Source organism: Homo sapiens, chromosome X, assembly GCF_000001405.40.
Source record: "Homo sapiens chromosome X, GRCh38.p14 Primary Assembly".
In the NCBI taxonomy this organism is placed as follows: domain Eukaryota; kingdom Metazoa; phylum Chordata; class Mammalia; order Primates; family Hominidae; genus Homo; species Homo sapiens.
In genome coordinates this window covers 48379128-48656630 of record NC_000023.11, presented here as the reverse complement: position 1 = coordinate 48656630, position 277503 = coordinate 48379128, and the positions used below count along the sequence as shown (strand labels likewise).

The 277503-nt window shown below is 47.2% G+C and overlaps 9 protein-coding genes, 4 long non-coding RNA genes and 7 pseudogenes across 74 annotated transcripts in view, besides 26 other annotated features; 7 read left to right on the top strand and 13 right to left on the bottom strand.

Moving 5' to 3' along the window:
- LOC124905186 (uncharacterized) overlaps positions 1-12977 on the bottom strand; it is a 19915-nt gene extending 6938 nt beyond the window's left edge. Inside the window, exon 1 of the long non-coding RNA XR_007068228.1 lies at positions 12854-12977. This is a non-coding gene — a long non-coding RNA (uncharacterized LOC124905186). The remainder of the gene's footprint in view (positions 1-12853) is intronic.
- Positions 7565-8227: an enhancer, noted in NCBI's record as "OCT4-NANOG hESC enhancer chrX:48506792-48507454 (GRCh37/hg19 assembly coordinates)". NCBI's record gives its function as "activates a minimal SCP1, AML or CMV promoter by ChIP-STARR-seq in naive H9 embryonic stem cells {active_cell/tissue: H9 hESC(naive)}" and the evidence as "EXISTENCE:reporter gene assay evidence [ECO:0000049][PMID:30033119]".
- Positions 12978-17810: 4833 nt separating the features above from the next.
- LOC107985695 (uncharacterized) lies at positions 17811-39391 on the bottom strand. 2 transcript variants are annotated; one of them, XR_001755842.2, is made up of 3 exons: positions 38421-39391; positions 20064-20213; positions 17811-19827 (listed from the first exon to the last, which is right to left on the bottom strand). It is a non-coding gene; the product is annotated as an uncharacterized LOC107985695 (long non-coding RNA). The 2 variants fall into 2 exon arrangements; XR_007068227.1 differs by having other exon boundaries at positions 20068-20213.
- Positions 19472-20403, bottom strand: VN1R110P (vomeronasal 1 receptor 110 pseudogene; annotated as a pseudogene).
- Positions 24734-24803: an enhancer, noted in NCBI's record as "active region_29607". NCBI's record gives its function as "activates an Ori minimal core promoter by ATAC-STARR-seq in GM12878 lymphoblastoid cells {active_cell/tissue: GM12878}" and the evidence as "EXISTENCE:reporter gene assay evidence [ECO:0000049][PMID:35858748]".
- On the bottom strand, positions 47762-59139 carry WDR13 (WD repeat domain 13). 5 transcript variants are annotated; one of them, NM_001347217.2, is made up of 10 exons: positions 59017-59139; positions 58594-58673; positions 57674-57914; positions 57169-57278; positions 56914-57044; positions 56005-56312; positions 54667-54847; positions 54425-54566; positions 52241-52359; positions 47762-51783 (listed from the first exon to the last, which is right to left on the bottom strand). In NM_001347217.2, the coding sequence occupies exons 2-10, from the start codon at positions 58632-58634 to the stop codon at positions 51599-51601; spliced, it is 1458 nt and encodes a 485-aa protein (NP_001334146.1). In that variant the 5' UTR covers positions 58635-58673; positions 59017-59139; the 3' UTR covers positions 47762-51598. The 5 variants fall into 5 exon arrangements, 4 of the variants coding, with proteins under 4 accessions (NP_001334146.1, NP_001334148.1, NP_060353.2 ...); NM_001347219.2 differs by having other exon boundaries at positions 57674-57880; NR_029427.3 differs by having other exon boundaries at positions 57674-57880; positions 58594-59139.
- Positions 50196-50490: a silencer, noted in NCBI's record as "tiled region #1547; K562 Repressive non-DNase unmatched - State 18:Pol2". NCBI's record gives its function as "represses a minimal TATA promoter and a strong SV40 promoter by Sharpr-MPRA in K562 cells {active_cell/tissue: K562}" and the evidence as "EXISTENCE:reporter gene assay evidence [ECO:0000049][PMID:27701403]".
- Positions 58344-58403: an enhancer, noted in NCBI's record as "active region_29606". NCBI's record gives its function as "activates an Ori minimal core promoter by ATAC-STARR-seq in GM12878 lymphoblastoid cells {active_cell/tissue: GM12878}" and the evidence as "EXISTENCE:reporter gene assay evidence [ECO:0000049][PMID:35858748]".
- Positions 58424-58493: an enhancer, noted in NCBI's record as "active region_29605". NCBI's record gives its function as "activates an Ori minimal core promoter by ATAC-STARR-seq in GM12878 lymphoblastoid cells {active_cell/tissue: GM12878}" and the evidence as "EXISTENCE:reporter gene assay evidence [ECO:0000049][PMID:35858748]".
- Positions 58514-58833: an enhancer, noted in NCBI's record as "active region_29604". NCBI's record gives its function as "activates an Ori minimal core promoter by ATAC-STARR-seq in GM12878 lymphoblastoid cells {active_cell/tissue: GM12878}" and the evidence as "EXISTENCE:reporter gene assay evidence [ECO:0000049][PMID:35858748]".
- MRPL32P1 (MRPL32 pseudogene 1) lies at positions 73280-73715 on the top strand (annotated as a pseudogene).
- On the bottom strand, positions 75469-82147 carry RBM3 (RNA binding motif protein 3). Its single transcript, NM_006743.5, has 7 exons — positions 82058-82147; positions 81348-81463; positions 80964-81070; positions 80212-80317; positions 80027-80123; positions 79522-79605; positions 75469-79166 (listed from the first exon to the last, which is right to left on the bottom strand). Exons 2-6 carry the CDS (start codon positions 81448-81450, stop codon positions 79545-79547), a joined length of 474 nt encoding a protein of 157 aa, NP_006734.1. The 5' UTR covers positions 81451-81463; positions 82058-82147; the 3' UTR covers positions 75469-79166; positions 79522-79544.
- Positions 77853-78062: a silencer, noted in NCBI's record as "fragment chrX:48436957-48437166 (GRCh37/hg19 assembly coordinates)". NCBI's record gives its function as "represses an EF-1alpha promoter that drives an FKBP-Casp9 reporter gene in an ReSE screen in K562 erythroleukemia cells {active_cell/tissue: K562}" and the evidence as "EXISTENCE:reporter gene assay evidence [ECO:0000049][PMID:32094911]".
- Positions 81073-82272: an enhancer, noted in NCBI's record as "MED14-independent group 3 enhancer chrX:48432747-48433946 (GRCh37/hg19 assembly coordinates)". NCBI's record gives its function as "activates an origin of replication core promoter dependent on BRD2, BRD4, P300/CBP and CDK7 cofactors, and independent of MED14, by STARR-seq in HCT116 cells {active_cell/tissue: HCT116}" and the evidence as "EXISTENCE:reporter gene assay evidence [ECO:0000049][PMID:35650434]".
- Positions 81073-83014: a biological region, named in NCBI's record as "CRISPRi-FlowFISH-validated PLP2 regulatory element 4". NCBI's record gives its function as "regulatory_interactions: PLP2".
- Positions 81820-82089: an enhancer, noted in NCBI's record as "active region_29603". NCBI's record gives its function as "activates an Ori minimal core promoter by ATAC-STARR-seq in GM12878 lymphoblastoid cells {active_cell/tissue: GM12878}" and the evidence as "EXISTENCE:reporter gene assay evidence [ECO:0000049][PMID:35858748]".
- Positions 82029-83014: a transcriptional cis regulatory region, noted in NCBI's record as "promoter|chrX:48432005-48432990 region (GRCh37/hg19 assembly coordinates) targeted for CRISPR interference". NCBI's record gives its function as "negatively regulates PLP2 gene expression in K562 cells {active_cell/tissue: K562}" and the evidence as "EXISTENCE:mutant phenotype evidence [ECO:0000015][PMID:31784727]".
- Positions 88487-88687: a silencer, noted in NCBI's record as "fragment chrX:48426332-48426532 (GRCh37/hg19 assembly coordinates)". NCBI's record gives its function as "represses an EF-1alpha promoter that drives an FKBP-Casp9 reporter gene in an ReSE screen in both phorbol 12-myristate 13-acetate-treated (for megakaryocytic differentiation) and untreated K562 erythroleukemia cells {active_cell/tissue: K562 | K562(+PMA)}" and the evidence as "EXISTENCE:reporter gene assay evidence [ECO:0000049][PMID:32094911]".
- On the bottom strand, positions 94022-116917 carry TBC1D25 (TBC1 domain family member 25). 14 transcript variants are annotated; one of them, NR_145499.2, is made up of 7 exons: positions 116711-116917; positions 115118-115298; positions 111608-111762; positions 106987-107117; positions 97607-97734; positions 97285-97473; positions 94022-97017 (listed from the first exon to the last, which is right to left on the bottom strand). NR_145499.2 is itself a non-coding variant. In NM_001348265.2 (6 exons), exons 2-6 carry the CDS (start codon positions 115174-115176, stop codon positions 95656-95658), a joined length of 1893 nt encoding a protein of 630 aa, NP_001335194.1. In that variant the 5' UTR covers positions 115177-115298; positions 116699-116917; the 3' UTR covers positions 94022-95655. The 14 variants fall into 14 exon arrangements, 5 of the variants coding, with proteins under 5 accessions (NP_001335194.1, NP_001335192.1, NP_001335191.1 ...); NM_001348265.2 differs by lacking the exon at positions 106987-107117 and having other exon boundaries at positions 116699-116917; NM_001348263.2 differs by lacking the exon at positions 106987-107117 and having other exon boundaries at positions 115189-115298; positions 116699-116917.
- Positions 116262-116762: an enhancer, noted in NCBI's record as "H3K27ac hESC enhancer chrX:48398257-48398757 (GRCh37/hg19 assembly coordinates)". NCBI's record gives its function as "activates a minimal SCP1, AML or CMV promoter by ChIP-STARR-seq in naive H9 embryonic stem cells {active_cell/tissue: H9 hESC(naive)}" and the evidence as "EXISTENCE:reporter gene assay evidence [ECO:0000049][PMID:30033119]".
- Positions 116757-116976: a silencer, noted in NCBI's record as "silent region_20818". NCBI's record gives its function as "represses an Ori minimal core promoter by ATAC-STARR-seq in GM12878 lymphoblastoid cells {active_cell/tissue: GM12878}" and the evidence as "EXISTENCE:reporter gene assay evidence [ECO:0000049][PMID:35858748]".
- Positions 116757-117263: a biological region, named in NCBI's record as "H3K27ac hESC enhancer GRCh37_chrX:48397756-48398256".
- Positions 116763-117263: an enhancer, noted in NCBI's record as "H3K27ac hESC enhancer chrX:48397756-48398256 (GRCh37/hg19 assembly coordinates)". NCBI's record gives its function as "activates a minimal SCP1, AML or CMV promoter by ChIP-STARR-seq in naive H9 embryonic stem cells {active_cell/tissue: H9 hESC(naive)}" and the evidence as "EXISTENCE:reporter gene assay evidence [ECO:0000049][PMID:30033119]".
- Positions 124650-125019: a transcriptional cis regulatory region, noted in NCBI's record as "candidate enhancer chrX.929 targeted for multiplex CRISPR interference". NCBI's record gives its function as "positively regulates EBP gene expression with high confidence in K562 cells {active_cell/tissue: K562}" and the evidence as "EXISTENCE:mutant phenotype evidence [ECO:0000015][PMID:30612741]".
- On the bottom strand, positions 127915-134823 carry EBP (EBP cholestenol delta-isomerase). The gene is made up of 5 exons (NM_006579.3): positions 134724-134823; positions 132559-132932; positions 129606-129642; positions 129346-129476; positions 127915-128397 (listed from the first exon to the last, which is right to left on the bottom strand). The coding sequence occupies exons 2-5, from the start codon at positions 132857-132859 to the stop codon at positions 128174-128176; spliced, it is 693 nt and encodes a 230-aa protein (NP_006570.1). The 5' UTR covers positions 132860-132932; positions 134724-134823; the 3' UTR covers positions 127915-128173.
- Positions 134539-134718: a silencer, noted in NCBI's record as "silent region_20817". NCBI's record gives its function as "represses an Ori minimal core promoter by ATAC-STARR-seq in GM12878 lymphoblastoid cells {active_cell/tissue: GM12878}" and the evidence as "EXISTENCE:reporter gene assay evidence [ECO:0000049][PMID:35858748]".
- Positions 134779-135008: a silencer, noted in NCBI's record as "silent region_20816". NCBI's record gives its function as "represses an Ori minimal core promoter by ATAC-STARR-seq in GM12878 lymphoblastoid cells {active_cell/tissue: GM12878}" and the evidence as "EXISTENCE:reporter gene assay evidence [ECO:0000049][PMID:35858748]".
- Positions 135817-147639, bottom strand: PORCN (porcupine O-acyltransferase). 22 transcript variants are annotated; one of them, XM_047442360.1, is made up of 16 exons: positions 147528-147639; positions 146924-147207; positions 146675-146847; positions 145144-145336; positions 144696-144739; positions 144124-144305; positions 143912-144042; positions 143779-143796; positions 142490-142504; positions 142266-142391; positions 142006-142106; positions 140838-140914; positions 140678-140741; positions 140485-140570; positions 139338-139448; positions 135823-136256 (listed from the first exon to the last, which is right to left on the bottom strand). In XM_047442360.1, exons 2-16 carry the CDS (start codon positions 147136-147138, stop codon positions 136155-136157), a joined length of 1638 nt encoding a protein of 545 aa, XP_047298316.1. In that variant the 5' UTR covers positions 147139-147207; positions 147528-147639; the 3' UTR covers positions 135823-136154. The 22 variants fall into 22 exon arrangements, 20 of the variants coding, with proteins under 20 accessions (NP_982300.1, XP_047298316.1, XP_047298320.1 ...); XM_047442364.1 differs by having other exon boundaries at positions 145144-145265; positions 147054-147207; XM_047442362.1 differs by having other exon boundaries at positions 147082-147207.
- Positions 135923-135982: a silencer, noted in NCBI's record as "silent region_20815". NCBI's record gives its function as "represses an Ori minimal core promoter by ATAC-STARR-seq in GM12878 lymphoblastoid cells {active_cell/tissue: GM12878}" and the evidence as "EXISTENCE:reporter gene assay evidence [ECO:0000049][PMID:35858748]".
- Positions 147413-147812: a silencer, noted in NCBI's record as "silent region_20814". NCBI's record gives its function as "represses an Ori minimal core promoter by ATAC-STARR-seq in GM12878 lymphoblastoid cells {active_cell/tissue: GM12878}" and the evidence as "EXISTENCE:reporter gene assay evidence [ECO:0000049][PMID:35858748]".
- On the top strand, positions 147792-150105 carry PORCN-DT (PORCN divergent transcript). The gene is made up of 2 exons (NR_135596.1): positions 147792-147912; positions 149576-150105. It is a non-coding gene; the product is annotated as a PORCN divergent transcript (long non-coding RNA).
- Positions 159514-160034: a transcriptional cis regulatory region, noted in NCBI's record as "intergenic|chrX:48354985-48355505 region (GRCh37/hg19 assembly coordinates) targeted for CRISPR interference". NCBI's record gives its function as "negatively regulates PLP2 gene expression in K562 cells {active_cell/tissue: K562}" and the evidence as "EXISTENCE:mutant phenotype evidence [ECO:0000015][PMID:31784727]".
- Positions 167310-167543: a silencer, noted in NCBI's record as "fragment chrX:48347476-48347709 (GRCh37/hg19 assembly coordinates)". NCBI's record gives its function as "represses an EF-1alpha promoter that drives an FKBP-Casp9 reporter gene in an ReSE screen in phorbol 12-myristate 13-acetate-treated (for megakaryocytic differentiation) K562 erythroleukemia cells {active_cell/tissue: K562(+PMA)}" and the evidence as "EXISTENCE:reporter gene assay evidence [ECO:0000049][PMID:32094911]".
- On the bottom strand, positions 170267-180432 carry FTSJ1 (FtsJ RNA 2'-O-methyltransferase 1). 12 transcript variants are annotated; one of them, XR_949015.3, is made up of 14 exons: positions 180235-180432; positions 178463-178670; positions 178113-178182; positions 177924-178014; positions 177515-177593; positions 175428-175480; positions 175289-175342; positions 175103-175205; positions 174916-174999; positions 174125-174228; positions 173837-174034; positions 173604-173645; positions 173290-173390; positions 170267-170895 (listed from the first exon to the last, which is right to left on the bottom strand). XR_949015.3 is itself a non-coding variant. In NM_001441195.1 (14 exons), exons 3-13 carry the CDS (start codon positions 178581-178583, stop codon positions 173613-173615), a joined length of 990 nt encoding a protein of 329 aa, NP_001428124.1. In that variant the 5' UTR covers positions 178584-178670; positions 179963-180068; positions 180235-180432; the 3' UTR covers positions 170281-170895; positions 173604-173612. The 12 variants fall into 12 exon arrangements, 9 of the variants coding, with proteins under 9 accessions (NP_001428124.1, NP_803188.1, NP_036412.1 ...); XR_949016.3 differs by having other exon boundaries at positions 173290-173378; XR_007068186.1 differs by having other exon boundaries at positions 174125-174222.
- On the top strand, positions 180288-182403 carry LOC124905185 (uncharacterized). The gene is made up of 2 exons (XR_007068226.1): positions 180288-180752; positions 181443-182403. It is a non-coding gene; the product is annotated as an uncharacterized LOC124905185 (long non-coding RNA).
- SLC38A5 (solute carrier family 38 member 5) lies at positions 186371-198087 on the top strand. 8 transcript variants are annotated; one of them, XM_006724569.4, is made up of 17 exons: positions 186371-186449; positions 187195-187296; positions 188706-188759; positions 188846-188921; positions 189554-189669; positions 189759-189832; positions 190309-190401; positions 190538-190616; positions 193651-193733; positions 194340-194398; positions 194487-194624; positions 194834-194913; positions 195545-195645; positions 195867-195982; positions 196755-196899; positions 196992-197095; positions 197867-198087. In XM_006724569.4, the coding sequence occupies exons 3-17, from the start codon at positions 188707-188709 to the stop codon at positions 198026-198028; spliced, it is 1479 nt and encodes a 492-aa protein (XP_006724632.1). In that variant the 5' UTR covers positions 186371-186449; positions 187195-187296; position 188706; the 3' UTR covers positions 198029-198087. The 8 variants fall into 8 exon arrangements, with proteins under 8 accessions (XP_006724632.1, NP_277053.2, XP_005272752.3 ...); NM_033518.4 differs by having other exon boundaries at positions 197597-198087; XM_005272695.5 differs by lacking the exons at positions 186371-186449; positions 187195-187296 and adding an exon at positions 187402-187746 and having other exon boundaries at positions 197597-198087.
- Positions 189700-189819: an enhancer, noted in NCBI's record as "active region_29602". NCBI's record gives its function as "activates an Ori minimal core promoter by ATAC-STARR-seq in GM12878 lymphoblastoid cells {active_cell/tissue: GM12878}" and the evidence as "EXISTENCE:reporter gene assay evidence [ECO:0000049][PMID:35858748]".
- On the top strand, positions 207586-210371 carry LOC791096 (ornithine aminotransferase pseudogene; annotated as a pseudogene).
- Positions 213654-215112, bottom strand: SSX17P (SSX family member 17, pseudogene; annotated as a pseudogene).
- Positions 222333-222833: an enhancer, noted in NCBI's record as "H3K4me1 hESC enhancer chrX:48292177-48292677 (GRCh37/hg19 assembly coordinates)". NCBI's record gives its function as "activates a minimal SCP1, AML or CMV promoter by ChIP-STARR-seq in naive H9 embryonic stem cells {active_cell/tissue: H9 hESC(naive)}" and the evidence as "EXISTENCE:reporter gene assay evidence [ECO:0000049][PMID:30033119]".
- Positions 222834-223334: an enhancer, noted in NCBI's record as "H3K4me1 hESC enhancer chrX:48291676-48292176 (GRCh37/hg19 assembly coordinates)". NCBI's record gives its function as "activates a minimal SCP1, AML or CMV promoter by ChIP-STARR-seq in naive and primed H9 embryonic stem cells {active_cell/tissue: H9 hESC(naive and primed)}" and the evidence as "EXISTENCE:reporter gene assay evidence [ECO:0000049][PMID:30033119]".
- On the bottom strand, positions 223357-223430 carry SSX16P (SSX family member 16, pseudogene; annotated as a pseudogene).
- LOC791095 (ornithine aminotransferase pseudogene) lies at positions 240547-244358 on the bottom strand (annotated as a pseudogene).
- On the top strand, positions 244671-254549 carry SSX4B (SSX family member 4B). 3 transcript variants are annotated; one of them, NM_001034832.5, is made up of 8 exons: positions 244671-244769; positions 245239-245327; positions 245767-245881; positions 246558-246653; positions 248517-248566; positions 250552-250687; positions 253075-253179; positions 253962-254549. In NM_001034832.5, exons 2-7 carry the CDS (start codon positions 245259-245261, stop codon positions 253173-253175), a joined length of 567 nt encoding a protein of 188 aa, NP_001030004.1. In that variant the 5' UTR covers positions 244671-244769; positions 245239-245258; the 3' UTR covers positions 253176-253179; positions 253962-254549. The 3 variants fall into 3 exon arrangements, with proteins under 3 accessions (NP_001030004.1, NP_001035702.1, XP_016885102.1); NM_001040612.4 differs by lacking the exon at positions 250552-250687; XM_017029613.2 differs by lacking the exons at positions 244671-244769; positions 253962-254549 and adding an exon at positions 244815-244911 and having other exon boundaries at positions 253075-253175.
- Positions 254550-263283: 8734 nt separating this feature from the next.
- On the bottom strand, positions 263284-273092 carry SSX4 (SSX family member 4). 3 transcript variants are annotated; one of them, NM_005636.4, is made up of 8 exons: positions 273067-273092; positions 272509-272597; positions 271956-272070; positions 271184-271279; positions 269271-269320; positions 267150-267285; positions 264658-264762; positions 263284-263875 (listed from the first exon to the last, which is right to left on the bottom strand). In NM_005636.4, the coding sequence occupies exons 2-7, from the start codon at positions 272575-272577 to the stop codon at positions 264662-264664; spliced, it is 567 nt and encodes a 188-aa protein (NP_005627.1). In that variant the 5' UTR covers positions 272578-272597; positions 273067-273092; the 3' UTR covers positions 263284-263875; positions 264658-264661. The 3 variants fall into 3 exon arrangements, with proteins under 3 accessions (NP_005627.1, NP_783856.1, XP_016885248.1); NM_175729.2 differs by lacking the exon at positions 267150-267285; XM_017029759.2 differs by lacking the exon at positions 263284-263875 and having other exon boundaries at positions 264662-264762; positions 272925-273092.
- Positions 273478-277280, top strand: LOC101060049 (ornithine aminotransferase, mitochondrial-like; annotated as a pseudogene).

The window sequence follows — 277503 nt, the reverse complement described above, 5'->3', positions numbered from 1 at the left end:
CTCTAAGCAAAGTGTTGAAAGGAGAGGCTTGGTTCCTCCTGACTGCTTATAGTCAAATTTGAGAAGAGAGATATGAATTGAAAACAGAATTGTTATGCAAAAAGGAACCAGAACTTAAACTTACCCAAGCTATGAGGGTGACATTGCTCCCTCAGTGGGTCTGGAAAATTCTCAGCCTGTCCCTGTCCATATTACAAAACATGACAAAGCATGTTTGGAAGAGAACACTAAGGATCTGCTGGACTATTTGACAAGGAGATTACTGTGAATGTGAACTGTGGACTTCATTAACCATCTCAACAAAACAGCAATAGCGATGGGATTGTACTGGAAATGGCACTGCTGACTGGGACTAAAGGAAACAGAGAAAATGGGACAAAATGGCTGGGCACAGTGGCTCATGCCTGTAATCCCAACACTTTGGGATGCTGAGGCGGGTGGATCACCTGAGATCAGGAGTTCAAGACCAGCCTCACCAACATGGTGAAACCCTGTCTCTACTGAAAATACAAAAATTAGCCGGGTGCGGTGGTGCACGCCTGTAATCCCAGCTACTTGGGAGGCTGAGGCAGGAGAATCACTTGAACCCAGGAGGCGGAGGTTGCAGTGAGCTGAGATTGCACCACTGCACTCCAGCCTGGGTGCTGGGCAACAGAGGGAGACTCTGTCTCAAAAAAAAAAAAGAAAAAGAAAAAAAGAAAATGGGACAAAATGAAGGAAGATGATTAAACTTCTTAGATCCTATAGGACCAAACCATAGAACTATTCGGCTGTGAACACACACTGTTCTTCAAGATAAGGGAAGAAGAACCCTGAAGGTGATTCAGAGACCGTCCAGGTCACCAGTCCCATCAGAGGCCCAGAGTACATGGGCTTAGGGCATAGGACTACCTGCACCTCCATTTCTTTTTTTTTTTTTTTTTTGAGACAGAGTCTCGCTCTGTCATCCAGGCTGGAGTGCAGTGGCACAATCTTGGCTCACTGCAAACTCCGCCTCCCAGGTTCATGCCATTCTCCCACCTCAGCCTCCCAAGTAGCTGGGACTACAGGCGCCCACCACCACGCCCAGCTAATTTTTTGTATTTTTAGTAGAGACGGGGTTTCACCCTGTTAGCCAGGATGGTCTCGATCTCCTGACCTTGTGACTGGCCTGTCCTGGCCTCCCAAAGTGCTGGGATTACAGGTGTGAGCCACCACTCCCAGCCTCCACCTCCATTTCAAAGGGTGAGACCAATGCCCAGTAGAGCGGTGGGGATGGAGGCTCCCAGCAGAGCCCTGAGGCTACAACTCCTGCCCTGACAACCACAGCATGAGCAGTGAGTGCTGCCAAACTGTTGTTACCGGGCCGGGGGGTGGGGGTCCTTGCTTCCAGAGCTCCCAAGATGGTGGTGGGCTGCTTCCAAGATGGTGGCAAGCCTCGGGTTCTCTGACCTGGGGTTCTTGGCCTCACGGATTCCAAGGAATGGAGTCTTGGGCCATGCGTGAGTGTTATAGCTCTATTAAAAGCCGTGGGTCACGGAAGAGAACCGTGGAACCCAGTGACTAGTGTTCAGCTCGATTAGGACAAACACAGGCACTTAGCCATGCAGGAACAATGGCAAGCCTTTAGCCCGATCGGGAGCAGCAGTGGACGGCTTGCTGGATCAGGAGCACAGCGGACACCCTGCCGGATCTGGAGGGATGGAAGTCAATGGCGGGTCTGCGACGGCGGCAAACAGCAGTGGTGGACTGCAAGTGAAAGCTCAGCTCGAGCCGTAACAAACACGGACCAGAAGAGAGTGCAGCTGCAAGATTTAATAGAGTGAAAACAGAGCTCCCATACAAAGGGAGGAGACCCAAAGAGGGTAGCCGTTGCGGGCTCGAATGCCTGGGTTTATATCCCTATCATTGTCCCTCCCGCTGTGCTCTCAGGTGATAGATGATTAGCTATTTCTTTACCTCCTGTTTTTGCCTAATTAGCATTTTAGTGAGCTCTCTTTACTCCCTGATTGGTCGGGTGTGAGCTAAGTTGCAAGCCCCGTGTTTAAAGGTGGATTGCGGTCACCTTCCCACCTAGGCTTAGGGATTCTTAGTCAGCCTAGGAAATCCAGCTAGTCCTGTCTCTCACTGTGAGGGTGACATTGCCCCCTCAGTGGGTCTGGCATGAGGGACTGACACCCCAGTAGGTCTGGAGGCAAAGCTTCAAGCCAAAGAGGATTACCTGAGTCTCAAGATCTCACAGAACTTCCCTTGCTAGGTTTTGGACTTGCTTGGGACTTGTCACCCCGTCCTCCTTCCCTGTTTCTCCCTTTTGGAATGGGAATGTTTATAGACCCTCTTTGTGTCCCATCATTGTATTTTGGAAGCAAATACTTTGGTTTCTTTTAAGCAGCTGAAGAGGAATTTTGCTTCAGGGTGAGTTTCACCCATACCTGATTTAGATGATCTTTAGATGAGACTTTTGGCTTTAGACTTTAGAGTTCATACTGGAATGAGTTAAGATTTGGGGGGATGTTTGGATGGAATTGAATGTAGTTTGCATGTGAGAAGCACATGAATTGTCGGGGGCAGGCAGGTGTTGGAAGGCAATGGACTGAATGTTTGTGTTTTCCTGTCTTAGTCCAGTTTCTGTTGCTTATAACAGAATACCTGAAACTGGGTAATTTTAAAGGAAATGAATTTCTTTCTTACAGTTGTGGGGGCTGAGAAGTCTAAGGTCAAGGGGCTGCATCTGGTGGGGGACTTTTTGCTGGTGAGGACTCTGAAGAGTCCTGAGACAGTGCAGGGTATCACTTGGCAAGGGGCTGAGCGTGCTAGCTCAGATCCCTCCTCCTCCCTCCTGTTCCTCTTCTTCCTTTCTTTCTTTTTTTTTTTTTTTTGAGACAGAGTCTTGCTTTGTTGCCCAGGCTGGAGTGCAGTGGTGTGATCTCAGTTCACTGCAGCCTCCACCTCCTGGGTTCAAGAGATTCTCCTGCCTCAGCCACCCGAGTAGCTGGGATTACAGGCATGTGGCACCATGCCTGGCTAATTTTTGTATTTTTAGTAGAGATGGGGGTTTTGCCATGTTGCCCAGGCTGGTCTCGAACTCCCGACCTCAAGTGATCTGCCCACCTCAGCCTCCCAAGGTGCTGGGATTATAGGCATGAGCTACTGTGCCTGGCCTTAAAATACTTTCTAAAATGCTTAGATATTAGAGCTGCAAGGGCCCCTAGAGATCATCTGTGTCAGGGAGGACAAACCCTTTCTCTCACATCTTTATTCCTCACAACCCATGCTCAGGGCAGACATTGATATTTTGACTCAACCTGAAGATTTTTCTCATCCCTCACTTGGGACAGCTATTAAGCAGCCACCAGAGTTAGCACCTGGGGTTAGATTGTTTTAAAATATAACCAAGAATCTTTAAAAATTGAGGTATGGTGAGCCCAGCAGATCACAAGGCAACTGCCATTGAAAAGATAGTTTGTTACTCACAGTTCTCAAGAGGAGGGGGCTTGCCAAGCCATGGCCATGCAAGGGCCACATGGGAGGCACCAGGGTCAGTCAGGAGTCAGGAGTGAGGAGAAAGCATGGGCCCAGAGCCTTTATTGTAGGTTTTATGGGAAGGAATGGATGAGACAGGATTGGCAAGCTGAGAAACCTTAGGACTGGATAGTTTGAATGATTTTGGTGGGCTACAGGGTGGCCCCTAGTTGTTCAGTACCTGGCCCTGGAGGGGGAATATTGGCTGGTGTGTGAGAGTTAGAAAAAGGAGGTGGTTTGGGTATGGTCTCATGATTGTTGGTTTGCATATCAAAAGCATGCTCAGAGTCAAGTTCTGTAGGAATTAGTTAGCCCTGGGAGGGACAGTCTCTCCAAGATTAGCAAGGCCCCAAGATGTCAAAGCATCATGAAATACAGAAAATTAAAAAACACGATTAATGTGCATATCCATCCCCAGCCCTGATAACTGTAACACCTTCATAACAAAAGTGGAAACCTGGGCCGGGCGTGGTAGCTCACGCCTGTAATCCCAGCACTTTGGGAGTCCCAGGCAGGCTGATCACCTTAGGTCAGGAGTTCGAGACCATCCTGGCCAACATGGTGAAACCCCATCTCTACTAAAAAAAAAAAAAAAATTAGCTGGGCCTGGTGGTGCATGCCTGTAATTCCAGCTACTCAGGAGGCTGAGGCAGGAGAATCGTTTGAACCCAGGAGGCAGAGATTGCAGTGAGCCGAGATCACGCCATTGCACTCCAGCCTGGATGACAGAGCAAGACTCTTATCTCAAAAAACAAAACAAAACCAAGTGGAAGCCTGAAACAGATGAATAAAGTGATTTGTACAAAGTGAGGCAGCCAGTTAGTGTCAGAGACCTCTAAGTGTCTCAACTCAGTCCATCTCTTTGTCACTTTTTCCATAGCAAGCTAGCTCCTTCTCCTGCTCCATCTCACTAATTGCTAGTAGATCAATTTTCTTAGGTTGGTATGTCATTCTGTGCATAATGCACAGAAATCGCCTTGCAAAAGCCAAAGTAGCTTTGATGTGACTTCTAAAACGAAACTGCTGCTGCTCAGTGGAGAATGATCTTAAAAGGCTGCCAAGGCATGCCCTTCATGTCAGAAATGTCTACCATTGCTTTTCATGCATGTCTCTGCCACTGTGCAAACTATATCTTTTGTTCTAATCAAATAATTTAATAATAAATATTGCAGAAACTGTTTTAAATCTCTTATACTAATTATATTAATTGACCTAATTTTCACAGCAACCCTATGAGTACGGGTTTATCTCCATCTTGTTTTATTTAATTTGGAGACAGAGTCTCACTCTCTCGCCCAGGCTGGAGTGCAATGGCACGATCTCCACTCACTGCAGCCTCCTCCTCCTGGGCCCAAGCGATCTTCCCACCTCAGTCCCCCAAGTAGCTGAGACTACAGGTGTGCACCACCACACTCAGCTAATTTTTGTATTTTTTGTAGAGACGGGATTTTGCCGTGTTGCCCAGGCTGGTCTTGAACTCCTGACCTCAAGCAATCCACCCACCTCTGCCTCTCAGAGTGCTGGGATTACAGGCATGAGCCACCACGCCCAGCTCATATACCCATTTTAAAGATGAGGAAAGTGCAGCACAGAGACATTCAGTAACTGGCACAGCTAATAAGTGGCAGAACTGGAATTCAAATCCAAGCTAACTCCAGAGTCCCCCTCTTTACCACCACACACTGCCAACAGAAATGTTGTTCTGACTGCAAAGAAATTGCTCACTTTTTAATTTAAGAAAAAAGGATGATCAAGAGAATGAGATGATAGCCAGGTGTGGTAGTGTGCACCTGTAATCCCAGCTACTTGGAGGTTGAGGCAGGAGAATTGCTTGAACCCAGGAGGCAGAGGTTGCAGTGAGCCGAGATTGCACCACTGCACTCCAGCCTGGGTGACAGAGTGAGACTCCGTTCCCCCCTCCCCACAAACGTGAATGAAATGACAAGCCACAATATTTGCAAAAGAGGTGTCTGATAAATGACTATTATCCAAAATTGCAAAGAGCTCTTAAAACTCAACGGTAAGAAAATGAACAACCTGATTAAAAAATGGGCAAAAGACCTGAATAGACACCTCACCAAAGAAGGTGGACAGATGGCAAATAAGCATATGAAGATGCCCAACATCATATGTCATTAGAGACTTGCAAATTAAAACAACAGTTAGGCTGGGCGCAGTGGCTCATGCCTGTCATCCCAGCACTTTGGGAGACCAAGGCGGGCGGATCACCTGAGGTCAGGAGTTCAAGACCAGCCTGACCAACATGGAGAAACCCCGTCTCTACTAAAAATACAAAATTAGCTGGGCGTGGTGGCACATGCCTGTAATCCCAGCTACTAGGGAGGCTGAGGCAGGAGAATTGCTTGAACCTGGGAGGCGGAAGTTGCGGTGAGTCAAGATCGCGCCATTGCACTCCAGCCTGGGCAACGAGAGTGAAACCCTGTCTCAAAATTAAAAAAATAAAAAATAAAATAAAACAACAGTGAGATGCCACTACACACCTATTAGAATGGTGAAAACAACACACTGACAACACCAAATGCTGTCGAGGATGTGGAGCAACAGAAACTCTCATTCATGAGAATGCAAAATGGCACAGCCACTTTGGAAGACAGTTTGGCGGCTTCTTACAAAACTAAACATACTCTTACTATACCATCCAGTAATTGCATTCCTTGATATTTACCCAAATGACTTGAAAACTTATGTCCCCACGTAAATCTACACACAGGAATGTTTATAGCAGCTTTATTCATAATTGCAAAAACATGGAAGCAACCAAAATGTCCTTTGGTAGGTGAGTGGATAAATAAACTGGTACATCCAGATAGTGGAATATTATGCAGTGAGAAAAAGAACTGAGCTACCAAGCCATAAAAAGACATGGAAGAGGCCAGGCGCGGTGGCTCATGCCTGTAATCCTAGCACTTTGGGAAGCGGAGGCAGGTGGATCACTTGAGGTCAGGAGTTTGAGACCAGCCTGGCCAACATGGTGAAACCCCATCTCTACTAAAAATGAGCTGGGCGTGGTGGCACACGCCTGTAATCCCAGCTACTCAGGAAGCTGAGGCAGGAGAATCACTTGAACCCGGGAGGCGGAGGTTGCAGAGAGCCGAGATCGCGCCACTGCACTCCAGCCTGGGTGACAGAGCGAGACTCTGTCTCAGAAAAAAAAAAAAAAATGGAGGAAACTTAAATGCATATTACTAAGTGATAGGTTTGGCTGTGTCCCCACCCAAATCTCATCTTGAATTATAGCTCCCATAATTCCCACGCGTTGTGGGAGAGACCCAGTGGGAGATAACTGAATCATGGGGGGCAGTTTCCCTCATATTGTTCTCATGGTAGTGAATAAGTCTCACAAAATCTGATGGTTTCATAAGGGGAAAACCCTTTTGCTTGGTCCACATTCTCTTTTATCTGCCACCATGTAAAACATGCCTTTTACCTTCCACCATTATTGTGAGGCCTCCCCAGCCACGTGGAACTGTGACTCCGTTAAACCTCTTTATAAATTACCCAGTCTTGGGTATGTCTTTATAAGCAGCATGAGAACAGACTGATATACTAAGTGAAAGAAGCCAATCTGAAAAGGCTACATACTGTATGATTCCAACTATATGACATTCCGGAAAAGGCAAAACTAAGGAGGCAGTAAAAAGATTAGTGGTTTACAGGAGTTGAGGGGAAGGAGAGATGAATAAGTGGAGCACAGAGGATTTTTAGGGCAGTGAAACTACTCTGCATGATACTGCAATGATGGATATGTGTCCTTGTATCTTTGTCAAAACCCATAAAATATACAACACGAGTGAGTCATAATGTAAACTATGGACTTTGGGTGATGATGATGCGTCAATTGCAGGTTCATCAATTGCAACAACTGTACAGCTCTGGTTAGGGGTGGTGATAGTGACAGAGGTTGTGGGTGTGTAGGGGCAGGAGTTATCTGGGAAATTTCTGCACTTTCTGCTCAATTTTGCCATGAACCTAAAACTGCTCTAAAAAATAAAGTCTTAAAAAAAGATGAAATTTTAAAACAATGATTCCAAAGTCATTTTGGGCATGTTGGCATCCTGAGATTATAAACAAGATTATGATTATAAACGAGGTCATGGTTATGATCAGAGGAAACTATGTGCTTTGTAGCAAACTGTTTCCTTGAAAAATTTCTGAACTGTACATTTGTAAGCATCAAGCTGAATGGATACAGTATGAAAACACTGTCCACCAGCTCTTTCCAAATGTAGAGCAGTTAATGGGTAAAAAGGAAGCCACTACTCTTTGTCTTCATCCATTTCCGAGAGAGAAGAGCAATACTTAAATTGTCTTTGATGCTATTTGTTTGACACCATTAATTCTTGTCATGCAATGTTTTTCTCTTTCATTTCTCAGCATGGGAAAAAAGGTGGAACAAAGAGAACCCCAGGCCTGGCCCTGTGAGTCTTCTTGGCCTTCTGTTAAATCACTGGCTTTCTAATTGGGCGACAGCTGGGGAGGATCCCTGCTGCTCCCCAGGGTTTCCTGAGGCCGCACGCAGCCTTTCCCCCCAACCTTGTAAGGGAGAGGAAATGGCATGGATCTGTCCAAGCTCTCTAACCAGAAACTGCATCTGTTAGCTCATGTCAGAGTGACCTAAAAGTTGCCTCTTGGCAACGCTTGGGCGATAGAAGAGACTCCTGCTGCCACCCTCAGGGTAAAATGAATAACTGAATTAGATACTTGAAATCAGAAGGGAAAACATATCGGGATCTTGTTGACAATTCATCCCTTCTATCCATTCCTTTATTTTATTTTTATTTTTAATCTTTTTATTTATTAATTTTGTACTTGGTTTAGCTCATGATTTCATTATTTTATTTTTTGGGGGACAGGCTTTCATTCTGTCACCCAGGCTGGAGTGCAGTGGCATGATCTCAGCTCACTGCAGCCTCGACCTCCTTGGCTCAGGCAATCCTCCCACCTCAGCCTCCTAAGTAGCTGGGACCACAGGCATGAGCCACCACGCCCAGATAATTTTTTTTATTTTTGGTAGTGACGAGGTCTCCCTATGTTGCCCAGCGTGGTCTTGAACTCCTGGAATCAGGCGATCCTTCCACTTCAGCCTCCCAAGTAGCTGAGACTACAGGTGTGAGCCACCACATGTGGCTAATTTTTGTATTTTTAGTAGAGACGGAATCTCACAATGTTGCCCAGGCTACATCTTGAACCCCTGGGCTCAAGCAATTCGCCTGCCCCGGCCTCCCAAAGTGCTGGGATTACAGGCATGAGCCACCATGCCTGGCCTCTATCAATTCCTTTACTAACAATTGACGTACGTTTGGAATCTTCCCTATAGAAATAGCATGCATTGTAGGCACTTCATCAGCCACCAACTTCTACTGCCTTCACTTGGTTGTAGTTCCCAATGATTCCAAAGACATGAGAGATTGTTTTTCAAAAAATATGTATTAAATACCTGTTGCACATGGCAGCTTGCCAGGTAATGTGTAAGGATAATGAAACCTGCCTGGCCTCTCCTCTCCAGAAATGTATCATTGCAGAGGGGCACAGGGATGAAAAGACATCTATTTGGCCAAACCCAATGTGTATTAGTGTTAAATAAAAACACTCAAAAACATTTTAAAAAGAAGAGCACAGGTGCAAGAAAAAGCAGAGTCAGAATGAACCAATACAGAGGTGGAAAGCTACTTCCCTTTAACATATTCCAGCCACAGACGCATACATTTTGGGAACAGGGTTAAGAAAGGGTAGAAAGCAAAAGAATGGGGCCAGGTGAGGTGGCTCACACCTGTAATCCTAGCACTTTGGGAAAAACAGTGTGAAACCCCGTCTCTACTAAAAATACAAAAATTGGCCGGGCGCAGAGGCTCACATCTGTAATCCCAGCACTTCGGGAGGCCGAGGTGGGTGGATCACCTGAGGTCAGGAGTTCAAGACCAGCCTGGCCAACATGGTAAAACCCCGTCTCTACTAAAAATACAAAAATTAGCCAGGCACGGTGGTGGGTGCCTGTAATCCCAGCTACTTGGGAGGCTGAGGCAGGAGAATTGCTTGAACCTGGGAGGCAGAGGTTGCAGTGAGCCAAGATCGCACCACTGCACTCCAGCCTGGACAACAAAGCAAGACTCGGTCTCAGAAAATAAATAAATAAATAAATAAATATACAAAAATCAGCCAGTCGTGGTGGCACACGCCTGTAATCTCAGCTACTCAGGAGGCTGAGGCAGGAGAATTGCTTGAACCTGGGAGGCAGAGGTTGCAGTGAGCCAAGATCACACCACTGCACTCCAGCCTGGGTGACAGAACCAGACTCCTCAACTCTAAAAAAAATAATATAATAATAATAATAATAATAATAATAAAGAAAGCAAAGAATAGGGCCTCTAGAGAACAAAATTTTGGCAGAAGTGGTTGGGATTAAATCCTATGTGGTTAAACAAAGCCCCATTAGCCAAGGGTCTAAGCTTTTCTACATTGTATTCTTTCTGTCATCATCATCATCACTTTTTTTTTCTTGAGACGGAGTCTCACTCTGTTGCCCAGGCTGGAGTGCAGTGGTGCGATCTCGGCTCACTGCAACCTCTGCCTCCCAGGTTCAAGTGATTCTCCTGCCTCAGCCTTCCAAGTAGCTGGAATTACAGGCACATGCCACCATGCCTGGCTAATTTTTTGTATTTTTAGTAGAGACAGGGTTTCACCATGCTGGCCAGGCTGGTCTTGAACTCCTGACCTCAGGTGATCCACCCACCTCGGCCTCCCAAAGTGCTGGGGTTAGAGGCGCGAGCTACTGTGCCTGGCCTCATCATCACTTTTTAAACTGTTAAAGAACATCTACTTCCGGCAGTTACCACCTGGATAATATGTCCCTTTGGTCACCTCTGGTTCTAATTCCACTGTCCCCAGAATTCTTGTTCTTTTCTCTGTTTCTCTGTGTTTATAGGGCCAAGGGAGAAAGATGACAAGCTGACAAGCCCGGGCCACACAGCAGAAAATATAACAAAGTCAAACAGAGGACATCCACTTTCTTAGAAGTCCCCTTACCTCCCAGCAGCTGAAGATTCCTGCTGCCCACAGAACCCCCAGGCTTACCTCTCCCTCCCCATTTCTTCCTCACTCCATTCCTGAAAGATTGCCTCTGGCTGTCTGCTTCAGGCAATGCCCGGCGCAAGACCCAAGTTAGAATTCTTATCTTTTTTCATTTTGTTCTTTTAGAAGATCCTCCCTTCTGCAAAGGTTGCCACTTTTTTGAGACAATAGGGAGAATATTGGTGACGTCATTATAAATTATTAAGATATGATATTTATATTTTGAAATTGTAAGAAAATTAGGCAGGGCATGGTGGCTCATTGCCTATAATCCCAGCACTTTTGGAGGCCAAGTTGGGAGGATGGCTTGAGGCTAGGAGTTCGAGACCAGCCTGGCGAACATGGCGAAATCCTGTCTTTACGAAAAAAGAAAAAGAAAAAGAAAAATTAGCTGGGTGTGGTGGTGCATGTCTGTATTCCCAGCTACTTGGGAGCCTGAGATGGGAGGATAGCTGGAGGCCGGGAGGTCAAGGCTGTAGTGAGCTATGATCACACCACTGCACGCCAGCCTGGGTGACAGAGCAACACCCCGTCACTGAAAGAAAAGAAAAAATAAATTGTAAGAAAATTAATACATGATATGGATACTACCTCCCCCCCCAAAAAAAACCTAGCTGTAAACATATGTGTGTATGCATGGTGCATGGGAGAGGGGCAGAGTGTTGCCACCTTTCAATTTTGCCGAGTTAGGACATTAAACAAACTAACAAAGCCTCACTGTCTAACTATTTTATGAAATAACAAACATGATTTTATCGTTAAAAAGGAAAGCAGGGACACCCCATCCTCTACAGCTTCAGAGGAGAAAGAATGGATTTTTAACGTTCTCACCACACAAAAATGATAAATTGGTGAGGTATTGGGTGTGTTAATTAGCTTGACTCTCTATAATGTGTACATAAATCAAAACATCATGTTGTACTGCCTGAATAAACAAAATAATTATAAATTTTAAAAAAATCGTAGACTGGGCACAGTAGCTCATGCCTGTAGACCCAGCACTTTGGGTGGCTGACGCGGGAGGACTGCTTGTGCCCAAGAGGTCAGGGCTGCAGTGAGCTGTGATCACGCCACTGCCCTCCAGCCTGGATTACAGAGTGAGACCCAGTCTCAAAAATAATATATAATAATAAAAAGGGCCGGGCGCCGGTGGCTCATGCCTGTAATCCCGGCACTTTGGGAGGCCAAGACAGGCAGATCACCTGAGGTCAGGAGTTCGAGACCATCCTGGCCAATATGGTGAAACCCCGTCTCTACTAAAAATACAAAAATTAGCCTGCTGTGGTGGCACACACCTGTAATCCCACCTACTCAGGAGGTGGAGGCAAGAGAATTGCTTGAACCCAGGAGGCAGAGGTTGCAGTGAGCCGAGATGACACCACTGCACTCCAGCCTCGGCGACAGAGCGAGACTCTGTCTCAATAAGTAGGAGAAGGAGAAGGGGAGGAAGGGGAGCAAGGGGAGGAAGAAGAATGGCTGTGCAGATGTCAAGCAGGAGAGTGAGAAGGAAGGAGACTTCCAGCTTTCCAGCATCTGCTGAGGGGATAAGGAAATCAGCTTGGGATACTGGTAGACTTTGGCAGACCTTTGGAAGGAGTTGGGAATTTCTTCCCCGGGACAAACAAAAGATGTTTATGATGGTGTTAAGGCCCATCAGCACTTGTGCTCCATCACTTCTTGGTGTAAGAATTGGTGTGGCTGGCCGGGCGCAATATCCATTGAACAGCAACTCCCCATTTCCCCATCCTCTCAGCCCCTGGCAACCACCATCCTAGTGTTTTGTTTCTATGAGTTTGACTACTCTGGATACCCCATATAAGTGGAATCATGCCATAGTCATACAACAAGTGATGATGTTTCTGTCAATGACAGACCACATATATGACAGTTGTCCCATAAGATTATAATACAGTTGAAAAATTCCTATCATCTGGCCAGATTATAGGCTCACGCCTATAATCCCAGCACTTTGGGAGGCCAAGGTGGGTGGATGACTTGAGGTCAGGAGTTCAAAACCAGCCTGGCCAACATAGCGAAACCCCATCTCTACTAAAAATACAAAAATTACCCGACTGTGGTGGCACATGCCTTTAATCCCAGCTACTCAGGAGGCTGAGGCAGGGAGAATCGCTTGAACCCAGGAGGCAGAGGTTGCGGTGAGCCAAGATTGCACCACTGCACTCTAGCCTGGGCAACAGAGTGAGACTCTGTCTCAAAAAAAAAAAATTCCTATCATCTAACCATAGCACAACACATTACTCACGTGTTTGTGGTGATGCTGGTGTAAACCTTCTGTGCTGCCAGTCCTATAAAAGTACTGTAGCGAGGCACGGTGGCAGGCATCTGTAATCCCAGCAACTCAGGAGGCTGAGGTGGGAGGATCACTTGAGCCCAGGAGATTGAGGCTTCAGTGAGCTAGGATTGGGCCACTGCACTCCAGTCTGTCGATAGAGTGAGACCTTGTTTCCAATAAAATAATAAAATAAGAGTAGAATAGAATAGAATAAAATAAAATAAAAATACTGAATCACATATACAGTTATGTATAGTACATAATATTTGATGATAATAAACAACTGTTACTGGTTTATGTGTTTACTATGCCATAGTTTTAATCATTATTTTAGAGTGTACTCTTATGTACACAAAAAGGTTAACTGTAAAACACCCTTAGGCAGATCTTCAGAAAACATTCTAGAAGAAGGCATTGTTACAGGAGATGACAGCTCCATGCCTGTCATTGCTCCTGAAGACCTTCCAGTGGGAAAAGATACAGAGGTGGAAGACAGTGATGTTGATGATCCTGACCCTGTGTAGGCCTAGGCTAACGTGTGTGTTTGTCTCAGTTTTAACTAAAAAGTTCAAAATGTTAAAATATATATATAGTATATATATATTTATCTCTCTATAGCATATATATACTATATATATAGCATATCTCTATATAGCATATATATACTATATATAGCATATATATACTATATATAGCATATCTCTATATAGCATATATATACTATATATAGCATGCCTCTATATAGCATATATACTATATATAGCATACCTATATATAGCATATATATATACTAGATATATAGCTATATATATATATATATATATATAGAGAGAGAGAGAGAGAGAGAGAGAGAGAGAGAGAGTGAAGACAGGGTATCACTCTTTCACCCAGGCTGGAGTGCAGTGGTGCAATCTCAGCTCACTGTAGCCTCAATCTCCCCGGCTCAAGCAGTCCTCCCACCTCAGTCTCCCTAGTAGCTGGGACTACAGGTGTGCACCACCATGCCCAGCGAATTTTTTGTAGGGATGGGGTTTCACCATGTTGCCCAGGCTGGTCTCAAACTCCTGGGCTCAAGCAATATGTAAAATATTTTTAAAAATAGAAAAAACTTATACAATAAGGATATAAAGAAAGAAAATATTTTTGTACAACTATACAATGTCTTTAATTTTAGACCAAGTGTTATTACAAAAGAGTAAAAAAGTTTTTTAAAAACTAAAAAGTCCATAAAGTTACAGTAAACAAAGGTTAATTTATTATCGAAGAAAGAAAATTTTTTAAATTTCTTTTTCTCTCTTTTTTTAATTTTAATTTTTTGAATGGTACTGCTCCTTGAGAAGCAGGGCTAACTCATAGGTAGTGTGCCCAGAGTCAGCCAAGAAAAATATTTTAAATGAGCCGGGTGCAGTGGCTCACACCTGTAATCCCAGCGCTTTGGGAGGCCGAAGCGGACGGATCGCTTGAGGTCACGAGTTAGAGACCAGCCTGGCCAACATGGTGAAACCCCGTCTCTACTAAAAATACAAACATTAGCCAGACATGGTGTCGGGTGCCTGTAATCCCAGCTACTCAGGAGGCTGAGGCAGGAGAATCGCTTGAACCCTGGAGGCGAAGGTTGCAGTGAGCCCAGATCGTGCCACCTCACTCCAGCCTGGGAGACAGAGTGAGATTCTGTCTCAAAAAAAAAAAAAAAAAAAATAGGAAGAATTTTTTTTTTTTTGAAACGAAGTTTCACTCTTGTTGCCCAGGCTGGAGTGCAATGGTGTGATCTCAGCTCACCACAACCTCTGCCTCCTAGGTTCAAGCGACTCTCCTGCCTCAGCCTCCCAAGTAGTTGGGATTACAGGTATGTGTCACCTCACTCAGCTAATTTTGTATTTTTAGTAGAGACAGGGATTCTCCATGTTGGTCAGGCTGGTCTCGAACTCCTGACCTCAGGTGATCCGCCTGCCTCGGCCTCCCAAAGCGCTGGGATTACAGGCGTGAGCCACCTCACCTGGCCCAAAAAAGAAAAATATTTTAAATAAATGTAGTGTAGCCTAAGTGTACAGAATTTATAAAGTCCATGGTAGTGTACAGGAATGTCCTAGGCCTTCCCATTCACTCACCACTCACACACTGACTCACCCATAGCAACTTCCAGTCCTGCAAGCTCTACTCATGGTTAATGCCCTATGCAGGTGTCCCATTTTTATAGGTTCAGGTCTTAACATTTAAATCCATTTATTTAAAAATAAATGTAGGCCGGGCGCAGTGGCTCACGCCTGTAATCCCAGCACTTTCGGAGGCCGAGGTGGGAGGATTACCTAAGGTCGGTAGTTCGAGACCAGCCTGACCAACATGGAGAAACCCTGTCTCTACTAAAAATACAAAAAATTAGCCAGGCGTGGTGGCGCATGCCTGTAATCCCAGCTACTCGGGAGGCTGAGGCAGGAGAATCGCTTGAACCTGGGAGGCAGAGGTTGCAGTGAGCCGGGATCACGCCATTGCATTCCAGCCTAGGCGACAGAGTGAGAATCTGTCTCAAAAAAATAAATAAATAATAAAATAAAATAAAATGTATTTATTTACATTTATTTAAAAATAAATTTCTTTATTAAAATAATGGAATAATTAAAATAAATTCCAAATTATTTTTGTGTGTAGTGTAAGATAAGGGTCCATTTCATTATTTTGCATGTGGATATCAAATTTTTCCTATACCATTTGTTGAAGAGATTATCCTTTTCCTCTTGTGTATTCAGAGCACCTTTGTCAAAGATTAGTTGGCCATATATGTGAGGTTTATTTCTGGGCTCTTGATTCTGTTTCATTGGTTTCTATGTCTGTCTGTTTTTATGCCAGTAGCATACTGTTTTAATTACTGAAGCCTTGTAATAGATTTTGAAATCAGAAAGTGTGATGACTCTTTTGTTCTTCTTTCTCAAGATTGTTTTGGCTGTGAGGCCTTTTGTAGTTCCATATGGATTTTTGGATTTTTTTCTATTTCTGTAGAAAATGTCATTGAGATTTTGACAGGGATTGCATTGAATCTGTAGACTGCTTTGGGTAGTATAGACGTTTTAACTATATTAAGTCTAACAATCCACAAGCCCAGGATGTCTTTCTGTTCATTGGTATTGTCTTCAATTTCTTTAATTAATGTTACATAGTTTTCAGTGTACATGTCTTTCACGTCTGGTTAAATTTATTCCTAAGTATTTTATTCTTTTTGATGCTATTGTAAATGGAATTATTTTCTTAATTTCCCTTCCAGATAGTTCATTGTTAGTGTATAGAAATGCAACTGACTTTTTTTTTCGAGACAGAGTTTCACTCTTGTTGCCCAGGCTGGAGTGCAATGGTGCAATCTCGGCTCACTGCAACCTCCACCTCCCGGGTTCAAGCGATTCTCCTGGCTCAGCCTCCTGAGGAGCTGGGATTACAGGCACTCAGCACCAAGCCCAGCTAATATTTTATATTTTTAGTAGAGACGGGGTTTCGCCATATGGTCCAGGCTGGTCTCGAGCTCCTGACCTCAGGTGATCCACCCACCTCTGTCTCCCAAAGTGCTGGGATTACAGGTGTGAGCCACCGTGCCCGGCACAACTGATTTTTTAATGTTGATTTTGTATCCTGCAACTTTACTGAATTTGTTTATTAGTTCTCACAGTTATTTTGTGGAGTGTTTAGAGTTTTCTAGATATAAGATTCTATCATCTGTAAACAGGTAGTTTTTTTTCTTTCTGATTTGGTTGCCATTTATTTATTTATTTATTTATTTATTTATTTAGGAGATGAAGTCTCGCTCTGTTGCCCAGGCTGGAGTTGCACCCTCTGCCTCCCGGGTTCAAGCAATTCTCTCACCTCAGCCTCCTGAGTAGCTGGGTCTATAGGCGTGTGGCACCACGCCTGGCTAAGTTTTTGTATTTTTAGTAGAGACGGGGTTTCATCATGTTGACCAGGCTGGTCTTGGAACTCCTGACCTCAAGTGATCAGCCTGCCTCAGCCTCCCAAAGTGCTGGGATTATAGGCGTGAGCCACTGCACTTGGCCTGTTGCCTTTTATTTCTTTTTTTTTCTTTTTTATTTATTTATTTATTTATTTATTGAGATGGAGTCTGGAGTCACCCAGGCTGGAGTGCAGTGGCATGATCTCGGCTCACTGCAAGCTCCGCCTCCTGGGTTCACGCCATTCTCCCGCCCCAGCCTCCCGAGTAGCTGGGACTACAGGCTCCCGCCACCACGCCCGGCTAATCTTTTGTATTTTTAGTAGAGTCAGGGTTTCACCATGTTAGCCAGGATGGTCTCGATCTCCTGACATCGTGATCCGCCTGCCTTGGCCTCCCAAAGTGCTGGGATTACAGGTGTGAGCCACCGCGCCCAGCTGCCTTTTATTTCTTTTTCGTGCCTAATTGCTCTGGCTAGGACTTCTAGTACTATGTTGAATAGGAGTGGTGAGAATGGGCATCCTTGCCTTGTTCCTGATCTTAAAGGAGAAGCTTTTAGTTTTTCACTGTTGACTATATGATGTTAGCTGTGGGCTTGTCATATATGGCCTTTTTTTCTAAGCCATTTGCACATACAGATTGAATGAGATTAAAATAAACAACACAAAATGTATTTAAATGAGAAATTGAAACATTAAAAATAATATTAGGTGACATTAAAACTGTCATAGAAATAAACTGTATATACAACAAATAAATCAATGATTGTTAACTTTTTTAGACAGTTTGAATATCAGATTATAATGAATAGCATTATTAGCCAGTAAAAAGAGCATATAAATTATTTTAAAATTCCAAATAAAAATATTTAAAATTTTGAAATTTTGGACCCAAAATTATGTCAGTAATTTCATGAAAGTAGATCTCCAATAGGTCCTATATTCTAGACACTATGAAATGACATCAGAAACCGTCAATTAAAGTGTAACCCACAAGTGATAACTAGCTACATACAAGTTTAATTTTCGATCAATTTGAATAACTGTTGAATTTAAAAGAAAATTGATGCTGAGGTTAATTTACAGAGTCAATGAAATGCCAAGAAGAAAGCATTGAGACTGAAACCAAAGAACCAAATATCGCATAACAAATTCTATCAACACTAACTTACATTTGTAGAGAGAAAAATCTATTCTGGCCATATGTAGCTACTAATATTTTCACATATGATTAATAAACTAATCACATTCTGCACATCAGTGTATCATACTGTATATTGGAGAGGGGGTGCTTCAAGTAAAGAGACTCAAGATTTCTCATAAGATGCTGATGTGTGGTAGCATTACATAACTAAAATATTTTATGTGTGCAGTGTGAAAGTTTGTGCATCAAAAGTTACAAAAATCTCTAGAATGCCCAATGGGGCTGAAAGGAAAAATATCAGAACTTTCCAGGAACACAAATGAGTCAAGAAAAGATTCAAAGGCTTTATCAACGTGAGAAGCGAATGGCTGATCACAAGGCAAAATTGATAATATTGTGCCAGGTTAAGTAGAACAAACAAATATACTGATTGAAGACATTTACAGGGAAAGGTCTCCCAATCATGACAGCTAAATTATAAGAAGTTATGAAGTACACACACACACAAAATAAGCTACCACAATTTAGAGTAAGAAGAAATTGGATGCTACATAAATTAATAATAATTGGAATTGTATTTAAAATGTTTACATCAATTCAGTGATAAAATAAGAGACAAAAATAGTGTTTAAAGAGGAAGAAACTTAAAAATTGAAGAGCATCCATGGAAAGAGCTAACTGTAAATTGAATAAATGAGAAATAAAAATCTATAAATTCAATATACATTGTATTGGGAAACTATTAACTTAGAATAAGCTAATGAGATAAATAGTGCACTGGAAGATTAAGGAGAGAAAATCGATGCTAATAAAAGTAAAGTGATATAAGATGTAAATATATTTATAGATCTATAAAGACAAAGATTAGAAGGAATAAAGTATATTCAGTTGTTTCACTGAAATACATACAAAGAATAAGACACAAATGTAATTTTAGAAAGAAATAATTTTTTGTAAAATTAAAAGCCAGAAAAAATTCTCGAATTCAGAAGTACATAGTTTTCAAAAAAAAGGTAAATACAGGTGATCATTTATACAGAAATAATAGTCAAGCTGTATAACACTAAAAAGAAAGAAAAATCTTAAAATTAGGGAGATAAAAAACAGAGGTAAGCCACAAATTTGTAGGCACCATCCACACAGCCTTGATAGAAGCCAGAACAAGGAGAAGTAAATATTGAGTGTAAGAATTTAATATTTAGTCAAATATCTTTAATAAATAAAAATAAAACATTCTCAAAAATACGAAGACAGAGAGATTATATTACCAGGAGGATATTCTTAATATTATACTTCAAAAAGAAAGAAAAATGTTCTCTGTATTAAGGCCTGAAAATCAAAATGAAAAAGAAGACACTTGTAAACATATGGGAGTATCTATCCATCATGTATGTTAAACTAAAAAAAACCCACAGAGAATTGGCAGCATTTGATTCAAAAGTATTTAGACATATTGAAAGTGTAAATCCATACATTTAAGTTAAATTAAATAGCAAGTTCTGTACTACTTATGTAATTTAACTGGTGACAGAATAATCTATTTTCAATAAAAATAACTTGTTAACCCTCTGTCTCACAGTTTGTGTCACAATGATTATCCTTTTATCAGATCTGAGTAGCACCAAAAGACTGACAAGCCTCTGGACACCCAGGACAACAGGGTCATATGCCCATAGCGAGGTTGAGGTGCATGAGATGATGAAATCGACCCAGTAGATGACCACAAAGAAACTCACTAGCAGCAGGATGGTCTGAGTGGCACTTTTCTCTGGGGAAGGTCTTGGGGAGAGGCTGGTGCTGTGAAAGTATCAGAATTTCTTCTGGTGCCTGAACAAAAGGACCACTCTGTATGCACTTGAAAGCAGCATTGTTCCTATAAGAAAAACATATCTGGAGTAAGAAACAGAGTAAGAAACAGTCTTCTGATGATGGAGTTCATGGTGGAAAAGTGAACAGTCTTTACTGGTATGCAGAAGATTGCTCAGGGTCACATTAGAAGACCCCACAGTGCACAAGATGAGATTACTACTGAAAAAAAAAAAAACTGAGAAAATGTAAAAACAACAAGAAATGACAGGTGAAAATGGTGGATTTATGGTTAAACCTCACCAACCAAGAGCTTCTGGGGCTGATGATTATGGTCTGAAGCACACTCAGGAAGCAGGTGGTGCAGATGGAGAAACTTCTCATCATCTTGTTCAGGTAAAAAAAATCCTTTACACTTGAAGTCATTCTGAAAATACAGTGACTCAGGCAGACCTGGAGACAACAATGACACCAGAGTAAGGAGGATCACTATGTGGATGAAGACCAGGTGATAAATGGTCAGGTCTGTGGGCTCAGGCCTGCATTACAGAAGAAGTGTGAAGACGAGGAAGAAAATGAGGAAGCTGAGGGTCAAGATTCCAATGCCAGCTTGAAAAAAAGAGGCATTTTTCAATGAAAACATAAGTGGAATGTAATAATGTAAATTGCAAAAGAGAAACATATTTTGAATATCTGAAAATAATAGACTTTACACCCGGCGTGGTGGCTCACGCCTGTAATCCCAGCACTTTGGGAGGCCAAGGTGGGCGGATCACGAGGTTAGGAGATGGAGACCATCCTGGCTAACACGGTGAAACCTCATCTCTACTAAAAACACAAAAAATTAGCTGGGCGTGGTGGCAGGCACCTGTAGTCCCAGTTACTTGGGAGGCTGAGGCAGGAGAATGGCATGAACCCGGGAGGTGGAGCTTGCAGTGAGCCAAGATCGCGCCACTGCACTCCAGCCTGGGCAACAGAGCAAGACTCTGTCTCAAAAAAAAAAAATAGACTTTACCTCATAAATGTTATTTATTGTATGTTCAAAATCATCACTTTTTTATCTCATAAAATTCTTGATTAATTCTATTACATAAATTTTCAAAAGTACAGTCAGCATTATTTTTACACTATATACCTAGTATATATATATATATATATGTATATATATATATATATATATATTCTAAGAATAATTGTGTGTGTGTGTGTGTGTATATATATATATTTTTTTTTTCTTTTTTTGAGATGGAGTCTCTCTGTCGCCCAGGCTGGAGTGCAGTGGCATGATCTCGGCTCACTGCAACCTCCACCTCCCGGATTCAAGCAATTCTCTTACCTCAACCTCCCTAGTAGCTGGGACTAAAGGTGTGCACCACCATGCCTGGCTAATTTTTGTATTTTTAGTAGAGACAAGGTTTCACCGTGTTGGCTAGGCTGGTCTCCAACTCTTGACCTCAAGTGAACCACCCACCTTGGCCTCCCAAAGTGCTGGGATTACAGGCGTGAGCCACCGTGCCTGGCCGTGTATACATACTTTTTTTTTTTTTTTTTTTGTGACGGAGTTTTACTCTTGTCCCCCAGGCTGGAGTGCAATGGTGTGATCTCGGCTCACTGTAACCTCTGCCTCATAGGTTCAAGCAATTCCCTTACCTCAGCCTCCCAAGAATCTGGGATTACAGGCACCTGCCACCATGCCTGGCTAATTTTTATATTTTTAGTAGAGATGGGGTTTCACCATGTTGGCCAGGCTTGTCTCGAACTCCTGACCTCAGGTGATCCGCCCGCCTTGGCCTCCCAAAGTTCTGGGATTATAGGCGTGAGCCACTGTGCCCAGCCCAACATAATTTAAAAAAAAATTAAAAAAAAATCTGACTCTCATATCACAGCATTAATTTTCTTAGCCTCTCATTCCCATTTAAGAACTTTTGTGATTACCCTAGGCTCACACTTATAATTCAGATAAGATCAGGTGCATTCAGGGTGGTATGGCTGTAGACACCAATCTCATAATTCAAATTAATCTCTTTGTTTTAGAGTCATCTGATTATCATCCTTGATTTTATCTACAGCCTCTATTCTTTGTCATATACCATAATATATTCCTAGAACGTGGGGGTTAAGACATGGGCACTTTTGTGGGGCATCATTTCATTTATCACAACTCCTATTAATTGTATTTTATTAAAATAATCCTGGCTCTGTCCAACTTTTGTTTCCATCCCAGAGAACCCTTATGTAAACTTTTTTATCTTAGAAGAAAATTGTGGCAGGGTGCGGTGGCTCACGCCTGTAATCCCAACACTTTGGGAGGCCGAGGTGAGGATCATTTGAGGTCAGGAGATCAAGACCAGCCTGGCCAACGTGGTGAATCCCCGTCTCTATTAAAAATACAAAAATTAGCCAGGCATATATGGCCTTTATTATGCTTAGGTAAATTCCATCTATACCTAGTTTAGAGTTTTTATCATGAAGTGGCATTGAATTTTTGTGAAATACTCTTTCTGAATCTTTTGAGATGATTGTTATCCTTCATTCTGTTAATGTGGTATATCACATTTATTAATTTATGTATGTTGACCCATCCTTGCATCTTAGGGATTAATCCCATTTGGTCATGATGTATGATCCTTTTAATGTGCTGTTGGATTTTGTTTGTTAGTATTTCGTGCAGGCTTTTTGCATTTATGTTCATCAGGGATATTGGCTGTAGTGTTCTTGTAGTGTCTGACTTTGGCATTAGGGTAATGCTGGCCTTGTAAAATGAATTTGGCAAACACAGGCAACCAAAGCAAAAATGGACAAATGGGATCACATCAAGTTAAAAAACTTCTGCACAGCAAAGGAAACAATCCACAAAGTGAAGAGACAACCCAAAGAATGGGAGAAAATATTCGCAAACTACCCATCTGACAAGGGACTAATAACCAGAATATATAAAGAGCTCAAACAACCCTAGAGGAAAAAATCTAATAATCTGATCAAAAAGTGGGCAAAAGATCTCAATAGACATTTCTCAAAAGAAGACCTACAAATGACAAGCAGGCATAGGAAAAGGTGCTCAATGTCACTGATCATCAGAGAAATGCAAATCAAAACTACAATGAGATACCATCTCACCCCAGTTAAAATGGCTTCTATCCTGCCAGGCACGGTGGCTCATGCCTGTAATCCCAGCAATTTGGGAGGTGGAGGTGAGCGGATCACCTGAGGTTGGGAGTTTGAGATCAGCCTGACCAACATGGAGAAACCCCGTCTCTACCGAAAATACAAAATTAGCCGGGTGTGGTGGTGCATGCCTGTAATCCCAGCTACTGGGGAGGCTGAGGCAGGAGAATCGTTGGAACCCGGGACGCGGAGGTTGTGGTGAGCTGAGATCGCATCATTGTACTCCAGCCTGGGCAACAAGATGGAAACTCAGTCTCAAAAAAAAAAAAAGGGGGGGCCGGGCGCGGTGGCTCACGCCTGTAATCCCAGCACTTTGGGAGGCCTAGGCAGGCAGATCACCTGAGATCAGGAGTTTGAGACCAGCCTGGCCAACATGGTAAAACCCCGTCTCTACTTAAAAAAACAAAAATTAGCCAGGCGCGGTGGCGGGTCTGTAATCCCAGCTACCCGGGAAGCTAAGGCAGGAGAATTGCTTGAACCTGGGAGGTGGAGGTTGCAGGGAGCCGAGATCAAGCCACTGCACTCCAGCCTGGGAGACAGAGTGAGACTGTCTCAAAAGTAAATAAATAAATAAATATAAATAAAATTGTAAAATATGCATTCACAAGTTAGTGTTACTGGAAAACTGCATGTTATGTAACAGTATGTACAGAAGTGAAAAAGTACAACCAAAATGATATATCACCAAAATTAAAAACACAAAAATTTAAGATAAAAACAAAATGACACGTACAAGTAAACCGTTTTTTTTAATTTATGTAAATATAAACACGGACATTTAGAAATATACACATTGAAAGGACAGAGATGAGAAATTATTCCTTGGGTGTTGGGTGTCTGTTTGCCATTTATTTCTATAATGTAGTTCCCTCTTTTCTGAAAAACTTGCAACCAACGTGGATGACTTTTCCAAAGAGAAGAGGGACCCAGCATGGTGGCTCATGCCTGTAATCCCAGCACTTGGGAGGTCGAGGCAGGTGGATCATCTGAGGTCAGGAGTTCGAGACCAACCTGGCCAACATGGCAAAACCCCTATCTCTATTAAAAATACAAAATTAGGTGAGTGTGGTAGCAGGCACTTGTAATCCCAGCTACTTAGCAGGCTGAGGCAGGAGAATTGCTTGAATCCCGGAGGCGGAGGTTGCAATGGGCCAGGATCGCGCCACTGCACTCCAGCCTGGGTGAGAGAGTGAGACTCCGTCTCAAAAAACAAACAAACAAAAAAACACAGAAGAGAAAACACTCTCTGAAATGGAAGTAAAGGGACTAGAAAACAATGGGAAGCTATTTAGTAGTAGGGGAAAGGGCTATTTTCCAATGGCGAGTGACAAAACCACAAGGCAAAACTGTCCCTCCCCCTCCAACTGGAGTCCATACAGGGACGCATGCACACGGGCACACGTGTGTCCCTCTGTGAGCGTTGTATGGTGCACACTGATAGACTGATGGGGACCCTCTGACCATTCCTGTGAGGACTTGAGCCAAAAAGCTACTTCTCTCTTGGCACACCTGGCCTAGCCCAGTGTGCTTTTGAAACTCTAGGAACCATTGGAGTCCACTGGAGGGCTTCTGAAAACACCAACTGCTGGGCCCCAGGCCCACAGCTTCTGATTCAGTGGGTCATGGGTGGGGCCTGGGAGTATGCATTTTTAATAGATTCCCAGCGAGGCAGCTGCTGCCTGCCAGGGAACCCCACTTTGGGAACCACTGGACTAGTGTCTGGGTCAGCGAATAGAGGAGGCCACCCGGAGGCCAGAAGGTGCCTGAGGCCCTGGGCTTCATGGCTGGTGGCTGGAGATGCCCTCCTCCAGGCCTGGAGCTTCCTCAACCTGACAACTTGCCAATAAGGGAAATGGGCGCGATCTAACGTGCCGCGAACTAGTGCAGACTCACAGCCTAGGTCGAGTAGGAATGGAATTCTAGAAATGATATATGCCAAGAGTTTGCAGTGTAGACCTCAGAATCATCTCAGATTCAAAGAGGAAACCAAACGACTGCAGCAGCAGCAGCAGCAGCAGCAGCAGCAGCAGCAGGGAACAGGTTGGCTACAGAGCCAGTGGTCACACCCGGCTTTCTGCAGCCTTTCTGGCTCCGCAGCATTTTTTTCAGAGCTTAAGGGCGGGAGGAGATGCTGTATATTTAGGGGTGGAGTGAGGAATAGCGGAGCATTCCGGCATTTCTGGAGTAACACTGCCCCCAAGAGCAATCTGTGATAAAGCCTCAAGCTATGTGGACAAACAACATGAAAGGCGAGGTAATGAAAAAAAGATCCAGAAAGATCCAGCAGCCAACTTGACGATCCTCGCTGATTGAAGATTAAAGCACTATGAGCGCAGCTAGGTTCAAATAGCGGTTCTGCCACTTACTCACTTTGTGACCCTGGGCAAATTAGTCAACTTCCCTGTGCCTCAGTTTCCCCTACTTGTACTTCATGGGGGATTAATGAACTAATATATGGAAAGTATTCAAAGCATTTCTGCTGACTACAGAAACTCTTTACAATTCTCCCAGAAATAATCCAGGTCATCATGCATTTGCCCACATTCCATCTTTGTCAGGAATTGTAGGCCAAAATGTTCTTTTTTTATTTTAATTTAATTTTAATTTTTTTTTGAGATGGAGTCTCCCTCTGTCTCCCAGGCTGGAGTGCAGTGGCGTGATCCGGGCTCACTGCAACCTCCACCTCCCAGGTTCAAGGAATTTTCCTGCCTTAGCCTCCCGAGTAGCTGGGATTACAGACGCCCGCCAACATGCCTGGCTAGTTTTTATGTTTTTTTAGTAGAGACGGGGTTTTGCCGTGTTGCCCAGGCTGGTCTCCAACTTCTGACTTCAGGTGATCCGCCTGCCTCGGCCTCCCAAAGTACTGGGATTGTAGATGTGAGCCACTGCAACCGGCCCAAAATGTACTCTTTTTTTTTTTTTTTTTTTTTTGAGGCAGTCTCACTCTGTCGCCCAGGCTGGAGTGCAGTGGTGCGATCTCGGCTCACTGCAAGCTCCGCCTCCTGGGTTCACGCCATTCTCCTGCCTCAGCCTCCCGAGTAGCTGGGACTACAGGTGCCCGCCACCACGCCCGGCTAATTTTTTGTATTTTTAGTAGAGATGGGGGTTTCACCGTGTTAGCCAGGATGGTCTCGATCTCCTGACCTCGTGATCCGCCCGCCTCCGCCTCCCAGAGTGCTGAGATTACAGGCGTGAGCCACCGCGCCCGGCCAATGTACTCGTTTTTTAAAGACAATGCTTAGTTATAGTTCTCCACAATTAAACCCAGCACAGTGGCCAGGAGTGGTGGCTCATGTAATCCCAGCACTTTGGGAAGCCAAAAGGATCACTTGAGACCAGGAGTTCGGGACCAGCCTGAGCAATATAGGGAGACACCCACCCCCCCCACCTGTCTCTATTTTCAAAAATAAAATAGGCCAGGTGCAGTGGTTCAATGCCTCTAATCCCAACATTTTGGGAAGCTGAGGAGGGAGGATTGCTTGAGTCCAGGAGTTTGAGACCAGCCTGGGCAACATGTTGAGGTCCCATTGCTACCAAAATTTTTTAAAAATTAGCCAGGTGTGGTGGTGCATGCCTGTAGTCCCAGCTACTTGGGAGACTGAGGTGGGAGGATCACTTGAGCCCAGGAAGTCAAGGCTCCAGTGAGCTGAGATCATGCCACTGCACTCCAGCGTGGGTGACAGAGCAAAGACCCTGTCTCAAAACAAACAAATAAATAAAATACAGTAAAATAAAATTATAATAAAATAATATAAAATATAAAGACATTAGTTGGGTGTGGTGGTTCGTGCCTGTAGTCTCAGCTACTCAAGAAGCTAAGGTGGAAGGATCGCTTGAGCCCAGGAGTTCAAAGCTGCACAATGAGCTATGAGCACACCAGTGCACTCCAGTCTGGGCGACAAAGTGAGACGCTGTCTCTAAAAAAATTTTTTTTAATTAAATTAAAATAAAAGAAATTTTTAAGGTCAGGTCTGGCTTTTTTTAAAAAAAAGTCATGAGTCATACTCTCAATATAGGCATAGAACACTGTTTACAGCTTTTGCCTCCATAAAATTATTTTTCTGTTATGGAAAATTTCAAGCGTATAAAAAAGTAGAGAGAACAATACAATAAATCTCCATGTAGTCATCACCTAGTTCAACATTTATCAATTCACAGCCAATGTTGTTTCTTTTATGTCCTCTACCCACATCCCCACTGGATTATTTTGAAGCAACACCCAGATATTACATCATTTTACCCATGAATCTCTCAAGATGTTGCTGTAAATGATAAGAACTTTTCCTTTTTTTGTTTTTTTTTTTTGAGACAGAGTCTTGCTCTGTTGCCAGGCTGGAGTGCAGTGGTGCAATCTCGGCTCACTGCAACCTCCGTCTCCCAGGTTCAAGCAATTCTCCTGCTTCAGCCTCCCGAGTAGCTGGGACTACAGGTGCACACCACCACGCCCAGCTAATTTTTGTATTTTTAGTAGAGTCGGGGTTACACCATGTTGGCCAGGATGGTCTCCATCTCTTGACCTTGTGATCCGCCCGCCTCAGCCTCCCAAAGTGCTGGGATTACGGGCGTGAGCCACCGCGCCCGGCCCAAATGATAAGAGCTTTTAACAAGTTAGCAGTAAATCATGATCATATCTCAAAAATAATAATTCTTTAATCAATTATCTAGTCAGTTACTTTGTCTCTCTCTTTATTTATCAGTTTTCAGAATGAGTTGGTTCACTAGCATCCTCCAAAGGTGGCCAGGGAGATTTTGTGGCATCATTCTGCCCTGAGGGCTAGGTGATGTATTTCAATCTATTGCAGTTATTGTTCTTTTTGATGCTCAAATTGCCCCATCTTTGGCCAATGGGAGCCTTTGAAACTTGCTTGATATGACCCCAGTAATCTATAACTTCCTTTTGATATGATGCAATTTTTAAATAATACATAATTTTATATAATAATGATTATACAATGATACTGTGTTTGCATGGTTCTCAATAATAGTACAGTATATTCAAAAGATAAATAATAATAATATGGGCCAGGCGCAGTGGCTCACGCCTGTAATCCCAGCACTTTGGGAGGCCAAGGCGTGTGGATCACGAGGTTAGGAGATCAAGACCATCCTGGCTAACACGGTGAAACCCCGTCTCTACTAAAAATACAAAAAAATTAGCCGGGTGTGGTGGCGGGAGCCTGTAGTGCCAGCTACTCGGGAAGCTGAGGCAGGAGAATGGCGTGAACCCGGGTGGCGGAGGTTGCAGTGAGCCGAGATCGTGCCACTGCACTCCAGCCTGGGCGACACAGTGAGACTCCGTCTCAAAATAATAATAATAATAATAATAATATGGTATATTTAGATAAATCTAGCTTCTATCCCTGTCTCCTCAACCTTCTTCCCTCTCCCTCCACCCATAAGAAACTATTTTATCTTTTTTTATTCACCCCTTTATAAATAGCTGTTTATATATTTTTGGTTTACTCATCCATTAAAAATATGCAGACAGCTATTTTTTTAAGTAAATTTACAAAGTAAAAACAAAACAAAAAAAAAAACCACACACACAAAGAGCAAATTCCTAGCCAAAAAAAAAAAAAATCCTGGATCAAAATGTATATAAATGTAAAACTTTGATAAATACTGTGAAACTTTTTCTAAAATGCTTGCTGAATTTTATACTGCCACCTGTTATATATTATCAGTTTTCCTCATACTCTTGACAGCACTGGATATTATAAAACGTGAGAGAGCTAAATCTTTTTTCCCTGAGCTATTGGAGTTTTGTGGTTTTATTTTTGTTTTAAAAAATCCAAGTTTGGCCAGACCTGGTGGCTCACACCTGTAATCCCAGTACTTTGAGAGGCCGAAGCAGGAGGATTGCTTGAGCTCAGGAGTTCAAGACCAGCCTGGGCAACATGGCAAAACTCCGTCTCTACAAAAAAATACAAAAAGTTAGCTGGGTGTGGTGGCTCACGCCTGTAGTCCCAGCTACTCAGGAGGCTGAGGTAGGAGAATCACTTGAGCCCAAGAGGCAGAGGCTGCAGTGAACCATGATCACACCACTGCCCTCTAGCCTGGGTGACAGAGCAAGACTCTGTCTCAAAAAAAAAAGAAAAGAAAAAAAAAAGAAAGGGAAAGAAAAAAGAAAAAGTCCATGTTTATGTTTATTGCATTATGGTCAAAGAATGTGGTCTGTATCCATTCTACTTTTTGGAATTTATTAAACTTTTCTCTGTGGCCTAATATTATGGCCAGTGATTACTAATGTTCCATAGTTGCTGACTGACTAAAAGATGTATTCATGGTTTTAAGAAAAGAGAATTTGATATAGCTTTATTAATTATACTGTTTTTGTTTTTGTCTACTAGAGCTGTCATTTGCTGACAAAGGTAAGTTAAAGCCTCCTGCTTCTGGTATATTTCCATCATTTATTTATTACATTTCCCAGAGGTTATACTTTTTGCATCTTGCCACTCTATTAATTAGTACCTACAAATTTATGACAGCTATAGCATTATTTCATTTAAAAATTTTTCTTTTTAGAGACAGGCTGAAGTGCAGTGGTGCCATCATGGCTCACTGCAGCCTTGAACATTTCTCAACCCTGGGCTCCACCTCAGCCTCCCAAGTAGTTGGGTGAGTCACCACACCCAGACATACACACTGTTCTATTTTATTTATTGATTGATTTATTTCACTTCACAATGGGTCGACACATTGTTCTAAACCTTTACCCTCCAAAAGCAAGACACTATCTCCACCAACAACAACAAAAATTTTTAATTAGCTGAGCATAGTGGCGTCATGCCTATAATTCCAGCTACTCTGGAGGCCAAGGTGGGAAGATCATTTGAGCCCAGGAATTTGAGGCTGCAGTGAGGTGAGATCACGCCACTGCATTCCAGCTTGCGTGACAGAGCAAGACCCCATCTCTAAAATAAATAAATTAAAATCTTCATCAGTAAATCCCAATACCTCATATGGACTCATGATCTTGTAATACATTTTGTATTTAAATTGTTTATATAGACAGAGTTCCTGCAAAAAATACTTGTCTGGGGCCCCATACATTTTAGGGGCAATGCTGTGGTCAGCCTTTGAGGTGGTCCCTGATGATTCCCCATCCTGGTGTCTGTGCCCCCCGCCTTGAGTGTGGTCTGGATTTTGTGACTCAAAACAAATAGAATATGGTAGAAATGATAATACCACCTCTGAGATTCATTTATAAAAAGATCCCTCTCTCTGTCTCACTGGAGCCCAGCCATCAATTAGAAAGGCTATATGAAAAAAATGAGGCCCTGGAGACTGAGAGGCCACATGGAGGAGACCTGAAGCACCCCAGCCAATAGCCAACACCAGCCATCAGCCAGGTGAGTGGGCCTTCTTGGGAGCAGACACCCCCAGCCCCAGTCAAGCCTTCAGATGACTGTAGCCCTAGACGCAACTTCATGAGAGACCCTGAGCCAGGACTATCTATTAGTAATAGCAAAGCTGCACCCAGATCCCACACCTACAGAAACTAAGATAAAAATGTTTGCAGTTTTAAGCCGTTCCTAATAATTTTTTTAGACAAAAATGTCTCTAAAGATAATGATTAAGTTTATTTTTATTTATTTATTTTTTGAGATGGAGTCTTGCTCTACCACCCAGGCTGGAGTGCAGTAGCACGATCTCGGCTCACTGTAACCTCTGCCTCCCAGGTTCAAGGAATTCTCTCCCTCAGCCTCCCGAGTAGCTGGGACTACAGGTGCGTGCCACCAGGCCCGGCTAATGTTTTTGTATTTTTATTAGAGATGGGGTTTCGCCATGTTGGCCAGGCTGGTCTTGAACTCCTGACCTCAAGTGATCCACCTGCCTCAGCCTCCTAAAGTGCTGGGATTACAGGCATGAGCCGCCATGCCCCGCCGTTTTTTTTTTTTTTTTTTTTTTTTTTTTGATACAGAATCTCACTCTGTCTCCCAGGCTGGAGTGCAGTGGCACGCTCTCGGCCCACTGCAACCCTACCTCTCTGGTTCGAGTGATTCTTGTGCCTCAGGCTCCCAAGTAGCTGGGACTACAGGCACCCGCCACCACGCCCAGCTAATTTTTGTACTTTTAGTAGAGACAGGGTTTCACCATGTTGGCCAGGCTGGTCTTCAACTCCTGACCTCAGGTGATCCACCTGCCTCAGCCTCCCAAAGTGCTGGGATTATAGGTAATGAGCCACTGCACCTGGCCAAAGTTTATTTTCAAAGACACCTGTGAATGCTACCTCTCATTTATAAATATGGATGAACACATTCTTATAGAGGAAAAAATCTTTATTTTTACTTTTTTTTTTTTTTTTTAGAGACAGGGTTTTGCCCTGTTGCCCAGGCTTGAGTGCAGTGGTATAATCACAGCTTACTGCAGTCTTGACCTCATGGACTCAAGCAACTCTCCCACCTCAGCCTCCCCAGTAGCTGAGATTACAGGCACATGCCACCATGCCCAGGTAATTTTTTGTACTATTTTGTAGAGACTGGGTTTTGCCATGTTGCCCAGGCTGGTCTCGAACTCATGGGCTCAAGTCATTGCCCACCTTGGCCTCCCAAAGTGTTGGGATTACAGGCATCAGCCACCACGTCCAACCAGAAAAAAAAACTTGTATATAGTATATAGAAAAAAAAATTTGTATATAGTATATAATAATCCTGAGATGTAGCATGCATAATATACCAAGAATATAAAATAACGAGATTCAGTCAGTTTGGAGTAGAATCTAAACATCTGTATTTTAATAAAACCTTATGGGTAAGTCTGATGTGCACTGAGCGTCACTGGCCTAGAAGATGTCAGATTCAAATTAAAGAAGGCTGTGAGCAAGTAAGCATTTACAATAATAACCAATTATTATGACCAATAATACTCTATACTGCTGTTGTCTAATATCATCAAGCAAAGCACCACCAGGACTCTGATGAATACAGGAAAACTCAACGAAAATAATTTTTTTCTTTTTTTTGAGACAGGGTCTTGCTCTGTGGCCATGGCACAATCTCAGCTCACTGCAGCCATGACCTACGAGGCTCAAGCAGTCCTCCCACCTCAGCATCCTGAGTAACTGAGAGTATAGGTGCATGCCACCATGCCCGTTTACTTTTTAAAAAAAAATTTTTAGTAGAGACGGGGTCTCACTGTGTTGCCCAGGCTTGTATTGAACTCCTGGGCTCAAGTGATCCTCCTGCCTTGGCCTCCCAAAGTGCTGGGATTACAGGCATGAGCCACCGCCCTGCCCAGGAAATATTTCATAACAGTTTCATTCAGTGTTTCCTCTAAGTTGCAACATATTATGAAAAGCAAGGGCACACATCTCCAGGAACTTCCGATAAAGCATACACTTTTTTTGTTTGTTTGTTTGTTTGTTTTCTTTTTTTGAGACAGAGTCTCACTCTGTCACCGAGGCTGGAGTGCAGTGACGTGATCTTGGCTCACTGCAACCTCTGCCTCCTGGGTTCAAGAGATTCTCCTGCCTCAGTCTCCCGAGTAGCTGGGATTATAGGCGCCCGCCACCAATAATTTTTGTATTTTTAGTAGAAATGGGGTTTCCCCATGTTGCCCAGGTTGGTCTCGAACTTCTAACCTCAAGCGATCTGCCCGCCTTGGCCTCCCAAAGTGCTGGGATTACAGGCATGAGCCACCATGCCCGGCCTAATTTTTTTTTTTTTTTTTTTGAGACGGAGTCTCACTCTATCACCCAGGTTGGAGTGCAATGGCATGATCTCAGCTCACTGCAGCCTCCATCTCCCAGGTTCAAGCAATTCTCTCACCTCTGCCTCCCAAGGAGCTAGGACTACAGGCACACACCACCACGCCCAGCTAATTTTCGTGTTTTCAGTAGAGACGGAGTTTCACCATGTTGGCCAGGCTGGTCTCAAACTCCTGACCTCAGGTGATCCGCCTGCCTCGGACTCACTCCCAAAGTGCTGGGATTACAGGCATGAGCCACCACGCCCAGCCTAATTTTTGTATTTTTAGTAGAGACAGAGTTTCACTATGTTGGCGAGAACTCCTAGCTTCATGTGATCTGCCTGCCTCAGCCTCCCAAAGTGTTTACAGACATGAGCCACCACACCCGGTATCTAGCATCCTTTTTAAATAAAGTGAAATAACTGATCCTTGTAACTTTCTAGGATCCCTGTGTGAAATCTCAAAGATAGTTTTAGGTACAAAGGAGATCATGAAAGTTAAACTTTATTTTTTTCTATATTTAGGTCTGACTTTGGGAAGATAAAAATGAAAACCTAAGCCAGGCATGGTGGCTTGGCCAGGCAAGGTGGCTCACACCTGTAATCCCAGCACTTTGGGAGGCTGAGGTGGGCAGATCAACTAAGGTCAGGAGTTCGAGACTAGCCTGGCCAACATGGTGAAACCCCGTCTCTACTAAAAATACAAAAATTAGCTGGGCATGGTGGCACGTGCCTGGAATCCCAACTACTCGGGAGGCTGAGGTGGGAGAATTGCTTGAGCCCAGGAAGTGAAGGTTGCAGTGAGCCGAGATCATGCCATTGCACTCCAGTTTGGGCGCCAGAGTGAGACACTCCCTCTCAAAAAAAAAGAAGACCAGGCACGGTGGCTCACGCCTGTAATCCCAGCACTTTGGGAGGCTGAGGCAGGCAGATCGTCTCAGGTCAGGAGTTCAAGACTAGCCTGGCCAACATGGTAAAACCCCGTCTCTGCTAAAAATACAAAAATTAGCTGGGCATGGTGGCTCACACCTGTAATCCCAGCTACTTGGGAGGCTGAGGCAGGAGAATCGCTTGAACCCAGGAGGCAGGGGTTGCAGTGAGCTGAGGTCACACCATTGCACTCCAGCCTGGGCGACAAGAGCGAGACTCCATCTCAAAAAAAAAAAAAGGAAAAAAGAAAAATTAAGAGGAGTTTTATACACTTGAGTAAGATATTATAGGTACCTGAGAAACAATAATGGTGACCAAAGTGACAATAAAACATAAAAATACGGATAGAGAGTAACATGATTATAAATCACTTAAGAGAGAAAATTTTTTTCTTTGTATTTCTTTTCTTCAAAAATTAAGGACATAGGGCTGGACGCGGTGGCTCATGCCTGTAATCCCAGCACTTTGGGAGGCCGAGGTGGGCGGATCATGAGGTCAGGAGATCACGACCATCCTGGCTAACACGGTGAAACCCCATCTCTATTAAAAATACAAAAAATTAGCCGGGCATGGTGGCAGGCACCTGTAGTCCCAGCTACTCAGGAAGCTGCGGCAGGAGAATTGCTTGAACCCAGGAGGCAGAGGTTGCAGTGAGCCGAGATCGCACCACTGCATTCCAGCCTGGGTGACAGAGCAAGACTCTGTCTCAAAACAAAACAAAACAAAACAAAAATTAAGGACATAATAGGCCAGGCACGAGGCCAGGAGCGGTGGCTCACGCCTGTAATCCCAGCACTTTGGGAGGCCAAGGTGGGTGGATTACCTGAGGTCAGGAGTTCAAGACCAGCCTGGCCAACATGGTAAAACCCCACCTCTACTAAAAAAAATACAAAAATTAGCCGGGCCTGGTGGTGTGTGCCTGTAATCCCAGCTACTTGGGAGGCTGAGGCAGGAGAATCACTTGAACCTAGGAGGCGGAGGTTGCAGTGAGCTGAGATTGCGCCACTGCACTCCAGCCTGGGCAACAGAGCGAGACTCCATCTCCAAAAAAAAAAAAAAAATTGGCTAGGCACGGTGCCTCACATCTGTAATCCCAGCACTTTGGGAGGCCAAGCGGGGTGATCACTTGAGCCCAGGAGTTCGAGACCAGCCTGGGCAACTGGTGAAATCCCATCTCTATTAAAAATACAAAAATTAGCCAGGCATGGTTGCACGCACCTGTAATCCCAGCTACTCGGGAGGCGGAGGCAGGAGAATTGCTTGAACCCGAGAGGCAGAGGTGGCAATGAGCCAAGATGGGCACCACTGCACGCCAGCCTGGGTGACAGAGCAAGATTCTGTCCGCGCTGCGCCCCGCCCCCCCCAAAAAAATTAAGGACATACTAAAGCCAAAATAAAGCACAGAAAACTATTCTAGTAAAACATTCTTTCCTCTCTAGGCAGATTAAATATAAAGTAAAGAATAACAGGCTGGGCGCGGTGGCTCACGCCTGTAATCCCAGAACTTTGGGAGGCCGAGGCATGCGGATCACGAGGTCAGGAGATGGAGACCAGCCTGGCCAACATGGTGAAACTCCATCTCTACTAAAAATACAAAAATTAGCCGGGCATGGTGGCGCGTGCCTGTAGTCCCAGCTACTCGGGAGGCTGATGCAGGAGAATCGCTTGAACCCAGGGGGCAGAGGTTGCAGTGAGCCGGGATTGCACCACTGCACTCCAGCCTGGACGACAGAGAAGCGAGACTCCGTCTCACAAAAAAAAAAGAATCACCATGTATGTTGTAAGCCAAGGAAACAAACCTAAGACATGAATACATTGCATAGCTTCCTCCATAACTCAGGGGTTATCAGCCAAGGCAAATAACATTCACTTTCCAAGTTTCATATCATGGAACAAACTGACACTTTACTTGAAGACAGATGTCAAGGGCCCAAAGGTCAGAACTGATTTCATAGTAATACCAAGATATGTTTTTGTTTTGTTTTGTTTTATGAGACAGGGTCTTGCTCTGTCTTCCAGGCTTGAGTGTAGTAGCAACCATCATAGCTCACTATGGCCTCAAACTCCTGGGCTCAAGCAATCCTCCCATCTCAGCCTCCCACATAGTTGGGACTACAGGTATGCACCATCACACCCAACATTTTTTACTTTTAAATAAAAATTAAAAGTAGAGACAAGGTCTCTCTATGTTGCCCAGGAAATAAAAAAAAAGTTTGATTTTCTAATTTTCCTATAATTTTAGAAATATTTGATTTGTATATGTGCTTATTTATTTCTATCAGCCAATCAGAACAGAGTTCCTTTAATTTAAGTGACTTCATAAAATAATTTATGGATACCCTCCAGAAACAGGAAAATATTGCTCACTCACCTGAGGAGTCTGACTACAGCCTCAAGTGATCCTCCCACCTCAGCCTCCCAAAGTACTGGGATTACAGGCATGAGCCACTGCACCCGGCCCTAAGATATTCTTTATGTTAAACATGTTAATGCATTTGTTATTACTATGACTCAATAAATATTTACAATTTTCTGTTTTAATTTCTAACCCAGTAAGTATCAATAGCCATAACCCACGTAAATCAAAGCTCTTTGGGGTCTTTAATAAGCCCTAAGAGATTAAATAGAACTAACTTTGACTTCACCAAGGTGTGGATAATTGTGAAATGTCATTTTAGTCAACTAGCCAAGCTCAGGGCTACACTTAAACCAGCTCCCTAGAATGGCCCACATCCCTTATATGACATCTTGATGTGGCAAAAATGGATATGTTGATTGATAGACCCCAAAACAGGGCCTCTCTGTAGCACATACAAACAAGCAGCAGGCCAGGCACAGTGGCCCACGCCTGTAATCCCAGCACTTCAGGAGGCCGAGGCAGGTGAATTGCTTGAGCTTGGGAGTTCCAGACCAGCCTGGGCAACATGGCGAAACCCCATCTCTACAAAAAATACAAAAATATGGCTGGGTGCAGTGGCTCAGGCCTGTAATCCCAGCACTTCAGGTGGCCGAGGCGAGAAGACTGCTTGAGTTCAGGAGTTCGAGACCTGCCTGGGCAACATGGTGAAACCCTCTCTCTAAAAAAAAATACACAAATTAGGCCGGGCGCAGTGGCTCACGCCTGTAATCCCAGCACTTTGGGAGGCCGAGGTGAGCAGGTCACGAGGTCAGGAGATTGAGACCATCCTGGCTAACACGGTGAAACCCCATCTCTACTAAAAATACAACAACAACAACAACAACAAAAAATTAGCTGGGCATGGTGGCAGGCACCTGTAGTCCCAAATACTCGGGAGGCTGAGGCAGGAGAATGGTGTGAACCCGGGAGACAGAGCTTGCAGTGAGCTGAGATCACGCCACTGCACTCTAGCCTGGGAGACAGAGTGAGACTCCATCTCAAACAACAACAATAACAACAACAACAAAAAACACAAATTAGCTGGGTGTGGTGGTGTGTGCCTGTTGTCCCAGCTACTCGGGAGGCTGAGGTGGGAGAATCACCTAAGCTTGAGAGTTCGAGGCTGCAGTGAGCCAAGATCAGGCCACTGCACTCCAGCCTGGGCAACCAGAGTGAGACCCTGTCTCAAAAAACAAAAAGCGAAAACTAGCCGGGCTTGGTGGCATGCGCCAGTAGTCCCAACTACTTGGGAGGCTCAGGTGGGAGAATCGCTTGAGCCTGGGAGGTCAAGGCCACAATGAGCTGTGTTCGCACCACTGCATTCCAGCCAGGGCAACGAAGTAAGACCCTGTCTCAATTAAAATAAATTGAATTAAATTTAAAAATAATAATAAGCAAAATTATACAAATTTAAAATTGTGCTTAGTAATCAGTGTTTCCGTTTTCTTCCTTACTTAGAAATGCTCTGGGCATCCAGTGAACATCCATTAATTAAGTCAATTGAGTATCAGTCAGAATTTTCAATTACCTAAAGATCTTGGAAGTTATCTTCAAGATGACGTACTACAAAACATAATTACGTTGAAATAAACTTATTAGATTAATGATTTATTTTAGTCAAATGCAAGGATACATTTTTTGTAATCTTCAACATTATGGAGGAGAAGTGGTAGCTTATTTGATCAGTAAACCTTCATCAATTTAGGAAAATACAAACTTAAGTAGATAAATGCACACTTGTATTATACTTAACACTAACAAATCAGAGAGAAAGCATCCATAATAATTACAGGATAATTACTTAATAATAGCATAATTTTGTTTTTGTTTTTGTTTTTGCTTTTTTTGAGACAGGATCTGGCTCTGTCACCCCAGCTGGAGTGCAATGGCATGATCTCAGCTCACTGCAACCTCTGCCTCCCAGGCTCAAACCATCCTCCCACCTCAGCCTCCCAAGTAGCTGGGACTACAGGCGCACACCACCACTACTGGCGAATTTTTGTATTTTTGGTAGAGACAGGGTTTTGCCATGTTGGCCAGGTTGGTCTTAAACTCCCAGGCTCAAGGGATTCTCCCACGTTGGCCTCCCAAAGTGCTGGGACTACAGGCATAAGCCACTGCACCCATCCTATACTGTTTTTATTAAACTCAAATAATTAAACTAATGTCATTTGCCAAAGATTTATCTTAATTATGAGAACTTGGATTCTTAAAGTCTCTGAATTAGTTTCTGAAGGAGGAATCTTTTTCAAGACTAGTGCATTTACGGTACTAAAAGTTCAGTTTCTTCCTGGACTACAGAGGACAGCCATTTAAAAAGTCTGATTTCCTCATTTTCCTAAATTTTAGGAATATTTGATTTGTATAAGTGCTTATTTATCTCTATCAGCCAATCAGAACTGAGTTCCTTTAATTCAAGTGACATTACAAAATAATGTATAGACACCCTCCAGAGATGGGAAAACATTACTCACTCACCCCAGGAGTCTGACTGCAGCCACAGAGGGAGCTTAATGCTTCATTTTCACACCGTTAGCCACAGGGCAAGAGATCCAAGAGACACAGGATAACATGCCTGACTCCTGCTGTTCTCTGCCAACATCCGTTCATTCATTCCCAGAAGTCACCAAATGGTCAGATCAGAAAGCCAAATTCCCAATCATCACTGCCACCACTAGGGAATAACTCAGCTATAAACAAACCAAAACCAAAAATATAACAGGGGACAGACAGGGTGGCCTGGCCTCGGCTATTTGCCTTAATTTGACTCACCTAAGGGGCAGGGTGACATGCAGTAAAAAGGTCTTTTTCTATTGATTGCCACTGGAATTGCCCTTCTGAAGTTTTGCACTGATATCTCCGTGCTCCTGCTCAAGGACCCACAGTGGCTCCTTCCTTCCTGTTACCATGTGGATGCCACTGATTAGATCCTCAGCTTCCATGTCAGGCTGTCATCTGTCTGAATATGCAACGAGGCCACGGTGCTCACTGTGCGTCATGATCATTGCAAGCAAGGCCAGGGGTGACATCTGCCCTCAGTCTGGGTCACTGGGTAGATTTGAGGGGTTCTTGGCAATGTCAGCTCCCTGAGGGCGAGGTTTTGTGTGCCTTGTTGACTGTTATAACTTGGCACAGTGCCTGGCACATGTAGGTACTCAGTCAATATAGGTCAGAAGAATGAATGGATATACTCCCCAACCCTCAACTGAGTCTTGAGGAAACTGAGGCACAGAGTGGTAAAGTGACTGGCTCAGGACCATGTGGGCGAGTCATGGGAGTAACAGGATTTTCCCTGGGTCCCCAGTTACTTACCCAGTGGCCACCCATTTCTTTTCACAGCTCCTCCCCATACCTTTCCTGACAGTGGGAGACAAAGATGTGAACCACTGGCTGGGTGCGGTGGCTCACACCTGGAATCCCAGCACTTTGGGAGGCCGAGGCGGGCGGATCACTTGAGATCGGGAGTTCGAGACCAGCCTGGTCAACATGCTGAAACCCCGTCTCTACTAAAAACAGTAGAGACGTGTGGTGGTGCACGCCTGTAATCTCAGCTACTTGGGTGGCTGAGGCGTGAGAATCGCTTGAACCCGGGAGGCAGAGGTTGCAATGAGCAGAGATCATGCCACTATACTCCAGCCTGAGCGACAGAGCAAGACTCTGTCTCAAAAAAAAATGTGCACCACTGAGACCCCTTTTCAAGGAAAGGCTCGCTGCACAGCTGCAGGGAGTGCGGTGGGCAGGCAGCCTCCAGATGTCAGCTCCATCAGAGTCTGCAGAAAGTCACTTCCCCAAGCTCATGCCCTTTACCCCAAAACACTCTGCCACGCCATCCCTGCTCCAGAGCTCCCCGCTGGGCTGGCCAAGGCTTTGTGTGGCTTGCATCATACTCAGCTCTCCCCCTGCCCGATCCTGCTTCCTCCTCCTTCCCTTTACATCAACTGATAAACCTCCTGTGCCCCAAACTCCAGCTGAAATTCTGCTTCTAAAGAGCCTGCCCTGTGACACTGCCCAGTGAAACTAAGGGGTCCCAACACTGCATCCACTAGGAGTTACCCCAGGGGAAAGCACATGAGTGGAATGGTCACTTTATCGGCTGAAGAGTAGTGGAAAGAGTCAAGAAAACTCACCTGAGAAAACCAGAGGGCTGCAGCTCAAAGTCAAGGGTACAGGAAGTGACCCTGAGAAGGTCTCCAGCACTGTGTTCTATAAGGCTCAGCCCAACACAACCAAGCCGGTGAGTAGAGCAAGAATACCCAGGACTGGCTTTTATTCAGAACATGTTTCCACCTGGTTCTGAGGGAATCAAGATATCAAAAAGCTAGGCACAGTGGCTCACACCTGTAGTCCCAGCTACTTGAGAGGCAGGGGTGGGAAGATCTCTTGAGCCCAGGAGGCCAAGTCCAGCCTGGGCAACATAGTGAGACCCTCCCCCATCTCTAAAATAAAGAAGAAAGCAAAAAGCCCAAGGGAATAGCAGATGGATTGCATGTTTCTGGAGCTGGGAAATCAGTCTATGGGGAGTTCCTGAAACATGTAATATGCAGCATAGCTCAAAAAACAGGTTGTTTTAACTTAGAAAAACTCAACAATGAAGAGTTGATAGTGGCCAGGTGTGGTGGCTCACACCTGTAATCCCAGCACTTTGGGAGGCCAGGGTGGGTGGATCACTTGAGGCCAGGAGTTCGAGACCAGCCTGGCCAATGTGGAAAACCTGTCTCTACTAAAAATACAAAAATTAGCTGGGCGTGATGGCATGCATCTGTGGTCCCAGCTACTCGGGAGGCTGAGGCATGAGAATAACTTGAGCCCGGGAAGCAGAGGTTGCAGTGAGCCCAGATGGCGCCACTACACTCCAGCCTGGGTGACAGAGCAAGATTTTGTCTCAAGGAAAAAAAAAAAGAAGAAGAAGAAAGTGATGGTACTTGGCACTTGAATAATCTCTCGGATGCAAGAGTAAGTTATGTTGATGTGTTGAGAGCTGACCAGACCAACCCTGTTATGAAATGCTAGAGCATCACCATGGACAGATGGAGGACAAAGCCTCAGAGCCACCAGCCGGAATCTCAGTTAGCTGTGGTAGGAGGGGCTTAATGGCTTCTTCTGTACAATTGAGTACTAATTTCTAACCATGATTGCATTGTGGTCTTGAGCTTATGGCCACTATAAGTTGTTGTTTTGTTTTGTTTTGGAATTTATTATTATTATTATTTAGAGACAAGGTCTCACTCTGTTGCCCAGGCTAGAGTGCAGTGGCACGATCATGGCACATCTTTTCTATACAGATGAGGTTGTGAGGTAGAATTTGCCATCAGTGACTTCCCCTTTGAATAAGCACCTGAAAATGAACTTAGTGTAGTCATGTCAAGGTCTCATAGGGGCGCTCAACATTGTACTGTAGCCACTTATATTCACTGCAAGGGAGAACACCCAAGGTCACCAAAGTATCCTTTCTTGGGTCCAGGGAGAGAAAATGGGTAAACCATGTGTCCACTTCCTCGCTTTTCCTCCATTGTCCACTAAACCTAATTGATAGGCCCATTTCAATTTTTAGTGTCTGCTGTGAAGATTCCTCAATTTGATCCGACCATATGCATAAGTTTGGCTAGGATTCAATTGGCTGTCTTCCATTCCTCTAGCTAAAGATTCGATCTCTTGTATGGAATACAGGAATTCAAGACTTGTATTTTCAATGTTGATCATGCCCTTCATCAATAAAAAGGGTCCTCTTTGACTGTCTAATGCTTTTTTCCCTAATTTTATCTTGAATTTCTATTGCAACTGCTGTTTTCTCTGTCTCTTTACTTTTCTCATGCATTTTTATGCATCATTAAAAAAACTTTCTGAATCATATTGATTCAGATATCATTTGGTTATTTCTTGGGAGCATTCATTCAGTCTGAGTGCCCTTGTCATTTTTTTTTTCTGAGACAAAGTCTCACTCTTACCCAGGCTGGAGTGCAGTGGCACGATCTCGGCTCACCATAGCCTCTGCATCCCAGGTTCAAGCGATTCTCCTGTCTCAGCCTCCTGAGTAGCTGGGATTACAGGCACACACCACCATGCCTGGCTAATTTTTGTATTTTTTTGGTAGAGACAAGGTTTCACTGTGTTGGCCAGGCTGGTCTCAAACTCCTGGCCTCAAGTGATCTACCCACCTCAGCCTCCCAAAGTGCTGGGATTACAGGCATGAGCCGCTGCGCCAACCTATCCCTGTTTTAAATTCCACTTGTGGTTACCTTTAGGTTAAAAAAAAAAATACAGTTGAGGCCAGGTGCGGTGGCTCACGCCTGTAATCCTAGCACTTTGGGAGGCCGAGGCGGGCGGATCACAAGGTCAAGAGATCGAGACCATCCTGGCCAACATGGTGAAACCCTGTCTCTACTAAAAATACAAAAATTAGCTGGGCGTGGTGGCGGGCGCATGTAATCCCACCTATTCGAGAGGCTGAGGCAGGAGAATTGCTTGAACCCGGGAGGCAGAGGTTGCAGTGAGCCGAGATCACACCACTGCACTCCAGCCTGGCGATAGAGCGAGACTCCATCTCAAAAAAAACAAAAAACAAAAAACAATTGAATTTACATTTCTCTAATTATCAGCAGCAGAAATGAAAGAATATCTATTCTCTCCTTTGTGAATAGGATGTGAACTCTTCTGAGATCACACAAACGGGTTTCGATGCTCTGAGAGTCACACAGGCTGGGTGTAGGCATACTTGGGATAACAGACTGGGATGTGAACCCCATGAGTCACACAGACTGCAGTTTGGAAATGCTGGGGTCAGACAGACTAGGTATAGATACTCATATCGACTGTGATATGAACACTTCTGGGGTCACACAGACAGGAATTTGGACACTTATGGGTCACACAGATTGGAGTGTGAACTTACGGGTTCAGGGACCAGGATGCCAACAATCCTCAGGCCACAGAGACTAGAATGTGGACACTCCTGGCCACATACATACTGGGACATGACTACTTCTGGTGTCACACAGAGCAGGGTGCAGAAACTCCTGGGGTCACACAGTGTCAGGTATAGATCACAGGAGTGTCCATACGCCAGTCTGTGACTCCACTAGAACTCACATTTATTTCTGTGAACACTTATGTCCACACTGCAGTCTCTCACCCCATTATATCCTGACTGCAGTCTGCATTTCCTTAATAGTGACCACTCTGAAGTCCTTATAAGTCCAGTAATTTAATCTTCTATATTTGAGTTCAGATCTGAAGGCCACTAATGCTGAAGTATTTGCCATAAGCCCAGGTTTAAAGTGTAACCGAAGAGGCATGGATATAGAGACACTTAACAATTGTCCAGTTGGGTGCAGTGGCTCACGCCTGTAATCCCAGCACTTTGGGAGGCTGAGGCGGGCAGATCACCTCAGGTCAGGAGTACCAGACTAGCCTGGCCAACATGGTGAAACCCTGTCTCTACTAAAAATACAAAAAAGTAGCTAGGCCTGGTGGCGCTCACCTGTAGTCCCAGCTACTTGGGAGGCTGAGGCAGGAGAATCACTTGAGCCTCAGAGGCGGAGGTTGCAGTGACCTGAGATCACGCCGCTGCACTCCAGCCTGGGCGACAGAGCAAGACTCCGTCACACACACACAAAAATAAATAAACTCTGTCTCAAAAACAAAACAATGGTCCAAGTTCAAGGTCAGAAAATAGGGCATGGGTGATGGACTAGTTAACACATGCCAGGGTCAGTGCTTTAAAACAGGAAGGTATCAGCCGGGCGTGATAGCACACCCCTGTAATCCCAGCGCTTTGGGAGGCTGAGGCAGGCGGATCACTTGAGGTCAGGAGTTCGAGATCAGCCTGGCCAACATGGCGAAACCCTGTCTCTACTGAAAATACAAAAGTTAGCTGGGCATGGTGGCGCATGCCTGTAATACCAGCTACTCGGGAGGCGGAGGCAGGAGAATCACTTGAACCCAGGAAGCAGAGGTTGCAGTGAGCTGAGATCGTGCCACTGCACTCCAGCCTGGGCAACACAGCGAGACTATCTCAAAAAAAAAAAAAAAAAAAGCCACACGTGGTGGCATGCACCTGTAATCCCAGCTACTCAGAAGGCTGAGGCAGGAAAATCGCTTGAACCTGGGAGGCAGAGGTTGCAGTGAACCAAGATCGTGCCACTGCACTCCAGCCTGGGTGACAAGAGCAAGACTCTGTCTCAATAAAAATAAAAAAATCAAACGGGAAGGTATTGATGGTAAACTCACTAACCAAAGTCCTTGTTTAAGGGGGCATTAACAATGGTAGTTTTATCAGAGGCCTGTGTGGAAGGCAACACTACCAGAGAGGAATTTATAGTGGAAGAATGAACAGACACCATCGTTTAAAGTCAGACACGGACATTGATGTTAGGAGAGTTAATACACAGAGTTCAATAATAGACAAGAAAAGCACTGATGATAGAATAAAGACACCCAGATTTGAGGTCAAGTAAGAGGGGCAAGGAGTTTTAATTAGTTCTGCTTTAATTATTCTGTTAAATATATAGACAAAGAGGTGGGATTTGATATTGGGATAGTTAGAAAATGCTTGAACTCAGACTAGAGGAACATTCCAGGCGTAATAGTTAACACAGACCTTGGTTTAGGATCAAACCAGAGAAAAAGGGATGAGGACAATCAAATGAATATCTAGGTTTGAGGTCAGTTCAGAGTGGACTCGAGTCTAGAATACTTAACAGAGCCTGGAGTTTGAGTTCACACTCTAGGGGCACTGGTGTTGGAAGAGATAACTGTACAAGTTCAATGACAGATCCACAGGACACTGGCGATGGAGCAGTTATCAGAGGATCAGATTCAAGGTCAAACCAGATGGGAGTTGGTGGTGTATTTAACAGAAGACTGGTTTGAGAAGGCTTGGAGTGGAAGGATTTGGGGATAGTTAAATGGCTGTGTTGGCTAACTAGACTAGTAGATCTTTAAATATGAAATAGGAAATGTAAGTCCTGGTTAAGAATCAGACAGACTAGAGAGCAAGGATAGTGGAAGAGCTCTGATTAGGGACCAGGATGATATTGAATATGGAATGACTAGAAAAGAGAACCCAGTGGCCAGGCGCGATGGCTCACGCCTGTAATCCCAGCACTTTGGGAGGCCGAGGAGGGCAGAGCACGAGGTCAAGAGATTGAGACCATCCTGGCCAACATGGTGAAACCCTGTCTCTACTAAAAGTACAAAAATTAGCCGGGCGTGGTGGCATGCGCCTGTAGTCCCAGCTACTTGGGAGGCTGAGGCAGGAGAATTGCTTGAACCTGGGAGGCGGAGGCTGCAGTGAGCCGAGATCATGCCACTGCACTCCAGCCCTGGCAACAGAGCGAGACTCCGTCTGAAAAAAAAAAAAAAAGAAAAGAAAAGAGAACCCAGATTTTGAGAACAAACCAGAAGAACATTGATGCTTAACAGTAGACCAGATTTGAGATCAGACCAATTGACGGTGTGAGTTAAAATGGCCTACATTCAAAGTCAGATCAGAGGAGACTGAAGGTTGAATAGTTAAAAAGAAGACCAGGCATTACCCATGTGGCATTGTTGGATGAAAACTGAACCGAGGTCCAGGTTTGATTCGAGACCAGAAGGACCTTTAAGCTAGAATATCAAATGAAGGTCAGCCGGGCGTGGTGGCTCATGCCTGTAATTCCAGCACTTTAGGAGGCCGAGGCAGGAGGATCACTTGAGGTCAGGAGTTTGAGACCAGCCTGGCCAACATGGTGAAACCCCATCTCTACTAAAAATACAAAAATTAGCCGGGCTTGGCGGCGGGCACCTGTAATCCTGGCTACTCGGGAGGCTGAGGCAGGAGAATCACTTGAACCCAGGAGCAAGAGGTTGCAGTGAGCCAAGATCGTGCCACTGCACTCCAGCCTGGGCAACAGAGTGAGACTCTGTCTTAATAAATAAATAAATAAATAAATAAAGTGCCTGGGTTTGAGGTCATAGGTACTGGTGAAAGAAACATTAAGAGATGCCCAGGGCCGGGCACAGTGGCTCACGCCTGTAATCCCAGCACTTTGGGAGGCCGAGGCAGGCGGATCATGAGGTCAGGAGATCGAGACCATCCTGGTCAACATGGTGAGACCCCCTGTCTCTACTAGAAAATACAAAAAAATTAGCCAGGCGTGGTGGTGGGCACCTGTAGTCCCAGCTACTCAGGAGGCTGAGGCAGGAGAATGGCATGAACCCAGGAGGCGGAGCTTGCAGTGAGCCTAGATGGCACCACTGCACTCCAGCCTGGGCGACAGAGCGAGACTCTGTGTCAAAAAAAAAAAAAAAAAAAGAGAGAGATGCCCAGGTCTGAGATCAGACCAAAGAGTCAGTGATAGTAGACTAGTTAACAGAGGCCTGGGCTTAAGTTTAGACTCCATGGGCATTAATGGTACAACTGTTTTGTTGTTGGTGGTGATGTTGTCGTTTGGGGTTTTTTTTGAGACGGAGTTTCGCTCTTGTTGCCCAGGGCTGGGGTGCAATGGCGTGATCTTGGCTCACTGCAACCTACGCCTCCCGGATTCAAGCAATTCTCCTGCCTCAGCCTCCCGAGTAGCTAGGATTACAGGCATGCACCACCATGCCTGGCTAATTTTGTGTTTTTAGTAGAGATGGGGCTTCTCCATGTTGGTCAGGCTGGTCTCGAACTCCCGACCTCAGGTGATCTGCCCATCTTGGCCTCCCAAAGTGTTGGGATTACAGACGTGAGCCACTGTGCCTGCCCAGCCAGTGGTGCAACCGTTAATACAGAAGTGCAGACTGGAATTGACACCATAAGGGCATTGGTGGTGACATAATTAACAGAGGCCCAGATGTAACGTCAGGACTGAGGGTCCTCGAGGTTGGAATGGAGCAAAAGGGCACCGTCACAAAATACAGTAGTTAATAGAAACCCAAGTTCAGTTCAAGGTCAGATCAGAAGCCAATTGCTAGTGAAATATTATACAGTAGCCCTGGTTTGAGATTTGACCAGTGGTACACCAGTGGGGTAATAGTTAACAAAGGCCCAGCTTCGTTCTGAGACCAGAGAGGCTTTTTTTTTTTTTTTTTTTTTTTTAGTCTCGCTCTGTCGCCAGGCTGGAGTGCAGTGGCGCGATCTCGGCTCACTGCAACCTCTGCCTGCTGGGTTCAAGTGATTCTCATGCCTCAGCCTCCCGAGTAGCTGGGATTACAGGCACGCGCCACCACACCCAGCTAATTTTTGCATTTTTAGTAGAGATGGGGTTTCACCATGTTGGACAGGATGGTCTTGATATCCTGACCTCATGATCTGCCCACCTTGGCCTCCCAAAGTGCTGGGATTACAGGTGTGAGCCATCGAGCCCAGCCATTTTTTTTTTTTTTTTTTTTTTACACGGAGTCTCGCTCTGTCACCCAGGCTGGAGTGCAGTGGCGCGATCTCAGCTCACTGCAACCTCCGCCTCCCGGGTTCAAGTGATTCTCCTACCTTAGCCTCCCGAGTAGCTGGGACTACAGGCACGTGCCACCACGCCCGGCTAATTTTTTTGTATTTTTAGTAGAGACAGGGTTTCACCGTGTTAGCCAGGATGGTCTCGATCTCCTGACCTCGTGATCCGCCTGCCTTGGCCTCCTAAAGTGCTGGGATTACAGGTGTGAGCCACTGCACCTGGCCCAGAGAGGCTCTTGATGGTAAAGTAGTTGACAAACACACAGGTTCAAAGTCAGACAAAGGGCAGGGAACAGTTAATCGAAGCCTCGATTTGAGGCAAGACCAGAGTGGAATTGATAGTGGAATGATTGACAGAGCTTCAGATCTGATGTGAAACCAGTGATGCTGAACAAGTTAACCGAGGCCCAAATGTGACTGATAACACTATTTTTATTCTTTCTTCATTATTTATTCCCCCTTAGGTGGTGAGTCAAGAAAAGTGCCACCAAGATGAGTTTAAAGTAGAATGTCAAATCTGCCACCTCAAAATTTCACAAGGAGGAAACCCCCAAAATCATGCACAACAATATTCACAATCAATCATCTTGAATCCAGACTCAATAGACAATGTGAAGAGTGTAAACAAAAGAAGAAAGTGTTAGCGAAAAAGGAGGTTCCTCAAAATTATCCTGCCATCCACAGACCTTGGTAGAAACTGGGCATCTGTGTGGTGTTGCACACTGTGCAGAAAAACAGTAACAGAGCAGGCCTCAACTGCGATCCTTGGAAAGGCCTGCTTCAAGGTTGGCCCTTGGGTGGTGTCTAAGAACATAGACTCCAGGAGGGTTCCCACCATTCCCTAAGAGATAAGAATGGCTCACTCGGGCCGGGTGTGGTGGCTCACACCTGTAACGCCAGCACTTTGGTAGGCCAAGGTGAGAGGATCACTTGAGCCCAGGAGTTCAAGGCCAGCCTGGGCAACATGGCAAAACCCATCTCTGCAAAAATCAGCTGGGGTCATGGTGGTGCATGTCTGTGGTCCCAGCTACTTTGGAGGATGAGGCAGCAGGACCGCTTGAGCCTGGGAGGTTGAGGCTGCAGCGAACCATGTTTGAGCCACTGCACTCCAGCCTGGGCAACAAAGTGAGACCCTGTCTCAAAAAAAAAAAAAAAGAAAGAAAGAAAAAAAAGAATGGCTTACTCTACCTAAGCTGTTTGTATAAAAAAGTGGGCCAGGAGCGGTGGCTCATGCCTGTAATCCCAGCACTTTGGGAGGTCGAGGCAGGCGGATCACAAGGTCAAGAGATGGAGACCAGCCTGGCCAATATGGTGAAACCCCGTCTCTACTAAAAATACAAAAATTAGCTGGGCGTGGTGGTGGCAGGCGCCTGTAGTCCCAGCTATTCAGGAAGCTGAGGCAGGAGAATTGCTTGAACCCAGGAGGCGGAGGTTACAGTAAGCCGAGATCACGCCACTGCACTCCAGCCTGGCGACAAAGCGAGACTCCGTCTCAATTAAAAAAAAAAAAAAAAAGGTGGTTTATGCTGAGCCCCTGCTTTCCTTTTGGGAGCCTGGGATTTGGGTAGGTGCCAGGCAGGGGGTGCCTATGTGACCATGCCCCAATAAAAACTTGATACCAGCCAGGTGCTCACGCCTGTAATCCCAGCAGTTTGGGAGGCTGAGGTGGGAGGATCACTTGAGGTCAGGAGTTCAAGATCAGCCTGGCCAACATGGTGAAACCCCATCCCTACTAAAAATACAAAAATTAGCCGAGCTTGCTGGTGCGCGCCTGTAGTTCCAGCTATTCGGGAAGCTGAGGCCCGAGGATCGCTTGAACCCAGGAGGTGGAGGCTGCAGTGAGCCAAGATCATGCCACTGCATTCCAGCCTGGGCGTCAGAGCAAGACCCCCCCCCCCCCGCCAAAAAAAAACCAAAACAACAACAACAACAAAAAAAACCTCTGGGTGCTGAGTCTCTAATTGAGCTTCCTTGGTCAGCAACATTTCGCATGTATTGTCACAACCCATTACTGTGAACCGAGCACATCTTGTGTGACTCCAATGAGAGAGAAGCCCTGGAAACTTGTGCCTGGGTCTCTCTGGGAGTTGGTCCTGCACACCATTTCTTTTTGCTGATTTTGCTCCATATCTTTTTGTTGTAATAAGTCAATCGTAGCCATGAATACAACCACATACTGAGTCTTGGGAGTCCTCCTAGCAAATCACTGGGCTTGGGGCTGGTATTGAGGACCATGACACACACACACATACATGACCTTTACCATGGGAACAATCCAGCTCACTGATGTCCCTATCTCACCACCATGTACCCTGAGGTCTATTAGATGGAAGTGCCAGTTAGAAATGCTTGGGGTGCAAGTAACCACACTGTCAAATAACTGGACTGAACAAACGGGAGATTATTTCCCTCCAACAAGACTGTTGGTGCGAGTTCAGCAGCTCAGCAATGCTGGGCCAAGCTGGAGTCTCTACCACGCTGTGGACTGACCCTAAGGTCCCAAGATGTCAGTCGCAGTTCCAGTCAACGCATATGTGGCAACAAATGGAGCTGAGAAGGAAGGGAGGGGCCGGAGCAAGAGCCTCTTTGCTGCTTCAGGTAACTTTGACATTTTCTGGTGACGCAGGCCACTGATAAGTGATTTTGGTTATTTACCCCCATCAATACTCAAAGCTTTTTCTCCTCTCTTGGGGCTCCCCTCAAATACTTAACATCACTTTTTGGTCTCTGAGCTGTTCCAGGGCTGGAATTTGTACCCTGGATGGGGCTGGGAGGAGACAGGGGTGGTCTGAGGGATGGAGATTCCGCCACACAGCAGGAGGCCCCAGGTCAGCCTTAACTTCCCGTTGCTCCTGCACCAGCTTGGGGCTCCAGGACTCAACACCTCTGCTCCCTGCTTTTAATAAACAACACAATGCACAGAAGGGTTGGGAATATCGCCCCCTGAGGAGGCAGCAGAGTCCTGCAGCCTAACATAGTGAACCCCCTGGGGGTCCGACCCAACATTCCCCCGCCAACTCCTCCACTGTCACTACCCTGGTGCAAGTCCCCATCACTGCGCTCAGAGGGGTCTCCTGCTGGGTCCCCTGCTTCTACCCCCACCCCCAATCTGTCCCCTTCAGCAGCCAGAGGGAGCCTCTATGACCAAGTCAGATCATGTTCCTCCTCTGCTTGACACCTTCTGGTCACCCCCACTCAGAAAAAAAGCCAAAGTCCTAACTGTGGCCCATGAAGCATCTGGCCTGTCTGACCTCATGTACTGTCACACTCTGGTCCAGCAAGACTCTGGCATACACAATGATCCTTCTGGAGCGCTCCAGCCTCAGTGCCTTTAGGCTGGCTTTCTCTCTGCCTGGAATGTTCTCCCCCTACACTATGACTCCCACTCACTTCATTCAGGTCTTTAAATGTCACCCTGAGCCAGGCGTGGTGGTTCATGCCTGTAATCCCAGCACTTTGGGAGGCTGAGGCGAGTGGATCGCTTGAGCCCAGGAGTTCAAGACCAGCCTGAGCAACATGGCGAGACCCCGTCTCTACTAAAAATACAAAAATTACCCGAGTGTGGTGGCACACACCTGTAGTCCCAGCTACTTGGGAGGCTTAAGTGAGGATCACTTGAGCCCTGGAGGTTGAGGCTGCAGTGAGCTATGGTCATGCCACTGCATTCCAACCTGGGTGACAGAGTGAGACCCTGTCTCAAAAACAAAAAAGTCACCCTGTCAGGATCATCTTCCCTGATGCTGTCACCATAAAGAGCCCACTCCCCCAACTTCTGCAGCTCTGTCTCCCATCCTTGCTTTATTTTCTTCATACCACTCATCATTAGCTGGCCTGTTCCATGTTTTTATCTACTGTCTCCGCTATGATGCAAGCCCAATGAAGGCAGGCATTTCCATCAGTTTAGGTCAGAGCAGTATCCCCAGTGCCTAGAACAGTTCCTGGCACACGGTCAGGGCTCACTAATGTCTATCGAATGCATAAGTGTGTAAAACAGTTAAGGCAGGGCCTGTAACCCAGCAGACATTCAATCAATGCTTGTGGAATGAATGAATCCGTCGATGCATGAATGCACAAATGAGTCAATGAACCCCGTTCCACCGTGTTCCTGGAGCTGCCCGCTGCCCTCTGCCCTGTCCGTCCCCGGCAGAGCTGGGAGCCGGCCCTCAGCATGACCACCGAAACTTTATTTACAACACGAGGCTGGAGTAAGAGGGGTGGGATGGAGGACAGCAGCAGGGCCGACAGGACCCTACTTCTGCTCCCGCCTCCAGACGATGACCATGCCGCTGGCGTCACTGGAGGCCAGTAGGCTCTCGTCGCAGTTGAAGCTGACATCAAGCACAGGTGCACTGTGGCCCTGCAGCTTGTTGACAGCAGCCTTGGCCGCCCGCTCCACATCAAAGAAGTGCACGCACATGTCCTCACTGCCCGTCACTGTCGGGGTGAGAGGGAGAGGCCATCGGGAGGCGCCTGGGGTGCCCCTGGTGGGAAGTCCCTGAGGTGTCTGAGGTGTTGAAGGGTGTATGTCCGAGGTGTGAGGTCCTAGCATGGCTTGGGGAGGTTTGAGGGGGCCCCATCCCTAGATGGGAGGTCACCTGGCTGTTTTGGTACTGTGTGCAGAATGCGAGGTCTCTGGGCTGTTTGGGGAGTTAGTGCGTTCAAAGTGTGAGTTTTCATCACTTCTCGGCCTTTTGGCCGAGATCAAGTGCAAACTGTGAGTTCTCTGAGCTGTTTGGAGCTGTGAGTTCCACAGTGAGGCTGTTGGGGCAGGAGGGGTCATGAGGTCCAGGAAGTCAGGGCATCGGTGTCGTGATGTCTGAGCCAGGTTGGCACCAGCCCTGGTTCCTGCCCCTCCCCAGCCACCCAGATCCCCTGTCCCTACAGGACTCACCCACGCAGGCCCCCTGGCGGAAGGACATGAGGGGACAGAAGATGCTGCGCACAGGATGTGAGCTCTGCTCGATGGGGAAGCTTCTCTTCAGCTGCAGGGTCCCCTCGTTGTCTACCACCCTGAGAGGATGAGAGAGTGGGTCAAAACACAGCCCCAGCCCTAGCAGGGAGACAAGTTGTGGGCCTGTGTCCCCACCCCTGTGCCTAAGTTCTTTACAGGGTTCATGAAACCCATATTTTTTTTTTTGTTTTTGAGACAGGATCTCACTCTGTCACCCAGGCTGGAGTGTAGTGGTGCGATCACGGCTCACTGCAGCCTCAACCTCCTAGGCTCAAGTGATCCTCCCGCCTCAGTCTCCCGAGTAGCCGGGACTACCTATAGGCACACACCACACCCAGCTTATGAAACCCAATTCTGAGATGACTACATAAACTATAAGTAGGGGCTGATGTGTGAGTTACTGATGGTTCAGAAACTGTCTCTGTTGATATAAATGGGAGCCTCTGCAGTTTCATTCACTAGTTTTTCTTTGTAAGGGTCTCTAAAAGATCCTGGTATTAAGATAAGCACAAAGAGAGGAAATGAACACACCATGGTATGCCCACACTGTGGAAAACTGCACAGCCCTTAGAGAGAATAAAACACTGTCCCCACAGGTAACCTGGGGGGGTTTCCACAAGGCATTGCCTGGTGAGAAACTCGAAATGTAGGAAAGGCCATTTCTTTTTTCTTTCTTTTTTTAAGAGATGGAGTCTGGCTCTGTCACCCAGGCTGGAGTGCAATGGCACGATCTCGCCTCGCTGCAACCTCCGCCTCCCAAGTTCAAGCAATTCTCCAGCCTCAGCCTCCCAAGTAGCTGGGATTATAGGCGCCTGCCACCATGCCCAGCTAATTTTTGTATTTTTAGTAGAGACGGGGATTCACCATGTTGGCCAGGCTGGTCTTGAACTCCTGACCTCAGGTGATCCACCCGCCTTGGCCTCCCAAAGTGCTGAGATTACAGGAGTGCGCCACTGTGCCTGGCCGGAAAAGGCCATTTCTTTAAAACGTCTTTCTTTCAAAACTGTGGTGGGAGCTAGGCAAGGTGGCTCACGTCTGTAATCCCAGCACTTTGGGAGGCCAAGGTACAAGGATCACTTGAGGCCAAGAGTTTAAGACCAGACTGAGTAACACAGCAAAACCTCATCTCTACAAAAAATAGATTAAAAAGGTTGGCCGAGCATGGTGGCGTGTGCCTGTAATCTCAGCTACTTAGGCTGAGGTGGGAGAATCGCATGAGCCCAGGAGTTGGAGGTTGCAGTGAGCCATGATCATGCCACTGCACTCCAATCTGGGTAACAGCAAAACCCTGTCTCACAAACAAACAAAAACATACATGGATATATGTACACGCCTAGGATTTGTGGAAAGAGAAGGATATGTGGAAAGATGTGGATCATTAATGGGCTTTACTGTGGCAGGAGGAGGCCAGAGGTGGCAGGAGGAAGAAAGGAGAGGCTGTGGGAAATGGGCAAACTTAAGGGTACGCTTAAATTAAAAAATTGTTAAGTATATATACAGAAATTGTTTAAAAAGGAGGAGAGAAATAAAGGGGTAGAATAAAAAGCATCCTGTTAGGCAGTGGTTTTCAGGACTGGCCAGACATTGCTTAGGGAATTTCTCAATCTACCAATGCCCAGGCCCATCCCAAAGCTTCTGAAATTACTGGCCTGTAGAGGGGCCCAGACAGGAGTTTTTGAAGCTCTTCAGGTCATTCCAATGTGTGGCCCAGGCTGAGAACTGCATTTGGGTAACATGACAGATGTGAGTGGGGACAGTAACCCCCACACTACTCCCCGCAAAAAAAAAAAAAAAAAAAGGAAGGAAGGAAGAAAGGAAAACAGGTCTCTGCTTTAAGTAGCCCTAATCTATTTTATGCTTCAGTTTGCTCACCTGCAAAATGGAGATAATAACAGCACCTACCTCACAGGTCGGTGCAAGGATTGAATGTGGTGATACGTGGAAACTGCTTCGAACAGGGCCTGGCCACAGTGATGGCTGTAAACGCGCTCACTACTGCTATTACTGTTACTGCTACTACTGCTCCCTCAATTAAATTAACCTGATGGAGGAGATGAGCTACTGTCCCAGTGTGCTGGAGGAGGCAGGTCCTCCGTCTCCAGGAGGCCCTGATGGGGGACCCACCTGTAGAGCAGCAACTTGTTGAGGCAAGCATTGATGAGCAGTGAGGGATCCCGGGCCTCGCGGCTGACCCAGGACCGGGCTGAGATGCTGGTCACAGGGCTCCCCTCATGCACCACCAAACGCTTGGCTTTGGTCAGCTTCCCTGCAGCAGCAGAGGGAGGGAAGGCAAAGGTGAGGGTGAGGGCTGTGCCCTGGGAGGGCTGGAGGGCGAGCACCCAGATGCAGGCCTGCTGTCTGCCTACCTGTGGCCATATCAAAGAGGAAAGAGAAGACACTGCCACGGTCATCACCCGCCCAGAGCAGCCGGCCAGGGGCATCAAAGGACAGAGCAAGGACACGGCCTGTCAGCTTGCTGGAGCCCCCCTTCACTTTCTTGCCTGTGGAGATGTTCATGACATGCACGTTGTGCTTGGCGTTCCCCACCTGTGGGGAGAATGCACAGACCATCATCCTGCTTCCAGCCAGGCCCTCCTTGAGTCTGACCACAGTGGGGCTGCTGTTGATGCGACTGGCTGGTCCCTATTAGAGTCTATTCACAATAGGGCTGTGGCAGGTAGACAAGGTGACCAGGCATGAATCCACCTCCCTAGCCAGCCCCTTTTGCAATCTGCCCAGAGTAGGCCACCTGCCTACGGGACTAAAGGGCCTTCAGAGCCATCATGCTGCCCCTTGGCCAGTCCTCCTACAGTGTGAGAACCATAGGGCCTGCCTAGGCCTGTGATCCCAGCTTTCCCCTGCTCCCTGGCTGCTCCTTTCTGGAACTTGTGGGGCTGCTGCTAATGCGGGGAGGATCCCGGCCCACAAGCTCACTCTTGGTCTGTTCCTCTGCAGTTCACCCCACTACACCCCGGGCCACACCAGACTTTCTAATGTCCTTCCCCTGCTCTCTGACCAATCTACCCTGGAGTCTGACACGGTGGGGCCACTGACAGACCAGACGAGGCTCAGCCTCATCATCCTGCTCCTCAGAGGTAGCCCCTGCAGTTGGAAAACTGTAGGACTGTAGCTGATGGGACCAAAGGGGCTCCAGAGCCAGAACCCTGACCCTGGCCCGTGCTCCCTGGAGTGTACCACAGCAAGGCCAACCCAGATCAAGAACGGCATTCCCCTTTTTATGGGGGGTGGGGGCGGAGTCTCGCTCTGTCGCCCAGTGGTGCCATCTCGGCTCACTGCAAGCTCCACCTCCCAGGTTCACACCATTCTCCTGCCTCAGCCTCCCAAGTAGCTGAGACTATAGGCGCCCGCCACCATGCCCGGCTAATTTTTTGTATTTTTAGTAGAGATGGGGTTTCACCGTGTTAGCCAGGATGGTCTCAATCTCCTGACCTCGTGATCCGCCCGCCTCCGCCTCCCAAAGTGCTGGGATTACAGGCGTGAGCCACTGCGCCTGGCCCACTCCCGTCTTCTGATCTGCTTCCCTTTTAAGTCTGACCACACTAGGACTGCTCTGACGAGATTGGGTGGGGGGTGGGGGGGTCCTAGGCCCCCCCTGGCTGTCCCTCCTTATACTCTGATTCCCTCAGATAGCCTTCCTGACCCAGCCCACCAGCCCTTGGTGAGTGGGTGTCCTGGAGCCTGACCACAGTGAGGTTGTTGTTGACAGGCTGGAAGGTGCAGCAGAGCAGTTCAGCGCTATCGGGGTCAGGGATCTCTCGGATGCAGCGACCATCCTCAGAGGCCCAGATGCGCATGGTGGCATCCAGTGAGGTGGACACGAGGATGTCATTGGAGAGGGACCAGGCGAAGTCGGAGACACCACGGGTGTGGCCCCGTAGCACGCGAAGCACTGTGGGTGGGGCAGGCACCAGCTGGCACAGGGAGATGCTGCCGTCGAGTGAGCAGCAGGCCAGGCGGTGTCGGTCATCATTGGCGAAGCGCACCCTTGGGACTGCAATGCCAAGAAGCCATTAGTGGGAATCTGCACACTCACTGGGCACTTTTCTCTCTAAAAGGCTCTGACGTGTGTGCCTGGGGCTGGGGCCCCACTGCATGAGGAACAGTGGCCTCAGCAAAGGGCTTTCCTTGGCTGACAAAGGGAACTGTAACCCCTGAAGACCCTCTGCCAAAGCTCCCTAAGTCTTAGCAGCTCCTTTGCAGATTGCAAAAGTCTTCTGCAACATGAAAAAGTTCCTGTCTTAGCGAACACTTTATAATCAAGGTCTTGGCAATTTGCAAAACCCTTGACACTGTAGCCCACTCTGCCCTCTGCAAGGGGATTTATCATCAGCAAAGGCTTTGAACTCTTCCAAGTGACTCAGGAACCCAGGCAGCCTGCTGCAAAGGGCTCTCTCTTAGGCTTCTGAGGCCCTTTCCAGTAGACGAAGCACTGACCACTTTGCAGAGGGATTTTCAGTCTACAAAAGGCTTTATGGATGGTCATTCCTCCTTTGGAGTGTGCCAGGGGCCTTGGATTCAGAAAAGGATGCCTTGGTTGGTTGTCACAGTTTGGGCAAACGCTTGGTGATGGAACCCGCTACCCACTGGCTCACCTGCCTCATCCACGTGCTGGTCAAAAACATGATACATGCCCGCAAAGGCATAGTTCTCGCTCAGTGACGTGTCCCCGGCCATGGCCCGACTTGCCTCTGCTGCTGACGTGGGCACCACGCTGCCAGGGGGCCTGGGCCCCAATAGGAAGTGAGGGGTGACAGGAGGTAGATGCGAGAGTGTTCAGTCTGCCATTGCCCCAGGGCCCCTCTCCTCCTCGCAACCCGCCCCCCGCCTTGGCTGCCTCTGGTGCATACCTGTCCTCATAGACGGCACGGTTCATCTGCGCCTGCAGCTGGTAGGAGCCTCTGCTGACAGAACGACGGTGCCCACGGGCCCCCAGGGCCCGAGGATCATCCTCAAAGTCCTGCAAATGGAGAGGGTCAGGGTGGGTGCATCTTGCAAAAAGCCCGAGAACCTTTGAGGTGTGGAGCCCTGAAAATCTACCTAGAGTCAGATCACTTCTCACTGTGTCCCCTGCCACCACCACCGCTGCCCACTTGTACTACTGCAGTGGCTTCCTCACGAGTTCTGCTGTTCCTGCCCTCCCCCTGCTCAGCAGATACTAAAGACAGGGCTTGCTATATGTTTACTGACCTGTTTACAAAGTTTGTGTGTTTACTGGTTTACTTGGCATATTATCTTTTTGTCCTCTGCTGATGCAGAACAGTGCCCAGCAAAGAGCAGGTGCTTGATGAAAGTCAGTGGAGTGAATGTGTGCAGGCAGGGTATGCCCGGGGGTGAATGTGGCCAGAAGCTCACCTCCATGCGGTCAAGAGTAGTGCGGCTACTGCGGACGATGCTGTTGCTATAGGCACGAGCACTGCCTGGCTCGGAGAGGGGCCCGTAGCGCTGGCCCAGCAGCTGCCCCCGAAGCCTCAGGTACTGCCGACGCAGCGCTGGGGGGTGCCCAGCCTTGGCATTCTCCCGCAGCAGCTGGCTGCGCCGGCGGATATACTGCGTCCGAAACTGTGGAAACGTTGGTGTGCGGTACGCGTTGTACCTGCAGGGTCAGGATGCAGGGCAGGCAGCAGGCACAGGACAGAGGGAATCAATCAGCTCGGGGGGGGGGGTACGGCAGGAGAGTGAGGTGTGTGGCAGTGACTGGGGCCTAGGTGGTAAGAATGACTAGCAGTGGTGATGAGGGACCTCTTGGTCCTGTGGTGGGAGTGAGTCTGCAGTAATAATGAGCATGGTCATGAGGTCAGTTTGCAGACAACAGAGTCAGTCTGCTGCCGTGCTGGGGTCCCTACGGGGTGACTGGGTCAGCGCAGACAATAATTAGGGTCAGTATACCAGGGCGACAGAAATCAGACTGACATTATGGGGGTCAGCGTTGGGAGGTGATGGGGTCAGAATGGGGAAGTGATGATGTAAAAAAAAAAAAGTCTAGGGGACACCCATAGGGGATAGGATGTCACCTGCCTGAGCCCCACCTCCCTCTCACAGGTAGCCGCTTTGCGCATGCCCACATCTGACCACATTTTCCCAGCTTGCTGTTTAGAATCCTCTCCGGCGCAGCCAACTCACCGCGGGCGTGCCCGCCCCCGCTACTGCGCATGCTCACCTCCGGCATGCCCACGCAGCCGCATAAGGCAAGTTCTCCGCCCAGCCTCACTTATCGCCATTGCGCATGCACCACAGTAAGTTCTGCTCCCATGGGCTTTGACCCCACGCCTCACCTCGCGTCCACTGCTAAGACTTGCTGCCACACCGCGGCCATTCCCCGGCCTCCTCCTCTGGCGTGTCCGCCCGCGGCAGCCTGCAGGACAAGGGCCTGGAATGTGAGCGTCCCGAGCGAAGGGATCTAGTTCCGTCCCTTCCACCAGGCGACCATTGCCATAGACATCGAGTCCCTCCGCGCCGGAGATGTCACGAACTCCCCCCCGGGTGTTACCATGGTCATCACCCCAGCCCTGCCCTTCCTGGGCAGCGCCCGGGTGACACACAGCGATTCAGAACAGACACCGCCCCTCCCCAGTCGCCATAGCAACGCCCCTCCCCCGCCTAGCATTCCTTGCTTGACATTCTCCACCCATCTTGTCCCCGCCGCCCTCCGCCTTCCCTTCTCAGATCCAAGAGCATAGCCCGGGATCGGGGACCACCTCCGGGGCTGCCTCCGGTTCTTGAGGCCCCCCGGAGCGGCCCTGAGACCACTGTCGCCGGTTCCTTCTGTCTCTCCTCCCTTTCTCAGGCTCCAGGCAAGATGGCTGCCTGCTATCAGAAAGAACTGCCGAGCCCAGAGCGAATCGATAGGCATCCTTCCCAGGGCGTGGGAGTCTCGCAGGCGCATTGAGGGACATTGGCTTCAAGCCCAAGGACGGAGGCTCCACCCCTTGACTTCTACCCACTCGTTAATTGCACTTTTTGTGTATACAAGGATAATGTCCAAGGGACATAGCGTCAGGGGTGAGTTTGCTAATCATTCCCTAGAAATCAGAAGTACAACATTATAAAAAAGAGAAGAAACACGACTTTTAAAAAGTGGTGTAGGGCCGGGCGCGGTGGCTCACGCCTGTAATCCCAGCACTTAGGGAGGCCGAGGCAGGTGGATCACTTGAGGCCAGGAGTTCAAGACCAGCCTGGCCAACATGGTGAAACCCCGTCTCTACTAAAAATACAAAAATTAGCCGGGTATGGTGGCGGGCGCTTGTAGTCCCAGCTACTCGGGAGGTTGTGGCAGGAGGATTGCTTGAGCCCAGGACGCGGAGGTTGTAGTGAGCTGAGATCGCGCCACTGCACTCTAGCCTGGGCGACGGGAGTGAAACCCTGTCTCAAAAACAAAAACAAAAAAAGTGGTGTAGGCCACTTTTTAGCAGCACAATCTTGTCCAAGCAAAACTTGAATAATAGAATAAAAAATCATCATATATGCAAAGACGCCTTGAAAGTTCACCAGTTCTTGCAGTGGGCCTCTGCACACCCCTGGGATGAGTAAGGTCGGTTGTGTGTGTGTGACTGGGATGGTTGGACTTGGATGCCCCCAGACAGCTTGAGGCTTGAGTTTCTTTCTTTTTTTTTTTTTTTTTTCTTTTTGAGACGGGAGTCTCGCTCTGTCGCCCAGGCTGGAGTCCAGTGGCGCGATCTCGGCTCATTGCAAGCTCCGCCTCCTGGGTTCACGCCATTCTCCTGCCTCAGCCTCCCAAGTAGCTGGGACTACAGGCGTCCGACACCACGCCTGGCTAAATTTTTGTGTTTTTAGTAGAGAGGGGGTTTCACCGTGTTAACCAAGATGGTCTCAATCTCCTGACCTCATGATCCGCCCGCCTCGGCCTCCCAAAGTGCTGGGATTACAGGCGTGAGCCACCGAGCCCAGTCGAGGCTTGAGTTTCTAAAGACAGAAGATAGAATTAGGCAAAAGAAGCTTTGGGGTTTGGATCCAAAGAGGCTATCTGAATCATCTCTATTTCAACTTCCAGCAGGAAGCTGCTTTCAAACTGTTCATCTTAACGTTATCAGGGTAAACTTCCTGTTGGATCTTAACATCAACTGACATAAAATTCAAAGCTGTTATTTTCCACATTATTTTTATAACAAATACAATCAATTCAACAATGTTTTAAAGTCACCGAAAGATCACACTGTATTGTGTTGACTCAGCATCTCCCTTGTCCCTGTAACAAGCTTATCAGTGTCTTTTCATATTAAATACTCTTTTGTAACATGATTGATAAAGAGTAAACTCTATTTCACTGCACAAACATGTAACCTTAACAAGAACAACTAATATTTATGAGACAATGTGCTGGGTACTGTTCAAGGTATTTTATACATATATTAATCTATTTAATCTTTTTTTTTTTTTTGAGATGGGGTTTCACTCTGTCACCCAGGCTGGAGTGCAGTGACACGATCTTGGCTCACTGCAATCTCTGCCACCTGGGCTCAAGCAGTCCTCCTACCTCAGCCTCCCGGGAGCTGGGACCACAGACATTTGCCACCACGCCCGGATAATTTTTCTATTTTTGGTAGAGACGGGGTTTCACCATGTTGGCCAGGCTGGTCTCAAACTCCTGAGCTCAAGTGATTCGCCCGCCTCGGCCTCCCTAAGTGCTAGGATTACAGGCGTGAGCCACTGTACCCAGTCAATTTAATCATAATAACTGAAGGTTGTGGGTCCTGTTACTATCCCCATTTTACAGATGAGGATATCTGAAGCCCAGGGAATTCAAGGGTGACATTTTATTGAACTGGTTCCCTTACGTTTTTTTTTTTTTTTTTTTTTTTAAGACATGGTGTCAACTGGGCGTAGTGGCTTATGTCTGTAATCCCAGCACTTTGGAAGGCTGAGGCGGGAGGATCACTTGAGTCCAGGAAGTTGAGACCAGCCTGGGGAACAAAGTGAGACCCCATCTCTACCAAAAATTAGGCATGGTGGTACATCCCTGTAGTCCCAGCTACTCGGGAGGCTGAGGCAGAAGAATTGCTTGAGCCTGGGAGGTTAAGGCTGCAGTGAGCTGTGATCATGCCACTACACTCCAACCTGGGCAACAGAGCGAGACCCTGTCTCTTAAAAAAAAAAAAAGAGGTCGGATGTGGTGGCTCACACCTGTAATCCCAGCACTTTGGGAGGCTGAGGCGGGCAGATCACCTGAGGTTAGGAATTCGAGACCAGCCTGGGCAACATGGTGAAACTCTGTCTCTACTAAAAATACAAAAAATTAGCCGGGCATGGTGGCAGGAGCCTGTAATCCCAGCTACTTGGGAGACTGAGGCAAGGACAATCACTTGAACCCTGGAGGCGGAGGTTGCAGTGAGCTGAGATCGTGCCATTGCACTCCAGCCTGGGCAACAAGAGCGAAACTCCATCTCAAACATAAATTAATTAAAAAAGAGAGAGCGACATGGGGTCGGCTGGGCATGGTGGCTCGTACCTGTAATCCCAATACTTTGGGAGGCCAAGGCAAGAAGATCACTTGAGTCTAGGAGTTTGAGACCAGCCTGGGCAACACAGTGAGACTACATCTCTACAAAAATAAAATTAGCTGGGTGTGGTGGTGTGTGCTCATAGTCCCAGCTACTCAGGAGGGTGAGGTGGGAGGATTGCTTGAGCCTGGGAGGTCAAGGCTGCAGTGAGCCATGCCACTGCACTCTGGCTTGGATGTTAGAGTAAGACCCTGTTTTTTTTTTTTGTTTTTTTTTTTTGTTTTTTTTAAAAAGAGAGAGATATGGGGGTATCTTGATATGTTGCCCAGGCTGGTCTCGAACTCGTGGCCTTGAGGCATCCTTCCACCTCAGCCTCCCAAGGAGCTGAGATTTACAGGCATGAGCCACTGCACCCAGCCCTGAACTGGTCCCCTATTTGTGACTGGCATTGGGTTTATTTCCATGTTCTTTTTTCACCATAAAGAGTGTTGTGATAAATACCTTTCCCATTCACTTCCACCTTCTCTCAACAGAGCCCTGCCCCTTCATCCCACCACTCTGCTTCCAAAGAAATATGATGGAATGAAATAACAGAAGAGTCAGGAATTCGAGTCAGGGATACCTGGGAAATTCTGTTTCACCATTGGAATGAATTCTTTTATTGTTTTTCAATATTAACATATTAAATTTATAAAAATTATTTTTAAAACCTCTTCCTATAAGGCTATAAGATACTAGACAAAACAAGCTGATGAAAGGTTTGTTGGCTGGGCACTGTGGCTCACGCCTGTAATCCCACCACTTTGGGAGGCTGAGGAGGGTGGGTCACTTGAGGCCAGGAGTTAGAGACCAGCCTCGCCAACATGGGCACCTCTGCCTCCCAGCTCAAGCGATTCTCGTGCCTTAGCCTCCCAAGTAGCTGGGACTACAATCGTGCACTACCATGCCAGGCTAATTTTTGTGTTTTTAGTAGAGATGGGTTTCACCATATTGGCCAGGCTGGTCTCGAACTCCTGACCTCACGTGATTTGCCTGCCTTGGCCTCCCGAAGTGCTGGATTACAGGCATGAGCCACTCAGCTGGTTTTTCTTGATTAAACATTCCTCTGCTTGTTACAAGCTTTCGGTTAGTTTTCAAAGTTTGAGACCTGCCTGACAGCATGGTGAGACTCTATCTTTACAAAATAAAAAAAAATAACCAGGCATGATGGTGTACACCTGTAGTCCCAGCTATTCAAGAGGCTGAGGTGGGAGATCACTGGAGCCTGCGAAGTTGAGGCTGCAGTGAACCGTGATCACACCACTGCACTCCAGCCTGGGCAACGCAGTGAGACCCTGTCTCAAAAAAAAAACAAACAAACAAACAAAAAAAAAAAAACAAGAAATGCAAAGGAACGCAGTGGACCACATTGGCTGTGTCTGCTTTTCATTGCTACCACAGGCTGAAATAAAATCTCAAGTTGGGCCCCAACTTCAGAGGACAAAGTAAAAGTGTAGGTGGGAAAGTGTAGGTGGTTCAGGGTACAGGTGTGCTGAGAATCAAGGCCAGAGAGAGAAACGGGAGGAGCCATGGAGCTGAGGTGTAATTGGAGTGGAGACACGGAATCCTCATTCACTTATCTCATCCCTGAAGTTTCTTCCTAAATGGGGTGAGTGGGGGTTGGGATATGAGTTCATAACTTTCATCATTTCCTGATGGGAAAACATTTGCCTCTGAAGCCAAAGTTCTCACAACCCCCAAATGGGGGTTGGTGACAACTCTCTATGCCCTAAGTCAGAAATAAAATTTCTGCCTTTGGAAAAAGCCTCAAACGGAGCACTGTGCGGTCCCCAGCGTGCTGAACTAGCAAGCCAGCCTTCTGACAGATACTTCTTCAGTCCCTGGAGCTACGATTCTAACTGCCAAGATCAATAGTAAGAAAATAATAATGTAAGAAATTGGTAAACTTGTAAATGAAATAGTAGTTTGGCCGGGCATGGCGACTCATGCCTGTAATCCCAACACTTTGGGAGGCCATGCGGGTGGATCACTTGAGGCCAGGAGTTTGAGACCAGCCTGCTCAACATGGTGAAACCCCATCTCTACTAAAAGTAGAAAAATTAGCTGGGCATGGTGGTGGGTGCCTGTTATCCCAGCTACTGAGGAGGCTGAGGCAGGAGAATCGCTTGAACCTGGGAGGTGAAGGTTGAAGTGAGCCGAGATCACGCCACTGCACTCCAGCCTGGGCAACAGAGTGAGACTCTTCTTAAAAAAAAAAATAGTAGTTTGGTTATTGTTGCTGGGGGGCAGGTGTGAAAAATAAATTTGAACTGAAACCAGAATGCACAAAGCCTTGGACTGCTGAGCGTGAGGATAAGGCGGACGTTAAAGCCTGTCGGCCACGGATTCAGAGCCAGCGGAAATCACTTCACAGGGGTAGGACTAGGATCACTCTGGTCTTAAGATCTCAATTCAGCTTGCCCAGTGAGGCATTCAGGGCTAGATTGCAGATCTGGGAGTGTTTAGCCCTTGCATCTGATATCACAGTCCCAGGCAATTACAGCCCTTGATTCTCTTTCTTTCCTGCTAATATGTTGAACTACATCTCATGCTTTTCAAATGTCAAGCCACCCTTGCTGTCCTGGGATAGGTCCCACCTGGTTGTGGTGATAGCCTGCATTACTGAGTGCTGACTATACTGATCTTATATGTACTGTCACAAACCTAAGGAGGTAGGTATGACATTTAAGCCCCATTTTGAAGATAGGGAAAGTGAACTCTAGAGGGGTTTACTGCCCATGGCCACAGATGTAGACAATATTAGAACTAGTATTTGGACTCCAGTGGGAAGTCGAACTGTTTTGTTTTTTTTTGTTTGTTTGTTTTTTACTTTAAGTTCTGGGATACCTGTGCAGAACATGCAGGTTTGTTACATAGGTATACATGTGCCATGGTGGTTTGCTCCACCTATCCACGCATCATCTAGGTTTTAAGCCCCGCATGCGTTAGGTATTTGTCCTACTGCTCGAACTAGACTGTTTCTTATCCTGGACACCAGAAACCACCAACCACTGGTAACCAGCCAGCATTGTTGACAATAATGCCCCGTCCTTCTCCTAGCTCTGTGCACCCCCAGCACTAAGTCCCAGATCTAGTTCTGTTCCTGGTCTCTTCTGACCTCCAGGACTGCTCTATGCACCAAGGTCTGCAATGGCGTCCAGCTACCGTGAGGGGCTGATCTCCTCCTAGGCTTCCTCTCCAACCTCACCTCTTGGCACTCTTACTCCATCAGGTTATGTTCCAGCCACGCTGGCTTCCTGTCACATGCTTTGAAAACTGTACAAAGTGTTCCTGGTATCTGGAATGCTCTTTGCTATGACTCACTTCCCTGACACTTCTCATCCCATGGTCATGTCACTAATAACAAGCACTTTATTTATGCCAGGCACTCTTTGAAGCACTTTATTTATTTATTTATTCATTTTAATTTGTTATTTTTTTGAGACAGTCTCACTGTCATTCAGGCTGGAGTGCAATGGCGCAATCTCGGTTCACTGCAACCTCTGCCTCCCGAGTTCAAGCAGTTATCCTGCCTCGGCCTTCCGAGTAGCTGGGATTACAGGCATGCGCCACCATGCCTAGCTAATTTTTGTATTTTTAGTAGAGACGGGGTTTCTCCTTGTTAGCCAGGCTGGTCTCGAACTCCTGACCTCAAGTGATCCACCCGCCTCGGCCTCCCAAAGTGCTGGGATTACAGGTATGAGCCACTGTGCCCAGCCTGAAGCACTTTACATTAATAGAAAACCTTGTGTAATCCTTACAACAGCAGTCTTGTGAAGTAGATACTATTGCCATCTCATCTCACAGGTGAGGAAATGAAAACAAAGAGAGGAAGTGACCTGCCCAAGGTCACACAGCCAGTAAGCAATGGAACTGGATTTATATGTAGGCCACTTGGCTCCGAATCCCTGTTCTTAACCACAACACTAACACCAACTGTCAAGTTACTTTTTGTGAGCTCATCTAGTGTGGATTCCTAACAAGTACTTTGTCATCCCGCCCTCGCTTTGCTTGATCTGTCAGCAAACCCTGTGAGTTCCACCTTCAGAATATGCCAGAATCCGAGCTCTCCTCTCGGCGTCCACTGCCGCCACCACCATCACTGGTTTGGATGACTGCAGCAGCCTCCTCACCACTGCCGTCCTCGCCCCCTCTCCTCAATCTGTCCTCACGGCAGCCAGAATGATCCTGTTGCAACCCAAGTCAGCCCAGGGCCCTCCTCTGCTCAGAGCCCTGCCGTGGCTCTCATCTCTCTCAGAGAAAAAGCCAAAGTCCTCTCCGTGGCCCACGAGGCCCTCCGGGCCCTCCCTGACCTCACCACCCACCACTGGCCCCTGGCTCACTCTGCTCCTGCCCCGCTGGCTTTCTTGCTGTTCCCCACACACCAAGCAAGCTCCTGCCTCAGGGCCTTTGCACCTGTTTGCTTTTCCCTCTGCCTTTAATTCTCTTCCAGATGTCGAAGCAAGGTAAGGCTGACAGGTTTGGTTGGAAATGAAACAAGCCCTAGTTACATTCAGATGTTACTTACGTGGACCACGAAAGCAAGAACATCCACAGATTCTGGTTCATGTCCCTTGTGCCGGGCAACACCGAAATGAAAGGGGCGAGATGACCACACACCAGGTGGCAGGACACCTTGTTGCTGAGGAGCTAATTTCATGCTGCAGCTAAGCAGTTCTATAGCCCAGAGGTGAGGGGTAGAAAGCCTCAAACCCCACCAGAACCTCAGGAGGTGGGGAGAAAACTGTCTCACAACAGGCTCCTTGGTAGATAGGAGGTGAATGGTAAATGGCCTCGTGAGAATTCCCCACAGACCTTCCGTGCTCTGTGTTCCGAGGATTACAGGGCGTTCTGCCAAGACTTACATCAGCTTACCTACGTGGCCCATGTGGAGACGTGCAACGGAGCCAGAGCGCTATGGAGGAACCATTCCCACGAACTAGACCACTGGATATCCTCCTTGACTGCTCTCCCTCGAACATCGGGTCTCTGTTGAAAGGCACCTTTTCAGAGTCACCTTCCCTGACTGCCATGTGTAAACCATCACATCTCACTCTCCACCCCCACCCTGCTTTATTTCCCTTAATGCTTCCCACTCCCTAACATTACATTACACGGCAATGTTTTAGCTTATTGTAGGTGGACCCCACCAATGCATGATATAATGAAACTTCACAAAATCAAGTTTTAACAAATTTAAGAAGAATGAAATCATATCAAGAGCCTTTCTGACCACAATGGTATAAAAGTAGAAATCAATAAAAGGAGGAAAATCAGAACACTCACCAATATGTGGAAATTAAACAATACACTTCTGGCTGGGCACGGTGGCTCATGCCTGTTAATTCCAGCACTTTGGGAGGCCAAGACAGGAAGAGCTGTTTTTTTTTTTTTTTTTTTTGAGACGGAGTCTCACTCTGTCTGGAATGCAGTGGCACTCTCTCTGCTCACTGCAACCTCTGCCTGCCAGGTTCAAGCGATTCTCCTGCCTCAGCCTCCCAAGCAGCTGGGATTACAGGCGCCTGCCACCACGCCTGGCTAATTTTTTGTATTTTTAGTAGAGAGGGGTTTCACCATGCTGGCCAGGCTGGTCTCAAACTCCTGACCTCAAGTGATTTGCCCACCTCGGCCTCCCAAAGTGCTAGGATTACAGGCATGAGCCACTGCACCCCGCCAGGAAGATCTCTTGTGGCCAGGAATTCAACACCAGCCTTAGCAACATAGTGAGACCCTTGTCTCTACAAAAAATAAAAGAATTAGCTGGGCATGGTGGTGTGCGCCTGTAGTCTCAGCTACTTGGGAGGCTGAGGTGGGAGGATCCCTAGAGCTCAGGAGGTGGAGGTTGCAGTGAGCTGTGATCTTGCCACTGCACTCCAGCCTGGGTGACAGAGCAAGACCCTGTCCCAAAAAAAAAAAAAAAAAAAAAAGAAAAAAGAAATAAAGATCTCAAATAAACAACCTAACTTTATACCTCAAGGGACTAGAAAAATAATGAAGTCCAAAGTTAGCAGAAAGATGGAAATAACAAAATCAGGGCAAAAATAAATGAAATAGATGAAAAAAATATAAAAGATTAATGACACTAAGAGTTGGTTTTTTGAAAAGATGAACAAAGTAAATAAAATCAGAAACATTACAAGTGAAACGACAGAAAAACAAAGGACCTGCCAGGCACAGTGGCTAACGCCTGTAATCCCAGCACTTTGAGAGGCTGAGGTGGGAAGATCACTTGAGGTCAGGAGTTCGAGACCAGCCTGGCCAACACGGCGAAACTCCATCTCTACTAAAAATACAAAACCTAGCCAGGCATGGTGATGTGTGTCTGTAATCCCAGCTATCCAGGAGGCTGAGGCGGGAAGGATCACTTAAGCCTGGGAGGTTGAAGCTACAGTGAGCCGTGATTGTGCCACTGCACTCCAGCCTGGGCGACAGAGTGAGACCCTATCTCAAATAATAATAATAAGCCTACTAAACACTACTATGAACAGTTGTTACACAAATTGGATAACCTAGAAACAATGGACACATTCCTAGAAATATACACTCTACCAAGACCGAATCAGGAATAGAAAATCTGAACAGACTGATAACAAGTAAGGAGATTGAATCATTCATCAAAAATCTCCCAACAGGACGGGCACGGTGGCTCACGCCTGTAATCCCAGCACTTTGGGGGGCCAAAGTGGGCAGATCACCTGAGGTTAGGAGTTGAAGACCAGCCTGGTCAACATGGTGAAACCCCGTCTCTACTAAAAATACAAAAATTAACCGGGCATGGTGGTGGGTGCCTGTAATCTCAGCTACTCAGGAGGCTTAGGCAAGAAAATTGCTTGGTCGTGGGAGGTGGAGGTTGCAGTGAGAGCCGAGATCAAACCACTCCAGCCTAGGCGGCAGAGTGAGACTCCGTCTCAAAAAAGGAAAAAAAAAATTGAAGAAGAGGGAACACTTCCAAACTCATTTTATGAGAACAGAATTACCCTGATGCCAAAGTCAGATAAATGGTAGTGGGGGTGGGAGGAGGTGGGGATGGTTAATGGGTACAAAAAATAGAAAGAATGAATAAGATCTAGTCTTTGACAGGACAATAGGGTGACTATATCCAATAAAAATTTAATTATACATTTAAAAATAAATAAAATAAGCTGGGCGCGGTGGCTCACGCCTGTAATCCCAGCACTTTGGGAGTCCGAGGTGGGCAGATCACCTGAGGTCAGGAGTTCGAGACCAGCCTGACCAATATGGAGCACCCCCATCTTTACTAAAAATACAAAATTAGCCGGGTGTGGTGGTGCATGCCTGTAATCCCAGCTACTCGGGAGGCTGAGGCAGGAGGATTGCTTGAACCTGGGAGGCAGAGGTTGTGGTGAGCCGAGATCGCGCCATTGCACTCCATCCTGGGCAACAAGAGTGTAACAGTCTCAAAAAAAAAAAAAATAGCTGGGCATGGTGGTGTGTGCTCATAGTCCTAGCTGCTGGGGAGGCTGAGGTGGGAGGACTGCTTGAGCCCAGGAGTTCGAGACTGTAGTGAGCTGTGATTGTGTTACTGGACTCCAGCCTGGGCAACAGAGCAAGACCCTCTTTAAACACACACACACGCATGCACACACACACACACACACACACACCCAGTGGAACAGGATCAAGGGCCCAGAAAATAGGGAGTCTCTCTGAGCCTACTCTGGCTTGGGAGGCTGCCTGATAAAAACAAAAAACAAAAACCAACCCCCAAAACCCAAGAGAGCCCAGAAATAAACCCACACATACAATATAAACTAATCTTATCCCCCGCCACCCAAGACGGAGTCTTGCTCTGTTGCCCAAGCTGGAGTGCAGAGGTGCGATCTCGGCTCACTGCAACCTCTGCCTCCTGGGTTCAAGCGATTCTCCTGCCTCGGCCTCCCAAGTAGCTGGGATTACAGGCATGTGTCACCATGCCCGGCTATTTTTTTTTTTTTTTTGTATTTTTAGTAGAGACAGGGTTTCACCATGTTGGCCAGGCTGATCTCAAACTCCTGACCTCGTGATCCGCCTGCCTTGGCCTCCCAAAGTGCTGGGATTACAGAGGGGAGCCACCGCGCCCAGCTAGTATCAACTAATCTTTGACAGAAGTGCTATGAATACACAATGGAGGAAAGACAGTCTTCAATAAATGGTGCTGGGAAAAATGATGGACCCTTATCTTACACCATACACAAAAACTAAAAATGGATTAAAGACTTAAACATAAGATCTGAAGCCATAAAAGTCCTAGAAGGAAACCAAGGGGGAAAACTCCTCGACATTGGTCTTATCGATGATTCTTTGGACATGAAACCAAAAGCACAGACAACAAAAGCAAAAATAAACAGCCAGGTGTGGTGGCTCGCGCCTGTAATCCCAGCACTTTGGGAGGCCGAGGTGGGTGGATTGCCTGAGCTCAGGAGTTCGAGACCAGCCTGGCTGACATGGTGAAACTCCATCTATACTAAAAATACAAAAATTAGCCGGGCGTGGTGGTGCACACCTGTAGTTCCAGCTACTCAGGAGGCTGAGGCAGGAGAATCGCTTGAACCTGGGAGGCGGAGGTTGAGCCCGAGATCGTGCCACTGCACTCTAGCCTGGGCAAGACTCTGTGTTAAAAAAATAAGCAAGTGGGACTACATCAAACTAAAAAATTTCTGCACAGCAAAGGAAAAACAATCTACAAAATGAAAAGGCAACCTATGGAATGGAAGAAAATATTTTCAAACCATTTATCTTATAAGGGATTAATATCCAAAATATATAAGGAACTCATATAACTCAATAGCAAAACCCCAAATAAACTGATTTTAAAATAGCCAAAGTACCTGAAAAGACATTTCTCCAAAGAAAACATACAAATGGCCACCAGGTATACAAAAAGGGGCTCAACATCACTAATCATCAGGGAAATGCAAATCAAAACCACAATGAGATATCAACTCATACCTATTAGGATGGTCACTATAAAAATGAGGAAAGGACCAGACATGGTGGCTCATGCCTGTAGTCCCAGCACTTCGGGAGGCCGAGGCAGGTGGATTGCCTGAGCTCAGGAGTTCGAGACCAGCCTGGCTGACGTGGCAAAACCCCATCTCTACTTAAGGTACAAAAATTAGCTGGGTGTGGTGGTGGGCACCTGTAACACCAACTACTCGGGAGGCTGAGGCAGGAGAATCGCTTGAACCCAGGAGGCGGAGGTTGTAGTGAGCTGAGATTGCACCATTGCACTCCAGCCTGGGTGAGAGAGTGAGATTCCATGTCAAAAAAAAAAAAAAAAATAGGAAAGATAACAAGTGCTGAAGGGAACTCCTATACACTATTGTAGGAATGTAAATTAGTACAGCTAGTAGGGAAAATTGTGTGGAGGTTCCACAAAACATTAAAAATAAACTACCAAGTCCGGGCATGGTGGCTTATGCCTGTAATCCCAGCACTTTGGGAGGCCGAGGCGGGTGGATCATGAGGTCAGGAGATGGAGACCATCCTGGCTAACATGGTGAAACCCCGTCTCTACTATACAAAACATTAACCGGGCATGGTGGTGGGCGCCTGTAGTCCCAGCTACTCGGGAGGCTAAGGCAGGAGAATGGCGTGAACCCGGGAGGCAGAGCTTGCAGTGAGCCAAGATCGCACCACTGGACTCCAGCCTGGGCGACAGAACAAGACTCTGTCTAAAAAAATAATAATAATAAAAAAAAATAAACTACCATAGCATCCAGCAATCCTACTTCCAGGTATATATCCAAAAGTTATGAAATTACTATCTCAGAGATATATGCACTTCCATGTTCATTGTAGCATTACTCACAATAGCCAAAACGTGGAAACAACCCAAATGTCCATGGCAGATGAGTGGATAAAGTAAATGATGTGTATATGTACAGTGGAATATTATTCAGCCTTAAAAAAGGAAATTCTGCCATTTGCAACATGGATGGAGGACATTATGCTAAGTGAAATAAGCCACTCGTAGAAAGACAAGTACTGCATGATCTCACTTGTATCTGCAGCCTAAAAAAAGTCAAACTCATAGAAATGGAGTACAATGGTGGTTACTAAGGGCTGGGGGAATTTTTGGTCAATGGGTACAAGCTTTCAGTTATAACATGAGTAAGTTCTGGAGATCCAATGTACAGCATGGTGACTATAGTTAATAACACTGTGGTGTATACTTGAAATTGTCTAAGTAGATGATTAAGTGTTCTCATTTCACTCACAATAAAGGTAACTAAGGTGATAGATGTGTTAATTTGCTTTATTGTAGTGATCATTTTAAATGTGTATATTTATCAAACACCCTGTTATACATCTTTTTTTTTTTTTTTTGAGATGGAGTCTTACTTTGTTGCCCAGGCTGGAGTGCAGTGGCACGATCTCGGCTCAGTGCAACCTGCACCTCCTGGCTTCATGGAATTTCTCCTGCCTCAGCCTCCCGCGTAGCTGGGATTACAGGCATGCGCCACCATACCTGGCTAATTTTTGTATTTTTAGTAGAGATGGGGTTTCACCTTGTTGGCCAGGCTGGTCTCGAACTCCTGACCTCAAGTGATCCACCCACCTCGGCCTCCCAAAGTGCTGGGATTACAGGCGTGAGCCACTGCACCTGGCCTATACATCTTAAATATACTTTTTTTTTTTTTGGTTAACCACACCTCAAAAGAGCTGGGCAAAAAATTAATGTGAAAAGTTTCCATCAAAAAAGGACTAATAATCCAGAAAAGATTTGCTAAATAAGACTGGGCATGGTGGCTCACACCTGTAATCCTAGCACTTTTGGAGGCCAAGGTAGGAGGATTGCTTGAGTCCAGAAGTTTGAGACCATCCTGGACAACATAAATATAGTGAGACCCTGTCTCTACAAAAACCAAAAAAGATTATTGGGCATGGGTGATGCATCCCTGTAATTCCAGCTACTCTGGAGGCTGAGGTGGGGGGATTGCTTAAGCCTGGGAGGTCGAGGCTAGAGTGAGCTGTGATCATGCCACTGCATTCCAGCCTGGATGACAGAGCAAGATGTCATCTCAAAAAAAAAAAAAAAGTAAAAGAAAAGATTTGCTAAACAAGCTTATAGTAGGGGCATTAATTGATCTTATAGTGTGAATATTGACAGTGTGAATATAGGGTGAATATTACGCGGTTTTGTTTTGTTTTGTTTTGTTTTTTTATTGAGACAGGGTCTCGCTGTTACCCAGGCCAAAATGCCACTCACCGCAGCCTAGACCTTCCAGGCTCAAGCAGTCCTCCCACCTCAGCCTCCCAAGTAGCTAGGACCACAGGCGTGCACCATCACACCCGGCTAATTTTTATTTTGGTTTAACAGGGGCAGGGGGCAGGTGGCGGGTGCGCCTCACTGTGTTGCCCGGGTTGGTTTGGAACTTCTGGGTTCAAGCGTTCCTCCTGCCTCAGCCTCCTAAAGTGGTGGAATTACAGGTGTGAGCCACCGCACCCAGCCCAGATGTACTTACATTTAAAAAATATAGACATTTGTTCTGAATGTGATCACCTGTAACAGAAACATGTCCTTTGGGGCCACTGCTATGAGAAGGTGGGCAGGGACACTGCAGAAGTCAGACGACAGATAGGGAAACAAGAGGGCCCTTTTAAGGCTCCCACTGTAGAGACTATGGTGTTGTACATGGGAGCGACGCTGTCTGAACAAGATCAGGGTGAGGATCATAGAACGAGACAGGAAGCAGCCATCCTGGTTCACCCACAATTAACACCAAAGATGTTAAAAGGTTAAATTCACAGTAAATCATTTCTCCTGAAATAGAGGAAGATTCTGTCTTTATGTTGTTGTGCTTGTTTTTAAATCATCAATATAGTTTAACACATTCTAAGCAGTTTTGTGTGGGATAATTTGAAGGACATGGGTAAACTCTAAAAAATCTTTTCATGTTATCTATGATAACTAGCAAGGAAAATAGCTGGATGATGAGTAGGTGAACTTGCTTTCTCAAGTAGGCACATTCCCTAAGTAAAGGTTTTTGTATGAGTTAAGCCTCATGGTAGATAAACTTGGATAGCAACATATAAACTGATGTTAAGTTGCAAATTCTTCATGTTTCATGCACTGTGCACTTTGGATACCATGGAGTCCAAGCCAGCACACAAGGCAACCAAGTCCCATAAACCGGATGATTTCAATGCAGGCTGACACTGAACTCCCCCGTCTAGGACTCCACTTTCTCCTTTACCAAATGGTTTTCCTTTTTTTTTTGAGACAGAGTCTCACTCTGTCACCCAGGCTGGAATGCAATGGCGCAATCTCGGCTCACTGCAACCTCTGCCTCCCTGGTTCAAGCAACTCTCCCACCTCAGCCTCCCGAGTAGCTGGGATTACAGGTGCCTGCAATTAGGCCTGGCTAATTTGTGTACTTTTGTAGAGATGGGGTTTCACCATGTTGCCCAGGCTGGTCTTGAACTCCTGACCTCAGGTGATCCACCTGCCTGGGACTCCCAAAGTGCTGGGATTACAGGCGTGAGCCACCGCACCGGGCCCCAAATGATTTTTTGAGTAGCGCATGCCCAATTACCTTTTACAAGACAGACTCACATGCTGATTTTCCAGCCTTCAGCAAGAGTGTGGAGACAAAAGTTACTCCATCTTGGATGCCAATCCACCACGTTTACTTCTGACTAGCGCCAGTCCTGTAAATGCCTGATTCCTCCTTTGCCATCCCTAGTTTAAGAGCTTGTCAGGGGCCGGGCGCGGTGGCTCACGCCTGTAATCCCAGCACTTTGCGAGGCCGAGGCGGGTGGATCACGAGGCCAGGAGATCGAGACCATCCTGGCTAACACGGTGAAACCTCCTCTCTACTAAAAAATACAAAAAAATAGCCGGGCGTAGTGGCGGGCTCCTGTAGTCCCAGCTACTCCGGAGGCTGAGGCAGGAGAATGGCATGAACCCGGGAGGCGGAGCTTGCAGTGAGCCCAGATCGCGCCACAGTACTCCAGCCTGGGCCACAGAAAGCCCAGATCGCGCCACAGCCAGGGCCACAGAGCGAGACTCCGTTTCAAAAAAAAAAAAAAAAAAAAGAGCTTGTCAACTTTTACATTATCGCACAAATTAGATGATGATGCATAGAGTATTATGCCTGTTCTGGAGTTGCCTTCATCTTGAGCACACTCTTTCCCTATGGTATGTAAGCCGTGGGTTGAAGAGCAACAGCATGGTTATCTTGCTGCCACCCAAGGCCATGCTTATTTTTGAGACAGTTGTGCTCTGTCGCTCAGGCTGGAGTGCAGTGGCACGATCTGGGCTCACTGCAATCTCCACCTCCCGGGTTCAAGCCATTCTTGTGCCTCAGCCTCCCAAGAAGCTGGGATTACTTGGTGTGCGCCACTACACTCGATTAATTTTTGTATTTAGTAGAGACGGGGTTTCATCATGTTGGCCAGGCTGGTCTCAAACTCCTGACATCAGGTGATCCACCCACCTCGGCTTCCCAAAGTGTTGGGATGACAGGTGTGAGCCACTGCGCCCGTCCCCACGTCATGCTTCTAAGTCCCCCCAGTAAAGAACCCTTTACTAACAATTTTTGTCTGCCTTGTTTCTTGGCTCCTTCGGCATTTGGAGGTTTGCATACAAGGCTCTTTCATGGGAACAATGAGTAAATGGATATATGCATTAAAAAAACGAATATACTCTTTCACAGCATATTAGAAATGTTTATTAAGAATAATGGCATGAACTGCTTTTAACAATTTAGAAAAGACCCATTCCCCCCGCCCCCCCCCGCCCCCAGATCCAGGGCACTTCCTCTAAGTAAATACAAATATTTCTGTAGTGAACTGTATGCATATTCCCACTGAGTAAAGGTTATAAGAAGCCTCAGGTCAGGTCTTACCACCAAACTTGAAAACACTTGGAATGCAGCTGGGCAGGGACTTGAGCAGGTTTTGTCTTGATAAGCAGGTAAGAATGGCAGAACACTGGCTTATTGTCAACCAATGTTTTTTTATATACCTGAAGTATTCACAGCAACTTATTTTAAGAAGCTTTTTAAAAGTTCTACACCTCCACCCCCACAACTCCCCAATCCAGAACATGGAACAAGGGTGTGGAGCTGTTTGATGGACTTGGTCTGTTCTTAACATTTAATACTCTTAACTCCTAGGCCAGGTGTGGTGGCTCACGCCTGTAATCCCAGCACTTTGGGAGGCCGAGGCGGGTGGATCACTTGAGGTCAGGAGTTCAGGACCAGCCTGCCCAACACGGTGAAACCCTGTCTCTATTAATACAAAAATTAGCCGGGCGTGGTGGCAGGCACCTGTAATCCCAGCTACTTGGGAGGCTGAGGCATGAGAACTGCTTGAACCTGGGAGGCGGAGGGTACAGTGAGCCGAGATTGTGCCACTGCACTCCAGCCTGGGAGACAGAGTGAGACCCTGTCTGGAAAAAAACCAACAAAAAAACACTCCTAACCCCTGTGTGAGGTGGGTATTATTATTTCCATTTTATGGATGTTATAACTGAGGCAGAGAAGAAATTAAACTAGGAAGCAAGGATCTGAAGTGATTTCTGCCTAGGTGGGATAGGAGGGGTTGGGCTTAGGACTTGAAAGCCTAATTGAAAACCAAAAGCCAATCTCTTAATTTATTCTGGCCCTTGACAAGAGATTTGGTGAATGGTTCAGAAAGATTTTTGGTACAGACAAGTTCCAGGGCTTGAAAGTGAAAAGTAGTTACAGGCCATGTGTTTGGTCTTTGCAGGTCTTGGGATACATGTTCTCAAGGTACCTTGAGTGTTTGGGGGGTTTCTAGCCTCAGTGGGTTCTTGACAAATGTGCATCAGTTGGATGCTGAAGACAAACCAAAGTAGGAGACCAACAAGCACTTTAAGGGTGGTCGGGGGTTGACCTCAAATCTGGAACTTTATTCATCACAGACTATGGCACTATAGAGAACTGTGGGCTCTCTTCCTTAGAGCAGATAGACAGCCAGAGACTGGGACTCCCTGGGCTGGATGATCACAAAGCACATTGTAAACACAGCAGAGCAGAGCAGGTTTAGAGTTGTTATACAAATAAATTTTGGTCTTCATTGATTCCACTTAGGAACATTTTGTTGCAGGAATATTACTGATTATGGATCCTACCTCAGCTGACACTGGGGGTGAGAGGTACATTGCCATCCTGAGAGACAGGGAGCAGAGGACCCCCTCCAATCCCCCGACCTACAAGGCATTCACAGCAGTCCTCCTGCCAATTCTCACTGCCTTAGCTCCCTAAAGGCCCAGAATAAGATGCGTCCTCAGACCAAGTATCCACCTGGTGGGGTTAGCCACAATGCCCCATAGCCTGGGCCTGGCTTAGTGGGTGAGGTGGAAGTTCCCAAGTCTCCATCCACCTGCCAAAGCAAATTCATGACTGTTTGGGTTACAGGAAGAAGGGATATTGGGGCCTGTCCCAACTAGCTGGGAAACTCAGGAGGCAGGCCTCCAGGACTGGAACTAATAATACAGGGTTCCACAACGCACCAGCAAGGGAATAGGCAGCTCAGGACAATAATGTCCTGGAGTTTGCAACCTGGTGGTAACTTAGCTCAGTATTAGCCAGGTGAAAGCCATGAATACAACAGATTTTTCTGTTCCAAACTAGAACCAATGGAGGGATAACACCCATGGGGCCTCAATACAGCCACTAGAAAGAACCATGACTAAAGGGAGCAGAACTGAGGAACTAAGACCAGCTAGAATTACAAAATTACCACTTTACCACCCAAGACACACACACACCAAAAAAGATCAAATCCCCGTGACTGAGAGCTTTGCCAACTCTTCTCAGTGGCTTTATATGCCAATTAACCTAACCCTCCACAGAAAATGTAAAATGGCATAAGGCTGAAATTAAATGACTCACCTGAGGTCAAATACCTGGGAAGTAGAAGAGCCCCTACATAAATCCTGGAATCTGAGCTCTTAGCATTGTTTTCAAACCAGGCCTCTCTCATGGCCCTCATACACAAAGATGAGTTCAGTGCATCTCTGCCCAACCCCCATCATTTCAGGGGAAGGAATGAACTGGTACCACTATTTATGATAGGGATTAGCTCACGCCATGAGATTAGGTGCTTATGTTCTCAGAACAATGGGACTAAGATAAGAGACCAGTTAAGGAAACCCAATTCCAGCAGGCCTCAGGCCTCAATGTACACCTAACCCTCTGGCAGTCCCTGCCCACCCACCAACCAAATATTCTCCAAGCCTCCCTCTCGTTGATGTGCCATTTTTTTTTTTTTGAGACAGAGTCTTGCTGTCACCTAGGCTGGAGTGCAGTGGCACAATCTCAGCTCACTGCAACTTCCGCCTCCTGGGTTCAAGCAATTCTCCTGCCTCAGCCTCCCGAGTAGCTGGGATTACATGCACCCGCCACCACGCCCCGCTAACTTTTGTATTTTTAGTAGAGATGGGGTTTTGCCCTGTTGGCCAGGCTGGTCTCGAACTCCTGACCTCAGGTGATCCGCCCACCTCTGCCCCCACTTTTAATTTGCAAAATGGGCTGAGTAAGAATAAAGCAGTTTGTTCTCAGGTTTCATCTTTTTAATAAGCTCTGTGAAAGACATCCTAAGCACTGTATGAGACACAACAGAATATTTTTTCTTCCAGTATTAAAAAAAAAAAGACATTTGCAAACATTTTAAAGCCAACTCTTCTATATAATCAGTTTGATGATCTGAATTAGAAAATACCGCTGGATAATCATGTTCTTGATACACATTTCCTTTTTTTTTGAGATGGAGTCTCGCTGTTGCCCAGGCTGGAGTACAGTGGCGCGATCTTAGCTCACTGCAACCTCCGCCTCCCGGGTTCAAGCGATTCTCCTGCCTCAGCCTCCCAAGTCACTGGGATTACAGGCGTACACCACCATGCCAGGCTAATTTTTTTATGTTTAGTACAGATGGGGTTTCACCATGTTGGTCAGGCTGGCTTGATGCACATTTCTTATAGGTACATTGGGAAATTGCTTCCTAACCACAATAAACACTGTGTACAGGTTTTTAAAATGTCCCTGGATACACATTAATTTTTTGAAGTCAGTCTGGCCAAACTTGCCAGAACCAATTATTGCTAGCTCCAATAAACCTAAGAGCTCAAACTAAAAAACTGGTAAAAAGAAAAATACTCAGGTTCTACAAACGTCCCATAATTTGTCTTTAAATAGGCAGAAAAAATTTAAAAAAAAAGATGGAACTGTCTAAAAGGTCTTCAGCTACCTTGGCAGGTCAATTTAAAAACAAAAGGTTGATATACTATAAAATAAGATGCTTCGGTGCAGCTCCAAAAACCTTTATAAATACAGCCATTTGGAAGGACGATCCTGGATCAGAAATTATTCCTTGTGTATCTGGGAACAGCAAGAGGGGGAGAATTGTGATGTCATGAAGTAACAGCTGACAACATGCTCACCTCCTAGAGCTGATGAAGATGCTGAGGGTTGGACAACAGGGACACACCTTCATTTCCTCCATCCCACACAAGAGTAGAAGATTATAGGAGATGGGTTTTCAGATCCCACCCCCTAGCAAACTTGCTCTGATATGCACCTGAGAGCAAGGAAGGCCTAGCTAGGAATGTTTGGTAGGTTGGCTGGGTGAGGTATGAGGGCAGCAGAAATGCAGAGCAGTCTTGCCAGAAAAGGTGAGAGGGTCATGACAGAGTGTGACAAACAGGTTCACTCAATGCCGATATCCAAGTCTCACCTATATTATGTGCATGTCTCATTTCAGTTGTCATAATTGTCTCTGTAATTTCCTCCTGAGTAGCGGTCATAACCACCCTGGTTTCTGGGGGGGAAAAAAAACACACAAAAGTTTTCTGGTACTGCATTATATATACCACTGTAATTATATGCGTCACATTTTACAGTATGGGTCATAACATAAACCTTACGTATCAAAAACAGGATATGTTAAGCATATGAGTATCACAGTAAACAGTTTTATGGCATACGATTTATACGCAGTATATTAAATCATATTACATGTTAAAGCAATATAGTTATATAACCCACACAGCACAACATATATAGTATACTTTACCATGTCGCAACTATATGACTACACAATTAACTTAAAATGCTAAATTTCATACTCATTTTAGGTACACATTAGTAACAGCAAGGTGTGGTATGCATGAACACCCAGGCGCTGAGTTCTTAAGGAGAGGGAAGCAATAGGAGAACATCCCAGCCCTTTGGCTACCCACCTGCCATTATAGTCTCTGGAACGTCCATATCCATATCCATACCCTCCAGGTCGACTGTCATAATACCTGCCACTCCCATAGCCCTGGTCCCCACCACCTAGAGCAGAAAAATATTTAAATGGCAGTTGTCCACACATAGGCAACTCTCCCTCTCACCCCATGATCAAAACGATCACTGCACTCACCTCTAGAGTAGCTGCGACCACGCCCATGGGCCCCAAAGCCACCTCCTCTGGTTCCCCGAGCAGACTTGCCTGCATGATCCACACGGATCTGACGACCATCCAGAGACTAAGTGTGGGAGACACAAGGATGATGGGTTGGCAGTCAGTCAGGGCAATGGTGAGGGAAGAGCAGGCAAGGGTAAGTGGGCAAAAGAGGCCAAAAATTCCTGCTGGGCACCAGGTTCTGGGTGCCATGTTCCAGAATAAGCTCCTTTACCCCAGAATGGCTTCATCAGGAGCTATAGAATCCCACACAAAATGACCTGAATGCACCATGTTCCCCTTGCTACTACTTACATCTTGACTGAACTCAGGCTGAGTTCTCCTCCCCACTCCTCTAAGCTGCCCGACTATCAGGGCTAGACAGACACCTCTCTTGGTTTGAGGCTTCAGAGTCCATGTCAGAAGACTCACGAGGTCCTCTCCGGGCCAGGCCCACAGGTCTGCAGACTCTACTACCTAAGCCCAAGGCAGGTCAACCATCCACAGGTGGCTTCTCGGCCTCATGCAGGACCAGTCGTCGCCTCCCAGGCGGCCAGGCTCTGTCTGCCGCTGCCCTCCACCCCCTAGAACAAAAGGCAGTCATGCTCCTGTGAGTGGGCACTGCGGGGCTTGGTGGCCACGCTGCCCCGAGCAGACACAGAGGGAAAAACAAAAAGAATGAAGGAAGCCGCAGATGGGGACAAGGTCCCTCTGCAGATAGGAGGCCCCACCTCTCCGTTCATGGCTCTCATGGCAACTGAAGCATGCTCTGGGTTGGTGAAGGTGATGAAACCAAAACCCCTGGACCGCTGAGTCTCCCGGTCCTTGACAACGACCACTGTGAGAGGGAGAGAAGATGGAGCAATGTGGACCAGTCAGTACCCCAAAGGTTAAGTAGCAAAGGGTGGCCGGAAAAGGAGATGGCATAGGTAGGGAAAACGGAGCGCTCCCACTAATCCCAAAGACGCTTCCCCTCATCCTTAGTCTACACCATAGGCTTAGGAAGAAAAAGAATTTGGAGGCGTGGGTCCTAACTTTTCAGTTAATACTCCTTGAAATGCAAGGATCCCAGACTTTCTCTCACCAACCCCCATTGTGAGTATGGCCCGTCTCACCCTCAGAGATAGGTCCGAAACTGCTGAAGTGGTCTTCCAGTGCCTGCTCGTCGGTGTTAAAGTTGAGCCCTCCCACGAAGAGCTTTCCTTCTTCAGAGGACATGGCAGTTCAAGTCCTGTGGGAAGAACATGAAGAATGGTGGCAGGAAGGAGAAAGAAAATGGAGATGTGAGAAAATAGCGAGACGGAAAGCAGAGAAAAAGCACAGAAAATAGACAAGAAAGAGGAACAAAATATGGGTAACTACAGAAAAGCTGAGAAAGGCGGCCAATAAGGTGGTAATCTGAGGAGCTGGCTCAGCGCAGCCACCATTAGGGGGCCACATTGCGCATGCTCTCACATTCATAGCCGCCACGCCCGTCATTTTGTGCCACTGCGCAAGCCCAGAACATCCCTGCGTTCCCTTAACGCCGGCAGAACAAGATGGCGGCGGCCACGTGGGATAAGGAAAGTAAGTGTCGGCTGTCGCGTGGTCACTGCCACCACCGACGCCACCAGTCCCTCCCGGTAGGCCTCACACTCAGATACAGCGCGCCGGCCTCCCACCAACCGAAATGTTTCACCTCCAAGCACGGGACCCGCCCGTCCCAGAGAAAGCCAAGCCTACGTGTCAGTGGCCATTACTCTCCCCACTCGCTATTCCCCGGTCACGGCCGGCGCGGCGCGTGTGTGGCGAGGAGCCGCCGTTTCGCAGGACATATGCAACTTACCTGGAAATTAAAACGTAAAAAACCCGGACGAACAGCGAGCTCGGAGGAGCACAAAAAACAGGGACGGGGCTGCGCCGGAAGACGATTGATAAAGAGTACGTAGCGAGAACGTCCCGGAACGTTCCCCTTGCGCGTCCCGGCGTGCGTGCTGATTGGCTGAGGCCAGCAGGAGCGGAGTGGTGGGGAGAGGAAGGGACAGCAAAGCGAAGGGAGCAGTGTTCTCCGCGAAATGGGGTGTTTCCGGAAATGGGGTGTTTCCGGAAATGGGGTCGACTTTTGAACAGCTGGTGCACCCTAAACGTCAGCATCCCCCCCACAACCGGCTGAGCTGCCTTTATCCCTTCCACAAAGGAACCTTCTCAATCTCATACTACTTGCTGTCCCTGACATCATCCTCCCGTCCTTGCCATCATTTCCCCCGCTGGATCGGATGTCTTCCTCACCATCGTAGTCGTCTTCCTCTAGGTCCCTGCCATTCTCTGATGTTAACCTCCTTCACCTTCTAGTTCTTTAACCTCATACCCTTTAAAGGCCTGACATTTTATCCCCCACCGTCACTGATGTCATCACCCTTCACAGTCCATGATGTCAGACCCAACGTTTTAAGGTTTGACCCTGACTCCTACTCTTTCTCCTCTGTGCTCAACATCTAGCCGCCTGTCATGGGACCCTTTTCCCTGGCGTCATTCCATCTCATCTCTGACTTCAGCCCTCACCCTTGTCTGACTGCTGGCGTGAAGCCAGCCCCTTAATTTTCTCACCAATAGACTGCCTGAGATGGCTTTTACAAAACAGGATGCTGGCCGGGCGCGGTGGCTCACGCCTGTATTCCCAGCACTTTGGGAGGCCAAAGCGGGCGGTTCACGAGTTCAGGAGTTCGAGACCTGCATGGCCAACATGGTGAAACCCCATCTCTACTAAAAATACAAAAAAAAAAAAAAAAAAAAAAAAAGAAAAAAAAAATTAGCTGGGTGTGGTGGCACGTGCCTGTAGTCCCACCTACTCGGGAGGCTGAGGCTGGAAAATCGCTTGAACCCGGGAGGCGGAGGTTGCAGTGAGCCGAGACCACGCCATTGCACTCCAGCCTGGGTGAAAACAAAACAAAACAAAAGAGGATGCTACGATCTTCAGAGGTTGTAAATCCCAATCCATAGAGCAATTTTTGCTCTCTTCGAAAGTAACTGAGCCCTTGCCGGGCGCAGTGGCTCATGCCTGTAATCCCAGCACTTTGGGAGGCCGAAGTGGGCAGATCACAAGGTCAGGAGTTCAAGACTACCCTGGCCAATATGGTGAAACCCTGTCTCTACTAACAATACAAAAAAAAAAAAAAATTAGCCGGGCGTGGTGGTAGGCACCTGTAGTCCCAGCTACTCAGGAGGCTGAGGCGGGATAATCGCTTGAACCCGGGAGGTGGAGGTTGCAGTGAGCTGAGATCATGCCACTGCACTCCAGCTTGGGCGACAGAGCAAGACTCAGTCTCAAAAAAAAAAAAAAAGTAACTGAGCCCTTGATTCACAGAAGGGACTTTCGCAATACACAATAGACTTATCCCAATCAAGTAGTGTCTGAGCCCACTGTTCACAATTTAGTCTTCAGTGTCTTGGCCACCTTTACAATAAATGGATTTGACAGATTTTTCACTTCTGAGCGCCACATCAACGAAGAATAAGTTAGTTTGCCCTCAGAGGCTAAATTTCTTATCCATAGAATGAATTTGCCCAACACAGACCAAATTTGCTAACATACAGAATACAGTACATCCATATTCCTGTTGGGGTAATTCCCATATTTATCTTCCTGTTATTGTCAGGGATTCCTCACATAGTCTAATTATTAATCCCTTAGGTGTTGGAAATAGCCTCTCCAGCTCTGGCATTTGTGTTATTAACTTTGTAAGCAGTAAACTTAGTTGAATAAAGATCCATAATTTTGATATAATCATTTTTCCCCCTATGTTCTGTGCTTTTTTCTGAGACGGAGTCTCACTCTGTCGCTCAGGCTGGAGTGCAGTGGCATGATCTCAGCTCACTGCAACCTCCGCCTCCCAGGTTCAAGTGATTCTCCTGCTTTAGTCTCCTGAGTAGCTGGGATTACGGGCATGTGCCACTATGCCCAGCTAATTTTTGTATTTTTAGTAGAGATGAGGTTTCACCATGTTGTTCAGGCTGTTCTCAAACTCCTGACTTCATGATCCGCCTGCCTCGGCCTCCCAAAGTGCTGGGATTACAGGCGTGAGCCACCACGCCCGGCCTGGTCTGTGCTTTTAAAGAAATCATTCTCTTTCCCAGGTCACAAAATGTTCCCCTACAGTTTCTTTCTTTCTTTCTTTTTTTTTTTTTTTGACAGAGTTTCGCTCTTGTTGCCCAGGCTGGAGTGCAATGGCACTATCTCGGCTCACTGCAACCTCCGCCTCCTGGGTTCAAGCAATTCTCCTGCCTCAGCCTGCTGCGTAGCTAGGATTACAGGTGTGTGCCACCACACCTGGCTAATTTTTGCATTTTTAGTAGAGACAGGTTTTTGCCATGTTGGCCAGGCTGGTCTTGAACTCCTGGCCTCAAGTGATTCGCCTGCCTCGGCCTCCCAAAGTGCTGGGATTACAGGCATGAGCCACCGCACCCGGCCACATTTAGGTCTTTAATCCATGTAGAGTTCGTCCTTGTATATGGTGTGAGATAGAGCTCCAATTTTATTTTTCTCTGTGTCATGAGCCAGATGCCCCATCACCATCTATTAAGCAATCTGTCCCATCCCTGTGTGTGTTTTACCACCTCTATCATGTATCAAGTTCCATAGATATATGGGTCTGTCTCTGAGGTGGTTTGTTGCTGGTTTTGTTGTTATTGTTGTTTTTAAGAGATGAGCCCAGGCTGACTCCTGGCCTCAAGCATTCTCCCCAACTCAGCCTCCTGAGTAACTGGGATTACAGGGGAGCACTATTGTACCTGACTTCTGAGCTTTTTTTTTTTTTTTGACAGAGTCTCACTCTGTCGCCAGGCTGGAGTGCAGTGGCGCGATCTTGGCTCACTGCAACCTCCGCCTCCTGGGTTCAAGTGATTTTCCTGCCTCAGCCTCCTGAGTAGCTGGGACTACAGGCGCGTGCAACCACGCCCAGCTAATTTTTGTATTTTTAGTAGAGATGGGGTTTCACCATGTTGGCCAGGATGGTCTTTTTTTTTGAGACGGAGTCTCGCTCTGTCGCTCAGGCTGGAGTGCAGTGGCGCGATCTCGGCTCACTGTAAGCTCTGCCTTCCAGGTTCACGCCTCAGCCTCCCGAGTAGCTGGGACTACAGGCGCCTGCTACCGCACCCAGCCAATTTTTTTTTTTTGTATTTTTTAGTAGAGGCGGGGTTTCACCGTGGTCTGGATCTCCTGACCTTGTGATCTGCCCACCTCGGCCTCCAAAAGTGCTGGTATTACAGGTGTGAGCCACCGTGCCCGGCCTTCTCTTCTAATTGGTCTACTTCTTAGCTCTTGGGCCAATATAGGTTTGTTGTTGTTTTTTTTTTCCCTTTTATTACTAACACCTTTAATATGTCTTAATATCTAGTGGGCAAATCCCCATCATAACGCTTTCTTTGAAGGCTGTCTTAACTGTCCATGATTCATTACTATTCTAAATTCTAATGTAAGTGTATTGCAGTTCTAACAAAAAGAAGTAATGAGGTCAGGCATGGTGGCTCTCGCCCAAATCCCAGCTACCTGGGAGGCTGAGGCAGGAGGATCGCTTGAACCCAGGAGTTGGAGTCTGCAGTGAGCTATGATCGTGCCACTGCACTCCAGCCTGGGCAACAAAGTGAGACCCTGTTTCAAAACATTAAAAAAAAAAGTAATGGAAGTGTTATTGAGAGTGCATTGAATTTTTACATTTTGGGAGAAATAACGTCTTTTTTTTTGAGATGGAGTTTCGCTCTTGTTGCCCAGGCTGGAGTAAAATGGTGCAATCTCGGCTCACTGCAACCTCCGCCTCCCGGGTTCAAGCAATTCTCCTGCTTCAGCCTCCTGGGTAGCTGGAACTACAGGCACCCACCATTATGCTCGGCTAATTTTGTATTTTTAGCAGAGACGGGGTTTGTCTATGTTGGTCAGGCTGGTCTCAAACTCCTGACCTCAGGTGATCCACCCACCTCGGCCTCCCAAAGTGCTGGGATTACAGGTGTGAGCCACCATGCCCGGCCAAAATAACATCTTAATAATATTAACTGTGGAGGTTTTAAGATATGGTCACACTCTGATACTGTACTCGTCAAGAGTTGGAGCCTAACTTCCTTCCACTTGCATGTGTGCTGGACTTAGTGACTCAATTGTAAAGCACAGAATGAGGTGGAAGTGATAGTGTGTCATTTCCAAGACCAGGCTGTAAAAGGCACATCTGCTTCATGCTCTCTGTCACACAGACTGCTCATTATGTGGGACATTAGCTGGTATGTCATGAGCAGCCCTATGGAGGGATCTAGGTGGCAAGAAAGTAAGGCCTCTTGCCAACAGCCATGTGAGCAAGCCTTCTTAAAGGTGGATCCCAGCCTTCAGATAACTGCAGTCCTGGCCAACATCCTGATTGTAGCCTCATGAGAGGCTCTGAGTCAGAACCACCCAGTTAAGCCACTCTCAGAATCCTGACTCTCCAAAACCATGTGAAATAATAAATGTGTATTGTTTTAGCCACTAAGTTTTGGGATAATTTGTTAAAAATAACTTATATATTACCAAAATCTTTCCAGCAAAGAGCATAAAATGTCTCTCTTTTATTCAGATCAATTTCTATTGTTAGAGTTTAAATTCTTTAAAATAGAGGTCTCTTGTATTAAATTCATTCCTACTTTTTTTTTTTGTTGGTTATTGCTGCTATACAGAAATGCTTTTGATTTTTACAGGTTGATGTTGATTTTGTATTGGGAAACCTTGCTGAACCCCTTTTTTTTTTTTTAAGATGGAGTTTTACTATTGTTGCCAAGGCTGGAGTGCAGTGGTGCGATCTCGGCTCACTGCAAACTCCACCTCCCGGGTTCCAAGTGATTCTCCTGCCTCAGCCTCCTGAGTAGCTGGGATTACAGGCACGTGCCACCACGCCCAGCTAATTTTTTGTATTTTTAGTAGAGATGGGGTTTCCTCATGTTGGCCATGCTGATCTCGAACTCCTGACCTCAGGTGATCCATCCGCCTCAGCCTCCCAAAGTGCAGGGATTACAGGTGTGAGCCACCACGCCTGGCTGCTGAACTCTCTTATTAGTCCTATTAGTTGTTTTTGTCATTCTGTTTGTTCTTTTTTTTTTTTTTTTTGAGATGGAGTCTCGCTCTGTCACCCAGGCTGGAGTGCAGTGGCACAATCTTGGCTCACCGCAAGCTCCACCTCCCGGGTTCACACCATTCTCCTGCCTTAGCCTCCTGAGTAGCTGGGACTACAGGTGCCCGCCACCACACTTGGCTAATTTTTTGTGCTTTTAGTAGAGATGGGGTTTCACCGTGTTAGCCAGGATGGTCTCCATCTCCTGACCTCGTGATCCGCCCGCCTCGGCCTCCCAAAATGCTGGGATTACAGGCGTGAGCCACCGCGCCCGACTCTGTTGGTTCTTTAAGGTAGTCACTCATATAATTTGCAAATGAGTTTTATCAATTCCTTCTACAATGTATACCTCATTTATTTTTCCTCATAGCATTAGGTGGTTTTATATTAAAGAGTAGTATTGAGTGAACATCCTTGCCTTGTCCCTGATCTTAAAGGGAAATGCATTTAAAAATTCTCTATTGGCCAGGTTTGGTGGCTCATGCCTGTAATCCCAGCACTTTGGGAGGCTGAGGCCAGTGGATCACCTGAGGTCAGGAGTTTGAGACCAGCCTGGCCAACATGGTGAAATGCTGTCTCTACTAAAAATACGAAAATTAGCTGGGTGTGGTGGTGGGCGCCTGTTAATCCCAGCTACTTGAGAGGCTGAAGCAAGAGAATTGCTTGAACCCGGGAGGCGGAGGTTGCAGTGAGCCATGATTGTGCCATCGCACTCCAGCCTGGGCAACAAGAGTGAGATTCCGTCTCAAAAAAAAAAAAATTCCCTATTAAGCATTTTTTGCTGTAATATTTTGCTATGTATGAAGTTAAAGAAGTTTTCTTCTACTTTTGTTTGCAAAGAGTTCTTTTTTTTTTTTCTTGTAGTGATGGGGTTTTGCCATGTTGCCCAGGCTGGTCTCAAACTCCTGGGCTCAAGTGATCCACCTGCCTCAGCTTCCTAAAGTATGAGGATTACAGGCACGAGCCACCATGCCCAGCCCCCTTTTAAATATCATAAACAGGCACTGAACCTTATCAAATCCTTTTCTGCTTTGAGATTATCATATAATTTCTTCCTTTATTAATATGGTAAATTGCATTCACTAATTTTCTTTTCTTTTTTTTTTTTTTAGACGGAGTCTACCTCTGACACCTAGGCTGGAGTGCAGTGGCATGATCTCGGCTCACTGCAACCTCCGCCTCCCAGGTTCAAGCGATTCTCCTGCCTCAGCCTCCTGAGTAGCTGGGATTACAGACGCCTGCCACCACGCCCAGCTGATTTTTGTATTTTTAGTAGAGACGGGGTTTCACTGTGTTGGCCAGGTTGGTCTCGAACTCCAGACCTCGTAATCCGCCTGCCTCAGCCTCCGAAAGTACTGGGATTACAAGTGCGAGCCACCACACCCGGCCTGCATTCACTAATTTTCTAATTTGGATCAATTGTATTCCTGGGATAAACCCTACTTATGATTTAAAACAAAACGCACTATTGAATTCAGGTAGCTAATATTTTATTAGAATTTTTGCATCTATATTCATAAGTCCAGTGGGTCTATAAATTTACTGTTTAGTATTTTCCTTATCTGGTTTTAGAATCAAAACTATTTTAGCCTCATAAAATGAGGTGTATGGCTTTTTCTCTTTTCCTATCTTCTGGAACAATTTGTATAAGATGGGAATTACAGTTCCTTGAAAGTTTAATAGAACTATAATCTGCAAAACCGTCTGGGGCTGGGCCTGAGGCTGTTTATTACAATAAGATGGGGTATCTTTGATTATCATTTTAATTTTTCCTAAAATTTATTGTATATTCAAGTTATATTCAAGCTTTCTATTTCTTTTTGCATTCATTTGAACACATTTTAATGTTTCCTGAAATTTTTGTTTTTCATCTATGTTTTCAAGTGTATTAGCTTACAATTTGTAGCCTTTTTGTATCTATAATTTTCCTTTGTTATGCATTTTGCATTGCATTGTTTTAAATCAGTCTTGGCAAAGGTCTATCATTATTAATTATTTTCAAAGTACCAGCTTTTTTTTTTTTTTTTGAGAAGTCTCGCTTTGTCACCCAGGCTGGAGTGCAATCTCAGCCCACTACAACCTCTGCCTCCCAGGTTCAAATGATTCTCCTGCCTCAGCCTCCCGAGTAGATGGGATTACAGGTATGCGCCACCACACCCGGCTAATTTTGTATTTTTAGGAGACGAGGTTTCTCCATATTGGTCAGTCTGGTCTCAAACTCCTGACCTCAGGTGATCTGTCCACCTTGGCCTCCCAAAGTGCAGGGATTACAGGCGTGAGCCACCACGCCCACCTAATTTTTTTTTGTATTTTTAGTAGAGACGGGGTTTCACCATGTTGGCCAGGCTGGTCTCAAACTCCTGACCTTCAAGTGATCCACCTGCCTCGGCCTCTGAAAGCACTGGGATTACAGGCCTGAGCCACTGTGCCTGGTGTTTTTTTTTTTTTTTTTTTTTGAGATGGAGTCTTACTCTGTCACCCAGGCTGGTGTGCAGTGGCACAATCTTGGCTCACTGCAACCTCCGGTCCGCCTCCCAGGTTCAAGCAATTCTCCTGCCTCAGCCTCCTGAGTAGCTGGGACTACAGGCATGCACCACCATGCCTAGCTAATTTTTGTATTTTTAGTAGAGATGGGGTTTCATATGTTGGCCAGGCTGGTCTTGAACTCCTGGCCTCAAGTGATAGGCCTGCCTTAGCCTCCCAAAGTGCTGGAATTACAGGTGTGAGCCACCGCACCTGGCCTATTCTGTTAATCTTTATTATTACTTTACAATTCTCTATTGTATCTTTTTCCTTCCTCGTATTATTTCCTCCATGACTCAATCCTTTGGGTTTGTTCCTCTGCTCTTTTACCAACTTTTTTCTTTTTGAGAGTCTCCATCTGTCACCCAGGCTGGAATGCAGTGGCATAATCTCAGCTCACTGCAACCTCCGCCTCCTGGGTTCAGGCGATTCTCCTGCCTCAGCCTCCTAAGTAGCTGGGATTATAGGCATATGCCACCATTCTAGGCTAATTTTTGTATTTTTAGTAGAGACGGGGTTGCACCATGTTGGCCAGGCTGGTCTTGAACTCCTTGCCTCAAGTGATCTGTCCGTCTCGGCCTCCCAAAGTGCTGGGATTATAGGCAAGAGCCACTGCACCCGACCTATTTTCTTAGCTATTAGGATAGCTATCTTAGCTTTCTTTGGGCTTTTAATGTGCCATATCCTTTCTTCATCTTTTCGTTTTTTGTTTTTTTTTTTTTGAGACAGAGTCTTGCTCTGTCACCCAGGCTGGAGTGCAGTGGCCTGATCTCGGCTTACTGCAAGCTCTGCCTCCCGGGTTCACGCCATTCTCCTGCCTCAGCCTCCTGAGCAGCTGGGACTACAGTGGAACTAGAGGCGTCCGCCACCACGCCCGGCTAATTTTTTTTCTCTTTTTTTTTTTGAAACGGAGTCTCGCTCTGTCGCCCAGGCTGGAGCGCAGTGGTGCAGTGGTGCGATCTCGGCTCACTGCAAGCTCCGCCTCCCGGGTTCACGCCATTCTCCTGCCTCAGCTTCCCGAGTACCTGGGACTACAGGCGCCTGCCACCATGCCCGGCTAATTTTTTGTGTTTTTAGTAGAGACAGGGTTTCACCATGTTAGCCAGGATGGTCTCGATCTCCTGATCTCCTGACCTCATGATCCGCCCGCCTCAGCCTCCCAAAGTGTTGGGATTACAGGCGTGAGCCACTGCGCCCGGCCATCCTTTCATTTTCAACATTTCTAAATCTTTGTGTGTGTGTATGCTATTGGACTTTTTTTTTTAATCCAATGAGGGTCTCTGTGTTTCAAATATTTTTGTAATTACTACTGGGACATCTCATTCCATATTCTCCATTTACAGTTTTTTTATTTGTATTATTATTTTTTTGAGACAGGTTCTTGCTTTTGTCATCCAGGCTGGAGTGCAATGGCACGATCTCAGCTCACTGCAGCTTCAACCTCCTGGGCTCAAGTGATTCTCCCACCTCAGCCTCCCAAGTAGCCAGGGCCATAGGGGTACACCACCACACCCGTATTTTATGTAGAGATGTATTTTATGTAGAGATGGGATTTTGCCACGTTGCCCAGGCTGGTAAACTCTTGAGCTCAAGTGATGTTCCTGCCTCGGCCTCCCAAAGTGCTGGGATTACATGCGTGAGCCACCACGCTGGGCTGTTTTGTTTTTCTCTACCATCATACTCACACCTAACATTTTTGGGGGTCCTTTTTATAATCTCTAGTTCCTGTTTTGTATTCTAATTTTTTTTTTGAGATGGCGTCTCGCTGTGTCGCCCAGGCTGGAGTGTAGTGGCGTTATCTCGGCTCACTGCAACCTCCGCCTCCCAAGTTCAAGCAAGCGACTGTCCTGCCTCGGCCTCCCAAGTAGCTGGGACTACAGGCGTGTGCCACCACACCTGGCTAATTTTTTCTATTTTCAGTAGATACGGGGTTTCCCCATGTTAGCCAGGATGGTGTCATCTCCTGACCTTGTGATCTGCCCACCTCGGCCTCCCAAAGTGTTGGGATTACAGGCGTGAGCCACCACGCCCAGCCCTATATTCTAATAGTTTTTATTTATTATGTTTATTTAAAATTTTTCATCTGTCTCAATACTTCTGCTTCAGATATTATATGTTACCCAGTGTAGGAGGCGGCCTCCAATATAGCCCCCCATGATTCCTGCCTCCTGGTATTCATGCCCTGTATAGTCCCCTCCCATGTTGTGCTAGGGTTGGTCTATGTGACCAGTAACACAGCAGAAATGATGGTCTGTCTTTTCTGAGGTTAAGGTAGACATTGTGGCTTCCGTCTTGGTCACGGTCTCACCTGCTCGTTAGGATGACATGTTGTGAGGAGCCCCACGGAGATGCTCAGGTGGTGAGAAATTGAAGCCTTTTGCCAACTGCCCGATGAGTGGGCCATGTTGGAAGTGGGTCTGTCAGCCAAGTGAAGCTGTCATCTGACTGCAGTCCTGGCTGCCAACTTGAGTAAAACGTCAGGAGAGACCATGAGTCAAAACTACCCAGCTAGGCTGCTTCCAGATTCCTGACCCTCAGAAACTGTGATGGTTTTTATTGTTTTTTTTTTTTTTTTGGAGGCAGAGTCTCACTCTGTCACCCAGGCTAGAGTGCAGGGTCACAATCTTGGCTCACTGCAACCTCCGCCTCCCGGGCTCAACCGATTCTCTTGCCTCAGCCTCCCAAGTAGCTGGGACTACAGGTGTGCCACCATGCCCAGCTAATTTTTTGTATTTTTAGTAGAGACGTGGTTTCACCATGTTGGCCAGGCTGGTCTCAAACACCTGACCTCAGGTGATCTGCCCGCCTTGCCTCTCAAAGTGCTGGGATTACAGGTGTGAGCCACCACACCCAGCTCAGAAACTGTGATGTTTTAAGTGGCTAAGTTTGGGGTAATTTGTTATCCAGCACTAGAGAATGTCCAGTTTATTTTTTCTTTGGTGGAAGTCATACTGCCCTGGTGTCTGGTTATTTTGGTGGTGAACTTACATGCCCCTGAAATTATCCGCTCTCCTGGCTGATAGAACGTACTGAGGAAAGGCTGAAGGCCTGACTCGAGTCAGCTTAATGACCTGGAGCTCCAGGGGTAAAAGGATGTGTGGGAGAGGAGCCAGAGGCTGGACAGCCACAGGTACCACAGAAGCACAGTTATCCCGCTCACCTGCCCTTTGGACACCTGACAATCCCCCTAGCGTGGGGTTCATCTTTAAACCGTCGGAGGAAAACCGCTTTAAGAGGTGCCAGTTTTGGCTGGGTGCGGTGGCTCACGCCTGTAATTCCAGCACTTTGGGAGGCCGAGGCGGGTGGATCACCTGAGGTCGGGAGTTTGAGACCAGCCTGACCAACAAGGTGAAACCCCGTCTCTACTAAAATACAAAATTAACCAGGCATGGTGGCAGGCACCTGTAGTCCCAGCTACTCAGGAGGCTGAGACAGGAGAATTCCTTGAACCCGGGAGGCGGAGGTTGCAGTGAGCTGAGATCGCGCCACTGCACTCCAGCCTGGGTGATGGAGCAAGACTCTGTCTCAAAAAAAAAAAAAAAAAGAGGTGGCAGTCTCCTTAGGTGTAATCCACCAGCCCGGGTGTCTGGAGGGAGACAGGTGGAGGACTGATTTCCTCTGGCTGCCTATTTCTTTCCCCTGCAGGGCCCTTGCTGCCCTGATCCTAGTCCCCCAGACATGTGTACCAGTGGTTTGGATGATTAATGCAATGAAGGGGGCAAACAAGGACCTCCCCAAGGCAATATAGGGGAGAGGTGAGAGCCAGAACTTAAATATCTTTTTCCCTAACCTATCCTCTATTTACTGCCTCTGGCCATCCGCCCGTCAAAACACACACCAGTTAAAGACAGCCTTCCATTTCCCCATGGGTCTCTCATTGCTATGTTGCAATTTCTGGAACCCATGTTTCCCTCTCTAGTTTCTCCAGAGTTGGTTTCGGGCAAAGGAATCAGTAGCTTGTGCTGTCTGCCATCTTTGCAGGAACCAGAAACCCCAAGTATCCTAGAGGAATATTAGAGGTTTCTGCCTTTCAGGGTATCTGAGCCTCCTATTCACAGAAAGGACTCTTCTATCTCTCAGAGGTCCCAAACTACTATCCACAGAATTGGCTTGTCTGGTCCTTCAAACACCTGAGCTCATAAATCACAGAATGCATCCCAGAGGGTATTAGCTGTTTACTGACAAAAGAGACATTTCAGGACCTCAGAAGGCCAGACACTCCCATAGGTTGGATGGCCCTTTGGGGAGTCTGAGCCCATTTCCACAAAATGCATTCGTTAGACCCACACACAGTGCTTGAGCCCCCTAGACACAGAATAGTCTTGTCCTGTTCTTCAAGTGACTGGGCTATCATCTGAGGAATAGTCAGCTTCCCCCCAATACTGGGGGTGACGGGAGACTTTTAAGGGTCATCCCCAGGTTTGTATGGCATTCTTGGGGCAAACAGCAGAAGGGATGACTGCCCTGATGCCTCCTCATCTCTGGCAGCATTGCCTAGTGCAACAGCTCTGGCCAGAACCCAGCCTGGTCTACAGCCATACCATCCTGAACATGCCAGATCTTGTCTGACCTCTGAAGCTAAGCAGGGTCAAGCCTGGTTAGTACTTGGGAGAAGCTGGTGTGGCTAGACCGTGACCTGAGGACCCCAGTTATTTCACCCATCCTTTGTGGATGACAGCACCTGGCCTGTGAGAGAATCCCACCCTCTGAGCATGTCAGTGGGAAAAAGGACCTTTTTTTGATCATTATCCTCCAAATAACGAAGTGAATTCTATTAGGGCCTGCGTTTTATCAGTGCTTGTTGTTTGTCCATATTAGTGAGATGGAGAAGGTAAATAAGTGGTTTCTACTGCTGAAATGGTTAAGACAGGTGCTGTGAGCTGGAATCCCAGTTTAGGGCCGCTAGGCATGGGCTAGGCCAGTCTTTCAAACTGGCTCCAAAGCAAGTGACAAGAATAGGAGCCCTAGATCCTTTTGTAATTCAACAATGTGATGATTGGGCTTTCACACTTGTGTGAGATGCACCTCGCTCAAACCTTGTTAACATCTGCACGGTACCTGTCTGAAGTGGAAAACAAAAAGGAGGCCGAGGCCCCTGCCCAGGGCTGCCAGCATTGGTGCATAAACCTCACAGAGAGGCCAAGATCCTAGAAATGGTGACATGTGGAATGCCAGGGGTGGCTGCTCCAACGTTTCTAAGTAGCCCATACTTCCCAATCTCAGTAAAGAATCTTGTCCTTTTTTGAGCCAGGAACTCTCTTATCTCTCATCCAGGGGGCTGTCCTGAAAACATATATTCACAGCCATAATACAGACCCTTACAGGCCGATGGATGTACCAAAAAAACAGACTCAGGCCTTCCTCAAGCAGTGCTCCACCTGGGCTCACCTTTGGGAACTGATTGTCAGCATCCACTCTCCCCATCACAAGGGGGAAGCTGGAGCCTCTCTCCACCAAGTGAAGTATTTCCCCTCCATCAGGTAAAGGGCCCCTGAGGACTCCATCTACAGCAAAACCCAGGGAGGAGGCAGAGAAACACACAAACCACAGTGACCTTCATGTGTGCAAAGTATAGTTGTTAAAAACAAAACAACAGAAACAGAATAAATAGGCGTGGCCTCTGCGGGGCAGTGCCAAAGCAGAGCTCCACATACTTAGGCCTGGGGAGGAAGGGCTCTATGCTCCAACAAGTCTAGGGCTGGCAGGCAGGGAGGGAGGTGGGGTCTCATGTGTTGGCCCTCATGGCAAAGAATGGAGATCTGGTGGGGCCGATGGAGGGCTTGAGAAAGCCTGATCAAGATGCGGCTGTGGCCTCAGCCCCCTCCTCTGAGTCCCACACCTCTGACTGCAGGTAATCAGCAAAGAGAGCCCTAGCCCGGCGCAGGACGCGCCCCAGGTGGTGTTTTCGCACAAGGCGGTCAAAGTGCATGGCCAGCTCATTATAATCCAGCCCATTGCGCATGATGTGGTCGCGGTGCTCCAGCAGGATGGCCAGGCAGAGGAACAGCATGAATGGGTTCCCCCGGCCAAACTCCTGGGGTGGGGGCAGGCCCATTGGTGGTACAGGTGGCAGGGACTTTCCAGGGTCTTTCGGGGAGCCTACCTCTTGCATCAAGGGGGATCCTACAGCCATATCACCAGTGGGAGAGGCCTCCTGGGTGGATGGTGGAGATGAGGAAGATGGGGAATCAGGGTGGGAAAAGGAGGAGAGCAGTGGGTCTGGGGAGTTCAATAAAGGCTCAGAGAGGGACTTGGAGCTGATAAGGGCAGCTGGGTGGGGCAGCTGGACCAGAGGGTCCCTCCTGGAGCCCATGTTATCCCTGAGTTGCTGGAGGCCATCCAAGCTGGCCTGTCTCAGGAGACGCCCCCCACCACCAGGCCCCTGACTGGCTGTGGCCAGGTGGTCAACAGCATCTTCAAAGGTACTACCTCCTCCACCAGCAGGCCTCAGCATGTGCCTCTGTCGCACGGGCCACCCCCTGTGGCCACCAAAACCAGCGTCTGCCACTTGGCTGGGGGGTCCAACCAGCTCTACCTCATGTTCAGGAGGATCAGGGGGCAGCGAACTCCAAGTGACCTCAAGCATGCGGAGGGCATCGTCGAAGGCGAACTCACGCTTGAGTTCCAGCAGCAGCCAGCGGTAACAGAAGAAGAGGTCATCAGCGCCTGCCTCTTGCAGGTATTGATAAAAGTCAGGGTCAGCGTGTCGCAGCAACAGCTTCAAGTGTGCAAACTTGGTGGCCATGGCGCGGCCGTCAGGGTGGAAGTTGGCGGCCAGGCGTTTCATGATGCCACAAAAGCAAACAAAGGCATGGCCCTCATGGTCCATGACAGCGAGGATGGGTGAGGCAAGGTCACTCATGCCCTGGCAGTAGGACACCTGTGGGTGGGTAACGGCATAGGTGGTGAGCAGGTCGTGCAGCGCCCGTAGATGTGGGCCATCCTCAGGCCCCGCATAGTAGGGGTGGGCCCGGTCAGTGCGCAGTACATCCTTGAGGACCGTGCTGCGGATGAATTCCAGGTCCTCAGGGTTCGCTCGCTGGGCCCACTCGCTCTTGAGCTGCTCATACTCGCGGCTCTTGCGTTTCATGTAGTCCATCCGCTCTCGGCCTGTCAGTCCATCTGGATACACGTTCAGCAGGTACCGCCACACCACCTGCCCAGGGGTGAAAGGGATGAGGCTGGAGTTCTCCAGATAAACCATACCCCAATGTCTATCAGTTGCCACCCACCCACCCCCCTTGGGCCTCTGTCTTCCTTCTAAGTCTGCTAGGCCTCCGACTGCTCGCCCCTCCTTAAAGAGAACTTCGTGCCCTGTAACATCTCCACCCTTGCCCACAGCAGTGTGGCTGACTGCATGTGTCTCAGGAGCTGTTAATGAGTGCAGCAGTGATGGACCCAACAGATGACTGAGGATGCTCACCTTTCGCAGCGAGGGCTCCACACCGCCATGATAGATCCGCAGGCGCAACTCCTCGGGTCGGGAGAGCTGGCCCTCGTGGTTCAGGTACGTGTGAAACTCAGCATCGCTCAGGGGTGGCTTGAAGGGCTTGACATCTTCCCCATACGACCAGCTCAGCACTTGTTGGACCTTAGACAAGGTACGGCCCACCTATGAGGAGGGAGGGAGGCCACCATCAGCTGTGTGGACTAGGGGCAGATGCCAACCAGCATGCTCAGAACCAGGGTGCCAGGAAGGCTCTGCCCTCCAACCACAGCTGGGTCCCTAGGGTCCCTGAAAACACCTGAGTGAGGATGGACTGTGTAAAGGGCAGGGCGGCAGTCGTCAGTGATGACCGTTTCTCAGCCAGCAACACGTCGGAGCCAATGACATCTTTGGGGCTGATTATGTCCCAGTCTTCTAGCAATGGGCCTGGGCAAACAGAACAAAGTGCTATAAGAATGGGGATGATAACCCAGACCTCAGGGCCGGCTTCCTCTCCTTCTACTGAAGCCGGGCTACCTGCAGGGGAACAAACAACTCCCAGTCCCTCTTCCTGTATCATCCAAATCATGTAAAAAACAAAATCAAACCATGAACAATTCTTTTGTAGTAGATGTCTCAGGAACTGGCTGGGCAGCCTCTAATATTTTAATGATATAAAGTAATATTTATTGAGCAGTTACTATGTGCCAAGCACTAGGACAAGCGCTCAACAGCAATATAAGAAATAATAATACTAGCTAATGCTTCCACAGTGCTGTATGCCAGGAACTATTCTGAATTCTTTGCCAATACTGACTCATGCAATAGTCACTTCAGTCCTATCGGTTGAGTACTACTACTACCATGACTCTCTTTGAGGAAACAGGCACAGTCATGATAAGGTACTTGCCCAAGGCCCCTTAGCTAGTGAGTGAAAGAGTGGAAATTTGAAGGCCAGGCCCAAGCTCAAGAGCCCAAACTCCTACTCTCATATTTTTGCCAGTCCTCCTCCCACAAACAGTGCACGCTAATATTACCATTCTCATTTTACAGACGATGACAAAAAGGTTTGGAACAAATAGTAAGTGACCAAGATTCTACAGCCAGGAAATAGTAGGGCTGGGATCTGAACTTCATTCACCCTAGTCCAGAGCCCAGACATACTTTAGAAATAAAATATTTGTGCAAAAGTGGAACAGGTATGCCGTATATGCTTTTTTTTTTTTTTTTTTGGAGACGGAGTCTCACTCTGTAACCGAGGGTGGAATGCAGTGGTGTGAACGTAGCTCACTGCAAACTCTGCCTCCTGGTTTCAAGTGATTCTCCTGCCTCAGCCTCCCGAGTAGCTGGGATTACAGGTGCCTGCCACCATGCCCAGCTAATTTTTGTATTTTTAGTAGAGACGGAGTTTCACCATGTTGGTCAGGCTGGTCTTGAACTCCTGACCTCACGTGATCCACTCGCCTTGGCCTACCCAAAGTGCTGGGATTATAGGCGTGAGCCACTGCACCCAGCCTCTTTTTTCTTTTTTTTTTGAGATGGAGTCTCACTCTGTCGCCCAGGCTGGAGTGCAGTGGTGCAATCTTGGCTCACTACAAACTCCACCTTTTGGGTTCAAGCAGTTCTCCTGCCTAAGCCTCCCAAGTAGCTGGGATTACAGGTGCCTGCCACCAGGTCCAGCTAATTTTTTTTTTTTTTTTGAGGCGGAGTTTCACTCTTGTTGCCCAGGCTGGAGTACAATGACGGGATCTCGGCTCACTGCAACATCCACCTCCTGGGTTCAAGTGATTCTCCTGCCTCAGCCTCCCGAGTAGCTGGGAGTACAAGCATGTACCACCATGCCTGGTGAATTTTATATTTTTAGTAGAGACGGGGTGTCTCCATGTTGGTCAGGCTGGTCTCGAACTCCCGACCTCAGGTGATCCACCTGCCTCGGCCTCCCAAGGTACTGGGATTACAGGCATGAGCCACCACACCTGGCCTAATTTTTGTATTTTTAGTAGAGATGAGGTTTCGCTATGTTGCCCAGGCCGGTCTCGAACTCCTGACCTCAGGTGATCAGCCCGCCTTGGCCTCCCAAAGTGCTAGGATTACAGGCATCTTTTTTTTCTTTTTTTGAGACAGTCTTGCTCTGTCCCCCAAGGCTGGAGTGCAGTGGTGCGATCATAGCTCACTGCAGCCTCAAACTCCTGGGCTCAAACGATCCTCTTGCCTCAACCTCCTGAGTAGCTGGGGCTTACAGGCGTGTGCCACCATGCGTGGATGATTTTTTTTTTTTTTGGTAGAGATGGGATCTTACTATATTGCCTATGGTCTTGAACTCCTGGGCTCAAGAGATCCTCCTGCCTTGGCCTCCCAAAGTGTTGGGATTACAGGTGTGAGCCACTGCACCTGACCGTTTCTCTTTCTTTTTCATTTTGCCCCGCATTCTTTCTTCCCACCTCACATAAGATGTGGTGGTTGAAGCAGCAGTGGCCATCTGAGAGTAGGTTCGAGAGGATCTTCAGAGATCCTCTCCTACAGCCCTGATACGAGAGGGCTACTAAGCCAACAATGGCAATGTCCAGTGGCTGGCTTTTTTTTTTTTTTTTTTTTTTGAGACGGAGTCTTGTTCTGTCACCCACACTGGCGTGCAATGGTGTGATCCTCGCTCACTGCAACCTCTGCCTCCCAGGTTCAACCAATTCTCCTGCCACAGCCTCCCGAGTAGCTGGGATTACAGGTGCCTGCCACCACGCCTGGCTAATTTTTTGTATTTTTAGTAGAGATGGGGTTTGCCAGGCTGGTCTCCAACTCCTGACCTCAGGTGATCCACCCGCCTTATGTGGGGAAAAGAAAGAGAGATCAGATTGTTACTGTGTCTATGCAGAAAAGGAAGATGTAAGAAACTCCATTTTGATCTGTACTAAGAAAAATTGTTCTGGTTTGAGATGCTGTTAATCTGTATGTAACTTTAGCCCCAACCATGTGCTCACAGAAACGTGCTGTATTGAATCAAGGTTTAATGGATTTAGGGCTATGCAGGATGTGCCTTGTTAACAATATGTTTGCAGGCAGTATGCTTGGTAAAAGTCATCGCCATTCTCCATTCTCTATTAACCAGGGACAAAATGCACTGTGGAAAGCCACAGGGAACTCTGCCCAAGAAAGCCTGGGTATTGTCCAAAGTTTCCCCTCACTGAGACAGCCTGATATATGGCCTCGTGGGAAAGGAAAGACCTTACATCCCCCAGCCCGACACGCATAAAGGGTCTATGCTGAGGAGGAGTAGTGAAAGAGGGAGTCCTCTTTGCAGTTGAGATAAGAGGAAGGCTTCTGTCTCCTGCTTGTCCCTGGGAATGGAATGTCTCGGTGTAAAGCCGACCATTCGTTCTATTCTGAGATAGGAGAAAATTGCCCCGTGGCTGGAGGCGAGATATGCTGGCAGCAATACTGCTCTGTTACTCTTTGCTACACTGAGATATTTGTGTAAAGTGAAACATAAATCTAGCCTACATGCACATCCAGGCACAGTACCTTTCCTTGAACTTATTCATGATACAGATTCCTTTGCTCACATGTTTCCCTACTGACCTTCTCCCCACCAACACTCTGTTGCCCTGCCACACTCCCCTTGCCAAGATAGTAAAAATAGTGATCAATAAATACTGAGGGAACTCAGAGACCGGCGCTGGTGCAGGTCCTCGCATGCTGAGTGTGCCGGTACCCTGGGCCCACTGTTCTTTCTCTATACTTTGTCTCTGTGTCTTATTTCTTTTCTCAATCTCTCGTCTCCACCTAACGAGAAATACCCACAAGTGTGGAGGGGCAGGCCCCCTTCACCTTGGCCTCCCAAAGTGCTGGGATTACAGGCGTGAGCCACTGCATCCGGCCCAAGTGGCTAACTTTCAAACTCTTTTGTGTGAAACCAATCAACTTCTATCTGTTTAAGCCACTGTCATTTGCAAGCAAATGCCATCCCTAAACAGCATTCCCATGGAGCCCAATTTTCCCATAGAGCTGAGGGGGGGAACAAACCCTAGGCCATGTTTGCATGTCACTGCTTTTCCCTGGATGTCTCATGGGGTACTGCAAACCTAAGGGGTCCAAAGAGAGGAGCCCAAGATCCACTCTAGACATGGCCTCCTCCTCTACTCCTCATCTCAACAAACAGCATCTCTATCTGTTCAGTTGTTTAATAGACCAGAAACCTGAGAGACATCCTTGTCCCCCTCCCACTCTCTTAACTCCCAGGTCCAAACCACCGCCAAGTCCTACGGCTACTGCATGTAAAGCATTCCTCCATCCTACCTGTTCTCTCATCTCCATCTTCTCACCCTGTCTGAGCCACCATATCTCTCACCTGAAACTGCCTCCTAACCAGTCCTCACTTCCTCTGTATTCCTCTCCAATCTCTCCCAACAGCTGCCAGAATGGTCTTTCTAAAACATTAATCAGAGCATTAAAACACTTAACAGGTAAAATGAAGAAGGTCACATTATGAAAAATCAGTAATGGTCTGAAAGTCTGAACAGAAGAACCACTGCAAGGCATGGAGCTAAGGTTCAATGATTTGAGTGAAAAAGTAGAGAGACCTGGATGCCAAGTCCAGGAGACCAAATATGGAAATAATAGGAAATGCAGGGGGAGAAAAGGGATCAGGTGGAGATGTCAGAATTAAACAAGTATGAAAGAAAATTTCCCTGAGATGAAGGAATGGCTCACCAAGTCTTAGATAGGATTAATTAACTAACAACACACAACAGGCCCCCCACCAACCCTATCCTTTTTTTTTTTTTTTTTTTGAGATGGAGTCTTGCTCTGTCACCCAGACTGGAGCACAATGGTATGATCTCGGCTCACTGCAACCTCCGCCTCCTGGGTTCAAGCCATTCTCCTGCCTCAGCCTCCCAAGTAGCTGGGATTCCAGGGGCATACCACCACGCCCGGCTAATTTTTGCTAATTTTTGTATTTTTAGTAAAGACAGGGTTTTGCCACATTGGCCAGGCTGGTCTTGAACTCCTGAGTTCAAGTGATCCGCCTGCCTCAGCTTCCCAAAGTGCTGGGATTACAGGCGTGAGCCACTGCGCCCAGCCCGAAATGCCCAAATTCTAAGAATAAAGAAAAACTCTTAGACTGGGCGCAATGGCTCATGCCTGTAATCCCAGCAATTTTTTTTTTTTGAGGCAGAGTCTTGCTCTGTTGCCCAGGCTGGAGCGCAGTGGCGTGATCTTGGCTCACTGCAACCTCCGCCTCCCGGGTTCAAGCGATTCTCCTGTCTCAGCCTCCCAAGTAGCTAGGACTACAGGTGTGCGCCACAACACCTGGCAAATTTTTGTATTTTTAGTAGAGACGGGGTTTCACCATGTTGGCCAGGCTGGTCTCGAACTCCTGAGTTCAAGTGATCCGCCTACCTCGGTCTCCCAAAGTGCTGGGATTACAGGCATGAGCCACCATGCCCAGCCTAATCCCAGCACTTTGGGAGGCCAAGGCGGGCGGATTGCTTGAGCCCGAGAGTTCAAAACCAGCCTGGGCTGAACATGATAAAACCCTGTCTCTACCCAAAAATATAAAAATTAGCTGGGCATGGTGGCGCACACCTGTAGTCCCTGCCACTCGGGAGGCTGAGGTGGGTGGGAGGATCGCTTGAACCTGGGAAGCAGAGGTTGCAGTGAGCTGAGATCACGTCACTGCACTCCCGCCTGGGAAATAGAGATCCTGCCTCAAAAAAAAAAAAAAAAAAAAAAGAAAAAGAAAAACTCTTGCAGCTTCCAGAGACAAAAAACGGCTGCTTACAATGGAAAGAAGGTCAGACAAGCAACAGACTTCTGCTTCACAACCCTGGAGGCAATAAGACAGTAGCTCACAGCACCTATGGAGCACTAAGAAGAAAGACCTGAGATCCAAGGGCCCCACACCCAGCCAAGACAGTACAGATCTATTCAGCCAAATAAAAACATTTTTGGCCATTAGAGTACATCTAACCCATGCACTTTTGGAGGAGAACAAAGAAGTTCTCTGAGCAAATGACTCCTGCATGACTAGAAGGGCTTAAGATAGGGAGAGACAAAGGGGAAGGTAAATGGTAATATTTATATATTATATATTATATTATATATATTACATATTTAATATTTATAGTTAAAATGACAACGATAACATGATTGGGGGTTTGTAATATTATATGTTACATTAGGATTCCTGAAACATAAGTGACTTAGTGTGTTAGTAAGAAAACAGAATGATAACCCGGAATTTAAAAAGAAAAAAAATTGGCTGGGTGTGGTGGCTCATGCCTGTAATCCCAGCACTTTGGGAAGCCGAGGCAGGCAAATCACTTGAGGTCAGGAGTTCAAGACCAGCCTGGCCAACATGGTGAAACCCCATCTCTACCAAATATAAAAAAACTAGCCGGGTGTGGTGGTGCGCTTCTGTTACCCCAGCTACTCAAGAGGCTGAGGCAGGAGAATTGCTTGAACCTGGGAAGAGGAGGTTGCGGTAAGCTGAGATTGTGCCATAGCACTCCAGCCTGGGCAACAGAGCAAGACTCCATCTCAAAAAAAAAAAAAAGTTGTCTAAGCAAAAGCTAGAAGTTAAGGGTTAGGGACCAGAAAACGAATAAGAATTACAAGTGTTCCAAAGCTCCATTTTAAAGGCCAGAAAAAGTGGGAGAGATTAAAGGAGAAAAAGTGGCCTAAAGATTTCACTGTTGGGGCGGGGTGCAGTGACTCACGACTATAATCCCAGCACTTTGGGAGGCCGAGGCAGGCAGATCATGAGGTCAGGAGATCGAGACCATCCTGGCTAACACGGTGAAACCCCGTCTCTACTAAAAATACAAAAAATTAGCCAGGTGTGATGGTGAGCGCCTGTAATCCCAGCTACTCGGGAGGCTGAGGGAGAATTGCTTGAACCCAGGATGCAGAGGTTGCAGCGAGCCAAGATTGTGCCACTGCACTCCAGTCTGGGCGACAGAGCGAAACTCCATCTCAAAAAAAAAAAAAAAAAAATTAGCCGGGCATGATGGTGTGTGCCTGTAATCCCAGCTACTCGGGAGGCTGAGGGAGGAGAATTGCTTGAACCCAGGATGCAGAGGTTGCAGCGAGCTGAGATCGTGCCACTGCACTCCAGTCTGGGCGACAGAGCGAGACTACGTGTCAAAAAGAAAAAAAAAAGATTTCACTGTCAGTTGCCTTAAAAAGCATAAATTCTGCTATGACGTTTTTACGAGAGGTATGAGAGACATACCTAAAACTAGGTGACACAAAAAGGTTAAAAATTAAAGAATCCTAAAGGTATATCTGGTAAACACAAACAGAAAAAAATAGTAGCCATGAGAATGTCAGAAAAAGCATCACTCAAGGCCAAAAGCATTTAACACAAAGAGACATTTTATACTGATTAAAAAAACCACCCCCTCAATCCCACTAATAAAACAGGCAGAGGCCAGGCGCGGTGGCTCACGTCTGTAATCCCAGCACTTTGGGAGGCTGAGGTGGGCGGATCACAAGGTTGAGACCAGCCTGGCCAACATGGTGAAACCCCATCTCTACTAAAAAATACAAAAAAAAATTAGCCAGGTGTGGTGGCAGGTGCCTGTAATCCCAGCTGCTTGGGAGGCTGAGGTAAGGAGAATCGCTTGAACCTGGGAGGCAGGGGTTACAGTGAGCTGAGATCGCGCCACTGCACTCCAGCCTGGGCAACAATGTGAGACTCCCTCTCAAAAAAAGGAAAAAAAAGGCCGGGCGCAGTGGCTCACACCTGTAATCCCAGCACTTTGAGAAGCAAGGCGGGCGGATCACAAGGTCAAGAGATCGAGACCGTCCTGGCCAACATGGTGAAACCCCGTCTCTACTAAAAATACAAAAATTAGCTGGGCGTGGTGGCGCGTGCCTGTAATCTCAGCTACTCAAGAGGCTGAGGCAGGAGAATCGCTTGAACCTGGGAGGCAGAGGTTGCAGTGAGCCGGAATTGTGCCACTGCACTCCAGCCTGGCAACAGAGTGTCTCAAAAAAACAAACAAACAAACAAACAAAAAACAGGCAAAGAATGTCTACAAACACAAACTCACCTAGTAGCAAAACCTGATCTGAACTGACAGGAGACTATATATAGTCTTTATATAACCCACGTAGTGTGAATATGCACACATTTCCCTGAAGAAACATCCAAGTGTTTCATTGTGGGCTGCTTGGCTGCTGGCCCAGACCCTGCTTGTGGTATTACATAATATTCATGATACGCGCATTTCCTTATCATAAAATTGTCAAACTTCCCAAACCCTAAATTAATATATAAACTCAGTGCAATGCCAGTCAGAAATTGAATGGGGGTTTTTCCTGGAACCGGATAAAATTATCTTAAGGTTTCTATAGAAGAATTCACATTTAAGAATAGCTAAGACAGGCTGGGCGCGGTGGCTCATGCCTGTAATCTCAGCACTTTGGGAGGCCGAGGTGGGTGGATCACGAGGTCAGGAGATCGAGATCATCCTAGCTAACACGGTGAAACCCTGCCTCTACTAAAAATACAAAACATTAGCCGGGCGTGGTGGCGAGCGCCTGTGGTCCCAGCTACTTGGGAGACTGAGGCAGGAGAATGGCGTGAACCCAGGAGGTGGAGCTTGCAGTGAGCCAAGATTGTGCCACTGCACTCCAGCCTGGGCGACAGAGCAAGACTCCATCTCCAAAAAAAAAAAAAAAGTTAAGACAAAGAACAGTGGGAGGATGGCAAAAGCTTATCGCCTGTAGTCCCAGCTACTAGGGAGGCTGAGGCAGGAGAATGGCGTGAACCCGGGAGGCGGAGCTTGCAGTGAGTTGAGATTGCGCCACTGCACTCCAGCCTGGGCGACAGAGCGAGACTCCATCTCAAAAAAAAAAAAAAATTTGACCACAAAACCACTGTCATAAAAATAACATGGTGTTAGCACAGCAGTAGACAAATAGAGCCCATTGGTAGAATGCAATAGAAAGCCCAGAAATAAATCCAAGCTTGTATATATGGAAACTGAATATGTGACAAACGTGGCATTTCGAATCACTGCAGAAAAGGTGATTATTTAATAAATGATGCTGGCAGGCCGGGCGCAGTGGCTCATGCCTGTAATCTCAGCACTTTGGGAGGCTGAAGTGGGTGGATCACCTGAGGTCATAAGTTCGACACCAACCTGGCCAACATGGCAAAACCTCATCTCTACTAAAAATACAAAAATTAGCTAGGCATGGTGGCGGGCACCTGTAATCCCAGCTATTTGGGAGGCTGAGTCAGGAGAATTGCTTGAACCCAGGAGACGGCGGCTGCAGTGAGCTGAGATTGTGCAACTGCACTCCTGCCTGGGCGATAAGAGTAAAACTTCGTCTCAAAAAAAAAAATTAAATTAAAAAAAATGATGCTGGCATAATTGACTATCTTGATTTTTTTAAAGCTAGGTCTGCTTATCACAATGCTGACAGAGAAAAGATTTATATGTAAAAAAGAAAACAATAAGCATAGTAGAAGAAAATATAGAATATTTGTATAAGCTTATGGATGGGGAACATGTTCCAAAGTAATAGGAGAAACTCAGCCAGGCACAGTGGCTCATGCCTGTAATCCCACCACTTTGGGAGGCCCAGGCAGGTGGATCACTTGAGATCAGGAATTCGATACCAGCCTGACCAACATGGTGAAACTCCATCTCTACTAAAAATACAAAAGTAGCCAGGTGTAGTGGCACATGCCTGTAATCCCAGCTACTTGGGAGGCTGAGGCAGGAGAATCACTTGAACCCAGGAGGCGGAGGTTGCAGTGAGCCGAGATCGCGCCATCGCACTCCAGCCTGGGCAATGAGAGTGAAACTCTGTCCCTCCACCTGCAATAAAAAGGAGAAACTCAGAAATCATAAAGAAAAAGATAGATATCTGTGTAGGCGTGCAATCAAATGTTTAATTTTGATAGGACAAAACAGATCCATCCCGTAAGCAAAGCCAAAAAACAAAAGATCAACTGGGAAAAATATTTGCAGTACCTATGATAGAAAGGAGGTTGGGGGCTGGGCACGGTGGCTCCCGCCTGTAATCCAAACACTTTGAGAGGCCGAGGTGGGTGGATCACTTGAGGTCAGAAGTTCGAGACCAGCCTGGCCAACATGGCAAAACCATGTCTCTACAAAAAATACAAAAATTAGCTGGGCATGGTGGTGCACACCTGTAGTCCCAGCTACTTGAAAGCCTGAGGCAGGAGGAGAGCTTGAGGTCAAGGCTGCAGTGGGCCATATTTGCGTCACTGCATTCCAGCCTTGGTGACAAAGAGAGTCTCAAAAAGAAAAAAGATTCATATCGGAAAAGTACAAATTGGTCAAAGGTCTAGGCTTTGTAATCTCCCAACTGTAGAGGTGACAGAAACTGGCTTTTTCCCAGAAAGAGGGACTGGGCCATCCAAACAGTCCCAACATGTCTGTTGCTTTCACAGCCATGAAAATGATCATGAGAATGCCATTAATATGTCTAATGATAGCTCCATATATTGGACACTTACATATTAATGTGTAGAATACCTTATGTTAAACACATACCGTTTATGTGTACAGACACGCAAATATGAATATACTCACATATGTGGATAAATGTGTGTGTAGGGAGTGTAAATAAGTAAAGGACATGCAAAGTTACACATCAAACCGATTCCCTCGGGGCAAAAAGGGTAGGGTAGGGGATTGAGATTAGGCATAGCGTTCCCAGGAGACTTCAGCATTATTTAAAATGCTTTTATTTTTAATAAGAATGTATTTACTGGGTAATGAAAGATTAGTTTCTCTTAAAAATATGACTCCAATCAAATTCCCGTCAGGATTTTAATGGAATAATAAGCTGATTTATTAAATAAAAAGAACAGTAAGTGAACAAGAATATTCAAGAAAATTTTTTAAAAAGGAAAACATGAAAACATATCATAAAACTATAATGATTAAGGCTGGGTGCGGTGGCTCTTGCTTGTAATCCCAGCACTTTGGGAGGCTGAGGCGGGCAGACTGCTTGAGTCCAGGAGTTCAAGACCAGCCTGGGCAACACGGCGAAACCCTGTCTCTACAAAAAATACAAAAATTAGCTGGGCATGGGGGCATGTGCCTATAGGCCCAGCTACTCAGGAGGCTGACGTGGGACAATTGCTTGAGCCTGGGAGGTGGAGGCTGCAGTGAGCTGAGATTGGGCCACTGCACTCCAGCAAGGATGACAGAGTGAGACCCTGTCTCAAAAAAAAAACAAAAAAAAAACCCTCAAAACCAAACAAACAAACAGAAAACAAACTACTACAATGATTAAAACAACATAGAATTGGCTTATAATTTAATAAATAGATCAACGTAAGAGAATCAGGAATTCAGAAACAGACCGATGTTGTGCAGGAATTTGGTAAATAAGACAGAGGGCTTTTTTTTTTTTTTTTTTGAGATGGAGTCTAGTTCTGTCACTCAGGCTGGAGTGCGGTGGCACGAGCTCGGATCATTGCAACCTCCGCCTCCCAGGCTCAAGCAATTCTCCTGCCTCAGTCTCCCGAGTAGCTGGGATTACAGGCGCCTACCACCACGCCCGGCTAATTTCTGTATTTTTAGTAGAGACAGGGTTTCGCCATGTTTGGCCAGGCTGGTCTCGAACTCCTGACCTCAGGTGATCCACCCGCCTCGGCCTCCCAAAGTGCTGGGATTACAGGCGTGAGCCACGGCGCCTGGCCTAAAAAGATAACCTTTTAAAGATGTATTCCTGCCAGACTACTGGGTGTCTTTCTGTCTGTCTCTCTGCTTTACTGGCATTCGTCCCAGTTCTCATGCACTTGGGGTTTTCTCCACATGTTTCGTAGCCATGCAGATTTGATTTTTTTCCTGAAATAGTGCTACTGTGTCTCTTTAACAGGTGAGGAAAACAAGGCCCAGGGAATTAAGTGACTGACATAAGCACATATGGCTACTCAGTGGCAGAGGTTCCTGTGTGTCTGGCTACCTGGCTTTTCCTATTTGGCTTCCTGCCCATCTCTGTCACTATCTTTCCCTCTGACTCTTGTTTCTCTCTCTCCTCTGTCTCTCTTTTGCAAAGCTGCCAATTTTAACAAGTCCAAAATGTTGTAGAGTTAAATGGTTAAGAACAAGGACTCTGGAGCCAGTTCAGCCACTGCCTGAGTTCAAATCTTGCTCTTCAACTTACTGTCTGTATAACTGGGACGAGTCCTGTCACCTCTCTGAGCCTCAGTTTCCTCATCTATAATATGGGGAAAATGATTGTCCCTACTCTATAGGATTATTTTGACAATTCAGTGAAAAAATATTATGTGCACAGAATGGCCCTAAGTGTTCACTACACATTAGCTAGTTATATGTTATTATGACATCAATAAAGTGCTCGACTCATCCCAAATGGGCACATGAGTTTCCTGAGGCTGGGAACCACATCTTCCACTCCACAACTATTTAAAACAATTTTGAACCTACAATAAAGTTAAAAGAATACACTGAACACCCATACATACTTCATCTAGATCCTCTATTAACATTTTTTTGGGCCACATTTGCTTTATCTCACTCTCTCTGTATATAAACACATTATTTTTGCCAACTTATTTGCAGACATCATGACATTTTACCCCTTCATACTTAACTGTGTCTTTCCCAAGAACAAGGATATTTTCCTTCAATAGATATGATACCACTACCACACTGCTATGGTTTGAATGTGTCCTTCCAAATTCATGTGTTGCAATTTAATTACCAATGTGATCATATTAAGAGGTGGGGGCCTTTAAGAGGTGATTAAGTCCTGAGGGTAGAGCTCTCACAGATGGGATTAGGGCTCTTTTTTTATTTTTTATTTTATTTATTTTTTGAGATGGAGTCTTGCTCTGTTGCCCAGGCTGGAGTGCAGTGGTGCGATCTTGGCTCACTGCAAGCTCCGCCTCCCGGGTTCATGCCATTCTCCTGCCTCAGCCTCCCGAGTAGCTGGGACTACAGGCACCCGCCACCACGCCCGGCTATTTTTTTGTATTTTTAGTAAAGACAGGGTTTCACCGTGTTAGCCAGGGTGGTCTCGATCTCCTGACCTTGTGATCTGCCCGCCTCGGCCTCCTAAACTGCTGGGATTACAGGCGTGAGCCACCGTGCTCAGCCTCTTTTTTTTTTTTTTTTTGAGATGAAGTCTCGCTCTGTCACCCAGGCTGGAGTGCAGTGGCAAGATCTTGGCTCACTGCAACCTCTGCTTTTCGGGTTCAAGCGATTCTCATGCCTCAGCCTCCCGAGTAGCTGGGATTATAGGCATGTGCCACTACACCCGGCTAATTTTTGTATTTTTTTTAGTAGAGACAGGGTTTCACCATGTTGGCCAGGATGGTCTCGAACTCCTGACTTCAGGTGATCCGCCTGCCTCAGCCTCCCAAAGTGCTGGGACTACAGGCATGAGCCACCGTGCCCAGCGGATTTGGGCTCTTATAAAGAGGTTGAGGGTGTGGGTTCACTCTCTTCTGCTCTTCTGTCATGTGAGGATGCAGCAAGAAAGCCCTCACTAGACACACAACCTGCCAGCACCTTGATCTTGGACTTCCCAGTCTCCAAAACTGTGAGAAATAAATTTCTCTTCTTTACAAATTCCTCAGTCTGTGGTATTCTGTTATAGTAGCACAAAACGACTAAGACACACACCCAGGAAATTTAATACTGATACAATTATCTAATGTATGGTCTGTAATCAAATTTTGAGACCACGTCCTAATTTATCTGTGTGCTCGCAGGGACCAGAATAGGCAAGAGTGGAAGAACAAAGATGAGAAGAGAAAAAGTGGCTGAGAGGTCAAGGGAACAAATGAATGAGTGAGCAAGAATACAAACAAATGAATATGGGTGCAGAATGACTGAATGAATAAACACAACTAGCATTATTATAATACGCATTGTTATATTTAGGTATTATAACTGAAATACATAATGCTAAAGCTATACCGTTATACTATATTATAAATCTGCATTATATCTAATTATTACATACATTACTCGGTTATATGTTATAATAGTATAATACAATATAATTATCATTATTAGAGATAACACTTTCTGAGCCTTCATTATGCAGTCATGCACTGTTCCAGGCATTTTATATGAATTTCCCCTCACAATGGTTCTAAGATACAAGGCCTCACAATGGTTCTAAGATACAATTATCTCTTTACAAGTGAAGAAATTGTGGCCTAGTGGCTGAGCCAGGATCTATAGCTAGGATACCTTGCTACCCATCCCACCATGAGGGAGTGTACTGTGAGGGGTAGCATCACCCTATGGGGTAAAGGGGTTCCAGAGCAGTGCTCCTGGGGGCACTGAGTACTCACTGTCCTCCGAGGGCCGAATATCTACACGCAATTGCAGGTAAGGTTTGGAGGCAGTGGCAAAGGCTGTGCTGAGGTCCCAGTCAGATAGAAGTGAGAGGTAAACTTCCTGTCCTAGCCGGTCCCGGCCCAGGTAGCTGATGCCAAAGTTCTTCTTCCTGGACAGGGGATACGAGGGAGCTCTCAGGGCCCCTGGTGCCCTGGAGGCCTCAGGGACAGTTTCCAAAACAAGGAGGGTAATATAGAAGGCGTTGAAAACAACTTCCTACTATGTGCAAGGTACTGTGCCAAGGATTATGGGCAGCCTGAGATCAGGTCATTTATACCCACTTTGTTACACAAACACATACAAGCAGGTACACACCTGCTTGTATCTGGAGGTCACATTGGAAACTGGTAAAATGTTGGCCGGGTGCAGTGGCTCACGCCTATAATCTCCGCACTTTGGGAGGCCGAGGTGGGTGGATCACCTGAGGTCAGGAGTTTGAGACTAGCCTGGTCAACATGGTGAAACCCCTTCTGTACTAAAAATACAAAAAAAATTAGCTGGGTGTGGTGGCAGGTGCCTGTAATCCCAGCTACTCAGGAGGCTGAGGCAGGAGAATCGCTTGAACCTGGGAGGTGGAGGTTGCAGTGAGCCAAGATTGTGGCATTGCACTCCAACCTGGGTGACAGAGCAAGACTCCATCTCAAAAAAAAAAAAAAAAGTTGGTCCCCTCTGGGGTAGATGTGGGACAGAAGTGGGAAGAAAGCAGCCTTCTTACTACATAAAAAAAAAGCAATCTGTGTTTGTTATTTTTCACAACAAAAATGTTTATGTAAGAAAGTCTAATAACAACTAAGAATTTTTCAGCTATACTTGTGCAACTATGTAAAGAAGTTTGTTGCGTGATGCTCATCATAACCATGGAAACATCCTAAATACCCAACAATTGTGTACTGTTTGAATTTCTTACCATGTGTATGTATTCCTCCAAAATCACAACAAAATGACTATCACATCTGCCCCCAAGAGACACCACTTTTCAGCTATCAGATTGGCAAATTTTGCAGTTTTACAGTAACCAATGTTTGCGAGGGTGTGAGGGAAACAGGCATTTATGTGCTGCTGATGAGATCATAAATTCGTTTTTTTTTTTTTTTGAGACGGAGTCTCACTCTGTCGCCCAGTCTGGAGTGCAATGGTGCGATCTCGGCTCGCTGCAAGCTCCGCCTCCCGGGCCCATGCCATTCTCCTGCCTCAGCCTCCCAAGTAGCTGGGACTACAGGCGCCCACCACCACGCCTGGAGAATTTTTTGTATTTTTAGTAGAGACGGAGTTTCACCGTGTTAGCCAGGATGGTCTTGATCTCCTGACCTCGTGATCCACCTGCCTCAGCCTCCCAAAGTGCTGGGATTACAGGCATGAGCCACAGCGCCCGGCTGAGATCATAAATTGATAAAACCTGTCTGGAGAGCATTTTGGAAACACCCATTAATAGTTCAAAAAGCAGGCCAGGTGCGGTGGCTCATGCCTGTAATCCCAGCACTTTGGGAGGCTGAGGCGGGTGGATCACGAGGTCAGGAGATCGAGACGATCCTGGCCAACACGGTGAAACCCCATCTCTACTAAAAATACAAAAATTAGCCGGGCATGGTGGCGCACGCCTGTAGTACCAGCTACTCAGGAGGCCGAGGCAGGAGAATTGCTTGAACTCAGGAGGTGGAGGTTGCAATGAGACGAGATCACACCACTGCACTCCAGCCTGGACGACAGAATGAGACTGTCTCAAAAAAAAAATTTTTTTTAAAGCAAATACCCTTTTACCTGGCAATACCACTGCTAGGAATTTATCCTATGACTAGATGTTTCCAAATACAGTAGTCCCTCTTTATCTACAGGGGATACATTCCAAGACCCCCCCGAGTGGATGCCTGAAACTGCAGATAGTACCAAGCCCTATATATACTATGTTTTTTTTCATATACATACATACCTATGATAAGGTTTAATTGATAAATTAGGCACAGTAAGAGATTAACAATAATAGAACAATTATGACAATACAGATGCTTCTTGACTTATGACAGGGTTATGTACCAATAAACTCATCGTAAGTTGGAAATACTGTAAGTTGACAATGCATTTGGCTGGGCGCAGTGGCTCACCTGTAATCCCAGCACTTTGAGAGGCTGAGGCGGGCGGATTGCTTGAGCTCAGGAGTTTGAGACTGCCCTGGGCAACATGGCGAAACCCTGTCTCTACTAAAGATACAAAAAATTGGCCGGGTGCGGAGGCTCACGTGCCTGTAATCCTAACACTTTGGGAGGCCGAGGTGGGCGGATCACTTGAGATCAGGAGTTTGAGACCAGCCTGACCAACCTCATGAAAATTAGCTGAGTGTGGTGGTGCACACCTGTAATCCCAGCTACTCTGGAGGCTGAGGCATGAGAATCACTTGAACCCGGGAGGCAAAGGCTGCAATGAGCCAACATCGGACCACTGCACTCCAACCTAAGTGACAGAGTGAGACTCTGTCTCCAAAAAAAAAAAAAAGAGAAGATCAAAAAACTATCTGGGACTGGGTGCGGGGGCTTACACCTGTAATCCTAGCACTTTGGGAGGCCGAGGTGGACAGGTAACTTGAGGTCAGGTGTTCGAGACTAGCCTGACCAACATGGTGAAACCTTGTCTCTAATAAAAATACAAAAATTAGCAGGCGTGGTGGTGCGTGCCTGTAATCCCAGCTACTTGGGAGGCTGAGGCAGGAGAATCACTTGAACCCGGGAAGCGGAGGTTGCAGTGAGCTGAGACTGCGCCACTGCACTGCAGCCCGGGGGACAAGAGCAAAACTCCGTCTCAAAAAAAAAAAAAAAAAAAATTATCCGGGCATAGTGGTGCATGCCTGTAGTCCCAGCTACTTGGGAGGCTGTGACAGGAGAATCACTTGAACCTGGGAGATGTCACTGCACTGCAGCCTGGGTGACAGTTAGACTCCATCTCAAAAAAAAAAAAAAAAAGAAATAAAAAGGAAAATGCATTTAACACATTTATCCTACCAAACATCACAGGTTAGCCTAGCCTACCTTAAACGTGCTCAGAACGCTCACATTAGCCTACAGTTGGGAAAATCATCTAACACAGAGTCTGTTTTACAACAGTGTTGAATATTTCATGTAATTTATTGAACACTGTACTGAAAGTGAAAAGCAGAATCGCTGGGCACTTGCAGTACAGTTTCTACCAAATGCGTATCGCTTTTGCACCATTGTAAAGTTGAAAAATCCTAAGTCCAGTTATTGTAAGTTGGGGACTGTCTGTAAACTGTAATAAAAGTAATATGAATGTGGTCTCTCTCTCTCTCTCAAAATATCTTATTGTATGTAATATTTGCAGACTGAGGTTGACCATGGGTAACTGAAACTGCAGAAAGCAAAACCACAGACAAAAGTAGACTACTGTGCTCCAAGACATGCATACGTGGCTGTTCACTGTGGGATTATTTGTAGTAGTAAAATAAACAAAAACCCTACCAAACAAAGGCCAGATAGCCACTGTAGAGGTCGGTGGCCCACTGGCCAGTCCCCAGCATCTTCCCACTCACCCACTCAAATCAAAGGCTCGGATGAGGATGTGCTGCAACACGTCGAGCGAGGTGATCTGGGGATCTACAGCAAAAGAGCGGAACTCTGGCGGCAAGAAGCTCTCACATTTCTGGGGAGAGAAGACATGGGGTAGGCCACCAGGGGCCCCATCACCATGCTGAAGAGTGAGGTGCAGAGTGGTAGAAGGCAAAGTCAGAGAGGTGCCAGGGGCCAGATCAAGGCAGGTGTTCTGGACCACAGGGTCCAGTGAGGAGGAGGCTACTGCAAGAGTTCAGGCCCCCAATCCTTCTTCTATATCCCTTCAACTATGGTTGCCAGAATCACCGTGTCCAGTCTGGCTCCTGTTAAATCAGTCCTCTATGGTGCTGTAACCAATCTAACACATCTACCTACAACACTCCCCTGCTTCAATCTCTTCAATGGCAACCCTAGAGTCCCAGCAAGCGGGCCTATGGGGCCCCAGCCAGCCTCTCACCAGGTTTTTTGAACTTTACACTCTAGTAGTACCAAACTGTTAGAAGTTACCTTGAAACCATCCTGACTCCAGGCCATTGATTGTGCTGATCCCCTGTCTGGAACATCCCTCCCACTTTCTTCACGTGGTTCACGCCCAGCTCAGGCATCATCTTTTTTCTGAATGTCAAACTTCTACCTTAGAGCTCTATTACACTGAAGTGATGTGTGGACCCTCTTATCACTGCCAGTGCCACTGGTTGGTCGGAGCCACCATCATTGTTTACTGGAACTATGGCAACAGCGTTCTTCCTCAGCATACACACCAAAGGCCCTTGGCGATCTGTCTCTGTCTTAGCGCTCTGATTCACCTCCTACCACTCTTCCCCTCATTCTCTCCACTCCAGCAATCAGGAACCTACGGGAACATGCCAGGCTCATTCCCATCCTCTAGTCTTTGCCCTTGCTATTCCTTCTGCCTAGAATACTCTTCCCTTCTAATATGCACATGGCTGACTCCTTTTATTCGGGTCTCTGCTCCTTCAATACCTCCTCTGGGGATTTCCCTGTACAACCTTGGCTAACGTGACTCCCTATTTCATAACCTTTTTCATTATTTTAGTGTCCGAAGCATCTCATTTCTTTAGTTGTCTCCACCCACGAGCCTGTCAGCTCATCAAAGTGGGAACTTGCACATAAGTGCACTCTCAACACATGGGTTGACTGACTCCAGAGCCAGCACCTTCTCATTCCTCAGAGCCCCACCCTCAACTACTGCGGCCCCTCCTCCAGCCCCATAGCCCCTCCCCTTTGTCTATAAGCTCCACCCATTCATCCCATAGACCCCCGCCTCGTCCCTCTATTTTCAGTCCCACGCCCCAAGGTACGTCGCTAACGCTCTCAGGCTCTCAGGCCCTCCCTACCCCTCGCCATCATCACTTGGCCCTCAAGCTTCGCCGCTCAGGTTATGTCCGAAATCTCAGGTCCCGCCCTCCATCCTATGACAGCCACCGCCTCCCCCTCCCCTGGGATGCCTCGGCGGCTGGGCCGACTCACCGCCAGCCTCACCTTGACTCGGACCCGCACCACCTCTCGCTCCTCCTCCTCAGCGGCCGCCGCCGCCTGAGCTCCCACACCGGGCGGGGGCGCTCCGGAGCCAGACAAGTCCGAGGCCCCGGAGGCTGTTGCCATCCCGCCGCCGCCCGTCTCAGGGTGACGGCTGACCGTTGCCCCCCACCCCGGCGCACACTCTACTGTACTGACGCCCGCCGCCCCACCTCGTGCCGGGGCGCAGGCGCAGAGGGCGCCGCGCGACCCTACCCCCCACCGTCCCTCCCACCTGGCCCTGCCTGGAGGTCGCCTCTGCGCCTGCGCCTAGAGTGCTGTTGCCAGGAGCCCCGCCCCCAAAAGTCGGGCATTTTGCTCTATTTCAGCTAGCGTGCAGACGCCTACTGAGGCCCCGCCTCCCCCAGCCCCGTGGTTTGGTTGTTTTGACAGCATACTTCCGGATTCACGGAGGTGTTAAACTGACGCCTCGTTCGCCAAGAGAAGGGGGCGGGGAAAGGAAGAGGCTGCGTGATGACGTCAGGCCCACACCCCGCCTCAAGTTGCCTCACGCCTCTGCTGGCAGATGATGTCATCTATTTCAAATACCAGTGGCCCTCGCTTCAAATGAATCCACTGAACAGAAAAAAATCCTTTTTTTTTTTATTTTTTTAGGCAGGGTCTCGCTCTGTCATCCAGGTTGGAGTGCAATGGCGCGATCACAGCTCACTGTAGCCTCAAAGTGAGCTATGATCAAGCGATCCTCCTGCCTCAGCCTCCCAAGAGCTGGGACTACAGGCGCGTGCTACCACGCCCAGCCAATTTTTGTATATCTTGTATAAACAGGGTTTAGCTGTGTTGCCCAGGCTAGTCTCGAACTCCTGACCTCAAGTGATCCACCCGTCTCGGCCTCTCAAAGTGTTGGGATTACAGGTGTGAGCCACAGCCCTCGGGTAAAGTGTTTTTAAAAATATACTCAGCAGGGTGCAGTGGCTCACGCCTTATAATCTCAGCACTTTGGGAGGCCGAGGCGGGCTGATCGCTTGAGCCCAGGAGTTCTAGACCAGCCTGGGCAACACAGCGAGACCCCGTCTCTAACAAAAAATTAAACAATTAGCTGGACGTGGTGGCGCACACCTGCAGTCCCAGCTACTCGGGAGGCTGAAGCGGCAGGATGGCTGAGCCCAGGAAGTCAAGGCTGCAGTGAGCGGTGATCACACCACTGCCCTAACCTGCACCACAGAGCAAGGCCCTGTTTCAAAAAAAATTAATAATTTATACCCTGACTTAGTAAGGTCAGATAAAACAGGAAAATGGTTTACACATTGTGAAAATTCATGGAGATTTTGTACACTGATGATTTTTGTACTTCCTGTATGAATGTTATACTTCATTAAATAATTTGCCCCCAAAAAACACTATTATGCTCTCTGGAGTTCTAGCTTTTTAGTTTGCCTTTGTCTGAAACTTGACGAGATCATACTTTCCCAAGTTTACACATCTAGGAGGCAAATTTCCAGGTAATTCAACTCCAGGAAGGACACTAATGCTTCTAATTGAAACCCAGGAAGAAGTTAACAATCAAGCCTTCAGAAGGCAGAAAGCGAGACAGACCCAGGGAGCTCAGCAGCATATCTCTAAAGCTCTGCCATTATTGAACCAGCTCAAAGGATCCCCGGTCTTTGTGTCCCTTTTCCAAGTTTCACATTCTCAGATCTTGGGGAATCACTGAATCACTGGAAAAGCCCTCTGTCCAGCTTGGTCTAGAGATTTCTTTGAAACCTGACTAAAATGTTGGTACTGACTGCCAGGGACCAGTTGAAAGAGAAGTGGCCAGGCTCAACTACGAACCAATCAATGGGGCCCAAATGATACCATCTATAAAAGATCAGCTTTTTGGGGTCCCAGAGCAGGGTGGATAATGGATCCGGAAGAGCAAATGGGGAATGCCCAGCAGAGCATGCAAAAGGCTCAGCAATGTGCTGAGCACATAGTTAGTGATCAAAACAATGAATGGAAGAAGCCAAGAATAAATGAAGAAAAATTTTAAAAAATAAACTGAGTCAGGCACAGTGGCTCACACTTGTAATCCCAGCACTTTGGGAGGCCGAAGTGGGAAGATCGCTTGAGCCGGGGAGTTTGAGACCAGCCTGGGCAACATAGGAAGACCCTGTCCCTACAAAATTAAAAAAAAAAAATTAGCTGGGTCTGATGGTGCGCACCTGTGCTCCTAGCTATTCGGGAGGCTGAGGTGGGAGGATTACTTGAGCCTGGGAGGTCCAGGCTGCAATGGAGTTGTGATCACGCCACTACACTCCAGCCTGGGTGACAGAGTGAGAACCTGATTAAAAAAAAAAAAAAGCCCACAAAACTTTGCTTTTGTCTTACCTAATCTTCATAACATGTTAAGGTTGGTCCTGTTCTTAAATGGTGTATGTCTACTAGATATTGGCTGAATTATTGAATATATCTTAGACTCTTCTGAGAAACTTTATATGTGGCAAAATGCAAAAAGGCAGTCTTCCCACTTAATTGCACAACATCCGTGCGGTTTGGACAAAATACAGGCTGCACTTACAAATGTTATTTCTGGCCGGGCACAGTGGCTCACGCCTGTAATCCCAGCACTTTAGGAGGCCGAGGCGGGCGGATTACGAGGTCAGGAGATGGAGACCATCCTGGCTAACACGGTGAAACCCCGTCTCTACCAAAAATACAAAATAATTAGCCAGGCGTGGTGGCGGGCGCCTGTAGTCCCAGCTACTCGGGAGGCTGAGGCAGGAGAATGGTGTGAACCTGGGAGGCGGAGCTTGCAGTGAGCCGCCACTGCACTCCAGCCTGCACTCCAACCTGGGCAACAGAGCGAGACTCCGTCTCAAAAAAAAAAAGTAAACAAAAAACAAAAACAAATGTTATTTCCAACAAAGGAGTCTTGTAAGATACTAGCACTCCAACTATTGTGTCCGTGTCATATGGACGCAACCCTCAAGGTTAACTTTTTAGGTAAGTCTGCAATTCTATTTTGGTGTCTTTTAAGACAACATGTTGCCTTGGTATTAACATTAAATAGATATCTCTATTTTTAGAAGGTATAAATAATGGGGATTTTCTCTGAAAGCCAGAAAAGGATTATTGGCATGTCTCTCTTGCCCCATGTGTTTAGAGTCAAAATCACTTATAGCACTGCTGGATTTTCTGATGGAAACAAGGAGTAAGAGCCTGCTTTTCATTTATCATAGGGTGGGATGTGCAAACCATTAGCCTGGAGTTTGGAATCGATCCTAAGGACACTGGGGCAAAGGTTTAGACAGGGGTATGATGTGGTCAGATGCCTCTGTCTTGGTCCTGGGGAGAGCTTTGGATGGAAAGATACTGGAAGCAAGGAGATCAAAAAGGAGGTCCTTGCCATAGTCCTGGGGAGAACTTTCTTTTTTGTTTATTCATTCTTCCATTCAACAAATATAAAGTATATGCTAGGCAGTCTACATAAATTAATTCTTATAATCTGCATAAAAACCCTATGAGGTAGTATCTTAGTCCATTTTTCTGTTGCTATAATCAAATACCCAAGACTGGGTAATTTATAAAGAAATTTGAGAGGCTGAGGTGGGAGGATTGCTTTGAGGCCAGTTCAAAACAGCCTCAGCAACATAGCAAGACCCTGTCTCTACAAAAAAATTTAAAAATTAGCTGAGCATGGCAGTATGCCTGTAGTACTAGCTACTTAGGAGGCTGAGGCAGGAGGATTGCTTATGCTCAGAAGTTTGAGGCTGCAGTGAGCTGTGATCATGCCACTACACTCTAGTCTGGGTGACAGAGTGAGACCCTGTCTCTAAAAACAACAACAACAACAACACCCCCCCCCCACCAAAAAAAAAAAAGAAAGAAAAGAAATTTATTTCTTACAGTTCTGGAGGCTGGGAAGTCCATGGTCAAGGAGTCACATCTGGTGAGGGCCTTCTGCTGGTGGGGCCTCTCTGTGGAGTGGCGAGGCAGAGCAGGGCATCACATGGTAAGGGTGCTGACCTTGCTAGCTCAGATCTGTTTCTCCTCTTAGAAAACCACTAATGCCCCACCCTTATGACCTCATCTAATCTAATCCTAATTACCGCTCAAGGTCCCATCTCTCAAATACCGTAGTCAGATTTCCCACCTCCTTAATTCTGTTAAAAAAGAGATTTAGTTTCAACATGAGTTTTGGAGGGGAGAAACATTCGAACCATAGCAGGTAGGTGTTATTACTCTAAGCATTCTACAGATTAGAGTACTGAAAGCCAGGGAGAAACAAGCTCAAGGTCAAAGGGGGTAGTGTCACAGAGAGTAGGCAGTGCAATGGATGGAACTTGGGGCTATGCCTGTTGTGTTTGAGGAAAAGCAAGGAAGTCAGCATGCCTTTAAGTAGAGTGAATGATAGGTGAGTGACAGCAGACGAGGTGAGAATAGAGTGAGATCATGCAGGGCTTTGACCTTAACAGTGAGGCATTTCTCCAAAGCTATATACTGTAGGCCTAAGCAGAGCCAGGATTTGAACTGAAGTCCACAGGTCACTTGATATTTCTTTTTTTGAGACGGAGTTTTGTTCTTGTTGCCCAGGCTTGAGTGCAATGGTGCAGTCTCAGCTCACTGCAACCTCTGCCTCCCGGGTTCAAGTGATTCTCCTGCCCCAGCCTCCCAAGTAGCTGGGATTACAGGTGCCTGGCACCACACCTGGCTAATTTTTTTGTATTTTTAGTGCAGAAGGGGTTTCACCATGTTGGCCAGGCTGGTCTTGAACTCCCAACCCTCAGGTGATCTGCCCGCCTCAGCCTCCCAAAGTGTTGGGATTACAGGAGTGAGCCACTGTGCCCGGCCTTACAGAGGTCACTTGAAGCCAGTCTACAGGTATCTGTGGTTTTATTATTTATTCTTTTCCATCTCTTCAAAACTTCTCAAGTACCCAGTTGTTTTATGATGGAGGGTCTATAAGGTAATGATAGACGGCAGGATGAGTGATGGGGGTCTGTAGAGTAAGTGAGGGGTGTCTGTTGGGTGAATAATAGCAGGTCTGTGGAGAGTGACGGAGGATCCCTGGGGTGGATGGGAGTCTGTGGGTACATGATAGGTGCACTATGAGGTAAGTCATGGGGGTCTGAGGGGTGAATGATGGCATCTGTGGGTGAGTGATGGGGTGTATATGGTGGATTGTGGAGGACCGTGAGTTGAGAGATGGGATGGTGGTGTGAGTGATAAGGGGTCTGTGGGATGAGAGATGGACTCTGTGGGTTGAGTGATGGCTTCTGCAAGGTGAGTTATGGGATGCTTATAGGGTTAGTAAAGGGGCATCTGTAGGATGAGTGGTGGGTCTGTGGTGTCAGTGATAGGGGTTGTTAGGGTGACTGATGAGGGGCTTCTGGGGTGAGTTATGGGATCTTCAGAGTGAAGATTTTGGGGGTGATAGGGGCCTGTGGGGGTGAGTGATGGGGTTGAGGTCTGTGTGGTGAGTTACGGGGTTTCTGTGGGGTCAATAATGGGCAATCTGTGAAACGAATGAATGTGTGTTGGTAGGGAGAGTGATGGGTATCTTAGGAGTTGATGGGGTATGTGGGAAGAGTGATGGGGGATCTGTGGGGTGGCTTATCAGAAGCCAAGAGGCTGAGTGATGGAATATATGTGGTAGGAGTGTTGGGGGCTCTGTGAGGTGAGAGCTGTGGCATCTGTGGGGTGAGTGATGGGGAGTGTCATGAACTGAATGATGTCCTCCTCCCCAAATTCATATGTTGAAGCCCTAATATCAGGGGAACCAGCCCCCAATATTTCAACATAATGTCACTATATCTGAAATAGAGCCTTTAAGGAGGTAATTAAGGTTAAATGAGATTATAAGGGTGGGGCCCTAATTCAGTAGAACTGGTATCCTTATAAGAAGAGGGACACTGGGCATGAGTGCACAGAGAAAGGGCCACGTGAGGACACAGCAAGAAGGTAGCCATCTGCAAGCCAAGGAGAGAAACCCCACCAGACACCAACCCTGATGGCACCTTGCACTTGGACTGTCCAACCTCCCGAAGTGTGAGAAACTGTTTGTTGTTTAAGCCACCTGGTCTGTGGCATTTTGTTACGGAAGCCAGAGCCGACTAACACAGGGGAGGATTAGGGTCTGTGGGGTTAGCGATGGGGCCTCTCTGGAAGGTATGATCAGGGGATAATAAACTGAGTAATAGGGATCTGTGGGGTAGTGACGGGGTCTGTAGGGTCATGAGGAGCCTGTGGAGTGAATGGGGTATTGAGTGGCGAGTGGCAGGATTCTGTGGGATTAATGATGGGGGCTGTGGGGCAAGTCTGTAGGGGGAGTGAAGGAGGACTTTGAGGAATGGGGGATCTGTAGATGGCTGATGAGGATCTATGGGGTGACGGGGGCATCTGTGGGGTGGGGGAATGACTGGGGGTCTGTAGGGGTGCTGATGTGCTAGCTCATAAGGTGAGAGGGCTTTGTGGTGTGAGAGATGGAGGGCCTGTGAGATGAGTGGGAGGCACCTGTGGGGTTAGTAATGGGGTGTCAATGGGATGAGTGATTAGAGCTCTGTAGAGTCAGTGATGAGTGAGTCTGTAGAGTGAGTGAAGTGATTAGGGGCCAATAAGCTGAATGATCCAGGGGTGGAGTCTGTTGGATGAGTAATGTGGCTCTGTGAGGTGAATGACGTGAATATGTAGGGTTCACGATAGGGCCTGTGGGGTGAGTGATGGGGGATCTTTAGGGTTTGTGATGGGAAGTCTATAGGGTGGGTGTTGGGGGGGTCCATGTGGCAGCAATGCAGGGGAATCTGTGGGCTGAGTAATCAGGGCATGTGATGGGGGTTTGTGGGGTGAATGATGGAAGATCTGTGAGGCTAAGTATTAGGGAGTGAGTGGGGTGAGCACAGAGCGGTATTACTGACTGAATGGTATCTCCCCAAAATTCATGCTGAAGCCCTAACCCCCAATACTTCAGAATGTGACTGTATTTGAAAATAGGGCCTTTCAAGAGGTGATTAAGTTAAAATGAAGTTGGTGAAGGCGGGTCCCAATCCACTCTGGCTGGTGTCCCTATAAGAAGAGATTAGGACACCGACATGCGCAGGCAGAGGGAAGACTGTGTGAGGACATGGCGAGAAGGTGACCATCTACAAGCCTCAGGGGACACTAAACTGGTTGACACCTTGAACTTGGATTTTCCGCCTCCAGAACTCTGAGGAAATAAATTTCTGTTGTTTAAGCCACCAGGTATGTGGCATTTTGTTATGGCAGTTTTAGAAAACTGACACAGATTTTGGTCCTGGGAAGTGGGGTGCTGCCATAATAAATACCTAAAACATGGAAGTAGCTTTGGAACTGGGTAATGGGTAGAGGCTGAAAGAGTTTTGAGGTGCATGTTAGAAAAAGCCTATGTTGCTGCTATGATCTTAATATTTGTGTCCCCCCAACCTCCAATTCCTATGTTGAAACCTAATCCCCAGTGTAATGATATTAGGAGGTGGGGCCTTTGGGAGGTGATTAGGTCATTCCCTTATAAGGGATGAAGGGACCGGAGTTCTACCCTCCCACCATATAAGGGTACAGAGGGAAGGAGCCATCTGTGAGGAAGCAGGCCCTCACTAGACACTGAATTTGCCAACACCTTGATTTTGGACTTCCCAGACCCCAGAACTGTGAGAAATAAATTTCAGTTGCCTATAAGCTACCCAGTTTATAGTATTTTGTCAGAGCAGTCCAAATGACTAAGACAATTATCTTGAAGGCTACTGGTAGAAATATGGATGTTGAAAGTGCTTCTGGTGAGGCCTCAGAAGGAAATGAGGAATATGTTATTGGAAAATGGAGGGAAGGCAAAGAACTTGGTTAATTGTATTCTAGTGTTTTGTGGAAGGTAGAACTTGTGAGAGGCGAACTTGGGAGATTTAGCTAAGGAGATTTCTAAGCAGCATATTATGTGGCCTTTTTCTCCTTGCTGCTTCTAGTAGAATGCAAGAGGAAAGAGAGAAATTGCAAAAGAAATTGTCAGGCAGAAGGGAACTCGAATGTGAAGATAAAAAAGTTCTCAGCCTATCCAACACTGCAAAAGCTGAGAATGTGTTCTGGTGAGAAGACAAAGGGTGTGGCTAAACAATCATGCCACAAAGAGATCATGGGTGTGACTCACTGACCTAATCAGCCATCTTGGCAGAAGCCAGGAATACAGATGGGTAATACCAGCAGAAACACGGCCAGCTGGGACTAAAGAGGACAGAGATGGGACAAAATGAAAGAAGACTGTAGGACTTCTGGGATTCAACAGGACACGACAACAGAGCTTTCTGGCTGTGAACATGCATTATACTTCAAGAAAAAGGGAGAATGATCCCAAAGGTGGGGCTGTCTCCTCCTCAGTTCCAGAGGGCAAAGAGGCCTCCTCTGTTTCAGTGGGCCAGGCTGCCACCCAGGGCTCAGGGAGAGACACCGCCTCTCCAGTGAACCAGGAAAGTGGGGCCCCCAATCTGGTGGGCCCAGAGGACAGAACATAGAGCCAAACAGGATTATTCTCAAGCCTTAAAAATCTAATAGAATTTGCCCTATTTGGTTTCAAACTTATTCGGAACCTGTGATCCCTGTTTTTTCTCCTGAGACAGGGTCTTGCTCTGTCGCCCAGTCTGGGGTGCACTGGTGAGAAGAGGGCTCACTGCAGCCTCGACCTCCTGGGCTTAATCAATCCTCCCACCTCAGCCTCCTGAGGAGCTGGGACTATAGGCATGTACCACCATACCTGGCTAATTTTTTAGTTTTTTGTAGAGGCGGGGTTTCACCATGTAGCCCAGGGTGGTCTCAAATACCTGGGCTCAAGTGACCCTCCCATCTCAGCCTCCCAAAATGCTGGGATTACATGCGTGAGTCACCACGCCTGGACTGTGATCCCTTTCTTCTTTGTGATTTCTCCTTTTTGGAATGGAAATATCTATCTAGCTTATGCTTGTCCTACCACTGAATTTTGGAAGCAGATGATTTATCTGGTTTCACGGGTTCACAGCTAGAGAAGAATTTTTGCATCAGGATGAATCATACCTCCAGTCTCATTTACACTTGATTTGGATGATATTTAGGTAAGACTTGGGACTGAAAGTTAATGCTAGACTTGATTAAGAGCTTTCAGAGTGGCTTATGGCACAGTGAATTATGCCTATAATCCCAACACTTTGGGAGGCTGAGGTGGGTGGATCATCTGAGGCCAGGAGTTCAAGACCAGCCAGGCCAACATAGTGAAACCCTGTGGTTGCAGTGACCTGAGATCGTGCCGTTGCACTCCAGCCTGGGCCACAGAGCAAGACCCTGTCTCCAAAAAAACAAAAGAGAGTTTTGGGCTGCTGGGATGGGGGTGAAGGTATTTTGCATGCAAGGACATGAATTCTGGGAGGCCAGAGAGAGCAGAATGTTATAGACTGAACTGTGTCCTCCCCAAATTCATATGTTAAAGCCCTAACCCCCAATACCACAGAATGTGACTATATTTGGAGATAGGGACTTTAAAAGGGTGGTTAAGTTAAAATGGGACTCATAGAGTGGGCCTAATCCAATACAAATGGTGCCCCCCACTTTTTTTTTTGGGACAGAGTCTCACTCTGTTGCCCAGACTGGAGTGCAGTAGTGCCATGATGTTGGCTCACTGCCACCTCAACTTCCCAGGTTCAAGTGATTCTCCTGCCTCAGCCTCCCAAGTAGCTGGGATTACAGGCATGTGCCACCATGCATGGCTAATTTTTGTATTTTTAGTAGAGATGGAGTTTTACCATGTTGGCCAGGCTGGTCTCAAACTCCTGACCTCAGGTGATCCACTTGTGTCAGCCTGGGATTATAGGCATGAGCCACTGTGCCTGACTGGTGCCCACCCCCCACCTCCTTTTTTTTTTTAAGACAGGCTCTCACCGTGATCATGGCTCACTGCAGCCTACACCTCCCTAGCTCAGATGATCCTCCCACCGTGGCCTCATGATGCCCAGCTAATTTTCAAAATTTTTTTTGTAGAGATGGGGTTTCACCATGTTGCCCAGGCTGGTCAAATGGTGTCCTCATAAAAGGAAATTTGGGCTAGGCATGGTAGTTCACACCTGTAGTCTCAGCTACTTGGGAGGCTGAGGTGGGAGGACCACTTGAGCCTAGGAGTTTGAGATCAGCTTGGGCAACATAGTGAGACCCCATCTCTACAAAAAATTGAAAAAATATTGCCGGACATGGTGGTTCACACCTGTAATCCTGGCACTTTGGGAGGCAGAGGCGGGTAGATCACCTGAGGTCGGGAGTTCGCGACCAGCTTGACCAACATGGAGAAACCCCGTCTCTACTAAAAATACAAAATTAGCTGAGCATGGTGGCACATGCCTGTGATCCCACCTACCCGGGAGGCTGAGGCAGGAGAATTGCTTTAACCCAGGAGGCAGAGGTTGTGGTGAGCCAAGATCGTGCCATTGCACTCCAGCCTGGGCAACAAGAGTGAAACTCCGTCTCAAAAAAAAAAAACAAAACAAAAATTAGGTATAATGGCATGTGCCTGTTGTCCCAGTTACTTGGAAGGTTGAGGTGGGAGGATCACTTGAGCCCAGGTGTTTGAGACCAGCCTGGGCAACATAGTGAGAGTCCATTGCTATAAAAAAAAATAAATATAGCCATGTGTGGTAGTGCACACCTGTAGTCCCAGCTACTTAGGAGGCTGAGGCAGGAGGATCGCTGGAGCCAGGGAGGTAGAGGCTGCAGTGAACCATGATCATACCACTGCACTCCAGCCTGACACAGAGCGAGGCCCTGTCTCAAAAAAAAAAAAAAAAAAAGGAAATTTGGACACACAGAGAGACACCAGGGACAGGGACGCTAGTTCATAGAGACCATGTGAGGACACTGAGAAGGTGGCCACCTGCAAGCTACGGACAGGGGCCTCAGGAGAAGTCAAACCTGCTGACACCTTGATCTTGGACTCCAGAACTGTGAGAAAATGAACTTCGGTGGTTTAAGCCTAGTCTGTGGCATTCTGTTATGGCAGCTCGAGTTAAGACCAGGGGACTGTGGGGCCAGTGATAGGGTCTGTGTAGTGAGTTATGGGGTCTGGCGGGGGGTCAGTGATAGGGGTTTGTGAGGTCAGAGGTGGGAGGTCTTTAGATGCTGATGGGGGTCTGGAATAAGTGAATGATGGTGGGATCTGTGGGGTCAGTCATAGCGCATCTCTGGGGTTAGTAATTAAGGATCTCTCAGTGTTAGAGTCAAGATCTTTTATTTCCTGATTTTAAAAATCGTCACCATCATAGACCTCCTGGCTTCTCTTGTATCTGTGTTCTAATGGCTCCCAGCAGTGCCTTCACACAGCCCCTTTATTCCCCTTCTTGTGCCTGCCCATGAGCCTGAGTGTGACAGATCAATTAGCTTTGTCCCTCCAAACTGTGGGAGCAGGACTAGACTCTTCTGGCAGGCAGAGAGCTCCTCCTCGGCCAGTGTTCGAGCCTGGTCCACCACTCCTCAGTTCTTCTTGCTCTTGGCTTTTGTGGCCTTGGCATCCAGCGTGCTCTGGGCATGAGTGAGGTGCTTCACAGCATCAAGCACAAGGACTCCAGGCAGCACCAGCCACAGGGCATTCATGAAGACAAAGTAAAACCAGAAGTAGAGAGGGTGGCCCAGCTCTCCGTGCTGGAATCCGTCGCGGTGCTCTGTCAGGAAGTAGAGCACATCCCCATAGATCTGGCCTGTGGGTGGCAGGAGGGGAAGGAGAAGCCCCAGTGAGGAAGGGGACACTTTCGCCAATTCTCTATTCCAAAGCACTTTCCAAGTCATCATTCAAGGTCTCAGAGCTAAGTATTCTGAAATCACAGAGCTGAAAATCTGAGAAATCAGAAAAGTGAGATTCCAGACACCAGAGAGCTGAGAATTTCAGAACTCAGGAGAGCTCACACCTTCAGATTTAAGGAAGTTCAAAATCCTCAAATCCAAGACAGCTTAGGATTCTGGGACTAAAGATAACTCATATCGCTAGAACTAAAGAAAGCTAACAATTTAATAACACAAGATGACTGAGGCCGGGCACAGTGGCTCACACCTGTAATCCCAGTACTTCGGGAGGCCAAGCCAGGAGGACTGTTTGAGCTCAGGAGCTTGAGACCAGCCTGGGCAACATGGCGAAACCCCATCTCTACTAAAAATACAAAAGTTAGCCAGGCACGGTGGCACATGCCTGTAGTCCCAGCTACTCAGGAGACTGAGGCAGGAAGATCGCTTGAGTCTGGGAGGTGGAGGTTGCAGTGAGCCGAGATCACACCATAGCACTCTGGCCTGGGTGACAGAGCCAGACCCTGTTTTAAAAAAAATATGACAGAATCTTACATGAAGGGATCTCAGAGCCCTGATCCTGGAGGTTCCAGGGGCTTCTTGCCACCCTGGGCCACCTCATGTAACCTTCACAGGAGACTTTGTGATGGAGAAGGAGGAGGAGGAAGAAAAATGAACCCTCCCCACCTGAGAGTGCAGGCTCAGAGAAGGGCATGACCTTTCCAGAGCCTCAGGGGGTTTGTCATTCAGTCTGACTTACCCCTGGAAGGGCACCGTTGAGAGATCCCACCCACAGGGATACATCTGTGTCTGTGGATCCCCCATCAACCCCTCTAGTGCCCAGTGCCCCTCTAGTGCCCTTTCCTTACCCACAGAGACCACAAGCTGTAGAATGAAGCGGAGGGGATGCTGGCGGAGAAAGGCGATCACCACCCACAGGCTGAGTGGTCCCCACAGGCAAGCTGTGATGGTTTCCATGCACACTGTGAAGTTGTCACCCCTGCAGGAGAAAGCATGAGGGGACACTGGTATCGGTGTGCTCTTCCTACAGGTTAGCCCATTAGTGCTCCCCAACTCACCACCCCCCGAAAACCAATGCCAGTCTCCATTGACAGAGGCAAACACTTACAGGATGTATCGGCTGTCTCCCTTGGCATACTCTTTCCCTGAAGAAAAGAAGAGAGAGATATGAAGAATAAAGGCAGTGAAAGGAACACACACTTGTGAGAGCTGGGGGTCCCTGCAAGAAGACAGACTTCATAACCTTCCCATGCGTCTGCTTCCTCATCCGTGAAATGGGGTAACTGTTTGGATTCTAGTGGTTTATTTCTCTAAAACAAGGTAATATGTGTAAAGCCTGACACAAAACAGTGTGGCTGTGATTGGTACTCAAGAAGTGTGTGTGGTATAAAAGGAAGCAGGTGTAGATGATGGAGTGAGTGAAGTAGCCAATGAGAGAGAGAGAATGTAGGTGAACAGATGAGTGAATACAAGAGTGAGCAGAGAATCAGAAAGAAAAAGACCGCCGGGCACGATGGCTCATGCCTGTAATCCCAACACTTTGGGAGGCTGAGGTGGGATGATGGCTTGCATAAAGGAGTTCAAGACCAGTCTGAACAATATAGTGAGACCCCCAACTCTATAAAACATACAAAAATTAGCTGGACGTGGTGGCACGTGCCTACAGTCCCAGGCTGCAGTGGGAGGATGTCTTGAGCCCAGGAGGTTGAGGCTGCAGTGAGCTATGATAGCACCACAGTGCTCAGCCTGGACAACAGGGTAAGACCCTGTCTCAAAAAAAAAAAAAAAAAAGAAAGAAAGAAAAAGATCATCCAATATAAAATAGGCAGAAGACTTGAATAGGTTCTTCACAAAGAGGATTTCTAAATGGCCAATAAGTATATGAAAGATGTTCAAACTTCCATTAGTCACTAAGGAAAAGCAAATTAAAACCATAATGAGATATCACTCACATCTACTGGAATGACTAAAATTTAAGAAACATCTGACCAGCCGGGCACAATGGCTCATGCCTGTAATGTTTTTTTTTTTTTTTTTTTTTTTTGAGACGGAGCCTTGCTCTTATCGCTCAGGCTGGAGTGTGCAGTGGCGCAATCTCAGCTCACCACAACCTCCGCCTCCCAGGTCCCAGAGATTCTCCTGCCTCAGCCTCCTGAGTAGCTGGGATTACAGGCACCTGCCACCACGCCCAGCTAATTTTTAGACTTTTAGTAGAGACGGGGTTTCACTATGTTGGCCAGACTGGTCTCAAACTCCTGACCTCAGGTGATCTGCCCGCCTTCGCCTCACAAAGTGCTGGGATTACAGGCATGAGCCACTCTGCCCGGCCTTGTTTATAATGGCAGAAGATTGAGGGAAAATGCCCATCAATACTACACAAGTCAAGCAACTGTACAATGTCCATGCTTTGAAAGCTCTTTATGAAATCATGAGGAGTGACCTCATTAAAAAAAGCAGCTGGGTGCGGTGGCTCATGCTTGTAATCCTAGCACTTTGGGAGGCTGAGGTGGGCAGATCACTTGAAGCCAGGAGTTGGAGAACAGCCTGGGCAACAAAGCAAGACGCCATCTCTTAAAAAAAAAAGTTGTTAAAAAAAAAATAACTTGGTGGGGTGGCACATGCCTATAATCCCAGCTACTAGGGAGGCTGAGGCAGGAGGATTGCTTGATTGCCCAGGAGTTCAAGGTTGCAGTGAGCTATAATCATGCCACTGCACTCTAGCCTGGGTGACAGAGCGAGACCCCGTCTCAAAAAAGAAAATGGCTTCTTTGGTTTTCTTGTAAGGAAAGAAAGAAAAAGAGAAAAGATTAGAAGTATATATAGCATATTACCATTTGTGTAAAAAGGGAAAAGTGCAAATAATGATAATAATAGTGAACAGTTACATGGCAACCACTGTTTGCCAAACACTGTTCTAAGTATCTTACATATAGTTGGTTATTACTATTATCCTCCTTTTACAATTGAGCAAATTGAGACTTACGTGTGTAAATAAACTGAAAAGAAACATAAACAACTATCAACAGTGCCTAACAGCGTTTGGGGAAACTTAGTGGATAGAAAGCAGATTTTCACTGCAAATCTCTTTAAATGGTTTTTTGACCCACGTGAATATACATGCAACAAAAAAGTTAAATAAGGCTGGGCACGGTGGTGCGCACCTGTCATCCCAGAATTTTGGGAGGCTGAGGTGGAAGGATTGCTTGAGCCCAGGAGTTAAAGAACAGCCTGAGCAACATAGCAAGACCTTGTCTCTACAAAAAAGTGAAAATATTAGCCAGGCATAAAGGTGTGCACCTATAGTATAGTCCCAGCTACTGGGGAGGCTGAGGCAAGACGATCGCTTGAACCCAGGAGTTGGAGGTTGCAGTGAGCAATCATCATACCACTGCACTCCAGCCTGGGCAACAGAGCAAGACCTTGTCTCAAAAATAAGTTATCTACCAGTTTTAGAGAAGGGCAAAAAACAAAAAGAATAATAATAACAATACATAATAATTTTTTTTTTGAGACAAAGTCTCACTCTGTTGCCCAGGCTGGAGTGCAATGGCATGGTCTTGGCTCACTGCAACCTCCGCCTCCCAGGTTCAAGCAATTCTCCTGCCTCAGCCTCCCTAGTAGCTGGGATTACAGGCGTGTGCCACCACACCCGGCTAATTTTTGTATTTTTAGTAGAGATGGGGTTTCATCATCTTGGCCTGGCTGGTCTTCAACTCCCGACCTCGTGATCTGCCTGCCTCGGCCTCCCAAAGTGCTGGGATTACAGGCTTGAGCCACCGCGCCTGGCTAATTTTTGTATTTTTAGTAGAGATGGGGTTTTGCCATGTTGACCAGGCTGGTCTCAAATTCCTGACCTCAAGTGATCCACCTGCCTCGGCCTCCCAAAGTGCTGGGATTACAAGCGTGAGCCACTGTGCCCGGCCTATAATAAATTTTTTAAAAGATTAAATAAAAATTTAAAATAAATCAATGGAAGAAGAATAGGTGGATAGGTAAACATGCAAGCCGATCCCTGCCCAGCAAATCCCATCCCACAGCATATGAAAGAAATCAGGACTCACAGAGTTGAGATAAGAAGGCTTGGTCTCCAAGCAGGTCTTCGTAGTAGAGAACGAACCAGCCCTCGATCACCAGGTGAATGAACCCACACACTGCAAACCAGCACAGGGACAGTCGCCGCCAAGTCCCCAATGGGACAACCGCAGCACGACCTGACAACAGCCATGTGGTCACGACTAAGACCCCTGTGACAGAGAAGAGGCCAGCCAGTATATGCCAGGTGGGGCGGTCATTAGGTACAAAGTTGTCCAGTCTTAGGTGCTGAGGCCAGTATGGGTGCAAGGGGCCCGCGTTGGTAGTCATGTCTTTGTGGGCTGATGGCTGCGTGTGTATAGGCAGGAAGTTAAAAAAAAAAAAAAAAAAGGAACAGAAAAACCTGGACAAATAGAAAGTACAGAATGAGATAATAAAATCAAATTCAAATAGTTTATTATCATGAGAAATGTAAATGGACCGAATTTACCAGTTAACAGACAGGATTGTAACACTTCTAATTACATTCCGTTTTTTTTTTTTTTTTTCAGACGGAGTCTTGCTCTGTCACCCAGGCTGGAGTGGAGTGGTGCGACCTCGGCTCACTGCAACCTCTGCCTTCCGGGTTCAAACGATTCTCCTGCCTCAGCCTCCCGAGTAGCTGGGACTACAGGTGCCTGCCACCACGCCCAGCTAATTTTTTGTATTTTTAGTAGAGACGGGGTTTCACCGTGTTAGCCAGGATGGTCTTGATCTCCTGACCTCACGATCCGCCCGCCTCAGCCTCCCAAAGTGCTGGGATTACAGGCGTGAGCCACTGCGCCCGGCCTACATTCTGTTTTAAGACCATGACTAAAGGCCAGGCACCGTGGCAGGTAATTCCAGTGCTTTGGGAGGCTGATGCAGGAGCAGCACCTGAGGCCAGGAATTCAAGTCCGGCCTGGGCAACACAGCGAAACTGTCTCTAAAAAAATAAGAAAATCAGTCAGGTGTGGTGACAAAGGCCTGTAGTCCCAGCTAGTAGGTAGGCTGAGGCAGGAGGATCGCTTTGAGCCCAGGACTTCAAGGCTGAAGTGAGCAGTGACCACATCACTGCCCTCCAGTCTGAGACTCTGCCTCTAAAAAAGAAGGCCGGGCGCGGTGGCTCACGCCTGTAATCCCAGCACTTTGGGAGGCCAAGACGAGTGGACCACTTGAGCTCAGGAGTTCAAGACCAGCCCGGCCAACATGGCAAAACCCCGTCTCTACTAAAAATACAAAAATTAGCCAGGTGTGGTGGCGTGCGCCTGTAGTTACAGCTACTCAGGAGGCTGAGGCAGGAGAATCGCTTGAACCTGGGAGGCAGAGGCTGCAGTGAGCCGGGGTCATGCCACTGCACTCCAGCCTGGGCAACAGAGCGAGACTCTGTCTCAAAATAAAATAAAAAAGAAAAGAAAAAGAACATGACTGAAACACAAGGCCACAGAAAGGCTGAAAGCTTGTTCCAGCCCTTTAGAAGCCATATTATGATGTGGTAGAAACAGTCCCGGTCTCAGCCCTCGGGGGTCAAAGTCTGGTGGGAGGCACATGGGAACAACACCTGATCCCAGCCCTCCCTGGTCACAGTCTGGCGAGGGAGATACAGGACCAGGCCTGGTGTCTTCCTTCAAGGGTCACAAACTGCTCACGACCACCAAACCCAGTCCTGTGCTCCGGGGTCACGGTTTGGTAAGAGACACAGGAACCAGGCGTGGTCCAGTTGCACAGGTCAGCGTCTTAAACCGTTCAACAAAAAGCTATTCCCTCCCCCACGTAGTCCTGAAAACTGCAACTGGGGGACAGAGGAAAGAAAACGAATCAGAACTACAACCCTCGGTGCCAGCGTTTGGAAAGCCAGAGCCTCCCCGCGAGAGCGTGCAACGCCGTCAACCTGCAGGGAAGAGACGGATATTGAAAGGCCGGTGTCTGGCGTGCAGCGCTAGAACGGAACACAAAGCCGGTCAATCCGAACCAGAACCCTCCAGTCCCGCTGCCCAATGAGAAGACGGATCTTCTGTCCTCTGGACAACCGTGCGGTAGCTGGGGGTCTCGCGCAGGCGCAAAAGGGCGGTGGGGGGGGCGGGTGGCAAAGGGTCTCGCGCTGGCACGCCGAGGGCTGGCCGCGTAGCCGGGGAGAGCTGGGGGAGGGAGCAGGGGCCGGGTGGAGGGCACTCACCAAGGCGCGCGACGGCAGCGGCCTCCCACGCTGGCTCCGGGCTCTCTTTAGGCTGGGTCTCGCGCTCTGTCACATCCCTAGTTCGGGCTCATCCCCTAGTGGGTTCTCTTGCCTTACGGAGCGAGCCAATGGTGAAGCGAAGAAGGCGGCCCGTGCCGCTCCCAACCAATAGACACTCTCTTTGTACCTCTAGCCCCGCCCCCGCGCGTGGCGCCATTTTCACCTGAGTTAGGTTTGGGGTGGAGACTGGGACGCGCCAAGGTTAGTGGGCGTTTTGGATCCGTAGCCAATCTGCATCGAGTCCTGGCTTCAATTTCCCCATTCCCTTATCAGTCGATCAAAACGGGGACTCATTAAGGTCTGTACCCGCTTCTTCCGCTGGTGAAATTAGCGTTGCGTTGCATCCTTTCACCTCCGCCCTTTTCTAGGTAGAGTAACCCTTAGTATAATGCAACGAAACTGTTACAAGCAGATCACACGCTATACACTGCAACCACCCCCTCCCCAGCTCTTCAGTGCTCAGAACTCCTCAGTCCTAATAGCAGCGGTCATTCTCTCTTCTCCCGACCTCAAGTCAGAAGAACTAGTTAGAACCCAGGCCTCTCAGTCCTACTGACCAATTGGCATGAAGACCCTCAATCTCCATATGCCAGTTCTAAAAAGCCAATCAAACGCCTAACCACCAGTGGGCCCCCAGATGGAGCAATCAATCAGAATCCAGACCCATCCCAGACCTCCCATCCAATTAGAACCCACAACCCTCAGTCCTAAGGATAAATAGGCACCAACCCTTCATCTCTCTTGCTTTCTCTCCTCTGTGTCCCACTCAGAGCAACCAATCAGAATGGGGATCCTTCAGTTTTCCAGCCAATCAGGCCTCCCCCACATCCAACTATGCAATCTGTCCCTGCCCTGATCAAACCAAGCAGGACCAGGATCCTGCCATCTTCAGGCTCATCATCTAATCAATCATAAACTAACCATGAACCAATCACAGTCTGCTCTCTCTTCATGGTTTCCAGCTTCCAAACCTTTATCCATGCTGTGCTCCCTTCCTCACTCATTCCTATTCCCCTCTGAGCAGTGAAGAAGAAGCCTATTGAATATTTCCTACTTTTATTTGACAATAACAAATTGTATATAAAAAGGAAGAAGGAAGGCGGGGAGGCCCTGGATCTCCCCTTCTCTGTTTCCCCAAGCATCCCCCTCTAGGCCCCAGCAGGCACCACCCCCTTCCTGCCTTGTGGTGGGGTGGGGATTGACAGGCATGAAAATGGTGTGATTTTGTGTGTGTGTGTGTGTGTGTGTGTTGAGGTGTTGGGGGTCAAGGATGGAGGGGGTCAAGGAGTAGAGAGAGGGCCTTCCCTCATCCCCCATCAGTGGCACCCTGAGAGGGGTCTTAAGAGGGTTATGAGGGTCCACAGATGTGCCTCAGCCTATGAGACGGTAGAAGATCCAGCATCCAAAAGTGACCCAGTGACTGGCCCAGCTGAGCTCTGACCACTTGTGGACAGTGTATGCCATGCCGTAGCCCTGTGGGAGAGAAAGAGGTGATGGTCCCACTTAGCAAGGACAAAGAAGTTCTTAGGAAAACCCATCCTTTGCCCAAGGACATTTCTGTGACTGCTCTAGGCGAGGCCCCGCAGAAGGGCCTAGGTACATATGAAAGGTGACCAGATATAGTTTTTGTCTTCTTCTTTAAAAATCATTTTAAAAACAAAGTGATCCCATTCTCTGACCTGTTATCTCCCTAATATATAAAGAGCTCCTAAAAATTAATTTTTTGGAAAGAAAAATTGCCAGAGAAGGTGAATAGGTCATTCCAGTAAAGGAAAAACAAATGGCTCTTAAACATATGAAAAGATGCTCAGCCTCATTAATAATCTTCCTCATTTTATTTATTTTCTTTTTGAGACAGGCTCTCATTCTGTCACCCAGGCTTGAGTGCAGTGGCACGATCTGAGCTCACTGCAACCTCTACCTCCCAGGTTCAAGAGATTCTCCTGCCTCAGCCTCCTGAGTAGCTGGGATTACAGATGCTGCACCACCATGCCCAGCTAATTTTTGTACTTTTAGTAGAGATGGGGTTTCACCATGTTGGTCAGGCTGGTCTCGAACTCCTGACCTCAAGTGATCTGCCTGCCTGGGCGTCCCAAAGTGCTGGGATTACAGGCATGAGCCACCCCGCCCGGCCATCTTCCTCTTTATTGAAGTGGCAAACATATCCAGGAAGTCTGAGAGGCACTCTGTACTGGTGGGGCAGCAGGCACATTCAGGCATTGCTGGTGGGAGAGCACAAAAGTACTACTCCATTGAGACTATCAACAGATCCTACAGATCTGTCCACACCTGTGTGGATCCACTTGGGTACAGAGTTCCTGCTGCAACATCACTTGCAATAGGAAAGGACTAGAAATTACCTGATGTCCACAAATAAGAGAAAAAATAAACTGTGTCACTTCCTCATAGTGGAAAAAATGAATGAGGACACTATATCCTGATGTGGAAGATTTTCAAAAATTGCAGAACAGTATCATTCATGTGTTATCTTTAGGGTAAAAACTGGCAAGGGGGTAGAATTAAAATATATTTTTATATTTGTTTGATATGCTTAAATTTTGGAAAGATATTTTAATAAAAGGATAAAAGTGGGCTCAGTGCGGTGGCTCACGCCTGCAATCTCAGCACTTTGGGAGGCTGAGGTGAGTGGATTACCTGAGGTCAGGAGTTTGAGACCAGCCTGGCTAACATGGTGAAACCCCGTCTCACCATGTAACCTGTAAGAGGGTAGGGGGCAGAGGGTGGGAGCAAATCTTTTCTCTAAATATCTTGAATACTGTTTGGTTTTTGAAGCACATGATAGGCATTCACTATTTTAAAATATTTTAATGAAAACAAAACAAAAACTTTATTTAAAAAGAAGCAAAAAGCCAGGTGTGGTGGCATGCATCTCTAGTCCCAGCTACTTGGGAGGCTGAGGTGGGTGGACTGCTCGAGCCTGGGAGTTTGAGGCTGCAGTGAGCTATGATTGTGCCACTGCACTTTAGCCTGGGTAACAGAGTGAGACCGTGTCTCAAAAAAAAAAAAGAAAAGCAAATCCCAGATTTTGCACACTTAACCTGAATTAAAAACTTTTTAATATCAAAAAACACAAAGTTTTGTTTTTGACTGAAACCTAACTAAAAGAGAAGCAAAAACCTGGATTCTGCAAGAGCCATATGAATAAATGTTATTTTTAAATTGTTCTTAATTTAAAAAGGAGTAAAATCTGGTATTTGCATACTCAACATGAACAAAAATAGTGCATACATTTTAACGAAAAATTTTAAAGTGCAGAATCCAGGGTTTGTACACTCAACCTAAGTAAAATAAAATATATATTTTTTTGGCCGGGCGTGGTGGCTCACGCCTGTAATCCCAACACTTTGGGAGGCTGAGGCGGGTGGATCACCTGAGGCCTGGAGTTCAAGACCAGCCTGGCCAACATGACGAAATCCCATCTCTACTAAAAGTACAAAAATTAGCCCAGCATGGTGGTGCGTGCCTGTAATCCCAGCTACTCAGGAGGCTGAGGCAGGAGAATTGCTTGAACCCAGGAGGCGGAGGTTGCAGTGAGCTGAGATCGCACCATTGCACTCCAGCCTGGGCAACAAGAGCAAGACTCCGTCTAAAAATATATATATATATTTAAATTAAATAAAACAGGGTGCTCATGCCTGTTATCCTAGCACTTTAGGAGGTTGAGGCAAGGGGATTGCTTGAGCCTAGGAGTTCAAGACCAGCCTGGGCAACATAGGGAGACCCTGTCTCTACAAAAAAAATTAAAAAAACATTAGCCGGGCTTAGTGTCATGCACCTGTAGTCCCAGCTACTCAGGAGGTTGAGGCAGAAGGATGGCTTGAGCCCAGGAATGTGAGGCTGCAGTGGGCCGTGATCACACCACTGCACTTTAGCCTGGGTGACAGACCTTGTCTCAAAAAAAAAAAAAAAATTAAGAAGTCTTGCAAATTCTACCTAAACAATAATGAAGTGAAATAATTAACACAAGTAAAACCTGGATTTTCCACTCCATCTCTATAAAGTGATTTTTTTTTTTGAGAGAGTCTCGCTCTGTTGCCCAGGCTGGAGTGCAGTGGCATGGGCTCACTGTGACCTCCACCTCCTGGGTTCAAGTGATTCTCCTGCCTTAGCCTCCCGAGTAGCTGGAATTACAGGTGCATGCTATCACGCCTGGCTAATTTTTTATATTTTTGGTAGAGACGGGGTTTCGCCAGGTTGGCCAGGCTGGTCTTGAACTCCTGACCTCAAGTGATCTGCCCACCTTGGCCTCCCAAAGTGCTGGGATTGTAGGCGTGAGCCAGCATGCCCAGCCTAAAAGTTATTTTATAAGTAAAATAAATAAACATATTTTGCACACTTCACCCAAATAAAAGACCTAACAGTGTGACTCAAGCAGAGGGACTATGGGAAAGGACCGAGGAGCACTGGCTGCCCAGGCGAAGCAGCACAGTCTGAGGAGCTCAGGCCTCAGCTTCCCAGCCTTTGTCCTCATGGTTTCCCCCCGCCAGATAGCGCCACCCTTGGTTAACCACACAGCCCAGGGCCCCACCTCACCTGCTCCTCTGTGGTGTCATCCACATCGACATCAAACAGGGAGCCCAGGTAGGCCAGGTGGAAGATGGCCAGAGCTCCAAAGAGCAAGTTTAAGGCTCGCACCCCCAGGCCCTGTGGGGGACAGATGGATATACTTGGCAACTGGACCTACTCACTGTGTCCCACCTCCTCCTGCACGGGGGAGCCCAGGGGACACACAGGGCACAGTGGGTTCCAGGACTGAGGATGCCCAGGGTACCCCCTGAGATAGGGAAGAGATGGTTCAGGGAGCCTCCTATGCAGAGGCATCCAAGATGAGGGTACTGTTCACAGTGAGGGCATCCTGGGTTGGGGGAGGTGCGAGTCTCCAGGCAGAGGAGGAAGAGTGGCAGGGCTTTGAGTCAGGGCTTTATAGTAATGAACGGGAGTTGGGTGGGAGACAAGTATGAAGTTGTCTGTACTTCTTATTGCAAACAGAATGAAAAACACACAACAAAACCAAATCCCCACCATGATCTAGAGGGCCCATGCCTCCCACCCATCTCCCCTCCTCACCCTACCTCTGCTCAAGCCACCCTGGCTGCCTTGCTATTCCTCAAAGATTCCAGGCCCTCTCCTACCTCAGGGCCTTTCCACTGGGTGTCTCTCTGCCTGGAACGTTTCCCTCTCTCACCTCCTTCGGTTAAAGGCCTCAAACATCACCTCACCAGGGAGGCTTCTCTGACCTCCCTATTTCAAATGGAAATCACCCCCATACTTCCCGTCCCCTTTGCCCTACACATTTTCTCCTTAGCACTACTTGCAATCTGACACACTATTATTAGACTTTACTGACTCATTTTTTATCTACTGTCTGCCCGGTTAAAATGTTTGTCCCATAGGGCTGGGACTTCAGTCTGTTTCATTCACCGTGTCTCCAGCACCTAGAGCACCAACAGGCACTCAACGGATGTTCACTGGGGGAAACGAATGCCAGGTGTGTATACAGCAGATGCTCGATAAATGCCTGTTAGGGAAACGGATGCCAGCGAATAGAGGAGAGGTTATGGGGATGGCTCAGGCACCAAAAGAAGAAGGTGGGCACCCTGAGACACATACAAGATAGAGATAGAAGGAACATTTTTGACAGGGAGTGTTGGGCACAAGGTTGCCCAGGCTGAACCCTCACCAAGCGATGCTGGTGCGAACAGTCTGGCGGGCACCGCTTTGACAAGACACAGGCACTGAGGATCCGAGCCAGGCGCTTCCGGAGGACTAGGGTGGTGGGGAGAGGTAAGGGGGTCAGGTTAGCCTCAGGGGAGGCTGTCTCCAGCCCCCCCACCAACCTTCTATCCAACGGCTGGGCTGGGCCCTGCACTCACCATGCTCCACGTAAGTGATAAAAGCCAGGGACAGCAGGACCGCAGCCAGGTGGAAACTGAAGCCCTGGGGGAATGCAGATGACAATGAAATGAGTGAGGAAGAGGCCCTGCCACCCGCCCCCACCCAGCTTCCACCCTGATCCTGCTCCACCCTGCTCACATGTAGGAGGGCGCTGGCTGCATAGGTGACCAGCACAGCCGAGAAGGTCCCCAGGCGGAGAGCATTCTTGAAAACATCTGGAGGGGAAGAGATGTGGGATAAAATTCTCCTGAAAGTCCCCCAGCCCCTCCTGGAGGGCCATCAGCAGGATGAGAATACCCACAACCTGTTGGAGCCCCCAGGATAAAGTCCTTAGATGGCCTCAAACTTCACATGCCCAAAGCCCAGCTCCCGATCTTCCCAGCCTGCTCCTCCCAGTCTCATCAAGTTCAGTCAATGTCAACTCCACGTTTCCAGTTCCTCAGGGCAAAAACCTGGGAATTACCCTTGATTTGCCCTCCCCAAACTCCCACATCCAAATTCAGCAAATTGTGTGAGTTCCACCTTCAGAATATGCCAGAATCTGAGCTCTCCTCTCCACATCCACTGCCACCACCACCATCACTGGCCTGGATGATGGCAGCGGCCTCCTCACTGCTGCATCCTCGATCCCTCTTCTCAGTCTGTCCTCACAGCAGCCAGAGGGATCCTGCTGCAACCCGAGTCAGCCCAGGGCCCTCCTCTGCTCAGAGCCCTGCCGTGGCTCTCATCTCTCTCAGAGAAAAAGCCAAAGTCCTCTCCATGGCCCATGAGGCCCTCCGGGCCTTCCCTGACCTCACCGCCTGCCACTGGACCCTGGCTCACTCTGCTCCTGCCCTGCTGGCCTTCTTGCTGTTCCCCACACACCAGGCAAGTTCCCGCCTCAGGACCTTTGCACCTGCTGTCCCCGCATCTGTTACAATCCTCCCCCATATATCTGCGCTCCCTGCTCCCTCACCTGTTTTGCATCTTTGCTCCAATGTCACCTCCTCAGGGAGACTTGCCCTGGCTAATTTTTTTACAATTGCAATACCCTACCCTCCCCACTCCTATCTCCTGCCAGCACTCCTGGATCACCTTTACCTGCTTTTTTAAAAATTTTTTTTTTTAACCATAGCACTTATCAACACCTGAGCTATTATGTATTTTTTTTCTCGTATTTATCATCTGCCCCCCCAGGAGAACTGCAGCTCGACAAGGGTAGGGATTTTGGGTGCCTAGCACACAGAAGGTGCTCAGTAAATGTTGTATGAATGTATGAAAGGGCCTGGATTACCAACACAGCTGGAGTGGTGACTTGGTGACTCACAGTTATTTAGCCAATAAGACATGGGCAGGTTCCAGCTTGTGACAACTTCCACCATTGACCGAGGCAGCTCCACATTCAGTGGCTTGGACACCGTCAGGTCCCTGGGGGCAGAAGAGATATGCAAATCCATTTGGGATCTCAACTCATCTGACCGCCACACTTCTGTCTTGGCCGTTCCCTCCCCTGGGAGCACCCGCCCTCCTCCCTGCAGCTCCTCTAGGCAGCACCCTGTGGGAGAGGGGGTCCCCAAGCCCCCCCACCATTCCAGGTGATCCTTCTCCTCGGTAAAGCCAGCCCCCGCCAACGTGGCCGTGGCCTCGGAAAGAAAGCCCACAAAATAGTTGCTGAAGTGGAAGGAGACAGCACTCTCGTAGGCTCGCAGCCACCTGGGGAGAAAGGGGCAGGGGTGAGAGGCATCACGTTCAGGTCCCAACATGATACCCCACCACATGTCAGCATCCTGGGCCCCGCTCTGTAGACTCACCTTACCATGGTGCCCCTAGGGCCCCCAGGGGTCAGGAAGGCAGCAGAGAAGAAAGAAAAGAGAGTCAGAGAGGCCCTGGAGGCTGGTCTGAATTGTTCAGACAAGACAGATGAAATGTAGCCACAAAAAAGGTGAACTATGATAGTCACACACAGACATCCACCCTCAGGCAGTTAGTCTTATGTGGCTCAAATGGATGCATGAGCTATCCTATAATATGGCATGGCCCTGCAGGCTCACGTGGCCAGACGGCCAAAGCCAGCCACCATCAGAGGCCCGACTTCACAGACCTGCACCCTCTAACAGCCAGACACAAATCTTATCAGACTCCCAGCCTTGCAATGCTCTAACCTGACTCAGCGACTACAGGACAGCCAAAAATCCCTGAGCTGGGCACAGAGACCATCAAACACCCTGCTGTGCACACACACACCCCCCCTACTAGTTGTAATCAGACATGGTCAAAAACAGGCAGCATCCTGCGTTGGAAAAAGCATAGGTTCTGAAGTTAGGCCTGGGATTCATGCCTGGCTGCTTAGCTGGGTGACACTGGTCAAGTCACTTGACCTTTTGGAGACTCATTCGGCATTAGACCTAATCAGCAGCCAGGGAGTAGGGGAGGGGCCATACAACCAAAGAGCCAGATCAAACCCTATAGTCAAACTAGAGGCAGTCAGTCCTGCAGACAGGCACAGACCAGAGTCGGGTACAACCCCTCAGCTAGACAACACCAAGCCATCAGGGAAGGCAGACACACAGGCAGAGGTAGTCCATGAACTCCACAGACAGGCATATGACATGCCACAGTCAGACCCATTCCTGGCCAAAGCTACAAAAAGTCAGAATCTTGAACACAGATTTATCTTATCCAATGACAGCCACATACCCTATCACTGATGATGGCACAGCCAGACAGCCACACAGGCTTACATTCGGGGGTCAGTGGCCAATAGACAAACATACATCATACATATCCCTAGACAGAGTCACTGACAGGTTAAAGTCACCCAACCAACACATACTTGTCACTCTCCATGACAGTTAATATGACTTGCTTCTAACAGCGAGACAGCTGAACAGATGGACAGCCAGAGACAGTATGTGTTGGAGTGTCAGTCAAACAGAGTCACAGAGCCAAGCTTCGTCAGCCAGCCAGCCAACCACAGTCTCTGTCTAGTCATGGAGTTGACGGTCAGACACACTTGGACACACAGAACCCATTGGTCATGGGCTCTGCCCCCACTCATGTCAGCCCCACTCCACGTGCCCTCACACCTGCCCTCATTTACCTGGCTTTGCGTTTCTTGCTGTAGTAACAGAAGACAGAAAGAAGCATTAAGAGACAGGCTCAGAACTGGGGAAACCGCGGGTCCCTACCCAACCCCCTCATTGCTGGGCAGGGGCCTCGAAGGCTGTGCTCACTTGCGAAGGAGGCGGTCACCGTTGAGGGGGATGAAGTACGGGAAGAGGTAGGGGCCCACGCAAGTGGACAGCACAAGGCACAGCAGGGCCAGTGCCAGGCTCCGGGCCACCTTCTGCAGCCACCGGCAGCTCTGTAGGGATCAAGCACTCCATGAGTGCTGCCCCAGGGTGGCTCCCACAGTCCCTGCCCACCCATCCACTCAGGACCTCACCAGTGGGCGGCCTTGGACAGCTTGTAGGTAGCTGTGGAAGGATATCCAGGGCCCGAAGACGATGGTGCCCACGAAGTAGAGGTAGCCCATGAACTCCACTGGCGAGGGCACCGTACCCACCTCGCCCCGGTCCAGGTCGAAGCCCAGAGACACTGCCTTCATGGCCACAATCATCTGTGCCCCTATGTGTGGTGCCCATGGTCAAGTGGATGGGCAGAGAGCAGATCAGCATGGCAAGGAGGAGGTGCACCAGGTGAGATGTGGTAGGAAAAGCGGGCACAAGGATGGATAGGTGGGCATGGGACAGATAGGCAGGTGGGCAAGGAAGCCCAGGACAGATAGATGCCCTTACTCCAGAGAGTCAGGCACATACATGACACGAGACAGACAGACTTCGGGAAAATGCACGGTGGAAAGAGACACGGACCCAAGAGTAATGTGAGGTCTGCACGTCCAGTGGGGTGGGCAGGTGAGGGAGAAAAGCAGGAGAGGAAAGGCACAGGGTGGGGGCAGTTAGGAGACGAGGAGTGGGGCAGGGGGGTTGGGCAGGTGAGAGGGGCAGGGCTACCTACCTCGCATCTTGTGCCATGTCACGGTGTCTACCATGTGCATCTCACTGAGGAAAAAGGTGCTGGTCTTGGTCCCATGACACTCATGGCCTCTGAGACCATGGGGGACAGGGGAAGGGGGTCCAAGGTGCCCAGAGGGTTCTACCTCCTCCTGTCCTACAACAGTCTCATGGTGGAAAAATTCTCCCAGGCTCCCTCCTCCAGGGGGAGCCCATGCCCAACCTGTCCCTTACAGTCCTGTGAAAGGACAAATCTCCCAGATTCCCTTCTCCAGGGACACTCCACGTCCTACCTGTTCTGTGTCTCCTCATAGGCAAATGATTCTCCCAGACTCCCTTCTTTCTCCGGGGAATCTCACCACCCTCCCTGTCTTGGACAACTTCATATGGGGCCTGGGGACCCACCCATGCACTTCAGCCAACAGTGTGAGGATAAGGATGCATACTCATACCCCATGAGTAGGTAGATGAGGATGGTGACGGATAGGAAGACGCCTCGATGGGAGGAATGTCGGCAGAGGAACAGCACGAGGTAGCACAGGAGGCTGAGCAGCACGACCCAAACCATGTGCAGCTGGAAGAAGTGGTAGAGGCTGAAGAACCCGCCTGCCACGGTGCTTGCATGCTTCAGGTAGGATGGCAACCCTTTGGGTGAAAGGGAGAAAGAAAGGGAGAGAGAGAACGAGAAAGAGAGAGAAAGAGAGGGAGTGGGAGGAAGGGAGGGAGGGAGGGAGAGAGAGAGGGAGAACAAGAAAGAGAAGGTTGGTGGGCTAGTAGGAAGGGGAGGATGACCTGGGTAGAGGGCGTAGCCAGGGCAAAGGCCTTCAGGCTGGAATGTAGTGGGATTGGAGGGGCCCAAAGCAGGTGTTGGGGAGCTGGAGAGGGTGGCAGGGCCTGGGTTTAAAGAAAAGAAACATCTATAAAGGGCATTTGGGGGACCTTGGAAGAAATTCAAATATCAATTTATATAGGATAACATTATTGTATCCAGATTCAATGTCTTGTGGGGTGATGGTGGAGGATGTGGTTGTGGGAGATGATGTCCTTGTTCTCAGGGGCCACACACTGAAGGATGTGGGGTACAGTGTCATGATGTCAGCAGGTTATTCAGGCAATTCAGGAAGATGATAGATAGATAGATGGATAGATAGATAGATAGATAGATGGATAGATATACAGATAGATAGATAGATAGACAGATAGAGCCAGCTAACGTGGCAAGATGTTGACAGAGAATCTGGTGATGCATACGTGGGTGCTCACTGTACTATTTTTTCAACATTTCAGTAGCTTTGAAAAATTTCAAAATAATAAACCTGGGAAAAAATAGAACATCCATTTAAAATTAAAAAAGAAAGAAAGAAAAAAGAAAGTGTAGAACCTTCGGATCTCAGATTTCCAGAAATCTCCGCCTCCTATAGGAATCTTGGGGACTTGGAATCTTTCATTAAGATACAGGCCTGCTATGACTGTGGAAACATTTCAGAATCCTAGAATCCAGAAATCGCATCATGCCCTGATTATAGAAATCCACAATGCCAACATTTTAGAAGTCTAGAATGTGAGAATTTCAAATTGTCAGAATCTCCAAACGCTGTAATCATGGTACTTTGGGATTCCATAACCCTGTGACATCAGCATGCCAATGTCTTATAACCTTGGGATGTAGACATTTCAGAATCCCAAGATCCAAGAATCTCAGCTTTCTGGAATCCCAGAACTCAGGAATACTGAAGGGCATGGCTTGGCATGGCAGGATGTGGCTCGGTGTGGCATGGCATGGGGTGGCTGGCATAGTAGGATGTGGTATGGTGGAATGGGGTTTGGCCTGGTGGGATGTGGTGGGGCTGAACATGTTGGGGTCCAGCTTGGACATGCTAGGGCCTGGCAGGATGTGACAGGGTAAGGTGTGGCTCGATATGGATGAATGTGGGAGGTCTGATATGGCCTGGCATGGTGGCACACGGTATGGCAGGCACTTACCGAGCCTCCAGAGGAGGCGGCAGGCGAGGCAGATGGCAAGGAGCAGCCAGATCTGGTCAAGGCCCTGCTGGGCAGTAGGCAGGAGACAGCCTTGCAGTAGCTGCTGGAAAAATTCCTGGCGGCTAAAGGTGGCCATTGCAGACCCCCACGGATGGATGGCCAGATGGATAGATCTGTCAAAGCAGGGACACAGAGGGAGCGGGTGTCCGTGGGGCAGACCTCGCTTAAAGGATGCACTCTGGCACTCACATTTCAGTTTGGGGCTGCCCAGCCCATGTAGAGGCACGGTACTGGAGGACTGGGGGAAGGCGTGAGAAGTCAGGTACATCAGACTGAGCCACCAACTGTGTGCATGTGGGTGTTCGGCATGCACACGCACAGCCTGTGACCTGGAGTGAATGAAGGACCTCTGTCTCTCCAGTGCTGTGAACAGTCCAGTCCGATGGTGATGGGATGGCATACATTTCAGGCCCATATATCAAATGGGGCGGGCGACGGGAAGGGGAATCCCTGGTTTCCAAGGTAGAGTCGCTCTGAGTGGAGGGCAGAGAGGGGGATTCTGTGACACTTGGGGGCCGTGTGCATCTCTCCTTGTATGGATGCGGCGGCACGGGGAGGGGGGGTGTCCTGTATCCTCCGCGCCCCCCATCTCATCCCCACCCGGCGAGAGGCCGCCAACAAAGTCCTGCCCAGGTCCGGGGGCTGCAAGGAGGTGGTGGTAGGAGACATAGCCTGAGGGAGAGTCGGAAAGGTGATGGGGAGGGGGTCCTAGCACTCGCGCTACAGATCCGCCTGGGGAGGCCGGCCCAGGGATGGGAGCTGGGGAGCCGCGTGCGCACTACTGGCGACCTACCTGGCAGGAAAGAAGCCGTGGTCCTGGGGACCGAGGACGCGCTGCCGCCGCCGCTGCCTCCTCCGGGCAGCCTCCCCCGCAGGCCGCAAGGCCGGGACCAGCAGCGGCTCCCAGAGCGGCGCGGCGAGCGGGCCCTTTAAATCCCGGGGCGGCCCGGCCGCCGGCTCGGCCAATGGGAGAGCAGGAGGGGGGCGGGGACGGGGACGCGGAGGAGGGGAGCAGGAGGATTGAGGGGAGACCGGCGCGGGGGGACGTCGGCGCGCAGGACGTTCACGCCCGCACCTTTCCGGCCTGTGGCGGTTTCAGCCCCAGACCGTCTGCCTCCGGAGGATTTCTGGCCATCCAAGAACAAACTTCCGAATCTCCAAATTTCCAAGCCTTGGAAGTGAGAAGGGAAAGATGGGGGAGGGAGGAGGGAAGCCGCTGCACCCCCAAATAGTCACCCGCGCACGTCCTCTAAATACCGTGGTGTCCCCGTTTCACAGATGGGAAAACAAACCGAGATCTCTCCTTCCCCAACCTTTGAGAGAACCGAAGTAACTCCCAACCCTCCCACCTCCTGGGACCGGCCAGGAACATTTATAAGTAATGACTGTGTCACCTAGGAACACAAATTAGGCGCCTGTGCTTCCCCTGGGGACGAGCTGTGAGCACTTGGCGTGTCGTCGTTGAGAAGTGATTTGCATGCTTAATTCCCCAGCAGACTCTTTGCTTCGAAGGTGACCCCAGCGACTAGTAAATGTTCTCTGTGAACTAGAGGGAGGCTAGTACCGAGCACTTAAAAGGGGGGCATTTATAAAGCTCTTAAGGGCCAGGCTCGGTGGCTCACGCCTATAAACCCAGCACTTCGGGAGGCCAAGGGTAGGAGGATAGCTTGAGGTCAGGAGTTCGAGACCAGCCTGGCCAACATGGCGAAACCCCGTCTCTACTAAAAATACAAAAATTAGCCAGGCGTGGTGGCGCACGCTTGTAATCCCAGCTACTCGGGAGGTTAAAGCAGGAGAATCAGGAGGCAGAGGTTGCAGTGAGCCAAGATCGCGTCATTGTGGGCTACAAGAGCGAAACTCCGTCTCAAAATAAATAAATAAAGACTGGGCGTGGTGGCTCACACCTGTAACCCAGCACTTTGGAAGGCCGAGGCGGATGGATCACCTGAGGTCATGAGTTTGAGACCAGGCTGGCCAATATGGCGAAACCCTGTCTCTACTAAAAATACAAAAAATTTAGCTGGGCGCCTGTAATCCCAGCTACTCCGGAGGCTGAGGCAGGAGAATCACTTGAGCCCAGGAGACGGAGGTTGCAGTGAGCCGAGATCACGCCATTGCACTCCAGCCTGGGTGACAAGAGCAAAACTCCTTCTCCAAAATAAATAAATAAATAAACAAGAGCGAAACTCCTTCTCTAAATAAATAAATAAATAAAATAAAAAAGAAAGCGCTTACACTGGCCCCATCCGCACCTCTATCTGCACCAACACTAAAGATTTATGTAGCACCCGCCTTCTACCTACCCTACTGCTGCAGTTTCTAGGCATTCCCCTTTGTACCTAGGCTGATGAAGGGCCTATTTTTCCAAAAGAGCACTTACTGGGCGCTTACTGCACTACATGCTTAGCTGTGACGTGGAAGGGAGAAGGAAGCCCAGGTCAAACTGGACGCCACCCTGACCTGGGCAGCCAACTGAAACAGATTTTAATCAGATTAACAATGGCCTGTATGGAGCTGGGCAAGTCATGTTCACTCACCCGTCTCCATTGTCCTTTTCTGTTAAACAAAAGAGTGGGCTTGGCAGGTTTTTGCTGGGAAACACCAATGGTAATTGAAGAGAAATGTATATTTTCTCTCTATTTTAACATGAAGTTAAATGGAGTTCTAGCTCATAAATTAGTATTCATGTATTACAAACAAAAAACATTTAATACGGTAAGAATATGTATATATAAGGAATAATAGCTTAGACCAGATGCACAAATATCAATTCTTTTCCTTAACAGCAGAATACAGGACATACATTTTATGAATTAAATTTCATTTTAATTTTTTTCTCAGTTGTCAAACCCACTCAAGTTGAGTCAACAATGACCCACAGCACCTACCAGAAATACTTCCCTCAATTGCAAGACTTGGCATTTAAAACTGGAAGATTCTTACCACATGTGCTCCTGGGCTTTGCGGACTTGATTGTTTCCATCTAGGCTTTTGACCTGTGTCACAAAGAAGTAGGATCTAGGTTTTAGGATATATAACGAACATCTACAAATCCGAAGAGGACAAACAATACACTTGGCAATAGACATTGGGTACAAATAGGTAATTCACAGCAGAAGAAACCTAAAATGGTCAATATGTATAATATATGAAAAGATAACCCAATCTCTTTACTGCTCAGGGAAATGTAAAATTAAAACAACAGTGAGATATAATACCATTTTACATCTACCAGATGTTGTGCTTCATATTTTTATCACTGGAGCTTAGTAGAGGGTGGACACTCAATAAATGTCTGTGGTCATTCTAGGTTGTGGTTTCTGGGGTGTTTTAGATGAGCTCTCCATAATTAAAGAGATACAAATTAAAAACAATGATATACTATTTTTCACTTATGGGACTGACAAAAATGCCAAGCCTTATAATGATAACATATTTGCTCTCTCTCTGTCTCTGTCCGTTTCTTTCTCCCCATGTATATACATATGTAATTTACATATATATAATTTTTCTGAATGATATACAGTGATTTTTCTGAATTATTTGTTAGTGGTTGCGGATATGACACCCTTTTAACTAAATACTTCAGTATGAATATCCTAAGAGCAAGGACTTTTTTTTCTTTTTTTACATTGCTACCAGCATAGTATGAGGTTTCCATTGCTCCACATCCTCACAAATACTTGTTATCTGACTTTTTGGTTCTAGCCACCCTGGTGGGCATGTCAATAGTGTCCTTGTATAGGAAAAGGGAATCATAGGGTCACAAGATACATTCTGTTATCAGGTTTTTTTAGTCTCCTCCAATGTGGAACAATGTCTCCATCTTCACTTAACTTTCATGATCTTGATGTTTTGGGAGAGCACAGACCAGTTCTTTGGAAGAATGTCCTTCAATTTGGGTTTATCTGATGTCTCCTCATGATTAGATTTGAATTCTGCATTTTTGGCAGGAATTCCACAGAAGTGACGCTGTGTTCTCAGCGTTATCAGGAGGCAGGAGGGTTCAGTTAGTCTCGAAATTGTTAGTATTAGCATTGATCTTTTGCTTAAAGTGGTCTTCTAGTTTTCACCAGTATAAATTTACTATTTTTCCCTTTGTAATTTTTTTTCTTTTTTTTTGGAGACAGGGTCTTGCCCTATTACGCAAGCTTGAGGGCATTGACACAATCATGGTTCACTGCATCTTTGAACTCCTGGGCTCATGTAATCTTCAAGGACTACAGGTGTGAGTCACCATGCCCGGCTAATTTTTAAATTTTTTGTAGAAACAGTCTCACTATGTTGCCCAGGCTGGTCTCGGATTCCTGGGCTTAAGCAATCCTCCTGCATTGGCCTCCCAAAGTGCTGGGATTACAGGCATGATCCCCTTTTGTAATTAATAAGTAGCTTTTCGGGAGATACTTTGAGACTGTAACTCTGCAATTTTTTTTAAATCAAACTTTTACTCACTACTTTAGCATTCATTGGTGATTCTTGCCTGAAGCAATAACTACTCTGATGGTGGCCAAATAATGATTTTTCTTTTACACATATACCTGGGATTTTACTGTGAGGAAGAGCTTTGTCTCTCTCTCTCTCTCTCTCTGGGACTCATAAGATTCTTATTTTATTTTATTTTTTATATTTATTTATTTATTTATTGAAACGGAGTCTCGTTCTGTCACCTAGGCTGGAGCGCAGTGGTGTGATCTCCACTCACTGCAACCTCCACCTCCTGGGTTCAATGGATTCTCCTGCCTCAGCCTCCCGAGTAGCTGGGATTACAGGCACCCGCCACCACACCTGGCTAATTTTTGTATTTTTAGTAGAGACGGGTTTTGCCACGTTGGCCAGGCTGGTCTCGAACTCCTGACCTTAGGTGATCCACCCGCCTCAGCCTCCCAAAGTGCTGGGATTACAGGCATGAGCCACCGTGCCTGGCCAGATTCTTATTTTGTTGATTGACTGATTGATTGTTAGGGTCTCACTGTGTTGCCCAGGCTGGAGGGCAGTGGCTCAATCATAACTCACTGCAGCCTACAACTCCTGGGCTCAAGTGATCCTCCTGCCTCGGCCTCCTGAGTAGCTGGGACTTTTAAAAATTCTTTTCTGGGCCAGGCGCGGTGGCTCACGCCTGTAATCCCAGCACTTTGGGAGGCTGAGATGGGTGGATCACCTGAGGTCAGGAGTTTGAGACCAGCCTGGCCAACATGGTGAAACCCCATCTCTACTAAAAATACAAAAAAATTAGCCAGGTGTGGTGGTGGGCGCCTTGTAATCCCAGCTACTCAGGAGGCGGAGGCAGGAGAATCGCATGAATCTGGGAAGCAAAGGTTGCAGTGAGCTGAGATCACCACTGCACTCCAGCCTGGGTGACAGAGCTAGACTGCAATACTCCGTCTCAAAAAAAAAAAAAAATTCTTTTCTAGAGATGGAGTCTTGCCATGTTGCCCAGCCTGTTCCTGAACTCCTGGCCTCAAGCCATCCTGCCACATCACAAAGTGCTGGGATTACAAGTGTGAGCCACCATGCCTGGCCCCACGCTAGATCTCGAAGAAAAATTATGAGAACTCAAGGTCAAGAAAGGAAGGGAGGGGGGTTCTAGGTAGCTCGCCTGACCTGGGCAAATGCAGAGGGAAATTGAGAGATGGGAATGAGGTGCTACTGGTGACAGGGTCTGTGAGGGTGCACACTCTGGGACGCAGCAGCTGGACAGGGAAGATGAGGCTCCTTTAAGCTGAGACCACAGTGTGTGAGCGTCCTTGAGGGTAGCCCCGGTGTGGGGGTTCCTTTATCCCTCAACCTGGGATCTCACTGCCCCATTCTACAGAGAGAAAGGCAGGACAGGGAGAGAATGAAGCCATCCTTCAGAAATGCGCATGTGCGTATCTTGCCGGTTAGTTCTGTGGCCTGTGCAGGGAGAACACTGTTGTGGCCAAGGGGAGCTTGGGGACGGGTTCTATGTCTGCTGGACATACCTCACCTTGGGACCAGCAGCCACAGTTTCCAGTTCCTACCCAGCTGTTGGCTCACAATGGGACTTTGAAGAAGTCAATCTCTCTAGACCTCGGTTTCTCCATCTGTTTAATGGTATTACTGATGCTCTAGACTCAAGGCCACTTAATTAGGAGTCTGTGGACTAGGGGCATGCAGAGATGGGGTTCCAAAGAGTCCTTGAGCTTACAGCCAACTCTGTAAGTGCTGTCAAAGTCCTCTAGCCAAAACCCCCCAGGAACACATGTGTGGTTGAACAAGTTGGGTTTATTGCTCATTGCAACAAGGGAGGGTGTACACTGTGGGGAACCGTGGGGTGTCTCAGTAAAAGGGAGTTAGAACTTATAATAGGATTGGGGCTTGTGTTCAGTGATTTGGGGGATGGTTTAAGGAAGCAGGGCTTTGCTCTGGATAGGGAGTGGGGCTAATTCTATGATTGGATATCACAATAAATTTTATCTAGAAGGAGGGCAGACTAACTAGAGTGGAGGCTAAAGTTGTCATTGGCCAAAAAAAAAAAAAAAAGTGCATTGTATAGCCAAGTCGGGGAATACTTGGTCATTTTTGTGGTTTGGACAATGTATTCATGTGTCTGTGCTAAGACAAGATGACATACTGATCTTGTTTTTGTCTCGATCCATCACAGTCAGAGTGGCCTTGTCTGATACTGATGTTTTGTGAAATTGTCCGTGTTCAACAGGAGGGCACTAAGGTCTAGCCGTGGGTATCAAGCCAGCTCTGGGATGTCAGGGGCTGCTTGTCTCTTTCTCAGCATGTTCCTAGGGAGCGAGCTCTCAGCTTTCATCAGATTTTCTGGGAAATCTGGAATCTCACAGAGAACCAAATGCTTAGTCTCTAAAACCACTTGTAGCCAGACAGGTGCCGCCCATTTTACAGAGGCTACAACTGAGGCTCAGATGGGATAAGCAGCTCCTATGGCGATGTGAGGTCGTGTGTGTGTGTGTGTGTGTGTGTGTGTGTGTGTGTGTGTGTGTGGCGTAGGCACCAGCAGAGCCTGTGACAATGGTGAAATTAAATCACTCTGTAAAAAACAGTCTTTGTGAAATTAAATGCCTCAGTCTTAAAACCAACGCAGACTATTAGATGTCAGTAAGAAAGACTGTTTGGTTTCTTTTGCAAAGATCAGCTTTTCTTATTTGTGCTTTTTAAAAAGTCGTTTTTATAACCCCGATGAAGGGGAATTTGACATCTAACAAAAATGCATATTTTTCTTTTGCACCAGCGCTCCCACTTCCAGCAATTTACCCTGAAGATACTCCCCCAGACACTGTGAAAATACAAATGCACAAGGTTATTCATTGTGGCACGGTTTATAATTGCAAAATATTGAAAACAATATCACTTCCTATACATAGGCAGTGATTGAATAAACTGTGGTGCAGTCACACAATGGAGTTCTGTGCAACTGTAAAATGATTGAGGAAGACATCTATGAACTGATGAGGAACGATTTCCAGGACATACTGTTTTTTGTTTGTTTGTTTTTTGAAACAGAGTCTTGCTCTGTTGCCCAGGCTGGGTGCACTGGCATGATCTCAGCTCACTGCAACCTCGGCTGCCCGGGTTCAAGTGATTCTCCTGGCTCAGCCTCCCAAATAGCTGGGGCTATAGGTGCACACCTCCACACCGGGCTAATTTTTGTATTTTTGGTAGAGATGGGGTTTCTCCATGTTGGCCAGGCTCTTCTTGAACTCCTGACCTCAGGTGATCCTCCTGCCTCGGCCTCCTGAGTAGCTGGGATTACAGGCGCCTGCCACCACGTCCAGCTAATTTTTGTGTTTTTAGTAGAGACGGGGTTTCACCATGTTGGCCAGGCTGGTCTTGAACTCCTGACTTCAGGTGATCCACCCAGCTCGGCCTCCCAAAGTGCTGGGATTACAGGCATGAGCCACTGCACCCGGCCAGGACATGCTGTTAAGTGGAAAAAGCAAAGTGCAAAAAAGTAAATATAGGATGCAAGCATTCATGTAAGAAACAAGATGATATAAGAAAACATACATGTATTTGTTTATCTTTACAAAAAGAAACATTGGAAGGATAAAGCAGAAACTATTGAGATTGGTTTCCTAGAGGGAATGGGTGAGAGGGATAGAACGGAGAAGTGACAGTGACACCTCTCTGAGTAGACTTTTTGGCCTAGTTCTGACTTTTGAAACCATCTTGTTTCAAATACCTCAAAAATAAATAAAATCAACAAGGATAGGGGAAATTACTGTCAGTGGGGATGTAAAATGGTGCAACAGCTGTGGAAAACAGTATGGAGTTCCGGCCAGGCCAGGTGGCTCATGCCTGTAATCCCAGCGCTTTGGGAGGCCAAGGTGGGGGGATTGCTTGAGGCCAGCAGTTTGAGACCAGCTTGGGCCACACAGTGAGACGACATTTCTACAAAAAATTTTTTTAAAAATTGGCTGGGCACAGTGGCTCATGCCTGTAATCCCAGCACTTTGGGAGGCCAAGGCGGGCAGATCACTTGAGATCAGGAATTCAAGATGGCCAAGATGGTGAAACCCCATCTCTACCAAAAATTAAAAAAAATTAGCCAGGTGTGGTGGCACGTGCCTGTAATCCCAGCTACTCGGGAGGCTGAGGCATGAGAATCACTTGCACCTGGGAGGCGGAAGTTGCAGTGAGCTGAGATTGCACCACTGCACTCCAGCCTGGACAACAGAGTGAGACTATCTCAGAAAAAAAGAAAAAATTAACCAGGCATGGTGGCATGCACCTGTAGTCCCAGCTACTCAGGAGGCTCTAGCGGGAGGATTCCTTGAGCCTAGGAGTTCCAAGCTGCAGTGAGCTGTGATTGTGCCACTGCACTCCAACATGAGTGACAGAGAAAGACCCTGTCTCTAAAATAAAGCAAAAAAAGATCCAGTTTGATATCACTTCCCAGGTCGGGGAGACCCTTCCTACCTCTTGCTTCTGGGATTCCCACACCCTGGGCAGACCCTATCTTCATAAACCTTATCACACAAAAGTGTCTGTCTCCCCACTAGGCAGTGCTGCATCTCTGCTGTCTGTGGCCTCCAGTGCCTGCACTAGGCTCAGCATCTAGACGATGTCTGGCAAGCGTTGACTACAGGACTCCATCAACCAATGAATAGCAGGGGTGACGAAGGGCTGGGTGCTGGCCTCTCCCTGCCTGGAGAGTGCTTGAAATGGGGCCGCCATAGGACTTTTGGGTTTTGGGGAGGTCCTCCTCACCCTGCAGCCCTGTTGTCCTTGGTTCTCTCTCTCTCTCTCTCTTTCTTTTTTTGAGACGGAGTTTCACTCTTGTTGCCCAGGATGGAGTGTAATGGCACGATCTCGGCTTACTGCAACCTCTGCCTTCCAGGTTCAAGCGATTCTCCTGCCTCAGCCTCCCAAGTAGCTGGGATTACAGGCATGTGCCACCACGCCCAGCTAATTTTGTATTTTTAGTAGAGATGGGGTTTCTCCATGTTGGTCAGGCTGGTTTCGAACTCCTGACCTCAGGTGATTCACCTGCCTCAGCCTCCCAAAGTGCTGGGATTACAGGCATGAGCCACCGCACCCGGCCGCCCTTGGTTTTCTACCCCACCCTACCTGCAAACTGCTGCCCTTCTTCCTTCTAGAGCCAGCTGAGGTCTCTCCACAGCTCCTGGCACCCTAGGGCCTCCTGGCATATCATCTGCTGACCCAGTTTCCTCTGGCACCCTGAGATCTGACTGCACTACTCTCACACCAAGCTATCAAGGCTGAGGACTTTTCCTGACCAAGTCTGACACCTGGAAGGCTGGCAGCCCTGGGCAGAGGGATTGGTTCACTACTGAGCCCCATCCCCTGCACGGGGTGTCATTCTTAGGACACATCCTCAATTGTCCTCCTGGCTCTTACTCCTTGTGAAGGACAACATCATTCGACAGAGCTAACAGCACCCAGTGCTCCTGGCAGAGGTCTTGGGATGGTTTCTTAGCATAAAGATTCAGCTACACTCAGGAAAATTCAGAAGCTGCTGCTCTTGAGGAAATTCTTTTTTTTTTTTTGAAGACAGAGTCTTGCTCTGTCACCCAGGCTGGAGTGCAGTGGCACACAATCTTGGCTGACTGCAACCTTTGCCTCCCAGGTTCAAGCAATTCTCTTGCCTCAGCCTCCCAAGCAGCTGGGATTAAAGGCACCCGCCACCACGCAAGATGAATTTTTGTATTTTTGTAGAGACGGGGTTTCACCATGTTGACCAAGCTGGTCTTGAACTCCTGACCTCAAGTAATCCACCTGCCTTGGCCTCCCAAAATGTTGGGATTACAGGTATGAGCCACCGCACCCGGCCCCCTTGAGGAAATTCTTAGAGTCCCAACTGGAAGTGGCTTTGACCTTCTGGCCCTCTTCCCTCAGCAACGTGGCCATGCATCCTGCAAGCCCTCCAAGCCCTGCAGAGCCAGGTAAATTGGGGTGCACATGCCTGATTCCCCTGACCACATTGTTTCCCTGGTATGTGTCCCCAAAGCGTGTGGTGTGGACCAGAGTTTATGCTTGGATCTGTACACCCACCAGACATCTCAGCATCCCACTGTCCATCTGTCCATCCATCTCAGGGACAGTTTCTGTAAATGGCGTTCTTCCTGAAGTCTTTTTCTTTCTTTGAATTGCAGGCTGGGGGTTGGCACATGTGTCTCTTTGGGGCCTGGAGCAAAAGCGGGCTGGCTACCCCAGGCCAGCTTCCCCAGGCCTCTGGCCACACTCTGGGTGCTGGCTCTTTTGCTCAAAAGCCATCCCTGGCACCCCAGGACTAGGAATTAAAGCCCCTGCTCAGCTTCCAAATGCCAACTTCTTTTATTTTATTATTATTTTTGAGACAGTCTCACTTTGTCGCCTAGGCTGGAGTACAGCAGCGTGATCTTGGTGCTCACTGCAACCTCCGCCTCCCGGGTTCAAGCGATTCTCCTGCCTCAGCCTTTGGAGTAGCTAGGATTACAGGTGCCCACCACCATACCCGGCTAATTTTTGTATTTTTAGTAGAGATGGGGTTGCACCATGTTGGCCAGGCTGGTCTCGAACTCCTGGCCTCAGGTGATCTGCCCGCCCCAGCCTCCCAAAGTGCTGGGATTACAGGCATGAGCCACTGCACCCAGCCCAAGTGCCAACTTCTGCCTCAGCCCTTCATCCACCCTGCGCTTTAACCACACTCATTCTCTCTTACACCTCCCAGGGTTTATCTACGCTGTTCCCACTTCTAGGAATGTCCTTCCTCCTCCTCTCTCCTGGCAACACCAAGAGATCTGTCAGCACTCGGCTAAAATGTCAGGGTCATAATCAAATGCTCCCTGGGGTAACCACAGCATTGATCACAGAATCATGCAGCGAGATTTGCCTGTGGATGTCTCTCCAGTTAGACTGGGAGGGCTGAAAGAGCAGGAGGGGATATGACTCATCTCTGTGCTCCCAATGCATGGCACAAAGCTGGAGCCACAGCAGTGACCAGTTATGTGGGTGTGCGGATGGGTGGCTAGATAAACAGATGAATGAATAGTGGGTAAGTGGGTGAATCATGGGTGGATGAATGGGCGCAAGGCTAAGTGAGTGGTTGAGTAGATGAACTGTGGGTATCTACAAGAAAGAGCGGGTTGATAACAATTCTAATGTTCTAACCTGCTCCATCTGCTTCCCAATCCTCTTCTCTGACCCTCTCACACAGAACTCATCCTTAATGGTTGGATGAACTGACTTCTCTCTGCCAAGAAATCAGTGTTAGGAACAGACACTCGATGAATATACACCTACACAACAGCTTTGCAGCAGAGCTGAACTGACAGGCTGATAGCTAGACAGACAGGTCCCTCAGAGGAGGGGAGCAGAAGAGCCGGGAGCTCAGATGCGCCTGGGAGGGCCATCTGCTCTGAATGGAGACAGAACATGGGAAGGAGGTTGCTCTCTCCTCCCGGGGCTGCCTTTGAGCTGCCTGGTCCATTGAGTACTTGGCACACTCCCTGACATCTCCCCATCCTTTTGCCACACGGCCCTAAATCTCACTAGAAGATTAAGTCACATCCAGTGAGGCTTTGCCTTCTTCAGAATCTGGTAGTCATTGACATTTTAGTATAAATTGCCTTTTAATCTGTCATGGGAGGCAGAATTTCCGAGTTTAGGAGTGATGGGGTAACTTTACAGCATAAAGCTGAGCACCTGAAAGTGGTAGGCAGAGAGGGACTAAGGCTGCCAGTGGTTTTACTTAAGGATTCAGCGGTGGCCTACTGTATTGGGCAGGCATTCCTTTTACCAACTCAGCACCTCTTTCCTCTTCTATGAAAGACCACCTTCTTTCTTTCTTTCTTTTCTTTTCTTTTTTTTTTGAGACAGGGTCTCATTCTGTCACCCAGGCTGGAGTGCAGTGGAGTGAGAGGTGCAGCCTCTCACTCCAGGGCTCAAGAGATCAGCCTCCCAAGTAGCTGGGACTACAGGCATGCACCACCACACCAAGCTAATTTTTGTATTTTTTGTAGAGACGGGGTTTCACTATGTTGTCTAGGCTGGTTTTGAACTCCTGGCCTCAAGTCAGCCTCCCAGTGTTCTCGGATTACACATGTGAACCATCATGTCTGACCTCCATTTTCTTTTTTTTCTTTTTTTTTTCTTTTTGAGATGCAGTCTCGCTCTGTCACCCAGGCTGGAGTGCAGTGGCATGATCTTGGCTCACCGCAACCTCTGCCTCCCGGGTTCAAGCAATTCTTCTGCCTCAGTCTCCCATGTAGCTGGGATTACAGGCGCGTGCCACCACGCCTGGCTAATTTTGTATTTTTAGTAGAGATGGGGTTTCACCATGTTGGCCAGGCTGGTCTTAAACTCCTGACCTTGTGATCCGCCCGCCTCAGACTCCCAGAGTGCTGGGATTACAGGTGTGAACCAACACACCCGGCTGGACCTCCATTTTCTTTTAGCAACCCCCTTCCTCCTCACCTCACTCCAGTGCATGTTGTTCTTGTGGGGCTAACTCCCCCACCTCCCTGCTCCCACCTATATCTTCAGGAGTGGACTCATGACTAGACCAGCCAATCAGAGCAATCTGTCATTGTGACCACAGGGTCAGGAATGGGTGTGACTCAAGCCAGGCCACATGATCTAAAGCTGGAACTGAAGGGAAAGAGGCTTTGCTGTCCTCTGGGACTCCTTGCTGTTTAGGGATAGGCGAGGCAGCCACCACCTGGGAGAGCCTGCCGAGGGCCAAGCTCTCAAAGATAAATCAGACCTCCTGGACAGAGAGAGAGAGTCCTCAGACACGCTGTGCATGGCCAAAGCTCACTCTGTCCCAGGTCTCTTCCATTACCTGAGTAATTATTCCCTTTTACCTTAAGCTGGTTTGACTGGAGTGTCTGCCACTTACAACTCACAGAACCCTGAAGAATACATCCACCTTCCTGCCCTCTCAGCCCACATGGGGTTATCGTCCCATTTTGCAGATTGGACCTCTGAGGTCAGAGCATGCCAGCCACAGAGGAGAGTCTGGACTGGAAGGGACCCCAGAGGCCACTGAGTCCATCCCCCCAACCCAACCCCCACAAGTTCCCCAGGTAGGCCTCAGGAGTGGTCTGGCTGCAAACCTCCCCTTCACTGGCCACAAAACTTGGGCAACTTGACTCTCAACTTGCTGGGCAGCTTCCTATGCTGTGGCGGGGACTGGGTTTTGCCTTTGTGTGGCGGGGACTGGGTTTTCCCTTTGTGTCTGGTGTACTTTGTCTCTAATGGCAGGGCCTGGGCTGGGAAAGGGTCAGCCTCCAGCCGTTACACCCTTGGAGAACATTTGTTCTTCCCCAAAAGGCGGCTGCAAAGGTCCTCAGCAACTCACAGCTCCGAAGTGCCCATTGTACAGATGGGGAAACCGAGACCCTAAGAGGTGATTTCTCCTAGGGCACCCCACCATTTCCTGTCAAGAACTCACCACTCCTTGTGCTCCTCCTCATTTGTGCCTTGGGCTTCAGGATCTCCTGGATGGCAACATGGGGGTTCCAGAGAGCAGGTCAGGCCTGTTTTCCCTGGCCAGGAGTCTGAGTTTCCTGATCCATCACCCGGGGAACACTTGTTGGGTGTTTCATCCAAGGATGGAGCAGCTGGGTCCTGCTAGGCCAGCATCTCGAGGGGGCCCCAAGCATCCCTTCAAAAATGTCCACCACTGGAAGTTCTGCAAGTCAAACAGACCTAATGACTAACAGCTGATAAATATTGAGCGTTTACTCTGTGCCGGGCAATTTGAAGAGCTTCGTGTCCATAATCTCATTTAATCTTCTCCACATCATATAAGGCAGGAACCGGAACTAACTACATTTTATAGATAAGGAAGCTGGGGCCCAGCAGTTGAAATAGTATACCTAGAATAAAGCTTTCCTATGGTCATCACCAGCATAGCAGTTCAGGATGGCAATGGGGGCATTTCAGCACTTCCCCTGGCCAGGACCACCTGGGGTGGGGTGGACGGCTGGTTGTGTCGTGGGTCTGAATCAAGGCACAGCACAGAGGGTGGGACCTGACAGATGACCCCCTCATCTCAGAAGGTCACTCCATATCCCCATGGTGGAGGTGTGTCACAGCCCTCCATTCCATTCCACACCTGGGCACAGCATATCCCCCTCCTTCCAGGAGCAGGGCAGCACCCAGAGTAGCTTGAGTTCAGCTCTGCCTTCCAGTCCCAGTCCATGAGGGTCACTTCAAGCAAGTCCCTTCTCCCCCAGCTTGGTGATCTCATCTGTACTGTGAGCTGGTAGATGCAATTAAAAAATTATTTCCAAAATGGTAACATCACGACTCCTACAAATATAAAGTGAACATGTGTCAAGGATTTTTAGATCATTTATTTATTTATTTTTGAGACAGAGTCTCACTCTGTCGCCCAGGCTGGAGTGCAGTGGTGCAATCACAGCTTACTGCAGACCTTGACCTCCCTGGCATCAGATGATCCTCCCACCTCAGCCTCCTGAGTAGCTGGGACTACACACGCTCACCACCACTCCCAGCTAATTTTTGTACTTTTTGTAGAGACAGGGTTTTGCCTTGTGGCCCAGGCTGCTCTTGAACTCCTGGGCTGAAGTGATCCACCCGCCTCGGCCTCCCAAAGTGTTGAGATTACAAGCATGAGCCACCATGCCTGGCCCAGATCATTTATGAATGAGGGAACTGGTAATATGTTACACTAGGCTCAGAGGAGAATCTGAAGAACAAGCATATATAAACTCCCAGAGATACTGCAATGGATTTGCCAATAGATGCAATATAATATCTGGAATAATCTTTTTCTACAGGATAGAGATCAGCTGTATCTCTACAGGACAAAATTCATTTATTATGGATGGGAATTATCAGTCCTGCACAGGTTAACTTCTCTCTACAGAGGTGCAAAATGGCCCAGCCAAAGACAAAAGTGCAGCCCGCTATAGAATCAGATACGCCATAAGGGGCTTGGGTAGACCACATCCAGTGTTCCATTGAAAGGACACCTGGGGAATAGTTTTGTCCATTTAAAAGTTTTTTACAATTTTTCCTGATAAGCATAGGGCTGCGCTAGACAATGGCTGAGTATTTTTTTCCAGCTCAGAGACATCCCGGGTGAAGGTATGCCTGGCTCTGGGGCCATGTTCACTTTCTGCGCATGTCCAGATTTCCTTTGCCTTTAAAAACCTGGACACTGAGGGGCGCCACTAGCTCACATAATGCCTGCGTGAACTTTAGAAAAGGATGCCCCTTCCTCCTGATGGACGCGGCCCCAGGCCAGGCCCCAGTGATGCTAGAGGAGCCCAGGGTGCATTCCTGCTCCCAGTGTCCTCTGTGGCCAGGCAACTTTTGTTAGAGCACAGCCTGCACAACTGTGCCCAGTGGCCTGTGGCTGCCTGGCGTTCTGCAGTCAGTATTGTTGACCTTCTGGAGGATCTAAAAGAAAGCCATTGGCTCAGAGCCAGGCGTGGTAGCTCGCACCAGTAGCTGAGGACGGAGGATCAGTTGTGAGATCAAGGCTGCAGTGAGCTATGATTGTGCCACTGCATTCCAGCCTGGGTGACAGAGTGAAACCCCTCCACCCCAGTCTCTGGAAAAAAAAAAAAAAAAAGAAGCCATTGGCTTGGGGTTGAAGTGGGGGCACAAGAAGGTCTTGACTCCGCACCTGGGAGCTTTTTGGGGTGAAGCTGATCAGGACTGGGGTGCCATGACTGGAAGGGGAGATTTGTGTCCATGTACCCCTAGGGGCCCATGCATGGGAATGCTCATGTTTTCAGCTGTGCCAATGGGCTTGGATCTTGGTGTCTGTGCAAGTATACCCTTGGGGGACCACTCTACATCTGGGCCAGCTTGGAATTCAGGAGCAGCAACATCCTTCTCCAGCTGGGGTCAGGAGGAAGGTTGTGGGTTCCTGTGCCTCCCCTGCTATGGTCGGGTGGGTTGGTGGGGGACCAGGGTTCGTGATGGACGTGCCCCCTCCTAGCCCAGGGTTTCAACCCCACCAGGCTTCCCCCATGCTGACTGGCCTGTGGCCATGGCTCCCCCAGCCCATTTCCAAGCTTTGCCTCTGGGGCAGGGTGTAAAGACTCTGAAGTGGCAGAGGAGCAGGAGGGTGGCCCAATCTTGGGGAGCAGCCAGCTGCCTGCCCACTGTCCATGGGCTCCTCTCTCAGGCTAAATGCTTCCCGGGGCCTGGGCTGCAGACAGGCAGGCCATGTGACAATGGAGAAGACCGAGGCCCAGAAAGGGGAGGCAGCTTACCCTGGGCCCCAGGGGCCCGTGGAATCCTGGACAGTTCTTTCTTTTTTTTTTTGAGACAGAGTTTCACTCTTGTTGCCCAGGCTGGAGTGTAATAGCGTGATCTCGGCTCAATGCAGTCTCCTCCTCCCGGGTTCAAGCAATTCTTCTGCCTCAGCCTCCCAAGTAGCTGGGATTACAGACATGTGCCACTGCGCCTGCCTAATTTTGTATTTTTAGTAGGGACGGGGGTCTCTCCATGTTGGTCAGGCTGGTCTTGAACTCCCAACCTCAGGTGATCCGCCTGCCTCGGCCTCCCAAAGTGCTGGGATTACAGGCGTGAGCCACTGCGCCCAGCCTGGACAGCTCTTTAAGCCTAAACTGCCTGTTACAGGGACAGAGAGAACTACCCCCGCCCCCAGCTCCAAACTCTGGTTCATCTCTGGGCTCCTCCCAGGCCTGGGTACTTGGTCTTCTACAAATGATAAAAGAGCTGGATGCAGCTTCCTGGCTGAGCAAACACTGTTTTCCCACTCCCAGACATTAGTCTTCTGAGTGTCCCTTGTCGTCTGTCCCCCTACCCCATCCCTGCAGTCCAACTCCTCTCCATTGCTGTGGGCCCTGTCACTGCCTCTTCCTACCCCTCCCCTCTAGGAAGCCTGCCCCGAGCCTCCAGGCCCAAGTGTTTTCTCCCTAACCCTAACCCTAAGCCTTGCTCCCAGGGACTTCCTGACCCTTCTGCTTCCTATCATGGTGACTCACAAGCATTGCTCATCTTCCCAGCCCTCCGGAGCCTGGCCACATTGTCTCTGGGGGCTGAAAGAAGGAAGCTCTAGCTTTCTCTCAGATAACAAGGTTTGAGACAAGTAAAATGGCCCCAAATTTCACTCCCTTAGCTCTGCTGAAACCTGGATTCATGGAGGTAGCGCATCCCTTGATTTTCTTTATGATCCCCAGCCAGGTGTAGGTAGAGGTAAATCTGCACACAGATCCCTCCATGGTGCTACATATGCATGCATGAATGCCATCTGTGGTCCCCCAAGGGTACACATACACAGACACCAAGATCCAAGGCCATTGGCACCGCTGAACACGTGAGCATACTCATGCATGGGTTCCTAGGGATACATGTACACACATGCCCAGACCCAGGTCCTTGGACACACTTGAAGCCATGCGCACACACATGCATGGACCTCCAGAGTTACACATGCACACATACACACATGCACATGCACACACACACGCGCACACACACACACACACACACACACACACGGGCACCCTGAGGTACCTGTACACAGACACCGAGGCCTGGGTCCATGGGCACACCTGATCACATCCACACACCCATGCACGTTCACACAGGTTATATGTTCACAAATACCCAGACTGAGGCCCACGGACAAATATGCACCTGCAGTACACACTCACACCTTTATGGGCATCCAGGGGGTATATGTACACAGACAGCCAGACCTGAGCCCATAGGCACACTTGCACTTTTGCACACACACATGCATGGTGCCCAGAGGTACATGTGTACAGACACCACAATCTAGGTTCCTGGGCACTTGTGCATCTGTGCACACACACACGTGGGAAATCCCTGCAGCCATGCATACAGCATGCCCACGTACATGTGCACAGACATCTACGCCCAGGCCCTTGTGTACCTGTTCACTCACACTTGCACGGGGCGGGGGGGGCGGTGCCCAGGGGTATACATGCATAGATACTAGACTTACCAGCTTGGGCCAATGTGCTCCCCTTCACTTACGCACTCACACACAGCCATGCATGTGCACGCTGGCATACACATGTATATACACAGACACAAACACTCAGGCTAGCACCCACGGACATAGGGCTTTGCACATAGAATCTCATATATAAGTACACCCTCACACATATGCACAGTTGCTTTTCACAAACACCCCTGTCAGGGAACAGGTCCCCATGTGCCTGCTACACCCTAGCATCTCCATGAGAATTCACACTTGAACTTCTGTTGCCCATATGCACTTATAACCATACCTGCATTCAAAACAGCAAAGCATGAATGCACACACATGTGCCATGTATGCATGCATGCACAAAAGGACTAATGTGCACACACATGGGCATAAGCACACCACGCACTCCTGCATAACTTCACACGTACTGGTACGCACACACCTATGTGCGGGCATGCATACCAATTATCCCGAGGCTCTTCTCCACCAACCCTGCATAACTGGTGATGGCTCCCAGCTCTGGCATCGGGCAGAACTTTCTTGTGAGGTACGGGCTGTGACTCATAATTCACTCCAGCTTTCCTCAGCTCCTGTGTCATCTAGAGAGACTCAGAACACTTGCCCCTTCCCTTGGGCTGCCACCAAGCCTGAGATGACACCACACCTATTCTCCCGAACCAAGGCATCGAGCAACCTGGCATGAACCAGGTGTGGGTGGAGTGTTAGAGGAAGCCTTGGGGCAGTTCTGAAAGCTCCCCAAGCAATTATTAGTCATTTTGTTATGTGGCAGAGGATATTCCATGGACACCGCCCCCAGAACCTGCAGGAGTGCCACGGATTTCATTCCAGGCTTGCCCTGGGCCCCTCCTGCTGCTCCAGAGCCCCCTTCAGCTAGACGAGGAGGATGTGCTGAATTTTCCTTCCTTCACTTGAGCACTGGCTCCCCTCATACCTGGCCAACACGAGTCTCTTGAAATCAGCCTTGAAACTGAGAGCCAATTAGCTGCTCAGACTGCCTTAACAAAATACCTCAGACTGGGTGGCTTAAACCACAGACGTTTATTTTCTCACAGTTCTGGAGGCTGGAAGTTCAAGATCAAGGTGCCGGTAGGGTTGGTTTCTGGTGAGGCTTCTCTTTCTGGCTCGTAGACAGCCACCTTCTTTCTCTGTCCTCATGTGGCTTTTCCTTTGTGCGCCCACAGGGAGAGAGGGAGGGAGCTCAGGCATCTCTTCCCTCTCTAATGAGGACACCGGTTCTATCAGATTAGGACCCTGCCCTTATGGCCTCATTTAATCTTAATTACCCCCATCTCCAAATACAGTCACATTGAGGATTAAAGCTTCAACAAAGGAATTTGCTGAATTCACAATTCAGTTCACAGCAGACAACAAAGGGAGCACTACCTTGAGCAGTTGAGGGAGGCCCCGGCTCCCTCCTTTTCCTCAGGTGCATTCCTGAGATGTGTTTGTGCAGGAAGGAGAGGGGTAAGGACAGGCATGAGCACAGCCTCTCTTGCAGAAATAGAAATCTTTATTGCTTGCAAAGTACTGCACTTTTTTTGTTTTGTTTTGTTTTTTGTTTTTTCTTCAAAACAGGGTCTTGCTCTGTTGTCCAGGCTGGAGGGCAGCAGCATGATCTCAGCTCACTGCCGCCTCAATCTCCCAGGCTAAAACGATCCTCCCACCTCAGCCTCCCAAAGTGCTGGGATTACAGGCATGAGCCACCATGCCTGGCCAGTACTGCACATTTTCCAAAAGTTATAACTTAAATGTAAAGAGTTATAATTTACATACGATAAAGTTCACCCTTTTGGCATACAGTTCTCTGAGTTTTGACAAACAATAACAGTTGAGTAGCCGCCACCACAGCAGCCAGAGGGATCCTGTTGCAACCCAAGTCAGCCCGGGGCCCTCCTCTGCTCGGAGCCCTGCCATGGCTCTCATCTCTCTCAGAGAAAAAGCCAAAGTCCTCTCCGTGGCCCACGAGGCCCTCCGGGCCCTCCTTGACCTCACCGCCCGCCACTGGCTCCTTGTTCACTCTGCTCCTGCCCCACTGGCCTGTTCTTCAAATGTGCCAGGCACCTCAGGGCCATTGCCTCAGGGCCCTTGCCTTTCTTTCTTTTTTTTGAGACAGAGTCTTGGCCTATCACCCAGGCTGGAGTGCAGTGGCACAACCTCAGCTCACTGCAACCTCCGCCTCCCAGGTTCAAGTGATTCTCCTGCCTCAGCCTCCCAAGTAGCTGGGATTACAGGTATGTGCCACCACGCCTGGCTAATTTTTGTATTTTTAGTAGAGACGGGGTTTCACCATGTTGCCCAGGCTGGTCTCAAACCCCTGACCTCAGGTGATCCACCCACCTTGGCCTCCCAAAGTGTTGGGATTACAGGTGTGAGCCACCACATCCGGCCCTTCGCCTTTCCCTGGATCACTCTTCCTCTAGATACACCCTCCCAGCTCACACTGACAGGGAAGAGTGCACTCCCAGGTTTACACTGACTGCTATAGGGACCTTCCCAGGGTCACACAGCCTGGGGTGTGGATCCTCTTGGAATCACACAGGTGAGGGTGTAGACACTCATGATGTTACTAGATTTTGGAGTAAGAAATCCTGAGGTCATGCTGATTGTGGTGTAGCCACTTCTGGGGTCACACAGAGTAGGGTGTGGCCACTGCTGAAGCATCACAGACCGGGATGTGTTCTCTTAGGGTCATACAGATTGGTGTGTGGGCAACACTGGAGTCACGCAGACTGGAGTGACTTGGATCACCGAGTTTGGGGTGTGGACACTTAGGGTCACACAGTCTGGAAAAAGGACATGGCTAAGGATACATAAACTGGGAAGTCAGCACCACTGTGGTCAAGTGACTGTGATGTGGACACTCCTGGATTCCCATAGGTTCGTCTGGGGACACTCCTGTGGTTACACGACTTGTGAAGTAGACTCTGCTGGGGTCACACAGACCCAGCTGTGGATATGCTTCGTCTGTGTGACTGGGGGGTGAATGTCCCCTGAGTGACAAAGATTGGCGAAGGGACACCCTTGGGCTCCCAAGACTTGGTGTAGATCCTTCTAGACTCCCACTGACTGGGGGGAGGGACACTCCTGGAGTCACACAGACTTTGTTGTGGACACTGTTGGTGTCATACCCACTGGAGTATAGACACCTCTCAGGACATGCAGATAGGTGTGGACACTCCTGTGGTCACACAATTTGGTGTGAACATTCCTCTGGTCACACTGACTGGGGAATTGACTCCTGTGTGTTTACAGACACTGGGGTGTGAAGACTCCTATGGTCACACAGACAGGGCTGTGCCCTCCCCTGGGTCACCCAGACTGGAATGTGGACCCACCAGTAGTCACTGGCACTGGAGTTTTACACTCCTGTGGTCACAATGACAGGGGAGTCGATAGTCTTCTGGTCGTACAGATGGGGGAGTGCACCTGCCTGAGGCCGTCAAGATGGGTATAGACACACTAATAGCCAGAGACTATGGGGTTTGGACAACACCAGGGTCACATATGCTGGGAACTGGACATTACTTGTGTCATAAAAACTTGGGTGGGGACACTCCTGAGGTGGCTGGACTGGGGCAAAACCACTCCCAGGACACCACAGACTGAGCTGTGGACTCCTCTGTGGTCACCGTTTGAGCTACACATTTATGGCACCACTAAGATGGCTATGGAAACTCCAAGCCATTGCCACTGCTGGACTCACAGAACCTGGCGTGAGGACACTCCTGAGGTCTCACAGGCTGTCGTGTGAACGCTGCTGAATTTGCACTGTAATGGGTGTGGCTACGCCTGTGGTCACACGGCCTTTTGTGTGGACACTTCCGCCATACATTCTTGGGCTGTGCATATTCACAGATTGGGGTGTGGGCATTCCTGTGGTCACACTGACTTCGGTGAGAAGACTCCTGGGTTAAGTCACCATGGTGTGGACACTCCTAGACTGACACAAACTGGGGTCTGGACATTCCTGGAGTCACACAGACTGGGGTGTGGTTATTTTCGTGGTCAGAGACCGGAGTGTAGACATGCCTATGAACACACGCTCCAGAATTTAAACACCATTTCTGACTGGAGATTGGACAATGGTTTTCCCAGACTTGAGTGTGCATACTCCTGGGGTCACACATGGTAACTGGGGTGAGTCACAGTCAGGTGTGGAAACAGCTGGGGTCGCAGACTGGTATGTGGATACTCCTGAGGTCACTGGACTGTGGCGTGGATAGTCCTTGGATCACAGAGTACGTGAATTTCTAAGGACACAGGATTAAGCTGTAGAAAACAGTTCTGTTCGTGTAGCTGGGGAGTTTCTGTCAGCTCCTGTTCATTAAGTTATAGAAATTTAGGACTGCAGTCCAGGTAGACTTTCTGACATTGCTTTTTTTTTTTGAGACAGAGTCTCACTCTGTCGTCCAGGCTGGAGTGCAGTGGCGCGACCTCGGCTCACTGTAACCTTCATCTCCCGGGTTCAGGTGATTCTCCTGCCTCAGTCTCCTGAGTAGCTGGGATTACAGGCATGTGCCACCGCACCCAGCTAATTTTTGTATTTTTGGTAGAGACGGGTTTCACTATGTTGGCCAGACTGGTCTCAAACTCCTGACCTCAAGTGATCCGCTTGCCTCAGCCTCCCAAAGTGCTGGGATTACAGGCGTGAGCCACCACGCCTGGCCCTGACGTTTCTTTAAGACAGGTTTTTAACCTAAAAAATTTGTTCTGAAGTCTGGGTGCGGTGGTTCACGCATGTAATCCCAGCACTTTGGGAGGCCGAGGTGGGTGGATCACCTGAGGTCAGGAGTTCGAGACCAGCCTGGACAAAATGGTGAAACCCCGTCTCTACTAAAAATACGAAAATTAGCCGGGTGTGGTGGCGGGTGCCTGTAATCCCAGTTACTCGGGAGGCTGAGGCAGGAGAATCGCTTGAACCCAGGAGGCAGAGGTTGCAGTGAGCCAAGATCACACCACTGCACTCCAGCCTGGGTGACAGAGCGAAATTCTGTCTCAAAATAAATAAATAAATTTGTTCTGCAGAACCCTTTGGCATCTGGTTAAATCTGTGAACCCCTTCACAGAATATTTTTAAAAGTATATACATACACATACACACACACACAATTACAATGGAAGCCAATTACATTGAATTACAATTATTACTATATATTAAATTGAAACAAAATTGAGATGCAGTAATATATGGGCTTTTTAATTAATACATCAACTTACAGGATCTGCTATCATTCCAAGAGGTGACAAATATGAACAATACTTCAAGATGCCCTTTTTATGTTACATTACAGTTGCTGTAACTGGTTTGTATTGGTGGGAAAATCCCAGGTACTGCTTTTACTACTGTGATTTGTTGCCAGCATTTATAACTTGGGAGTAAGGCTAAATTTCAGTTTCATTGCTGAAAATAAAGATGTAACATTTTCTTCCATCAAGTTCATGGTTACCCCTGGCTTCTATCCAGGTTAAGAATCCCTGCCTTTAGGGAAAATTCTGGACATAATCAGGACACTCCTGAAGAGGTTTAAAGAAGAGGTAAGACCTCACTCAAGAATTCCCACTGCAGTACAGACAGACTTTCATGGTTTCTTTCCTTGTTGTCTTCAGGGTTGTTGCAGATCCCTCCTCAGGGCTTGTTTGTCCAGGCCTCGTTGATGAGATGATATTTTGAAAACAAGTTCATCAACAAGTTCCGGTTTTCCTGACATTGAGCAGTTTCTGAGTTGTATCAGTTTGCCAGCTAACCAAAAGTCAAAGAAAGTTTTTTTGTTTTGTTTTGTTTTTTTAGAGACAGGGTCTTGCTCTGTCACCCAGGCTGGAGTGCAGTGGAGCTCCATCATAGCTCACGACAACCTTAACCTCCCAAGCTCAAGTGATCCTCCCACCTCAGCCTCCCAAGTAGCTGGGATTACAGGCAGGAATGTGCCACCACACCTAGCTAACTCTGCTGCTAACATTTTTGTGACATTTCCTCCTTTTATGGTGAACCATGACATATAGAAAATGCATAAAACCTATATATGTTCAGTTTAATGAATAACTACAAGGTGTTATTTGGTGTAATTGCAGGATGTTCACTGTCATTGTTGTACAGTTCTCCACGGTGAATGTACCACGATTTAATGGGCATATACTATAGATAGTGCTGCTAGCAACACTCTAGGACTCATTTCCTTTTTTTTGAGATGGAGTCTGACTCTGTCACCCAGGCTGGAGTGCAGTGGCACGATCTCAGCTCACTGCAACCTCCACCTCCCAGGTTCAAGTGATTCTCCTGCCTCAGCCTCCTGAGTAGCTGGGATTACAGGTGCCCGCCACCATGCCCGGTTAATTTTTGTATTTTTAGTAGAGATGGGGTTTTGCCATGTTGGTCAGGCTGGTCTTGAACTCCTGACCTCAGGTGATCCACCCACCTCGGCCTCCCAAAGTGCTGGGATTACAGGCGTTGAGCCACGGCACCCGGCCTCTAGGACTCATTTCTTAGGAGTGGAACTGGCACACATGCAGCTTTAGTAGGTAATGCCTAAGTTTCCACAGTGGCTGCACCATTTTACCTTCCCAGTAGCATGTACGAGGCTTTCAATTGCTGCATATCCTTTCAAATACTTAGTGTTGTTGATATTTTGAGTTTTCACTTGTATTTTCCTGATGAGCAGCTTTTCATGTGCTTACTGGCCACTCTCATGTTTTTCCTTATTGATTTACAGGACCCTTTAAATATTAAAAACTGTAAATCTCTTTCACACAATGATTTGCTGTTTCAATTTTTTCTTAAGGTGGCTTCTTGTGGCCAGGTGTGGTGGCTCAGGCCTGTAATCCCAGCACTTTGGGAGGCCTGAGGCAGGCAGATTTTGTGAGGTCAGGAGTTTGAGACCAGCCTGGCCAACATGGTGAAACCCCGTCTCTACTAAAAATACAAAAATTAGCCGGGTGAGGTGGGAGCACACGTCTGTAATCCCAGCTACTCAGGAGGCTGAGGCAGGAGAATCTCTTGAACCCGGGAGGCGGAGGTTGGAGTGAGCTGAGATAGTGCCACTGCACTCCACCCAGCCTGGGCGACAGAGCGAGACTCTGTTCTCAAAACAAAACAAAAAACAAAACAAAAAAGGCCAGGTGTGGTGGCTCACACCTGTAATCCCAACACTTTGGGAGGCCGAGGCAGGTGGATCACCTGAGGTCACGAGTTTGAGACCAGTCTGGTCAACATGGCAAAACCCCATCTCTACTAAAAATACAAAAATTAGCCATGCATAGTGGCGGGCACTGTAATCCCAGCTATTTGGGAGGCTGAGGCAGGAGAATCGCTTGAACTTGGTAGATGGAGGTTGCCGTGAGCTGAGATCATGCCACTGCACTCCAGCCTGGGTAACAGAGTAAGACTCTGTCTCAAGAAAAAAAAAAAGGTGGCTTTTTGTGATGGCTGACTTAGTCTGAATAACCTGCTATGCCATTGTCAGAAAGGGCCATCCTCTAACATCGTGGTTTTAGAACATTTGGCTATGGATAAACTTTCCTCCCATACCACGTGCAGTTCCACCTTTGGGACATGCCTATTTCCTTTACCCAGAATGCTCTTCCCTCAGATAAACACATGGCTTCCCTCCGGCAGTGCCTTCAGGTCTTTGCTCAAACATTACCTCTGAGGAATGTCTGAGGCCTTCTATGACAACCCTTTTAAAAAGTGCAAACTGGCTGGGCGCAGTGGCTCATGCCTGTAATCCTGGTACTTTGGGAGGCCGAGGATGGCAGATCGCTCGAGCCCAGTAGATCGAGACCAGCCTGGGCAACATGGCAAAACTCCATCTCCCCTAAAAATACAAAAATTTGCTAGGCATGGTGGTACATGCCTGTAGTCCCAGCTACTTGAGAGGCTGAGGTGGGAGGATTTTTTGAGCCCGGGAAATCACACCACTGAACTCCAGCCTGGGCGACAGAGTGAGACCTTGTCTCAAAACAAAAACACCAAAAGATGAAAACTGCCATGCCTAGAATTCCTGATTCTCTTCACCCTGCTTTACTTTTTTCTATTTTTTATATCCCATATTACTCTTATATATTATATATATTGCAAGATATGTAAATTGAGAAATGCAAGCTATATAGTATATATGTGTATGTAAACTCTTGCACTTACAGACTGTTTTGATTGTTGCCTCTTTTCCAAACTGGAAGTACTGTGAGAGCCAAGATATTTCTGTTTTGCTCCCTGCTCTATCTCCAAACCTAGAACAACACCTGACATACAGTATGTGCTCAATAAATGTTTACTGAATGCCTCAAATGTAAAATGCTTAAAGCAGTTCCTGGCATACAACAACAGATGTTTAGAAAAGGGTTTGTTGATTAAAATCTTATCAGTTGACATAAAAATTTCAAAGGTGAAATTTTACTGAGGTTTTTCATAAAGGTTGCCCTTACTCAAACTCTTAGATAACAAGGCAAACTTACCGTAATGGGTTAAGGTGAACAACTCATTTCATTGTCTTCCATCTACCCAAGAAAAAGAAAAGTGACTCACATATTTGGCGAAACTTTTCCATTCATTATGCTTGGCTTTACCAATTTTTTATAGCTATTGGGAGGCAGGAAAGGGAATTTTGGCCCCAGAAACCATGAGATTTGGGTCAGAAAAAGGCACACGGGGAAGGGGTCAAGGCAGGCTGAGAGTCACATTTCCAGACCTCAGGGGCCAGCAGGGTGTGGCACTGAGGGGCGGCCAGGGGCTGGGGAAACGTGTCCACTCTGCTGATGGGGCAGTCCTGGGGGCGGATCTCCTTGGCCAGCTGCCCCTTCCTCTTCAACGTGCAGGCCTCCTGGTATGGTGGCGAGATGGGGGGCTGTGTGGGTGGAGTGTACTTGTACTCTGAGCCGCCCTCTAGCTGCAGGGACAGAGGGGTAGGGAGATGGTGAGGACCTGGTAACCTAGGACAGCCTCCCTCCCACCCACCTACTGTTGGTTGGGCACTCACGTCCAGTGGGTAACTGCGGTCCGAATCATAGGAGCTCAGGTCCCCACAGGTCACAAAAGGCACAATGATGCGGGTGGGACCATCCAGCTGGTTGAAATCTGGGTCTTAGGAACAGGGGGAGACAACTGAGGACAAGGTCAGGATGCCTGGGGCCAGTCATGACACAGGCGGCGGTATGGCTGCCAAACCCTCCCCACATATCCACCAGCTACTCTCTTCCCACCCCACCAGAAATCCTTCATTTGGTTCAGATCACCTCCTCGGGGAGGCCCTCCATAATCACCCCTTCTAAAACATCGGTGCCCTGCTATTTTTCACTGCATTTATGTCCACCTGATATTGGATTATATGCTGCCTGGATGACGTCTCCCTCACTCAAATGTCATCCCAGGGGCAGGCTCTGTCTCTTCCTGCTAGAGGCTTAAGGGGCAAAAGTTTCACACCGAGGAGGTTTCCACCTGGGACATGACTGAGATCTTCCTAGGAGAGAATGTCCTTAGGCAGGTGGAGTCTCCACTGGGGCAGGGCTCAGGATCCTCCTGGGATGGAATTTTCACCAGGCCCAAGAGTTACCACTAGAGGACTGCCTGGGCTGAAGCTCCTCCCGGGACAAAATACCCATAAAGGGGTGGGATTTCCATCAGAGAATGGGGCTAAGGATCCCCTTGGGAAAAAAATTCCCATGAGGGGACAGAGCCTCCCCCAGGGGGTGAGACTGTGGGCCCTCATGGGACCTAGATTGCATAAGGTGTGGCAGAGTCCCCCAGGGTGGCCCATGCTCCAGCTCTCACCGTAAGAATGGTCCAGCAGGGGTTTGCTCAGGTCCGGGATGAAGCCCTCGGGAGGGTCATAGCCCTGACAGACAGCGAAGGCCTCTGCCAGGGGAAGGTGGAGTGAGGCATGACTGCCGCTTCCTCCTCGTGCAGTCGGCGTCCCAGAGATCCCCCTCTGCCTGCCTGGCCCCTCCACCCCACTGACCGATGCTAGAGTTCCGGCTGCTCCTGGGCTTGGCACACAGCACGCTGGAGAAGAAGACCTGCAGCTGGCTGTAGAGGAGCGTCACATCCCGGCCTCGGAATATCTGCAGGGTGAGAAGGCAAAGACAGCGGGTGAGGGTGGCCCTCAGCGACCTCCCTCTACTCCACCAAGTTCCTTGAGACTTACCTTGGCCACAAAGCAGCCCCCTGGCTTCAGGACATGTGTAGCAATGTTCAGAGCCTGTGGGCAGGACAGACGGCTGAGGCTGAGGTGGAGACAGCCAGGAGGGGGCCAAAGTGGGTCAGGGGTGGCCAGGGTTACTCACAGCTAGGAGGAGCTGGGCCTGCATATACTCATCAACATCATGGAGACCGGTTACTGTGGCAAGAGGAACAGCGTTAGGGGGGTCCCATCTGGCTCTGTGCATCTTCTTGTACCACACAGATCAGACACTAAATACATTTTCCAGGCTGTCTTACTGCTAAGGTTCCAGATGCAAATTACTGTCTGCCAACTGGATGCATATTCTGAGCTCCTAACCCTTAGGAACTCATTTCAATTCTAAAACAACCTCACACACAAGCATCATTATCATTTCCACCTCCAGCCCAGACTGTTCCTCTGAACTCCAGATTCACAAATCAGATTCTACATCTCCAATACATCCACAACCAAACTCCTGACCTACCTCCCCAAACCTGCTCCTCCCACCATCCTCCCCATCTCATCTGAGCTTTCTAATTGTTCAAATCCAAAACCTTAGTCACCTCTGATGCTCCCCCCGCATCCTCTCCTCACACCCACATCGAAGCCATTAACACATCTACTTTCAAAAGATCTGACTTGATCTTCTCCTCTCCACCACTGCCCTCACCCATTATCACTTGCCTGGACTACTCCACCCCGGAGCCCCTGCTTCTGCCCTTGGCCCTCACACAGCTCATAGTAGCCCAAGCCCAGCACAGTCCTCTTCTCCTCACAACCCTCTCATGGTTTTCTCCAAGCTCTCATCTCGGTGAAAATGCCAACAGCCTCACCATGGCCCACGAGGCCCTATAGGATCTGTCCCCTGTTACCTCTCTGATGTTACCTTTTACCACTCTCCCCCCCTCACTCTGTTCCAACCACAGTGATCTGCTTGTCATTACTCATACATAGCAAGCACCCTCCTGCCTCAGGACCTTTGCACGGGCTGCAATTTTTCCTGGATTGCTCTTCCTCCAGACATATCCATAGCTTACTCCCCCACCTCCTTTAGTCTCTGCTGTTAAGTCAGTGAGGCCTTCCCCATCCACTTGATTTAAAATTCCAACAGGTACTCCTGCTTTCCTCCTGCTCAATGATTTCCCTATGGTACCCATCCCCCACCCCACCTTTTTTTTTTGAGACGGAGTTTCGCTCTTGTTGCTCAGGCTGGAGTGCAATGGTGCGATCTCAGCTCACTGCAACCTCCGCCTCCCGGGTTCAAGCGATTCTTCTGTCTTAGCCTCCCAAGTAGCTGGGATTACAGGCACATGCCACCACACCTGGCTAATTTTTGTATTTTTAGTAGAGATGGGGTTTCATCATATTGGTCAGGCTGGTCTCGAACTCCTGACCTCAGGTGATCTGACCACCTCAGCCTCCCAAAGTGCTGGGATTACAGGCGTGAGCCACTGTGCCCGGCCTCCTCACCCCGTTTTTTTAGAGAGAGGGTCTCACTCTGTTGCCCAGGCTGGAGTGCAGTGGTGCGATCAAAGTGTACTGTAACCTCGACCTCTTGGGCTCAAGTGATCCTCCCACCTCAGCCTCCTGAGTAACTGGGACTATGGGCATGCATCACCATGCCAGCTAATATTTTAAGACAGGGTCTTGCTATGTTGCAAGGCTGGTCTCAAACTCCTGCCTCAAGTGTTCCTCTCACCTCATCCTCCCAAAGCACTGGGATTACAGGTGGAAGCCACCATGCCTGGCCCCATCCCCTTTTAATGGTACAGAGCTGAATCATTTATTTTCTTTCCCATTTGCTCCCACTAGAACATCAGCTCCATGAGGTTAAAGATTAATGGAATTTTATTCATGAATGTTTTCCCAACACAATAGGTGCTCAGTAAATGTGTGTTGAATGGCTGGCTGGCTGAAAATGAATGAACAGTGCAACGGAATTGGACAGTTGCAGAGAGATGAGAGCAGGGAAAGGTAGACAACAGACATGAAACTCAAAGGGTGGGGTGCAAGTGGGAGGAAGAGAGAGGCAGAGAGAGAACAGGCAGCAGAGGTAGGGAGAAGTTGCCAGATGTGGGAGAAAGCTGAGTGCGGAAGGGAGAGGCAGGGAGTAACTGAAGAGGTGAATAAGTCAACCAAGGTGGGAGATACAGAGAAGGACACACACAGGGGGCCCCGCCTGGCCTCCCACTTTCTGTTGCTATTTACCATCAGGAGCCCCGTCACACACCACTAGGTCCGCAGGGCAGCCCTTAAAGTGCTGGATGATCTCCTTGGCAGTGGACAGCTATGGAGAGAGGGAGGATGAGTGGCCCCACGGCCCTCCACTGCTGCCCTCAGATCCCGCCTGCCCATGGTCCTGGCCCACAGCCCCTGGGTCAGCCAAATTCCCAGGCTTTGCCTCTCTAAGACTGGGCTCCACCTCTGGGGACCCAGCATCATCATTTTCTGCTGTGTCTGTGCAATGATGACCTGCTGACTGTTTCTCCATGGTTACTCTCTCACTCTCTTTCTCTCTCTGTTTCTATCACCTCTCTGTTTCTCTTCCACTCTGCATAGACCCCAGGTAAGGGCCTTCACCCAGGATATACCCCAACACCCTCAGCCATGCTCTTACCTGGGTGATGTCCCCCTGGATCTGTACCACACCTGGTAGTGGAGCCATAGCCTGCAGGTCCACAGCCACCACGTGGCCGGACCCTTGGCCCCTGTGGACAACATGGCCCACATCAGCCTAGTTTCGCTCCCGGGCCCCTCCCACCCAGCCGGCCCTCCTGGGTCTCCCATCTGGGACCCCCACACTTACCCGATCTTCTGGCTCAGCACCTGGCTCCAGCTGCCTGGGGCTGCACACAGGTCAACTGCCCGTGTCACGCCTGGGCATACATAGTGAAAGCATCCTGATCAGCTGCACCCACTTCTCCAACCTGGAGACCCTTGCAAAATTCACCCCTCTCCCCTGGGGAGCACCCACATATCTCCATTGCCCAGGTGCCCAACTCCTCTCCGGTATTCTGCCTATCTTCCTGCCTGTCTCCCTGCCCCAGAGACCCTCTGAGTCAGCCCACCTACCACAGGGAGCTCTGCAGACCCAGCCTACTTGTTTACCTCCTGTGCCCACCTCACCGCCCAGTGACCTGCCCACCAGTCAGGGACCTTGGAAGAGTTGGAATTCCTTATCCAGTTGTAGCAGTTTGAAGGCGCTGCGAGCACGCCAGCCATTCTCCTTGGCCAGGCGGTAGTAGACATCCCGCTTGTCCTTTGACGTCCGTCCCATTTCACACACCAGTTGCTCAAGGACCTGCCGACAGTCCACTGATGCCGGCCAGTATCAGTAACCAGATGAATGGGCTACCACCTACCTCTGTAGGGCGGAGAGAACCACACAAACTAAACTGGGCTCATCTGACCCACATGACAGCTCACACAGAAGATGGGCTGACTGAAGCCCTGGCACTGACCCCACTGACCTTATAGGGCCTGAAGGACCCAATCACTGAACTCTCAGGCTCCACTGCTTATCACACAGACCCTCCTCGCCCCCATCACTTACCCCACAGTTCCCACAAAAGACCCCATAAACCCAACATTCATCCCATAGATGGCCCACTTGTGAACCTGTCCACCTCCCATCACTGTCACCCACACTCCACACATTAAACCCTGCAACTGCCACTATCAACCCTTCTCTGCTCATGTCATGCCCATTAAAATCTCACTGACTGTATCCCCAGTTGTCCCCATTGCCCCTAGATTCATATAGTCCTATTAGCCCCCATTAATCCCTTGTTTTCCACCTTTATCCTAATACTACTTCATTGTACCTCCCACTCCCTATATCTCTCTCGTTTCACCCCATTCGCCATTAATCCCTTAGATGATTAGGCCCCTTTATTACTACATCCTTATGAACCTCTAACAATGCCTGGAGAATCATGGTCTATTAGCTCCCCATTAAGCATTCAATTACTGATTTATCAGCCCCCATTAACTCAGTTTTCTCCAATAGACCCTTCATAGATCACAGCACTAGCCTCCTGCCCTGTAACTCTTTCATTAACAAACACGTTAACTGATCACACATCAGTTCCCCATTCTCCCCTCACTGTCCACCCTGCTCTCCATGGATCCATCACTGGATGATCACACTCCAACAGTTTACTATTCACCTACTATGTATCAACAGAAGTTAACCCCCCCAACCCTAGTTTACTATTGCCCTCTCTTTACTCACTCTGTCCCCTAATTCCTCGACGGTCATGCCACCATAGCCCAACTACTGACTCTGACTACAACACCATCAGCCTCTCATTATCTTTTCTTTCACCAAGGCCCCTTGATCATGACCTCCATCCATCTATTATTCCCCCCACAACCTCACCATCATCCTTGCCATTACGATGCCCCATCACTTTCCATTAACCCGTTGAATATCATACCTCCATCAATACCTGGGGGATCATTTTCCCATCCATCACTCGTTATATTCTAGTTGCTTACTCTGCCATCCCCTCATTAATCAATCAATGAACAACAGTTCGACTAAAATATTCTTATTAGCCCCCATTGATTCCCCAGTAACACCCCACCCTCACGCTCCACCCAACCTCCCAAAACAGCCTTCTGACCACACTCCCCGTCCCTCCTCATCAATACCTCAAAGATGATAGCTCCATCGGGACCACCGGGTACCCCTCCAGGCGGCTCCGACCGCTGCGTCCCATGTCCCCACCTCGAATCCACCCCGTCTACTGGTCCCCTTCTGCAGACAAACCTTGGGTCTAGAACCCACCCGGTGCCAGCCGCCCGAACCATACACAGCTACGGCGCCCAGGGCGGACCTCCCTCCTTTCCCCGCAGGCGGGACAGTGCAGGCGTGCCTCAATAGCCTCCGCCCGCATTCCTGTCCTCCGCGCCCCAGGGCCCACCTTAGTTTTCGGAGCAGGGTGGTCCGCGAGCAGCCTGTGCCTCGGCGAGAGCGCAAACGGGCGACAAGTCCTAGGGCTTCAGTTTGTGTTCGTAGTCCACCCGAATGCCCGGGGGGGCAAGCCTATGGGCTGTCGCAGCGTGGCAAACTCGGCATCGTGGATCGCCCAGGTTCCGGCGGGCCGGGACCTGATGTGAACGTACAACGTGAGCCCCGTCATCTATTGTCGACGTATCCGGGGCTCGCGAACTGCGTTTCCCGGCATGCAACGGGCACGGCCAAAGCGGCTGAATCCACGCACTGCGTGGCTGCAGCGACGCGACGCGCAAGTTGCCAGCGATTCTTTGTTCTTTTTCTTCCGAGGCCAAGATCGATTTGCTCCCCCGCCCCTCCCTTCTTGGACCGTGCTTGTTATTGAGCCTGTAAACTACATTTCCCAAGATGCCACGCGCAAGATGGCGCCCATTCATTTTTCGCGTGCCGGGAAGCGAAATTACCACTCGGGGCATAAACGTGACAGTAAGGAAAATGCGTTCTTGAAGTGCGCGAGCGCGCGGAGGCTGCTCGGCTGCAATTTCAGATCGCACTACAGCTAATGCATGGCGCTGCCTGAGTTTTACTGCCTCAGAACTTCAGTTTCCCTGTCTGGAAAGTGGGGATAATCAATAGTATAGACTTAACAGCATTATTGGGAGGGTTAAATAGGTGTAGCTTAGCCACTCTCTGGGCTTTTGTAATTCTGTGATCTTCAAATATTTTAAATTCCATCCCAGACACAAAAAAAGACTATACATCCTGACCCAGTGGACAAACGGAAAAATAATGAAAACGTTTATCATAGTGTTTACCATGTGCTAGGCTCTAAATGCCCTCAGTGGTGTGCTGGTAAATGGTTAACCACTGGCTGGGGCGGGGGTGGTGGCGGGGAGGGGTGGGGGGAAGGGAGGCTGGTTTCTAGCATTTACCAATTTCCATGGCTTAGGTACAATCTTCTTGTTAGATTTCAAGGTACCGACCTGTGGTCACTGAACAGGGAGTTTAAAAGAGATGCAGTAGTGCACTATCATGTATTATTTTTACCATACAGATAAAATGGGGGTAAATGACCTCAAGAGCATAGAGAATAGTGGAATGTGGTAAAATTAGGAAGTTACCAGTTTTGAGTAAGTTTATATCATTTCATTTTTAACCATAGCTGTTTAACTTTAGGGGGCTGAGGTGGAAGGATCGCTTGAGTCCAGGACTTCAAGACCAGCCTGGGCAATATGGTGAGATCCCCGTCTCTACAAATAATAAAAATAGCCGGGCGTGGTGGTGTGTGCGAGTAGTTCCAGCTACTTGGGAGGCTGAGGTGGGAGGATTGCATGAGCCTGGGAGGTCAAGGCTGCAGTGAGCCTTGATCTTGCCACTGCACTCCACTGTGGGTGACAGAGTGAGACCCTGTCTCAACAAACAAACAAAACCAGTTGTTAAACCAGCTGTTTAACAACCAGTTTGCAAAATTTCTGAAAATTGAACAGCTCCTCCCAACCTGTATAAGTTGGCTCCAGCATGTCCTTCCCTTTGTTCATTCATTTTAATCCTGGCAACATGCATATGAGTATTAGCCAGGGGCGGCGGCATGTGCCTTTAGTCCCAGCTACTCCAGAGGCTGAGGTGGGAGGATCCCTGGAGCCCAGGGGTTTGAATCTAGTCTGGGCAACATAGCGAGAACCCATGTCTCTTTAAAAAATAAAAGGGCTGGATGCAGTGGCTCACGCCTATAATCCCAGAACTTTGGGAGGGCGAGGCGGGGGGATCACTTGAGGTCAGGAGTTGGAGACCAGCCTGGCCAACATAGTGCAACCCCGTCTCTACTAAAAATACAAAAATTAGCTGGGCGTGGTGATGCGCACCTCTAGTCCCAGCTACTCAGGAGGCCAAGGTGGGAGGATCACTTGAACCTGGGAGGTGGAGGTTGCAGTGAGCCGACATCGTGCTACTGCACTCCAGCTTGGGCGACAGAGTGAGACCCTGTCTCAAGAAAAAAAAAAAAAACAGAATGATTGATTCCTTAGCACACGAGCTTCACCAGGCAGGGATTCCTGTTCTGTCATGTTCACTGCTGCCTCCCAGTGCCTGGAACAGGGGTGGCGCACAGTTGGTGTTCAATAAATGTTGGTTGAATTCATCCTTTTGTTGCTTCGTTCCTTAATTTTTTCCCCAGTGGTGCGTCCTGCATTTCTATGGAGCCCTGGGTGGAGGCGTAGAGACTCTGAGAACCAGGGAAGAAGCCAGAGCTTTGTCAGCAGAACTCAAGGGCATTGTGGGACTGTGGGAACATGACTCCCCTGCAGAGGCGAGCGAGTGTGAGAAAGGAAGGGTTCGAGCCACCAGGCCTCCGCTCCACAAGAGAGGAGGGGGTGCCAGGCATTGGGGGCCCATGTTCACCCTGTGGGACGCTTCCCACGTCCTGTTTTCTTGTCGCTCACGAAGAGGATGTTTAACTTTTAGCAAAGAAACTTGCTTCCTCCAGCAGGACCGGGGGTTTGGGGGACAGGAGCCAGGCTCTGAACTCTCCAGGCTCTTCCCGAAGTAGGGTGTCGGCCTGCAGCTCCCACCCGGCACCCCACTGAGTGTAAAGGTGTCCTTCCCTTGGCCTCCTGGAGGGGTCAAGGAAGGGGGAGCTGCCAGGCCAGCTCTTTCCCGGTGGGGGCATCTTAGCAGTGTGAGGGAACGAGGGGGGTGGCCCAGGGGCAGGGGACTAGGACTTTGCTGCCCAGGGGCTGCTTTGAGGAAAGGAAGTGACTGGAAAGAGTTACTCCGTGGGGAGCCTGCATGAAAGGACAGATTGGAATCCCATATGCAGCCCAGCAAGTGGGACTTTGCTTTCGCAGAGAAGAAATCATTAATTCCTCCCACAAATATGTATTGAGCAATAACTATGTGTAAAGCATTGTCTTAAGTGCTCTGCCTGTGTTAATTAATTCAATTGTCTCGATAGCCCAATGAGTTAGGCGTTATTAGGCCCTTGAGGAAGCTGAGACTCAGTGAGGTTTAGGAATTTGCTTGTTTAGCCACACAGCTAATAAGTGGCAGAGCTGAGAAAGCTTTTGCTGTTAACTGCTTCACTGTGTCCCTCCCTCCCCTGGATGCTACCGGGAAGTGAGCTGTTTTCATCAAATGTCTCCTTAGAACTGATGATAACCCAAAGTGACTTTTAACAGATTTCACGGGACTCCCATGTGTCACACAAGGGTCTGGTTTACTGAACCAACAGAAACCTTAAATGACCCTGAGAAGGAGCCCTACTTTGATGAACTAACAAAGTGTTCTTATCCCTGGCACAGCCTCAAGGCCTCGGTCCTGCTTAAAGACATCTGTTCCTTCTAAAGCAAATTCCTCTAAGCAGCCAGATCACACATTCCCTTTGTTTTCCCGCTGCCATACCGGCTTATGTTGAGCACCTGCTATCTGCAGTGCCCTGAAACTTAGCAGAGCTGTCGGGTTCTCAGAGCTGGATGGAGGTTCATCTCTCCCGTAGAAGAGTTCCTTTGGCAGAAATAAAAGTAATGATAATAATACGACATTAGATAAGTGGCCTTTGTTGAGCGCCTGCTGTGTGCCTGGTAGCCCTGTGTTGGTCCATGTTGGAAGGCCAGTAGAGGCAGGCCCTGGGAGGGAAGGGGAGCAATCAGAGCAGGAGGCTGTGGCAGGGAGGCGGCGAATGGATGCAGAGGGGAGGGGGGTTGTCTTTTTTTTTTTTTTTTAAATCCAAATAAAGTATGCTAGTTATTTGGACGGGACACTTCAGACTTGAAATATGGATACCTGCATCCCCCCCACCCCCCGACCTTTAGCCATCTGGGTCAAAGCCTCTAGTGACAGGTGTCTCTTTCCCTGGCCAGCTGGTAGCACAGATGTGTAATGGCTCTGGGTGGGGGAGGGGTATGAGGGGAGAGAGAAATCAGAGTAGATAGGAAAGGAGACAGAGGCTGGAGGAGGTTGGGCAGGAGTGTGTGCGCACGTGTGTGTGAATATGCTGAGTGTATCTCACCTGCCCGTTCTCAGCCACAGCCACACGTATGTGAGCTGTGCCTGCGTCTTCCTATGTAACTTGCCTGGTGCTGCGTTCTGTCTATGGCCGCCTGCCAAACTTGTGCTTTTTTTTTTTTTTTTTTTTGAGATGGAGTCTCACTCTGTCGCTTGGGCCGGAGTGCAGTGGCGCGATCTTGGCTCACTGCAACCTCCGCCTTCCAGGTTCAAGCAATTCTCTTGCCTCAGCCTCCCGAGTAGCTGGGATTACAGGAACCCGCCACCACGCCCAGCTAATTTTTTTTGTATTTTTAGTAGAGACGGGGTTTCGCCACGTTGGCCAGGCTGGTCTCGAACTACTGACCTCATGATTCACTCACCTTGGCCTCCCAAAGTGCTGGGATTACAGGCATGAACCACTGCACCCGGCCCAACTCATACCTTTTTTTTTTTTTTTTTTTTGGCAACCGTGTGCATTGGTACTGTCTGTCGGTGCAGTTCATCTATATGTTGTTGTGTGTGTGTGTTGCTTGGGTGTTTGTCTCCTTTGTAATGGTCGTGGGTGACAAGTGTGTCAGAGTACTTGTCCCTCCTATATGTGTATCTATGCGCACGTATCTTTCTTTGTGTGTCTGCTGCTGTATTTGTGTCTCTTCTTAGCGAGTGGCTGCAGGTATGTGTGCCCTCGGGGTGTTTCTTCTGGTGCCATGGTATGAGTACTATCTGGTTCTCTTGTTTTTTCCTTGTGTAGCTTTCAGTGTGGTTTCTGGATTTTTTCTTTGCAACGATAGTAAGCGTACTCTGCATTCCTGTGCTTTGTGTTTGTGTGCAGGTATATGCTTTCCCTATATGTTTCTTTTCTGACTTGATTTGTGACTAGCTGTGTGTGTACACGGCTGTGTGCAGCCATTTGCTGAAATGCAGTTGTGTGTGTGTGTGTGTGTGAGAGAGAGAGAGAGAGGAGAGAGAGAGAGAAGGAGACTATGGCTTTTCTGTTTGTACAAAAATCATGTCAGCCTATGAGTGCCTCTCTCTGTGACTGGAGCTGTATGTGGTTACATGTGGTCACAAGTGCACATTCAAGTTCACATACACAGAGATATCATTTTAGGGCTTGAACCTGGAAGTTTGCCTCCAGGGTCATCTGAACCTGGATTCAGGTTCAGATCCAGGGCCATCTGAACCTGGATCGTGTGTGTGGGAAAGACCCAGGACCCACACACAATGTCATCAGCTGTGTGTAATTGTGTGCTCTGTGTGTGGCTGTGAATCTGTGTGTGTGATTTGCCTGTTGATTGTCTTTGGCATGGCTGTGGGTCCACGGGCGGTGAGGTTCAGGAGTCTCGAGTGTCTGGAAATCGGCACAAGCCTATCCCTGTGTTAGTCTGTGCTCTCTGTGAGCGGCTCTGAGCCTGTCGGTATTGATAGCTGTAAGACTATCGTCACTCTGTGTGGCCACGTGTGTGACTGTCCCATGAGCCATTGCTCTTAACGTGCAGTGGTGAGTCTGTGTGTGTTCATGTCTGTCAGTCTTTATTCTCTTGTGTGGCTGTGAGTCTTTGTGCACCTCTGTGAGTGATGGCGAGTTGGCCCCCGTATCTGAGCCCCTTGATGGGGCTGTGATGGGTCCTGTTGTGTAGCTGCGATTCCTGAGTGTGCAGGAGTCTCTCTCCCGCTGTGGGGAAGTAAACGCCCCATCCCTTGTCCTCCTCCAACTGTGGGTGGGGTGAGGGCATCTAGGCCAGCTTTGAAGCCCCAGCCAGCTCCTGGCCTTTCCGGGAATTCTGTGTTCCCTGTCGGGGGTGGGCAGGCGGGCGAGGGGCCCAGACAGAGGCCTCTTGTCCACCTGGGCTTCAAGCAGCCCAGTCGAGGTGGTCCCAGACCCCAAGTCCACCCTGCCTGACATCCTGTAGCGGACACGTGGCTTGCCTGGGACAGGCATGCCTGTCATATGCCTGGAGGGGAGTGAACAGACGGACTCCCATAGAAGACAGACGGACAGACAGATAGTGGGACTTCTCAGGGCTTGGACAAGCCCCACCCCACGCTTGGGGTGGGGTCCAGGACTACAGTGCCCGCCCAGTTTGCGGACAGTGTGAGTTCACAGTCCACATTCCCCACCCAGCCACAAATGCCCTCCCTGCCTCCCTCTGGGGGCCCCCAAGATCTAGGGTCCTCTCGTGCCTAGGCTGTCTGCCTGAGGTCTGCCTGGAATAGCCTGGCTACTACCCCTGCACCTGTTCCCCTGCTGTCCCCAGGCCTCTCTGCCTGAATCTGCCTCTCTCTGCCTCTTTTCTCCTGTCCCTCCAGGAGTCTCTCTGCCTCAACCACTCTCTCTGCCCCTTCATCTCTCTGAGCTGGTGTGTCTGGTCCTACCCTCTGTTTGGGGAGCTGTCTGGCTCTGTCCCCCACCTCTTGGCCAGCCTGTGTCTCCTGTCTATGACTGAGCCCAATTGCCTGTTGCCTTTCTGCAGGTGTTTCCACGAGCCTATCCCTACCCACCTGTTTGTTTCTGAGTCTGCCTGTGTGTCCCTTTCTCCCTGTCTCTGCCTGTCTTCCAAGCTCCCCTAGCATCCCCTCCTCCCGCCCATCTGTCTTTCTGTCCCTTCTGTGGTCTGTCTGTTCCTGTGCTGTTTCTCATGCCTGCTTTCTTTGTAACTTCAGTTCTCCTACTCTCTCTCTGTCTCCTCTCTGCACCTTTTTCTGCCATCCATCCCATCCTGCTGTCCGTCTGCTCTGTGAGTCCATCCCCTCTGTCTGCCTGTCACTCTCTCTAGCTGTGGGTCTACACCCTCAATCTTTCAGGCCATTTCCCCCACCATCAACACACAAACAAACCGCTGTCTCCCTCCAAGTGGGTCCAGATAGGGGGCGCCCCTTCTCCACCTCTTCCCCCGCCCAGGGCCAGAAGGAGGGAAACGAAATTAAAATTAACATTTCTTCTCAGGAAAAAAAAAAAAGTACCGCTCCAGAGCAGGAGCCTAGGCAGCCGAGAGGGTGCCCGAACCTGAGTCTGAGTTGCGGCCACTTCAGGAGCTGAGAGGAGCAGGTAGGTGAGGAGGGAGCGTGGGCTGCGGGGATGGTGTTCCTGGGGGCCTGAGATATGAGTAGGGGTCCTGGGAGGGGGCTCGGGGTTCCTTGGAGACATTTTAGCACTAGTGGGGAATGGAATGGCGTGTATGGGGAGGTCCTTTTTGTACCCTGATCCCAGGAAGTGAATTCAGGTGTGGGTGGGAGGCTCCGGAGGGTGCTGGTGGTGGGGGATGGGACTCCTTGAGACCCTCCCTGTCCCAGGAACGGGATTCAGGACTTGGGAAAAGGATTTCCTGAGCCAGTTTGAGCTCTAATGGGGACCTTGAATGGGGGTTTCTGAGATACCTCCTTCCCAAGGAGTAAGCGCGGGAGGGAGCTGGGGTTTCTTCAGAGACGCTGTACCTACAAGACAGGGGCTCCAGGCTCGGGTGGGGATTGCAGAGACACCCCCACCCCAGGAAACTCGGTAGGCCACGGGAGGGGGTCTTTGATGAAGGTCTCAGAAATAGCTCTTCCTCCGGAGGGAAATGAGGGCTCGGGCCAGGTTCCTGAGACACCCCACACCCCACACCTAGGAAGTTTCTCAAGTCTGGCAGTGTCTCCAAATTGACTTCTGCCAGAAGATGAGTGTTTAAGACTTGCTAGGGGCCCTGGAAAAGACCTCTAGGCCCTAGAATTGGGGTCAAATGGGAGTCCCTGGGTCATTTCTGTCCCTGGGAAGGGGCTCGGTTCGGGCACTTGTCTTTGGCTTCTAGTGAGGATATTCAGAGTCGTGGCAGAGAGCAGTTTGCAGCGTCTGGGGCAGGGGTCTCCGAGTCTGTCCCCAACCCTCAGCTCACTCAACAGGTTGCATTAGCTCTGGTCTCGGGCTTGGGGGCCCAGGCGGGAAGGAGGGGGGTGAGGGCATTAGGAGGGGTGGGGCAGCCAGGCCGACACGTGTCCCTGCAAGGAGTGAGCCGCCTGGCCACGCGGTGAGGGTGGAGGGAAGGAGAGGGGGTGGCGCGGGGGACCGGGGAATGAAAGACACAGATGGCAAGAGAGACAGCGTGAGTCTGGGGTCTGGGAGGAGAGGCTATCCCTTCTCCACGTGGTCGGCTCATCTGCGCTGGGGTCCGGCTCTCTCTGTAGCTTTCTGTCTCTCTCTTCCCCACTATTTCTCTCTCACTGGCTCTCTCTGTGTCTCTCTGAGTAACTAACTGTTGGCTTCTCTCCTTCTCTGATTTTTGTTCTTCTCTCTCTCTCATCTCTTTCTCTGTCAGTCTGCCTCCATTTCTATCCCTGTCTGTTCCTGCTCCCCTGCCTTGTCTCTTTCTCCGTCTTTCCATCGGTCTCTATGGGACTCCCCTCCCCCCTTCTTCAGCTCCCCTCACTTTGAAGCATGCTCGTTCCATCTCTGATCCCCCCACCCCATTTCTTTGCCCACAGGATGGAACTGCAGGATCCAAAGATGAATGGAGCCCTCCCTTCGGATGCTGTGGGGTGAGTCAGGGGTCCAAGGAGGTGGGCTCAGGGATCAGGGGTCAGGATTTCCCTCTTATCGGCCCCTATTTCCCTGCCCTATCCAGCTACAGGCAAGAACGTGAGGGCTTCCTGCCCAGTCGTGGTCCTGCTCCTGGGAGCAAGCCGGTCCAGTTCATGGATGTGAGTGGCCCCACAGGATCTGTCCTGGTGGCACCTTCCCCAGCTAATCTCCTCCCGCACTGCTCCCTCTTCCCCACTCCTCCTCCTCCCTGCTGTTCCCCTGCCCAGCTATCTCCCCAGCACAGCTACACACTACTTGGTCGCTCCCCTCTCCAGATACTCCTCTTCCCCAGATATGCCCTTTCCAGCTCTCTCCCTGGCCTTGTTTCTCCCCACCCGCTCTTCGGCCCAGTGACTGCCCTCCCTGGCTGCTCCCCTCCCGGCCTGCCTTTCTCCTCCAGCTGTTCTTCCTCCTCCAGCACTCCCCATCCTCAGCCTATCCCCACCCGCAGCGTCTCCCCTCCCCAGCTGTTTTACCTCTGGTGGCTGCTTCACCCTCCCCCGGTCCTCTCCACTTCCAGCTGCTCCCTCCAAAGTTTGTCCTAGTTTCCCCCTTCCCAGCTCTCCCCATTCGCAGCCTCTTCCATCTTCAACTCTTCTTCCCTGCTAGCCTCTTCCCTCCTCCGATGGTCTCTCCTTGGCTTCTCTCCACCCCGCTTGCTTCTTCTCTAGTCTTTCCCTGGCCCTGGCATTAGTCTCCTTACCCTGTGCCCTGTCCCAATGTGTGCCCGGGCTTTGCTCCTTGCGTGCAGTTCGAGGGGAAGACATCGTTTGGAATGTCAGTGTTCAACCTCAGCAACGCCATCATGGGCAGCGGCATCCTGGGGCTGGCCTATGCCATGGCCCACACGGGGGTCATCTTCTTCCTGTGAGTCCATAGGTGGCCTGCGGGGCCAGGGGTGTTGTGGGGCAGGTGGGAGGCCTGGGGCCAGGTCTGAGCTGTGCCACCTGCCGCAGGGCCCTGCTGCTGTGCATTGCGCTTCTGTCGTCCTACTCCATCCACCTCCTGCTGACCTGTGCTGGTATTGCAGGTGAGACCCAGAGCCTGGATCCCAGTCCCCACTCCACCCCTTTGGACCCCAGACTCTGGAGCCACATCCAGAGCTCAACACAGACCTTGGACCCCAGACCCCAGACCCAGCTCCCTGAATGCAGACCCCAGATCCCGGACCCAGCACCCCAGAACCCACCCCCAGACCACTACACTCTACCTCTAACCCCCACCCCTCAGTCCCCGGTTCCCCAGCTCCTACCATGGTCTCAGTTCATAGTCTGGCTCCAAGACCCCTACTCTTACCTCCAGCCCTCATCCTTTTCCCTGGCCTCAGATCCCACCTCCCAGACTCTGCCCCCAAACTCAAGCCCAACTGCTTAACCCCCACCTTCATCCTCCATCAGTCAAAGCCGGTTCCCCCAAGCCCCAACTCCCCAGCTCCTGGGCCCTCTGGCCTGCACCTCTGGCCTGGCCTCCTGGACCTTCAACCCTGTTCCTGACTCCCCCCGCTAGGCATCCGAGCCTATGAGCAGCTGGGACAGAGGGCATTCGGGCCTGCGGGGAAGGTAGTGGTGGCCACAGTCATCTGTCTGCACAATGTTGGGGGTGAGGACTCTGGGAGGTGGGGGTCAGCTTGGGGGGAGAGGGCGGAGTGAGGTGGGCTTCCCCAGGCTGGGCTGGGGAAGACGGGGTGGGGGCATGAAGAGAATCCTTCTGCTTACACCTCCCCCACCTGCACCAGCCATGTCCAGTTACCTGTTCATCATCAAATCTGAGCTCCCCCTGGTTATCGGCACCTTCCTGTACATGGACCCCGAGGGGTGAGTGAGCAACACCCCTTGGCTGGCCAGCAGCCCCTTGACTCTGCCTGTGAGGCCCGGTCAGTATCTTCAGCGCTGTGTGTGCAGCTGACTTCCAGATGTTCTAGTTTGAGACTGCTGGGCAGGCCACTTGGGTCAGACTGATTCCTCTGTGTGCCTGTTGCTCTGACCACAGGAGTCCAGTCGACCGTGTGCTGATTTTGTGACTTATTCTGGCTGCTTCTGGCTGGAGGCTGACTCTTTATGTCCGGTTTACTCTGCTGCTGACCATGTGTGTGTGAATGTACATAGCCAATGGACTCAGACTCTGCCTGTGGGTTTGACTCTGCGTCTGCTGTCCTGGCTGATTCTCTTGGGCTAGCTCTGTGATTGACTACAGCTGTGTCCCGTATACTGGGATTCCAACCATATGTGTCTTACCCTCGGTCACTCTGACTTCCCCTGTCCAGCTGATTGTTTGAGCTTGATTCTAGGTTCATCTGGCTGAATCTGTCTAGCTGTGAGTGTGTGATCACTGACTCCGTCTAGCTGTGAGTGTGTGATCGCTGACTCCAGCAGTGTGTCTGTGTGCACGTAGTATGCTGTGGTACCAACTATGTGTGACTCACTCTGACTGTACGTGTCCAGCCAACTCCATCTCTGTGTTTGATTTGGTGGCTGTTCTGGCAAATTCTCTCTGGTGTGTGTGTGTGTGTGTGTGTGTGATCCCTGAATGTGGCTATGTGTCCTCTGTATTATGGTTGCAACCATATATGCTGGACTGTTCTGATTATGCATCTGGCTGACTGTGTGTGAGTCCGGATCCGCTGTGCTGGCTTGGTATGTGTGGGGGGCATGTGCACGATGGGACTCCAGCAGGGCTAGTGTGTATGCACAGTGTGTTGCAGTGCTTGTGCTCCAGCTGCACGTGTGTAGCTGCCTCTGTGTGTTTCATGAACAGCTCTGTGTGTCCAGTGGCTAACTCTGCCTCTGGTCCCATGGGCTAACTCTGCCTCTGGTCCCATGGGCTTTGCATGGTGTGTAGATGTGTCTCTGGTTTTGTCAGTCTGACTCTGGTCTGTGTGACAGTTTTTTTTTTTTTTTGACAGAGTCTCATTCTGTCGCCCAGGCTGGAGTGCAGTGACACGATCTCAGCTCACTGTAACCTCTGCCTCCCAGGTTCAAGCGATTCTCCTTCCTCAGCCTCCTGAGTAGGTGGGATTACAGGCATGCACCACCATGCTCGGTTAATTTTTTAATTTTATTTTTTTGAGACAGAGTCTTACTCTGTTGCCCAGGCTGGAGTGCAGTGGCGCCATCTTGGCTCACTGCAACCTCCACCTCCCAGGTTCAAGCCATCCTTCTGCCTCAGCCCCCATGCTCGGCTAATTTTTGTATTTTTAGTAGAGACGGGGTTTTGCCATGTTGGCCAGGCTGGTCTTGAACTCCTGACCTCAGGTGATCTGCTTGCCTTGGCCTCCCAAAGTGCTGGGATTATAGGCATGAGCCACCACACCCGGCCAGTCTGACAATTTTAACTGAGTGCTTGATCTTTACTCTCTGTGTGTATCCTTTTAGATTTTTGGTTTGATTCTGAGAACACTAGATAGCTGATAGTGTGACCAGAGATGTCTCATTATTATAGTTAGCTCCCATTGGTTTATTTCTGTGTAACTGTATATGAGATAGAAAGAGACCATGTGAATGTCTAGAACATAGGCATTCAATCAAGTTGTTTTGAATGCATGAGCAGTTGTTCAGCTGATTCTGTCTTAACTGACTGTCTTGCCTGGTCACCTTCCTCCAATATCTGTACAGATCCCACCTTTTCTCAGAGCTTGGTTCCAACAGTGTGGCCAGCTGGATGATTTCGTTTCTATTTCAGTCTTTCTTTGGCTGTGCAGCCAAATCAGTCCACAGGCATACTTTCAGGCATCCAACAAACCTTGAGCTGTTCAAACAAGCATGCATGTGTGTTTCTGACTTTTTGATGGACTCTGCATCGTGGCTTGTCTACTGGATCATCAGACTGTTGCTCTACCTGTCAGACATACCACGATCGTGACTCACTCTCTTTGTGTCTGGCACCTTGTGTTGCACTGATTTTCTCCTTTCTTTCTTTCTCTTTCTTTCTTTCTTTCTTTCTTTCTTTCTTTCTTTCTTTCTTTCTTTCTTTCTTTCTCTCTCTTTCTTTCTTCCTTTCTCTTTCTTTCCTCCCTTCCTTCTTTTTTTTCTTTCTTTCTTCCTTTTTTTTTTTTTTTTTGAGTGTCTTGATCTGTCACCCAGGCTGGAGTGCAATGGCGCGATCTTGGCTCACTGCAACCTCTGCCTCCTGGGTTCAAGTGATTCTCCTGCCTCAGCCTCGCGAGTAGCTGGGATTACAGGCACGCGCCACCATACCTGGCTATTTATTTATTTATTTATTTTTTTGAGACAGAGTCTCCCTTTGTCGCCCAGGCTGGAGTGCAGTGGCGTGATCTCGGCTCACTGCAAGCTCCACCTCCCGGGTTCATGCCATTCTCCTGCCTTAGCCTCCTGAGTAGCTGGGACTACAGGCACTCCCCACCACGCCTGGCTAATTTGTTTTGTATTTTTAGTAGAGACAGGGTTTCACCATGTTGGCCAGGCTGGTCTCAAACTCCTGACCTTAGGTGATCCACCCGCCTCAGCCTCCCAAAGTGCTGGGATTACAGGCGTGAGCCACCACACCTGGCCTGGACTGATTTTTACATTGAGTCTGACTGATTTGGGGTGTTTGACCTTCTGGTTGTGCAACCACTTGCGAAGTCTGATGGCAAGTTTTGTCCAGCTGTGTATGTGTTAGCTGTGTCCCACTGATAGTATCTGACAATCTCATAATCAGCTTGACTGTTTTTGTCAACCCTATTGTGCCGTTTGTCACTGTGACCACCTGAATGACTTCTCAAGCTGAGGTTGTCAGCTTAACTCTCCTGACTTAGGGCAGAAAGCTGCCTGTCCAGCTGTCTTCTGTGAGTGTCTGCCTGACAGTTTCCTTTGGCTGGCAGCTAGGCACTGTGTCTTCCTGTCTCTCTAGGGACTGGTTCTTGAAGGGAAACCTCCTCATCATCATCGTCAGTGTGTTAATCATCCTGCCCCTCGCCCTCATGAAACACTTGGGTAAGAGGCTCCCTGGGTTGGCCATTGGGTAGTGGGATTAGACAGAAGAAGCCAGACTGAGAAAACCCCCATTCATTTTCAAGGGCTGCAGCACACTAGGAGAGAGCTTATTTGATGTGGGCTTGAACAGATTAGTAGGAGTTTGCTATGGAGGGGAGGTTTTTCTGGGTGGAAGTAGAAGCTTATGCAAAGGTAACTGGGGTGGGTAGACCTTGAAGGCTAGACTAGGTGTTTGGAGTTCACTGTTCCGGGGGTCCATTGATTTTTTTGTTTTGTTTTGTTTTTTTGAGACCGAGTCTCACTCTGTCACCCAGGCTGGAGTGGTGCAATGGCGTGGTCTTGGCTCACTGCAACCTCTGCCTCCCGGTTCAAGCGATTCTCCTGCCTCAGCCTCCCGAGTAGCTGGGATTACAGGTGTATGCGCCACCACACCCAGCTAATTTTTGTATTTTTAGTAGAGATGGGGCTTTGCCATGTTGGCCAGGCTGGTCTCGAACTCCTGACCTCAGGTGATCCACCCGCTTAGGCCTCCCAAAGCGCTAGGATTATAGGTGTGAGCCACCACGCCTGGCTGATTTCTGAGACTCTGTGTTTTGCCCCTCTTAGGCTACCTGGGGTACACCAGTGGTCTCTCTCTGACCTGCATGCTGTTTTTCCTTGTTTCGGTGAGTCACAGAGAAGCGGGGAGAGAGTTTGGGACATTGGGACATAGCTTCCTCCATGACCTGGCTTCCCTGCTGCCCCCATCCTCAGGTCATCTACAAGAAGTTCCAACTTGGCTGTGCTATAGGCCACAATGAAACAGCAATGGAGAGTGAAGCTCTCGTGGGACTCCCCAGCCAAGGACTCAACAGCAGCTGTGAGGCCCAGATGTTCACAGTTGACTCACAGGTGTGTGTGCAGGCATGTAGGAGATTGCATCACACTCAGGCCCTCTGGTTCTGTCATATGGTGCATCCTGCTCAGAGTGGAGCTGGATATTCGACATTGGGAGCTTCTATGTGTCTGATATGGAGGGCGATTACGGGGCGGGAGGGGGATGGGAAGAAGGGGATGGACCCCTGTTGGCTCTAATCCCATGTACTCGGGCATTCCCCTAGATGTCCTACACAGTGCCCATTATGGCTTTTGCTTTTGTCTGCCACCCTGAGGTGCTGCCCATCTATACGGAGCTCTGCCGGTGAGTGGGCAGGCAAGTGGGCCTGAATGATGGGCCAGCAAGTGGGGTGGTAACCAGAATGTCTGACACTCCCTACAGCAGTCCTGGGACTGTCACTTGGTGGAAGCTAGGTTGTGTCATGGGAGGGGTTTGGGGTGGCCAGGAGGTCTTGGGGCACTCAGGGTAGTGACTGTTTGCTGATTGGGGCTTAAGTATTCTCCTATTTTAATATCCAGCACAAATGTGGATGGACAGAGTTGGGAAGCAGAGATCAGATGATCAGATGGAGGGGGTGATATGCATGGCTGGTGATATGGGGATAGGGAGGTACGGACAGACAGAGGCGGAGGCAGGGATGATATGATGGGAGATGTGTGGATGATCAGACAGAGGGACAGCATGGATGGTCAGATGGAAGAGGCAGTGGCAGTCAAACGCAGGGGAGAGGGAGACAGTCATATCGGGGGAGATATGGATGGTCAGAGAGGGGATTTTGGCTAGTCACAGGGGAGGCAGAGACGGGTGTCCCCATGTGTGCCAGCTGAATGGCAGTCTGGGAGAAGGGGACTCTGGAGGGTGGAGGCTGGCTTTGAGGGACCTGGGGCAAGTCTCAGGGTCTGGGCATGACAGTTCCACGACCTCTACACCTCAGGCCCTCCAAGCGCAGGATGCAGGCCGTGGCCAACGTGTCCATTGGGGCCATGTTCTGCATGTATGGGCTCACAGCAACCTTTGGATACCTCACCTTCTACAGTGAGTGGGGCTGGGGCTAGGGCTGGGGGGAGGGGGAAGGCCTGGGGCAGGAGCCTCTGAGCTCTTTCCTTCTGTGACCACGGACCTGTCAGTTTCCAAACAGAAGGTGTGCCTCACTTGTGTGGATTTTGTCACTGTGCATGTATGTATGGGTTTCTGGGGCATTGGTCCTGGTGCTCTCTCCACATCCTGCATCCCGTACCCTCTGTCTCATGGCCCAGGCAGTGTGAAGGCGGAGATGCTGCACATGTACAGCCAGAAGGACCCGCTCATCCTCTGTGTGCGCCTGGCCGTGCTGCTCGCGGTGACCCTCACTGTGCCAGTCGTGCTGTTCCCTGTGCGTGGGGCCCACGGCTGAGAGGGACATGGATGGATGGGTAGAGGGCATAGGCATGGATGTGTGGGTCAAGGCTGGAAACAGGAGTGGATGGATGGATGAAGGAGGCAAGGATGGACAGACAGGAAAGGGCAGCGTTTTCAGATGGACAGAGATGGCAAAAATCGATAAACAGAAGTGGGGAGGACATAGATAGCAGGAGAGAGAGGGTCAGGGGACAGGGTAGTCAGTTGGAGGGAGGAGGCACAGATGGATGGCTAGAAAGAAGAGGGAGGCAGGAAGGGTCAGTTGGAGGGTAGAATTAAGAAACAGGGATGGACAGAAAAAGGGTGGAGGCTGAAGTGATGGGATGTAGGAGGGTCAAGTCTCCCAGATGGGGAGGCAGAACTAATTAGACAGAGGAGGGAGGTAGAGGTCAGATGGAGAGAGGCAGGGAGCTCACACAGGGTGGAAGGATCGGTGGATGGTCAGACAGAAGGAGAAGGCAAAGATGGTCAGCTAGAGGAGGAGGCAAGGATTTCAGACAGTGGGTGCAGGTGCCGATGGGTGTTCAGACAGAAGGAAGAGACGTGGATTGTCAGAGGATGGAGGCAGGAAGCCTGTTCAGAACATAGAGACACAGATGTTGGGTTAGGCAGGGTGGAGCCATAGATAGTCAGAGGGAGGGGAAATCAGGGATCTCAGCCAGAGGGTGGAGCTAAAGACAGATGATCACGTGGAAGGGGGGCAGCACTTGGGTCCTGACTTCTGTCCCACCCTACTCTGGCCACAGATCCGCCGGGCCCTGCAGCAGCTGCTTTTCCCAGGCAAGGCCTTCAGCTGGCCACGACATGTGGCCATAGCTCTGATCCTGCTTGTTTTGGTCAATGTCCTTGTCATCTGTGTGCCAACCATCCGGGATATCTTTGGAGTTATCGGTCAGTAAACCTCACCCCAGTCCCATACCCCATCTAATATGGGCCTTGTCCCCAAGTCAGGTTGACTCCTGTCCCTTCTTCTTGTTCTCCAGGGTCCACCTCAGCCCCCAGCCTCATCTTCATCCTCCCCAGCATCTTCTACCTCCGCATTGTACCCTCTGAGGTGGAGCCTTTCTTATCCTGGCCCAAGATCCAGGTAAGCATTCCAGGGCAGAGCTAGGGAGAGAGGGAGCACTCCAAGGAGGGAGTGCTCACTCCAGGATGGCTGGAGGTGAAAGGGACATGCATAGGAGGGGGCTGGGAGAGCATCTGAAAGAATGGTCTGGAAGAATGAAGGTGATTGTCTAGGAAGGGGCAGAGGAGACAGAGCACCAGCAGGGTCCAGGAAGACAGGGAGCACTCAAACAGAGGCTGGCATAGAGGGAGCATTCTCCAGACAGATGGAAAGAGCACTATTGGGAAGAGAGCTGGAAGCACTTTGAAGAAGGAGGATGGAGGAACGTATTCTGTCATGGGTCCTGGGAAGGTGGAAGGACTCGCAGAAAGGGGCTGGCTGTAAGGAAGGAGAGGGCATACAGAGGAGGGTCAGGAATGGATGGAGCACTCTCTGAAGGAGGTGGAAGACTTGAGGAACATTCTCAGAAGGCAACTGGGTGAGGAGTCCCAACCAGCCCCATCTTGTCTCTCTGGCCCACAGGCCCTGTGCTTTGGAGTCCTGGGAGTCCTCTTCATGGCCGTCAGTCTAGGCTTTATGTTTGCCAACTGGGCCACAGGCCAGAGCCGCATGTCTGGACACTGATCAGGCCCTGCTGGCCCAGGTCCCTGTGCGCATGCACATGGAGGGGTCAGGGCCGCTCCCTAGGGTCCCTCCTGCCCAACATGTGGAGGTGGCTGGTTCCCATGAACGTGGTTGTCAGAGGCGGGGGACAGCAGAGGCTGCAGACTGGCCCACTTCCCTCCTCCCCAGGGATGCCAAGCTTGGATCATGGCCCTAATCCCAACCCCAACCCCATGGGAGGAGGAGGAGGAGGAAGAAGAGGAGGAGGAGGAGGAGGAGGAGGAGGAGGAGGAGGCCAGGTCCTGGTGGAGCCTTTGCCCAGCCCAGTCCTCTCTGCCTCCTCCTGGCTGAAGCTGTTTGTCAGGATTACCCTCGGGCTAAAGAGGAAAAATAAAGATGTTGAGCTACCACTCTGGACTCAGCCTTCTGATCTTTCTCTTAGTCTTGCTGGGGGAGCCTGCCGGAGTCCAGGCTGGAGCAAACTGAAGCCCTGCGAGTGGGACTGTGCCTGATCATGCATTCATTCACTTCACTCTTTCAGTAACTTGCTACTCAACTTAATATTTCACCCACTTGGCCAGGAGCAGTGACTCACGCCTGTAATCCCAGCACTTTGGGAGGTTGAGGCCGGCGGATCACTTGAAATCACAAGTTTGAGACCAGCCTGGCCACCATGGCAAAACCCCGTCTCTACTAAAAAATACTAAAATTAACTGGGTGTGGTGGTGCACGCTATAGTCCCAGCTACTTGGGAGGCTAAGGCGGGAGAATCGCTTGAACCCAGGAGGCGGAGGTTGCAGTGAGCCGAGATTGTGCCACTGTACTCCAGCCTGGGCGACAGAGTGAGACTCCATCTCACACACAGAAAAAGACTTCACTCATTCACTCGGTAAACATCTCCTGAAAGCCTACTGGGTGCCAGGCACTATTCTAGGTGCTGGGGATATAGCAGTGAACCAAGCAGACAATAGTGCCCTGGAGTTGATGTTCTGACACACGAGTGGGCAAATCCATCCTGCTGCCTATTTTGGTATGGCCCTTGAACTAAGACTGGCTTTCATATTTCTAAATGATTGAAAAAAGGTGGATCCAGCATGGTGGCTTATGCCTGTAATCACCAGCACTTTGGGAGTCTGAGGCAGGAGGATCATTTGAGAGCAGCCTGGGCAACACGGCAAGACCCCATCTCTACAAAAAATATTAAAAGAAATAGCCGGGTGTGATAGTGCAAGCCTATAGTCCCAGCTACTTGGGAGACTGAGGTGGGAGGATCGCTTCAGCCCGGGAGATTGAGGGTGCAGTGAGCTATGATCACGCCACTGCACTCTAGCCTGAGTGACAGAGTGAGACCCTGTCTCAAAAAGAAAAGGGGCTGGGTGTGGTGGCTCATGCCTGTAATCCTAGCACTTTGGGAGGCCGACGCGGGCAGATCACCTGAGGTAAGGAGTTCTAGACCAGCCTGGCCAACGTGGTGAAACCCCGTTTCTACTAAAAATACAAAAATCAGCCAGGCATGGTGGCACGCGCCTGTAATCCCAGCTACTCAGGAGGCTGAGGCAGGAGAATCGCTTGAACTTGGGAGTCAGAGGTTGCAGTGAGCCAAGATCTCACCACTGCACTCCAGCCTCTGTCTCAAAAAAAAGAAAAGAAAATGAAAAAATATTATTAAAAGAAATAATATTCTGTGACACTTGGAAATTATGTGAAATTCAAATTTCAGTGTCTAAATCATTTACATATCAATTTCAGTGTCTAAATTATTTACATATCATTTACAGTGTCTTCTTCATTTACATATTGTTTGTGGCTTTCTCGTGCAGAGCTGAGGATTTGCAACAGAGACCATATGGCCTGCAAAGCCTGAGCTATTAACTCTCTGGCCCTTTTCAGAAAATGTTAGCTGACCTCTGACCTAACAAAGAGAATAAAAGAGAAATCATTCCTCATAAAGATGGTGCAATGAAGAAAATGAGCGATGTGAGAGTGGTGTGGGGAGGTGGTGGGTGAGGAGGCATTCAGCGAGACTTCACTAAGGAGGGGGCAATGAATTTGGTCCTAGGTTGGCTGAAAGGAGCAAGCCTCATGGTTATTTTGGCAAAGGGTGTTCCAGGCAGAGGGAGCAACAGGTGCAAGGGCCCCGAGGTAGGAACGAGCATGGCTGGTCCAAGCAAGAGCAAGGAGAAGCTAGCATGAGTATGTGAGTGCCATTTTCACCACAGCCTTGTCAACAGCCTGAGCAATGCAACAGATTTTTGTCAACCTCATAGAAAAAATGGTATTGCCATTACACTTCACATACGTGTGTGTGTGTGTGTGTGTGTGTGTGTGTGTGTATTTCTAATTCTTTAATTTTTAATTTTTAACTGTTTTTGAGACAGGGTCTTGCTCTGTCATCCAGGCTGGAGTGCAGTGGTGCCATCACGGCTCACTGAAGCTTTAGCCTCCCAGGCTCAAGCTATCCTCCTGCCTCAGCCTTCTGAGTAGCTGGGACTACAGGCATGCGCCACTATGCCTGGATAATTTTTAAAATTTTCAGTAGAAATGAGATCTCTCTATGTTGCCTAGGCTGGTCTCAAACTCTTGGGCTCAAGTGATCCTCCCACCTTGGCCTCCCAAAGTGCTCGGATTACAGGCATGAGCCGTATTTATGAAATAAGGTTTTTTTTTTTTTTTTTTGGCAGGGTTTCACTGTCATCCAGCCTGGAGTACAGTAGTGAGATCACAGCTCACTGCAACCTCAACTTCCCGGGTTCAAGTGATTCTCTTACCTCAGCCTCCCAAGTAGCTGGGACCACAGGCATATGCCACCACACCCGGCTTATTTTATTTTATTTTATTTTATTTTATTTTATTTTTTAGATGAAGTCTTGCTCTTGTCTCCCAGGCTGGAGTGCAATGGCACGATCTCGGATCAGTGCAACCTCTGTTCCCCGGGTTCAAGTGATTCTCTTGCCTCAGCCTCCCGAGTAGCTGGGACTACAGATGTGTGCCACCACACCTGGCTAATTTTTTGTATTTTTAGTAGAAACGGGGTTTCACCATGTTAGTCAGGATGGTCTCGATCTCCCGACCTCGTGATCCACCTCCCGACCTCGTGATCCGCCTGCCTCAGCCTCCCAAAGTGCTAGGATTACAGGTGTGAGCCACTGCGCCCGGCCTTTTTTGTATTTTTTTGTAGAGACGGGGTCTCACCATGTTGCCCAAGCTGGTCTCGAATTCCTGGGCTCAAGTGATCCACCCATCTCGGCCTCCCAAATTGCTGAGATTATAGGCATGAAGCACCGCACCCAGCCTGAAGGAAGCTTTTAGATGTTTGAGAGACATTTGCTTATCCTCCCAGATAATTTTTACGCATTTATAAGCTACTACACATATATATTATTTCCCTGCTTCTATTTACAAATAGGGCAGTTGTCTGTAGTTGATTAATACTATATGCTCCTTGTTTCACTGTTCTTTATCCCTTACTGCCACTAAACTTAAGCTCAACAAGCCATTCTTTTTGAGAATAACGGTAGCCTGAAATTCCAGCACCTGGCCTTCAAACTGCAAGTCTTGGCTGGGCACGATGACTCATGCTTGTAATCCCAGCACTTTGGGAGGCCAAGGCAAGAGGATGACTTGAGGCCAGGAATTTGAGACCAACCTGGGCAACATAATGAGATCCTGTCCCTAAGTTTTTTTTTTAATTAGCTGGGCATGGTGGTGTGCACCTGCAGTCTCAGCTACTCAGGGAGGCTGGGGTGGGAGAATTGCTTGAACTAAGGAGTTCAAGGCTGCAGTGAGCTGGATTGGACCATTGCACTCCAGCCTGGGCAACAGAGTGAGACCTTGTTTCAAAAACAAAAAAAAAAAACAAAAAAAACAAACAACAACAACAACAACCCCCCCCCACCAGAAACCTCATACCCATTAATAGTAACTCCCCACTCCGCCCAGCCTTTGGGAACCATGAATCTACTTTCTGTCCCTACGGATTTGCCTATTCTTGGCATTCATATAAGTGGAATCATACACTGTGGTCTTTTGTGTCTGGCTTCTTTCACTTAGCATATTTTCAAGGTTTATGCATGCCACAGCATGTATCAGTACTTCATTAAATCTTCCGATCCATGAAAAATGGGCTATCTTTCCATTTATTTAGGTCTTTAATTTCCTTCAGCAATGTTTTGTAGTTTTCAGTGCAGAAGTCTTACACTTCCTTGGGATGCAAGTCCTACTTAGGGGATTTTAGTAGTCTTTTGGTGCTGCTATGATAGAATACCTCAGACTGGGTAATTTGTATAGAACAGACATTTATTTTCTCACAGTTCTGGAGGCTGGAAAGTCCAAGATCAAGGCACCAGCATCTGGTCAGCGCTTTTTGCTGCATTCTCATATGGCAGAAGGCAGAAGGACATGAGAGAAGCAACTCCCTCCATCTCATTTATAAGGACACCTAATCTCATTAGGGAGAACCCCTCATGGCCTAGTCACTTCTTAAAGACCCTATCTCTTAATACTGTCACATTGACAACACCTGAGTTTTGGAGGGGACACATTCAGACCATACTAGGGATTAAAAATAACATCTTAATTTTTAGCAATCTAGTTCAGATTGATACCAACTTAATTTCAATACTATACAAAACATTGCTCTTATATAGCTTTGTCCACTCCCTTTACTGCCACTAAACTTAAGCTCAACAAACCATTCTTTTTGATAATAATGGTAACCTGAAATTCCAGCACCTGGCCTTAAAACTGCAAGTCTTGACTCATGCCTATAATCTGGGCACTTTGGGAGGCTAAGGAGGATGACTTGAGGCCAGGAATTTGAGACCAACCTGGGCAACATAGTGAGATCCTGTCTCTACACAATATTTATTTATTTATTTATTATTTATTTATTTATTTATCTATTTATTTAGAGACAGAGTCTTGCTTTGTTGCTCAGGCTGGAGTGCAATGGCACGATTTTGGCACACTGCAACCTCTGCCTCCCGGGTTCAAGCGATTTTCCTGTTTCAGCCTCCTGAGTAGCTGGGACTACAGGCATGCGCCACCGTGCCCAGCTAATTTTTGTATTTTTAGTAGAGACAGGGTTTCACCATGTTGGCCAGGCTGGTTTCAAACTCCTGACCTCAGGTGATCCGCCTGCCTTGGCCTCCCAAAGTGCTGAGATTACAGGTGTGAGCCACCGCGCCCAGCCCCAATTTTTTTTTTTTAATTAGTCGGGCATGGTGGTTTGCACCTGCAGTCCCAGCTACTCAGGGAGGCTGAGGTGGGAGAGTTGTTTGAACCTAGGAGTTCAGGGCTGCAGTGAGCTGTGATTGCACCACTCACTCCAGCCTGGGCAACAGAGTGAGACCTTGTCTCAAAAAGAAAAAAAAGCAAGTCTTCATATTTAACAGAAAGAACCCCAAAAAGAGATGAGGGCAATGTCCCTACTCCTAGCATCAGCAGAAGATGAATTTTTCATTTTGATTATTACACTTTTAAACTCCAGAAATTTCTATTTGGTTCATTTTTTATATTTCTATGTCTGTATTGATACTCTCTATTTGGTGAGATATTGTTTCTATACTTTAGTTCTTTAGACATAGTTTCTTTGAGGTTTTTGGACGTATTTTAAATAGCTCATTTAAAGTCTTTTTATTAGAAAACCCAGCATCTGGCTGGGCGTGGTGGCTCACACCTGTAATCCCAGCACTTTGGGAGGACAAGGCAGGTGGATCACTTGAGGTCAGGAGTTCAAGACCAGCCTGGCCAATATGGTGAAACCCTGTCTCTACTAAAAATACAAAAAGTAGCCAGGTGTGGTAGTGGGTGCCTGTAGTCCCAACTACTTGGGAGGCTGAGGCAGTAGAATTGCTTGAGTCTGGGAGGCAGAGGTTGCAGTGAGCCGAGATTGCACCACTGCACCCCAGCCGGGGCGACAGAGCAAAACTCTGTCTCAAAATAAATAAATAAATAAAATAAAATACATTAAGAAAAAAGGAAAACCCAACATCTGGGCTTTCTCAGGGATGGTTTCTATAGGTGGTCTTTTTTCTTTATTCTGTGGATGGGTCGTATTTTCTTCTTTCTTTGCAGGTGTCATAATTTTTTATTGAAAACTGGACATTTCAAATAATATAATGTGGCAACTCTGGAAACCAGATTCTGTCCCTTCCCTGGGGTTTCTTGTTGCTGTTTTGTTTGTTTGTTTTCAATGTTTGTTTAGGCTGAGCTCGGTGGCTCATGCCTGTAATCCAAGCACTTTGGGAGGCCAAGGCAGGAGGATCATTTGAGCCTAGGAGTTTGAGACCAGCTCGGGCAACATAGTGAGACCCCGTCTCTTAAAAAAGAAAAAAAAATTGGCCGAGCGCGGTGGCTCACGCCTGTAATCCCAGCACTTTGGGAGGCCGAGGCAGGTGGATCGTGAGGTCAGGAGATTGAGACCATCCTGGCTAACACGGTGAAACCCCGTCTCTACTAAAAATACAAAAAAATTAGCCAGGCGTGGTGGCGGGCCCCTGCAGTCCCAGCTACTCGGGAGGCTGAGACAGGAGAATGGTGTGAACCCGGGAGGCGGAGCTTGCAGTGAGCTGAGATCGCACCACTGCACTCCAGCCTGGGCGACAGAGTGAGACTCCATCTCAAAAAATAAATAAATAAATAAATAAATTAAATTAGCTTGGTGTGGTGGCGCATGCCTATAGTCCCAGCTACTCAGAGGCTGATGCTGGAGGATTGCTTGAGCCTGGGAGATCAAGGCTGCAGTGAGCCGTGTTAGTGCCACTGTACTCCAGCCTGAGAGACAGAGCAAGACCCTGTCTCAAAACACAAGTTTGTCTAGTTTTTTTCCTGAACAAATTCTGTAGTCTCTATTCCTTGTCCTCTGTGGCCACTGAAGTCTCTTGGTTAGCTTAGTGGCCACTAATGATTGAACAGAAATTTCTTTAAATGCCTGGAACCAGTATGTCTCCCAGTCTTTGCCAAGGGGATTTGTGTATGTGTTGGGACATACCTTCTGCACTCAGCCTGGCAGTTTACAACGTTGCCTTATCTTTCTCTTCCTGCTTGCTCAGAGCCTCGAGGTCTGCAGAGGTGAGAGATTAAAGCCTACTTAGTTCTTCTGTGGGCATTCGCCTAGCTGCAGCCCAGGGCGTATGTGTGTGGCCTTCTAGATTCCCAGGCATGTGTTGGAGTTATTCAAGCCCCATTTTCCAGCCTTTCCTTCTTCTTCTTCTTCTTCTTTTTTTTTTTTTTTTTGAGATAGAGTCTTGCTCTGTTGCCAGGCTGGAGTGCAGTGACGCGATCTCGGCTCACTGCAACCTCTGCCTCCTGGATTCAAGCAATTCTCCTGCCTCAGCCTCCTGAGTAGCTAAGATTACAGGTGCACACCACCACACCTAGCTAATTTTTGTATTTTTAGTAGAGATGGGGTGTCTAGTAGAGACCATGTTGGCCAGGATGGTCTCGATCCCTTGACCTCGTGATCCACCTGCCTCAGCCTCCCAAAGTGCTGGGATTACAGGCATGAGCCACCATGCCTGGCCTCCAGCCTTTCCTTTTAAGCTTGCTGGTTGATGTATTGTTTGCCTCAACTGCTATTCACTACCCCAGGTTGTAGCATCAGTTTGAGTGAGGTCAAATGAAGACAAGCCTTTCAAGTGGGTTCTTCCAGGGAACCACCAGACAAGTCAAAACAAACAACTGTAATTCTTTGTGAATAAGGTCCATTCTTTTCTCTCTGGTACTGGTACCTGTACTGGGAATGCAGATCATTATCTTCAGGGCTACCACCAAGCTGGGAGCAGGAGATGGGACAAGGGTAAGTTAAAATACCACAAAGCTTACTGTTCTTATGGAGATTCAGCTGGTTTTTCTCCTTCCTTCCTTCCTTTCTTTCTTCCTTCCTTCCTTCTTTCCTTCCTTCCTTCCTTCTTTCCTTCCTTCCTTCCTTCCTTCCTTCCTTCCTTCCTTCCTTCCTTCCTTCCTTCCTTCTTTTTCTTCCTTTTTCTTTTTTGACAGTCTTGCTCTGTTGCCCAGGCTGGAGTGCAGTGGTGCCATCTCAGCTCACTGCAACCTCCACTTCCCAGGTTCAAGCAATTCTCGTGTCTCAGCCTCCTGAGTAGCTGAGATTACAGGCACGTGCCACCACGCCTGGCTAATTTTTGTATTTTTAGTAGAGACGGGGTTTCACCATGTTGGCCAGGCTGGTCTCGAACTCCTGACCTCAGGTGATCTGCCTGCCTTGGCCTCCCGAAGTGCTGGATTACAGGCGTGAGCCACTCAGCTGGTTTTTCTTGATTAAACATTCCTCTGCTTGTTACAAGCTTTCGGTTAGTTTTCAAAGTTCTGAAAAAGTTGATCCTGACAGTTTTTGCCAGTTTTTTCACTGATTTTTATAGAGGCATAGATTTTTGGAGTTCTCTATTCCACCATTTACTTTGTGTTAGCAACATTAAACATTTTAAACATCATTACTTGACATTAAAAGGTTTAAATTTGATGATAACTTTAGTTTCCATTTTCACATGTCCTTTGATTACTTTAACTCTAATCTCCTTCTCTTTCAGTGTTTGTGTTGTTGTGGCCTAGAACTTTATTTTTGTTGCTTTTTCTTTCTTTTTCCACATGTTCTAATGTGGCCTAGTATTTTAGTACCACTTCAAATTTATGATCCCCAAATGCTCCCAATCAATATTTTTCCAAATGACATCATCTTTATGAACACTGGATTATAATTAAACTACATTAAAGCAGCATGTGTTTTAGTGAATAATTCCTTAAATAATAAAGTAATAGGTCTGGGTGAGCTCACATAAGGAGCATTGATGCTTTTTACCAAAGCTGGAAAATTCTCAGCCATTATTCCTTTGAACATTGTTCTCCATAAATCTTTCTATTCTCCCTTTCTAGAATTTGTGTTCAATATATGTGAGCTCTTTTCATTCTATCCTCCATATCTTTATATTTTCCATTTCTTTTTTGTTTTTTTTTTTTTTGACACGGAGTTTCACTCTTGTCCAGGCTGGAGTGCAATGACACAATCTCGGCTCACTGCAACCTCCACCTCCCAGGTTCAAACAATTCTCGTGCCTCAGCCTCCTGAGTAACTGGGATTACAGGCATGCATCACCATGCCTGGCTAAGTTTTGTATTTTTAGTAGAGATGGGGTTTCACCATGTTGGTCAGGCTGGTCTCGAATGCCTGACCTCAGGTGATCCACCCGCCTCAGCCTCCCAAAGTGCTGGGATTACAGGCTTGAGCCACCATGCCTGGCCTATTTTCTGTTTCTTTATCTCTAATGGTGTGTTTTCCTCAGAGCTATATTTTCGTTCGCTAATTATTTCTTCGTTTGTGTCTAATCTGCAGTTTAATAAGTTTATTAATTATTTAAATCACCATTTTCACTTCTAGAAGTTGTATTTGGTTATTGTGCAGGTGTTCAGATAAGCCTGTTGTTTCTCATCCTGATCTTTCATTAAGAAATGTATTTTTAGCTTGGGCAATATAGTAAGACCCCATCTCTAAAAAAAAAAAAATAGGTGGGTATGGTGGCATGTGCCTGTAGTCCTAGCTACTTGGGAGGCTGAGGCAGGAGGATTGCTTGAGCCCAGGAGTTTGAGGCTGCAGTGAGCTATAATTGCCCCACTGCACTCCAGCCTGGATGACAGGGCGAGACCCTGTCTCAAAAAAAATTGTATGTTTTTCCCTTTTTACTTGGGAATAATATAGATTTATGGGAAATTGCAAAAATAGTACAGATATGTCCCATATACCCTTTACTGAGTTTCCTCTATATTATAGTAGTGTAAAAATACTATAGTACAATATCAAAATCAGGAAATTGACATTGGAGCAATAGTGTGTATGCCTTTTTATCCCATGTGTAGACTCCTGTAACCAACACCGTAATCAAGATACAGAACATGGCTGTGCTTTGTAGACAGTGTGTGTCCCGGGTGGTCCTCAGGCACTGTCAGGAGATTTTGGACTCTCTGAAGATCATCCTTGGATCTTGGGTTAAAAATCTGTATTCTAGTCTGAACCATGGGAAGAAAAAAATAGTCGATCTGTGGTTTTTCTACTTGAAGGACACAATGTTTTCCAAACTAGCACCTTTGCAGAGGTTTGCTGTACTTAGTCGTGGAGCTCATTCTTCAGTGGCTTCTGCTACATCTGTTGCAACTAAAAAAAAAAAATCCAGACCGGGTGTGGTGGCTCACGCCTGTAATCCCAGCAATTTGGGAGGCCAAGGCTGGTGGATCACCTGAGGTTGGGAGTTCGAGACCAGCCTGGCCAACATGGAGAAACCCCATCTCTACTAAAAATACAAAATTAGCCCGGCACAGTGGTGCATGCCTGTAATCCCAGCTACTTGGGAGGCTGAGGCAGGAGAATTGCTTGAAACCGGGAGGCAGAGGTTGCAGTGAGCTGAGATTGTGCCACTGCACTCCAGCCTGGGCAACAAGAGCAAAACTCCATCTCAAAACAAAAAACAAACAAACAAAAAAAACCCGAAGAAAACAGTCCAAGGCCCTCCAACCTCTGACTACATTTTTGAAAGGGAATCTAAGTGTGGTGCGCACAATTACCATCCTTTACCTGTAGCCCTGGAGAGAGGAAAATGTATTTACTTATGGGATGTAGAAGGCAGAAAATATTTTGACTTTCTGAGTTCTTACAGTGCTGTCAACCAAGGGCATTGTCACCCCAAGATTGTGAATGCACTAAAGAGTCAAGGGAAGAAATTGACCTTAACCTCTAGAGCTTTCTATAATAACGTACTTGGTGAATATGAGGAGTATATTACTAAACTTTTCAACTACCACAAAGTTCTTCCTATGAATACAGGAATGGAAGCTGGAGAGACTGCCTGTAAACTAGCTCATAAGTGGGGCTATACTGTGAAGGGCATTCAGAAATACAAAGCAAAGGTTATTTCCGCAGCTGGAAACTTTTGGGGTAGGACGTTTTCTGCTATCTCCAGTTCCACAGACCTGACGAGTTATGATGGTTTTGGACCGTTTATGCCTGGCTTCGACGTCATTCCCTGCAATGATCTGCCTGCACTGGAGAGTGCTTTTCAGAATCCAAATGTGGCTGCATTCATGGTAGAACCAATTCAGGGTGAAGCAGGTGTTGTTCCAGATCCAGGTTACTTAATGGGAGTGCGAGAGCTCTGCACCAGGCACCAGGATCTGTATATTGCTGATGAAATACAGTCAGGATAGGCCAGAACTGGTAGATGGCTGGCTGTTGATCATGAAAATGTCAGACCTGATATAGTCCTCCTTGGAAAGGCCCTTTCTGGGGGCTGATACTCTGTGTCTGCAGTGCTGTGGGACGATGACATAATGCTGACCATTAAGCCAGGGGAATGTGGGTCCACATACGGTGGCAATCCACTAGGCTGCCAAGTGACAATTGCAGCCCTTGAGGTTTTAGAAGAAGAAAACCTTGCTGAAAATACAGAAAAAAAATGGGTATTATCTTGAGAAATGAACCCATGAAGCTACCTTCTGATGTTGTAACTGCCGTAAGAGGAAAATAATTATTTATTTATTTATTTATTTATTTATTTATTTATTTATTTATTTGAGTCAGAGGTTCACTCTGGTTGCCCAGGATGGAGTGTAATGGCGCAATCTCGGCTCAATGCAACCTCCACCTCACAGGTTCAAGTGATTCTCCTACCTCAGCCTCCTGAGTAGCTGAGATTACAGGCACGCACTGCTATGCCCAGCGAATTTTTGTATTTTTAGTAGAGATGGAGTTTTGCCATGTTGGTCAAGCTGGTCTCGAACTCCTGACCTCAGGTGATCCAGCTGCCTTGGCCTCCCAAAGTGTTGGGATTACAGGCATGAGCCACTGCGCCCGGCGAGGAAAGGAATTATTAAACGCTATTGTTATTAAAGAAACCAAAGATTGTGATGCTTGGAAGGTGTGTCTACGACTTCAAGATTATGGACTTCTGGCCAAGCCAACCTGTGGCGACATCATCAGGTTTCACCTCTGCTGGTGGTCAAGGGGGATGAGATTCGAGAGTCCAGTGAACTCATTAACAAGGCCATCTTATCATTCTGAGGGTAGCAGCTGTTTTCAATGGTTCCTGGGAGCCGGCTGGAGACAGGTGGTCCTGTAAAAGCTCTGCTCTAAATGTAGGCACATTCCACTCCCATGTGCCGTCAAAATCTTTTTGTGTATATATGTTTTTTTCAGTTGATACATAATAGAAGAACGTTTATGAACCTGCCGTTTGCTTTTGTAATATAAGTAAGAGAATGTAGTGGCATCTATATTCAATGAAAGTGTTTTGATGTGCATATGTACTTTCTAAGGTGAAATGCATCTATGTATACAGACAGCCTTTAAATCACATCCTTCAGTATAATTTATATATGCTTTCATAATTTCCTTGCTGGTATAAATGTTTTGTATTTGAAAAAGTTATCTCTAGCATATTACATAAAAGGCTTCACCTTATAAAGTCAAATCTTTGTTATCATTGAATTTTAGGAAGGATGAATGGTTAAGCATATATAAAATACTAATATTAAGTAAACTTCATGTTGGCCAACATCAGGATGTATTCTATGGATGTCATTATTTTCAATTAAGAATTAGTGTTTAAAATTCCTAAATTGTTTGAGTGTTTGATTATAATTTGTAAAAGAAAGTTTAATATTTCTTTGAATTTAAAATAAAGCTTATATTTCAGAAAAAAAAAAGATACAGAACATGGCTGGGTGCAGTGGTTCATCTCTGTAATCCCAGCACGTTGGGAGGCTGAGGCAGGCAGATCACTTGAGATCAGGAGTTTGGGACCAGCCGGGCCAACATGGAGAAACCCTGTCTCTACTAAAAATACAAAAATTAGCCAGGCATGGTGGCACGTGCTTATAATCCCAGCTACATGGGAGGCTGAGACAAGAGAACCACTTGAACCCGAGAGGCAGAGGTTGCAGTGAGCAGAGGTCATGCCACTGCACTCCAGCCTGGGAGACAGAGCAAGACTCTGTCTCAAAAAAAAGTTACAAACCATTTTCATCACCACAATGCTATCCCTTGTGCTACTCATTTTTGGTAATACTGTCCTCCCATCCACCATCCCTAATCCCTGGCAACCACAAATCTGTTTTTCATTTCTACAATTTTGTCTTTTCTACAATGCTGTGCAAATGAAATCTTATAGTATATAACATTTTAGGGGCTTATTTCACTCAGCATAATTCCCTGGAGATTCATTCAAGGCATTAATATTTATGTATCAATAGTTCATTTTTATTGGTGAGTAGTAATTCGTGGTATGGATGTACCACAGTTTGACCATTCACTTATTGTTGGACATATTGATTATTTCGAGCTTCTGGCGATTACAAGTAAAGCTGCTATGAACAATTATGTATAAGTTTCTGGATGGGCATAAATTTTAATTTCTCTGAAGTGTAATTGTTGAATTGTGTGCTCATTGCATGTTTAGTTTTATAAGACACTATCAAACAGTTTTCCATAGTGGCTGTAAGATTTTACCTTCCCAGCAGCATTTTACAAGGTGTCCAATTTCTCTGCATCTTTGTCACCATTTCGTGTTGTCACTATGTCTTTTATTTTAGCTGTTGTAATAAGTGTGTAGTGATACCTCATCATGGTCTTAATTTGCATCTAGTGAAGCAAATTAGTGTTGAACATCTTTTCATGAGCTTATTTGCTTATTTCCTCTTCAGTGAAATGTATGTTCATATATTTTGATCATTTTCTAATTGGATTATTTGTTTGTTTTTTGCCGTTGAGTTTTTTGTTGTTGTTGTTTGTTTTTGAGAGAGCCTCTCGCTCTGTTACTCAGGCTGGAGTGCAGTGGCATGATCTTGGCTCACTCCAACCTCCGCCTCCCAGGTTCAAGTGATTCTCATGCCTCAGCCTCCCAAGTAGCTGGGATTACAGGCGTGAACCATCATGCCTGTCAATTTTTGTATTTTTAGTAGAGATGGGTTTTTGCCATGTTGCTCAGGCTGATCTCAAACTCCTGCCCTCAAGGGATCTGCCCTCCATCCACCTCAACCTTTCAAAGTGCTGGGATTACAAGCGTGAGCCATGGCCTACTGTTGAGTTTTGAGAGTACTATACATATCCATTATACATTCTGGATGTGAGTCCTTTCTTGGATATGTGGTTTGCAAACATTCTCTCCCATTCCATACCCTGTTTTTTCATCCTTTTAACAGGGTTTCTTGCAGGGCAAAAGTTTTAAATTGGATGAAATCTAATTTTTTTTCCTTATGGATTATGCTTTTTGAACTGTTTACTATGCCCTAGATCTCAGATGTTTCTCCTATGTTTTCTTGTAAAAGTTTCTGTTTTAGTTTTATATTTTAGATTTAAATCTATGATCCACTTGAGTTTTTTTTTTTTGTATAAAGGTATGAAGATTAGGTCTTTTTTTTATTAGCTTATGGCTCTGCAACTTCTCCAGCACCATTTGTTGAGCAGACAATCCTTCCTTCTTTTTGTCGCTTTGTAAAAAGTCAGTGTGGGGCTATTTCTAGGTTCTCTATTTTGTTCCAGTGATCTGTGTGTCTATTCTTCGCCCCATACGACACAGTCTTGATTCCTGTAGCTATATAAGAAGTATTGAAATATGGTAGAGCCATTCCTCCCACCTTATTCTTCTTTTTCAAAAAGTGTCTTAGCTATATATATATATGCATATGTATATATATTTTTGAGATGGAGTCTCACTTGTGTCGCCCAAGCTGGAGTGCACTGGGGTAATCTCGCCTCACTGCAACCTCTGCCTCCTGGATTCAAGCGATTCTCCTGCCTCAGCCTCCTGAGTACCTGGAATTTCAGGCGTGAGCCACCACACCCGGCTAATTTTTATATTTTTAGTGGAGACGTGGTTTCTCCATGTTGGCCAGACTGGTCTTGAACTCCTGACCTCAAGTGATCTGCTAGTCTTGGCCTCCCAAAGTGCTGGGATTATAGGTGTGAGTCTTAATGGTCTCCATTCACACACAATGATTTTAAAATAGACTCCCCTCTGCCTTTCCCTTCCCCAGAAATGTTCCCCTCTGCACCGTGCAATGGTACCTATGAGAAAGAACTGTCCCATTCCCAAATCACTGTCCCCACCCCAGCCCCCAGGCCCTTGGTTGGTGAGACCCTTGATGGGCAGTCTCATGCTTCTGTCCAGGGGACTTTCCCACCGTTGCTCCCCTGCATGGAGACTAAGTGGACTCTTCTATTCCCTGGCCATCACAGAGTCTACAGTGCACACATCTGCCTGATTCCTCCACGTTACCCAGATGACGATTTCATCTGTGTCTCCTCCCACATACTCCCAAATGGACCATCCCAGACCTTGAACCCAAAAATGGTTCAGAGAGCGAAGGCCAAGATGCCCAACCACATGCTGCAGAATCCTGCTCCAGGACTGAAGTGTATAGTCTCTATCAAAATAAAAACTGGAGGCCAGGCACAGCAGCTCACCCCTGTAATCCCTGCATTTTAGGAGGCCAAGGCGGGAGGATCGCTTGAGCCCAGGAGTTTGAGACCAGCCTGGGTAACATAGCGAGACTTTCTTGACAAACCTAAAAAAGTTAGTGGGGTGTGATGGTGCATGCCTGTAGTCACAGCTACTCCGGAGGCTGAAGAGGGAGGATCGCTTGAGCCCAGGAGTTCAAGGCTGCATTGAGCTATGATCATGCCACTGCACTCCAGCCTGGACAGAGCACGACCCAATCTCTAGAAGAAACAAACAAACACCCAGCAACTGGAAACATCCTCCTCTAGAATGGTGGTCAGGAACATCTGTCTGCCTTGTTCCCTGATGTCTCTCCAGCACCTAGAATAGCGCTCAGCACGAGGACACACTCATTAGGGTTTTGTTGAATAAATGACTCCTTTGACACATCAATTCCACTTCTAAGAATCTTTCCTAAAGAAATATTCACACATGTGCACAGAGCTGTGTGGACAATAATGAGAGGAGCAAACAACTGGGGAACGTTTGCAAAGGTTTATTAACTGGCAGTGACTGATACAGGGGAATCGGATGAGGGGAGTACATGCTGAACAGGAAACAGAGTGAGGGGGGCTTGACCAGGACACGTGGCAATGGAGAAAAGCAGATGGGAGATACTTATACTGGTACTCGGTGTGTGTGTGTGCATGTGAGGTGTGTGTGTAAATGCAGAGGAAAAAATCAGAAATTAAACACTCAGACCTGATCTCAGTAGTCACATCTGGGGAGAGAGGAGGGTAGTGCTGTTCTATGGAGAGAATACCTGACAATACTTGTTTTCTGAGGTAGGTGCATGGATACACAAGCCGAAATATGCATTAAGCATGTCTTGCTCATCAAAAGAAAACGCTAATGTCTAACAGAATGGCACACTGCAAGAAAATACAACGGAAACGCCAATATCGAACTCTTGGCACACTAAGAAAAATGATGCTCAACTTTTCACTGTTGTGAACACTTGCTTTCACTTGCTATGCACCTGATGACGAGGGGTCCGCAGCCATGCCCATGTTCGTGAAAGGTCACCACGTTCTGCTTCTCATCATGGGCATGTGTCATATTCCCTGAGGCTGAGGCAAGAAGAGGGAAGGAAAGTAAGTGGCAGTGAGTTCCCACCACGTGACAACTCAATCTCAACTCCTCCTGACCTGCAGACCCTGCCCACTCCGATTCTGCCCTATCTCAGGACCTGCACACACCTTCCACGGTTCCTCGAAGTGAACCATCTGTTCATGCCACAGTGACTTCCTCGCCTAGGCTATCAATTCCTAGGCTAGAGGAAGGTGTGGCCTGCATATCAGGGCTGACCTGGGGTTTGGGAGCCCACAGCATCCTGGGTAGGGAGCATCCCTGGACCTACAGGCCAGGGAGTAAAAAGAGAATGCGAAATCGGCCGGGCGCAGTGGCTCATGCCTGTAATCCCAGCACTTTGGGTGGCCGAGGTGGGCCGATCACGAGGTCAGGAGATCGAGACCATCCTGGCTAACATGGGGAAACCCCGTCTCTACTAAAAATACAAAAAAATTAGCTGGGCGTAGTGGCAGGCCCCTGTAGTCCCAGCTACTGGGGAGGCTGAGGCAGAATGGCGTGAACCCAGGAGGTGGAGCTTGCAGTGAGCCGAGATCGCACCTGGGTGACAAAGAGAGACTCCATCTCAAAAAAAAAAAAAATACGAAAGAGCATGGGAAATCTCATCATTCAGCCTCAATGCTGTACCCTAGAAAATTATGAGAAGGGAATGGTTTGGGGAACAAGTGAGAAGATGGGATACCAGTATCATAACAGAATAGCACATCTGCAGGGATGTGAGGGGTGAGCCGAAGATTCACTTATGGAGTTACTCGTCATCTTCCTCAGGGTCGCTGATCTCTTCATAAATCACCAGCTGCTTTCTCTCACGCAGTCTGTGGGTCCAGTCATGTTTCCGCCTTTTGGGTCCTATGATGAATAGTTGGAAGATGAGGGTTGGGTAGGTTGGAGAGTGTTAGGCTCTGTTTTCTCCAAAAAAGGAGATGCCTACCCCCTCCCAAGTGCCCATGGGCCTTCTTTATCCAGTTTTTCACATTCTCTGGCTTAGAGAGGCTGAGACCTTAGATCCACACCAATACAGGCCAAATGCAAACTAAAATTTTAGCTTCTGGCTCCTTCCATTGTGAGGTTTAGATTCCCAACCTCTTCACTTACGGGAACATTCACCGATACCTCCTTTCATTCAGCAAGCATTTGTTAAGGGCACACAGGCACACTTTGTTTTATTGCTCCTCATTTTTACAGTGCTTCACAGATGCTGCAATTTTTTTTGGAAATTCTCACCAATTTTATACTTTTCCATTATTATTATGTCTGTTATGGTGATCTGTGATCAGTGAGCTTTGACATTATTACTGCAATTGTTTTTGTTGTTTTTTAGTCTTTTAAAATAATTTTTGTTCTTTATTTTGTGGGTACGCAGTAGGTGTATATTCTTATGGGGTACGTGAGATGTTTTGATACAGGCATGCAAATGCGTAGTAATCACATCGTGGAAAATAGGGTATCCATCCCCTCAGCCATTTATCCTTGTGTTACAAACAATCCAATTACATTCTATCAGTTCTTTTTAAACACACAATTAAGTTATTATTGACTATAATCACCCTGTTATGTGTAATTGTTTTGGGGGTACCATGAACTGCACCCATAGAAGATGACAAACTTAATCGATTAATGTTGTGTGTGTTCTGACTGCTCCACCGATGAGCTCTTCCCCATCTCTCCTCCTTTTCTTGGGCCTCCCTATTTCCTGAGACACAGCAACACTGAAATTAGGACGATTAAGAACCCTACAATGGCCGCTAAGTGTTCAAATGAAAGGAGGAGTCACATGTCTCTCACTTTAAATCAGAAGCTAGAAATGGCTAAGCTTAGTGAGGAAGCATGCTGAAAGCCAAGACAGGATGAAAGCTAGGCCGCTTGCACCAAACAGCCAAGCTGTGAATGCAAAGGAAAAGTTCTTGAAGGAAATAATAGTATATAATGTAAAGGAAAAGTTCTTGAAGGAAATAATAATACTAATACTCCAGTGAACACACGAATAAGAAAGCAAAACTGCCTTACTGCTCAAATAGAGAAAGTTTGAGTGGTCAGGATAAAACATGACACCAGCCACAACATTCCCTTAAGCCAAAGTCTAATTCAGAGCAAGACCAGAACTCTCTTCAAGTCCATGAAAGCTGAGAGAGTTGAAGAAGCTGCAGAAGAAACGTGTGAAGCTAGTAGAGGTTGGTTCGTGAGGTTTAAGGAAAGAAGCCGTCTCTATAACATAAAAATGCAAGGCGAAGCAGCAAACCCTGATGGAGAAGCTGCAGCAAGTTATCCAGAAGATCTAGCTAAGGTCACTGATGAAGGTGGCTACACGAAACAACAGATTTTCAATGTAGATAAAATAACCTTCTATTGGAAGGAGATGCCATCTAGGACTTTCATAGCTAGAGAGGATTGACTCCAACTTTGAAAGAAGTTCTACTGTGGGTAAAATGCTATCCAATAGCATCACATACTACAGAGAAATCCTTCATGAAAGGGAGAGCTAATTGATGTGGCAAATTTCATTGTTGTCTTCTTTTATGAAACTGCCACAGCCACTCCACCCTTCAGCAACCACCACCTTGATAAGCCAGCAGCCATCAACACCAAGGCAAGATCCTCCACCAGCAAAAAGAGTGTGACTCACTGAAGGCTCAGAAGATTGTTAGCATTATTGACAATGAATTATTTTAAAATTAAGGTATATATATTTTTAGACATAACACTATTGCACACTTAGTAGACTACACTGTAGCGTAAACATAATGTTTTATGCACTGTCAAACAAAAAACAATGTGTGTGACTCACTTTATTGCAGTGGTCTGGAACTGAACCTGCAATATCTCTGAAGTACACGTGTATTGGGTATCAGGCATTGAGCTGAGTAAGATATGATCCCAGGTTATCACAGATAGAATTGCTTGAGCACCTTTCATGTCATCAGGCCTTCTAGATTAAATTTAATGCTTCCAAACAATTTATGAACTATGATTCTTTATTTCCATCTTATGGACTAGGAATCTGCAGCTGAGGAAATTTGGGAGACTTGCCCCAAGTCACATGTTTTTTTTTTAAATTACACTTTAAGTTCTAGGGTACATGGTCACAACGTGCAGGTTTGTTACATATATATACATGTGCCATGTTGGTGTGCTGCACCCATTAACTCGTCATTTACATTAGGTATATCTCCTAATGCTATCCCTCCCCCCTCCCCCGACCCCATGACAGGCACCAGTGTGTGATGTTCCCCACCCTGTGTCCAAGTGTTCTCATTGTTCAATTCCCACCTATGAGTGAGAATATGAGGTGTTTGGTTTTCTGTCCTTGCGATAGTTTGCTCAGAATGATGGTTTCCAGCTTCATCCATGTCCCTACAAAGGACATGAACTCATCCTTTCTTATGGCTGCATAGTATTCCATGGTGTAGATGTGCCACATTTTCTTAATCCAGTCTATCATTGATGGACATTTGGGTTGGTTCCAAGTCTTTGCTATTGTGAATAGTGCCGCAACAAACATATGTGTGCATGTGTCTTTATAGCAGCATGATTTATAGTCCTTTGGGTATATACCCAGTAATGGGATGGCTGGGTCAAATGATGTTTCTAGTTCTAGATCCTTGAGGAATCCCCACACTGGCTTCCACAATGGTTGAACTAGTTTACAGTCCCACCAACAGTGTAAAAGTGTCAGATGGGTAGATTGCAAAAATTTTCTCCTAATCTGTAGGTTGCCTATTCACTCTGATGGCAGTTTCTTTTGCTGTGCAGAAGCTCTTTAGTTTAATTAGATCCCATTTGTCAATTTTGGCTTTTGTTGCCATTGCTTTTGGTGTTTTAGTCTTGAAGTCCTTGCCAATGCCTGTGTCCTGAATGGTATTGCCTAGGTTTTCTTCTAGGGTTTTTATGGTTTTAGGTCTAACGTTGAAGTCTTTAATCCATCTTGAATTAATTTTTGTATAAGGTGTAAGGAAGGGATCCAGTTTCAGCTTTCTACATATGGCTAGCCAGTTTTCCCAGCACCATTTATTAAATAGGGAATCCTTTCCCCATTGTTTGTTTTTGTCAGGTTTGTCAAAGATCAGATGGTTGTAGATATGTGGCATTATTTCTGAGGACTCTGTTCTGTTCCATTGGTCTATATCTCTGTTTTGGTACCAGTACCATGCTGTTTTGGTTACTATAGCCTTGTAGTATAGTTTGAAGTTAGGTAGCATGATGTCTCCAGCTTTGTTCTTTTGGCTTAGGATTGTCTTGGCAATGCAGGCTATTTTTTGGTTCCACATGAACTTTAAAGTAGTTTTTTCCAATTCTGTGAAGAAAGTCATTGGTAGCTTGATAAGGATGGCATTGAATCTATAAATTACCTTGGGCAGTATGGCCATTTTCACGATATTGATTCTTCCTATCCATTAGCATGGAATGTTCTTCCATTTGTTTGTGTCCTCTTTTATTTCATTGAGCAGTGGTTTGTAGTTCTCCTTGAAGAGGTCCTTCACATTCCTTGTAAGTTGGATTCCTAGGTATTTTATTCTCTTTGAAGCAATTGTGAATGGGAGTTCACTCATGATTTGGCTCTCTGTTTGTCTGTTATTGGTGTATAAGAATGCTTGTGATTTTTGCACATTGATTTTGTATCCTGAGACTTTGCTGAAGTTGCTTATCAGCTTAAGGAGATTTTGGGCTGAGATGATGGGGTTTTCTAGATATACAATCATGTCATCTGCAAACAGGGACAATTTGACTTCCTCTTTTCCTAATTGAATACCCTTTATTTCTTTCTCCTCCCTGATTGCCCTGGCCAGAACTTCCAATACTATGTTGAATAGGAGTGGTGAGAGAGAGCATCCGTGTTTTGTGCCAGTTTTCAAAGGGAATGCTTCCAGTTTTTGCCCATTCAGTATGATATTGGCTGTGGGTTTGTCATAAATAGCTCTTATTATTTTGAGATACATCCCATCAATACCTAGTTTATTGAGAGTTTTTAGCATGAAAGGCTGTTGAATTTTGTTGAAGGCCTTTTCTACATCTAGTGAGATAATTATTTGGTTTTTGTCTTTGGTTCTGTTTATGTGATGGATTACGTTTATTGATTTGCATATGTTGAACCAGCCTTGCATCCCAGGGATGAAGCCAATTTGAGCATGGTGGATAAGCTTTTTGATGTGCTGCTGGATTCGGTTTGCCAGTATGTTATTGAGGATTTTTGCATCGATGTTCATCAGGGCTATGGGTCTAAAATGTTCTTTTTTTGTTGTGTCTCTGCCAGGCTTTGGTATCAGGATGATGCTGGCCTCATAAAATAAGTTAGGGAGGATTCCCTCTTTTTCTATTGATTGGAATAGTTTCAGAAGGAATGGTACCAGCTCCTCTTTGTACCTCTGGTAGAATTTGGCTGTGAATCCATCTGGTCCTGGACTTTTTTTGGTTGCTAGGCTATTAATTATTGCCTGAATTTCAGAGCCTGTTATTGGTCTATTCAGGGATTCAACTTCTTCCTGGTTTAGCCTTGGGAGGGTGTATGTGTCCAGGAATTTATCCATTTCTTCTAGATTTTCTAGTTTATTTGCATAGAGGTGTTTATAGTATTCTCTGATGGTAGTTTGTATTTCTGTGGGATCGGTGGTGATATCCCCTTTCTCATTTTTTATTGCGTCTGTTTGATTCTTCTCTCTTTTCTTCTTTATTAGTCTTGCTAGCGGTCTATCAATTTTGTTGATCTTTTCAAAAAACAAGCTCCTGGGTTCATTGATTTTTTGAAGGCTTTTTTGTGTCTCTAACTCCTTCAGTTCTGCTCTGATCTTAGTTATTTCTTGCCTTCTGCTAGCTTTTGAATGTGTTTGCTCTTGCTTCTCTAGTTCTTTTAATTGTGATGTTAGGGTGTCAATTTTAGATCTTTCCTGCTTTCTCTTGTGAGCATTTAGTGCTATAAATTTCCCTTTACACACTGCTTTATATGTGTTCCAGAGATTCTGGTATGTTGTATCTTTGTTCTCATTGGTTTCAAAGAACATCTTTATTTCTGCCTTCATTTCGTTATGTACCCAGTAGTCATTCAGGAGCAGGTTGTTCAGTTTCCATGTAATTGAGCGGTTTTGAGTGAGTTTCTTAATCCTGAGTTCTAGTTTGATTGCAGTGTGGTCTGAGAGACAGTTTGTTATAATTTCTGTTCTTTTACATTTGCTGAGGAGTGCTTTACTTCCAACTATGTGGTCAATTTCGGCAAAAGTTCAATGTGGTGCGGAGAAGAATGTATATTCTGTTGATGTGGGGTGGAGAGTTCTGTAGATGTCTATTAGGTCCACTTGGTGCAGAGCTGAGTTCAATTTCTGGATATCCTTGTTAACTTTCCGTCTCATTGATCTGTCTAATGTTGACAGTGGGGTGTTAAAGTCTCCCATTATTATTGTGTGGGAGTCTAAGTCTCTTTGTAGGTCTCTAAGGACTTGCTTTATGAATCTGGGTGCTCCTGTATTGGATGCATATATATTTAGGATAGTTAGCTCTTCTTGTTGAATTGATCCCTTTACCATTATGTAATAGCCTTCTTTGTCTCTTTTGATCTTTGTTGGTTTAAAGTCTTTTTTATCAGAGACTAGGATTGCAACCCCTGCCTTTTTTTGTTTTCCATTTGCTTGGTAGATCTTCCTCCATCCCTTTATTTTGAGCCTATGTGTGTCTCTGCAAGTGAAATGGGTCTCCTGAATACAGCACACTGATGGGTCTTGACTCTTTATCCAATTTGCCAGTCTGTGTCTTTTAATTGGAGCATTTAGCCCATTTACATTTAAGGTTAATATTGTTATGTGTGAATTCGATCCTGTCATTATGATGTTAGCTGGTTATTTTGCTCGTTAGTTGATGCAGTTTCTTCCTAGCATCGATGGTCTTTACACTTTGGCATGTTTTTGCAGTGGCTGGTACTGGTTGTTCCTTTCCATGTTTAGTGCTTCCTTCAGGAGTTCTTATAAGGCAGGCCTGGTGGTGACAAAATCTCTCAGCATTTGTTTGTCTGTAAAGGATTTTATTTCTCCTTTTGCTTATGAAGGTTAGTTTGGCTGGATATGAAATTCTGGGTTGAAAATTCTTTTCTTTAAGAATGTTGAATATTGGCCCCCACTCTCTTCTGGCTTGTAGAGTTTCTGCCGAGAGATCCGCTGTTAGTCTGATGGGCTTCCCTTTGTGGGTAACCTGACCTTTCTCTCTGGCTGCCCTTAACATTTTTTCTTTCATTTCAACTTTGGTGAATCTGACAATTATGTGTCTTGGAGTTGCTCTTCTCGAGGAGTATCTTTGTGGTGTTCTCTGTGTTTTCTGAATTTGAATGCTGGCCTGCCTTGCTAGGTTGGAGAAGTTCTCCTGGATAATATCCTGCAGAGTGTTTTCCAACTTGGTTCCATTCTCCCTGTCACTTTCAGGTATACCAATCAGACATAGATTTGGTCTTTTCACATAGTCCCATATTTCTTGGAGGCTTTGTTCATTTCTTTTTACTCTTTTTTCTCTAACCTTCTCTTCTCACTTCATTTCATTCATTTGATCTTCAATCACTGATACCCTTTCTTCCACTTGATCGAATCGGCTCCTGAGGCTTCTGCATGCATCACGTAGTTCTCGTGCTGTGGTTTACAGCTCCATCATATCATTTAAGGTCTTCTCTATGCTGTTTATTCTAGTTAGCCATTCGTCTAATGTTTTTTCAAGGTTTTTAGCTTCTTTGCGATGAGTTTGAACATCCTCCTTTAGCTCAGAGAGGTTTGTTATTACCGATTGTCTGAAGCCTTCTTCTCTCAACTCATCAAAGTCTCCATCCAGCTTTGTTCCGTTGCTGGCAAGGAGCTGCCTTCCTTTGGAGGAGAAGAGGCACTCTGGTTTTTAGAATTTTCAGTTTTTCTGCTCTGGTTTCTTCCCATCTTTGTGGTTTTATCTACCTTTGGTCTTTTTTGATGGTGATGTACAGATGGGGTTTTGGTGTGGTTGTCCTTTCTGTTTGTTAGTTTTCATTCTAACAGTCAGGACCCTCAGCTGCAGGTCTGTTGGAGTTTGCTGGAGGTCCACTCCAGACCCTGTTTTCCTGGGTATCACCAGCAGAGGCTGCAGAACAGCAAATATTGCAGAACAGCAAATGTTGCAGCCTGATCCTTCCTCTGGAAGCTTCGTCTCAGAGGGGCACCCAGCTGTATGAGGTGTCAGTTGGCCCCTACTGGGAGGTGTCTCCCAGTTAGGCTACTCGGGGATCAAAGACCCACTTGAGGAGGCAGTCTGACTGTTCTCAGATCTCAAACTCTGTGCTAGGAGAACCACTACTCTCTTCAAAGCTGTCAGACAGGGACGCTTAAGTCTGCAGAAGTTTCTGCTGCCTTTTGTTCCGCTATGCCCTGCCCCCAGAGGTGGAGTCTACAGAGGCAGGCAGGCTTCCTTGAGCTGCGGTGGGCTCCACCCAGTTCAAGCTTCCTGGCCACTTTGTTTACCTACTCAAGCCTCAGCAATGGCGGGCGCCCCTCCCCCAGCTTCACTGCCGCCTTGCAGTTCGATCTCAGACTGCTGTGCTAGCAGTGAGTGAGGCTCCGTGGGCATGGGTCACTCCGAGCCAGGCGCAGGATATACTCTCCTGGTGTGCCGTTTGCTAAGACCACTGGAAAAGCACAGTATTAGGGCGGGAGTGTCCCGATTTTCCAGGTGCCATCTGTCACGGCTTCCCTTGGCTAGGAAAGGGAATTCCCCAACCCCTTGCACTTCCCCGGTGAGGCGATACCCCGCCCTGCTTCGGGTCATACTCCATGGGCTGCACCCACGGTCCAACCATTCCCAATGAGATGAACCCGGTACCTCTGTTGGAAATGCAGAAATGCGTCATTCATGCTGGGAGCTCTAGACTGGAGCTGTTCCTATTTGGCCATCTTGGAACCTCTCCCCTGTCACGTGGTTTTTTATATGGATGACAACTCCACCCTGTGTCTCTGGAAGTCAAGTCTAACATCTCATCTGGAGCTGAGCAAGCTCCTCAGCCCAGGCTGGACCCAGGCTTGTCTGGGGTCCATGCCACACACCCAGTCCACACACCTGAACATAGCCAGGGAAGCCAGAGGGGTTGTTCCCAAATTGTTTGCTCTTACCAGATGTCTTGTTAATCTTCTCAGGGGTACTTGGTTTTCCTGGGGGCACAGCTGTTTCCCATCGTTTTGTGGGATCCCATATAAGCTTGTAGACAGCTGCTGGGAGAATAAATGTAAAAACATAGGGAGGGGAGAAAACACTGTGGGGAAAGATGGTGTGGGGAGATGAATACAGGGATGGGAGAGGTAAAGAAATGGTTTGCTGAAATTAAACTAGGCAGCAAAGAAAGCAGTACCAGATCTGGCATACCACCCTACCGAGGCATCAACATTGAATGTGGAATTAAGTGAGATGGTACCCATACCAATTCTGGTTGCATTGGGATATGTCACTGACCAACAATCTTAAGCTAGTTTTTTTTTTTTTTTCTTCTTTTTTGAGATGGAGTCTTGCTCTGTCGCCAGGCTGGAGTGCAGTGGCACGATCTTGGCTCACTGCAACATCCGACTCCTGTATTTAAGTGATTCTTCTGCCTCAGTCTCCAGAGTACCTGGGACTACAGGCAGGTGCTGCCACGCCAGGCTAAGTTTTGTATTTTTAGTAGAGACGAGGTTTCACCATGTTGGGCAGGATGGTCTCGATCTCTTGACCTCGTGATCTGCCCACCTCAGCCTCCCAAAGTGCTGGGATTACAGTTGTGAGACACCGCGCCCGGCCCTTAAGCTACTTTTTATTCAGCTTCCTCACTTATGAAATAGTGAATAATACATGTAAAATAGGCTAAGGGAAAGTCCTCTCTGAGCTTGTAAACACTGTTTATGTGTAGTAATAATAACAATTAATACCTTTCATGATCCTTCTTTGAATTTGGCCTCCATACTGGCAACCCAATCCCAGATCCCTTTACCCTCTAAACCAGAGTTGAATCTGCACTTGTGGGGTCACTCATTCAGGGGCCTCCGAGGATCCCCTGGGCTGGGACTGGGGCTTCTCAGATGCCCCAGGTGCACACAAGGCCATCAAGGAGCTCACAGTAGGGAGGGGCCAACAGTCAAAGCGATTCCTAAGCCATGTGAGTGGCCCCGGTAACAGAGCAGAGGCCAGCTGGTCCTTCCTGTTGCGAGAGTGGGTGTCTCAACGGAAGCACCAGGAGGCCCTATGGGGTGAAGCCCTAGTGAGCAACATCTGAACTTCATAAACAAATGCAAACGTGAATGAGCTTTAAATGGCTTGGAGCTCTGGATTAGACTACCACTGCCACTGTGCCCCAGGAAAATTCTTTAACATCTCTGTACAATGATAGCCTCATTTTATTATTATGCTGCTGATAACTATGATCTAAAACATGTCCAACATGGTGAAACCCTGTCTCTACTAAAAATACAAAAATTAGCCAGGTGTGGTGGTAGGTGCCTGAAATCTCAGCCATGTGGGAGGCTGAGGCAGAAGAATCACTTGAACCCAGGAAGCGGAGGTTGCAGTGAGCTGAGGTCCTGCCGCTGTACTTCAACCTGGGTGTCACAGCAAAACTCCGTCAAAAATGAAAAAAAAAGTAACAACAACAACAACAAAACAATAGAAAGACTGGAGAGAAGGCACTACTTAAAGAAATAACATTCTAGAATTTTCTGAACTGAACAAAGACATGAATCTTCAAACTGAAAAGAGCCATCTAGTTCTGAGCCTGATTAACACACATGTGCACACACACCTGCGTGCACGCACACACACACACACACACCCTTGGAGTAAAATTTCTAGGATAGAGATAAAATCCTGAAAGGTCCCAGAGAGAAAGAGAGAAGAGAGAATGCAATGGAGAAGTTTTTCAAGGAGCTGATTAAAAATAAGTTTGGGCCAGGTGCAGTAGCTCACGCCTGTAGTCTCAGCACTTTGGGAAGCTGAGACGGGAGGATTGCTTGAGCTCAGGAGTTTGAGACCAGCCTGGCCAACACGGCGAAACCCATCTGTACAAAAAATACAACAAGTAGCTAGGTGTGGTGCCACGTGCCTGCAGTCCCAGCTACTTGGAAGGCTGAGGCAGGAGAATCTCTGAGTCCAGGAGGTGGAGATTGCCATGAGCTGAGATGGTGCCACTGCATTCCAGCCTGGGTGACAGAGCCAGGCACTGTCTCAGAACAACAAAACAAAACAAAAACAAACAAACAAAAAAAGTTGAACCTAGATATCTGTATACAGCCAGGATAATCCACAATGAGGGAAAAAATAGTTCAGAAAATTAATGACACATATACCCTTCAGAAATAATTATTGGTATACAGCCCTATGAGAAAAGAAAAGTAAATTTAAGAGGAAGGTGATTTCAATAAGCAATTGTTAGAAGAAAAATAGTAAAATTTATTAAACAGTGTAAACTTTTGATTGTAAACTTAAAAAATTATAGTCTTGAAATAAAATTCCCAGTATTATAAACATGGAAGATGGGACGAGGGACAGGAAAAAAAAAGAGAAGTTCTTTTGTTGTTCAAGGAATGGATACCGACACTAATGAATGATAGAATGGTAGAGTGGCTAAAAGCATTAGCATTTTATTTTGTTTTATTTTAGAGACGGCCTCACTCTGTTGCCCAGGCTAGAGTTCCATAGCACAATCATGGCTCACTGTAGCCCCAGCCTCTTCAGCTCAAGTGATCCTCCTGCCTCAACCTCCCATGTAGCTGGGACTACAGGCGTGCACCACCAAGGCTGGCTAATTAAAAATTTGTTTTTTTGGTAGAGAGAGTGTTTTCCTATGTTGCCCAGGATGATCTTGAACTCTTATCCTCAAGCAATCCTCCCACCTCAGCCTCTCAAAGTGGTGGGATTATAGGAGTGAGTCACTGTGCCCACTTAACGCTAGTATTTTAGAGTGCAAACTCTGGAGCCAGACAGCTTGGGTTCAGTTTCTGGCTTCTCAACTTATTAAGGTATGTGACCTTGTGTAACTCATATAACCTTTCCGTGTTTCAGGCTACTCAAGAGTAAACTGGGGATAACCACACTATCTAACTCACTTGATTGCTATGATTAAATGGGTAAGTACGTGTAAAGCACTTAGAATAGCGCCTGTCATGTGGTTAAGTTAGTATATATCTTTTAGGTGTTGTTAGTAATGACTTCAAATTACTTTTAAAATGTAAAGGCATATCTGGTTCAAGAAGAAGATGGTGAACCAGGAATAGCTGCTGGCTTCCTTCCCAAACCCAACCCTGCAGATGCCACAGAAGAGGTGGGAAGTGGTTGGAGTTCAGAACAGTTCCCAGTAACAAAACCCTTGATGGTTTAGCCCCACTGGGGGATGAGATGGCTTAGAGTGGGAAAGGTCAGAGGCCACAGATGGAGAATCAGCCCAGGCGGAGCTTTCTAAGTTGCATTCTTTTTTTCTCCTTATTTTCTAGAAGGCTTATTACCTGTTCTGTAAACATACAGAGCAGAAACTTGGCAGGGCTGGCCCAGTGCTAGCCCAAAGTGGCCTGATAACATTAAAGAATAAGGGGCTTGGAAAGCTCCTAGAAAAAGTGCAGACTCATCAAAGCTGGTCAGTAACTGAGCATTCCTTTCCTACTTCTCCCTCTGCCCTCTGAGCTACGCAATTACAACCGGTATCACTCACCCGTAGACCCCCTCCACGCTGTAAGGCAGAAATCCTGTAAGGGTCTCTGGGGGCTCATAGGCTAGGGACTGGAAAGAATTGGCTCAGCTCAGCTCTAGAGGCTCCCTATCCTACGACCTATCAATCCAGAAACCCTAAAACTCACATGGAGTGTCTGGGCTTACACATCTTCCCAGGAAGAAAGGGTTATATAGAAAAACTATCTGACAGCCCAGGCAGGGTGGCTCACACCTATAATCCCAGCATTTTGGAAGGCTGTGGTGGGAGGATCACCTGAGGTCAGCAGTTTAAGACCAGCCTGGCCAACATGGTGAAACCCCATCTCTACTAAAAATATAAAAGTAGTTGGGCGTGGTGGTGCACACCTGTAACTCCAGCTACTCAGGAGGCTGGGGCAGGAGAATCACTTGAACCTGGGAGGCGGAGGTTGCAGTGAGCCGAGATCACACCATTGCACTCCAGCCTAGCCAACAAGAGTGAAACTCTGTGTAAAAATAAATAAAGAAAAAAAGGCAAGGTGCGGTGGCTCACGCCTGTAATCCCAGCACTTTGGGAGGCTGAGGCGGGTGGATCACCTGAGGTCAGGAGTTCGAGATCAGCCTGGCCAACAAGGTGCAACCCCGTCTGTACTAAAAATACAAAAATTAACCTGGCATAGTGTCACATGCCTGTGGTTCCAGCTACTCAAGAGGCTGAGGCAGGAGAATTGCTTGGACTCGGGAGGCAGAGGTTCAGTGAGCCAAGATCGTGCCACTGCACTCCAGCCTGGGTGACAGAGCAAGACTCTATCTCAAACGAATAAATGAATAAATAAATAAATAAATAAAAAGAAAAACTATTGGATAGATTGGATATGAAAACATTAACTGCTCAAATAAATTATTCGGTGGAATAGATTGGATATTAAAACTGATAGAGTTGAAAAAGCAATTACTGAGCTGAGGAAATGCGTCTAAAGAATTCATGAAAGTAATCGGTAATGGATAGAGAAGAAGTAAATGAAAGAAAAGTTAATTAATAGGGAGGATAGAAGAATAAATGTCAAAACACATCTAATAGTAGCCTTATAAGAAGAGAATATAGTCATTAAAAAGGAGAGTGTACTTAAATAAGTAATCAATGAGAATTCCTCAGATTTAAAAAAATGACTTAAGATTTAAAGGTATTATAGTACACACACAGGAACAGTGAAATGTAAAATTGTGAAAGACAAGGAAAAAATATTTTAAAATGATCGGAGAGAAATAGCAGGTTACTTACAGAGGAAAATACAATGTCAAGCATGTAAGACTTCAGGAGATTGAAGACACAGGGAAATGTTAAAGCAAACAAGTATTTATTGCACTTATTAAAGACTGTAAGGAAGGGTCAGCTGCAGTGGCTCATGCCTGTAATCCCAGAACTTTGGGTGCCCGAGGCAAGAGGATTGGTTGAGCCCAGGAGTTCAAGACCAGCTTGGGCAACATGGTGAAACCCTGTCTCTACAAAAAATAGAAAAATCCGCCGGGCACATCAAGTTCCTGCGTCTGTAGAGAACTGAAAAAAAAAAATACCTGGGTGTGGTGGTGCGTACCTGTAGTTCCAGCTACTTGGGAGGCTGGGGCAGGAAGATTGCTTGGGCCCTGGAATTTCAGGCTGCAGTGAGCTAGGATTGGGTCACTGCCCTCCAGCCTGAGTTACAGAGTGAGACTTTGTCTCTGAAAATAAAAAGAAAAAAAGATCGTAAGGACGATTTTACTCAGAGGGGGGACTACTGTGATAGGTACAGGGACCACTGCAATGGGGTCTTGCAGTGGGAGAGTGATATTGGGATCGACTTCAACTCCACAAGGACAAGTGGGGATTTGTAGTCAGGGAGTAGGAGCCGGGGGTCAGAAGATGGGAAATTACTTGGAGGAAGCCTCAGGTGCAGGGGGATTCTGGCTAAACCGACTTGACAGGTTTTTTGCTGAAAAAGGCTAAATGGGCAGAGTCCCTGGATGAAGGACAGAGCCTGAGGTTGAGACCTAGTCAGAAACAGGACTCAGAGGAGCCCGATTCAAGTTTGGTCAAAGGAGAGTGTCTCTGTCTGAAAGCATAAGCAAGAAAGCCAACAGCAGTAAAATGAATGGGTCACAAAGGAGAATTTTTGTGCATTGCTAAGCAGGGCTCTGCTTTAACCATTGTGAAAGAAGTGAGTCATTCTTTTTTTTTTTTAGATGAAGTCTCGCTGTGTCACCCAGGCTGGAGTGCAGTGCGTGATCTCGGCTCACTGAAACCTCAGCTTCCTGGGTTGAAGCGATTCTCCTGCTTCAGCCTCCCGAGTAGCTGGGACTACAGTCACGTGCCTCACACCGGACTAATTTTGTATTTTTACTAGAGACAGGGTTTTACCATGTCGACCAGGCTGGTCTCGAACTCCTGACCTCAAGCCATCTGCCCGCCTTGGCCTCCCAAAGTGCTGAGATTTCAGGCGTGTGCCACTGAAACCCACCTGAATTGAGTCATTTTCCACATACACAACTAGGTCAGAGTTGAGTGGCCAGGGGAGAAACCAATCAGGGCACATTGCACCTGCTCCAAGAATTGAATTTTCCACAAAGCTGGTGGCTGAAATGGCCTGCTGCCACCCTAAGAGCACTTTTACCTAGTAACTGCTGAAACAACCTGCAATGACTCTAAGGCTTGTTTTACCTATTGTCCACACTCACCAATCAGAGCTTCCAGCTCCTGAAAGCTTCTCTGGTGCCAAGGGACTTGCTTTAAAAACTATAGGTAACATTTCTGTTTCTAATAAAACTCTCAACTTTCTCGTTGTTCTTTGGACATACCAAAGACCAGCCAGTTTGTGTGTATGCTTCAGATTACAATTCTATGATTCTCAAATAAAATGTTTAGAGATTCATGGGCGTGGTGGATCATGCCTGTAATCCCAGCCGTTTGGGAGGCTGAGGCCGGCGGATCACTTCAGCCCAGGGGTTCGTGACCTGCCTGGGCAACATGGTGAAATCCTGTCTCTACAAAAATTACAAAAAATTAGCTGGATGTGGTGGTGCATGCCTGTAATCCCAGTTATTCCAGAGGCTGAGTCGGGGAGGCAGAGGTTGCAGTGAGCCGAGATTGTGCCACTGCACTCCGGGGTGGGCGACAGAGTGAGACCCTGTCTTAAAAAACAAAAACAAAAACCATAATATAACATCCTTAATATTGCGATTTAAAAAAGAGATTCATCTCCATAGGTTTTGACTTTGATATTTGTGGTGTCAGAAATCGGGTCCGAAGCTGACTCACCTTGGAGATATCAATGACCTCTGGAACTATGGCGTGAGGTCTGCACACTTGGTCCCCTTGAGCTTTTGCTTTTCTGGTTGCCTCTTTCCCCCCGGTGAGACTTTCTTGGATCAAACTGCCATTTGTCGGGGAGTTGAGTTCAGTTTTATTTGGGAATTTGTTAGGAAGGGTCTTTCTCTGTCTCCTGGTTATGAAACCTCCTCTTTTCTTTTCCTTTCTTTTCTTGTCTTGTCTTTTTTATCTTGTCTTTCTCTTTTCTTTCTTTTTTTTTTTTTTTTTGAGACAGTGTTTTGCTCTGTCGCACAGGCTGCAGTGCAGTGGTGTGATCTGGGCTCACTGCAACCTTCACCTCCCAGGCTCAAGTGATTCTCGTGCATCGTCCTCCCGAGTAACTGGGATTACAGGTGTGCGCCACTACGCCTGGATAATTTTTGTGTTTTTTAGTAGACATGTGGTTTCACCCTGTTAGCCAGGCTGGTCTTGAAGTCCTGAGCTCAAGTGATCTGCCCGCCTCGGCCTCCCAAAGTGCTGGGATTATAGGCGTGAGCCACTACACCCAGCCAGAGACGGCCTGTTTAAGAGGGATTTTCTCCCTCCTGGTTATGAGGCCGGGTTACAGAGATTTTTCTGTTAGAGAAGGCTTCTCATGCTTCCTGGTAAGTTTGTACTTTATTTTCTGAGTCGTTTGCATGCTTAGAGTTTAATTTGGCTTTTGTGTATTAGGCATTAAACCGAATCACCTAGATTAATTTATTTACACACAGGCTCTCAAAGTTCAAAGGCATGCCAACATAGTTCCCTCTTTCTGGGACGCCAGCTGGTAATATGTGCCAACATTACGGGGATCATTCACGCAGTCTGTTTTCCTCAAACTGAACTAAAATAATACAGTCCAAATGGGACTCCTATCTCAGTTGGTATCTTGAGGCTCCAGAACACATTCAAGACTCAAAGGCTGCCTCACTGCAAGATATTGTCTAAAGCTAGCTGAGATTTTCTTCTCCAACACCTTCCCCTCTCCTTCGTTTACCTCTTCCTCTTTATCCTTCTTTAAGCAAAACTCTTTTTCCAAAACTCCTCAGCTACTCTGGCATACTGACTATTAAAATAAAGACAGTTGAAAGACATCAGATACAAATAAAATAAAATCACTGACCTTTGTAGTGTTTCTTAAAAGCAAAAGATGAAATTCCCATGTAAAAGATCTCCTTCCTATACTAAAAGGAAAGACAACACTCTTATCTTCAAGGATGAGGAATTGAGACCAAGAGAACATTATACAAAGCTTATTGGAATACCTCTTATCTTTTGGGCCTCCTCACATAATTCAGTCACATTTTTACAGTTAACAATTCTTTGTCTAATTCAACATGTTGGTAACTGACTCAAACTGCTTTACCCAAAATTTGGGTCACCACCTTCATAAGATTACCTATTGAGGAGAAAAATCTTAAATAAAGTTTAGCCTTCTTCCATTTTGTCAGAAATATAATTTAGATCCAACGTCTTTTATAAATCGGTGAGTTTGTATGGTTTACTGTCCCATAATCAAAATTCTAAAATGAAAGTTATCTTTGTTTATGTACGTATCTGTGTTTGGGCGTATTCCTGCGTATGTACATGTGTTATGTTAAATGTGTCTACATGGTAAAATCCGGAATCGTTGGCAAACAATTATTTAAAGAATCCTATTCAGATTGGCTTAAATAGGTACTCATATAAATACACAGTAATTAACTAAAACGCATTTAGTTCATGCAACTTAATTAAGTAGTTGAAAAATAAGCTGGTTTTAAAATTGTTGGTAAAATAAAATGAGAAATGTTTTCAAAATTGTGACCACACCTTTTTGGCTGGGTTTACTGGTTCTATATTTGTCTCTGTTGGATGTGTTAAGGTTATGAAACATAAACCTAACCTAAAAACAGAATGGTCTTTTATGTGCAATTCTTTGATAAGTAAGACTAATTTAATATTGTGAGTGTAATAAAACAGCTGTATTTTCTGAGTTATTGGCAAAATACTCATATATTTAAGGTTTTTGCTCGGGTGGATACCTGACATTTACAGGCTATAATAATGTTTTAATAGGAGAATAACTCCAAATGACTAGCTTTATTTATTTATTTATTTATTTTTAAAATTTTTTTTAGAGCAGAGTCTCCCTCTGTTGCCCAGGCTGGAGTGCAGTGGTGCTATCTCGGCTCGCTGCAACCTCTGCCTCCCAGGGTCAAGAGATTGTCCTGTCTCAGCCTCCCAAGTAGCTGGGACTCTAGGCGTGCGCCCCCATGCCTGGATAATTTTTGTATTTTTTTTTTTTTTTTTTTTTGAGACGGAGTCTCGCTCTTTCGCCCAGGCCAGACTGCGGTGGCCCTATCTCGGCTCACTGCAAACTCCGCCTCCTGGGTTCACACCATTCTCCTGCCTCGGCCTCCCGAGTAGCTGGGACTACAGGCGCCCGCCACCACGCCCACCTAATTTTTTGTATTTTAGTAGAGTTGGGGTTTCACCTTGTTGGCCAGGCTGGTCTTCAACTCCTGACCTCAAGTGATCTGCCCTTCTTGGCCTCCCTAAGTGCTGGGATTACAGGCGTGAGCCACCGACCCCGGCCGACTGGCTTTGTTTAATATGTCAGTTTTCATAAGTAATCTAGGTATAACTGTTAAAATGAATAAATGAGGTAACTGTGAGATACATGTTTATAAGTGAACTTTTCATGTAATTTGAAATGTTTTTTCTCTTGCTCTTACCATATGGAGATGAAATATTAAAGTTGTGTTATGTTAGATTAAGTAATAGGTACTCACTAAATGCTGGGATCATTTCCAACTAAGAAAACAATGGATCCACCTGCCTAGGCCTCCCAAAATGCTGGGATTAGAGGCGTGAGCCACCATGCCCAGTGAGGAAAAGAAGTATTAAACGCTATTGTTATTAAAGAAACCAAAGATCGTGATGCCTGGAAGGTGATTCAAAGACTCGAGATAATGGACTTCTGGCCAAGCCAACCCATGGTGACATCATCAGGTTTGTGCCTCCACTGGTGATCAAGGAGGATGAGATTCGAGAGTCCAGTGAAATCATTAACAAGACCATCTTGTCTTTCTGAGGGTAGCAGCTGTTTTCAGTGGTCCCTGGGAGCCGGCTGGAGACAGGTGGTCTTGTAAAAGCTCTGCTCTAAATGTAGGCACATTCCACTCCCATGTGTCTTCAAAGCCTTTGTGTGGAATATCCATTTTTTTCAGTTGATACACAATAGAACAACGTTTATGAACCTGCCTTTTGCTTCCTAACGTAAGTAAGAGAATGTAATGGCATCTATATTCAGTGAAGGTGTTTTGATGTGCATCTGTACTTTCTAAGGTAAAACGTATCTATGTATACAGAACAGCCTTTAAATCACGTCCTTCAGTATACTTTATATATGTTTTTATAATTTCCTTGCTGGTATAAATGTTTTGTATTTGAAAAAGTTATCTATGGAGTATTACATAAAAGACTTCACCTTGTAAAGTCAAATCACTGTTATCATTGAATTTTAGGAAGGATGAATGGTTAGTCATATGTAAAATACTAATATTAAGTAAACTTCATATTGGCGAACACCAGAATGTATTCTATGGTTGTCATTATTTTGAATTAAGAATTAGTGTTTAAAATTCCTAAATTGTTTTGAGTGCTTGATTATAATTTGTAAAAAACGTTTATTTTTAATATTTCTTTAAATTTAAAATAAAGCTTATATTTCAGAAAAAAAAAAAGATACAGAACATGGCCAGGTGCAGTGGTTCACGCCTGTAATCCCAGCACATTGGTAGGCCAAGGTAGGCAGATCACTTGAGGTCAGGAGTTCGAGACCAGCCTGACAAGATGGTGAAACCTCGTCTCTACTAAAAATACAAAAGTTAGCCAGGCGTGGTGGCACGTGCCTGTATACCCAGCTACATGGGAGTCTGAGACAGGTGAATGGCTCAAACCTGGGAGGCAGAGGTTGCAGTGAGCCGAGAGCCTGCCACTGCATTCCAGCCTGGGTGACAAAGTGAGACTCAGTCTTGGAATAAAAAAAAAAAAAAAAAGGTATAGACCATTGCCATCACCACAATGCCATCCCTTGTGCTACTCATTTTTAGTAATACTCACTCTCCTCCTATCCACCATCCCTAACCCCTGACAACCACTAATCTATTTTTCATTTCTACAATTTTATCTTTTCTACAATGCTGTACAAATGAAATCTCATAGTATATAACATTTTAGAGGCTTGTTTCACTCAGCATAATTCCCTGGAGATTCATCCAAGATATTAATATTTGTGTATCAATAGTTCATATTTTTGTTGTTGTTGTTGTTGAGATGGAGTCTCACTATGTCGCCCAGGCTGGAGCGCAGTGGCGTGGTTTTGGCTCACTGCAACCTCTGCCTCCCGGGTTTAAGCGATTCTCGTGCCTCAGCCTCCCAAGTAGCTGGGACTACAGGTGCACGCCACCATGCCCAGTTGATTTTTGTATTATTAGTAGAGACAGGGTTTCACCATATTAGCCAGGCTGGTCTCGAACTCCTGACCTCATGATCTACTTGCCTCCTGACCTCATGATCTGCCTGCCTCGGCTTCCCAAAATACCGGGATTACAAGTGTGAGCCACCGTGCACGGCCAATGGTTCATTTTTATTACTGAGTAGTATTACATGGTATGGATGTACCACAGTTTCACCATTCACCTATTGTTGGACATATTGATTATATCCGGCTATTTGGCTATTACAAATAAAGCTGCTATGAACAATTATGTACAAGTTTCTGGATGGGGATAAATTTTAATTTCTATGAAGTGGTAATTGATGAATTGTATGGTCACTGCATGTTTAGTTTTATAAGAAACTACCAAACTGCTTTCCAGAGTGGCTGTAAGATTTTACCCTCTCAGCAGCATTTTACTAGATGTCCAGTTTCTGTGCATCCTTTCCAGCATTTCGTATTGTCACTATGTCTTTCATTTTAGCTGTTGTAATAAGTGTGTAGTGATGCCTCATCGTGGTCTTAATTTGCATCTAGTGAAGCAAGTAAGTGTTGAACAGCCTTTCATGTGCTTATTTGCTTATTTCCTCTTCAGTGAAATGTATGTTCATATATCTTCATAATTTTCTAATTGAATTATTTGTTTGTTTGTTTTTACCGTTGTTTTGTTTTTGAGACAGAGTCTCGCTCTGCTACCGAGGCTGGAATGCAGTGGCATGATCTTGGCTCACTCCAACCTCTGCCTCCTAGGTTCAAGCGATTCTCATGCCTCAGCCTCCCGCGTAGCTGGGATTACAGGTGCGAACCATCATGCCTGTCTAATTTTTGAATGTTTAGTAGAGATGGGTTTTGCCATGTTGCCCAGGCTGGTCTCGAACTCCTGGCCTCAAGGGATCTACCCTCCGTCCACCTCGACCTCCCAAAGTGCTGGGATTACAAGCGTGAGCCACCACGCCTGGCATACCGTTGAGTTTTGAGAGTACTATACGTATCCGTTATATATTCTGGATGTGAGTCCTTTCTTGGATACGTGGTTTGCAAACATTTTCTCCCACTTTACACCCTGTTTTTTCATCCTTTTAACACGGTTTCTACAGAGCAAAAGTTAAATTGGATGAAATCTAATTTATTTTTTTCCTTATGGATTATGCTTTTTGAACCGTTCACTATGCCTAGATCTCAGACGTTTCTCCTACTCTTTCTTGTAAAAGTTTTTTTAGTGTTATATTTTAGATTTAAATCTATGAGCCACTTGAGTTTTTAATATATGTATATATATATGTATATATATATGTGTATATATATGTATATATATGTGTATATATATGTGTATATATATGTATATATATATGTGTATATATATGTATATATATATGTATATATATATGAAGATTAGGTGTTTTCTTGTTGTTGTTTGTTTGTTTGTTGTTGTTGTTGTTGTTGTTGTTTTGTCTATGGATATGCAACTGCTCCAGCACCATTTGTTAAGCAGACGATCCTTCTTTTTGTCTCTTGGGGAAAATCAGTGTGGGGCAATTTCCAGGTTCTCTGTTTTGTTCCAGTGATCTATGTGTCTATTCTTCTCCCAATACTACACAGTCTTGATTCCTGTAGCTATATAAGAAGTATTGAAATATGGTAGAGCCATTCCTCCCACCTTATTCTTCTTTTTCAAAAATTGTCTTAGTTACATATACATTTTTTGAGAAGGAGTCTCACTTTTGTCGCCCAAGCTGGAGGGCAGTGGGGTGATCTCGGCTCACTGCTGTCTCTGCCTCCCGTGTTCAAGCGATTCTCCTGTCTCAGCTTCCCAAGTAGCTGGAATTTCAGGTACCCGTCACCACACCCAGCTAATTTTTGTATTTTTAGTAGAGACGGTGTTTCTCCATGTTAGCCAGGCTGGTCTCAAACTCCTGACCTCAAGCGATCCACCCATCTCGGCCTCCCAAAGTGTCTTTGTTCAGTTCAGAAAATTCTAGAACATTATTTCTTCAAGTACTGCCTTCTCCCCAGTCTTAATATTCTTTTTTTTATTTTTTTCACTTTTGTGACGTAGTTTTGCTCTGTCACCCAGGGTGTAGTGCAGTGGCAAGACCTCAGCTCACTGCAACCTCCGCTTCCCAGGTTCAACTGATTCTCCTGCCTCAGCTTCCCAAGTAGCTGGGATTTCAGACGCCCGCCACCACACCGGGCTAATTTTTGTATTTTTAGTAGACACAGGGTTTTGCCATGTTGGACAGGCTGGTCTCGAACTCCTGACCTCAGGTGATCTGCCTGCCTCAGCCTCCCAGAGTGCTGGGATTACAGGCGTAAGCCACTGCGCCCGGCCCAGTCTTTCTATTCTGTATGTCTGGAACTTCTACTAGATGAACGGTGAAACTTCTGGGATCTATTCTCCATTTCCTTTATTATTTTACTTTCATACTTTCTATTTCGTAATCGTTTTCTACTATACAGTGAAGTAGTGCCGTGCCTGAAGTTTTTCATTGGGTTGTTCCAATTTCTCTTATGATATGCAAAAGCTTTGTCGTATATTAGAGATGGTTACTTTTACTGCGGATGCTTCACCATTTTCTCCAAAATTTGCCTCTTTACACAGTTGTTTATGGTGTCTTTTGACTTAGATGATACTTTAATTTTTACATCTTTAAGTATGTCAGATTCATTGTTCATAGCCTTGGTGTAATGTCAGGAAGTGCCTATGCCAACTCAAAATGTCTTACACTGTAATATTTTCCTAAATTTTCGTCTAGTTCTTTATGACTTCACGTTTTCACATTTAAGTCAGTGAATTTTTAGAATTTATTATTTTATGTGGTTTAAAGTAAGTATTTTAATATTTATTTTTTCAAATGGATAGACACTTGTCAAGCAATCGTTTATTATACAACCCATCTTTTGCCCAGTGTTTGGAAATGCATGCTGAATTTTGCACATAACTTAGTCTGTTTCTTGACTTTCTATTTTTTTTTTCACTAATCTGTTTCTATATGTATTCATTTTTTATTGTTGCTGTAACAAATTGTCAATAGCTAAGACAACGCTGGGCTGGGCACGGTGGCTCACGCCTGTAATCCCAGCACTTTGGGAGGCCGAGACGGGCGGATCGCTTGAAGTCAGGAGTTCGAGACCAACCTTGCCAACATGGCGAAACCCCGTCTCTACTAAAAATACAAAAATTAGCCGGGTGTGGAGGTGCACGCCTGTAATGCCAGCTATTCGGGAAGCTGAGACAGGAGAATCCCTTGAACCCGGGAGGCAGAGTTTGCAGTGAGCCGAGATCACCCCACTGCCCTCCAGCTTGGGTGACACGAGTGAGACTCCATATCAAAAAAAAATTATATAGCTAAGACAATTTTTGAAAAAGAAGAATAAGGTAGGAGGAATGGCTCTACCATATTTCAATACTTCTTATATAGCTACAGGAATCAAGACTGTGTAGTATTGGCAGAAGAATAGACACATAGATCACTGGAGCAAAATAGAGAACCTAGAAATAGCCACACACTGATTTTTTACAAAGAGACAGAAAGAAGGAAGGATCGTCTGCTTAACAAATGGTGCTGGAGCAGTTGCATATCCATAGGCAAAAAAAAAAAAAAAAAAAAATAAGACCTAATCTTCATAACTTTATACAAAAAAGTAACTCAAATGGATCATATATTTAAATCTGAAATATAAAACTAAAAAAAAAAGCTTTTACAAGAAAACATAGGAGAAACGTCTGAGATCTAGGGCATGGTGAACAGTTCAAAAAGCATAATCCATAAGGAAAAAAAGTAAATTAGATTTCATCCAATTTAAAACTTTTGCTCTGCAAGAAACCCTGTTAAAAGGATGAAAAAACAAAGTATGGACTGGGAGAAAATGTTTGCAAACCACATATCCAAGAAAGGACTCACATCCAGAATATATAATGGATATGTATAGTACTCTCAAAACTCAACCGTAGGCCGGGTGTGGTGGCTCAGTCGTGTAATCCCAGCACTTTGAAAGGTCGAGGTGGATGGAAGGCAGATCCCTTGAGGCCAGGAGTTTGAGACCAGCCTGGGCAACATGGCAAAAACCCATGTCTACTAAAAATACAAAAATTAGACAGGCATGTTGATGCATGCCTGTAATCCCAGCTACGCGGGAGGCTGAGGCACAAGAATCGCTTGAACCTGGAAGGCAGAGGTTGGAGTGAGCCAAGATCATGCCACTGCACTCCAGCCTGGGTAACAGAGAGAGACTCTGCCTTAAATAATAATAATAATAATAATAATAATAATAATAATAATAACTCAAAGGTAAAAAAAAACCAAATAATCCAATTAGAAAATTATGAAAAGATATGAGCATACATTTCACTGAAGAGGAAATAAGCAAATAAGCACATGAAAAGATGTTCAACACTCATTTGCTTCACTAGATGCAGAATAACACCACGATGAGGTATCACTACACACTTATTACAATAGCTAAAATAAAAGACATAGTGACAACACCAAATGGTGACAAGGATGCAGAGAAAATGGACACCTCATTAAGTGCTGCTGGGAAGGTAAAAGCAGTTTGGTAGTTTCTTATAAAACTAAACATGCAGTGACCATACAATTCAACAATTACACTTCAGAGAAGTTAAAATGTATGCCCATCCAGAAACTTGTACACAATTGTTCATAGCAGCTTTACTTGTAATAGCCAAAAGCTGGAAATAATCAATATGTCCTGCAATAAGCGAATGGTTGAACTGTGGTACATCCATACCATGGAATACTACTCCGTAATAAAAATGAACAATTGGCCGGGCGCAGTGGCTCACGCATGTAATCCCAACACTTTGGGAGGCCGAGGCGGGCGGATCACGAGGTCAGGAGATCGAGACCATCCTGGCTGACACGGTGAAACCCCATCTCTACTAAAAAATACCAAAAATTAGCCGGGAGTGGTGGCGGGCGCCTGTAGTCCCAGCTACTCAGAAGGCTGAGGCAGGAGAATGGCATGAACCCAGGAGGCGGAGCTTGCAGTGAGCAGTGATTGCGCCACTGCACTCCAGCCTGGGCGACAGAGTGAGACTCTGTCTCAAAAAAAAAAAAAAAAAAAAGAATTACCCGGTCGTGGTGGCACGCGCCTGTAGTCACAGCTACTCGGGAGGCTGAGGCAGTAAAATCTCTTGAACCTGGGAGGCAGAGGTTGCAGTGAGCCGGGATCGCACCACTGCACTCCAGCCTGGGCAGCAGAGTGAGACTCCGTCTCAACAACAAAAACAACAATGAACTACTGATACAAAAATATTAATATATTGGATGAATCTCCATGGAATTATGCTGAGTGAAATAAGCCTGTAAAATGTTATATACTATAAGATTTCATTTGTACAGCATTGTAGAAAAGACAAAATTGTAGAAATGAAAAAGATTAGTAGTTGCCAGGGGTTAGGGATGGTGGACGGGAGGAGAGTGGGTATTACTAAAAATGAGTAGCACAAGGGATAGCACTTTGGTGATGGAAATGTCCTGTACCTTTTTTTTTTCTTTCTTTCTTTTTTTTTTTTTTTTTCCCGAGAGGGATTTTCACTCTGTCACCTAGGCTGGAGTGCAGTGACACGATCTCAGCTCACTGCAACCTCTGTCTTCCTGGTTCAAGCTATTCTCCTGTCTCTGCCTCCCATGTAGCTGGGATTACAGGTGCGTGCCACCATGCCTGGTAAGTTTTGTATTTTTAGTAGAGACGGGGTTTCTCCTTGTTAGCCAGGCTGGTCTCAAACTCCTGACCTGAAGTGATCCACCCACCTCGGGCTCCCAAAGTGCTGGGATTACAGGCGTGAACCACCGCACCTGGCCATGATCTGTATCTTATTTTTTTCTGAAATATAAGCTTTATTTAAAATTTAAAAAATTATTAAAAATAAACATTCTTTGGCCAGGCGCAGTGGTGGCTCATGCCTGTAATCCCAGCACTTTGGGAGCCCGAGGCGGGTGGATCACGAGGCCAGGAGATCGAGACCACGGTGAAACCCCGTCTCTGCTAAAAATAAATAAAAAAATAAAAATAAAAATAAAAAATAAACAAACATTTTTCTACAAATTTTAATCAAGCACTCAAAGCAATTCAGGAATGTTAAACACTAATTCTTAATTGAAAATAATGACATCCATAGAATACATCCTGGTGTTAGCCAACATGAAGTTTACTTAATATTAGTATTTTATATATGCTTAACCATTCATCCTTCCTAAAATTCAATGATAACAATGATTTGACTTTATAAGGTGAAGCCATTTATGTAATACCCCAGAGATAACATTTTCAAATACAAAACATTTATACTAGCATGGAAATTATAAAAACATATATAAATTATACTGAAGGATGTGATTTAAAGGCTGTCAATACACATAGATGCATTTTACCTTAGAAAGTACACATGCACATCAAAACATTCATTGAATATAGATGCCATTAAATTCTCTTACTTACGTTACAAAGCAACGGGCAGGTTCATAAACGTTGTTCTAGTATGTATCAACTGCAAAAAACATATATTCCACGAAAAGGTTTTGAAGACACATGGGAGTGGAATGTGCCCACATTTAGAGCAGAGCTTTTACAGGACCACCTGTCTCCAGCCGGCTCCCAGGGACCACTGAAAACGGCTGCTACACTCAGAACGACAAGATGGTCTTGTTAATGATAACAATTGACCCTGGAATCTCATCCTCCTTGACCACCAGCAGAGGTGAAACCTGATGATGTCGCCATGGGTTGGCTTGGCCAGAAGTCCATTATCTCGAAGTCTTAGACACACACTTTCCAAGCAGCACAATCTTTGGTTTCTTTAATAACAATAGCATTTAATAATTCTTTTCCACACCGGGTGTGGTGGCTCACACCTGTAATCCCAACACTTTGGGGGGCCAAGGTGGGTGGATCACCTGAGGTCAGCAGTTCGAGACCGGCCTGGCCAACGTGGTGAAACCCCGTCTCTACTAAAAATACAAAAGTTAGCTGGGCATAGTGGTGCGTGCCTGTAATCCCAGCTACTCGGGAGGCTGAGGCAGGAGAATCACTTGAACCCAGGAGGCAGAGGTTGCAGTGAGCCAAGATCGCACCATTGCAATCCAGCCTGGGCAACCAGAGTGAACCTGTGACTTAAGCAAATAAATACATAAATAAAATAATTATTTTCTTCTTACAACAGTTACAACATCAGAAGGTAGCTTCATGGGTTCATTTCTCAGGAGAATACCCATTGTTTCTGCATTTTCAGCAAGGTTTTCTTCTTCTAAAACTTCAAGGGCTGCGATGGCCACTTGGCAGCCTAGTGGATTGCCACCGTATGTGGACCCACGTTCCCCTGGCTTAATGGTCAGCATTATGTTATCATTCCACAGCACCGCAGACACAGAGTATCAGCCCCCAGAAAGGGCCTTTCCAAGGAGGACTATATCAGGTCTGACATTTTCATGATCAACAGCCAGCCATCTACCAGTTCTGGCCACTCCTGTCTGTATTTCATCAACAATAAACAGAACCAAGCTGGGAGCACGAGATGGGACGAGGGTAAGTTAAAATACCACAAAGCTTACTGTTCTTACGGAGACTCAGCTGGTTCTTTTCTTTCTTTCTTTCTTTCTTTCTTTCTTTCTTTCTTTCTTTCTTTCTTTCTTTCTTTCCTTCCTTCCTTCCTTCCTTCCTTCTTTCCTTCCTTCCTTCCTCCCTCCCTCCCTTCTTCCCTTCCCTTCCTTCTTCCCTTTCCTTCCCTTCCTTCTTCTCTTCCCTTCTTCCCTTCCCATCTTCCCTTCCTGTCTTCCCTTCCCATCTTCCCTTCCCTTTCTTCCCTTCCTTCTTCCCTTCCGTTCTCCCTTCCCTTCCTTTTCCTTCTCCTTTCGCTTCCCTTCTCCCTTCCCTTCCCTTCCCTTCCCTTCCCTTCCTTTCCCTTCCCTTCCCTTCCCTTCCCTTCCCTTCCCTTCTCCTTTCCCTTCCCTTCCCTTCCCTTCCCTTCCCTTCCCTTCTCCTTTCCCTTCCCTTCTCCCTTCCCTTCTCCCATCCCTTCTCCCTTCCCTTCCTTTTCTTTTCGACAGTTTTTCTCTGTCACCCAGGCTGGAGTGCAGTGGTGGGATCTCAGCTCAATGCAACCTCCCCTTCCCGGGTTCAAATCATTGAGTGAACCCAGGAGGTTGAGACCAGCCTGGGAAACATAGCAAAAGGCAGGGTGGTGCAGGCCTGCAGTCCCGAGGCCGAGGCAGGAGGATCACTTGAACCCAGGAGGTAGAGACCAGCCTGGACAACATAGCGAAACTGTCTCTACTAGAAAAATTAAAGATATTAGTGGGGGCTGGGTGGTGTGTGCCAGTGGTCCCGAGGCCGAGGCAGGAGGATTGCTTGAGCCCAGGAGGTCAAGGCCAGCCTGGCCAACATAGTGAAACCCCATTTCTACTAATAAGAAGAACAACCAAAAATAGCATGGGCGGGGTGGCTCACCCCTGTAGTTCCCAGGCTGAGGTGGGAGGATTGCTTGAGCCCAGAAGGTCGATACCAGCCTGGTCAACATAGCGAAAGCCTGTCTCTCCTAAAAAAAATTATCAGGGCAGAATGGCACACGCCTATGGTCCCGAGGCTGAGGTGGAAGCATTGCTTGAGCCCAGGAGGTTGAGGCCAGTCTGTGCAACATAGCAAAACCCGGTTTCTACTGAAAAACAAAAAAAATACCGTGGGCAGGGTGGTGCATGCCTGTGGTCCCCAGGCTGAGGAGGTGGGAGGATCCCTTGAGCCCTGGAGGTTGAGGCCAGCCTGGCCTACATAGAGAAACCCAGTTTCAACTAAAAAATAATAATAATAATAACAAAAACAAACCTGGGCAGGGTGGTGCATGCCTGTAGTCCCGAGAATGAGATGGGAGGATTGACCAAGGCGGATGTAACCAATACCACAATCACATCCCATAAGTAAATACATTTTCCTCTCTCCAGGGCTACAGGTAAAGGATGGTAATTGTGCGCACCACACTTACATTCCCTTCCAAAAATGCGGCACTATTCACAATAGCAAAGACTTGGAACCAACCCAAATGTCCAACAATGATAGACTGGATTAAGAAAATGTGGCACATATACACCATGGAATACTATGCAGCCATAAAAATTGATGAGTTCATGTCCTTTGTAGGGACATGGATGAAATTGGAAATCATCATTCTCAGTAAACTATCGCAAGAACAAAAAACCAAACACCGCATATTCTCACTCATAGGTGGGAATTGAACAATGAGATCACATGGACACAGGAAGGGGAACATCACACTCTGGGGACTGTTGTGGGGTGGGGGGAGGGGGGAGGGATAGCATTGGGAGATATACCCAATGCTAGATGACGAGTTAGTGGGTGCAGCGCACCAGCGTGGCACATGTATACATATGTAACTAACCTGCACAATGTGCACATGTACCCTAAAACTTAAAGTATAATAATAAAAGAAAAAAAAAAGAAAACTACAAAAAAAAAAAAAAAAGAAAAAAAAATAAGAATAAAAGAGGTTGGAGGGCCTTGGACTGTTTTTTTAGTTCCAACAGATGTAGAAGCCACTGAAGAATGAACTCCACGACTAAGTACAGCAAACCTCCGCAAATGTGCTAGTTTGGAAAACATTGTGTCTTTCAAATAGAAAAATCACAGATCGACTATTTTTTCTTCCCACGGTTCAGACTAGAATCCAGATGTTTAACCCAAGATCCAGGGACGGTCTTCAGAGAGTTCAAAATCTCCTGATGGCGCCTGAGGACCACCCACTTTGTCGCACAAAGTGTGGCTGGAGGAGGCGACAACATTCTGCAATGTCACTGCCCAAGGATGATGGACCAATCAGGGCAGTTAGTGAACTCCATCTGGCCAATTAGAAGTCAGAACAGTAGGCGGAACAAGCGAAGCTGATGTGGCGTCTGTCAGTCCAGGCTCTAGGGACAGAACCTTCCCAAGGCGGGGGGGAGGGGAGACTCTGATTTTCCCGCCGAAAGCGTCCCCTTGGATTGGCTACTTTAAATTCAGAGTACGCACACGCCGATTTGCCCTTTTGATTCTTCCACAATCAGGGTAAGCATGCGCTGATTTTCTCTTTCCATTCTTCCTACCCCTCCCCTCCGCCGTGGTGCACTTCTTATCTAATTTTAATAATGTATTTATGTGAGGCAGGTCGCCATCTCAAATTCTTCCTGTCAGTTTCTAACTTTTTCAGGTATGGGATTTTTCCTAGGAGCTCTGTAGTAACTTAAAAAATCTGGGCTGGGCGTGGTGGCTCACGCTTGTAATCCCAGCACTTTGGAGGCCCACAGGTGGTGGATCGCTTGAACCCGGGAGGCGGAGGTTGCAGTGAGCCACGATCGCGCCACTGCAACACAGCCTGGGCAACAGAGCGAGACCCTGTCTCAAAAAAAAAAAAAAAAAAAAACTCCTGGGCTCAAGCGATCCTCTCGCCTCGGCCCCGGGACTACAGGCGTGCACCACCCCGCCCAGAGCACCAAAGGTCCTGAGGCTGGAAAGACTCAGGCTGTTTCTCTCGCAGGTGAGACTGCTCCCAGTGCCATGAACGGAGACGACGCCTTTGCAAGGAGACCCAGGGATGATGCTCAAATATCAGAGAAGTTACGAAAGGTGAGGTGACCTGGAGGGGGCAGAGTAGTGGCCCAGGGGACAGTGTGGGGTGACCAGGTTTCTGAGGAGGGGAGGACAGAGGTACTAGGGACAAGGAGCAGGGTCTCGGGGGAGATTTGGACCCTTGGGAGCCTCCCACCCTCGCTCTGTCATCACCTAGCATCCCTGGAGACAAGTCTCTGACCTTGCACTTCATTTGGTGACTCCCACTCCATTCTGGAAGGTGGGAAGAGAGCCAGCCAGCAGCATTAAAGCCCTACTGTGTGGCAGGGGCGAAGCTAGGGAAGTTCCCTCATGTTCTGTCAGTTAGCCATGGCATCAACCAGGACAGACTATCATCCCCACTTCTCAGATCCCACACACAGGAAGCGGCTCCAGCTGAATGGCAGACATGCCTAGCTGAGTCCCTGCCATAATTCCTTTTTTTTTTTTTTTCCAGGCCTTCGATGATATTGCCAAATACTTCTCTAAGAAAGAGTGGGAAAAGATGAAATCCTCGGAGAAAATCGTCTATGTGTATATGAAGCTAAACTATGAGGTCATGACTAAACTAGGTAACAGAAAGTTCTAGAAGCAGACAAGTCTGGGGACACATGAGCATCCCTTTTCCTGTTTTGGCTACTTCTTAGGCTGCAGAAAGTACCCCACATTTTCCTTTTGTGCAGGGAAAAATCACAAGGCAGCTTCTGGGTGTTCTCCTCTTCTGTATCCTGTCAGGGCTGAGGGCAGGGACTGGCCACAGTGGAGCTCATACCTGGATCCTGCACGTTTCTCTCCCATAGGCGTCTTTTCTGATGAGCCCAACTGTCTCTGTGGCATCCCGGCACCCCCACACCCAACACGCACACCCTCCCTTCCTTCTCTTGGCTTGTCTCTCTCTCTCTCTCTCTCTTTTTTTTTTTTTAAGTCAGAGTCTCACTCTGTCACCTAGGGAAGAGTGCAGTAGTGCAAGCATAGCTCACTGCAGCCTCGAACTCCTGGGCTCTAGCAATCCTCCTGCCCAGCCTATGGAGTAGCTGAGGCTACAGGCACGTGCCACTATGCCCAACTAATTTTATTTTATATTTTGTAGATATGTGGGTCTCTCTATGTTGCCCAGGCTAGTGTTGAGCGCCTCACCTCAAGCAATCCTCCAGCCTCAGCCTCCCAAAGGGCTGGTACTACAGACATGAGCCACCGTGCCAGGCCCAAGCTTGCCTCTTAAGAAATAAACATTTTGCTCCTTTCTAGGTTTCAAGGTCACCCTCCCACCTTTCATGCGTAGTAAACGGGCTGCAGACTTCCACGGGAATGATTTTGGTAACGATCGAAACCACAGGAATCAGGGTGAGTAGACTGGAAGGGGCTGGAAAGGGTCTCCTCAAGCCCAGTTGCTTTTCAGCTCAGCTACCTGGGAAAGATCCTCAGGCATTTGTTCCCTCATACACATCGGGGCTGAGTGAAAAAAAAAAATTGCATGCAGAAAGTTAACTACAGAGGCCAATCACATAAAATTCTAAAACATGCAAAACAAGAAAATATATTTTTATGGATAATAAGTAAATGGTAAATGTATACAAACATGAATGTGAATAAAACGCCATCAAATTAAGGTGACTGGCTGTAAGTGGAGGAGGGAGGGAGGGCAGGGATTGCTGAGTGCGGCACAGACAGCTTCAGCTGTGACTTGCTGATAGTGTGTTTTGTGTTTTTTGTTATTGTTATTTTTTTTTGAGACAGAATTTCACTCTTGTCACCCAGCCTGGAGTGCAATAGCAAAATCTGAGCTCACTGCAACTTGCACCTCCCAGGTTCAAGCGATTCTCCTGCCTCAGCCTCCCGAGTAGCTGGGATTACAGGCGCTCGCCTCCACACCCAGGTAATTTTTGTATTTTTGGTAGAGACGGGGTTTCACCATGTTGGCCAGTCTGGCCTCAAACTACCTGACCTCAGGTGATCCACTCGCCTCAGCCTCCCAAAATGCTGGGATTACAGGCGTGAGCTACCACTCCTGGACTGTTTATACTATTGCTAATATTCTGAATAAATAAATCAGATCTAAGATAACTGTGGGGTAATGTTGAGACCCGACTGTACTCAGTTTTGTTCCCCATACTTTTCTGTGTTTTTGAAATATTTCTTTTTTAAATGACATGTTGTTCTTCCTAAGCACTGTTAATGAATCAAAGGACATTTAAGAAAATGTGAAAAGTGAAAAAATAAAAAAAAAGAAAATGTTAAAACTGTAGATCCGCCAAAAACTTCCAGAGTTTGTTTCATTAACAGCATGTAGGTATTGGATAAGTATCTTAGGAGTGAGGGTGATGAACACATTATGTAATAAGCGTCGCTGTTTCTCTGTATTTTATCAAAACCAAATAGTCCTCACATTCCCCAACAACCCCAATTCTCCGTGATGAGCTTGGAAGAGAGTTTGAAAGAGTGATCCCTCATCCAGCACACAGAGAGCTTTCCCACTTCTCAGTGAGCAGAGATAACATAGGGTGAAAAAAAGACAAGTTTCGCGTAGAGATCTTTGTGCATTTCAGGAATATAAAGGGGACATATGTGTTTACTTGCTCTTCTGCTCTGAGAACACAGTTACAAGACAAGGTCAGAATGTCCAGACTGTCTCCCATAGACCTATTACTTCCCAACTAAACAGGCCAGATTCTACGATCTCCCACAGTCACTATAAGAGGTCTGAAAATCCAGTGCTTGAGTATCTGCCAAGTTTTTGACATTAAATGAGTGCCAAATATTTATACTGAAAATATTTCAGAGCCACTGGACTAAATCATCGATGGTTCATCACACAGTTAACAGCTTAATTGACATACCATAAGATTCACCCATTTGAAGTGTACAGTGATTTTTAGTTGTTGCACATCTTGAGTGATTACAGTTTAGATTCCCAACCAATCAATTTAACTATTTGGGAAAAAGTAAAAGATATGTAATGGAAAAAGATGAGACTGTGATGGGGTTTAATACCCATGTGATAAACCACGAGATGGAAAATTCTGAATTGATGCCACAGATAAATGCACCAACCATGACTAAACATAATTCAGAAGCAAATCTCAAATAACTCCTCAACAATGAGTGGACTCACAACCTCTGCTGCAGAATGCCCTCATGCGACAGAAGTCTCTCTAGAGTTTGGAAATCTTTACCAACAAAGAAAAATTCTGATGTATTCTCTTTCAGTTGAACGTCCTCAGATGACTTTCGGCAGCCTCCAGAGAATCTTCCCGAAGGTGAGTGTCTCTCAAATCTAAAGGACCAGAGAACGTTTGTCCCTGCACGGATGCGAACACTGATAAGAGTGGGAGAATATCAAACATGCCCTCACTGCCTCCTTCTCCCCATGTCTATCACAACAACTTATGTGGCACCGACGGCTTGCTAATATTAACAGTTGTGATCCTTAATACTTCTTTGGTTTTCATAGTGATGCCAGATTACTATTTTAAGCAGTTCACATGGGTTAATTTATTTAATCCTTAAGAAGACCTCTATGACGATGTTTCTATTACTATCTCCAAATACTATCGAGCCACACACTTCAATTGTCACCCATATAAAAGACATGTAACTTGGTGCAAATCTTCTAAGTTCTCTGAGATCCAGACTCCTGGTCCATGAAATGGAAGTAAAGAATCATAGTTCATGTTTTAGATCGTAGTTATCAGCAACATAATAATAAAATGAGGCTATCGGGGTACAGAGATGTTAAAGAATTTTCCTGAGGCACAGTGGCAGTGGTAGTCTAATCCAGAGCTCCAAGCCATTTAAAGCTCATTCACGTTTGCATTTGTTTATGAAGTTCAGATGTTGCTCACTAGGGCTTCACCCCATAGGGCCTCCTGGTGCTTCCATTGAGACACCCACTCTCGCAACAGGAAGGACCAGCTGGCCTCTGCTCTGTTACCGGGGCCACTCACATGGCTTAGGAATCGCTTTGACTGTTGGCCCCTCCCTACTGTGAGCTCCTTGATGGCCTTGTGTGCACCTGGGGCATCCGGGAAGCCCCCGTCCCAGCCCAGGGGATCCCTCGAAGGCCCCTGAATGAGTGATCCCACAACTGCAGATCCAACTCTGGTTTGGAGGGTAAAGGGATCTGGGAGTTGGGTTGCCAGTGTGGAGACCAAATTCAAAGAAGGATCATGAAAAGTATTAGTTTTTTATTATTACTACATTTAAAGAGTGTTTACAAGCTCAGAGAGCACTTTCTTGTAGCCTATTTTACATGTACTGTTGACTATTTCGTAAGTGAGGAAGCTGAATAAAAAGTAGCTTAAGGGCTGGGCGCAGTGTCTCACGACTGTAATCCCAGCACTTTGGGAGGCTGAGGTGGGTGGATCACGAGGTGAAGAGATGGAGACCATCCTGCCCAACATGGTGAAACTTTGTCTCTACTAAAAATAGAAAACTTAACGGTGCGTGTTAGAGCCTACCTGTAGTCCCAGCTACTCTGGAGGCTGAGGCAGGAGAATGGTTGAACCTGGGAGATGGAGGTTACAGTGAGCTGAGATCGCGCCACTGCACTCAAGCCTGGCAACAGAGCAAGACTCCGTGTCAAAAAAAAAAAAAAAAAAGGAAAAAGAAGTAGCTTAAGGTCGTTGGTCAGTGACACATCCCAATGCAACCAGAGTTGGTATGGGTACCACCTCACTTAATTCCACATTCAATGTTGGCGCCTCGGTAGGGTAGTATGCCATGTCTGGTACTGCTTTCTTTGCTGCCTAGTTTAATTTCAGCAAACCATTTCTTTACCTCTCCTGTCCCTGTATTCATCTCCCCACACCATCTTTCCCAGCAGTGTTTTATCGCCTCTCTATGTTTTTACATTTACTCTCCCAGCAGCTGTCTACAAGCTTATATGGGATCCCTTGTATTTTATAGAAGCTCTTTCTTTTCTAGACCTTGTGAATTCTTAGAATGCTATTCTCCAAATCTTCTGTATACCAAACTCTCAATTAAATGGAGATTTTTGCTGTTTGCAAGAATGTGAGTCTTAAAAGAGTGTGAAGATAAGCATTCTAGCCCTGGAAAGCCCATTCGTTTAGGCCATTCCTTTCCCTTCTAACCTCCCAGGTTTCTCCTAATTTAGGCCTGTGTAACTCTCCCAGTCTTGTTGAGAGCATTGAATAAGCTAATGCACGTGAAGACCCTTTGTAAGCTCTAAAGCACTGTAGAAATGTCACTGATACTGTTTATCTGCGACCTTCACATTGTAAAGATCATGCCCAAGAAGCCAGCAGAGGAAGAAAATGGTTTGAAGGAAGTGCCAGAGGCATCTGGCCCACAAAATGATGGGAAACAGCTGTGCCCCCCGGGAAATCCAAGTACCTTGGAGAAGATTAACAAGACATCTGGTAAGAGGAAAGAATTCGGGAACAACCCCTCTGGCTTCCCTGGCTGTGTTCAGGTGCGTGGACTGGGTGTGTGGCATGGACCCCAGACAAGCCAGGGTCCAGGCTGGGCTGAGGAGCTCGCCTAGCTCCAGATGAGATGTTAGACATGACTTCCAGAGACACAGACTGGAGTTGTCATCCATATAAAAAAAACCACGTGACGTGGGGAAAGTCTTCCAAATTTCCTCAGCTCCAGGTTCCTAGTCCATAAGATGGAAATAAAGAATCATAGTTCATAAATTGTTTGGAGACATTAAATGTAATCTAGAAGGCCTGATGACATGAAAGGTGCTCAAGCAATTCTATCTGTGATAACCTGGGATCATATCTTACTCAGCTCAATGCCTGTTACCCAATACAGGTGTGCTTCAGAGATATTGCAGGTTCGGTTCCAGACCACTGCAATAAAGTGAGTCACACACATTTTTTTTTTGTCTTGCAGTGCATAAAAACATTACATTTACATTATACTGCAGTCTACTAAGTGTGCAATAGCATTAAGTCTGAAAATGCACATACCTTTATTTTAAAATAATTCATCGATAAAAAATGCTAACAATCTTCTGAGCCTTCAGTGAGTCACACTCTTTTTGCTGGTGGAGGGTCTTGCCTCGGTGTTGATGGCTGCTGGCTGATCAAGGTGGTGGTTGCTGAAGATTGGAGTGGCTGTGGCAGTTTCTTAAAAGATGACAACAATGAAATTTGCCACATCAATTAGCTCTCCCTTTCATGAAGGATTTCTCTGTAGTATGTGATGCTATTGGATAGCATTTTACCCACAGTAGAACTTCTTTCAAAGTTGGAGTCAATCCTCTCTAGCTATGAAAGTCCTAGATGGCATCTCCTTCCAATAGAAGGCTATTTTATCTACATTGAAAATCTGTTGTTTCGTGTAGCCACCTTCGTCAGTGACCTTAGCCAGATCTTCTGGATAACTTGCTGCAGCTTCTCCATCAGGGTTTGCTGCTTCGCCTTGCACTTTTATGTTATAGAGACGGCTTCTTTCCTTAAACCTCACGAACCAACCTCTACTAGCTTCACACGTTTCTCCTGCAGCTTCTTCAGCTCTCTCAGCATTCATGGACTTGAAGAGAGTTCTGGTCTTGCTCTGAATTAGACTTTGGCTTAAGGGAATGTTGTGGCTGGTTTCACGTTTTATCCTGACCACTCAAACTTTCTCTATTTGAGCAGTAAGGCAGTTTTGCTTTCTTATTCGTGTGTTCACTGGAGTATTAGTATTATTATTTCCTTCAAGAACTTTTCCTTTGCATTATGTACTATTATTTCCTTCATGAACTTTTCCTTTGCATTCACAGCTTGGCTGTTTGGTGGAAGAGGCCGAGCTTTCAGCCTATCTTGGCTTTCAGCATGCTTCCTCACTAAGCTTAGCCATTTCTAGCTTCTGATTTAAAGTGAGAGACATGCGACTCTTCCTTTCATTTGAACACTTAGCGGCCATTGTAGGGTTCTTAATCGTCCTAATTTCAGTGTTGCTGTGTCTCAGGAAATAGGGAGGCCCAAGAAAAGGAGGAGAGATGGGGAAGAGCTCATCGGTGGAGCAGTCAGAACACACACAACATTAATCGATTAAGTTTGTCATCTTCTATGGGTGCAGTTCATGGTACCCCAAAAACAATTACATACAACAGGATGATTATAGTCAATAATAACTTAATCGTACATTTAAAAAAACTAAAAGAGTGTAAATGAATTGTTTGTAACACAAGGATAAATGTTTGAGGGGATGGATACCCTATTTTCCATGATGTGATTATTACGCATTGCATGCGTGTATCAAAACGTCTCGCGTACCCCATAAGTATATACACCTACTGTGTACCCACTAACATAAAAAACAAAAATTATTTTAAAAGACTAAAGAGCAACAAAACAATTGCAATAATAATGTCAAAGCTCACTAATGACAGATCACTATAACAGATATACTAATAACGGAAAAGTATAAAATTGGTGAGAATTCCCCCCAAAAAATTGCAGTATCTGTGAAGCACTATAAAAATGAGGTACAATAATACAAGGTATGCCTGTGTGCCCTTAACAAATACATGCTGAATGAAAGGAGGTATCGGTGAATGTTCCCGTAAGTGAAGAGGTTGGGAATTTAACCTGACAACGGAAGGAGCCAGAAGCTAAAATTTTAATTTGCATTTGGCCTGTATTGGTGTGGATCTAAGGTCTCAGCCTCTCTAAACCAGGGAATGTGAAAAACTGGATAAAGAAGGTCCGGGGCACTTGGGAGGGGAGAGGCATCTCCTTCTTTTGAGAAAACAGAGCCTAACGCTCTCCAATCTACCCAACCCTCATTTTCCAACTCTTCCCCATCATAGGACCCAAAAGGGGGAAACATGCCTGGACCCACAGACTGCGTGAGAGAAAGCAGCTGGTGGTTTATGAAGAGATCAGCGACCCTGAGGAAGATGACGAGTAACTCCGTAAGTGAACTTTCGGACCACCCTCCACATCCTTGCAGATGTACTATTCTGTTATGGTACTGGTATCCCATCTTATCACTTGTTCCCCAAATCATTCCCTTCTCATAATTTTCTAGGGTACAGCATTGAGGCTGAATGATGAGATTTCCCATGCTCTTTCTTTCTATTTTTTTTCCTTTTTGAGAGGGAGTCTTGCTCTGTCGCCCACGCGGGAGTGTAGTGGCGCGATCTTGGCTCACTGCAACTTGTGCCTCTCAGGTTCAAGCAATTCTCCTGCCTCAGCCTCCTGAGTAGCTGGGATTACAGGTGCACACCACCACACCAGGGTAATTTTTGCATTTTTAGTAGAGACGGGGTTTCACCATGTTGGTCAGGCTGGACTTGAACTCCTGACCTCGTGATCCACCTGCCTCGGCCTCCCAAAGTGCTGGGTTTACAGGCATGAGCCACCATGCCCGGCCAATTTCCCATACTCTTTCTACTCCCTGCCCTGTATATCCAAGGTTGCTCCCTACCCAGGATGCTGTGGGTTCCCAAACCCCAGGTCAGCCCTGATATGCGGGCCACACCTTCCTCTAGCCTAGGAATTGAAAACCCAGGCGAAGAAGTCACTGTGGCATGAACAGATGGTTCACTTCGAGGAACCGTGGAAGGCGTGTGCAGGTCCTGAGGTAGGGCAGAATCAGAGTGTGCAGGGTCTGCAGGTCAGGAGGAGTTGAGATTGAGTTGTCACGTGGTGGGAACTCACTGCCACTTACTTTCCTTCTCTCTTCTTGCCTCAGCCTCGGGGATATGACACATGCCCATGATGAGAAGCAGAACGTGGTGACCTTTCACGAACATGGGCATGGCTGCGGACCCCTCGTCATCAGGTGCATAGCAAGTGAAAGCAAGTGTTCACAACAGTGAAAAGTTGAGCGTCATTTTTCTTAGTGTGCCAAGAGTTCGATGTTGGCGTTTCCGCTGTATTTTCTTGCAGTGTGCCATTCTGTTAGACATTAGCGTTTTCGTTGATGAGCAAGACATGCTTAATGCATATTTCGGCTTGTGTATCCATGCACCTACCTCAGAAAACAAGTATTGTCAGGTATTCTCTCCATAGAACAGCACTACCCTCCTCTCTCCCCAGATGTGACTACTGAGGGGAGGTCTGAGTGTTTAATTTCCGATTTTTTCCTCTGCATTTACACACACACCACACACGCACACACACACACCAAGTACCAGTATAAGCATCTCCCATCTGCTTTTCTCCATTGCCATGCGACCTGGTCAAGCCCCCCTCACTCTGTTTCCTGTTCAGCATGTACTCCCCTCATCCGATTCCGTTGTATCAGTCACTGACAGTTAATAAACCTTTGCAAACGTTCCCCAGTTGTTTGCATCTCTCATTATTGTGCACACAGCTCTGTGCACGTGTGTGAATATTTCTTTAGGAAAGATTCTTAGAAGTGGAATTGATGTGTCAAAGGAGTCATTTATTCAACAAAAAACTAATGAGTGTGTACTAGTGCTGAGAACTGTTCGAGGTGCTGGAGAGACATCAGGGAACAAGGCAGACAGATGTTCCTGACCACCATTCTAGAGGAAGATATTTCCAGTCGTTGGTATTGTTTGTTTGTTTGTTTCTTCTAGAGATGGGGTCTTGCTCTGTCCAGGCTAGAGTGCAGTGGCACGATCATAGCTTAATGCAGCCCTGAACTTGTGGGCTCAAGGGATCCTCCCACCTCAGCCTCCAGAGAAGCTGTGACTACAGCCACGCACCATCATGACCCACTGATTTTTTTAGGTTTTGTCAAGAAAGTCTCGCTATATTACCCAGGCTGGTCTCCAACTCCTGGGCCCAAGCAATCCTCCCACCTTGGCCTCCTAAAGTGCTGGGATTACAGGAGTGGGCCACTGCGCCTGGCCTCCAGTTTTTATTTTGATAGAGACTATACACTTCAGTCCTGGAGCAGGATTCTGCAGCAGGTGGTTGGGCATCTGGGCCTTTGCTCTCTGAATGATTTTCAAGTTCAAGGGCTGGGACGGTCCATTTGGGAGTATGTGGAAGGAGACACAGATGAAATCGTCATCTGGGGAACGTGGAGGAATGAGGAAGATGCGTGCACTGTAGACCGTGATGGACAGGGAATAGAAGAGTCCACTCAGTCTCCATGCAGGGGAGCAACGGTGGGAAAGTCCCCTGGACAGAAGCATGAGACTGCCCATCAAGGGTCTCACCAACCAAGGGCCTGGGGGCTGGGGTGGGGACGATGATTTCGGAAGGGGCCAGTTCTTTCTCACATGTACCATTGCACAGTGTGGAGGGGAAACAGGTCTGCGGAAGGGGAGCGCAGATGGGAGTCTATTTTCGAACCAACCATTGTGTGTGAATGGAGACATCAAGTCCTCCCGGTTCTCCCCAGCCTTGGAAGGAGGACACTATCATCTTTATGCCTATATGTTAGATGAGAGACGGAGTCCCAGCCAGATGGCAGGCGTCTTGTCTGAGGTCCCACAGCTGGCAGGTGCAGGAGGGGCTGAGTTTGGAGCTCACTGACTTCAGAAACATTAAGGAGGACAGGTGTGTGTGGTGGAGGGAGGGGGAATTGAACAAGCCCCGGGCTCTGTCCCCAGTCACAAGGTAGAGGCTGTGGGTTCGTTTTCCAAGACAAGGAGCCCTAGGAGAGAGAGAGTGCGGGGAGGGAGAGGCAGTCGTGATCACAGCAGGGACAGTGGGAGACAGAGATATGCAGGGTGGGCAGAAGAGGGGCAGGCAAAGAAGCAGGGGAGACCCAAGGCCAAGTGGGGGCTGCCACAGCCACCAGAGGGAGAGGGTGCCTGGAAGGAGGTTGTGGGGCTCCAGGAGCAGTAGAGGTTCCCCAGATCTGTGAGCATGCCCTGCCTGGCACTGCAGGAAGAGGTGGCTGCCACCCAGGTCAGTGTGGACGTACCTCTACCTGTGTCTCAGGGGAAACAAATTCTATTTTATCCCAGTATAGTTCTGTATTACACAAATGTAACATTCGGCTACTAGATATTGAGTGCCTTATCCTCCATGCAAATACAGCAGAGGATACCCTAAAAGAGATACTGAAGCTTTTGATTTTTCTTTCTCCCTGGGATGATGGGATCCATAAGTTGGGTCCCCCAGCCCACAAGACAGGTGCAAGGAAGGGTGGTTGGAAGATTGTGAGTTATGACAGGGAACATTATTTCTTAGGTTCCTTGGGTATATAAAGCTCCGGACTATCTGTCTATCATGGATAAAGAGTGAACATGGTCCCCTCTCCACAAATGTGTTTTTCTCCTCGATTATCACTGTAAAGGGCTGAAGTTACACCAAGTTCTGATACATTACTTTTTCGTGTTATTTTTGAGACAGGATCACAGTCTGTCGCCCAGGCTGGAGTGCAGTGATGCAATTACAGCTCACTGCAGCCTCGATCTCCCAGGCTTAAGGGATTCACCCACTTCAGCTTCCGATCTAGCTGGGACTACAGGCACACGCCACCGCACCCAGCTAGTTTTTGTATTTTTTTGTAGAGACGGCATCCACTATGTTGCCCAGGCTGGTCTCGATCTCCTGGCCTCAGGCAATCCTCCTGCCTCAGCCTCCCAAAGTGCTGGGATGACAAGTGTGAGCCACCTCGCCAGGCCTTCACTTTCTTTAATGAACAATTATCAGAGTTTCATCTTAGAGGCAAAAGTGGCTACTGCCAGCCAATCTGTCTGTGGTGTTGGAGGGGAATCTGGCTGATTCAGACGTTTCAGATGAACTTTTAAATTAACCTACATGATGATTATCCTAAGGCCGTTTCCTCCTCCGTGTTTTTCTGATTCAGGGTTTGGAGTTTTTCAGAGGCTTTGTTACAAAGAGCATCTCCTGGTCGGGCACAGTGACTCACGCTGTAGTGCCAGCACTTTGGGAGGCCGAGGCAGGCAGATCACTTGATGTCAGGAGTTTGAGACCAGCCTGGCCAACAGGGTGAAACCCCCGTCTCTACTAAAAATACAAAAATTAGCCAGCCGTGGTGGCGGGCTCCTGTGAATTCCAGTTACTGCAGGGGCTGAGGCAGGAGAATCCCTTGAACCTGGGAGACGGAGGGTGCAGTGAGCTGAGATCACGCCACTGCACTCCAGCCTGGGCGACAGAGTAAGTCTCTGTCTCAAAAAACAAACAAACAGCATCTCTCGCCTACAGTGATTTGAGCTGTGGTCTTGTCTCCTTGGGTTTCTCTATCAGTCTGACCCCATCTACTCTATCTCCCAGGAATGCCTCAATATTTCTGGTGGACCGCTGACACGCTTTCCTATTTTCCTCTACTGTTACGAATTGACCCTTGAAAATATTTTCTTCCCAGTTCGATGGAATGTTGAGTAGGGCACGGGATCTATCTGCCATCTTGCTCCAATCATCTGGTTTTAGATATTGTATGTACTTTTGTCACTATATACGTGTAATTTTTCTCAATTTGGTTTTCTAAATGGTTATTATTGGTATGTAGAAAACCTATCTATTACTGTATATAATATTTTGTTACCTGTCTGGGTGCAGCCTCCCCTGCATTTTGGCACAAGACTCAATCAGTTTTATTCTCCAAAAGAAAACTGACAGGCTGGGTGCGGTGGCTCACGCCTGTAATTCCGCACTTTGGGAGACTGAGGAGGGTGGAACACCTGAGGTCAGGAGTTTGAGACCAGCCTGGCCAAGATGGTGAAACCCCATCTCTACTAAAAATACAAAAAATAATTTAGCCATGCGTTGTTGGCGCACGCCTGTAGTCCTAGCTACTAGGGCAGCTGAGGCAGGAGGATCACTTGAACTCAGGAGGTGGAGATTGCAGTGAGCCGAGATCACCCCACTGCACTCCAGCCTGGGCGACAGCAATTCTAACTCTAAAAAATAAAAAAAAAGAAAAGAAAAAGGAAAAAAGAAAATTCACATCACAGGCAATAGATAGCTATAAAAGGATACTTTATGAAAGATTTCACAGGAGAGACTGATGGAAAGAAAGAAGTATATATCTTACAGAGCTAAGCAGTTCACTGCAAAAATCAACAGAACTGCCTTTTTCTCCAAAAATAGTACCCCTAAGCTATATTACTACTGGTTCTTCTAGTCCTTCCCCCTATCCCAAATCCTCAAATTGTCCATTTCCTTATTGGGATAATTTTCCTCTGCCCAGATCTGGGTCCTCCACAACACTTAACCCTGTCTTCGGGTGTTTGCATGCCCATTGTTTTAGCTCAGGTTCCCAAGGAAACAGGCTTTGGGCCATACAGGAAACATCTAGGCAGACTATACTGAGAAACCATGCCTGGAACGGTGCAGGGGGAGAGGAGAGGAGAGGCAATTTATGTAACTGACTCTCACTCCTGGTTCCTTTTCTTATTGGTCAAAATTTACCCCACAGGCATGAACTCCCCCACACTTCTAGATTGCATCATCTGCCCCTTTGACAGCTGTCTGGGAAGCCAGATCCCACACTTTGAAGCATAGTGTTTCATACAATCCCAAAGTGGTACCAGAGGCCAGGCATGGTGCCTTACTCTGTAATTCAATGCCATCCCCATCAAGCTACCAATGACTTTCCTCACAGAATTGGAAAAAACTACTTTAAAGTTCATATGGAACCAAAAAAGAGCCCACATTGCCAAGTCAATCCTAAGCCAAAAGAACAAAGCCGGAGGCATCACGCTACCTGACTTCAAACTATACTACAAGGCTACAGTAACCAAAACAGCTTGTTACTGGTACCAAAACAGAGATATAGATCAAAGGAACAGAACAGAGCCCTCAGAAATAATGCCACATATCTACAACCATCTGATCTTTGACAAACCTGACAAAAACAAGCAATGGGGAAAGGATTCCCTATTTAATAAATGGTGCTGGGAAAACTGGCTAGCCATATGTAGAAAGCTGAAACTGGATCCCTTCCTTACACCTTATACAAAAATTAATTCAAGATGGATTAAAGACTTCAACATTAGACCTAAAACCATAAAAACCCTAGAAGAAAACTTAGGCAATACCATTCAGGACATAGGCATGGGCAAGGACTTCATGACTAAAACACCAAAAGCAATGGCAACAAAAGCCAAAATTGACAAATGAGATCTAATTAAACTAAGGAGCTTCTGCACAGCAAAGGAAACTACCATCAGAGTGAACAGGCAGCCTACAAAATGGGAGAAAATTTTCACAACCTACTCATCTGACAAAGGGCTAATATCCAGAATCTACAATGAACTCAAACAAATTTACAAGAAAAAAACAAACAACCCCATCAAAAAGTGGGCGAAAGATATGAACAGACACTTCTCAAAAGAAGACATTTATGCAGCCAAAAGACACATGAAAAAATGCTCACCATCACTGGCCATCAGAGAAATGCAAATCAAAACCACCACGAGATACCATCTCACACCAGTTAGAATGGCAATCATTAAAATGTCAGGAAACAACAAGTACTGGAGAGGATGTGGAGAAATAGGAACACTTTTACACTGTTGGTGGGACTGTAAACTAGTTCAACCATTGTGGAAGTCAGTGTGGCAATTCCTCAGGGATCTAGAACTAGAAATACCATTTGACCCTGCCATCCCATTACTGGGTATATACCCAAAGGATTATAAATCATGCTGCTATAAAGACACATGCACACATATGTTTATTGCGGCACTATTCACAATAGCAAAGACTTGGAACCAACCCAAATGTCCAACAATGATAGACTGGATTAAGAAAATGTGGCACATAGACACCATGGAATACTATGTAGCCATAAAAAATGATGAGCTCATGTCCTTTGTAGGGACATGGATGACACTGGAAACCATCATTCTCAGCAAACTATTGCAAGGACAAAAAACCAAACACCGCATGTTCTCACTCATAGGTGGGACTTGAACAATGAGAACACATGGACACAGGAAGGGGAACATCACACTCCGGGGCCTGTTGTGGGGTGCGGGGACGGGGGAGGGGGGAGGGGGAGGGAAAGCATTAGGAGATATACCTAATGCTAAATGACAAGTTAATGGGTGCAGAACACCAACATGGAACATGTATACATATGTAACAAATCTGCACATTGTGCACATGTACCCTAAAACTTAAAGTATAGTAATAAAAAAATTAAAAAAATTAAGAAAAGGTTTTCAAGGGTCAATTCGTAACAGTAGAGGAAAATAGGAAAGCGTGTCAGCGGTCCACCAGAAATATTGAGGCATTCCTGGGAGATAGAGTAGATGGGGTCAGACTGATAGAGAAACCCAAGGAGACAAGACCACAGCTCAAATCACTGTAGGCGAGAGATGCTGTTTGTTTGTTTTTTGAGACAGAGACTTACTCTGTCGCCCAGGCTGGAGTGCAGTGGCGTGATCTCAGCTCACTGCACCCTCCGTCTCCCAGGTTCAAGGGATTCTCCTGCCTCAGCCCCTGCAGTAACTGGAATTCACAGGAGCCCGCCACCACGGCTGGCTAATTTTTGTATTTTTAGTAGAGACGGGGGTTTCACCCTGTTGGCCAGGCTGGTCTCAAACTCCTGACATCAAGTGATCTGCCTGCCTCGGCCTCCCAAAGTGCTGGCACTACAGCGTGAGTCACTGTGCCCGACCAGGAGATGCTCTTTGTAACAAAGCCTCTGAAAAACTCCAAACCCTGAATCAGAAAAACACGGAGGAGGAAACGGCCTTAGGATAATCATCATGTAGGTTAATTTAAAAGTTCATCTGAAACGTCTGAATCAGCCAGATTCCCCTCCAACACCACAGACAGATTGGCTGGCAGTAGCCACTTTTGCCTCTAAGATGAAACTCTGATAATTGTTCATTAAAGAAAGTGAAGGCCTGGCGAGGTGGCTCACACTTGTCATCCCAGCACTTTGGGAGGCTGAGGCAGGAGGATTGCCTGAGGCCAGGAGATCGAGACCAGCCTGGGCAACATAGTGGATGCCGTCTCTACAAAAAAATACAAAAACTAGCTGGGTGCGGTGGCGTGTGCCTGTAGTCCCAGCTAGATCGGAAGCTGAAGTGGGTGAATCCCTTAAGCCTGGGAGATCGAGGCTGCAGTGAGCTGTAATTGCATCACTGCACTCCAGCCTGGGCGACAGACTGTGATCCTGTCTCAAAAATAACACGAAAAAGTAATGTATCAGAACTTGGTGTAACTTCAGCCCTTTACAGTGATAATCGAGGAGAAAAACACATTTGTGGAGAGGGGACCATGTTCACTCTTTATCCATGATAGACAGATAGTCCGGAGCTTTATATACCCAAGGAACCTAAGAAATAATGTTCCCTGTCATAACTCACAATCTTCCAACCACCCTTCCTTGCACCTGTCTTGTGGGCTGGGGGACCCAACTTATGGATCCCATCATCCCAGGGAGAAAGAAAAATCAAAAGCTTCAGTATCTCTTTTAGGGTATCCTCTGCTGTATTTGCATGGAGGATAAGGCACTCAATATCTAGTAGCCGAATGTTACATTTGTGTAATACAGAACTATACTGGGATAAAATAGAATTTGTTTCCCCTGAGACACAGGTAGAGGTACGTCCACACTGACCTGGGTGGCAGCCACCTCTTCCTGCAGTGCCAGGCAGGGCATGCTCACAGATCTGGGGAACCTCTACTGCTCCTGGAGCCCCACAACCTCCTTCCAGGCACCCTCTCCCTCTGGTGGCTGTGGCAGCCCCCACTTGGCCTTGGGTCTCCCCTGCTTCTTTGCCTGCCCCTCTTCTGCCCACCCTGCATATCTCTGTCTCCCACTGTCCCTGCTGTGATCACGACTGCCTCTCCCTCCCCGCACTCTCTCTCTCCTAGGGCTCCTTGTCTTGGAAAACGAACCCACAGCCTCTACCTTGTGACTGGGGACAGAGCCCGGGGCTTGTTCAATTCCCCCTCCCTCCACCACACACACCTGTCCTCCTTAATGTTTCTGAAGTCAGTGAGCTCCAAACTCAGCCCCTCCTGCACCTGCCAGCTGTGGGACCTCAGACAAGACGCCTGCCATCTGGCTGGGACTCCGTCTCTCATCTAACATATAGGCATAAAGATGATAGTGTCCTCCTTCCAAGGCTGGGGAGAACCGGGAGGACTTGATGTCTCCATTCACACACAATGGTTGGTTCGAAAATAGACTCCCATCTGCGCTCCCCTTCCGCAGACCTGTTTCCCCTCCACACTGTGCAATGGTACATGTGAGAAAGAACTGGCCCCTTCCGAAATCATCGTCCCCACCCCAGCCCCCAGGCCCTTGGTTGGTGAGACCCTTGATGGGCAGTCTCATGCTTCTGTCCAGGGGACTTTCCCACCGTTGCTCCCCTGCATGGAGACTGAGTGGACTCTTCTATTCCCTGTCCATCACGGTCTACAGTGCACGCATCTTCCTCATTCCTCCACGTTCCCCAGATGACGATTTCATCTGTGTCTCCTTCCACATACTCCCAAATGGACCGTCCCAGCCCTTGAACTTGAAAATCATTCAGAGAGCAAAGGCCCAGATGCCCAACCACCTGCTGCAGAATCCTGCTCCAGGACTGAAGTGTATAGTCTCTATCAAAATAAAAACTGGAGGCCAGGCGCAGTGGCCCACTCCTGTAATCCCAGCACTTTAGGAGGCCAAGGTGGGAGGATTGCTTGGGCCCAGGAGTTGGAGACCAGCCTGGGTAATATAGCGAGACTTTCTTGACAAAACCTAAAAAAATCAGTGGGTCATGATGGTGCGTGGCTGTAGTCACAGCTTCTCTGGAGGCTGAGGTGGGAGGATCCCTTGAGCCCACAAGTTCAGGGCTGCATTAAGCTATGATCGTGCCACTGCACTCTAGCCTGGACAGAGCAAGACCCCATCTCTAGAAGAAACAAACAAACAAACAATACCAACGACTGGAAATATCTTCCTCTAGAATGGTGGTCAGGAACATCTGTCTGCCTTGTTCCCTGATGTCTCTCCAGCACCTCGAACAGTTCTCAGCACTAGTACACACTCATTAGTTTTTTGTTGAATAAATGACTCCTTTGACACATCAATTCCACTTCTAAGAATCTTTCCTAAAGAAATATTCACACACGTGCACAGAGCTGTGTGCACAATAATGAGAGATGCAAACAACTGGGGAACGTTTGCAAAGGTTTATTAACTGTCAGTGACTGATACAACGGAATCGGATGAGGGGAGTACATGCTGAACAGGAAACAGAGTGAGGGGGGCTTGACCAGGTCGCATGGCAATGGAGAAAAGCAGATGGGAGATGCTTATACTGGTACTTGGTGTGTGTGTGTGCGTGTGTGGTGTGTGTGTAAATGCAGAGGAAAAAATCGGAAATTAAACACTCAGACCTCCCCTCAGTAGTCACATCTGGGGAGAGAGGAGGGTAGTGCTGTTCTATGGAGAGAATACCTGACAATACTTGTTTTCTGAGGTAGGTGCATGGATACACAAGCCGAAATATGCATTAAGCATGTCTTGCTCATCAACGAAAACGCTAATGTCTAACAGAATGGCACACTGCAAGAAAATACAGCGGAAACGCCAACATCGAACTCTTGGCACACTAAGAAAAATGACGCTCAACTTTTCACTGTTGTGAACACTTGCTTTCACTTGCTATGCACCTGATGACGAGGGGTCCGCAGCCATGCCCATGTTCGTGAAAGGTCACCACGTTCTGCTTCTCATCATGGGCATGTGTCATATCCCCGAGGCTGAGGCAAGAAGAGAGAAGGAAAGTAAGTGGCAGTGAGTTCCCACCACGTGACAACTCAATCTCAACTCCTCCTGACCTGCAGACCCTGCACACTGTGATTCTGCCCTACCTCAGGACCTGCACACGCCTTCCACGGTTCCTCGAAGTGAACCATCTGTTCATGCCACAGTGACTTCTTCGCCTGGGTTTTCAATTCCTAGGCTAGAGGAAGGTGTGGCCCGCATATCAGGGCTGACCTGGGGTTTGGGAACCCACAGCATCCTGGGTAGGGAGCAACCTTGGATATACAGGGCAGGGAGTAGAAAGAGTATGGGAAATTGGCCGGGCATGGTGGCTCATGCCTGTAAACCCAGCACTTTGGGAGGCCGAGGCAGGTGGATCACGAGGTCAGGAGTTCAAGTCCAGCCTGACCAACATGGTGAAACCCCGTCTCTACTAAAAATGCAAAAATTACCCTGGTGTGGTGGTGTGCACCTGTAATCCCAGCTACTCAGGAGGCTGAGGCAGGAGAATTGCTTGAACCTGAGAGGCACAAGTTGCAGTGAGCCAAGATCGCGCCACTACACTCCCGCGTGGGCGACAGAGCAAGACTCCCTCTCAAAAAGGAAAAAAAATAGAAAGAAAGAGCATGGGAAATCTCATCATTCAGCCTCAATGCTGTACCCTAGAAAATTATGAGAAGGGAATGATTTGGGGAACAAGTGATAAGATGGGATACCAGTACCATAACAGAATAGTACATCTGCAAGGATGTGGAGGGTGGTCCGAAAGTTCACTTACGGAGTTACTCGTCATCTTCCTCAGGGTCGCTGATCTCTTCATAAACCACCAGCTGCTTTCTCTCACGCAGTCTGTGGGTCCAGGCATGTTTCCCCCTTTTGGGTCCTATGATGGGGAAGAGTTGGAAAATGAGGGTTGGGTAGATTGGAGAGCGTTAGGCTCTGTTTTCTCAAAAGAAGGAGATGCCTCTCCCCTCCCAAGTGCCCCGGACCTTCTTTATCCAGTTTTTCACATTCCCTGGTTTAGAGAGGCTGAGACCTTAGATCCACACCAATACAGGCCAAATGCAAATTAAAATTTTAGCTTCTGGCTCCTTCCGTTGTCAGGTTAAATTCCCAACCTCTTCACTTACGGGAACATTCACCGATACCTCCTTTCATTCAGCATGTATTTGTTAAGGGCACACAGGCATACCTTGTATTATTGTACCTCATTTTTATAGTGCTTCACAGATACTGCAATTTTTTGGGGGGAATTCTCACCAATTTTATACTTTTCCGTTATTAGTATATCTGTTATAGTGATCTGTCATTAGTGAGCTTTGACATTATTATTGCAATTGTTTTGTTGCTCTTTAGTCTTTTAAAATAATTTTTGTTTTTTATGTTAGTGGGTACACAGTAGGTGTATATACTTATGGGGTACGCGAGACGTTTTGATACACGCATGCAATGCGTAATAATCACATCATGGAAAATAGGGTATCCATCCCCTCAAACATTTATCCTTGTGTTACAAACAATTCATTTACACTCTTTTAGTTTTTTTAAATGTACGATTAAGTTATTATTGACTATAATCATCCTGTTGTATGTAATTGTTTTTGGGGTACCATGAACTGCACCCATAGAAGATGACAAACTTAATCGATTAATGTTGTGTGTGTTCTGACTGCTCCACCGATGAGCTCTTCCCCATCTCTCCTCCTTTTCTTGGGCCTCCCTATTTCCTGAGACACAGCAACACTGAAATTAGGACGATTAAGAACCCTACAATGGCCGCTAAGTGTTCAAATGAAAGGAAGAGTCGCATGTCTCTCACTTTAAATCAGAAGCTAGAAATGGCTAAGCTTAGTGAGGAAGCATGCTGAAAGCCAAGATAGGCTGAAAGCTCGGCCTCTTCCACCAAACAGCCAAGCTGTGAATGCAAAGGAAAAGTTCATGAAGGAAATAATAGTACATAATGCAAAGGAAAAGTTCTTGAAGGAAATAATAATACTAATACTCCAGTGAACACACGAATAAGAAAGCAAAACTGCCTTACTGCTCAAATAGAGAAAGTTTGAGTGGTCAGGATAAAACGTGAAACCAGCCACAACATTCCCTTAAGCCAAAGTCTAATTCAGAGCAAGACCAGAACTCTCTTCAAGTCCATGAATGCTGAGAGAGCTGAAGAAGCTGCAGGAGAAACGTGTGAAGCTAGTAGAGGTTGGTTCGTGAGGTTTAAGGAAAGAAGCCGTCTCTATAACATAAAAGTGCAAGGCGAAGCAGCAAACCCTGATGGAGAAGCTGCAGCAAGTTATCCAGAAGATCTGGCTAAGGTCACTGACGAAGGTGGCTACACGAAACAACAGATTTTCAATGTAGATAAAATAGCCTTCTATTGGAAGGAGATGCCATCTAGGACTTTCATAGCTAGAGAGGATTGACTCCAACTTTGAAAGAAGTTCTACTGTGGGTAAAATGCTATCCAATAGCATCACATACTACAGAGAAATCCTTCATGAAAGGGAGAGCTAATTGATGTGGCAAATTTCATTGTTGTCATCTTTTAAGAAACTGCCACAGCCACTCCAATCTTCAGCAACCACCACCTTGATCAGCCAGCAGCCATCAACACCGAGGCAAGACCCTCCACCAGCAAAAAGAGTGTGACTCACTGAAGGCTCAGAAGATTGTTAGCATTTTTTATCGATGAATTATTTTAAAATAAAGGTATGTGCATTTTCAGACTTAATGCTATTGCACACTTAGTAGACTGCAGTATAATGTAAATGTAATGTTTTTATGCACTGCAAGACAAAAAAAAAATGTGTGTGACTCACTTTATTGCAGTGGTCTGGAACCGAACCTGCAATATCTCTGAAGCACACCTGTATTGGGTAACAGGCATTGAGCTGAGTAAGATATGATCCCAGGTTATCACAGATAGAATTGCTTGAGCACCTTTCATGTCATCAGGCCTTCTAGATTACATTTAATGTCTCCAAACAATTTATGAACTATGATTCTTTATTTCCATCTTATGGACTAGGAACCTGGAGCTGAGGAAATTTGGAAGACTTTCCCCACGTCACGTGGTTTTTTTTATATGGATGACAACTCCAGTCTGTGTCTCTGGAAGTCATGTCTAACATCTCATCTGGAGCTAGGCGAGCTCCTCAGCCCAGCCTGGACCCTGGCTTGTCTGGGGTCCATGCCACACACCCAGTCCACGCACCTGAACACAGCCAGGGAAGCCAGAGGGGTTGTTCCCGAATTCTTTCCTCTTACCAGATGTCTTGTTAATCTTCTCCAAGGTACTTGGATTTCCCGGGGGGCACAGCTGTTTCCCATCATTTTGTGGGCCAGATGCCTCTGGCACTTCCTTCAAACCATTTTCTTCCTCTGCTGGCTTCTTGGGCATGATCTTTACAATGTGAAGGTCGCAGATAAACAGTATCAGTGACATTTCTACAGTGCTTTAGAGCTTACAAAGGGTCTTCACGTGCATTAGCTTATTCAATGCTCTCAACAAGACTGGGAGAGTTACACAGGCCTAAATTAGGAGAAACCTGGGAGGTTAGAAGGGAAAGGAATGGCCTAAACGAATGGGCTTTCCAGGGCTAGAATGCTTATCTTCACACTCTTTTAAGACTCACATTCTTGCAAACAGCAAAAATCTCCATTTAATTGAGAGTTTGGTATACAGAAGATTTGGAGAATAGCATTCTAAGAATTCACAAGGTCTAGAAAAGAAAGAGCTTCTATAAAATACAAGGGATCCCATATAAGCTTGTAGACAGCTGCTGGGAGAGTAAATGTAAAAACATAGAGAGGCGATAAAACACTGCTGGGAAAGATGGTGTGGGGAGATGAATACAGGGACAGGAGAGGTAAAGAAATGGTTTGCTGAAATTAAACTAGGCAGCAAAGAAAGCAGTACCAGACATGGCATACTACCCTACCGAGGCGCCAACATTGAATGTGGAATTAAGTGAGGTGGTACCCATACCAACTCTGGTTGCATTGGGATGTGTCACTGACCAACGACCTTAAGCTACTTCTTTTTCCTTTTTTTTTTTTTTTTTTGACACGGAGTCTTGCTCTGTTGCCAGGCTTGAGTGCAGTGGCGCGATCTCAGCTCACTGTAACCTCCATCTCCCAGGTTCAACCATTCTCCTGCCTCAGCCTCCAGAGTAGCTGGGACTACAGGTAGGCTCTAACACGCACCGTTAAGTTTTCTATTTTTAGTAGAGACAAAGTTTCACCATGTTGGGCAGGATGGTCTCCATCTCTTCACCTCGTGATCCACCCACCTCAGCCTCCCAAAGTGCTGGGATTACAGTCGTGAGACACTGCGCCCAGCCCTTAAGCTACTTTTTATTCAGCTTCCTCACTTACGAAATAGTCAACAGTACATGTAAAATAGGCTACAAGAAAGTGCTCTCTGAGCTTGTAAACACTCTTTAAATGTAGTAATAATAAAAAACTAATACTTTTCATGATCCTTCTTTGAATTTGGTCTCCACACTGGCAACCCAACTCCCAGATCCCTTTACCCTCCAAACCAGAGTTGGATCTGCAGTTGTGGGATCACTCATTCAGGGGCCTTCGAGGGATCCCCTGGGCTGGGACGGGGGCTTCCCGGATGCCCCAGGTGCACACAAGGCCATCAAGGAGCTCACAGTAGGGAGGGGCCAACAGTCAAAGCGATTCCTAAGCCATGTGAGTGGCCCCGGTAACAGAGCAGAGGCCAGCTGGTCCTTCCTGTTGCGAGAGTGGGTGTCTCAATGGAAGCACCAGGAGGCCCTATGGGGTGAAGCCCTAGTGAGCAACATCTGAACTTCATAAACAAATGCAAACGTGAATGAGCTTTAAATGGCTTGGAGCTCTGGATTAGACTACCACTGCCACTGTGCCTCAGGAAAATTCTTTAACATCTCTGTACCCCGATAGCCTCATTTTATTATTATGTTGCTGATAACTACGATCTAAAACATGAACTATGATTCTTTACTTCCATTTCATGGACCAGGAGTCTGGATCTCAGAGAACTTAGAAGATTTGCACCAAGTTACATGTCTTTTATATGGGTGACAATTGAAGTGTGTGGCTCGATAGTATTTGGAGATAGTAATAGAAACATCGTCATAGAGGTCTTCTTAAGGATTAAATAAATTAACCCATGTGAACTGCTTAAAATAGTAATCTGGCATCACTATGAAAACCAAAGAAGTATTAAGGATCACAACTGTTAATATTAGCAAGCCGTCGGTGCCACATAAGTTGTTGTGATAGACATGGGGAGAAGGAGGCAGTGAGGGCATGTTTGATATTCTCCCACTCTTATCAGTGTTCGCATCCGTGCAGGGACAAACGTTCTCTGGTCCTTTAGATTTGAGAGACACTCACCTTCGGGAAGATTCTCTGGAGGCTGCCGAAAGTCATCTGAGGACGTTCAACTGAAAGAGAATACATCAGAATTTTTCTTTGTTGGTAAAGATTTCCAAACTCTAGAGAGACTTCTGTCGCATGAGGGCATTCTGCAGCAGAGGTTGTGAGTCCACTCATTGTTGAGGAGTTATTTGAGATTTGCTTCTGAATTATGTTTAGTCATGGTTGGTGCATTTATCTGTGGCATCAATTCAGAATTTTCCATCTCGTGGTTTATCACATGGGTATTAAACCCCATCACAGTCTCATCTTTTTCCATTACATATCTTTTACTTTTTCCCAAATAGTTAAATTGATTGGTTGGGAATCTAAACTGTAATCACTCAAGATGTGCAACAACTAAAAATCACTGTACACTTCAAATGGGTGAATCTTATGGTATGTCAATTAAGCTGTTAACTGTGTGATGAACCATCGATGATTTAGTCCAGTGGCTCTGAAATATTTTCAGTATAAATATTTGGCACTCATTTAATGTCAAAAACTTGGCAGATACTCAAGCACTGGATTTTCAGACCTCTTATAGTGACTGTGGGAGATCGTAGAATCTGGCCTGTTTAGTTGGGAAGTAATAGGTCTATGGGAGACAGTCTGGACATTCTGACCTTGTCTTGTAACTGTGTTCTCAGAGCAGAAGAGCAAGTAAACACATATGTCCCCTTTATATTCCTGAAATGCACAAAGATCTCTACGCGAAACTTGTCTTTTTTTCACCCTATGTTATCTCTGCTCACTGAGAAGTGGGAAAGCTCTCTGTGTGCTGGATGAGGGATCACTCTTTCAAACTCTCTTCCAAGCTCATCACGGAGAATTGGGGTTGTTGGGGAATGTGAGGACTATTTGGTTTTGATAAAATACAGAGAAACAGCGACGCTTATTACATAATGTGTTCATCACCCTCACTCCTAAGATACTTATCCAATACCTACATGCTGTTAATGAAACAAACTCTGGAAGTTTTTGGCGGATCTACAGTTTTAACATTTTCTTTTTTTTTATTTTTTCACTTTTCACATTTTCTTAAATGTCCTTTGATTCATTAACAGTGCTTAGGAAGAACAACATGTCATTTAAAAAAGAAATATTTCAAAAACACAGAAAAGTATGGGGAACAAAACTGAGTACAGTCGGGTCTCAACATTACCCCACAGTTATCTTAGATCTGATTTATTTATTCAGAATATTAGCAATAGTATAAACAGTCCAGGAGTGGTAGCTCACGCCTGTAATCCCAGCATTTTGGGAGGCTGAGGCGAGTGGATCACCTGAGGTCAGGTAGTTTGAGGCCAGACTGGCCAACATGGTGAAACCCCGTCTCTACCAAAAATACAAAAATTACCTGGGTGTGGAGGCGAGCGCCTGTAATCCCAGCTACTCGGGAGGCTGAGGCAGGAGAATCGCTTGAACCTGGGAGGTGCAAGTTGCAGTGAGCTCAGATTTTGCTATTGCACTCCAGGCTGGGTGACAAGAGTGAAATTCTGTCTCAAAAAAAAATAACAATAACAAAAAACACAAAACACACTATCAGCAAGTCACAGCTGAAGCTGTCTGTGCCGCACTCAGCAATCCCTGCCCTCCCTCCCTCCTCCACTTACAGCCAGTCACCTTAATTTGATGGCGTTTTATTCACATTCATGTTTGTATACATTTACCATTTACTTATTATCCATAAAAATATATTTTCTTGTTTTGCATGTTTTAGAATTTTATGTGATTGGCCTCTGTAGTTAACTTTCTGCATGCAATTTTTTTTTTTCACTCAGCCCCGATGTGTATGAGGGAACAAATGCCTGAGGATCTTTCCCAGGTAGCTGAGCTGAAAAGCAACTGGGCTTGAGGAGACCCTTTCCAGCCCCTTCCAGTCTACTCACCCTGATTCCTGTGGTTTCGATCGTTACCAAAATCATTCCCGTGGAAGTCTGCAGCCCGTTTACTACGCATGAAAGGTGGGAGGGTGACCTTGAAACCTAGAAAGGAGCAAAATGTTTATTTCTTAAGAGGCAAGCTTGGGCCTGGCACGGTGGCTCATGTCTGTAGTACCAGCCCTTTGGGAGGCTGAGGCTGGAGGATTGCTTGAGGTGAGGCGCTCAACACTAGCCTGGGCAACATAGAGAGACCCACATATCTACAAAATATAAAATAAAATTAGTTGGGCATAGTGGCACGTGCCTGTAGCCTCAGCTACTCCATAGGCTGGGCAGGAGGATTGCTAGAGCCCAGGAGTTCGAGGCTGCAGTGAGCTATGCTTGCACTACTGCACTCTTCCCTAGGTGACAGAGTGAGACTCTGACTTAAAAAAAAAAAAAGAGAGAGAGAGAGAGAGAGACAAGCCAAGAGAAGGAAGGGAGGGTGTGCGTGTTGGGTGTGGGGGTGCCGGGATGCCACAGAGACAGTTGGGCTCATCAGAAAAGACGCCTATGGGAGAGAAACGTGCAGGATCCAGGTATGAGCTCCACTGTGGCCAGTCCCTGCCCTCAGCCCTGACAGGATACAGAAGAGGAGAACACCCAGAAGCTGCCTTGTGATTTTTCCCTGCACAAAAGGAAAATGTGGGGTACTTTCTGCAGCCTAAGAAGTAGCCAAAACAGGAAAAGGGATGCTCATGTGTCCCCAGACTTGTCTGCTTCTAGAACTTTCTGTTACCTAGTTTAGTCATGACCTCATAGTTTAGCTTCATATACACATAGACGATTTTCTCCGAGGATTTCATCTTTTCCCACTCTTTCTTAGAGAAGTATTTGGCAATATCATCGAAGGCCTGGAAAAAAAAAAAAAAGGAATTATGGCAGGGACTCAGCTAGGCATGTCTGCCATTCAGCTGGAGCCGCTTCCTGTGTGTGGGATCTGAGAAGTGGGGATGATAGTCTGTCCTGGTTGATGCCATGGCTAACTGACAGAACATGAGGGAACTTCCCTAGCTTCGCCCCTGCCACACAGTAGGGCTTTAATGCTGCTGGCTGGCTCTCTTCCCACCTTCCAGAATGGAGTGGGAGTCACCAAATGAAGTGCAAGGTCAGAGACTTGTCTCCAGGGATGCTAGGTGATGACAGAGCGAGGGTGGGAGGCTCCCAAGGGTCCAAATCTCCCCCGAGACCCTGCTCCTTGTCCCTAGTACCTCTGTCCTCCCCTCCTCAGAAACCTGGTCACCCCACACTGTCCCCTGGGCCACTACTCTGCCCCCTCCAGGTCACCTCACCTTTCGTAACTTCTCTGATATTTGAGCATCATCCCTGGGTCTCCTTGCAAAGGCGTCGTCTCCGTTCATGGCACTGGGAGCAGTCTCACCTGCGAGAGAAACAGCCTGAGTCTTTCCAGCCTCAGGACCTTTGGTGCTCTGGGCGGGGTGGTGCACGCCTGTAGTCCCGGGGCCGAGGCGAGAGGATCGCTTGAGCCCAGGAGTTTTTTTTTTTTTTTTTTTTTGAGACAGGGTCTCGCTCTGTTGCCCAGGCTGTGTTGCAGTGGCGCGATCGTGGCTCACTGCAACCTCCGCCTCCCGGGTTCAAGCGATCCACCACCTGTGGGCCTCCAAAGTGCTGGGATTACAAGCGTGAGCCACCACGCCCAGCCCAGATTTTTTAAGTTACTACAGAGCTCCTAGGAAAAATCCCATACCTGAAAAAGTTAGAAACTGACAGGAAGAATTTGAGATGGCGACCTGCCTCACATAAATACATTATTAAAATTAGATAAGAAGTGCACCACGGCGGAGGGGAGGGGTAGGAAGAATGGAAAGAGAAAATCAGCGCATGCTTACCCTGATTGTGGAAGAATCAAAAGGGCAAATCGGCGTGTGCGTACTCTGAATTTAAAGTAGCCAATCCAAGGGGACGCTTTCGGCGGGAAAATCAGAGTCTCCCCTCCCCCCCGCCTTGGGAAGGTTCTGTCCCTAGAGCCTGGACTGACAGACGCCACATCAGCTTCGCTTGTTCCGCCTACTGTTCTGACTTCTAATTGGCCAGATGGAGTTCACTAACTGCCCTGATTGGTCCATCATCCTTGGGCAGTGACATTGCAGAATGTTGTCGCCTCCTCCAGCCACACTTTGTGCGACAAAGTGGGTGGTCCTCAGGCGCCATCAGGAGATTTTGAACTCTCTGAAGACCGTCCCTGGATCTTGGGTTAAACATCTGGATTCTAGTCTGAACCGTGGGAAGAAAAAATAGTCGATCTGTGATTTTTCTATTTGAAAGACACAATGTTTTCCAAACTAGCACATTTGCGGAGGTTTGCTGTACTTAGTCGTGGAGTTCATTCTTCAGTGGCTTCTACATCTGTTGGAACTAAAAAAACAGTCCAAGGCCCTCCAACCTCTTTTATTCTTATTTTTTTTTCTTTTTTTTTTTTTTTTGTAGTTTTCTTTTTTTTTTCTTTTATTATTATACTTTAAGTTTTAGGGTACATGTGCACATTGTGCAGGTTAGTTACATATGTATACATGTGCCACGCTGGTGCGCTGCACCCACTAACTCGTCATCTAGCATTGGGTATATCTCCCAATGCTATCCCTCCCCCCTCCCCCCACCCCACAACAGTCCCCAGAGTGTGATGTTCCCCTTCCTGTGTCCATGTGATCTCATTGTTCAATTCCCACCTATGAGTGAGAATATGCGGTGTTTGGTTTTTTGTTCTTGCGATAGTTTACTGAGAATGATGATTTCCAATTTCATCCATGTCCCTACAAAGGACATGAACTCATCAATTTTTATGGCTGCATAGTATTCCATGGTGTATATGTGCCACATTTTCTTAATCCAGTCTATCATTGTTGGACATTTGGGTTGGTTCCAAGTCTTTGCTATTGTGAATAGTGCCGCATTTTTGGAAGGGAATGTAAGTGTGGTGCGCACAATTACCATCCTTTACCTGTAGCCCTGGAGAGAGGAAAATGTATTTACTTATGGGATGTGATTGTGGTATTGGTTACATCCGCCTTGGTCAATCCTCCCATCTCATTCTCGGGACTACAGGCATGCACCACCCTGCCCAGGTTTGTTTTTGTTATTATTATTATTATTTTTTAGTTGAAACTGGGTTTCTCTATGTAGGCCAGGCTGGCCTCAACCTCCAGGGCTCAAGGGATCCTCCCACCTCCTCAGCCTGGGGACCACAGGCATGCACCACCCTGCCCACGGTATTTTTTTTGTTTTTCAGTAGAAACCGGGTTTTGCTATGTTGCACAGACTGGCCTCAACCTCCTGGGCTCAAGCAATGCTTCCACCTCAGCCTCGGGACCATAGGCGTGTGCCATTCTGCCCTGATAATTTTTTTTAGGAGAGACAGGCTTTCGCTATGTTGACCAGGCTGGTATCGACCTTCTGGGCTCAAGCAATCCTCCCACCTCAGCCTGGGAACTACAGGGGTGAGCCACCCCGCCCATGCTATTTTTGGTTGTTCTTCTTATTAGTAGAAATGGGGTTTCACTATGTTGGCCAGGCTGGCCTTGACCTCCTGGGCTCAAGCAATCCTCCTGCCTCGGCCTCGGGACCACTGGCACACACCACCCAGCCCCCACTAATATCTTTAATTTTTCTAGTAGAGACAGTTTCGCTATGTTGTCCAGGCTGGTCTCTACCTCCTGGGTTCAAGTGATCCTCCTGCCTCGGCCTCGGGACTGCAGGCCTGCACCACCCTGCCTTTTGCTATGTTTCCCAGGCTGGTCTCAACCTCCTGGGTTCACTCAATGATTTGAACCCGGGAAGGGGAGGTTGCATTGAGCTGAGATCCCACCACTGCACTCCAGCCTGGGTGACAGAGAAAAACTGTCGAAAAGAAAAGGAAGGGAAGGGAGAAGGGATGGGAGAAGGGAAGGGAGAAGGGAAGGGAAAGGAGAAGGGAAGGGAAGGGAAGGGAAGGGAAGGGAAGGGAAAGGAGAAGGGAAGGGAAGGGAAGGGAAGGGAAGGGAAAGGAAGGGAAGGGAAGGGAAGGGAAGGGAAGGGAGAAGGGAAGCGAAAGGAGAAGGAAAAGGAAGGGAAGGGAGAACGGAAGGGAAGAAGGAAGGGAAGAAAGGGAAGGGAAGATGGGAAGGGAAGACAGGAAGGGAAGATGGGAAGGGAAGAAGGGAAGAGAAGAAGGAAGGGAAGGAAAGGGAAGAAGGAAGGGAAGGGAAGAAGGGAGGGAGGGAGGAAGGAAGGAAGGAAAGAAGGAAGGAAGGAAGGAAGGAAGGAAAGAAAGAAAGAAAGAAAGAAAGAAAGAAAGAAAGAAAGAAAGAAAGAAAGAAAAGAACCAGCTGAGTCTCCGTAAGAACAGTAAGCTTTGTGGTATTTTAACTTACCCTCGTCCCATCTCGTGCTCCCAGCTTGGTTCTGTTTATTGTTGATGAAATACAGACAGGAGTGGCCAGAACTGGTAGATGGCTGGCTGTTGATCATGAAAATGTCAGACCTGATATAGTCCTCCTTGGAAAGGCCCTTTCTGGGGGCTGATACTCTGTGTCTGCGGTGCTGTGGAATGATAACATAATGCTGACCATTAAGCCAGGGGAACGTGGGTCCACATACGGTGGCAATCCACTAGGCTGCCAAGTGGCCATCGCAGCCCTTGAAGTTTTAGAAGAAGAAAACCTTGCTGAAAATGCAGAAACAATGGGTATTCTCCTGAGAAATGAACCCATGAAGCTACCTTCTGATGTTGTAACTGTTGTAAGAAGAAAATAATTATTTTATTTATGTATTTATTTGCTTAAGTCACAGGTTCACTCTGGTTGCCCAGGCTGGATTGCAATGGTGCGATCTTGGCTCACTGCAACCTCTGCCTCCTGGGTTCAAGTGATTCTCCTGCCTCAGCCTCCCGAGTAGCTGGGATTACAGGCACGCACCACTATGCCCAGCTAACTTTTGTATTTTTAGTAGAGACGGGGTTTCACCACGTTGGCCAGGCCGGTCTCGAACTGCTGACCTCAGGTGATCCACCCACCTTGGCCCCCCAAAGTGTTGGGATTACAGGTGTGAGCCACCACACCCGGTGTGGAAAAGAATTATTAAATGCTATTGTTATTAAAGAAACCAAAGATTGTGCTGCTTGGAAAGTGTGTGTCTAAGACTTCGAGATAATGGACTTCTGGCCAAGCCAACCCATGGCGACATCATCAGGTTTCACCTCTGCTGGTGGTCAAGGAGGATGAGATTCCAGGGTCAATTGTTATCATTAACAAGACCATCTTGTCGTTCTGAGTGTAGCAGCCGTTTTCAGTGGTCCCTGGGAGCCGGCTGGAGACAGGTGGTCCTGTAAAAGCTCTGCTCTAAATGTGGGCACATTCCACTCCCATGTGTCTTCAAAACCTTTTCGTGGAATATATGTTTTTTGCAGTTGATACATACTAGAACAACGTTTATGAACCTGCCCGTTGCTTTGTAACGTAAGTAAGAGAATTTAATGGCATCTATATTCAATGAATGTTTTGATGTGCATGTGTACTTTCTAAGGTAAAATGCATCTATGTGTATTGACAGCCTTTAAATCACATCCTTCAGTATAATTTATATATGTTTTTATAATTTCCATGCTAGTATAAATGTTTTGTATTTGAAAATGTTATCTCTGGGGTATTACATAAATGGCTTCACCTTATAAAGTCAAATCATTGTTATCATTGAATTTTAGGAAGGATGAATGGTTAAGCATATATAAAATACTAATATTAAGTAAACTTCATGTTGGCTAACACCAGGATGTATTCTATGGATGTCATTATTTTCAATTAAGAATTAGTGTTTAACATTCCTGAATTGCTTTGAGTGCTTGATTAAAATTTGTAGAAAAATGTTTGTTTATTTTTTATTTTTATTTTTATTTTTTTATTTATTTTTAGCAGAGACGGGGTTTCACCGTGGTCTCGATCTCCTGGCCTCGTGATCCACCCGCCTCGGGCTCCCAAAGTGCTGGGATTACAGGCATGAGCCACCACTGCGCCTGGCCAAAGAATGTTTATTTTTAATAATTTTTTAAATTTTAAATAAAGCTTATATTTCAGAAAAAAATAAGATACAGATCATGGCCAGGTGCGGTGGTTCACGCCTGTAATCCCAGCACTTTGGGAGCCCGAGGTGGGTGGATCACTTCAGGTCAGGAGTTTGAGACCAGCCTGGCTAACAAGGAGAAACCCCGTCTCTACTAAAAATACAAAACTTACCAGGCATGGTGGCACGCACCTGTAATCCCAGCTACATGGGAGGCAGAGACAGGAGAATAGCTT

Coding starts and splice junctions, on each gene's coding strand:
- WDR13 (NM_017883.6), bottom strand. CDS start 58,634: ATGGCCGCGGTGTGGCAGCAAGTCTTAGCAGTGGACGCGAG. Junction 57,915..58,593: donor GTCTTAGCAGTGGACGCGAG/GTGAGGCGTGGG, acceptor CTGACCCTGCAG/GTACAACGCGTACCGCACAC. Junction 57,045..57,168: donor CGTGCCGTCTATGAGGACAG/GTATGCACCAGA, acceptor ATTGGGGCCCAG/GCCCCCTGGCAGCGTGGTGC.
- RBM3 (NM_006743.5), bottom strand. CDS start 81,450: ATGTCCTCTGAAGAAGGAAAGCTCTTCGTGGGAGGGCTCAACTTTAAC. Junction 80,124..80,211: donor TGGTCGCAGCTACTCTAGAG/GTGAGTGCAGTG, acceptor TTTCTGCTCTAG/GTGGTGGGGACCAGGGCTAT. Junction 79,606..80,026: donor TCCAGAGACTATAATGGCAG/GTGGGTAGCCAA, acceptor TTTCCCCCCCAG/AAACCAGGGTGGTTATGACC.
- TBC1D25 (NM_001348262.2), bottom strand. CDS start 116,833: ATGGCAACAGCCTCCGGGGCCTCGGACTTGTCTGGCTCCGGAGCGCCC. Junction 111,763..115,188: donor CGAGCCTTTGATTTGAGTGG/GTGAGTGGGAAG, acceptor TCCCCTGTCCAG/GAAGAAGAACTTTGGCATCA. Junction 97,735..111,607: donor TATTCGGCCCTCGGAGGACA/GTGAGTACTCAG, acceptor CTGTTTGCCCAG/GCCCATTGCTAGAAGACTGG.
- EBP (NM_006579.3), bottom strand. CDS start 132,859: ATGACTACCAACGCGGGCCCCTTGCACCCATACTGGCCTCAGCACCTA. Junction 129,643..132,558: donor AGCCTTCTTATCTCAACTCT/GTGAGTCCTGAT, acceptor TCTTTTCTTCAG/GGAAAGAGTATGCCAAGGGA. Junction 128,398..129,345: donor ACAGCTTGTGGTCTCTGTGG/GTAAGGAAAGGG, acceptor TGCCACCCACAG/GCCAGATCTATGGGGATGTG.
- PORCN (XM_047442357.1), bottom strand. CDS start 147,149: ATGGGCCTGAAATGTATGCCATCCCATCACCATCGGACTGGACTGTTC. Junction 145,337..146,674: donor CCGCCTCCTCTGGAGGCTCG/GTAAGTGCCTGC, acceptor TTTCACCCAAAG/GGTTGCCATCCTACCTGAAG. Junction 144,043..144,123: donor CTGTCCAAGGCCGCCCACTG/GTGAGGTCCTGA, acceptor TGATCCCTACAG/AGCTGCCGGTGGCTGCAGAA.
- FTSJ1 (NM_001441198.1), bottom strand. CDS start 178,583: ATGGGACGGACGTCAAAGGACAAGCGGGATGTCTACTACCGCCTGGCC. Junction 175,481..177,514: donor GTGTGACGGGGCTCCTGATG/GTAAATAGCAAC, acceptor CTCTTGCCACAG/TAACCGGTCTCCATGATGTT. Junction 175,206..175,288: donor GGGGCTGCTTTGTGGCCAAG/GTAAGTCTCAAG, acceptor CTCACCCTGCAG/ATATTCCGAGGCCGGGATGT.
- SLC38A5 (XM_005272694.4), top strand. CDS start 187,607: ATGGGGGTTTCTGAGATACCTCCTTCCCAAGGAGTAAGCGCGGGAGGG. Junction 188,922..189,553: donor AGCCGGTCCAGTTCATGGAT/GTGAGTGGCCCC, acceptor CCTTGCGTGCAG/TTCGAGGGGAAGACATCGTT. Junction 190,617..193,650: donor CTGTACATGGACCCCGAGGG/GTGAGTGAGCAA, acceptor CTGTCTCTCTAG/GGACTGGTTCTTGAAGGGAA.
- SSX4B (NM_001034832.5), top strand. CDS start 245,259: ATGAACGGAGACGACGCCTTTGCAAGGAGACCCAGGGATGATGCTCAA. Junction 245,882..246,557: donor TGAGGTCATGACTAAACTAG/GTAACAGAAAGT, acceptor GCTCCTTTCTAG/GTTTCAAGGTCACCCTCCCA. Junction 250,688..253,074: donor GAAGATTAACAAGACATCTG/GTAAGAGGAAAG, acceptor TCCCCATCATAG/GACCCAAAAGGGGGAAACAT.
- SSX4 (NM_005636.4), bottom strand. CDS start 272,577: ATGAACGGAGACGACGCCTTTGCAAGGAGACCCAGGGATGATGCTCAA. Junction 267,286..269,270: donor TCCAGAGAATCTTCCCGAAG/GTGAGTGTCTCT, acceptor CACATTGTAAAG/ATCATGCCCAAGAAGCCAGC. Junction 264,763..267,149: donor GAAGATTAACAAGACATCTG/GTAAGAGGAAAG, acceptor TCCCCATCATAG/GACCCAAAAGGGGGAAACAT.